This window comes from Peromyscus californicus, unplaced genomic scaffold, assembly GCF_007827085.1.
Source record: "Peromyscus californicus insignis strain IS unplaced genomic scaffold, ASM782708v3 Scaffold_1__1_contigs__length_55948999, whole genome shotgun sequence".
Classification (NCBI taxonomy): Eukaryota; Metazoa; Chordata; class Mammalia; order Rodentia; family Cricetidae; genus Peromyscus; species Peromyscus californicus.
In genome coordinates, this window is record NW_026294492.1 from 22,092,268 (window position 1) to 22,378,250 (window position 285,983).

Consider the following 285,983-nt stretch of genomic DNA (forward strand, 5'->3'; position numbering starts at 1 on the left):
CGAGTGCTGCATGAGTTTAGGTCAGAAAGGTGGCCAGCACAGTAATCCATGGTGGTGACTTGGGCCAGATGGTAGTTACGGAGCGGGAGAGATTTCATTGTTGTCGGGTTGTTTTGAAGTTAGACTTGGCGGTGTTTGCTGCAAGGTGTGCGGGGCATCAGGTAGCTGGTCCACCAGCGCTGCTCACACTGTTCTTTTGGCGGGACCATGACCATTGAAATTAGCATCCTAATTCATCCGCCTCACTAACACTGCTGGTTAGAAGGCATTTTCTAATAACTTGTGGTACTCCACAGGTGATGCTACCAAGTAGTTATCTTGAGAGAGTTGCATGGAGGTAGCAGTTTGGCCTTGACAGAGAGGTGACATTGCTCCCGAGCCATCGTGAGTTTCCCTGGAGAGTAATAGAAATGGAAGAAGCACAAGGCACACAGGGTGCTCCAGCGTTTCACGAAGAAGGAAAACAAACATGGGTCACCTCGAGGAACATGGGCAAAGAACTGACCGATCCTGGTGGCCTTCAGATTTGCATTCACGTCTTAGCTGCAGGTTCTCTGAGCTGTTAATGACAGGTCTGCTGAACCCACTCAAGCAGAAATGGTTTTCATGGTGCCTTTTAAGTGACCATCCGTCGGTCCCCTCTTTGAAGGCATCTCAGGCAATAACTCAGTTTTCTTTTAATCTAGTGTAGCGGTCTCGGCTTTGTGGTACCTCAGCACAAAACTTGACCCCAATTCATAGAGTAGTGGAATGAAGCCACAAGGGGCGTTAATGGAGTAACAAGCTGCGTGTTCACTATGAGAAAAAAAAAAAAAGCCCTCTCAGCAGATTGCAGGCTGAGTAGTAAGTAATACATCCTCCTTCTACATAGGAAAGTCACATACAAACCTAGTTATATCATTAGATGATTGATTTTGAACCAGTGTGACATTGCAGTAGAGAAATGGTCAGGGGTGATCTTCACAGCTGGTGCCAGGGACAGCTGTGATCTTTCCCCAGTGGCAGGCTGGGATGTCTTGGCTTCATTAAGGCCTGTACTAGTTTCTCTCCATCCACCCAGCTTTTCTCCTAACAGGACAGTGACTTAAGTGAGGTTTGGGTGTGTTGGGTCTCCTTAGGTATATTTAAAGCTGTTGGTTATGACTGGGTACCCCAGCAGTACATGTAGCGGCCCCAAGGAACAGACAGTAGATGCAGCTAGACTTTGATCTTGTTGTTCCCAGTCCGACAGAACCCTTTTTCCTGATGGTGGTATAATGTACATGACTTTCATGTAAACTTCTGTGTATTAGGCAGTCCAGACAGCTGGAGGCCTGTTTAATTGATGCCTTGTGACAGATTTGGGTATAAGAAAGGTGGATCAGCAGAATGCATTTCTGCTCATCATGAGAGGAGATGAAACCAAGGGACAGAGCCTGGAGTGCAAATTCACACCACAGTGTTTTTTGGTTTTTTTTTTTCTTTTTCTTTTGGTGAGATGGGAGAGTAACCACAGCACCATCTGCCTCAAGGATGCTCAAGGATGCTCAAGAACACAACAGGACAGTGAGTGGAGGGGATCTCAGGTCAAGGGTGGACCCGTTTAATCGATTGTTTTCAGATTGATTTATTGTTAGACATTTTTCCAGTATGGGCAGGAAAGGGTGAAGGGAAAGTTCTAGAGAAAGTTTCTGTCTAAGTCTGACACTTTGAAGAAATTTAACCGTGAATAGACAAAATCCCTCTTTTCTAAAGGTGAACTTTATTTTGAAAACCTACTGTTCTAACCAACAACAAATGCTGGAGAGGACCCTCATTCACTGTTGGTGGGATTGACTGCACACTGGTTCAGCCGCTTTGGACATCAGTGTAGAGAGTTCTCAAAAAGTTAAATCTCCATATGATCCAACTATGCCAACCTTGGCATATACCCAGAGGTCTTACTCCACAGTCCTACCCAGCCATGACCGACTTCAGTGACCAGAATGGCATGATAACCCTTTAAGGGACAGTAGTGGCAAGTGTTGTAGAATATTTTAAGGTGTATTACTTTGGTTCATGTTGCATTTGTTTAACTCTGTGAAGCTGTGTTCCTGTGCCTGTGTAGAACACCTGATGGTCTAATAAAGAACTAGACAATAGCAAGGCAGGAGAAAGGATAGGTGGGGCTGGCGGGCAGAGGGAATAAATAGGAGGAGAACTCTGGGAAGAGGGACTGGAGATCTAAGATCAAGGAGCCGGAGGAGGAGGAGGAGGAGGGTGACTCCAGGGGCCAACCACCCAGCTACACAGCAAGCCACGGAGCAAGAGTAAGATTTACCGAAGTTAAGAGAGCAGGAAAAGCCTGGAGGCAAAAGATAAATTGGATAGTTTAAGATAAGGAAAGCTGACTAGAAACTAAGCCAAGCTCATCATTAAGAATAAACCTCGGGCTGGGCGGTGGTGGCACACGCCTTTAATCCCAGCACTCGGGAGGCAGAGCCAGGCGGATCTCTGTGAGTTCGAGGCCAGCCTGGGCTACCAAGTGAGTTCCAGGAAAGGCGCAAAGCTACACAGAGAAACCCTGTCTCGAAAAACCAAAAAAAAAAAAAAAAAAAAAAAAAAAAAGAATAAACCTCGGTGTGTGTGAATTTATTTGGGAGCTGGGTGGTGGGCCCCCCAAAAAAGAGCCACAAAGTAAAAATCCCCAACAACAGGCAAGCACCCCTCGATGGTCACCAACAGTCTCTGATTAGTCTTCAAACCCACTCAAAAAGGGGGAACTCATGCCTGGTGCTGGAAACCCAGCTAACTATTCAGTGCTAGTCACAGTCATGGCCCTTGGAGGGGAACCTGCAGTCATTAAGTTACTAAACCAGCAGAATCCCTAACAACAACCTGTAAACATCCTCACAGACAGGTAAGTCTCTTTGCACTCGGGAGGCAGAGCCAGGCGGATTCTCTGTGAGTTCGAGGCCAGCCTGGGCTACAGATCAAGTTCCAGGACAGCTAGGACTGTTACACAGACAAATTTTGTTTTGGAAATAAACAAAAGTAAAATGAAAAAAAAAAACATTTTTCTGAGAGTATGACATTATTGGAGAGATTTTGGAAACTACATAAGACATAGAGAAGTTAGACAAAGCTGTAACAGCAGTAACCATTATATTCTGGTAGATCTTTAAATTGTTTCCTCTTTGTGTGAGCAGGTACACTTAGTGCACGTGTGCTCATCTGTACTTGCATCTCGTGGTGTGTGTGGAGGTCAAAGGGCAACTTGTGGGCAGATCCCATGGATCAAACTCAGTTGTCAGGCCTGGAGCCAAGTGCCTTTACCGGCTCAGCCATCTTGCCAGCCTAGTGTTAAAATCGACTTAAAGTCGGCAAGTGATGTAGAATGCATGCCTCTAAAGCAGTGTTTCTCAATCTGTGGGTCACAACCCCGGGTGGGAAGACCTTTTTCACAGGGGTCGCCTAAGACCATCTCATAACACAGATACTTACATTATGATTCATAACTAGCAAAATGACAGTTATGAAGTAGCAACGGAAATAATTTTGTGGTGGTGGGGGTCAGCACAACATGAGGAACTGTATTAAAGGGTCGCAGCCTTAGGAAGGTTGAGAACCACTGGTCTAGAACTCAGGTGAAGGCTGTGGGTTACTCCTGGGCCCCGCTGCCCACTGCCTCTGATCCTCTTCCAGAATCCCGGCTGGGAACAGCTGCATGCAGAGGTAGCAGTGGTTCTTTTGGAGTTTGGTCCCTTCATATTTTCTCTGTGGATCTGTGTGCAGACGGATGTGTTGGTGGGAAGCAACTGGTTTCTTTTTCTCCACACAGATCAGCGGTTCTCAACATGTGGGTCTCGACCCCTTTGGGGTGACATATCAGATATCCTGCATATCAGATATTTATATTGTGATTCATCACTAGTAAAAAAATTACAGTTATGAAGTAGCAACAAGATAAATTTTACAATGGGGGGGGGGTGTCACCACAACATGAAGAACTGTATTAAAGGATGGCAGCATTAGGAAGGTATGTAGCATTTTGCAATCTACCTTTTTTAGGCAGTAACAAAACTGCTTCACTGTCTTGAGCTGTGTGAAGATCGGTTGAGGGGTGAGGGACTCCAGTGCAGATTACTTTGTCTCGCCCTGCAGCTTCAGAATGTTGGGGCATTTCCTGATCAATGGCAACAGGTTGTTTTCAGTGTCCTGATAAAATAAGGAAGGTTCCAGGGGCCGCTCCTGTTCCTTGTTTCTGTGCGGGGCCAGCATCCTTCTAAGATGCTGAGTTGGATACTTGGCTTCCGGAAAGACGGTCTCTTTGGACTTGTGCTTTGAGGGTGCGCGGCCCATCAAGGCAGCAGGGAGCAAGTGTTCATTCGCTTTCTGTATCTTTCCCTCTTTTTTTAAGTCTGGGGCCCCATGGGATGGTGTTACCCACAGCCTGCTCAGGCAAACCTCTCAGGAAACACCCTCACAGGCATGCCCGCGTGTCTCCTGGGTGGTTCTAAATGCAGCAAATTTGACGATGAGGATAACTATGGCCAATGAGCAGTATGCTGCGTACAGGCTGTGGTACTTACTCCACAGGCTGTGAGGTTGCCTTTCAATTTGGCTTTAACAGACTTCAGGTGGAATTTCACGTGGAAAATGCTCCTTTGACCCAAGTTAAACATAAAGCCTATAAATCCCATGGGAATTTTGATGTGCTTTTTGACCAGCCAATAAGTTTATGAGAACTGATTTTTTGGAGTATTATAACATTAATATTTAGAAAGTGATTTTTTTTTAAGATTTATTATGTACACAGTGTTCTGCCTGCATGTATATCTGCAGACCGGAAGAGAGCACCAGATTTTATTATAGATGGTTGTGAGCCGCCATGTGGTTGCTGGGAATTGAACTCAGGACCTCTGGAAGAGCAGCCAGTGCTCTTAACCGCTGAGCCATCTCTCCAGGAGAGCCCCCCCTTTATTGTTTGTTTTGTTTTTGTTTGTTTGTTTGTTTTTTTGAGACAAGGTTTCTCTGTGTAGTTTTGGTGCCTGCCCTGGATCTCGCTCTGTAGCCCAGGCTGGCCTCGAACTCACAGAGATCCGCCTGGCTCTGCCTCCCGAGTGCTGGGATTAAAGGCGTGCGCCACCACTGCCTGGTCTTTTTTTTTTTTTTTTTTTTTTAAATCTTTGAATAATCGTGTCTCTCGGTTCCACCTCCACAGCCTGGGGTCATTACTATGGAAGAGATGACCAGAACCTGTGGTATTTGTCAGCCCTACCTCATGAACGAGTGACTTTATTTCAAACTTCTGTTTGTTGGATACATGAGGACTGGGGTCTGCCTCGGTGACAGCCTCCTTGGTGAGGACTCTTTTGGAGTACCTCTTCACCTCTTCTCGAATAGGTCTGTGCACAGGTGCTTCCAGTCCCCGGGGGAGGGATTAAGGTGCTTGTCATGTGGGCATGAGGATGGGTGAGGATGGGTAGGGGAGGCACGGCACAGCAGAACACTGGATTATGATACAAGGGACGGTGAAGGAAATGTCACCAGCTTTCACAATGAAGGGCTCCAGGAGCCACAGAAGAGCACTGATCTCAATCAGCAATCAGCAGCCAGTATGGCTCTAGCATTTTAGGAAGTAGGGATGTTAAAAATTCGGGGACAAAATGTTGCTTGATGGATGCGTTCTAGAACTCTGTAAACTACAACTCCTTAGAACTGAGGCCTGGGATTCAGGAGAGAGAGAGAGAGAGAGAGAGAGAGAGAGAGAGAGAGAGAACACTTTCAGGACTCAGCATCTTTCTTCCAGCGCGCATCTTGGCGGTGGATCTTGCAGGGTACTCCTGGTGCGCTGCTCAATTTCACCAACATTGTGGAAGTGAAAATGGTTTTAGGCCTGGAGTTGGGGAGTTCCGATGGACGTTTTCCCTGGCTTCTCTATGCGTATCCGGGTTATCCTGGTTCCTTTTGGGGGAGGTCCAAGTGTAAATCGTCAAAATCGAAGCGCACCACTAGGTGTCAGCCTTGCTTCGGGCAACTTTGCTATGGGAGCGTCAGCACCCGCAGGAAGTGGGGCTGCCTAGGAACGCTTCCCTGGTGAATGTGCCCGCTTTCTGGGTACCAGCCTTCCGGAACTGGCAAGAGAGAAACCCCGAGGTGCTTCCAGCTTTCTTTTCAAGAATGCACCCGCATTTGGAGGACACGGGTCTTCCGGTGGTGGCCGCACTCCTGCTCCTCTGAGATGGGCAGTGCCCCACCGAGGAAGCAGATAGTCCCTCATCCAGGACCTGGACGCACGCCCACTGGACTAACCTAAGCAAATACCGGGCTGGCAGAAGCAGCATGGGCAACTCTTCGTGTCTAACGCTCGAGCAGCGGAGACTTCACGTTTCCCCTCGTTTTCTTAGGAGGAACCAGCTGCGCTGTGCAGCAGCGGACACCATCCCCGCATGGACTTGGTTCCTAAGAGCTAGGATTTCACGCGTGCTCAGCCGTGGCGTGAGTGGTCGAGTTTGGTTTTTCACTTGGCTTCTTTTCCAAACTTTTGAAAAACTCAAGTATACAGAAAAAGTGAGAAGAGTTATCTAGGTGCACGTTTTAAATCCCAGCACCCAGGAGACAGAAGCAGGAAGATCTCTGAGTTCGGGGCCATCTTGGTCTACACAGCAAGCTCCAGGACAGCCAAGGTTATATAGAGAGACTGTTTCAAAATCAAGGCGGTGGTGGCACACACCTTTAATCCCAGCACTCGGGAGGCAGAGGCAGGCGGATCTCTGTGAGTTCGAGGCCTGTTTGGTTTACAAAGAGAGTTCCAGACCACTGAAACAAACGAACAACCTTAAAAAAGTTTTAAAATACCAGTGGAAATAAGATCGCCAATAATCCCCGCGCCCCCCCCCCCCATTTGCTTCAGTAAGCAAAGCCAAAGTTACAGCATATGTTCTTCCAGACTGTTCTCTGTGACCGTAGGTAAACAAATACAGAGAGGCCAGACTCCTGCCACAGAGGGCCCTACTGCAACGGGGCCGGCCGCACCCAGCTTTGCTGCTGTGGCACCCCATCGGTTTCACAGGACAGCTCCGCCCTTCAGAGGTATTTGTCAAAATGGGCCGAGAATTTTCTTGTATTCCAGAAAACTGTACTTGTTTTGTGTTTAAAAGTCTCCAGATCCGCGAATGTACAAGTTTATGAGAAAAGGGCATTTATTTTTAGGGACTCACCTTTTCAGGTTCACAAGGACCTCCCCCCCCTCCCCCCTTATCTTTTTGAGGCAAGGTGTCACGTAGCTCAAGCTGGTCTCAAACTCTGATGACCTCACTCCTGATCCTCCTGCCTCTGCCTCTCAGTGCTAGGACTGAGTACACTCGCTTTTTTTTTTTTTAAGACTTATTTTTTTTATTTATGTGTATGTGAGTATGCATCTCTGAATGTGTATGTGCCACGTGTATGCAGGTGACCATAGGGGCGGGAAGAGGGTGTTGGCTCCTCTGGGCTGGACTTACAGGCAACTGTGAGCTGCTCAATATGGGTGCTGGGACCAGAGCTCCAGTCCCCTGGAAGAGTAGGAAGGGCTCTTAACTGCTGAGCCATCTCTCTAGTTCCAGGTTGGTCTTATTTTTTAGTTTTTTTTTATTAATCATATTAATTAGTTAATTAATTAGCTTCAGACAAGGTCTCATTATGTAACCTTGGCTAGCCTGGAACTTGCTATGTAAACCAGGCTGGCTTCAAACACAGAGATCTACCTGCCTCTGCCTCCTGAGTGGTTTCTTCTTTTAAAAACGTTGTAGCTTGCACCTTTCCTGGAACTCACTTGGTAGCCCAGGCTGGCCTCGAACTCACAGAGATCCGCCTGGCTCTGCCTCCTGAGTGCTGGGATTAAAGGCGTGCGCCACCACCGCCCGGCTTTTTTTTTTTTTTTTTTTTTTTTTTTGCTTAAGTGTTTTTATTTAAGCAAAACTAGATGGCTTTTTTTTAAATGGATTGTCAGATTTCAAAAAAGTTTGGAGCTTTATTTATTAATGCAGAGCTTTAATTATTTTTAAAGTAACACAAATACTCCACTCTGCTAAAAAAGGAGAAGAAGGAGAAGGAGAAGGAAGGAAGGAAGGAAGGAAGGAAGGAAGAAAGAAAGAAAGAAAGAAAGAAAGAAAGAAAGAAAGAGAAAGAAAAGAAAAATTAAAGCTTGATGGCTCTTACCTCAAACTGTCCTCTGCTGGTCCCAGCATGGCTGGCCATGGGCTGACTGCTCATGCCTTTTCCTGTGAAGGGACTGAGCATTTTGAAAGCTCTGGGGTATGCTGGTCCAGCCCAAAAACCCCTCTGTGGCCTTTGGCAAGCTTCTTACCTTCTATGAATACCAATTTTTCCATCTACAGGATGAAGACTGGATGGAGCACCCCAGATGGAGTTTCTGGGGAGGATCGAGAACAGTTCACAGTGTGTCCAGGAACCAGCACTGCACAGGGTCAAGGCTAGACCAAGGCCACTGAGTCAGGTCAGTGCCAGGTCCACAACTGATTCTTCTTCCTGTCCCAGGGATATTTAATTCAATCTATTTAGAAAAAGACTTATCTTTATTATTTTTAAATTGTGTATCTGTATGTGGCAATATGCATGTGAGTACATGTGCCCAGTGAGGCCAGATGTGTTGGGTCCTCTGAAGCTGGAGTTGCAGGTGGATGTGAGCTGGTCAGTGTGGATGCCGGGAACCAAACTCAGATCCTCTGCAAGAACAATATGTGTTCTCAACTGCTGTGCCGTCTTTTCAGCCCCCACCTAGACCCTGTATATTTAAAAGGTTTGTTTACTTGATTTTGTGTGTAGGTTATTATTATCATTTTCTGAGACAGGGTTTCTCTGTGTAGTCCTGGCTGTCCTGGAACTCACTCTGTGGACCAGGCTGGCCTTGAACTCACAGAGATCTGACTGCCTCTGCATCCCCAGTGCTGGGAGTAAAGGCGTGCGCCACCACTGCCTGGCTATTATTAATATTATTAATTATTGTTTGTTTTTTTGAGACAGGGTCTCTGTTGCCCAGGCTGCTCTTTGCTCAAACTATTCTCCTGTCTCAGCCTTTCAGGTACTTGTCCTACAGATGTATGCAACCATGCCTACTCTTTTAATTCTAACAATATTTATTTCCCCCCCATCATCTGGGCTTCTCTCCCGCCGCACCCCATGCATACTTTTTTTCATAACAGATTCTAGACTTGGCTGCTCTGTTTGCTTGTAACACAACCCCTCAGGATGGATAAGTTATAAAGACACAAGGTTTATTTTGCATCCATGCCTGTTGTCCATTTGCCTGGGCTGCTGTGTCCACCTCTGCCTGCCCGTGGCTCTGAGAGAGTGTGCTTTTTATATTCAGCTGGTAACTGACAGGTTCCCCAAATTGATTTATATCCATGGTTACTGTCACCCTGGCGAACAGTGAGAAACAAGTCTTTTCTTCCCTTTCACATCCATCGGAGTCAGAGCCTAAAAAAACCATCAGGCTGCTGTCCCTCTGGCCAGCCCTGGCTTGTCCCCTCCCGGAAGATGTGTGCGTTCATCACCCCCACTCACCCTCTCTTTCCTGGGGAGCCAGTGTCGAGGGCTTGAGCCTCTGGGGACCAGCAGCTTGCAAAGGAACCTGAAGGCAGCATCTGGAGTAACCTGGGGACCTGGGAGTGCTTGTCAGTCATTTGGGGGAGGCCCTCCAATAGACTCGTGTTGGTGGCTGTTTGTAGTTTTAAAATTGGGTTGGTGGGGGTGGGGACATCTTCAGCCAACTTCCTTGTGATGAGAACTTCTTTTTCTTCTGGTGGTGGCTTGAGGGGGGAACAATGTGGATGTTTCTGCTGGAGAGAGGTGGGGGAGGGAGGGAGCTGGACAAATGTGGACATTTTCCTGGGGATCCGATGTTTCCTATGGCCTTAAGCAGTACAATATTTGTATCTGAACTGAATAATAAATTTGTTATTTGGCTGTGGACATCAAGCTCTGGTGCCTTGCCTTGAAAACTTTGAAATGTATGAGAGCTGAGATTCACAAGCGTTCTTTGAAACTCTGATCTTCAGAAACCTTTCATGCACAAACTCATCCCCATAATCGTATGGATTTGGAAGTTGTTTCATGCTCCAACCCTATTGGAGCTCAGCTGCCTCCCCCCCCCCCCCCCCAGTTCCTAGAGCACGCTGAAGGCCCTGAGCAGTGAGAGACAATCACAGTGGGACATTTACGCCTATGTGGTCTATGCTTCCTTCTCGGTAGAAACTTCAATGTTCGCATTCACATTTGTTCCGCAAAACTCAGCCGGGGAACTGCTGGGCTGGAGCACTGGCCCTGGGAAGGCCTGACCAAGGGCATGACTCAAGCCTAGCTGGAAGAGAACATACCTGGAGTTACCTGCAGTTCAGGGGACGGTGCCTCCCATTTCCTTCACATTCCAGAATCTCTGAGATGTAAAGGCTCGTGGTAGGGTTGGGATTGATGTGGGAAGAGCCGAGACCTATAGTGAATTTTCTAGAAGGTTATTTGGCTTCTTAAGCATCTCTAAGGGTGGGTGGGTGGGTGGGTGGTGGTGGTGGTGATGGTGGTGGTGGTGGTGGTGGAACTGGTGGTGGTGGGACTGGATCTTTCCTTTGAATGCTGAGTTAGCGTTATGTGTTAAGGAGTTGACTGTCTTCCACTCCAAGCTCCTGGAGCCTTTGGCCATTGTGGCTTGCTACGCTGTCAATGGCTGAATGGGGACTCTAACAGTCCTCTGTGTCTTCATTCTCTGTCTTCACCGTTGCTTACGAGCTGTGTTCTGGAGCCCCTCTGTGGGCCTGCCTAGTTTCTGATGGGAAACTCACTATTGTTCATACCATGGTCCTTTATAGACAATGACCTTTCCTCTCCGCTTGCTTTCAGGATTCTTTCTTTGATTTTAATTTCCTGAGCCCTGATTATGGCATGCCCATTGGATGGCTGTGGCTTGCTGACATCCTTCCCTAGCGCGCTGAGAAGTGGGTCTTCAGTAGGTGTGGCATTTCCCTTTGCGCCTGGCCCCAGACTCTGGTCCATGTGGGTCAAGTCTGACTCACTTGCTAGCCGCCTTACTCGGGGAGTGGCTCTCTTCCGTGTTGGGAAAGGTTCACTGCAGTCCACACCACAGATGCAGTCTGGGTTCGCGTGGGTCAGATTGGGTTATCAGCGCAGGGGGGAGGGCGTGCCAGGCTCCATGTCAATCACCACATTCTCCTCCCAGCACTTGAGGCTGCCACACGGATGGAGTCAGTTGCTCCCCTCAGAAAGCCGTCGGCTTCCACTCACGCCCACCTCCCTCACCCCGGGAATTGGAATTGGGCTTCCTCTAGCGGCGTGCTTAGAGGAGGCCCGCTGGCGCCCCCTGGCGGGACCAGCGCTCTCTGCAGATAGATCCGGTTCTCCATTCTCTGGCAAGCGGTTCTAGGAACCTGCTCGGGAAGCTGCTCCTTAGAAAGGATCCAGGGTGTCCCCCCCCCCGCCCCCCGCCGGGCCACGGGGAGGAAAACGTTGCGTTGCATGAAAGCCATTCCGCACCTAGGCTTCTTGGAGGCGAGGCAGCCTACTCCAGACTCCCCCGCTCTGTATTCCTGTGTCTGCCAAGCTGACTCCTGTCTGAGAACTTGGAGGGGCCGCCTAAAAAAAAATATCCTTAGTCTCTGGGCGAGCGGCTCTTTGAAAAGCTGTAGGCGACCTCTGCTCCTCCCCTGCGTGCCTTGGGAGGTGGGCTGTTGAGGGTGAGAAGCGGGCAAGGCAAGGGCCAGGAGCAGTTAGCTGCAGTCTGAGGGGCTCAGTGAGGAAGTACACACAGACTTCCTATTTCCCAAGTGTTGGCAGGGGAATGTGGCTGGGGAGGAGACCGCGGCTTTCTGCTACGTAAATATTTCTGGGGAGATTAACAGAGGGCCTACTTGGTTGTAAATCTAAACAAACCTCATGCTCGCCCCCCCCCTCCCTCCCCTAAACTATTTAATCCTGACATCAACTCCACTGAGCGAGCACTGTTTTAAACCCATTTTTATAGACGGGGAAACTGAGGCCGAGCAAGGATAAGTCCTGGTCAGAGGGCACAAGACAGCAACGGCAGAATCAGGGTCAGACCTGGGCTCTGCTTGCTGCCTGCCCTACTTGGCCTCTCTCTCTGCCTGTGGAGGCAGGCTAGTGAGCAGAGGCACCCGGGGGGGCCCAGAGGCCGTGTGCACAGGCTCACCTGCCTACGGTTCCTGCCTCAGTCCGCTGTACACTCCTGGATGCCGCCACCACCCAGTGGAGCGCAGCTGGCTCAAGCAGGCTTGTGTGCTACACCCCCTCCCCCCATCCCCCAGGGGCCTAGAAGACAGGTTGGCCGCTGGGGCATGCCCAGCACCTGGGGGAGCCCCCGGGGACGGAGGGGAAAAGTCTCAGCTCCGTCTCTCCCCCCACACAGGGACTTGGACTCCTTCAGAGAGCCGTTGCCATGCAGCGGTGTTTATTCAAGAGGAGCCTGGCGGAGAGCAGGAGTGTGCCCGTCTTGGCGGTGGCGGCCTTGAGCCTGCTTGGACGGGAGGCCGTGGCCCAGGGCTCCTAAGCTGGGCCAGGGCCAAGGCAGGCCAGGTGGGTGCTGCCCCGACCCTGCCTCCCTCGATGCAGGGACAGCATCGTCTCCAGAGAGATAAGGACCCTGGATTCCTCCACTGACAGGGGGTTGGCCTCTGGATGGAGAGGTGAGAGATAATGGTGTTCACGGAGCTGCCTGGACGGGAGGACTGAGCTTCTGAAGTCCTTGGAAGGGAGGGACGGACCCTGACCTGGAGCAAGCACAAAGCATGTCAGGAGGGGAAAGGGAAGCTGTCTGAGTGTGGGAGGTCCTTGTCCCTCTCTGGGTTCCTCTGAAGGAGGCCAGACTTACCGCTGTCTAAGCCGGGCTGCCCTGGGCTGTTCCCTTCTCCAGGGTCGCCACCTTAGGTAGTGGTGGGGGGTTCTCTTCTGGGCTGGATTCCCTGGGGGTGCTGAGAAGGACGGTGCCGGCAGTGGGTGGGGACAGCGCTGAGCTCGGGGACCAGGACACCAGGTTACAGTGAAGGTTTTGGAACCATTCTGCTTGAGTTTGAATTTGAACACCAGACACACGTGCTGGACGGACGGGGCTTTGGCTTGGCCTTTCAGAGCCTCGGTTTCTTTGTATGTTAAGCCTCTCCTGACCCTGCTTTTGAGAGTGGAGACAAGGCGGCACTTGGCTAGCCCATGGGCAGAACGGACCTTCTCATTTTGATGGCGTCGTAAGGGTGGAGATCAGCTCCTTTCTTGCTAGACTGATCTTGGTCTCTCAACACTATGGTTCTGCTTGTCACCCTTCAAGAACGAGGCCCACATGGATAGGGGATCTGGAAGGGTGATTTTGTTTATTTTTCTCTTGTCTTTTTTTGAGGCAGGGTCTCTTGTAGTCCAGGCTAGCCTCAAACTTGTTATGAAACTGAGGATGACCTTGAACTTCTGGTGTCCCTGTCTCTACTAGAGTGCTATGAACGCAGGTGTGTGCCACTCTGCCTGACTCTCGGAAGGTTGGTTCTTTCTCAGAAGCATGAGGGTTAACAGGGCTTCCGTCTGTCCCCGCATCAGTGAGGTAGTCATACCGGCACCTGGCCCCGGGTGGGGAAGGTGGCCCCAGGTGGGGATGTTTTGAGTTTGGCAAGTTCTATACTGTTTCCTTCGCTGGTTGAAGTTCAGTCTGGAGAGCGGCAGATTTGAAGCAGGGGGAATGTGGTGGAGGATACAGGACAGGGGGACATCAACCTGGGCTCCGAAGAGACCTGCCTCTGAAGGCAGCAATAACTTCCCATCATTCCCCAGGGCCACCATCATTGCAGACAGAAAAGTGTCCTGTTTATGGTCCACAAACAGGTTCTGGAACAGTAACAAAGTGAATGCTGATGGGGCCACTGCCCCCATCAAGACAGATATTGCAGACCCCAGAACCATGGGACCTTTCTGTGTCCTTCTCACAGCCACCTCCCTACTAGGGCTCATCCGCCTTCTAGGTCCTCCTTATTTTATTACAAGGCCGTACCACTTATGTGTGCATTCCCGAGGACCCAGTTCACGCTCGCCTTCCTTCCAGTGCTTTGTAAAAGGCGTCACAGCCAGTTGTCTTTGGGGGCCTGGCTCCCTCCTCTAACCTCGTTGCTGTGGTCATCCTTGGTACTGAATTCCACCATTTGTTTTCACTGCGGGGTCACGTGAATGGTGAACATTTGGATGGCTTCCAGATTCGGTGGCGAGCCGCCTCATAGCTGCTGTGAACATTCTCCCCCCTTTCCCCTGGATCATGTGGGTAGACACCCAGGACTGGCGTGGCTGGCACGCGGTGCACACATCTTGAGCTTTGTTAGAGAAAGCCGGCCGGAGTCCAGGTGAAGGCCCACGGGTAACTCGCTTGTGGCCAGCGTGGGTTCCCATCACCCTCCACCTGTGCCACATTTGGTACCGCTTCCCATCTTCACGCACGCCGGTCTTTGTAGGGCGGTGGCCACACCGTACTTCTAGTGTCTCCCTGGTCACCAGGGTGATGTGTACCTAGCTTTTCTTCCCCGTTTTCCTTGGCCTGGAGGTCCTGCTTCCCCGCACTCTCTGCTCTCTCAGCCCCACCCTGCGTGCAGGCTGTGGGCTGAGGTTTTCCTCTCCGCCTGCTCTTCCCTTCCTGGAGGGCCGCTCACCAGCCAGTGCTCGCTCTTCTCTGCTGTCGCAGGCCTGGGCTCCAGGGTAGTTGTTCTGGAAGCTGCGAGTCCCACTTGGTCTGGTTCGAACCCTTTGCTTCTTGTCGCCACTCACCTTCCCATCAGTCCGAGGTTGGAAAACAATGGCATTCCATGAAAGAGCCTCTCAGTGTCCCAGGTAAACCCCAGCCTTTGACAAGTGGGTCCCTGCTAGGACGGTTGACAGTCTCCTCTAGAATTTTCGTTTATGACTGTTATTACACGTGCATGTACGTGATATTGGTGTGTGAGTGCCCATGTGCCACGGCCCATGTGCAGAGGTCAGAGGTCAACTCTCCAGAGCCAACTGTCTCTCTTTCCACTGTAGATTCCGGGGACTGAACTCGGGTCATCAGGCTTGTGCTGCGAGAACTCTTACCCTCTGAGCCATAGTTGGCTCAATACTTTATTTCCCTGTGGTTGAACAGAGCTGTAGTCCGAAGTTCCCCAAGGGTCTTGCTGAACCTTTGCCAGGAGCCCTGAGGAGAGTCCTGGAATGTGACAGGCAGGCACTCAGATGACTTAGTGGAGGCACGTTGCTCTGACTTTGCTTGGACAGATGTTTCATCCCTTCTCATCCTCTCCTGAGCCTCTGAGAACCTGCCCGGGACGATGGACCACAGCTGGATGATTTGAGCCCCCAGAGCCTGGGTGGGGATACTTGGACACCCAAACCATGCAGGAGGCATGCCAGGCACTGCTGTGCCCTGGTGACCACTGCAGAGGACTTGGTGGGAGCTGGAGAAGGAAGTTCCCCCATACCCACTGAGGCCTTGCCCGCTGGTGACCACCGCATGTCTGGTCGGGTGGACGCCCAGGATGGGCATCAGCTCCCAATAGCCTTGTGTTTGCATTAATGACCGAATGCTGTGCCTCCTCTGAAGTTCACACTGAATCCCTGACACCTCCTCACCATAAATTAATGCTAGAGAAGGGCCATTGTGGGGGTCATTAAGTTCAAAAAAGGTCATGAGGGTCATGTCCCCATGAAAGGATGAGTACACCCCCCCCACACAAGAAGAGACCAGAGAGCTTGTTCCTTCTCTGCTATGTGGGAACACACCAAGGAGAACCCTCTGTAACCCAGCAAGACCTCAGCAGGCCCTGAATCATCTACCACCTTGACGTTGGCCTTTCCAGCCGGAAACCATGTGGAATTCTACCCATTGTTTAAGGCCGCACTCTGCAGGCTTGGCCGGAGCAGACCATACTCAGTGGCCCTCTACAAGGGAAGGGCATAGTTGACCCCCCCCCCCCCCCCCCCCCCCCCCCGCCCCCATCGCCTCCCAGCTCGGACCTTTGTAGCAGGTTCGGCAGGTCCAGGCAGCTGTGTTCAGCATCCTGTATGGGTTTGGATTCATCATCTCTCATTTATATTTACATCACCATGACCTGTAAAAAGGGGCCACATCCAGCAGATTGTGAATTTTGTAAATATAAAGAGAAATCAGGAGTCCTGTTGCCCCGAGGGCCACAGCTCACCTCTGCAAGTCCTTCTGTGAATTAGGAAAGGATGCCTCTGTTCCTAGTTCATCATCAAAGGCCATAATAAATGTACCACTGTAGCGCCTGCACTGAGTGGCATCCCCTTGCTTACAATGCTCTTGTGCAGTGCCCAGCCTGGACAGTCAGGCGTAGTGCCTACGTTTGTCCTGCACCTCTGCTGATTTTCATAAACATCTTAAATGCAGCTTTCCTCTACTCGTAGACTTAACTATATCTCTTCTGTTTGGTTTCAGCGATGGGCTAGTGAGTCTCATGCCCACTAGGCAGGCTCTCTACCACTGAGCCGCATCCCTAGCTCTGTCCCGCATCTTTTGGCCCGTGATTCTCACATCGGAATTCCCTAGGTGGGAGGCTGGGGAGGCTGTTCAAATTCTGTGGTCCTAGTCGCGTATGTGTTCAGCCTCTCTTCCCGCCTCATCCTAGACACTCTTCCCTCATTCTCCCGAACACACACACACACACACACACACACACACACACACACACACACACGCACACGCTGGAGGTCACATTCCACAGCTCTGTGGGGCATAAAAAAAAGTTAGGTGAGGTGCTGTTTATGGGTGTGGGGTGTGTGTGTGGGCTCTTGATGGCATGCTCAATCCTGTCTCCGGAGGTCATTGCAAGGTTAACGGTCTCTGTAAATGAGTCTCCGGGAGCTTTTCTCGGCAAAGTGGCACCGACCTGCTATTCCGAGTGCCCTGACCCAGCTTGCCAGCTGTCCCCTGCTCATCCCAGAAAACCCAGGAAATGTGGCTGTTGTGCTGTGGAGGGAGCATCTTCCCTCTGCCTCTGACCGCAGACACACCTCTCTGGAGCTTCCTGCCCCCAAAGCTTTCAATGGGCCCAGGGTTCCCCTTCGGGAACTGCCATTACTAAACAGTGCCCACTGTTGCCCGAGAGGGCTAGACACAGCATTCCATGATTGTCTTTTGTTTTTCAGCTCATGGGATTATACCTAGGGCTAGGCAAAATGCTTACCGTATGTGACTTTTTATTTTGAGACAGGGTCACACTAAGTTGCTCAGGCTGGCCTTGAACTTTCCTTCCTCCTGTCTCAGCTTGCCATCAGGCCATTAAAAAAGTGATATATTATTTATATACTATATAGTATGTATTTTAATATATTATGTACGATATGTGTGCTTATAATAATTTATATAATACATACATCATGTATATAATTTATACATATATGTACAATTTATTTACTTTTATTCTTGGACAATTTCATACATGTATACAATGTATAGTGAGTCTATTTATCCCCAACGATCCCCTTCTCCCAAACTCCCCAATATATCTCTCTTCTCTGCCTCATATCCCTTTTTTTTTTTTTGGTTTTTTGAGACAGGGCTGCTCTGTATAACAGCCCTGGCTGTCCTGGAACTTGTTTTGTAGACCAGACTAACCTCAGACTCAGAGCTCCTCCTGCCTCTGCCTCCCAAGTGCTGGGTTAAGGGCGTGCGTCACCACTGCTGGCTTTGTGTCTTTTTTAATGACCCACTGAGACCGCTTTGTGCTGGAATGTTGACTACTGTCGCTGACTTGATCATGTTCAGGTAGCCACAGCTGTAGTGAGTTAATGAACGCAACAGTTACAGAGATAGTGTTCCCCAGTGCTCCTCCCCACCTCCAGCTCCCCCAGAGGAATGTTCCCCAGTGCTCCTCCCCATCTCCAGCTCCTCCAGAAGAGTGTTCCCCAGTGCTCCTCCCCATCTCTAGCTCCCCCAGAAGAGTGTTCCCCAGTGCTCCTCCCCACCTCCATCTCCTCCAGAAGAGTGTTCCCCAGTGCTCCTCCCCACCTCCAGCTCCCCCAGAGGAATGTTCCCCAGTGCTCCTCCCCATCTCCAGCTCCTCCAGAAGAGTGTTCCTCAGTGCTCCTCCCCATCTCCAGCTCCTCCAGAAGAGTATTCCCCAGTGCTCCTCCCCATCTCTAGCTCCCCCAGAAGAGTGTTCCCCAGTGCTCCTCCCCACCTCCATCTCCTCCAGAAGAGTGTTCCCCAGTGCTCCTCCCCACCTCCAGCTCCTTCAGAAGAGTGTTCCCCAGTGCTCCTCCTCATCTCCAACCCCTCTAGAAGTGTTCCCCAGTGCTCCTCCCCATCTCCAGCTCCTCCAGAAGAGTGTTCCCCAGTGCTCCTCCCCATCTCCAGCTCCTCCAGAAGAGTGTTCCCCAGTGCTCCTCCCCATCTCCAGCTCCTCCAGAAGAGTGTTCCCCAGTGCTCCTCCCCATCTCTAGCTCCCCCAGAAGAGTGTTCCCCAGTGCTCCTCCCCACCTCCATCTCCTCCAGAAGAGTGTTCCCCAGTGCTCCTCCCCACCTCCAGCTCCTTCAGAAGAGTGTTCCCCAGTGCTCCTCCTCATCTCCAACCCCTCTAGAAGTGTTCCCCAGTGCTCCTCCCCATCTCCAGCTCCTCCAGAAGAGTGTTCCCCAGTGCTCCTCCCCATCTCCAGCTCCTCCAGAAGAGTGTTCCCCAGTGCTCCTCCCCACCTCCAGCTCCTCCAGAAGAGTGTTGCCCAGTGCTCCTCCCCATCTCCAACTCCTCCAGAAGAGTGTTCCCCAGTGCTCCTCCCCATCTCCAGCTCCTCCAGAAGAGTGTTCCCCAGTGCTCCTCCCCACCTCCAGCTCCTCCAGAAGAGTGTTGCCCAGTGCTCCTCCCCATCTCCAACTCCTCCAGAAGAGTGTTCCCCAGTGCTCCTCCCCATCTCCAGCTCCCCCAGAAGAGTGTTCCCCAGTGCTCCTCCCCACCTCCAGCTCCTCCAGAAGAGTGTTCCCCAGTGCTCCTCCCCACCTCCAGCTCTTACAGTCTTTCTTCTTTGATGTGCCTGAGCCTTGGAGAAGTTGAGATGGGTTGAGCATTCAACAACTGTTAGATTTTCTGAGTACGCTTCTGGTTTTTGAAGATTTATTATTCTTTAGGGATGTGTGTGTGTGTGTGTGTGTGTGTGTGTGTGTGTGTGTGTGTCTGTCTGTCTGTCTGTCTCTGTGTGCATATACGTGGGTGCCTGCAGAGGCCAATAGGCGGGTGTCAGTTACAGGCTGTTGTGAGCTGCCAGCTGTGGGTTCTGGGAACTGAACTCAGGTCCTGTGCCGGATCAGCGAGCACTCTTGGTAACTGAGCCAGCTCTCCAGCCCCTTGAGTACTCCTGATAACCCTGTGAAAGAGATGTTTTTAATTCCATTTTGCTGTGAAGCACAAGTTCACGGAGGTGTGCGCGTGTGCCTGAGGCCACAAGGTCAGCAGGTGGTGTGTCTGTTGGCCCCTGAGTGACAGTCTGAAATCCAGTACGTGTCAGCTTCCATGGAAACCACTGGCTTTGACTCTTCCGATGCAGAGCTGTGGTCTTGATTCCTTACCTAAGCTCCCCGAGCCTCCGTCGTCTTACCTATAAAGTGAGGGTCCTAGCATCGACTTTCTTGCTCTATTTCCAGGGTTAGTGGCACCCTGGGAAGCATGTCGTACAGGGCCTGATGCATAGCAGCCCAGGGCTGATGGACATGAAGTTTCCTCATTTAAGCTTTTCTTGGCAAGACTGTCCGTGATGACATGCTTCCACCTTGAATTCATTTATTCATCTACACTACTAACATTTATTGAGTTATTGCTGTGCACCAGGCTTTGTGTTGGCCCTTTTGTATTCCCTGGTGAGTGTACACATGTGAAAGTGTGTGTAGATGCATGTTTGTGTGTGGGTACATGTGGAGGCCAGAGACCAGCCCCAGGTTCCATTCAGTAGGTGCTGTCCACCTTGGTTTTTTGAGTCAGGGTCTTGCTGGCCTGCAGGTCACTGAGTGGGTGAGGCTGGATGGCCAGCAGCCCCAGGGATCCACAGGCCACTGTGCCTGCCCCCTCCTTTTTTTTTTTTTTTAATGAGTTCTGAGGGTTTGAACTAGGATTCTCATAACTGTACAGAAAGCATTTTACCAGCCAGGCCATCTCCCCAGGACTTTCTTTAGATGTTGCAGGCTGCTAGATGACCTGCCTCTTATGTTATCGAAACGGCAGGGGGCTTACAGGAGTATCAGTTCCATCTTATCTCATGATGGAGGGATGGTGTACCATCGGGGAGTCAGTGGCTGTAGAGACGGTGGAGGGGGAGTCCAGTTGTGTGTGGGGGGCCTTCCTCTGAAATGTCTTCTTGCTGGTCTGTAAGCCAGTCTCCGTGGGATCCAGGAGCCCTGAGTGGGTGGGCGGGCCTGGGATGCCCCCAGACAGGGTGTGGTGGGTCTGGCTGGGCATCAGTCTCCCTGGTGAGGGTGGAGGTGACTTGGGACCCGTGTTAGTCAGCGTTCCATCGCTGTGGCAAAACGCTTGAGGAGACCGACTTGAAGGACAGGTTGGTTTTTGGCTCACGGTTTCTGAGGACCGTGGTGGCTGGCTTTGTTGTTTCTGAGCCTGTGGTGCGGGGAGCATCATGGCAGGATGTACAGGGTGGGGCAAAGCTGCTTCTCTCAGGGCGGACGGGGAAGAGAAGACACCGTGAGAAAGGAGCTGAGGTCCCAACATCCCTTTCAAGGTCACGTCCTCAATGATCTACTGCCTGCGCCTGACTCCTTAAAGCGTCCCCTCCCCCCCAGAGGCCACCCTCCCCCTGTCTCCAGCTCCCCCACTCCCTGACCTTCTCATGCATCCTTCAAGGAATCGTCTCTTCACCTCTCATCAGCTTCTTTCTCTCCCACCCACTCACCACTCACCCCTGTCCCCAGACAGCACAGTTGACACTGGATGTCTCCCTCAATCGCTCGCCAGGTCATCTTCTGACAGGGTCTCTCACTGAATGAGACTCTTTTTATTCGTCTAGACAGCTGACCAGCAAGCCTCGGGCCTCCTTCTCTCTCTGCCTCCCCAGCTCTGGGCTGACAGGTGTGTGCTGCCATGCCCAGGGATTTTCATGTGGGTTTTGTTTGGTTTTGCCCTGCCCTGCTGCCTGAGGTGTTTGCTGTTCTCTTTGGGACAGTAGTTCCCTGGGAAACGAGGTGAGCAGGGCCCTGGCCCTGGCTCTGTGGTCTGTGAGAGGCACAGGGGCGGTTGCAGTTTGCCCTTGAGGCTGACGCGCTCCGGAGCCAATGCTGACTTGGTTTCCTTTCTACTTGAAACCCGAGTCCCTCCTGTCCTGAAGCTTCATTTCTGCAGTATGGATCACCACAGCTTTTTTGTTTGCTTGTTTGTTTTGAGACAGGGTTTCTCTGTGTAGTTTTGGAGCCTGTCCTGGATCTCACTTTGCAGACCAGGCCGGACTCGAACTCACAGAGATCCGCCTGGCTCTGCCTCCCGAGTGCTGGGATTAAAAGCATGCGCCACCGCCACCCAGCCACCACAGCTTTATGGAAAGGAGCAGACAATGTTTATTGGAGGGAAACTGAGGCTGAGAGTGAAGGAATCAGCCGCCTGGGGGGGCAGTGTGGAACATGGAGGGATGAGACTAAAATCCTGGTTATTAGAACCTGCTGGCTCATTGAGCTCTTCAGGTTGAGGCTGGATTATCCAACAGGCAAAGAGGGAGTAAGGTCTTCGTGGCCAGAACAGTGTCGTGTGCAAATGGGACCTCAGTGAATTCTACCTAGGGGACAGGGCCTGAATGGCCTCTGATCTAAATCCAGAGTTCTGTCTGTGTGCACTAGAGTTCCTCATTCTGACTTTTGTCTGAGGGACGGGGATCTTTGAATGCCCACCACATCCTGGGCCTGAGTGATCTTTCTGGGTTGGGGGTGGGTGCCACTCCTGGCTGTCACATGGGACACGTCTGCTTGTCCATTAGCCACTGTGGCTACCTCCTCTTGGGCAGGTGCCTGGGAGACCCTGCTCTGTGGATCTTTGGGGACGAAGGGGGTTGAAGATGAAGATTTGCCTGAACTTCAGCAGGGTTGCTTGATAGATGTACTATGGGAAGCGAGGTGATGGCCAACTGTTTCCTTCCTGTGAGTTCCCAGGGACATGGAGGAATGGGGCTGACTCAGCCTGTGGACATTCTGACTTCCAGGAGGTAGCCCGTGAGGACGATCCTGTTCACAAGGCATTACAGTAACAGGATTCTAAAAAAACACACACATTCTGTGCTCCTGGGCAACTCCAAATGGCCTGTTTAGAAAGGATCACTTTGAGTAAACTGAGGCACCTTGACAACCTAAGAGATGGGGAGAGAGGGGAGCTAAGCTCTTACTATAGAATGGACCTGAACTGTAGGCCAGTGGGCTTAGTCCTGTCTGAGTTATCACTCCAAAAATCACTTTGGACTTAAAGTGACAGACACAGCCTTGTAGCCTGCTTACTAGAATAATTCAGTGTGTGTGTGTGTGTGTGTGTGTGTGTGTGTGTGTGTGTGTGTGTGTTGAAGGGGCTGTGTGGTGGTGTCTCAGTCTGTAAATTTTTTGTTGTTGTTGTTTTGTTTTATGAGACAGGGTTTCTCTGTGTAGCTTTGGAGCCTGTCCTGAAACTCTCCCTGTAGACCAGGCTGGCCTCGAACTCACAGAGATCCGCCTGCCTCTGCCTCCCGAGTGCTGGGACTAAAGGCATGTGCTACCACCGCCCGGCCTTTGATCTGTAATTTTAATCGGACTATAGGTGATGGAGATCTTCTGCCATGGTTGCGAACACAAATGTAGATAAATATGGCTTATTTACCTTGACTGTCCACAGACAGTGCATCCTCTGATGAGAGTCAACCCTTCGGGCCTCTGAGGCTCCAGATTCCAGGTCCTGGGCTTTCATTTAGGCCTAGAGTGGTCCTGGGCCTTCCAGGGAAGCTGGTGGCCTGGGTAGTATGGTGAGCCTCTTTCTCGGCTCTCTGGCTGAAGGGTGGAGTGTTGTCTCTGTGGAATAGAATCTTCCTCATTGCCTCGGAAGAACCGCTATGTGGTTATATCTTTCTCATCCTGGTAGTCACTGAGGAAAATTCTGGGACACAGGACCCAACTGGCTTGAGGTGCGAGGCAGCGGGACAAGCTGGATCAGAGCTGGGTCTGGGCAGTTGACTGAGCCTCATTCAACCTGTTGGGCCAGACATTGCCAGGGATTCCCCTGGGGCTGGGGCAGGGCCTGTGGCAGGCTGTCTTCCAGGCAGACGGCAGGTTTCTTGGTTCCTGAGCTGGGGTTTGTTGCTCAACAAAAGGATGCTGGCACAGTGTTCTTGCCTGTCCCCAGACGGCATCTGGAGGGACACACTCTCAGGAATGACACTTGAGAGGCCCAACTCTGCGTCTAATCAGGTGAGGCCAAGGCCAGCCTCCGTCTGTCACCCTGTGTGAAGGAGGCATGCATAAACCTGTGTGGACTCGCAGAACCCGCAGTGAGACCCCTGTCAAAGAGAAAGTGAAGTCCAGTCAGGGGCAAGATGGCTGACCCCGAAGGCTTGAGAGAGGCGGGGAAGAGGCTCAGAGTGGCCAAGCTGAGGTAAACAAAATGGTCAAGGTGGCCGAGAGCGTTAGAGGTGTAGCTTGTTCAATGAGCAGAGAGCGAGCACCATGCTCTTCTTGCTGGCGCACACCTAACCCGAAAAACAGGAACAAAAACCTGGAGCACAAGTATTGAGGAGACCCTGCCAACGCCCCAAACGTGAGCTGAGGAGCAGCATCTGCCACAGGCTCCCAGGCAGCTGCTGGGGAAAGGGCTTTGGAAGGAAATAGAAAGTACTAGAAAAGAGTGACAGGATTACACATCCCCTGAGGCTTGAAGGTGCCATGTGCAAGTGACAAGGGGTGACAGGTTGATTGGGCTCCGTTGAGACTCCTCATAATGAACTCCTCTCCAGGGTCACATGGCCTTGGGACTCGGGAACTGGGGCCTTTCTGAGAGAGGACAAAGGACCCAAAAGACCGGGCGTTCCTGGGCCTGCCATTGATATTTTCATCTCAGCCAGGCTTTAGCTCTGGTGGATTGCCACAGAGGGTTTAAAAGTGTTTTGTTTCTTGTGTTTTGTACACAGGGCCCTGGATGTCACAGGCCAGCACCCTTTGGACCCCTGACTACACTCAGGGCCCAGGGACATCTGCCACCTTCAGACAGCCTGGTGGGCACCTTCCCCGCCCAGGGCATGGACACCCGGGATGATGTCCCTCCAGGTAGGGGAACTTGATGGGCTGGGAACATACATTCCTTGGATAGTTCAGGGGTCACGCTCTGCTGGGGAGATGCAGCTAGGTGGTGGCTGGCCACATGCTGATACCGGATGTCCTGACTTCCAGTTGCCTTGACTGTCTGCAAAGCTCCCTGGCCTGCAGGGGTTTGGAGTGCCCGGGGCCTCCAGCTGGCTTTGTGTCTGCCCTCAGACACAGTGGGTTGGTTCCTTGAAGGGTTGATTCCATCTTATGGTTGTGAGCCTGTGGGTAGCCGGGTCAGGAGACAGTGCAGGCATTCCGGTTTCTGGTGGAAACTGAGCAATGTCCCCCTGCCCCAGGTGAACTGGATGACTGTCAAGTGGACTTACTACCAACCTTGGATGGGCCCAGGCATAGGGGGTGTATGGTGACCTTGGGAAAGAAGGTAGCATGGGGAGATCTTCTCTACCTCTCTACCTACCCAACTCCATGATCTCAATCTCTCTCTCTCTCTCTCTCTCTCTCTCTCTCTCTCTCTCTCTCTCTCTCTCTCTCTCTCCTCTCTCTCTCAAAACCAAAACAAAGAATAAAAACAAACAGAAAAAATGAAGAAGACAAAAAAAATCCAAACAAAACAAGATGAAACAAATAACCCACAGCAATAAATAACAACTACAAACCACGGAGTTCGTTTTGTGTCGACCACCAACTGCTCCTGAGCATGGGAGCCTGTTGTAGATCGTGGTTGATGTGGTCAGTTTTACTCCATTGGAGAAAACGGATTTTCCCTTTCCTATCAGGCACCAGTTGCAATAGCTTGCCGCTTAGGGGTGTCCTAACTTGGTCAGGTGTCCTAACACTTAACTCCGTGTCCAGTTCCCCTTCCCGGCGCTGGGATTCTATCGGGTTTGAACCTGTACAGGTCTTGTGTGTGCTGACTCAGTCTCTCAGTTGAGTTCAGCTGTGTCTCAGCCCTGCTGGGTGTGGAAGGTGCTGTTTTCTTGGGGTCGTCCACCACCTTTGGCTCTTACAACCCTTCTACCTCCTCTTCCATGTGGATCCCTGAGCCTTGAAAGGAGGGATTTGATGAAGACATCTCATTTAGGGTTGAGTGTTCCAAAGCCACTGTCTGTACACTGTCCAGTCGTGGGTCTCTGTGTTAAATCCCATCTACTTCAAGAAGAAGTTTCTCGCCGGGCGGTGGTGGAGCACGCCTTTAATCCCAGCACTTGGGAGGCAGAGGCAGGCGGATCTTTGTGAGTTCAAGGCCAGCCTGGTCTACAGAGCGAGATCCAGGAAAGGCGCAAAGCTACACAGAGAAACCCTGTCTCGAAAAACCAAAAAAAAAAAGAAGTTTCTCTGATGAGAGATCTGATCTATGGGTGTGAAATGTAGCACCATTTCAACAGGAGTCATTTATTGCTGTTTCTTTAGCAGAATAGTAGTAGTAGGTTTGACGAAGGTTTCTTAAAGGGGCGGCCCCCTAGCCACCTCCCTCTTCTTTTCCTGACTGGGAAGCCTTCTCATCTCTGTCCCTTACAAAGGCTTACTGTGTCATTATTGCTCATTCTCCATCACCTGTCTGTCACTGACCTCCCAGTCTCCTTGAGGGGAGGACCGGGTCAGCCTTGCTACCCTCTGGGTCAATGTGTACAGGCCAGAATCCCTGCATGGTGCAGGCACTAGGAAATGAAGGGTGCCGTTTGCTAAACCTGGGAAGCCGTGGGGGGAGCACTGGAGATCAGTGCTCGAGGCCTTCTAAGGGCAAGGCAGGCAAGGGATGCTCTGAACCCGGGGCTTTGCCAAGGCCGGGGCTTCTCTGGTAAGGGAGTTATCTGTAATGGGTGCTGGGGGGGCGGGTCCAGGGCGAGCCCTGCGAGGTACTGTGACAGAAGCCAGGACGGTGGTCAGCGGGGATCAGTTTCACTGGCTGCTGGAGGAGAGGGACTCTGAAGGAGGCTGAAGAAAACATATCGAAAGGGCTCGACCCAAAGCCAGAGGGAGATAGAAAGCAGACGGAGAGGGAGAAAGCAGGCATGAGGGAGGAAGCAGGCAGGATTTGATGAGAGAGGGATGCTATCGAGGCCGGGGCTGCTAGGGTTTGTGGGATTTGTTTGAGGTCATTGCCTGGCTGGATCAGTGGACCAGGCTCTGGGGTCAGGACCAGGACCAGGATCTGCCCTTGGTTCTTCTAGCAGAGACCCCAAGGGGGAGAGTGATAGTGGGTGTGGGTACTCCTATTCTTCTTTTATACCCTAGTTTGGGCCCCAGAGGACTCTAAGGTACCGTTATCCTGTGATTCTGTTCCCAGCCAAAGTCCTGGCTCCTGTGGCTGTGTACTGTGGGAGTGTTCCTCGGACTAGTGCTGGGCTCCGCGTGCCCCCACCTGGAAGCATCGACGCGAGTCTTCTCCCTTACGGTGAAGGTGAGAACCTGGCCTGGTGACTTGGTCACACCAAAAGGCCCTGGTGGCCTCTCTGGGGTCTTTGGCATGGGATGGGAGATGATCCTCTAGAAACTACCCAGTCAAGGCCACTGACCACAGAGCTGGAACCCAGCCTGGAGGAGGATGCCGTGGTATCTGGATGCTTGGATAGTCTCAAACTATAGCAGGTGTTTTTGTATCGTGGCCCTTGTTTTAAGTGCTCCTAGAGACTAATTTTAGCACAGTGGGGGAAGCAGAGAACCAGAGTTCAAAATCATCCTCAGCCACACAATGAGTTGGAAGCTAACCTGGGTTACACAAGACGATCTAAAAGAAAAAAAAAATTAAAAGCTGGAAAGTATACACTTGTGACCATTTGAATCTGACAAAACATTTATATACCAACTTTTATATGTGTGGAGTGATGCCTAGGGTTTTTTTTTTTTGTTTTTCAAGACAGGGTTTCTTCGTGTAGTTTTGGTGCCTGTACTGGAACTCACAGAGATCTGCCTGGCTCCGCCTCCCGAGTGTTGGAATTAAAGGCGTGTGCCACCACCGCCCGGCGTGATGCCTAGTTTTAAAAATTATTATTATTTTTTTTTTGGTTTTTTTTTTTTTTAGAGACAGGGTTTCTCTGTATAGCTTTGCGCCTTTCCAGGCTGGCCTCGAACTCACAGAGATTCGCCTGCCTCTGCCTCCCGAGTGCTGGGATTAAAGGCGTGCGCCACCACCGCCCGGCCTAAAAATTATTTTAAGGAATAGAGGAGAAGAAAACCAAACTAAACAAAACCAAAAAGGGAACCATCCAAACAAAAAGCTTAAGCAAAAGGTAGAAACAGACAAAACAAGTCTCCTTAGAGGATCAGGGTCTTAGAGAGAGACCCCAGGTATGGGAAAGTGGTGTTCTCAGTATGTGTCGGGGACCAGCCCCCACTTTTACGACCAGGGTACTCTTGAGCAGGAAGAAGTGAAGAATATTTAGATTGAAAGAGATACCTAGCCGACGAGAGGAAAGACAGAAACACAGGATAGCCCCGTGAGGGCCTGGGTCAAAACCCACCAGCCCAGAACTTTAGTCAAAAAGGGCTTTTTTTTTTTGGTTTTTCGAGACAGGGTTTCTCTGTGTAGCTTTGCACCTTTCCTGGAATTCACTCTGTAGCCCAGGCTGGCCTTGATCTCACAGAGATCCGCCTGCCTCTGCCCCCCGAGTGCTGGGATTAAAGGCGTGCGCCACCAGCGCCCGGCAAGGGCTTTTTATAACAATGCCAAGGGGCAAGGCAAAAGACCTCCCCCTGCTGGATACAGCCAGGTGTAGACCCTTCCAAACACCTGGTACCCAGGCCCGTGGCCCAATCATCCTTTTAATGCAGTCCTGCTGGGTAAAGCCACTAAGAAACCTTGGTGGGCTCAAACAGTATGGATTAGCTCTTCTGGGAATCTGGGACCCCTCAAACTCCAGCAAGCCAGGGCCGGTCTCCCCAGGGGCCTGCATCTTGGGTTAAGAAGGCACCAAACATGAGAAGTAGGAGGTGGAATCACGAACATGGCAGCCCTGGTCTGATGCTTGCCTTGACTCCCTGTCACCTTCTGCTCCTGGACTTTCGGCTCCAGTCTAGCTGTAGACTGTCTAGGGCAGAGCTCAGTCCCTTTGCTCTGAGTGGAAGCCTCCATGGCTCTGGGGACTTGTGTCCTCTCAGGGTTGTGGCTGGTCGGGGAGTTTGGTGGTCCTTGGGTTGTACTCCAGCTCCAGCCCTACCTCTGCAGCCTGAAGGTCAGGTCTTAGGACTTATGTCCAGGGATTCCAAGTGAAACTGTGTGGCAGAGCTTCTGCAAGCTCCCTGTCCACTATTCCCCTTGCTCTCCCAGGTCCTAGGACTCCTCGGGGCCCCATGGTTCACCAACGCCTTCTACATCACAACTCACACAGTGAGCACATGGAACATTTCTCTCTGTAACTCAGGGCACATCGCATATTTCCCTTGAACCTATTCACAGCGTATCATATTCCTCTAATTGAAAGTCCCTTAATCACAAAGTCTGTGTTCCACTCATCTCTGTCCCTCCACCGTCTGGACAGTGCTCTGTACACGGACAGTGCCTGTTAAATGCTGGAGGAATGAGAAATTGCATGACTCAAAGTCTACATGTAGGGTGACTTGTTTTGAAGACCCAGCTTGTCCTCTGGATCCACGTTGGATATTGTTGCCAGTGTTCAAAGGTTGGATCCTGGAGCCCGGTGGACACGGTCCTGTAGTGGCATTTGCTCCGCCCATGACCTTGGGCTATACGACCCAAAGGAGGTGGTACTTCTTGGCATTGTACCTTTAGTCATGGGCGGAACAAATACGACTACATGTTCCCAGGGCAGACAGACTTTTTCCTAGGTATTTAGCATCCCTTACCCATTCTGCAACAAGGCTGCTGCCTATAGATCCCCTTTTATTCCCTGAAGACTTCATGACATGGGTCTCACTCAGGGTTAGGTGTCTCATGGCAGCACTGATCTACAAATGGTCCCCAGGAACGACAGAAACACAGAATGACTAGGATTCACTGGGCATATGACTGACTATTCCCTGGACACAATACTAACCAGCTTGCTGGTGTCTGGTGCCACCTTGGGTCTTGGCTGAGAGGCCATCGTGTCTCTGTCTCTCTCAGCCTCTCTGCAGCCAGGGTCAAGTGTCCCGCTAAGCAGTGAGAAGCCATCACAGCTCTTGAGTGGACACAAGGACCAGAGTCGCCTCCCATTGGATACTCCTTTGAAAGGCTGGCCGGCCAGGAATGGCTACCCCAGGAACCTCGGAGCTCTGCCCTTGGGGCCTCACCCTGTGGCAGCTATCCCCTCCCTGGAATCAGAGGCCAGCAGTGTGGCCCGAGACACCATCCAGATTAAGGACAAGCTCAAGAAGAGGCGGCTCTCGGAAGGCATGGCTGCGTCTTCTCAAGGTGAGCCATGACCCCGTCATCACCCGCCACCCTGAGGTCAAGGACTCCAGGCCACCCAGGCTATGAGGATTAGCAGGTGTTCAGCCTCTTGGGGGGGGGGTCCACTCGGGCTGGTGAGTGGGCTTCTACTGATGGGGTGGGGTTTTGTGGGATGCATAGGAGGTGGGGAGGAGAAGAAACCCTAACAGATGCTGGAAGAGGGGCAGCGTGTCTGTTAGTCTAGGTTAGGAGTGTCAGGGCAACTCTACCCCACATCGGTAGCTGGAGAAGAAGTGCAGAGGGGGAAGAAGTTGATTAGCCCCTTTGTGTCTGCCTGGCACCAGACTGGCATTTTGTGTCAGTACACAGAATGACTGGGATTCAGCAGGCCCCACGGCTGACATTCTATGGAGTCCATTCCTTGAGTCTTCGTGGATATATTATTACTTTCACAGCTCTGAACAGAAACACACAGAACAGAAACAATGGAAGGGAAGGAAGATTTATTTTGGTTCACAGCCTCAAGCCGTGGTGGGGAAGGCAGGTGGGGGCGGCTCCGTTCAGAGCAGTGGGTGTGCATCGTGTGTCTGAGGCCGCTCACAAACCAGGAAGCCGAGCCCAAGGCTGGACCCAGGGTCTGGACTGTGACCTTCAAAGGCCTCTCCCGAGTGACCTATTTCCTCCCTCCTCCAGCTGGGCCTCATCTCCGAAAGCCTCCACGGTTGCTGCAAATAGCACAGCCAGCTGGGGAGACAGTGTTCCAAACTGTCTGAGGAGGGACATTTTAGATCTGAAGTTAGGAACACGCAGCGTCACACAGCTTCCAGCCTGGGCCAGCTGTCCCCTCTCTTAGGCCAACACGGCTCTTGTCCTTCCATCCATTCCAACTTTGACCTTGGTTTTCATTTCTACCAAGTTCTATGGAAATGAAAACGGACCCTCAAAACCCGCTGCTTATCTGGTGTTTTGGTGGGGGTCAAGCATAGGGCTGGAGAGAGCCCCGCTCTCTCCCCTCGTCATCCCTCCTTCTCCCGAGACACAAGGCCTAGGTTAGCATGGCAGTCCCCCTCTGCTCCCTGTGATCCAGGTACTAACCAACTCATTTCCTGTCTTACCCTTGCTCAGATCCTGGGGGAGGCCCCAGAGGAGTTCCTCTGAGGAGTACCATCCCCCGTACCACCTCACAGAGGCTGCTGAGGGTGGCCAGGCCAATGCCTCCCATCCAGAGCATCCCCACCACCCCTGAGGCCAGCAGTGTCAAGGAGAAGGACCTGGACCCTCCTGGGGCCAGACAGCATCTCCAGGACTCGGGAACCAGTGCCCAGGAGGTAAAGAGACGCCACAGCTCTGGGGCTTTACTGCGGTTACCATATCTGCTTTTCTTTCCTTTATTAACACTTGGCCCATGCTCTGTGCATCTCTCTAAGTGTCTCAGGACAGCCCTCTAGATCAGGATGGCATTGAGAGGGACTCCAGGCCTTCATTCCAGACCTCAACAGCTGGCCTGAAAGTTTTGGGGAAGGGGCTGCCTGAAAGATACAGGGGCTACCAGACTGTCTGCCCTGGAGTTGGTGGCCCCCAGGATTGCCTTGGTATTCATGACTCTAGGATTTGCCTGGTTTTCTGGTCATCTCTTGTTTAATGCCAATAAAACCTCTTCCTGGCCCTGTTTTGTATATTTGTAAAAGCAGAGCTTTGGGTGTTTTAGAGGGTCCCTTCCAGCTCTGATGGTCAAAGATTCTTCTGAAATGAGAAGATTAAAAAAAAAAAAAAAATCCACAGCGGGGCAGTGGTGGCGCATGCCTTTAATCCCAGCACTTGGGAAGCAGAGACAGGTGGATCTCTGTGAGTTCGAGGCCAGCCTGGGCTACAGAGTGAGTTCCAGGAAAGGTTCCAAAGCTACACAGAGAAACCCTGTTTCAAAAACAAGACAAGGCCGGGCGGTGGTGTCGCACACCTTTAATCCCAGCACTCGGGAGGCAGAGCCAAGCGGATCTCTGTGAGTTCGAGGCCAGCCTGGGCTACCAAGTGAGTTCCAGGAAAGGTGCAAAGCTGCACAGAGAAACCCTGTCTCGAAAAAACAAAAAACAAACAAACAAACAAAAAAAACAAGACAAAACAAATCCACATGATAATAAAAACAACAGAGGAGCTTGTCAGCTCTTCCCACCTGGAGTGGCTGGGAAGGACTGACCTTTCCAGAGGGGCTGGGGTGAGGCTAGGAGACTGAAAAGGGAAGCGAAAGGCATTTCCCAGCATTCCTCCCCAGCAGGCTTCTGGCAGGAGACACTGTGTGAGGTTACTAGGAGCTGAACGTATGGTGAGTCATGCTTCCGAGGCCCAGGCTCCCTTCCCCTCCCAGGTACAGATTTCCAGGCAGTACCTGCACTGCAATGATGAGAAGATGCACAAGTCTCTAGGAGGCATCGTGATCCCGCCCATTCCGAAGGCCCAGCTGCCCACGGGGACCTCTTCCTGCAGGCCTGACTCCTTGCCCAGCCCCTTGGGTCCAGGCCAGGATGTGCTAACCGGACCAAGGGCCCCACAGACTCGGTAAGGGGCCAACTTCAAATCTCATGTCTGTTTGTAGTCATCTCTCCTGTAGCTTGTGCACCCCCTTCACCCCCAAATTCCCTTGGGCTCCCCATTGCTGAGTCACCATGGCAGACACAGCTTGGAGTTACCACGTGTGGAAAGGGTAAAATGCCCCACCCATGAACCCCAGACCTGGGGAGGCCATAGCGCTGATGTTGGAGCTTCTCTGGTCCATGAAGGCATACTTGACAAGAGAAGTGGGCATCCTGTTCTCTAGTTTCTTCATGTCTATGGTTGCCATAGTGATGAATGAAATACAAATTGTTTTAGGGCAGATCAAGTTTATGGTAGATCTCTATTATTATGTATTTTCTTAACTGATATACTAAAACCACCACCATTATCGTGCATATGAATGTATACTCATGTGTGGGCATGTTTGTGTATGCATATGTGTGAGCGTATGGGTTTTCCGTAAAACTTTTAGACTTAAAAAGAGGTCGTCACACCCAGAAACAGTTCAGGCAGAAGCTCTGAGTTATGAATCTTTTTGTAAAGAAAACAGGCAGGCAGAGCCTTCTAAATGGCTCTCAGCCTCCAGTGGCCAGCCCAGACATGTCAGAGTGAGTGAGCAAGAATTCATATGCACATGTCTGTGAGTGTATGTCTGTGATCATGTTTGTGTGTGTGTGTATGAGTATGTATACATACATGTGAGTGTATGTGTCTCTGAATGTATGTGAGTGTGAGGGTATGCTCACTAAGCATGATCCTGGCTCTCCTAGTATGGTGTATTAATCTCTTTTTCTGTTGCTATCATAAAATTCCACAGGGCCAAGGCAAGTTATAAAGGAGTTTATTTGGACTTACAGTTCCAGAGGAGTAAGAGTCCCTTATGGCGGGGAAGCGTTGGGCATGGTGGTACAAAATGCTGAGAGCTCACATCTTGAGCCTCAAGCAGGAATCAGAGTGAGAACACTGGGAATAGCACAAAGCTTTTGAAACCCCAGAGCCTGCCCCCAAGTGACATAGCTCTGTCAGCAAGGCCACATCTCCTAAACCTATCCAAACATCGCCACCCACTCTGGACCAAGTTTCTGAATGCCGAGACTATGGGGGACTTTTCTCACTTAAACTTCTACATAGAGTGGTCACATCCCTCCTTCCACATTTCTTTGGCCTGATGTCCCAAAGTCTCCCATTTCTCTCTGGCTTCCTTGATCTTCTGTTTCCTGAACTGCCTTCTCCTCTGTACATACCCACGTGCCCTTTGTGCACACCCACGTGCTCCAGCCTCTATGGGATGTGGGAACGTGTCCATGCACCTGCTCCTGGGTGGGAGCTCTCTTCCATTTTCACTCACACGTGTGGTTCACCTGCTCCTCCAGACTGGCCTTCCTTACGGTCGGACATTCCTCCTCGTGCCCAGATTCCTCTCCTCTCTGCAGCATTAATGGTAGAGTCCTCGCTCTGCCCAAGGCCTTTCCTCCCAGCTCGTGACTTGACTTTCTTTTATCTTTTTTTGTTTGTTTGTTTTTTGAGACAAGGTTTCTTTGTGTATTTTTGGTGCCTGTCCTGGAACTCACTATATAGACCAGGCTGGCTTTGAACTCACAGAGATCCACCTGGTTCTGCCTCCCGAGTGCTGGGATTAAAGGTGTGTGCCACCACTGCCCGGCACTTTCTCGTATCTTTTGGACTATGGCCAGCCCTCACACTTTTCTCCTTCCTCTCCTCTCTGGTTTTACACCCGTGACTTCCAGGCAGTCTTACAGTCTCTTACATGTTCCCTTTCATCTGTCACTTAAATTTACCCATCCTCAAAATTTCTGGTTTTTCTTCTGGAGTCTTTACCTGTGCCCATGACCTCCAGGACCCAGGGGGCTCTGGGTGACTTTGCTGTGGCCTGGCCTCTCCCTGGAGACCCACGCTCTCACTGGGAACCTCTGGTTTCTCATGGCAGATGCTGGTCAGGCTTAGAGGAAGTGCAGGGAAAAGGGAATGCATATTACAATGGCAACGTGAGGCAGCTTGTGCTTCCCCAAATTGCCCTTCCATGGAGGAGCTGCCCTTTGCCTGCACCCTCAGCAGTCTGGCTCTGGTCCCTCACAGACTGCCCCTCCCGATACCAACAGAATTCCCAGAAGCTCCCACCTGGTTCTTGTCCCGGGTCATTCCCTCCAGCTTTGCACTTAGAGCTGCTTAGTGACTTCACCCCAAAGGTCCTGATCTGCCTTCTCCAGCCCCCCCTCCCATTTTCAGTCCCCACGGAGCCCTTCTATGACCTTTTCCTCCCTTCACCCCTCCCCGGCAGCTCTGAGAGGAGTCGGCTTGGTTTGACCTCGCCCTCCTCCTGTGCTATATCTGGGGTCCGCCTCACGCCTCTGTGGGTGTGCCGACTCCCGAGCCGGAGCCTCACTTCCAACGTGGCCCTTTTCTGTCCTGCACAACAGCACTGTCCTCCACCCCTGCCTCACCTGGCTTTTGTGGCTGGCAAGGACAGGAAGTGGCCACCTCGGCTTTGTCCGCATGACATGGACTGCCTATCCACCCCCACCCACCTCCCTTCCACTGTTTCATTGATTGAACTAACAAATCTTGGCCAATTAAATTGATTTTTGTTTCTTTTTATGTTGGTTCATCTTATTTATTTTGTCTGGTTTAAACCTCATCCTGTTCTTTAACTTGGCACTTTATAGGACAAGGGCCGTATCTCAAAAAGCTGTGATGCTAAGCTCGGTGCCTGGCATGAATTAGTCACACAGAAAAAACACCTGTCTTCTGCTGTCCATCTGTAATTCTGTAAGGCTGCCTAGAAAACGGATGGGAAATTCACTCTACTGCCACTTCATTCATTCATTCATTCATTATTCATTCATCCACCTAATCATTTATTTACTTTAAAACTATTAAGTGCCTACTATCTACAAGGTGCTTTGGAAACCAGGGTGAATAAGTCTTTGGGGGATAAGAGAGACTTGTGTGCAAATCATTGAGTCCAAGTCCAGAGGTTGCCAGGCAGAAGGTTGCCTGCCATGTTGGGAGGCTCAATAGAAAAGCGTCTCAATCAAGCTGGGGTGATTTCTTGGTGGAATTTTGAAGGAGAGACAATGTAAGATGAAGGAGAAAGATACACACAGAGGAATGACAGGCATTTAGGAAGCTGCAAAGAGTCTGCTGAAGGTAGGTTCCGCCTGTCTGAGGGGCCTATGAGTGAGTGCCCTCCCGAGGGGTGTAACCCCTCTCTTGAAGCAAGTAGGTGTCATCAAAGGTCCTTAGGTGGGGGGATTAGACAAGCTCTGACTTCCGAAGGCCAGAGCTGGGGAGATGGCTTCTTGGCAGGTAAAACATTTGCAGTATAAACATGAGAACTGGATCTCTAGAACCCCGTGCAATCCGGTGGCCATCACGGCCCATCCTATGACCCCCGTATGTGATAGGTGGAGACGGGCTCCTCAGAGCAAGCTGGGTAGCCACCCCAGCCGAAGCAGTGAATTCTGGGTCCAGGGAGAGACCCTGCCTCAAAGCGTAAGGTGGAGGGTGGTGGAGGGAGACACCCCACATCTCCTCCAGAGCCTCCAGACACACGTGGGCACACACACTTGCACACGCACCATTCCATGCATGTACCCCCACAACGAAACACTGATAGAAACAGGCCTGTACAGCATGTACATACATCTTTAAAAAGTGTGGTGAGCAGTGAGGGGGAAGGAGAGGCAGCTTAGCAGCTAAAACACTTGCCATGAAGCACAGGCCAAGGCAGGGGCTGTGACAGGAGCTGAGGGAGAAGTCCTAGGTCCTCCATCTGGGTAGAGTCAGACATGGGTCTAAGGGTTTTTTTTTTTTTTTTTTTTTTTTTTTTTTTTTTTTTTTGGTTTTTCGAGACAGGGTTTCTCTGTGTAGTTTTGGTGCCTGTCCTGAATCTCGCTCTGTAGACCAGGCTGGCCTCGAACTCACAGAGATCCGCCTGGCTCTGCCTCCCGAGTGCTGGGATTAAAGGCGTGTACTACCACCGCCTGGTGACATGGTTCTAGTTTAAGACAGCAGTTTCCATGTGGATGCTGTTACCTAGGAAACATGGTTTCACAGCCAGGGAACCGCCTAGCACAGTGCCTGACTCCCAGCCTGGCCTGGTGGATAACCAACCAACCTAGTCTTTGTGTAAGGAGCTCCATCTCTGGCAGGGAAACCAGCCCCATCTCTCTGTCCATCTCACTGTCTCCCCACCTTGGAGCAACCCCAGGCTTCTCGCCCCGGTGTCTCTGGCTAACCGGATCTCATACAGTTCTTTTCTCTCTCTCTTCCTTTAAGATTGACTTGCGAGAATGGGCCTCTGGAGAAGACCCCCACATCTCTGGGTACGTATTCCCATGAGCACTCATCCTGTTTCTGCTTCTTGGCCACCCATGGACTGGGTTATGGAATTAGGCCAGGGGAGACCCGAGGGCCCCTCATTTCACAGATGGATGGGGAAGATGTCACCCCACGATAGAGCGGTGACAAGCCTGTGCCAGCAACTAGGAAGGCTGGAATAGTACTTATGGCATCCACTCTACTCAGCACCAGGATACACGTCAATTCATGTAGCTCATGACCGTCCAGACGAGGGAGATACGCTGTTCCTTTTTGATGAACCAGGTGAACCAGGCTGAGAAGTTTGATCCAGGCCACCTTGAGGCTCACAGTACTGCTCTCAGAGCCTGGGAGACGACCCGGTCAGAAGTGCATTGGGGTGGCATCATCGGGGCAGAGTGGGCCTGAGACACCAAGCAGAGGCCTCTTGCTCTGTGCTAAGCGTAGAGAGATATCCTCGCTGGACAGAGCGAGACATTAAACCACCTCCTGCAAACCTCATACAGTTGCTGTCAGCAGATTCAAAGGTCAGGGGAGCAGGGCCAACCTGAGGGTGGATGTGGGGGAGGGGAGGGCAGCTTTCCAGGAGGAGGGAGAAGGGAAAGGAGGAGGGAGGGAGAAGGGAGGGGGGAATGAACGCTGAAGGTCGTCCCTTTGGGGTTGATGATCTGCCGTGGAGAGGGCATGGGGTGAAGCAAAGCTTTGCTGTGGCGGAGAGTGATTAGGGGTTAGGAAAAGAGGCCACAGGCTAGGAGGGGCACTCTGAGCTCAGGCTGCTGTGCTGAGTGGCGGGAGGGTGAGCAACTTCCTGGCAGGTCCCTGACTAATCAGCTCAGCGAGGTGAGGCAGCCGGCAGAGTGCCAGGCTGTTTGTCCAGGACGCTCTGGGACAGGACACCGAGCTGGGCCTGAGAGGCAGGCCTAGCGGGGGACACCTCAATGGCAGATGCTTCTCCTGTGTCCCTGGCTCAGTTGTGTGGGATGTGCCTGAGGGGATGCACATGACACCCCGTATGTTTTTATGAGCTAGCCCTCAGATGGCTAGCATGGGTGTTTGGGCCAGGAGACCATGTCACCAGGTGCCTATTTACAGGGACAGCCTGTCAGACAAGGCTTTCTAGGTGTCCCTTTGGGGTGTAGGCGAGAAATTGGATATATACAAGATCTTAGAGCACAATTTGTTTCTGGCTGTCAGCTGGGGGTGACATTGCAAGTGGCATACAGTAAGGGCTGCCATGGTGTCTCACAGCTTGTGGCGCTCTCACAGACCTTGTCCTGAGCAGTGGGCCCCTGAACATCTGCGTCGTCTTAGCCCTTTTCCACCCTGCCACAAGCAGAGGGACCCTTCATGCGGACATGGGTGAGGCAGAGGAACTGTGACCAAAGAGCTGCGTAGAAACACAGACACAAAATGCCCTTTCCAGTCCTGAGCATCCCCAGATGGCAGCCCCAGTTCCAGTGAACCCCTGGTTAGCTGGCTCTCTCAAGGTGATGGATGACTAGATTTAGGGGCAGGAGAAAATTGAGGAACCCATCTCTATCCGTCTACTTAAAAAAAAACAAAAAAAAATGATGAGATTCTATGATATTTGGAAATGAAGGTTGCTGGGCCTCAGTTTTCCCATCCGTGAAGGGAGAATGTTGGTCTAGTTTTAAAAAATTCTCTGGCCCCTTCTAGTTCTGCTGGAGTGGTGTAAAATGATTGACAGGTGTGTTTTATTTGACTCTGTTTTCAGGCCCTCTCCCCTTCTTAGAATAAAACACTCAGTGCTTGCTTTCTGAATGAATGAATGAGTGAATGAATGAAGGGAGAATGGCATGGTCCTTGACATCCCTGGCAATGCTACTCTGGAGAATAAACTTAACTTCCCCACCAGGGAAATGTGGGCCAGAAGGACCGAGGACCGAGAGCTTGCATAGGCAAGTCCATCAGCCACAGGGTCAGGGACCCATTGACGGCCCATGGTGCCACTGTCCTCAGCTCTGTCCCTGCTCTTGACTTCTCAGAGCCAAAGCCTTTGGTCCCAGCTGTCAAAGCCAAGTCTGCCGAAGGCCCCCCAAAGTCCCTGGCTTCGTCACAGCCTGCCTCCAGCCATGCCAAAGAAGCCCACTCCCTGGTGACCGAAGAAGACCAGAAGGAGTCCAGCGCCAAGGTACTACCAGGCGAGAGACAGGAGGAAGAAGCTGAGGTCCAGCTGGCTGGATGCAAGCATGCTTTAAAATCTGCTGTGTGGGGCCAGCTGGTGGGGATGAGGCAGAGCCAAGGATGGCCAAAGCAGTTTCCCCAAGCCCTTAAGGCCAGAACCTGTGGACAGTTTGGGCAGGAGGGCTGTAAAGAGCAAGAGAAACGGAGAGGGAGCGGAGGATGAGGGTGGGGACTGGGAACAGGGAAGAATGCAGATGGAGGAAGAGGAGGAAGGACAGAAGAAGGTCGCATGTGGGCTGAAAGGGAGCGGGATGCTGGGAAGAGGACAGGAGGCTTAGATGAACCAGGCTGAGTAATTTGAACTGACCCCCAAGATAGCAGCCGAGAGGCAGCTGACTCAGAGGCTCTCGGGCCAAAGCTGTACTTGACAGGCTGACAAATACCTTGCACAGGGAAGGTGACCTTGAAGGGGAGGTGGCTTGGCTTCCCTGGTTGAGATGGATTTAGTCATTGTTGTGGGAGCCTCAGGTTTGTCCTTTGAAAACTATGCTATGGCAGATCGGCTCTGAAACAGACATGAAAGGCCTGCCCTGAGCGTGTGCTGTTGCAGAGATACCTTGCTGACAACATGAGGGCCGGGCCCCACTCCAGTGAGGGTGGCTGTGAAAATTCTACGTGTGACCTGACTTTATTCTCCAGCCCGCCTCAGCCACTCACTGCAGTCATTCCATAGGCCAGGACATTACAAGCGGTTTTGTCCCAGCCATAGTATCCCAACTCCAAGGTCCCATTTGCCCGCCATCTTCTGTTCTGGCTCCATCATTAGCCTTTGGCCGCTTCCTTGCATCAGTGACGTTCTCCCTGAGTCCAGATCACTCCCGGCAGCCCAGTGGCTCTCTGTTAGCCTTTTCATCTTCACCCCGCAACTCCTGTTTCTCCCGAGTACACTGCAGCCTGGCGGCCCCACTCCCCATCTCCCCACCGAGGTTCCAAAGGCCATGTCTCAATCCTCTTCTGCCTGGCACCCGCGTTTGACTCAGCTTGTGACATGTCCCTCTTCAGCTTTCCACCCAGAGACAGAGCTGAGAAAGGAGATGTTCCTGGCATGCATGATAGACAGCTCATCTCCCTCCTTAGTTCACTCCTCCGTCTTCCTGACCTGGAGACACCGAGGAGGACCCTGGGACTCAGTCCTCTGGTCTCCGGGCTGTTTAATTATCTCAGAATGTGTGCTCTAGTCCATGGCACCATGTGTCTAAGGTACAGCAGGCTAAAAGACTCCCCCCCCCCCTTACCTCCAGCATCGCCGCTTAAATATTTAATTAGGTATTTAAACCTGCCATTGCCTACTTTTGAATCCTCACCTCGCAGGGTCTCCACCCAGTGAATGGCAATTCCCAGCTGCTCAGGCCCCCAATCCCAGGTCCACTCTTGGCTTCCCCTCCTCCCTCTCCCTATATTCTGTATATCAGCAGAACTAACTCTACTTGCAACCAGCGTTTTGTGCTCCAGTGTTCCGAGGCTCTCCCCTTACCGTGGGCCTCCCCAATATTCCCCCTCTTACGTGGATGTCCCATTATTCCCTAACGGTTTTCCATGCTCTTGAGTCTTCCCGCGCAGTAGTCGGCCTGATCTTTGGGAAGCAGAAGTCATAATGTTCCATGGTGGTTGGTATCATTCTTGGGGGAGGCTGGATGAAGGGCACATGGGGGGGTTTTTCATCGCATTTGTATAACTTCTTCTCCCCCTCCACTTTTTTTTTCTTTTTTTTTTTGGTTTTTTGAGACAGGGTTTCTCTGTGTAGCTTTGCGCCTTTTCCTGGAACTCACTTGGTAGTCCAGGCTGGCCTCGAACTCACAGAGATCCGCCTGGCTCTGCCTCCCGAGTGCTGGGATTAAAGGCGTGCGCCACCACCGCCCGGCTTTTTTTTTTTTTTTTTGAGACAGGGTCTCACTATGTAGCCCTGGCTGTCCTGGAACTCGCTCTGTAGCCCAGGCTGGCCTCGAACTCAGAGAGCCACCTGCCTCTGCCTCCCGAGGGCTGGGATTAAAGGCGTGCACCACTATACCAGGCTCCATTTTTACAAACTTCTTAAGAATATCAAGCTATTTAGAGATAAAATGTTATGAAAATACAGCCTTTGGAGAAAGCGCTTTCCTCAAATGGAAGTTGGATCCTGTCCTGCCTGTGCTTGACTTTAAATGACCTCTTACGTCCTTCTGAGGAAAAACCTGAGCCCTTGCTGTGGGCCCTAAAACTCAGCCATCCCGCCACTCCCTGGCCTGCTTTAACTCAAGCTGCTCCCTCTCAGGCTAGGCACACCCCAACCTCAGGGACTTCGCGGGCATTCTGCTAAAACATTTCTCTCCTCCAAACTGCGTGGCCTGCTGCCTCTCTCCCTTTTTGTCTCCACTGAAACTTCACCCTGAAGGGAGTCGCCGATCTACGGGTTCAAAGCCGCCATCTCTGCTTCTGTGCTTTTCTTCTAGCGTATCCCCTCTGACATTAGGGACCCACTGACTGCTGTCTGTGCCCCACCCTTTCCACGAAGCTCCTGGGGGACCAGGACTTCCCTCTGGAACAGTGGCCGACGCATCTTCTGCGTCGTGACTGAATGAATGAAGGTGTAGAAAGACTGGTTGTGTCCCCCGGGGTTAACAGGCATCTCCTTGACCGTGTCCCAGGTCCAGTTCACCATTTCCAAGTCTGCCCAGGAAAAGATGCGCCTGAAACAGATGCGAGAGATGGAGCTGCTTCGGAGGGCAAAGGAGCCAGAGCGGGAGCCGGAGCTGGCTTCCCAGGGCCTGGGCGCATGGAGAACCTCAGCAAAGGAAGGTATGGTGGGAGTACTGGTGTACGGGGTGTGAGTGCTGGTGCACAGGGTGTGAGTGCTGGTGTACCGGGTGGGAGTGCCAGTGCACCAGGTAGGAGTACTAGTACACTGGGTGGGAGTACTGGTATACTGGGTGTGAGTGCTGATGCACTGGGTGTGAGTACTGATGTACTGGGTGGGAGTGCTGGTGTACTGGGTAGGAGTGCTGGTGCACTGGGTGTGAGTGCTGGTGTACTGTGTAGGAGTGCTGGTGTACTGGGTGTGAGTACTGGTGTACTGGGTGGGTATCTCCACTCAGGGGGCCCCCTGGACGACTCCTGGGCTCTCACCCTTCCAAAGAGGGGCTGCCCACAACTTCTCCCTTCCCCATCCTGAGACAGGACAAGGAGTCACATCCGCTCCCCGTCACCTGCTGATGCGCATGTATCCACGGAAACTTGATGCCGGTGAGGTGGAGGGCCTGCTTAGTTTAGGATTTTTTTTCCCTCACAGGCCTCCTTCCTTTGCGAGGCAGTGGAACCCTATCTGTGCCCACTGGGCTGAGCAGCCCGCGCAGAAATAACGTCGGAGTCCTCCTGAGGAAGCGGGCCAACCGAGCCTCCCTGCCCAGCATCCCTGTCAGCAAGCAAGAGCCTAGCTTTGCCCGCCATGCGTCAGGTGGGACTTGACCGCTACTCCGGCCATCTCTGGGTGCTCTGGAGTACGGTCAGGGGGACCTTGGCTACCTGTCTCTGTCATGTTGCCCATGCTCATCTAATTAAGAGAGACAGTATCTGAGGCCCATAATGATCCATGGGCCGGGCTCGGGGACCCACGGTGGCCCATCTAGTGAGTAGATGGCCAGGCAGTTCTGCCAGCCTCGGGTGACACGTCTTAGAGAAGTCATCAGTATATGAGGACCAAAGATGCTGGCAAGGAACGATTCCCAGGGGCCTCTGGGAAGATCTTGGAGGCCTGCCTGTGACTTCATGCTGTTGGGAATGGATGTTGCTGGCTAGGACCAAGGAATCTGTAGATCTTACAAGGACATCTCAGGGAAGGTGCCAAGGAACCGGGGGAAGCTCTGTCCTACTTTCAAAGGAGCCTTGCTTTTGTTTTTTTTTTTTTGAAGTAAAGGTTGAAATTAATCATTCTGATTCAGATCTTCTTTTTCTGGCACGTGGCAGATAATGATGGCCGGCTAAAGCAGAGCTTTGGTACTGTATATATTATATGTATATATAATATATATTTATATAATATATATTATATATAATATATTAATATATATCATATATAATATATATTTATATAATATATATTATATATAATATTATATAATATATATTATATATGTATATATATACATATATATTTAATTTTATGTGCATTGGTGTTTGCTTGCATATATTTGTATGAGGGTATCTGATCCCCTGGAACTATAGACAGTTGTAAGCTGTCATGTGGGTGCTGGGAACTGAACCTGGGTCCTCTGGAAGAGCAGCCAGTGTTCTTAACCACTGAGCCATCTCTCTAGCCTTATATGTTTGACTCACTTCCCTTTTCCATTATTTCTATCTTTTCAATTGTGTCAAATAGCAAGCCTCAAGTTGGGAGTCCTTTTTAGTATCTATCATTTTCCTGTCATCATGTCTGTGACGGGTCTTGCTATATGACCCTTGATCTTTGTACCCTGGCCTCTCAGGGCCTAGGGTCACAGGTGTGTATACCATGCTGGCCTTTGTCTTTGTTTTTGGTTTTTCTTGTAGCAAAGAGACCCATGCTTAGGTTCAGAGGCTTCAGAGGCTGAAATTTCATAGCTAGGTGTTTGGAGATTATTCCACTTCTATTATAAACATCATGGTCTATCACAAGCAATACTAGTTTACTTACAATGATTGTGACCTAAAATTCCCTTTAAAATAAATTTATTTAGGATCTAGGAAGAGGCTTGATTTGAAGGAAAGTGCAAAGAGATGAACATTATAGGTAATTAGGAGATACGATAGGCTTTAAGCTTAGTGGTGTAGCACTTGACTAGCAATGCCTGGCTTTGTCTCCCTGTCTCTCCCTGTCTATCTGTCTCTCTCTCTCTCTCCTGTGAGAGAGGGAGAGGATGAGCTGGGGTTGACAGATGACTGTCAACGGCCGTGACTGGTGAGGAGGCACCTGGGACCTGGGTTGTGTATGTGAGAGAATGAATCACAGACGTGACCCGTCCAACCCACCCCACTCACTTTGTGGACAGCAGAGTGGAGAGCCCCAGACTCAGGTCACCCACAGTGATGGTGGGTCATCAGCCTAAGCCTTTGGCTGCTGAGTCTTGACCCAGTATGATCTGCTACTGTCTCATTATTGAAGCTACGCATGCTGGTGAGCGGATGGGTTGACTTAGGAAAGGGCAACGTCTTTGGCCTCCCTGGAAGCCGAGTCTGAATCCTCATCCTTTCCCCTCCCCTGGATGGTCGTGAGAACGTCACTCAAGTAGCTTTATCAGTTACACCTGCGCCTAGTTGTTGGCCTGTTTGAAAACGATGGAATTGCAGGACTGGAAACTTGGTTGTCTTCACATGCTCAATGAACTTCATGAGATTCCGGCCTGTCTTAGGAGACTGGGTGCCTGGAGACCAGCTCGCCTGCATTTTTTCAATTCTGCGTGCGTGTGTGCATGCGTGCATGCGTGCAGGGAATAGAAATTCCTTGGCCACTTGTGGGAAGAAGTACTCATGAACATTGTAGAGAAGCTGGGAGGAGAGGGAGAGGCTAAGACAAAGTCAACACAAACCCCAGAGGCTAGAAGCTGGAGTGACCCCTGCAGGGCCTGGTGGGTCTGAATGTGTTTCTATGTTCAATATGTGCCTTAAACCTAGGTGGGAGTTAAGTGATGTTGGAGGATGCTGTGGAGGTGGGGTGGGTGGTAGGAGGCTGGCTACCACTCTAGGACTAGTGATGCTGCAGGACTGTGTCACCAGATATCCAGGAGGCTGAGGTGAAGGTTCAAGGCCAGGCTGGGTGATTTAGTGAGACCCTGTCTAGATACAAAAAGTAAAGAGGGAGCTGTTGATATAGTTCAGTGTTACAGTTCTTGCTTGGCATGTTGGAAAGTGATATGTTCAATCTCCATACACACACACACACACACACACACACACACACACACACACACATACACACACACATACACACATGCTCACACCTATACGCTCACACATATGCTCACATACGCTCACACATATGCTCACATACGCTCACACCTATACGCTCACACATATGCTCACACACACACTCTCTTTCACACATACACGTGCCCACATACATACACACACACACACACACACACACACACACACACACACACACACTCACAAATGCACCCAGATCTAGGATCTCCTGGGTGTACTATAGTGAAGGTCACCCTGGGGGAGGGGAACCAGGGAACCCTCGCAGCAGAACTAGCAGGGAAGGGAGACATGGTGGAGAGATCTCAGGGCTGGCTGCATGATGGAGGAACTGAGGGGCTGTGCTGTGTCTCTGCAGTTCCTTCCTGTTCTTCTAGGATTCTGTGATTCTAGCATCTGTTCACAAGAAAGAAGACATGTTCTGTTCTTTTGTCTCTGTGTTTCTCTTTGTGTGTCTGTCTGTCTCTGTCTCTCTTTCTCTCTCTCTCTCTCTCTCTCTCTCTCTCTCTCTCTCTCTCTCTCTGTGTGTGTGTGTGTGTGTGTCTGTCTGTCTGTCTGTCTGTCTTGACTGAACCAAGAGCCTCACAAATGCTAGGCCGGCATCCTATTCCCCAGCCATTCTTGCCCCTCTTCTCTGTCAGCCCTTGAAAGTGGGGCCACACCTTGACCCTGCAGGTGACAACCTCCTCCAGGCTTTTCCCTGCCCAGCCTTCCTTCAGCTGTCCGCTGGAGTGCTTCCATGCTCAGGCTCGCTCTCTCTCTCTCAAGAGGGGGGATGTTTGGAGCAGAGGCCTAGAGGCTCCTGGAGGAGAGTGGGCTTAGTACACTGTCATGTGAGCAGGGAGTCTTTCAACGACTCGTTGTGCCATATCCCAGCCACGGCAGGAAAGAGCTGGAGGTGAGTCAGGGGCTCAGCTGGCTTCCACATGCTGTCCAGCTGCCCGTGTGTTCCTAATGTGCTGAAGTTGGCTTTGGTATGAGCAATAGATGGGAAGTCAGGGCAAGCGAGGCATAGATGCCGGCTTCTCCATCCTCCTGGGTGAAACTTGCTGTCTCTCTCCCCCCCACCCCCATGCAGCTAACTCATTACCTGCCGTGCTCACCTTGGGCTCTCCTGAATGGGAGGAAGAGGAGGAGGAGGTGGACCTTCGAGCCTTCAGGGAGTTGAGGCCCTTCTCGAACCCAGAGCTGGGGCTGACAGATGCCCTCCAGTGTCTCAACAGCAATGATTGGTGAGGAGGCACCTCCACTGTATGGCCTGTGGCTTGGGCGGTGGGGAGTTATTTAGGAGGGATACAGAAGAGCTCCAGCCCCCCAACTTCCCTCTTCCTTTACCCCTAGGGTCTGCTACTATGGAAGAAGTGTGTGTGTGTGTGTGTGTGTGTGTGTGTGTGTGTGTGTGTGTGTGTGCGCGCAGATGTGCAGGTGTGTGCATGCACACATGCAGGTTTATATGTGTAGTCTCTAACTTCTTGTACATGCCCTGGGCCCTTCCGAATGACCCCATGTATTGTTCTATGACATGTTAGAGTCAGGCATGACCAGTCGAATTTGACTATAGAACCAGGAGACCGAGAAAGGTCACAGCTTTACTCTTCTACATCAAGTTCATTAGTTTTTGTGTTTTAAAACAGAGTCTCATGTATCCCAGACTGTCCTTGAACTTGCTGAGAATAACCTTGAACTTCTGATCCTTCTGCCTCTGCCTCCTGAGTGCGGGGATGACAGGCATGTGCTGCCATGTGCAGTCTATGTGGTGCTGGGCCTTGTGCATGCTCCGTAAGCATTCTACTAATAAAGATACATCCCCATCTAAATGGAGTTTAATGAGTGTCCTTCCACTATGCAAGTGAGACACAGGATCTTTGTCTCTAGTGAAGTGGTGGTCCAGAACTCTTGCAGAAACCTTCCAATCTTCAGGCCGCCCCTTAAGCAACTTGTCTTGGCCTTGTCTGTCTTGTGTGGAAGACCCAAACAGGTCCTGGGTGGCTGGAGTGAAGGGTCAGCCACGAGCCCATCAACCAGCTTGTAGTGACCTGCTGGGACCCTGGGCCTGGGTGTTGTCACCCTAGAAACCTTGCTTCTGAGGCCGTGAAATCACAACTTGCTGGTGGGGTTGTCTGCAGAGAAACAGGACTCCTCCCTCCTCCCCTCCTGTGACAGGCCTGGCCTTGCTTCTCAGGCACATGAAGGAGAAGGGCCTGGCGAGCATCCAGCGCCTGGCAGCTTGTCACTCGGAGGTCCTGGGTACCCGGCTGCATGATGTGTCCTTGGCAGTGACTGCGGAGGTGAGGCCTGCCCACAGCTTCTGTACTTTGCCACGTCCCCTAATCATACCCTTTCCCTGGCACAGCTGTTCAGGTGAGTTACACCCCAGCCATGAGAGACTCTGGCTCTCTGGAACATGGCCATCTCTGCTTATTCATCGGCCTCCAGCCACTGAGGTCGGAGGAGGTCCCCACCCATCGTCCCTCAGGTACCAGCCCTGAGACTCTCTTGGTCTGCAATCCTGTAATCTCTGGGCGCTGAAGCATTTGGGGTCACTCGTCCATTGTCTTCTGTACTTGTCTAAAGAGGGATGGGGTACCCTGGGGTGACCCTCAACCTCGGGGCTGTTGTAGCATTTCCCAAGGCTTGGGTCTCCAGCCGCGGTCCCGCCCTGAGAGCCGGTAACACAAGCTCGATCCCTGTAGAGGCCAGTCGACACCCTTGGGAACAGACTGCCCTAGAAGGGGCGGGACGGTTATGAATACGGAGGACATTGTGCTGACTCTTGGCTGGACTGCGCCAGGTGATGGGGGATCAGTCTCTTCCTCCGCAGAGGGAGTGTGCTGTGGAGGACCAAGGGAGCCCTTTCTGTACCTGTGCTGCATTCCTGCTCTTCTCGGTCCTGAGAGAGGGAGCCTAAGGGAGGAAAGATTTTAGCTCATCGTTTCGGGGGGATTTCAACCCATCGTGGCAGGGAAGCGGGGCAGGTGGGAATGTCTCTATGAATGGAGGTGGGCGTGTACAGAGCAACTTGTTCATATAAAGGCAGATACAGCTAACCGAGAGCCCGGAGGAGAAAGAGGCGGGGCCAGAACAGTTAAAGGCTTGCCCTAGTGACCTACTTTCACTGGTTAGGCTCCACCTCCTGGAAGTTCCCCATCTTCCTAAAATGGCACCGACAACTGGGGAATGAATGTTCACAGCATGGACCTGGAGGGAACATGTCGAATTTAAAGCAGATGTACACATTTCAGATCTTGTTGAGAATGGAATTCATAGTTGCGATGATAATGAAGTAAGATAGGATAACAACAAAACGAGGCTGCCCACAGCTGAAAGGTTTTTCTTCTCTACTGTGGCAAAGGATGACAGGGCCTCAGCCTGAGTGAGGAGGCAGCAGAGGGGCCCTCACAGTGTGTTCAGAGGCCTTGGGAAGGTACAATTGTCCTGGAGGCCCCTTCTCCTCTCTCTTTCTCCAAGGTCACCAATCTCCGCTCCAAGGTCTCCCGCCTGGCCATCGGCACCCTGGGAGACCTCTTCTGGTCTTTGAAGAAGAGCATGGACCAGGAGGCTGAGGAGATTGCCCGCTGCCTTCTGCAGAAGATGGGAAACGCCAGCGAGTTCATCCAGCGGGCAGCCAACCGGGCACTGGGTGCCATGGTGGAAAATGTGACCCCTGCCCGTGCACTGGTGGCCCTCACATCTGCGGGTGTCTAGTATGTGGGGTGTGTGTGTGTGTGTGTGTGTGTGTGTGTGTGTGTGTGTGTGTGTGTGTGTGTAGAGGCCCTGGCATATGGAATGAGCAGAGAAGGATGGGAGAGAGGGACAGGGAGGAAGGAAACAGAAACCCTGGCTGTAGAGGTTATCTTGGGATGCCAGGAATCAGTGCGCTAAGACATCCATGGAAGGCTTCACAGAAAACGCCTCGCACATTTAGCAGGAGGGAGCAAAACCCTGTGTCCTCTGGGCTCCTGCTACCCTGCCTAGGCTAGGCTGGGGACAGTGGGGTAAGTGTGGGTGGAAGGAGAAGGGTGATGTTGTTCTGCTTGGTGGTCATGGCAACGCTTGGGAGACAGGGCTGCAGAAGCAGCCTCGGCTGTTCCCTGGGGGTTCCTGCCCCTCTCAGGGGAGCAGTGTGTCTCTCTGCTGAAACATGGTCATGCAAGGAGAGCCAGGAACAAAACTGGCCTCTCTCAGGAGGGAGGGGCTACTGTTGGAGCCAGATTTACTTCCCCTTAAGTCAAAAACGAAATCCATAGCAAAACCAAAGGCATTTCCGAAGCCCTTCCTCCCACAGGGCAAAACACCCCCCTGCTCCATACGTAAGTCAGTCATCGCATGGAGGCAGGAGCTTCTCAGCCTACCCAGAGTCCTCCGCACCTGCCAGCACATCTGGCTATTGTACCAGTAACTGTTGCAGAGCATGGGCTGCTCCTGGGCCAAATGACCTGGACTCACGCCTTACATTGGCACATTCCCTCTCCCGGCCTTTGCTGCCTCAGCTGTTGGAGACAATAATGGTGTCTTTCCCCTGAAGTGGTTGTGAGGCGTCAATGCATAGCTTCATGACACAGCATCCAGAACAATGCCTGCTTTCCCCAACGTTACTGAACACTGGCTGTGGCTTAATGAACTTGGGAGAAATGGTGCCTTTGCTAGATTTTCCTCTTGGCCTCAGTTTCCCTGCCTGCCATATGATGACAACAGCAACTCATGGTTGGTGGGAGATGATGGATAAGATGAGCCTGGCATGGTGCCTGACATTGGGGTTGTGACAATTGATCACTGTCAATAAGGACCAGGGTAGACTGTCCTCAAGATGCCCAGAACGGGGCTTATATATGTTTGAGTCTCCTGGGGACCTTGCTGATATGATGCCAATGTAGAGACTTGTGGGTCACACTGAGTAGGGAGAGCTCTGATGTTCTCCTTTATGCTCACTACAGTGAGACACTGTATTTTTCTGTGTGGGGCATGTCAGTAGTGCCTGGTAGTTGGTAGACGCAGAAGCCACATTTGAAAGAGGCAACACTTTGATCAGCTTCTCTCACCAGAGGTCAGGTGTTACCTGTTCAATGACCAAGAGTGTACACCACTGTCACTAAGCACCATGCAAGTGCTTAGCATCATCAGGAGCCTGGGAGATGCAACCAAAATGGTGGCGTGATATCCAATTCTAGGGAGATAGCAGCCTCACTTGGGGCAGGGGGAGGGTGGATACAAGAGCACAACTATGCTTACCAAGGACCAAGCAGGTGCTGACTCAGAGCAAGCCTCTAATTCTACCTGAGGGACTAGGGAAGGAAGAAGAAACATTGATTGGGAAGGGTTTTCCTAGGTAGAAGAAAGATGGCAACCATCAGGTGTGGCGGAAGGAAGGCTTGGCCTCTTGAATGCCTTGAAAGTGGTGTGGCTGTCATGTGGCTTCACGCAGCTGTTCTTCCCACTCCCCTTGATGCTGTGGTCAACTTCAGCCCTGTCACTGGGAACTCAAAGACCACCCCTGTCCCCCAGTCACACAGGATAGGTTTTAAAGTCATGGCTGCCACGAGCATGGGTTTACAGTCTGCAATTACAGATATGCATATGTGTTAGTCTGAGGCTCCCCTCCCCCCACCCGTGACCAACCTCTTGGCTATGATTCTGTTTCCTCTTAGCCATCGGAACCCTTTAGTCCGGAAATGTACCGCCAAGCATCTCTCGGCTGTCCTGGAGCAGATTGGTGCGGAGAAGCTTCTCTCAGGTTCTAGAGACAACACAGACATGCTCGTGCACAACTTGGTGAGGCTGGCCCAGGACTCTAACCAAGACACCAGGTAGGGCAGGACTCGGGACTGGGTGTGGCCAAGGTAACAAGCCACTGGTCAGGTCCCAGCCCCACAGCTCAGTGTCCTTGGGGTTTAGCAGAAGGACAGTCAGATGGATGGAGGCTGGATCCTTTGCTTCTGATGGTGTTCTCACTTTCCTCCGGAATTACGGCCAGCCTGTCCAGGCAGTGGTCAGTGACCACTCTTTCTTACCTTCTATTTCCTCTATTCTTTGTGTCCATCTGCCCCAGCTCCAATCTCAGACTATTCAGTCATTTTTTTTTTTTGCAAGAGTGTTTACTGAGAGCTGTTTTTACTAAATATGGATATGAAAATGAATAGGAAAAGTTAAGCCTCTGTTGTGTGGAAGCTTGCCTCCTGGTTGAGAATGATACACAACGAACAATAAATATAATGAACATTTTAGATTATAGATAAGGGACACAGAAGTAAAAAGCCAGCAAAATGGAGTAGAGGATTCGGGGGAGAGACTTGAGGCCGAGGCCAGGGAGAACTCTGCAGGGATAAGTTGATGCAGTTAGTTCTCTGAGGATCTGAGCATGCAATCCAGGCAAAGGAAATAGTATAAAGAGCCCAGGATGGAAACAGCTTGAACAAGGAAAGCAATGGCTGGGTATGGTAGACAGGTCCAGATCGTGAAGGACCTTGGCGGCCAAGGTGAAAAGCTGGGGTTTTAGGCCATGTGATGGGAGAGTTCTAGCGAGTTTTAAAGTGTGTCGGGGGCTGACTGTTTCCCAGAGTCAGAGTTGGGGCCCAGTTGATTGCAATTGATCCCACCCTCTTACTTTCTGGGATGTTATCACTATGTCTGTGTGAACGTGACGGTGCCGGTCTAATGCCTTCATTTCAGAGAATGGGGAGCATGGATCAGGGGACTTGGGCCACCAGGCCCCGCTCTAGAGGCCCCATTTCCCCCCAAGTCAGTGGAGCTGAGGTGGTGTGTTGGTCCTATGAGCTGTCCACACCTCCGTGTTTCCTGGAGAGTTCAAGTACCTGCCCTTCTCCGTCACCACCACATTACAGGGTGTTGCATGTCACTTTGTTTGCTGAGTGGGAATCTTCTGGCATAAACCCAGCACAGCACCACCACCCACTCTCCAGGGGCCATGCTGGATCCTGAGGACCACCTTGATGCCTGAGGTGCTGCCTCACCTTGGTCTGGCCAATGGCTGGCAATATCCATTCCTTCCTCTGTTTCCTCCTTCCCTTTGAATGGATCTGAGGGGAGAAAGTGATACCTCACCATTGTTTCAGAGTGTCTTTCTTCCTGATGGCTTTGTTTTCCATGTGACAGCAGACAGATGGCTCTTCCGTAAATCCTGGCGGGAGATACTGGAGGCTGGGCCCAGGACATTAGGTCTGTTTTGCAGGCAGAGTCGTCAGGATATGGGCAGGCAGGGTTTCGGAGGTATATCGAAGGTGACCTTTGGGTTTTAAACCGAACATCTGGGTCAATGGTGGTGCCGTTCACTGAAATGAGGAACATTATAGTTCTTGGGGTTGTCTGTAGTTGTTGAGAGGGGTGGAAATCAAGACCTAATATCTCCCCAAATCTAATCCCTCAGTGGATGGCACTAACTACGTCTCTTTTTCCTTTATGGTACTCTGGTTTCTGGAGTCACTGGACTTCCTGCTTCTGCTTGCCTCTTAGGGCCAGTTCTCCATTCTGCCTAGCACCTGGAGATGGCCTTGGCATGATCATAGTCCTCTGTCTTAGTTTCACCTCCCATTGCTGTGATAAAATACTCAAAACAAACAACTCAAAGGAGAAAAGGGTTTTTTTTTGGGGGGGGGGCTCAAAATTCCAGGTGTGGGGCAGACAGATCAGTGGGAGCCCAAAGCAGCTAGTCACGTTACACACGCATGGGCAAGAACACAAAGCAGTGAATTAAGGCGTGCATACATGTGCTCAGCCAGCTCTGTGGTGATATTTTGTTTGTGCTCTAACAAATAAAGCTTGCCTGGAGATCAGCGTGCGGAGCTAGCCACTAGAGGCCAGGCGGTGGTGGCACACACCTTTAATCCCAGCACTGGGGATCTCATGCCTTTGATCCCAGTACTTGGGAGGCACATGCCTTTAATCCCAGCACTTGGGAGGAGGAAACAGGAAGTGATAAGGTGGGAGGAGACAGGAGCTCAGCCCTTTTCGGTCTGAGGATTCCTAGAGGTAAGAAGTCTCTCGAGTGGCTGGCTCCTTTACTTCTCTGACTTTTACCCTGATATCTGACTCCGGGTGTTTATTACTAAGACCAGTTAGAATTCGCGCTACATGGTGCTCTCCTTTTAGTCAGTCCAGGGCCTATAAAAATGGGCCACACTGCAGATGTGACTTCCATCTCAATGACTCAACGAAGACCAGCCCTCACAGGTGCACCCACAGGCCAGCCTCATCTAGACCATTCCTCGAGACTCCCTTTCCTGGTGACTCCAGTTATGTCAAGGTGCCAGTGAAAGCTGACCAGCACACCCTCCCTTCTCCTCTCCTGCTGTCAGCATCAGATTCTTCTAATCCCACCAGGGCGCCCATCCCTGAATGCCACACTCCCATCTTCAGTGTAAAGTGTCCTCAGAAGAACGTTTTGTGGGCTGGAGAGATGGCTCAGAGGTTAAGAGCACTGGCTGGCTACTCTCCCAAAGGTCCTGAGTTCAATTCCCCAACAACCACATGGTGGCTCACAGCCATCTGTAATGAGATCTGGCGCCCTCTTCTGGCCTGTAGGCAGACATGCAGGCAGAACACTGTATACATAAATAAATAAAAAAAAACTTTTTGCTTTTTCCTAAGCCTGCTTCTTGGGTTGTATCCCTCTGTTGTTCAAAGTCACCATTACTTACCAAGTCACCCAAGGCACAAAATAGGGATTCTCTTTTTTTTTTTTTTTTGGTTTTTCGAGACAGGGTTTCTCTGTGTAGCTTTGCGCCTTTCCTAGAACTTACTCTGTAGACCAGGCTGGCCTCGAACTCACAGAGATCCTCCTGGCTCTGCCTCCTGAGTGCTGGGATTAAAGGCGTGCGCCACCACCACTCTGCAGGATTCTCATTCTTTACTGAACTTCCCTGACACATTGTCCTCTCCATCACAGCGTCTTTGATACACACACACACACACACACACAAAACACACACACACACACACACACACACACACATGTTCTAGTTGGGGGCCTCTCCCACTTGCTGTTGCCCAGCCGGTGACTGTGCCCTGGGTTTTGTTTTCTATTTGTACATTTGCAAACTCCGTGGTACCCGTTGCTCCTCACATGATCTTTGGAATTAAAGTTTGTACTGTCGGAGTGATGCTAGGGACTTTTCCTTGCTTGTCGACTGAGGGGTTTATTTTAAGAGGTCCCTTCGGGTGCTGTTCAGAGGATGTTGAGTTAACTCCTGTTTCCCTTAGAAAGGTCATACTGTCTCTTGGCACCGAAACCAGAGGAAAAGCAGTGAAAAGTTACATAGAGCATCGGGACGGCAGTGGGGCATCAGTTAAGCAAGACTTCGTGTGGAAGGAATGACCCCACATTTTTTTTTGCAAAGCAGGAATGCCACCCAGAGGAAGGAAGAGACCACAATAATGTGACCTTGGTTCCTCTGGCAGCCGTCACACGGGACAGTGGCAGTGAATACAGTGGAAACCAGTAGCATTTTCCTGTCCCCGTTTTCCTTAGTGGAAAATAAAGTAGTGATGCATTTTATAAACCACAGAGTCTTAGGTTGTGTGGAATATGATCATTCTATTGCTTTCTTCTCCATCTCCAGAAAGCTTGGCAGTCCTGCGATTTCAGCCCCTATAGCTGGAGTTTTCTCCAGTCCTGCCTGGCCCACGGTCAGGACAATTCTTTCTCACCCACCAGTCCCGCAGCCCCTCAGACCTAACCGAGTAAACACACAGAGACTTATATTGCTTACAAACTGTATGGCCTTGGCAGGCTTCTTGTTATCTAGTTCTTCTATCTTAAATTAACCCATTTCTATTCATCTGTACTTTGCCACATGGCTCGTGGCTTACCAGTATCTTACATGTTGGTACTCATGGCGGCGGCTGGCAGAGGCTCTCTTCAGTCTTCCTGTTCTCGGAATTCTCTTCTCTGCTTGTCCCGCCTATACTTCCTGCCTGGCTACTGGCCAATCAGCATTTTATTTATACAGAGCTGTATCCACAGCAAGCCCCTTTACCAGCTCTTGAACCTGACTGTCCTTATCTTATTTTCGTTTTGTTGAGTATTTCAGGATTTCATCTCTTGCCTGCTCTGTGATGGTGGCCTCCTAACAGGTCTCCAAGCTCCTAATCTTGCCTCCTCGCTACTCATTTCTTGCCAGAGCTAAAAAATTTATTTTGTTTTTATTTGTGTGTGTGTGTGTGTGTGTGTGTGTGTGTGTGTGTGTGTGTGTGTGTGTGTGAAAGAGAGAGAGAGAGAGAGAGAGAGAGAGAGAGAGAGAGAGAGAGAGAGAGAGAGATGGGGTGACCATGGAGGTCAAAAAAGCATGTGAAATCCCCTGAAGCTGGAGTTATAGGCAATGAGACATCTTTATTGCCTGGAGATATGTTGACTAACATGACTATTTGGCCATTTCTTAGCTTCCTGTTGCCTGTAGGTCAAAGCCCAGGCCCTTCACATTGCCCTAAAACACTGGCTTCTTTCAGCCTCATATTCTCCAACCATATCTGGCTGTTGTATCAGACCATGTTATAGACTTTAGAATGTCCCCTTGCTTCCTAGTCCTATCCTAAGAGTGAACTCTTGATCCTTCGTTGAGTCTCAAACTCTTTGATTCTCTTACCCAGCCAGCACTATTCACCTGGAAGAGCTGGCTGCTCCCTCCTGTACCCTTCCCCAGATTTGTAAGTGTCCCAAATGAGGGGAAAAACTTACCAACACTTCTGATAGCCATGCAGCAGGATAGTAAATATTCTGCTGTTGGATATATAGCTATATGGCTATTGGGTCTTGGGTATATTGAGTAAATAGGTATAATGGATAGCTGTTAAAAAGATAACCATGGGGCTGGAGAGATAGCTTAGTGGCTGAGAACACTTCCCAGTGAGGAAGGATGTGGTTGGTACAATGGATAGCTGTTAAAAAGATAACCATGGGGCTAGAGATGGCTTAGTGCCTAAGAACACTTTCCCAGTGAGGAAGGGTATGGTTTCTACAATGGATAGCTGTTAAAAAGATACCCATGGGCCTGGAGAGATGGCTTAGTGCCTAAGAACACTTTCCCAGTGAGGAAGGGTATGGTTTCTACAATGGATAGCTGTTAAAAAGATACCCATGGGGCTGGAGAGATGGCTTAGTGGCTAAGAACACTTCCCAGTGAGGAAGGGTATGGCTGTCCATGGCCAGTGCTGCCAATATTGTCTTGCTTGTGGCTCTGGGGTAAGGTTGTGGACAGGTACCTCTGAGAGTTCTTCCAGAGAACCCAGATTCGATTCCCTGTACCTACATTGCACAGCTTATAACCAACATTCCAGGCGCTCTGACATCCTCTTTTGGACTCTGTGGGTACCTGCACACACATACACCTAGACACATACACATAAATTTTAGAAAATCTTGAAAAAAAAGGTGCATATGAAGAATATTACATAGCCTGGGAAGATGATTAATAAGAAAGAGAAAAGACTGTAAGTCAGTTGCTCATGTATTCTGCTATCTATTAAAATGTAAATGCATAGGAAAAAAAAAGACTAAGGAAATATATTAAAATTTAATAGTGATTTCCTCTTGGTAATGGCATTATGGATGATGTTTATTCTTTTATGAATCTAATTTTTAACTGGGTAGGGATTGCTTTCCTAATTAGAAGTATGCCAACCTCTCCTGTTATAATTGGGAAAGTTGTATAAAGCTGTGGAGTGGATTTATTGGGCCTCTCCATGGCTGTTTCTTCATTTATTTTTTCCCCCCCGTGGCAGGTTTTATGGCCGGAAGATGGTGAATATCTTGATGGCAAATGCAAAGTTTGATGCGTTTCTGAAACAGTCCCTCCCGTCTCATGACCTGCGGAAAGTCATGGCGGCCATCAGACAGCGGGTGAGCTATTGGAAGTCAAGTGGCCGACAGCCCTCATTGTAGGTGCGGGGAATGAGTTGGGGTTCCAGTGCCTATACTCAGGTCTACCCCTATGCATCTCAATCTCCCTGGGCCCCCATTCCTTTTTGACTTGAGTGAAGATCTCGGTCTCTGCCCAGCTACCTCCAGGACTCTAGACTGTGACTTTGGGGGTGCTCCCAGGTGGAAAGGTTATCCATCTTGTTATGCTTTATACTGGAACATCAAGCCACCCCCTTTGGCTTATGCTCTGCATCTGTTTCTCAAGGGACTAGAAGACCATCATGAACTTCCATCTGCCAAGGGCCGCAAGGTGTCCAAGAGTTTGGTGGTGTGTGAGAACGGATTGCCCAGTCAGGAGGGGTAGGTCTGTTCTTGTGTCTCTGGGACCCCATGACCAAAGCTGCCAATGGTGTCTTACTTGCCCATGGGGTTGATTGCAGACTGGGGCATGTCTGAAACCTAGTTGGGTTTGTGTCCGTAATGATGGATTGGGGAGTACATTCCCTGTCCCACACACATCTTAGGCAGACCCAATCCTGGCTTGGCAGCATCTGCCAGAGATGTTGAGTTGGGTAGTCTTGGCTGAGGGGATGTGCTTCTGCGTTGGCCGGGCTCTCCGTGTAACCTCAGCATCTCCCTTGTTCACTTAGATCAACATGTCCTTTAGCCACTAGACTGGTCAGCTTGGGACTCGTTCCCAGGCAGAGCTGGACACAGGCAGACAAGAAGACCTTGCTGGAGGGCTGGAGGGTGTGTACTGGGAACAGTTGAAAATGAAGCAGGAATCCTCTGCTTGAAATATGAACCCTTCTGCCATGCCCTGTGAGGACCCCAGCTGACCATAGTGGGTTACCAGGGAAAGCCCTGCCCAGCTCTTCAGTGATGTCCTGTACTCTGGTACTCTGCCTCCCGAGACTGGATCACTTCCCAGCCTTCTCCTCCTCATGCTTTCTTTCCCTGCTACATTCTGTCTTCACATCTCCTGAGCACCTAGAACTTGCTTGTTGATTCTACAAGATGCAGCTTGCCTCTTACCTTCTCCCAGACATTCTCTGACACTGTGGCCCCATATCCTCAGAGTAGACTGCTGTCCTTGTTCTTCATACCTCTGTCTCCCATATGTTCGTGAGATGCTTAGGGCAAAGACTGTGTATCTCATCTCTGTTCTCAGGACCCAAGCACAGCTCTTGGTTTTCAGTAGGCAAGAATGTGAGATGCAGAAACAAGTGATAGAATGGATGGTTATTTGGAACCTGTTGGGTGGGACCTGGGTATAGAGAAGGGGCTCAGCGACCCTGGCTTTGAACTAAGTGTGGGAGGCAGGAATCCTATGTGGAGCCTCTCACATGCTGGCTGAACTGTCTAGGCTCTGATGGACATGCGATCCAAATCCTATGTGGAGCCTCTCACATGCTGGCTGAACTGTCTAGGCTCTGATGGACATGCGATCCAAATCCTCTCTGTTCCTGGAGGACTGTGTGAGCCTAGCTAACAAGGAGCCAAGCAGAGATAGAAGTGTGATGGCCTCCAGAGTCTTGAATCTTCCCTTATTCTTAGGTTAAATATACTCTAGCTGGGCTGGTGGCCGGACTGTGCTTCTCTGTGGTAGAACACTTGTCTAGCATACATGAGACCCGGGGTTCCATCCTCAGCACCCCCTTCCCCCAACACTGGCACCAGTCATTTTTCCATGACACCCTCCACTTACCCTCCCTACCCCCAATTCTTTACATGTCCTTGGAAGGGAGAGGGTAAAACTCAGGAAGAGAGAGCCTTGCTTGTTGCCCTTTGAGGAAAAGAGAAGCCCAGAGTTCCCAAGTACAGTGTCCTCAAGCAGTATTTAGAGGAGAGGTGGGATTTGGATGAAGCTGTCGGAGACACCATTTTTGCCTTACCCAGCAGTGGGACGTGGCTCGGGATGAGAGCTGTGTTCATCCCCTGGGCTCTTCCCCAGGGGTCAGGCCCTGCTTCCGCCTAGGCTTGGCTCCAACGGCCCACGGCTGATGGGACTCCGTTCCTCCATGAGGGGTGGTGTGGAGATGGCAGAGCAGTTACGGGAGCTGACCAGGCTGCTGGAGGCCAAGGAGTTTCCGGCTCGGATGGAAGGTGTTGGGAAGCTTCTTGAATACTGCAAGGCCAAGCCAGAGCTCATCACTGCCAACCTCATCCAGGTGAGCACCCACCCCTGTCCTCTGTGATTTCTCCCTGTGGGTTCGATCTGGAGAGCTCTGAACTGGTTTGGAGGGGGATGTGCGGAGAGCCTGGCGCTAAGCGCTCACTTTTCAAATGGTCTTTGTAATGTCGAAGGACTAGTTGGATATGACTGTGGAGTTGAGCACATCTTTAGAATGCTCAGAGATTCCCTGCTTGGCTTCCATCCCTCTGCCAGAGAGGGTGCCATTGTCAAGATCATGGGTCACATCCAGTTAGTTATTTGCATAATACTTAGTATCAGAACCTGTGGTTGGACAGGGGCTGGGTCTTGAATGATGGACAGGCTGGGTAACAGGCTGAACACACTTGGAGTGATGCTGACAGGCAGGTGGGAACCCAGGCTGAGTCAGATTCCTCACTAGCTGTGATCTGAAGAGACTCATTAACCTCTGTGAGCCTTCGTTGTTAATGGGAAAGTGGAGAGTTATAACAGCAACATGGGTTGCTAAGGTCATCAGTGTGAAACGGTGAAGAGGGCTTACCCCCATGCTCTGGATGTTTGACATGTGAAGAATGCTCAGTACACATCTGTCCCTCCTTTTTGGCATATTCCCCTTCCGAGGAGATGAGCTCTTCTTCATTGGGAATGTGCTAGTACAGGTCGGGGGACCCCTCTCAGGGATGCAGGAAGAATCCCAGTCAACTCCTGCCAAGCCCGAGTGCCCACGAACTCTTTGATTTTTCCCTCAATAGGTCTTTGATACTTTTACCCCAAGGCTTCAGGATTCCAACAAGAAAGTGAACCAGTGGGCACTGGAATCCCTTGCTCAGATGCTTCCCATCCTGAAAGAGAGCATCCATCCCATACTGCTCTCCCTCATCATTGCAGTGGCTGACAACCTCAACTCTAAGAACTCTGGGATTTCCACTGCTGCCTCCACTGTGCTGGACGCCATGATGGACAGCCTGGGTGAGCATCCCACTGTGGTCCCTGTGGGGCTGTGGGAGGCACCGGCACCCAAGCCACCACACACATCTTCTTGTATGTAGGGTCAGCTGAGTTGCAGACAACTCTGGTTGGTTTGTCTGAGGCTGTGCAGAGCAGGTGTTGACATTGTAGGGCCCCCAAGTTCCTGGCTGGAGGCTTTTTCCATGTTCTGTCTATGTCTTAGTCACTGTTCTATTGCTGTGAAGAGACACCATGACCACAGCAACTCTTATAAAAGAAAGTAATCGAGGCTGGCTGTTCCAGAGGTTTAGTACATTATCACCTTGGTGGGAAGCATGGTGGTACACAGGCAGACATGGTGCTGAGGAGGTAGATGAGGCTTCTACATCTAGGTCCTCAGGAAGCAGGAAGATAGAGACACTGGGACAGGCTTGAACTTTTGAAACTCCAAAGCCTTTCCCCCACTCACACACTTACTCCAACAAGGCCACGCCTCCTAATCCCTCTCAAGTAGTACCACTCCCTAATGACCAAGCATTCAAATGTATGAGTCTATGGGGCCATTCTTTTTTTTTTTTTTTTTTTTTTTTTTTTTTTTTTTGGTTTTTTTCGAGACAGGGTTTCTCTGTGTAGCTTTGCGCCTTTCCTGGAACTTGCTTCTATGGGGCCATTCTTATTCAAACCACCACAGTCTACTAGGCACTGTATGGTCAGGAATGGAGGTGATGAGAGAGGATTTGGTCTAGCCTCCCTGTAGTCGGTCACATGAGGAAAATGACTTCTCAGGGCCACACAGGGCACCACAGTGGTGAGTGAGGAGTGCTTGGCAAGGTCTGTCTGTGCCAGGGGTTGGTGATGGACTGTAAGAGAGGAGCAGAGGACGGAGGAAGAAAGGAAGGTACAGTGGGCAGTCATCACGAGAGGCAAGAGCATGTTGAATCCTATGCACTTTGCAGCATCACAACTCAGTTCCCCAATGTCAGGTGGACTCCGGTGCATCTCCATTTCCTTTCCTGGCTAGAAGGTGATATTTAGTATATCCCTAGAGGGAAGGGCACGTTTGAAACTTTAAGGCGTACTGAGAAAGAAGTACCTTAGTAGGCTTCTGTCTGGGCTCGTGTGAAGGAACGTGGGTCTGAAGATTGCCTTTGCTGTATATCGGATGGAGACAAGGTGGCACCGGGCCTCCGCATTCACAGAGCATCTTGGGCGAGACATCCCTGGCACACTCTCCTCTCCTCCCTCCCCATGCCTTGGCCAGAGCCCAGTTCCTGGGCCCGGGACAGCAGGCTGTGTCCTTGGCTAGCACCGCCAGGAGGAGTTTCAGTTACAAATCAAAGGCTTGGTCAAGCCCTCCTCTCTCTCCTGAGTTCATAAATATTGTCCATTTCCACATTTCATCGCAGAGGAAATTTATGATTTGCTGAGTTTGTTGCTACGGAACAAACAATACAAATCGAGCCCTAAATTACAGCTTGTTCCCTGAGCTGCTCTGGGTGAGTGAGATTGCTGTTGCCAATAATCAAGGCTCTTGGTAAATCACTGCGGGCCCTGGATTTATTGGGAAAACCTACACAAAGCAGAATGGGCTTTAGGTATTGGAGGAGGATGATCACTCATGTCTGGGGAGTGGACTCTTTTAACTCTTCCTCCGCCAAGGGCTTTAGCCTGCCCTTTGCCACTGGGCCAACCTTCCCCAGCATGGAAGAACCTGGCACTCTGGACAACAGAATTTAGTGTCTCTCATAGTTCTAAGAGTCAGATACCCTCTATCTGAGGATCTGCTGTACTCACCTAGGATGAGTACCCTGGAAAGCGGTAGACCTGGGAGTGGCCTGTGTATTAGTCTGCTTTCTGCTACTACAACAAAGGCTGGGAAGTATATATATATATACACATATATATGTATATATATGTGTATATATATACATATATATATGTGTGTATATATATATATATATATATATAAAGAAATTTAAGTCATGGTTCTGGAAGTCCAAGAGCATGGCACCAGTTTCTGATCAGCTTTATTGAAGACCTCACAGTGAATGGCATCACAATGGTGGATGATGTCACAGTGATGGATCATGTCACAATGGTAGACGATGTCACAATGGTGGATGACATCACACTGGTGGATGACATCACACTGGTGGATGATGTCACACTGGTGGATGATGTCACAATGGTGGATGACGTCACACTGGTGGATGACGTCACAGTGGTGGATGGTGTCCCAATGGGGGGAGTTCCTGTGGGAGAGATTAGAAGGTCGGACAGGAAAATAGACACCAGGAAGGAAGGTGGCAGTTTTCAGTAAATAAATTGTTTTTGGTTTGAGTGCACAATTTCAGATCCTAGAACCCACTTCAAGTGGGACATGGAAGCCTGAATGCCCGTAATGTCCCTGCTCCTGTGGAGAAATGGGAGGCAGAGATAGGGAGAATCTTGGGAAGCTCGGTTACCCTGGTGAATGCAGCGGTTAAACACAGGTCTCAAACAAAGTGGAAGGCAAGGAGTGACATCTGAGGTTGCCTCTGATACGCACACACGCGCACACGCATGCATACACACACACACACACACACACACACACACACACACACACACACACACACGGGGGGGGGGGTTATTTATTTGTTTTTGTTTTTTAAAGAAAATACGTGGGAACCGATTCACTTCTCAAGGCCTATCTTAATCCCCTCCAAGGGCAGTGCTCTTCATGACCTCATTACTTTCTGCTAACCTCTGCTTCCTGAAAGCCTCATCACTTTGCAACATTTCCATGCTGGGGACCAGGCTCCTAACACAGAAACCCGTGGGGACCAGCACATTGCAAGCAGGGGTTTAGCTATGTGGTTCTCCCTGTTGGGACACAGTCCTCTTGGATACAGCTGAAAACGGTCCTTCTGGTCCACCAGGCAGAGACTCTGGTGCAGGGAGAATGAATGATGCTGGTGTGAGGGGGGCCGTCTTCTCTACTCCTTAGGTCGGCGCCGAGGTTTGAGATGGAATAGTGTTGGCCTCAAAGGTCCGAGGGAACCCAATAAATCCCTGGCGAAGTCTCCCGTGGAGCCTACATGGTGCAGCGTGCTATCTTGGCTCCGGGTGTGGTGTTGTTTGAGCAGGCGTGGGAATGAGTTCTCTGGGCCAGCTGGGTTTGCTGTGTCGCAGGCCTTCTCAGTCCCACTAGCAACACGGATTCTGAAGGTGTTTTTGACTATGAGCGGCAAGCTTACGGATTTAGGTTAGCGACATGGAGAATTTAATTGCCTCCAGTGAGTACCAAGGGAGAATCACGTTGTCCCCACGAAGACTTTTCATCTGCTTAGATTGAGCTGAACGTACGGCGGAGATGCGAGTCAATGTCCCACTGCCCAGAGCTTTGGGTGGTCACTGCAGAGCCTTGGGCAGTGGGGACAGAAAATGAATATAGTCTTCCCAAACTACCCAGCTAAGCCTGGTAATTCTAGTGGTCCTTTGGACCCCTCTGACAGAGGTGCTTTCTCCACAGCCTGCCTCTCCATGGCCCTCCCGGGAGGTTTTGGGCTCCAGGCTGGAGGTGGGCTGTAAAATGCTGGGCAGTTCTTAAATGGGGAAGGCCAGAGTGACCGCACAGCATGCTCCAGTCTGTTTCCTGCTAATTGCAGGGCGGGAGGATCAAGAAGAATGCCAAGTGAGACTGCTGTCCTCTGGCGACAAGTCCAGATGGCACAGCTAAATGGGGTGGGGGTGGGGGTGGGGGTGGGGGTGGGGGTGGGGGTGGGGGTGGGGGTGGGGCTGGCTTTCCTAGGACGATGCTGAAGATGCTGCTTGATTGTGAAATTCATTGGCAGCGTGGTCTCGTCAGCCCCAACCGTGTCTTCTTCCTTGGTTTCCCTGAGGGTTAGTGGCTTGGACGTGGCGTTGGCTGACATAGCAGATGTTAGTTTCCGTGGCTGTCCCCTGCGGCTGCGGTGGGCAGGAAGGAGCCCGGGCAGCTTGCAGCCTGGCCTCTGCCGTTCATCACCCACTGTCTGCTTTGGGATTTCTCAGAACCTGAGACCCAGTGCCGTTTTCCCTACTAGACACCGAGACCTGATTTCAGGGGAGTGTTTCTGAGGATTAAGGAAGTGCCGGAGCAGACTGGTTGGCCCCGTTGGGCTCTGTTGCCGTTGGGTTAGGTGGAGAAGATATTTACCTGATGAAAACTTCAGGCTGCAGACAGCTCTGCCTTCCCCAGATGACCTTGACGTTCCGGTGTCTCATAGCCAAGAGGAGCTCTCAATTTAGCTCTACCTCTGGCCAGTGCTGGAGAGGCCAGATAAGCTTGGGGTGGGGGTAGGCTTGGATCTAGTTTTGTTGTTTGCTCTCTGACTTTAAATGTCTGTAAATCATACGACTGGCGTCATATTGTCAACGGGCTTAGACTCTGCATCCAGATGCCTCTCCAATATGTCAAACCCTCAAAAAAGCCCATAGGTGTCCAAGTTCACCCAGTGAAAAGCCACAAGTGAATCCAGTTTTGATGTGGACTCTTTCCTTTAGTTCTATTCAGGACAGACAGACATTCATGGTCCATACCTGTAATATCAGCATTTTTGGAGGCAGAGACAGGAGGATTAACATGAGTTAGGGCCAATCTGAATTGTATGTGAGTCCCTGTCTAAAAAATTCAAAGAGAAAACAAACAGCAACCAGTTTTCAATGCTACTTTATAGCCTTACTAGTTACTTAACATGAAATCTCATTCTTTGCTATAAAAATCATGCTTGTTGGGCTGGGCAGTGGTGGCTCATGGGTTTAACCGTAACACTCGGGAGGCTGAGGAAGGAGGATCTGGTTCAAGGCCAGCCTTGTCTACAGAGTGAGTTTCAGAACAGCCAGGGCTACACAGAGCAACCCTGTCTCAAAAACACCAAAAAGAAAAAAAAAAAATCATGCTTTTAATTATTGGGAAATAGAAAAATCTGAAGCATTTGAAAGTACTATAATCCTCTTATGACAAGTACCAACTCATAAAAGTGTGTGTGTGTGTGTGTGTGTGTGTGTGTGTGTCTGTCTGTCTGTCTGTCTGTCTGTCTGTCTGTGTCTATGTGTAGTTTTTTGGGAGCTTTCTACCTCATTTTTTGAGATTGAATCTCTCACTGTGACCTAGAATAACTGCATAGTAAGCCCCCAGGGACTCACCTGTTTCCAACTCCTCAGTGCTGAGATTCTAAGAACACACTGTTATCCCAGGCGTGTGTGTGTGTGTGTGTGTGTGTGTGTGTGTGTGTGTGTGTGTGTGTGTGTGTTCTGGGCATAGAACTCAGGTCGACAAGCTTGTGTGCCGAGTCCATCTCCCTATAGAGGAATTTTAAAAGGAAAGTGTGAAAACCATGGCAATGTGCACAGTGGCTTGATGCCAACTGGGGACAGTCCTCTGCGCGGTCCAAACTGGGTGTGGTCATCCAACAAAAGAGGAGGAGGGGAACTGACCCACCTGCAGAGGTGTATGTACTCCAGGGCAGCCCGTGGCTCCAGTGTGCCATCATATGCAAACGCTCATGCTCTGATTTGGTTAAACAGGCTGCAAATTCAAATGTATAATATCACAATTACGTACAAGGATTTGCACAGGAAGGGGGAGGCAGAAGCAGGCAGATCTCTGAGAGCCACACAGTAAGAGTCAAAAAAAATAAAAAGAAAGGAAGAAAGCTAAAGTGAAGGATGCCCGATGTTAATAACAGTTCTTCTTTTCTTTTCTTTTCTTTTTTTTTTTAAATGACACATACAGTTCTGTGGCTTTCAAGTAGTCTGAGGGTAACGTGGCCTGGTGGCCTCAGGGCTTCACTAAGTGGGACAACTGTGATAATGCTGGAGGTCCCTCTGTCCCTTTGTAGAGAAGGGAGCCTCAGGAGGACAGACTGACCAGCCAGGCCTGTTTTCTTCTCATGCATGACATTTTACGTGCTTTTCACTGCATACCAAGTCTAGGCCTCTGGAAATGTGAGCCTAGCTAATGGAGTATTGATGTTAGCCTTTCAAATGTTAAATTCATCATCATCATCACCACCACCACCACCATCTTTTTTTTTTTTTAATAATGCTTGGAATTGAACTCAGAGCCCTCACGAATGCTAGGCAAGCATTCTATTGTTGAGTTACCTCAAGCCAGCTCAAGGTTCTGGCCTCTTGTTTGATTTTTACATTGTAAGAATTTTAGGGCAATAATAATACTCATTAGAACAGCAGATACATTATTAATTGTATAATATGGGTGTAACCATATTATACTCATCTAAATCAACTCATCTAACCAAATGACTAATCAATCATCAAATCAACTCATCTAAACCTCACGGCAACTCAGAAAGGAACTAGGATTTGCCCCCATTTTGTAGATGGGTAAGTTGAGGCATAGAGGGAGTGAGTGGCTCATATAGTGTTACATAGTAAAATATAAAAGAGACAGCGTTTAAGCTCAGGCAACTTGAACCCAGAATCTGTACCCCTTTATCTTGCTCCCTTGTCTCATTAAACCCGAGTGTGACCTACGAAGGCCAGTCTTACAGAGGTGACCAGAACAAGACAAGGCCAAGTGCCCGAGTAAAGTGCTCTGACATTCATAAACAAGCCTGGAAAAACTGTGCCCTGACTCTACAAACATTTACCAGGCAGATGTGCTCAGCCAGCATTTGCCAAGCACTTGTACTCAGCCAGCATTTGCCAAGCTCCTGTATGCTGTAAGCATTTATGGAGTACCCTGTGCCCCTGCTGGCTGCCACAGAAGCATTGACTGGTTGATTGGCTGGTGGTTCATTTCCAAGGGCTCCCCGGGAGCACTTCTTTCTGGCTCTGGAGCACTGTGCCAAGGGTCAGAAGCTGGACTGAGCCCTGTGAGGAGGGCTAAGGAGGGAGAAACCTTGCTTTTACTGTGCTACATTGGACCAAGCAGTTATTAAACCCAGGCCCCTGACTTTGAGTGCTTGGCTCTGAGGTCTCCCCCCAACCATCTTAAAGCTGAAATCCCTCTGCGGTCGTGGTGAGTGATAGGACCTTTGAGAGTGGCTTGGGTCAAGGGTTCTGCCCCTGAGGGCAGATGAACGCATTGCCGCAGGGATGGCTGGACATCACAGGGTGGGATCCTGATGTAAAGGGTGACTTGGCGTCTTTCTATCTTTCTCACACACAGGCATGCATCTCTGCCTTCCACCATAGACTAATGCAACACTCATGCCCCCACCAGAGGCCAGTACCTGTTCTAGGACTTGCCAGCCTCCCAACCCCGAGCCAAATAAAGTTTCATTGTTTGTAAATGGCTCATTCTAGTTTTTTAAAATCACGGAAGCAAAAAGTTGACTCAGACACCAGGACACACTTGCTGGGTGGCTGTACCTGCCCTGCCCGCCTGACAGGTGTGGGCAAGCCCCATAACCATCGCCCTGGAAAGGGCATTACACTCCTTGCCTTACTTTCCATTAAGTTATTCCATGATTGTTGTGGTTGCAAAATGCTGGGAGCTGGGCATGCTGGGAGCTGGGCATGCTGGGAGCTGGGCACGCCAGTGCTTCCAGGTTCGTGGCAGGAGCAGTGGGGAGGTAGCAGAGCATTGTGCTCCTGTGCCTTCCATGGACAGACCTAGGGGTGTTGATCAACCCTCGCTCAGGCTCTTATTACAGGAGTGCAGTTTCCCACCCTGGGTGAGATTCATGTTCAAATCACAGAAACCTCCTGGAGGAGAGGGAGACCCCTTTTTACTAGTTCTGGGCTCCATGTCCATCACATAAAGGGCACCAGGAAGTGCTCACTGTGGGACTAAGTGACAACCTGACATGGAGTATCCTAATGACCAGAGTGTGTGTTCAGGCCTTAATAAAAGCCTTGACTTCTGAATGCTATCCCCATCCCTTTAACGACCTTTGTGTGACCGGCGGTTAGTGCCTCCGTTCACCCCGAAGCTATAAATACATTCAAATATCCATGTAGCCATCCTCCTTCGTCTATTGTGAGCATCGCTGTTTGTGTGTCTGTCTTCTGTCTACCAGTCATCCATCTACCTTTTTTTTTTTTTTTAATCTCAAGCCTCAGTTTAGGGCAATTTGGAAAATAGACAATATGAATCAGACATAAGAGAATAAATGGCAGACTGTTTGGAGTCAATCTAACTGCTTTAGACTTCCTACTCTCCCCTAATATCCTGCTCATTTGCTTTTTCAAAAACTGGTCCTAGGCTGGGATGATAGGTCAGTGGGTCACATGTAAGTGTAAGGACCTGATCCAGTCCCCAGATCAAGCCAGATGCCCAAGTCTATCATCTCAGCCAGACTTACTATCACAAGTTCCGGAAACTTGTGAGCTCCCTAGCTTGATGTACTGCAGTGGAGAGTGAGAGACCCTGTCTCAAATAAGGTGGAAAGTGAGGGCCAGTACCTGAGGTTATTCCTCTTTTACAGACCTGGATTTCTCTATCCCACTGAGTACCTTTTTAGAAAGTGTGTGTGTGTGTGTGTGTGTGTGTGTGTGTGTGTGTGTGTGTGCGCTTGTGCCTGCGTGCATGTGCAGGTGTGGGCACATGTATACACACACACACACACACGCACACACACACACACACACACACACACACGCACACGCACACGCACACGCACGCACACGCACACGCACACACACACGCACACACACACACGCGTGCGTATTTGTGTGTGTGTGTGTGTGTGTGTGTACACTGATCTGGAAGAATTAATTCAGCTCCCCATAGAGCCCTTTCCTCATGAGGGCATGTGGACGCCTAGCACCGTGAGTGCCTGGTGTGTTGGCGTAGCTGGCAAGGTCTTGGCCGCTGACATCTCCATCTCTTTCAGACCACCTTTGCCTCCTTCAAGCCTTCGCCGGACGTGTGCGTTTCCTGAGTGGTCCTGCAGTGTTGGCTGTCACAGAACGCCTCTCAGGTGAGCACCCGTGACCCCACCCAGCCCAGACAGCCTGTCCATCACTGTTCTCTACTGGAATGTATAGTTTTTTTTAGGTTTCAAAGACCATTTATAAAATTTCATAGTCTGCTTTTTCCATGACACTCTCCACATTACCAGAAAACAATCTTTGTTTTTGGTAAAAGTGAGGTACGTAGCCAAATAGTTTCTAAGAATGTATTTCTTCCTCTTTTACAGACCTGGATTTCTCTATCCCACTGAGTACCTTTTTAGAAAGTGTGTGTGTGTGTGTGTGTGTGTGTGTGTGTGTGTGTGTGCGCTTGTGCCTGCGTGCATGTGCAGGTGTGGGCACATGTATATAGAGGCCAAAGGACTTCTTTGGCTTCCTTTCCTTAGGCAGTATACACTTAGGTTTTTTTTTTTTTTTTTTTAAGACAGGGTCTCTCATTGGCCAGGAACTTGTTAAGTAGGCTAGTGTGACTGGAGTTTACTCTTCAGTGATGGGTACAAAGCACAAGCCACCACACCTGTTCATCTGTCTGTCTGTCTATCTTAGGGTTTTCTATTGCTGTGAAGAGACACCATGACAATAGCAACTCTGATAAAGAAAACATTCAATTGGGGTGGTTCTCTTACAGAGGTTCTGTCCATTATCATCATGGCGGGGAACGTAACAACATGCAGGCAGACATGGTACTGGCGACATCTTGGCTTGCAGGCAATAGGGAGTTATCTGACATGCTTGGTGGTATCCTGAGCATAGGAAACCCCAAAGTCCGCCCCCATAGTGACACACTTCCTCCAACAAGGCCGCACCCACTCCAGCAAAGCCACACCTCCTAATAGTGCCACTCCCTATGAGATTATGGGGGCCAATTACACTCAAGCTATCTCTCTCTCTCTGCCCAATGTGTTAGTTACTTTTCTGTTAGTGTGGTAAAACACCACGACCAAAAGCAATGCATGGAAGACAGAGTTTATTTTGGCTTATAGTTCCAGAGGGATACGAGTCCATCACGGCAGGGAAGGCGTGGTGGGAGGCAGCCGGAGCAGGAAGCTGGGAGATCATATATTCAGATGCAGACATGAGGCAGAGAGAGTAAACTGGAGGCGAGGTGAGGCCAGGAACTCTCGAAGCCTGTCTCTCAGTGATGTGCTTCCTCTAGGAAGGCCACACTGTATCTAAACAGCATCACCAACTGGGGACCACTGAGTGTTCAGTGTCTGAGCCTAGGAGAGGCATTTCTCACAGAAACCACCATATGTGGGTTCTGGGGATAGAATTCGGGGTGTAAGGCAAGTGCTTGGCTGACTGAGCTGTCACCAGACGTAGACTCCTTTGGTTTGTTTGTTTGTTTTGGAAGCAGGCTCTCCCTATGTAGCCCAGGCTGGCCTCATATGTAAAGTTCTCCTGCTTCAGTCTCCTTACTGTTGGGATTACAGATGTGTTTCCCTACATCTGGCTTCCAGTGATGAGTCAGGAAGGAATGGCTTTTTCAGGTAGGCACTGCCTAGCCCCTGATTCAGTAGCTCACAATTGTCACGAAAATTAAATAAAATAAAATGCTGCTTCTTTGGCCAGACAAAGGCTGTCAGGTGCCATCCTCTTCCTCCACCTGGGTGATGTCCATACCATCTTAGCACCTCGCATCACCTCCTCTGTCCCTTTTTCCCCCATGCTCTTGAGAGTGCACCCCATGGTGAGTTACCAGGGTGCTGCCTCCCCTAATGTCCCCGAGTCTTGGATGCTCAGGAGGTGCTTGGTTGTCACAGGCAGCATCGTTAAGGACTTGGGTGCTACCTCTGAATTCTGACTTCCCTGTCCCGTCCCTTGCCCCGGACCTTGTCTCTGTGTCCTGGTTTAGTCTTCCCTATGCCCCCGGAGTGACTCTTTACCTCCCATTCAGGTGCCAGGCCTCCTCGAAAGGTGTGGCCTGAGGGCTGGGAGCATCCGTGGTGGCTTCGGTGTGGGGTTTGGATGCCTTGGGGGTGAGGATGGGGGGCGTGGAAGTAAGATCACCCAGGAGACCAGACACAACCCTTTCCTGTTGCCCACAATCGGTGTTTTGCAGACTACGGCTACAGCTCAGTGGTAGAGCGCTTGACCGTAATGTACAAGGCCCCAGATTCCGTCCCTTGCAGTGGAGAAAGAAGTGCTGGGAACAGAGCTTAGTGTTAGAGTGCCTGCCTAGCATGCATGAAACCCCGGGTTTGATTGGCATCACTGTGTAAACTGGACACGGTGACACAAGCCTGAAATCCCTGTGCTTGGAATGCAGAAGCAGGAGGATCAAACATTCAAGGGCATCCTTGCTTACGTAGGGACTTTGAGACCAGACTGGGGTATAGAAGACCCTGCCAAAAAACAAAAACAAACAAACAAACAAAAAACAAGACAAAAAACAAAACAAACACACAAGCACCTGCAGGTGACTTAGGGGGTCGAGGTGGGTGAGGAGTCTCACCATAGATTATCCACTTACTGTTAATATTCCCCATTTCTTTTCAAGAGACCTCCGAAGCAAGTTTCTCCCAAGCTCTTCTGCTAACTAGGTGTTTGCTAGAAACGCCTCCAACACAGGCATGGACCAGAACAAGACAGTTCACTAGGAGTCAATCTCTTGTAATTACTTCAGCTGTCTTTTAGGCTCAAGTTTAATGGGGTTGCTTCTTCACCATGGTTCCCGGGGGGCTTCTGTCCCTCTGCTAACTTGAGAGACTGACCTGGCCAGTTGAGTGACTACCATGTCCCTGGGCCTGGGGACCATGGCTCTGGGGCGGCTGAGATGTGGGCAGGGGAGGGAGTGTGGCCTGGGCAGCTGAGGTGGGCAGACTGCTGTTCTTGGTCTTTGGAGGTCAAGAGAGTGAGTAGCTCATTGCGCAGAGGGTCAGAGTCCAGGAGGGTCTGTAGACAAGCCATGGCAGGAGAGAAGAAGGATCTGATAGGGCAAGGGCTGGTGACCCCATTGGTGGAGGCCGATGTCTTGTTTCTGAACTGGGTTCGAGTTAGGGTTAGGAGTTAAGGTCGGGGTTGGGGATGGTTCTTGGGATTTCTCTCCTTTTCCTTTTTATTGGTTTGCCCCATTTTTTTTTTATTGTTTTAAGATACACGTAACTTGAACTTTACCACTCCATTAAAGGAGGTTCTTTGGGTATTGACTGCATTCATAATGTTGTTCAACTACCACTACCACCCACCTCTTTTCCTCTTGTGAAACTGAAAACTCTCACCCTATCAAACAATAACTCCCTGAGCCCCTCAGCTCCTACAACCACCGTTCTGCTTCCTGTCTCTGTGAGACTGACTTCCGAGGCACTTCATGTAAGTGGACTCCTACACAGTTTATCTTCGGGAGACTGGCTTATTTCACTTAGCATCATGTCTTCAAGGTTCACCTATGTTGTAGCAGGCATTAGAATTATTGTGTGTGTGTGTGTGCGCGCGCGCACGCGTGCATGGGTGGGTGTGCATATGTGTACATGTAGAGGCCAGAGGTTGACTTAGGGTATCCTCCTCAGTTGCTCTCTACCTTATTATTATTTTTTAAAGTATTTACTTATTCTGTGGTGTGTGTGTGTGTGTGTGTGTGTGTGTGTGTGTGTGTGTGTGTGTGTGTTCGTTCCTGAGTGTATGCCTGTGTATCAGATGTGAGCAGGAGCCCTGGGAGATCAGTAGAGGCATTGGGTCCCCTGGAACTGGAGTTACAGGTGGTTGCAAGTTGCCATGTGGGTGCTGGGATCTGAACCTGGGTCCTCTGTAAGAGTAGTAAGTGCTCTACACCACTGAGCTGGCTTTCCGGTCTCCTCCTCCTTATTTTTTGAGACAGAGTCTCTCAGTGAACCTGGATCTCATCAATTTGGCTAGACTAGCTGACCAGACAGCCAAGAGATTCTCTTGTCTTTATTTCCCCGTTGCTGGGATTATGAGCTATGCCTGGCTTAAAAAAATGTTGTGATCTGGCTTTTTTTAAAAAATGTGAATTCGGAAGGAGTGAACTCAGGCCTGTATGCTTTCAGCAAACACTTTACTATCATTTTCTTAGCCCCCGAATTTTCTTTTGAAGGAAGAAAGATAGGCTACTGTCTGCACATCCCAGACTGTGTTCACCCTCCACCCGATGATGGACACTGGGACACTCCTAGCTTTGGGCCCCTGTGACAGTAATACCACCACAAACACAGAATGCACATGTATGGTTTTCATGGCCTCACTTTGGTTGTGTGGGTGAGAGATCCCGCAGAGACTCAGGAAACATTTTGGCTGCTGAATATATATAGATGCTTCTCTCCTACCTCCCCTGCCTCCCTTCCTCGAGGTTACTGGGCTGCTCTTCTGCCTTCTTGGTGACTGCTCCCCAACACAGCCTTCTCAAAGCCCAGAGAATACAGCATTCAGCCTGTTCCAGCCAGTTCCCTCTCTTCATGGAGCCTCTCCAAGGCTCTTGGTACTGGAGCCTCTCTCAGAGATGCGTACATGGCTGCAGGGTGCAGACCTGCCTTCCCAGTCATCACGTTGACACCTGAGAGAACTGTGACCATTGGTGTTCCCAGGGGGCCCCCCTCCCCCACTCCAAGATGGGATGCAAGAACCTTGGGGTAGTCATAGCCAAAATTTACACTCCATGGAAATGCTGTGGAGAGTATCAGTCTGACCTGAGGAGGATATTCAGGTCATCTGGTTCCCCTGAGGGGGATATTCAGGTCATCTGGTTCCCCTGAGGGGGATATTCAGGTCATCTGGTTCCCCTGAGGGGGACATCCAGGTCATCTGGTTCTCCACTGACTCAGAAATCAAAGGAACACCCTTGGGTTTGGGCGATGTTAAGCTGCTGAGAGAAGGGCAAATTGGGCATTTTAAAGCTCTAGACTAGCCTCTGGGACATGGGACTCCCCAAGGTGTGGAGGACAGTGTGATGCAAGCTTTTGGAGCCAAGGCAAAGTGGCCTCTGTCTTCAGCAAGGTCTTAATGGAGGAGACGTCTTTGGCCTGAATCTTGCTTTCCTCCTCTGAACAATGGGTTCACATCCACCCTTTTAGCAGTAAATGGAGTCTTAAAGTTCTAAGTCTTGGGTTGGAGTGATTTTTCAGATATGGCTAGGCCCACATAGTCTTCCAGAACCTTCTAGTTTCTTGGTCCCATAAATCAAATAATCACTGTTCTTAGACTTATTACCTTCACCAGCACTTGACTAGGATGCCAGGCAGAGTGGGCTGTGCACACACACACACACACACACACACACACACACACACACACACACACCAGTAAGATATATATTAACACTAATGTACTTAGGATAATAAGAGTCACAATAGTCACAGCCTCAGGCCAGGGCAACCTCTCCACGCAGGCCTGGGGAGGCTTTGATATTGGCTGCAGCCTTGGTACCTACTTTGCTGATAGAGAGCTTGCTGCAGGTTCATGTGGGTGATGAGTATTCTTGGATTTAGAAGGTTGGGTCCTGAGACAACCAGGTTCAGGGGATTCTTCACCAGGATGGAAGGTCTATCTGGAGCCCGATGGCTTCCACACACAGTCATCCTCACAGAGTGTTGCTTGATCGTGACGTTAGATGTCCAGATGCTGGGGAGGCCCTGTGGGTCTTGTTCCTTGCTAGCTGTTTTATAGGCTAGACTGCTTCTTTGGAGACACTGAACTTTTCTCCCTGTGACTGGAGTTGCTAGAGTTGGAGTCTGGACCCTGACAGCCCTAACAAGCTGGTTTCAGCTACCCATCCTCAACAGGCCAACTAAAGAACAAGTAATAGGCGAAAGCAGAGAACGGAGATTTATTCAAGGTAGCCACAGTGGGAGGGGCGACAAAGAGCTCCCGCAGCCTCCCTCAGTCCGTCTGAGGGGTCCTGACTGAGGTTTCGGTTGAAATAGAAGCTTACATAGTCACATGGTCCCAGGCCAAATGTAGCCATGTCCATCCTTACCATCTCCAGTCTTTACTTTTTTATTTTTTTATTTTTTATTTTTTTGGTTTTTCAAGATAAGGTTTCTCTGTGTAGCTTTGCACCATTCCTGGAGCTCACTTTGTAGCCCAGGCTGGCCTCGAACTCACAGAGATCCCCCTGGCTGTGCCTCCCTAGTGCTGGGATTAAAGGCATGCGCCACCACCGCCTGGCCTGTCTCCAGTCTCCCTGCAAGGTGATCTGACAAGGACCAGGGAGACAAGTCCATTTCCTTTTCTCAGAGAGAAATTTTTCTTCCTCGGGGAAATTCCAGTTTCCTAGGGACTGTTGTCTCCATAGCTGGATATTCAAAGAGAGGGGTACAGGTCTGTCTCTAGAATAACTTCATTCCTACCAGGTCCCATTGCTAGTGTAGCATTTCTCTGTGTTGGTATGACTTTCACAGGTGGAAATATGGATTTATGCAATGCTAATATTGGCTACTGTCTGTCACATGCTTACTTGACATTTGTGTATGATGGGGTCTCTAACAGTATCGAGAATCTGGCTTAGGCTTGCGATTCTTACTCTACAAGTGTAAAAGAACTCAGAGAGGTGGTGTCTTTCTCAAGTTCACACACCTGGAAGATGGTAGAGGTGGGATTGCAATCCACCTCATCTCCCTCACTGGGGCAGAGGGAACACATTACGATCGTCACGGACCTGCCTCATTTGCATTGGCCTTGTGGTCCTTTCTTTCATAAAAAAATAAAATTAGATTTTATGACTGTTATGAATACAAACCAATATTTCTCTTCTGATGTTAAAATAAATTGAAACATTTTAATGGGCCCCTGAACGTCATGAGGCTTGCGCACAGGGCCTAGGTGGGAAATACGCCTGGCTGGGGTACCTGCCCTCCGGAGCACAGAACTGGTGATAGAGTGTGCAACTCAAATGACCCTCCCTCTTTTCTTTGTGACAGTGTTGGTGGCCTCAGTGTACCCCCGAAAGCCTCAGGCTGTGGAGCGGCATGTCCTTCCAGTCCTCTGGTACTTCCTGAACAAAATGACTGGCAATGGTGTGCTGCCTGGGCGTGGTGGGAACGTCCGCACTGTGGTGTGCAGGCTGGCCGGAAGCCTCCAGGAACAAATGGGGTCCCGCCTGCAGGACTTCGCTGCCAATCAGCCCCAGCATGTCCTCAAGACACTCCAGGGACTTTTAGACTCTGAATCTCTGGGGGGCAATGACAAGGTCACCAGTGGAGAAATAATGCTCCCCGGCAGCAAGATGACTGGGACCAGCTGCCCCCAGTCGCCGGATTAAAGATGGGTCTGAAATGGGAAATTATTATTTTTTACCTTATTTTATTTTTTATGATGCAGTCACCTCACGGCCTACTCTCCCCATTAGAGTCCCCGATGTATATAGTCTATTTTGAAGTAGAAATAAAAGAATTGCTTATTTTTCTAAGGTTTTTTTTTAACCTTACACTTTTTTAACCACAGTCAGAGAATTTTCCATCAGACCAGTTTACGAAACACAACCACAGACCTAGTTTTAGATAGGATAGTGACAAGTATCTGGGCAAGAAAGGGACGCATAGGCCCCCATATTGCAGGAATACAGCCCAGCCCCCACATCTGTGAGCAGCTGGAAACCTCCTGCATCTCAGACCGCCCCCCCCCCCCCCGCCACGTTATTTCCTCAGATATGGTCTGTTTATCATCGACTTGATTAGAAGTCATTGCAGCACACATCGTCTTCCAGCCCTTCACGCTTCAGCCCTGCAAAATCTTGACTTTAGTCTCCGTGTATCCCGTGGGACGATCTACAGGGATCTGCCCAGCTTGTCACAGAGCAGGAAGAATTTAACAATGTACCACTAGATGCCTTAGCCAGAAGCTGGCCATCTGGCTTGTTCTGACGAGGACTAGAAGGCGTTTCGTGTTTAAATCAGCATGGATGGGACCGTGTGGTGGGGTCTGCCTGCTGTACATGACTCAAGTGTCACGTGGACTACGTGGAATGTCACAGGCTGCATAGATGGGCCGAGTCACGGGAATGTTGGGCTCAGTGGGGCCAGGTGGTGAGAAAGCAGGGGATAGTATTGGTCCCTAAGGAAAAGCCAGGGAGAGGGGTCCTGACCATGGAGGGGGTGGGGGGGCGGCAGCCAGGACATCTCTGTGGTAGCCTTGGTTTGCCGTGACCAGCAACAGATCGACAATGGTATGAGTAGGATTTAAGAGCTCAGGACACTGCCTTGAACACAGCCAGGCAGCTGTGATGTAGTGAAGACTGAAGGGGTGACATTTCGCCATTGGCCAAGGACTCAGACGTTACTCCACATAGGGGCAGTTCCAGATGGTGAAGTCCTGAGGCTCGGCAGGTTTTCTGGCCGGGCTGGCCCACCTAGTGGAATCCCCCTGCATCATCCATCATCTGACCTCCAGGTCTGATATGAGTTCTGTGCTGTCCTGAGCCTCTCCAGGGGAGCCTGGCCTTAAGCCAGGGCAGCTCTGGCCAGGTGGATGTTGGCCAGCCCCTCCCCAGGCTGAGTGGGTGATTGCAAGTCAGGCTGGGGCTTGGCTTCTAATAGCCGGCTTAAGTGTGACTTAGGGTCATTCCAGAGCCAGCGTGAGCTGCTGCTCACCCGATGGTGACCCCAGCAGGGCTTTCTGGAAGCCAGCTCCGTCTGGGCCAGGAGAAATGCTGGCAAAGGAAGTTGCACTCCAAGAGGCTGGTTTGTAAATCTTTCTAAGGCTTTATGCGATTTAATTAACCACATTTGCTTATCGTCTGAGCAAGCTTTTTTGGGGGGAGACCTGTATTTTCTGCTTGTCAGGATCCAAGGAGAGACGGGACTATTTCAAGGGTCTTGGGAATTGTGAGAGTCCAGGAACTTAGAGGCTGGCAGAGGTGTTTGAAGGCAGAAATGAAGCTTGACAGAGCTGGGAGGACGGCTCAGTGGTTAGAGTGCTCAGTGGTTAGAGCTCTCAGTGGTTAGAGCGCTTGCTGTGCAAGCATGCGAGCTGGCATTCAGAAGCCCAGGAGCTAGGTCAGTACTGGGGGGAGGTGCTAACACCTGTATCATTCCAGCCTCAGAAGGCGAAGGCAGGAGCCCAGAGCAAGCTGGCCAGCAGACTAGTCAAACTGGCAAGCTCTGGGTTTGATTGAAAAACCTTGCCTGATTGAACAAGATGGAGAGCCTTTCACATATACCCACACACACTTTCATCACACACACACACACACACACACACACACACACACACACACCACACATACTTTCACACCACACACACTTTCACACCACACACACTTTCATACTACACACCACACACACACACACACACACACACACACACACACACACACACACACACACACACCGCACACACCACACACACCGCACACACCACACACACTTTCACACCACACACACACACATACACACCACATACACACACATACACACCATATACACACACATACACACCATATACACACACCACACACACTTTCACACCACACACACACCACACACACTTTCACACACTCACACTTTCACACCACACATACACACACATACACACCATATACACACACCACATACACATATACACCACACACACATACACACACACATACACACACACACACACACAGGGAGGGAGGGAGAGAGAGAGGGAGAGAGGGAGAGAGAAAAGAAAACAAAAAGGATGAAGCTCGATGTTATTTCCTGTCTTATGTACCCACCTCAAACCCAAGCTTCTCGACCCTCAGGTTCTCATGGGTGGATGTGTTGGAAGTAACCATCAACTCTAGAAAAGGAAAGAACAGATCTTTGCTCTGTTCTGTGTGCCTTCATGGTCTCGGGGTTTAATCTATTGTTGGGTAGTCAAGGCCTCTGCAGCCCACACCCAGGGGCACATTGTTATGGAGAAAGGGCTGGGCGGTTCTGGCACACTTTGGGAACCCCAAATGAAGTATGGTGGATTGTAGTTTCCGGTCAGCCTGGGCTACAAGTTATTGCTTGCAAACCAAATAGAAATAGCATGATAACAACCTGGGCCTTAGCCTGTTGGGAAGTCCTCCAAGAGCCTCATATGAAGGTCATTCATGGGCAGTGAGTATTGTCCTGATAGACCCTAGAGATGGTGGCTTGGGGCTGGGCTCGTCCCATTCTTTGATTTATTGTGTGAGCCAGAAGCTCTGCTTTGAGGATTTGCTGTCTTACTGTATCAACTTGACACAAGCTAGAGTCATCTGAGAGGAAGGAACCTCATTTAAGGAAATGCCTCCATAAGATTGGACTACGGGCAAGCCTGTAAGGTATTTTCTTAATTGGGGATTGGTGGGGGAGGGCTCAGCCCATTGTGGGTGGTGCCATCCCTGCCTGGGCTGGCAGTCCTGGGTTCTATAAGAAAGCAGGCTGAGCAAGCCTTGTGGAGCAAGCCAGTACACGACACTCCTCTATGGCCTCTGCGTCAGCTCCTGCCTCCAGGTTCCTGCCCTGCTTGAGTTCCTGTCCTGACTTCCTTCAGTGATGGACTGTTATCTAGAAGAGTAAGTTGAAATAAGCCCTTTCCTCCCTAGCCTGCTTTTGGTTATGGTGTTTCTTCACAGCGACAATAACCCTAAGACACGGGATGCTTCTCGGGGGGTGGGCACGTAGCTTCTGGTTGTGGCAAGTCCTCTTCACACTCTCCACCCCCAGCATGGGAATAACACACTAGAGAGATGTCTGTAGACTATAACGACCAGGAATTCTGTTGGAGCCTGCCAACTAGGGTAGCTGAGTAGGGCATGAGGCTGAGGAAAAAACAGAGGCAGAAGAATAGACGGAGACAGAAAATCAGTGCCGGGAGGGCTTCTGGTCAATACCAAGCAAGCCCCGAGTTTATTTCACCGCCGGCTTATACGCAAACTCAAAGGCTAAGGCTGAACAAAGCACAGCACAGGCGGTCTGGTCTGTCCTTGAATCAAACAGGCAGCTTCATTCTCTCCAACACGTGCCACCTGCAGCCCGCCTCGAACTGAGCATTACCGAGATAATTAGCTCTTTCCCACAAGCTAATCAGGACTTCCTCACAGCCCCTGTACTTTCCCTAGGAACCTTACCAGAGCTTCCTCACAGCTTCTGAAGAGACTAGAGCAAGCAAGCTTTGAACTCTTTTGGGTCAGAATGGACGCCAGCTTCAAGCTGAGTCACCTTGGGCTCCTACAGAATTCCATCTCGCTTCTCCCATTTCAGAGTATTTGACAGAAACAATTGAAGGAAGGATTCCTTTGGATCACGTTTTGAGGGTGTGATCCACTGTGATGAGGAAGGCATGGGGGCGGGAGAATGAGGCAGTTGGTCACGTTATAGCCTGTTACGGAAGCAGAGTAATGCCAGTGCTCAGCCTCCTTTCTCCTTTTTCATTCTGATTGGAGTATCAGCCCACGGGATGGTACCGTGGTGGTTTGAATGACAATGGCTCTCATAGGCTCATATACTTGAATACTTGGTTCCCAGTTGGTGGAACTGTTTGGGAAGGATTGGGAGGTGTGGCCTTGTTGGAGGAGGTGTGTCACTGGAGTGGGCTTCCAAGTTTCAAGTCATGCTGTTTCTGGTGTCTCTCCCTCTGCCTTGTGGTTGTGTCTCAAGATGTAAGCTTCTCAGCTATTGCTCCAGCACCATGCCTGCCCTTCTGCCTGCCTGCTGCCCTGCTCCCTGCCATGATAGCTTGGACTCTAACCCTCAGAAACTATAAGTCCCCAACAAACTCTTCTGTGAGTTGCTTTGGTCAGGGTGTCTTATCACAACAGTAGAAAAGTAACTAAGATGGGGACCATCCACACCCAGGGTGGGTCTTTCCTCTTCAGTTAAACCTCTCTGGCAACACTCTCAGAGGCATGCTCAGAGGTGTGTCTCCCAGGTGATTTCAGATCCAGTCAAGATGACAGTGAAGAGTGATCTTCACAACTTCCTTTTACATCAAGTGGGATGTTTGAGATTTTAGAGAACATTGCCCCCAAACCTGTTTTTTTTTTTTTTTGTCCTGTTTCCTCTTCCTTTATTCATCTGCTACCTTCTAGGTAAAGAGTGGGTCCACTGTTCTCCTTGGTGGAGGAGAGAAAGTGGAGCCTGGAAAGGGAGATGGGAGGAAGACACAGCTGCACAATCCACCTTGTGTTTCAGACTCGTCTGGCAACAAAGGGTGTAGCAGCTGCCCCTCCCTCAGGGTTTTGACTCAGTTGGTCTGGGGTGGGGGTCAGGCTCCTTCCCTCCTCCCCTCCCTCCCTCTATTCCTTCATTTGTTCCTCCTTTCCTCCCCTCCCTTTCTCCTTCCTTCCCCTCCTCTTTCTCCTCTTCTCCGCCTTCCTGTCTCTGAGGGCTTAGTGCAAACAAAATGTTTTGTCCTCTCTATTAGAAAGTAGGGCCCTGCTCACTTTCGGGGGGCCTGTCATTTCTGCCCCTTGGTCCTTGCTTGACAGGCTCTTGCAGTCACCCCTGGCTTTTCTCACTCTCACCCCTTCCACCGGAGGATGGAGAAGGAGACCCCGACCCCCTCCCTCCCTAGTGCATTGCTCCTATCTCTTGGGGGTGGGTGGGACTCACAGCTGGAAACAGAGCACCCCCAGCTGAAAGTGTTTTTCTTTCATTTTAATTCAGTGACATCTGGAGGATGGAGGGGAGGAGCCAGGGAGGCTGGCCCTCTTTCTGCTCTTCTTGTGGAGAGAGATCAGGGAGGCAGGAGAACAAGGCAGTCTGCTAATCAAGTGCCTGCCACGTTTTGGGTCTGTCACTCTGCTTGACGTCCTTAAAGGAAGAGGTCACTTCTCTCTTTCCCTGGAGGAAGCTGGGACCCAGGGGTGTAGGGGGAGTGTCCACAGCCAGTGTAGAATTCTCAGGGAGTCGGGTCAAGTGCAGACTCTGATTGGTAGGCTTGGCCAGGGCTTGAGTTTTGGCATTTCCAACAAGAAATGGGTACTGCGGGTCTGGCAGGGGGCCTGCTTTGGGGGCCGGGCCCTAACATGTAGCTGGAGCTTGGATGTGTGTCCAGGTCTGTTGTTTTCTACTGACCTTGACCCATAAGGTCCTCTACACCTTTAAGACAGTTCTTCCCCTGGGTCAGTCACAAACCATTGAAATCTCATGAGTTCCTGAAACTACTCTGATCTCAGAGATTTTTTTCTGCCAAAACCTCAGGTCAGAGAGAGCCTTAGGTATATGAGGCAGGGTCTCTCTCTGACCCAGGGCTCACTGGTCATAAGGCTAGGTTGGCCAGGGAGCTCTTGAGACCCAGTCTTCTCAACTTGTCTAGTGCTGGGATTGCAGGTACGAATTACTGTGCCCAGCTTCGTCATGTGGGTACTGGAGATTGAACTCAGGTCTTCACATTGCACAAGCAAGCACTTTACCAACAGAGGCATCCTCCCAGCCCAGTACCAGCCCACATAAACCTAGGATTCAAGACCTCTGCCGTCGCCTTAATACTCTGAGGGTTAAGTTTCCAAGCAAGAGCCCACATCCAAGCGGTCGAAATTTTCTAAAGTAGAATTTCCCAAACATGGTTGATGAAAACCGCTCTGGGGAGTGGGGAGGAAAGAGGAGGGAAGGGTGGCCGCTTGGTTAGTCTCACTGTAGATCCGGCTCTGGGGGAAATGTCTAGGAATCAGCAGAGGATCCAGCAGCCAGGCTGGCGAGTCCCAAGAGGAGGCAGGTTGGAGGAGTTGCTGCTGGTAGCACCAGGGCACAGGACACTCGCTGTTCCCTCGGTGGGTGTTTCTGAGTCAGGGCCGTGTGGGGGATGTGTTGGGTCATTATTCCTGGGGCTTATTCAGGGGGCGGTCTGGTGTCCGGTTCCCTGTCAAGTTGCTGTTCCGTTGAAGAAGGCTGTGACATTTGAAGGGTTTGTTTTGTTTTAATCATGGCTTTATAATTACCTCTCTGAGGGTTGACAGCTGTTATTAGCGTCACCTTGGGCTCTCCTTGAGAAGTTTTACATGCAGAGAGTGATCCCACACCTCCTCCTCCGGAGGAGCTGGTGTCAGAAGCTGTTAACTAAACAATAGTTTTAAAGAGGCACCGGGCTTTGTAAGCACAGCCAATCCTGTCCTGTTCAAAGGAGGGGGATGGCTAGGTAAATAATTTTCATAAAGGGCCAACTTCTTTGTTTTCTGTTGAATCTGCTGTCTTTTACCATTTTGGGGCACTGAAGTAAAGCCAGTGCTGTTCCCAGAAGAGAATGTGCAGCAGTAGCTGCTGGGACACACACACACACACACACACACACACACACACACACACACACGACACATGGGACAGTCATATTGTCACCTGGTAGCCGCTTCGTGGGTTCATGGCAGTGAGGAGCAAAGAGTTTTTGGAAAAAGACTCCTCTTCCCTTACTGCTAGGAGCAGTTCGATCTGTGTGTTTGGGGAGAGAAGAGGAGGTCTAGTTGGGTCCACAAAGGATTATTGTTTAAAATTCTATCCAAGCCAGTTTAAGAGGCATGGATGAAAGTACGGCGGGGCTGTGGTTGGATATGAAAATTAGTTCCCTGTTTGTAAATGGAGTCGCTCCCCACGAGAAGGCTGCACCATCCCTTAGAGCTGCCTCCCCCGACCCTGGAACAATCTAGAAGCTGTTTGTTGCAGGTGTCTTGGGAAGGAAGCTGTTTTGGAACTGGGTGGATGTGTGTGTCTTCTGCCCCTAGCTGGAGACACATCTTTGGAGCAGCAACCCATTGGCCAACTCTCAGCCTCATTTTTTCCTCATTGGTCAGCTCTCAGCCTCACTTTTTCCTCATTGGCCAGTTCTCAGTCTCACTTTTTCCTCATTGGCCAGCTCTCAGCCTCACTTTTTACTCATTTTTGTAAGAGGTGCTGAAGAAATACTTCGTCATAATCGGGTGGGACCTAAGTTTCACGGAACAATATAGGTAACTGTGTTTTGGAAAGGGAGAGCATTGCATGCAGAGACAGGTGTAATTCTTCTCAGGTCCTCCGCCCTCCCAGCCTCTGTGTCAGGGCTGCCGTTCAGGGGCCAAAGTAATTGCTGACCATCTATCTGACTGACAGATCACCCCAAGACTCTGCCTGAGATAAATGAGCTGCAGGAACTTAATTTCCCCCCTGTTTGGTATATTTTTTTTTCACATGGACTTGTGTCTCTAAGCAAAATGTTTTAATCTTTTATTATTTTCACACTGAAAGATGTGGAGACTTTCAAAGTACCTAGTCAATTCTTACTGAGTTTGACAACTGATTACTTCCCCACCCCAGGCTTCCTCCCCAGCTTCCTTCCTCCCCTCCCTCTCTCCCTCCCTCTTTCTTTAGACACAGTTTTGTTATATAACATAGGGCGTCTTGAACCTGCTCAAGTGGCCTTCCTCTTCACATCTTCCTCTTCCCGTCTTCCTCTTTCTACCTCTCCCCAGCTGGGACTGACGTGTGCGGGTCCCAGGCCCCGTTTTCCAAGAGTCATTCTTCACTTTCTTTAAGGGTTAGTGTTAGTGTGCAGCTCTGGAAAGAGGGAGACATGATGCGGAGTTCTTAGTCAGAATTGTGAAATAAAGACAGGCAGATGTGAGCACTCAAGACACACACACACATGCACACACGAGAGAGAGAGACAGAGACAGAGACAGAGAGAGACAGAGACAGAGAGAGACAGACAGAGAGAGACAGAGACAGAGAGAGACAGAGACAGAGAGAGACAGAGACAGAGAGAGACAGAGACAGAGAGAGACAGAGACAGAGAGAGACAGAGACAGAGAGACAGAGACAGAGAGGGACAGAGAGAGACAGAGAGAGACAGAGAGAGAGAGAATCAATGGTATTCTGAGTTCCCTAAGATGGCTCAAAAAGGTGGTTTAGACAGGTGTGCACCCCACCCCACACCCAATTCCAGTCACCTGGAGCACAATTTTGGTTTTCCAAGATTGAGCCACGTCTACACCACACCCTCCCCCCTTCTTTAATTCTCTGTTCCTGGTTCTTTTTACCGAAGTTGGCTATGAACTAAGCCCTGCCAGTACCTTTACAACCAAGGTCAGACCCTGGCTCAAGCACCAGACTGCCAGGGTGTCTGGGATGCCAGGTTCAGAACCCTGGTGGTTAGATCCGTGGGAAGTCAGCCCAGTGTGGGTCGAGGGGGAGAGGGGGACCACATGATCCTTGAAGTGGCTTTCTGCAGTCCACGCATATAATCAAGCCAGTAGAATCCGAGTTCCCCCATAAAATTGAATTAGAGAGCCGAGTGAACTAACTGTTTGTACCTCCTCGTGTGCAATGCATCTTTAATTACATTTCATAAAAACGTCTGGATGGATTGATGGAACTTTCTTTAAACTTTAGGTAGGCACGGGAAGTAAACGATAGTGCCATATACCATGTTCTGTTAACACAGGCTCAGAACTCATTTGCTTTATGGTGGTTCGACAAAATCTTTGATGTGGGGCTACTTAAAAATATATTACCTTTGAAAAGATTTCCTTTGGAAGACAGAGTGGGTGCTTGGCAGCCCGTAAGCGGTCGACCAGATGATCAATTGACAAACATGTCAACATGCATAATTCACTGTACCCAGCTCCCCTGGTACATGCAAAACACTGGTTTGTTTTAGAAAAAGAATACATTTCTCAAAACTCCTTCCATTCACACCGTAGGATTTATGAATTGAGCCTTGTCGAGCATAAGCTCTTTGGTCTGTCTGTCTGCCATGCATTTCTATCAGTTTGGAATATTTGAGGATCTGGACTGGGCATGTGACATAAGGAAGGAAAATAGGTATAGCTTATAGTAAACAACAGCGCAGCCCGTGGAGATAGGTTATATTTCATTGTGGAGATTGTATTTATACTCTGCTCTGCTAGAAAACTAGATTTGCACCATTTTTTTCCACTCCGTGAATGTTTTGATAGAAATAAAAGATTGTGTTTTTCCCCTGGGGCAGATCTGTTTGCTGTGTTACTAAATGTGTTGGGTAAAAGTTGGGCTGAAACCTTCCTTCTTATAGCTCTGAGGTCCCCATGGGCATAGAGGGTAGATGCTGTAAGTGCACCCACAGAAGAGAGTTGGCTCAAATAGGAATATGGATGTGATGTACTCCGTGGATCTGTGGAGACACCCCCTTGTCTGGTATGAAGAATGATGGGTAAAACAATGTTCCATGCTGCTTTCTAACTCTACCATGGAAAAGTATGCTCGTGAGTGCTTGCCTGATGGGTTGGACCCATTGGTTTGGTTACTAAACAATTAAACAAAAACTATCGTCTTCTCTATTGAGCAAAAGAAGTGGATTTGACCCAGCATGGGCAAGGCTTTTTGACAGAGTGGGTGAGCCTAGGTAAAAGGATCTGAGAACCTGTGGAATTGAACTTGCCCTTCATGGCTACCAGGAATTTACTTACTCCCTATGGCAGAATCGTAGAGATGGGTTTGGGGGAGGGCCTGGTCTCCAGAAGGGATACAACTGATTTGATGCTATAAGCTTGGCAGCTTGAAGTGGGTTTGATTTCTTTTGTACAGAGTTTAACTCACGGGTAACTTAAGCTAGGTGAGGTTTGTGTGATGACCAAGTCTTGGAACCCATGGGCTCTGGTGTCAGCTCAACACTGCCTGACCTTTGAACTTCATTGCCTCTCCTGCTCCTTAGTGTCAGCAACTCTCTCCTGACATGCTCTGGTAGAAGGTGACTTAGGATTCCCATAGCCTGTGGGTCACTGGGCCACATCAGCACGCTGCCATTGATTCCCAGGTCTAGTGACAACTGGGGCCTCACAGGTATGACATGTAGGGACATATGGCAACTCATCAAGGCTCTCAGTGCATGACAAAGTCCTCTCGAGGGTAAGAAGGTGCCATCTATGGCTGATGGCAGGAACAAAAGTGGCTGTCCCCATCTCTGGTACCTGCAGCAAGGCATGGTGTGTGTGAGGGGCAGACCGTAGTCTTTGGAAGCCCCCTAGCATGCACTTTCATGGGGCCTGGCAGAAGTTCATACCTGGCTCTTCCAGGAAGCTGTCTAGGGTGCTGACCCTCTATGATACAGCATGTCGCCCAGTTTCAGGCTGGTCGCTTCCAGCTCTCACCACTACACTGGGGGCACTCAGCGATGAATGAACTCAACCGAGCCTGAGCTTTTACAGTTGGGCTCCTACATGAGGGAGGCCTAGGTTGGTAATCTGCCTTTCCCTAGGATTATCAGGTTCATCTTTGCATCTGGGTTCCAGATACTACAACTTTTAAAAATCCTCTTGTGCTATACCCACCTGGATCCCGAGGTTCACGTGCTCATGGATAAGCACTAGAGGAACCAGAATTGTTAAACGCTCGGGCTTTTTTTTTTCTTTAGTTGAAGAAATCCACCTGGAAGGCTGGAGTCAATGATGTTTGTTGACCTGGTGATCTTTTGCTAGTCTATGGAGCCAGACCTCACCTGCACCGTTTCTCAGCCCATAGAATCCATCCTTATGCTTATTGCAAACGCTTCCTCCCTAGACCCAGACTCCTAAGCAACGTTTCTCAGTCCATAGAACCCATTCTAGTAGAAGCGTTGACCAGGGCCTTTGCTAAAGAGATGTACTTTGCAAAGGAGTTTTGATGTGGCCACGCCCAAAGCTTGGTTGTGATGATCCTCACGAGGAAAAGTTTTTTTCAAAGTTTTACTGTAAAACAAATAAATCACTTGGCATCAGACTTCCAAAGTTTGACCAAGCCCTGGCTAACGAAATGGAGCTGAACTGAATATCCTTCTTACCTCACCCGGATCCTTCCCCTGCCAACCATGATGCTTGCAGGGACCCCCATGTCCCTACCCAGAGTCATTCACAATGTGGCTGTGCAGTCCCAGCAGCTGGAGCCCTGCCTTGTTTCATTAGCTCCCCAGGGATCATCCTTTAAACCAGTGGTTCTCAACCTTCCTAATACTGCCTCCCTTTAATACCTCCTGATGTGGTGACCCCCCCCCACACCATAAAATTATTTCACTGCTTCTTCATACGTGTAATTTTGTTACTGTTAATAATCATAATGTAAATATCTGATATGCAGGACATCTGATATATGACCTCCAAAGGGATTGGACCCATAGGTCGAGAAACACTGCTTTAAACCCTAGAACCCTGGTCCCTAAAGCTGCTTGCACGTGGGTGAGCTCTCAGAGGCCACTGACATGGTTTGCTTCTGCTTGATCAGAGATGCTGTACTTGCCCAGCCCTGCCTGCTGCTTCCCCAAGCTAGCTGCCCAACCATTTAGTGGTACCCAAATTGAAGGCAGCGTGTTCTAGGCTCATCTCAGAACTACACCTGTTGCTCAGGTCTGGCCCTGAGGTCAACACAGCCGCATTAACGAACATGAGCTAAGAGCTCTGTGTAACATGGCTGAGCATGGAGCCTCCTGTTCATTTATTTTCATGGTGTTCCGGCTGAGCATGGAGCCTCCTGCTCATTTATTTTCATGGTGTTCCGGGTGTGTCTCTGAAGCCCTGCCTCTCTCATTTTAATAATGTGACTGGTCAGGTGAGATTCACATTATAGGAGTCACAAGCCTGACCCTGGGGAGAGGGGAGCAGGAGGTCGCTGGAGGCTCCAGGACCCAGGATAACATGTGCTTGTTCCCACGATCCATTTTAACAACAAATAAAAGGATTTGAGGTCTGTAATTTTCTCCAACTTAAAGCACCAGCTTTGCAGCAGATCTGGTTAAGTTCAGCCTGCTTAGCTGTACCCGTGGGTGAGAACTCTTGTCTTTTGACAACCCACTGAGCAGGCACTGAATCACCCAATTACTGCAAATTCTTTTCTAAATAGAAAAGTGCTCCCCATCCCCGGGTGGAAAAATTCCAGGATCTGCAGCGAGTATCTAGCTCACTGGCAGAAGTAGAGGTTTTGGCATGACTGCCCTTCTTTGCTTTACTTCCACCTCCAACAGAACTTCTCTGCAGATGACCTAGGCAGAAACTTGGCAAGACGCTTGTGGGGAGGCAGGCATGTGAGAATGCGCCATACCCTCCCGATCTTGGAGCTCCAGCCCCCACCCGGTGCAGAGAACAGGCCTCTTGTTTTGGAGGCTTGGTTGTGTTCACTCGGACCAAGAAGCATGTGGGTGGTTAGCCCAGCCAGAGAATTTGATACACACTGAGGCCAAGGGTGGTAAGTGGGAGCTTTGAAGTTCATAGCATCGGCATGAACAGGGGGAGCTGGGGTGGGTTGGAGGGGCTGGATGCTCTCCAATCTACCTCATTGTCTCATGTCAGGAGCCATTCACTTCTGAACAAAGCTTTTCATGGAGATGTCAACGCTGTGTGTGTTGAGACTACCCACAGGTGTCGGTTTCCCTTCTAACATATGGGACATAACATCCTGACAAAAGGGATTCGCTTTAGGGAGGGCGAGTTTATTTTGGCTTAAAGGTTGAGGGATGCAGTCCGTCGTGGTCATGGCAGGAATCGGAGGTCGCTGGTCACACTGCATCCACAGTCAGGAAGCAGGAAGAAATGAATGCTGGTAGGTAGTTTTCTTCCTCTTTCTGCAGTTCAGGATCCTCTGACCTCACCCTCCACCCCCATGGAATGGTGCCAATCATGGTAGAGTGGGTCTTCCTACCTCAATGAGCTCGACCAAAGGCTAGTCTCTTCGGTGGTTCTGGATTCCGTCACGTGGACAACATGAACCATCATACCATTTAACCTTAACAAATAAAAACAATGCTCTTCCTACTGTTTGTACAATGTCTTATGCTGTAGGCAGGTACAGAGATAGAATAATCAAAGGCAATGAAATATTCTTCATTAAGAATGCAGAGTCTAAGGCCACCCACATCGAACCTGTTTGTACTCTGTTCTTACATCTGTCTGAACTCCAGCAAGATCCGTGTGTATCGGGGCGGGGCGGGGGGCGCTCCCCCACACCTTTGGTTTTCTTGTCCAGAGGGCACTACTTGACTCATTGCTGTGGTTAAAATGATGTGGTGACCATCACTGGTTATCTTGTAAAACACACACCCCTCTAAGCATGAGTGTATTTTCCTTCTTCTCATTAAGGCCAGCTCTTGAAAAGATAAAGGGTATCATTGTGGGCTCTAAAGTTTCCATTACCATTCAAACCCAAGGCAAAGCAACATCTTTGCTGTGACAGGAACCCAGCTGTTGCTTAAGATTTTGCAGACCTTTAAGCAGGCCGTCTTCACTCCAGTTCGAGTTGGTTTACCCACCATCCACGGAGCAGGGTGAACACCTCAGGGCTACTTCATGTGTTCTAAGGGGACTGGCATCCGTGTGACCCCATGGGCCATATGTCAGGCCACTTCCTTCTGCTGGTGCTGTGACTCTGGCTGGGATCTGTCCTGGCTGCGGCTGACGCGGGCTTCTGGCTGCAGCCCGTGGCCCAGCACGCAGAGCTCCAGAGGAGATGCCCACTTGGTGCCACTGCCCTGGAATTCTGGGGCACGGGAGTTGTTCCAGGATGGGGGCTCTTGCTTGGAGCTCTCCTCACTGCTGCTGCTGCTGCTGCTGCTAGCCAAGAGAAAGCACCGTGACAGGTCAGACACTCCTCTACTGTTCCTTCTGGTTCCTTCCTTGGTCCCCACTCTCCTCTGCCTCTCCCTCCCCCTCCCCCTTCCTCTGTTATTCCATTTCATACTTGCCAGGCTAGATGGTCATTTCCATGTGCCTGGTCTGGTTAGATGGAGTGGGAACCAGCTCCCAGCACATTCCCAGCAGGTTGCATCATGCTCTTTCCTCTATGCCTAGAATCCTGCCACTCTCTCAACAGGCCTGGGAGAATTGGGCCTTTAGTTTAGTTTAGTTTTTCTAAAGCACTTCTTGTTTCATGAAGAACTAGGCTTAGTTGAATTAAAAACAACAGCAAGGGGAAAAAAAAAATCAACCCAACCTTGTACAGCTGCCGTTCTTTTCCTGAATGAAATCAAACAGGAACCGCTTGGCCCCGTCTCAGTGTGTGATTAGAGTCTCCCAGCGGCTGAGCGCCGTGACTAAGGGCTGTGAAAGGGGAAGGGACCCTCGCAGAATGTCACCTCCAACTGTCTATGCTCTGGGAGGATGGGATGTGGCTATGATAAAGCACGGGCCAAGCCTGGGTAGACGGGACTAACTCTGAAAGCCACACAGGGCCGGCTGCGGGCAGGCTGGCTGCGGGCAGGCTGGCCGCGGGCAGGCTGGCCTCAGGATTGCTAGGGAGGCTGAGTCTGGCTGCCTGGTTGAAATCTTGGCTCTCGCTCTCGCCATCTGTGTGCCTTGCTGCATGTGAATCAATCCCGCTGAGTCTGAATTTTTTTTCCCTTGTCAACTGGAAATCAAAACAGTGTCTAGCTCACCAGGACTCACAGGTACCGGTGCTGGGTGAAATGGAAAATCGTGTGCACAACTCCCATATACGTGCTCAGTGGATAATGGGAAGCTGTCTCTATGGTGCTGCTTTACAAGAAGTTGCACCCAGGAGGGACTCTAGGGACCACCTATTGTACAGTAGTTGGGTACCTGAGGCTCAGGGAGCTGCACCTTGGCTAGAGCCCCCAGTCACTTCAAAAGCAAGCCAAGAGCCCTGCCTCCCACCGGCACAGCCCAGAAGGCCCTTCCTTCTTCCCGTGACAACATGCTCTTGCCTTTGAGAACGTAGTGTGCTTATTCTGCACATGGGATGCCAAGCCGGTAGACAAGCCTGTGTTTGGATAGGAACAAGGTCAAGGTGGGAGGCAGACAGGATGGACAGGGTGGCACACATTCATATATTTCAGGATCAAGGAGCCCACTGTGTGCCTTAGAGCCAGTGGCGGCCTCAGGCTGTTCCAGGGTTCTCTCCAGGTGCTCAGTGGTCTATAGCTCACAGCTGCCTCCTCTCTTCCTCCGTTTCCCCGAGACCTTGGGGGACTAGGAAGCATATACAGGTTGTATCTTACCCATGCCCTAGTCTTGGGTGCTTTCTGCCTTCCAGGGGCTGGCAGGGAGGGAAGGAGACGTGCCGCTCCGTGAAGGCTGACATGGTGGCATGAAAAAAATCTAAATTTGATCTCTCTCAGCCCCACCCAAGTTCCATTATCTGCAAAACGCTGAGGCTGGGAGCCTGCTAATTTGACAGGCTGTCACTCTGTGGTTGCGGTTCTCGCTCTTCCTGGAACTTTTAGGGAAGACAGGCTGCCTACCTGCTGCCCTGCTGGCCACTGGGCAGCCTGAGCCAAGCACCCCACGGGACTTGCACAGTGCTCCTCCTGCCTTTACCAGTTCAGATCAGGCAGTGATGAAAAGCATTTGTATGGAGGGGGAGAAAGTCTAGACCAGCGGTTCTCAACCTGTGGGCCATGACCCCTTTGGCAACCCTCTGTCTCCAAGAATATTTACATTACGGTTCATAACAGTAGCAAAATTACAGTTATGAAGTAGCAACAAAAATAATTTTGCTTGAAGGGCACCACAACACGAGGAACTGTATTGACGGGTCGCAGCATCAGGAAGGGTGAGAAGCACTGGTCTAGGCCCTTCTGGAGTGTTTATAGGACTCCAATGTCTTGAGACTAGAGATGCATTCTCACCTGGGGATTGAGTATATACACAAAGACTGAAAGCTCAGTGGTTGAATTTCCTGGGGATGCCTCCAAGGACTGTTCCTGATCCCCAGGTGCCCCAGAACAGGAGGATATAGACGTCATTCTTTTTCTACAAAACAGCTTGTGCCTAGCATTGAGTGACAGAAATGGTGTCCAAGACAGCTCTAGGGCACTTAGTCTGCATGCTGCAAGACACAGTGGGGATGACATAGTATATCTCTGCCTGCCTCTGCTTTGGAAGCACTCTCTGGCTCTCTGGCATTTGTTGTGCGGTCTTGGGGAAGCCATGCCTAAGCCCCTGGTATGGTTCTTTCGTAGGCAGGATGGCAGAAAATTATACTTGCGTTCTGTACAGAGGCAAAGACTCAATGTTCTTCCTGCTGATGGGCTTCTGCTTCCAGGTGCTAAATGCACACGTTGGTGTAGGGGGGTAGGTGGGAGACAGGCATTTCCCCTTCATGTGTTCAGATTTTGGAATGGCATAAGGGTTCGGTCACACCAAAAGGGAGTGGGGGAATGGGGGCAATTGGTAAGTGACTTCCACTTGACCTTGGGCAGGCTCTGCTTTCAAGTCACAAGTGTGCCTCCTTGCCATACACAAATCACACACACACACACACACACACACACACACACACACACACACTCACTCACAAGTATGCCTCCTTGCCATACACAAATCATACACACTCACAAGTATGCCTCCTTGCCATACACAAATCATACACACACACACACACACACACACACACTCACAAGAATGCCTCTTTGCCATACACAAATCATACACACACACACACACACACACACACACACACACACACACAGTATTGAGATTCAGAACATGAAACAGCCTTTTAGGCTGCCCTATTTGGAGGAGAAGCCTGGGCATTATTTTCTTGAGCAATTTTACGCTCCTGCTGTTTTTAAAATGTTAGTGTTTTTAATTAATGCCCCTTTATTGTCCCTGCTCTCTCAAGCTCTTCTCCTGGAAGGGCACAGTTTTAGAAATCTAATAACAGAGTAAGTAGTGTTTAGCGAGGTTCTTAGATGAAAGCCAGTGTGCTATAGGAAGTGCATTTTAGATTTAAGAAAAGATCAGTGTTATGTTAAGATTCTTGCAAAAATAATCAATATTTCATTTCTTTCAAGTGGCTGGGGAAGGTTATAGAACTATTACAATGCACAACTTTCCTGAGATACTATCTTTATTTAAAATTGACTGCTGAATACTTTGTAAAAAAAAAAAATTACCACTTATGCCTGGACACATTGTGAAGCCTATGATGCATATCACCCAGGCAGAAATGAACTGCGGGTTGAGACAACTGTGAGTAATACAGACAGAGCAGGCCCTGGAGCGCTTGTCTGATCTGATATCAAGTGCCCTGACAGACCTCGGGTTGACATGTCCCCCAGCCCATATCCACCCCTGTGTATTCTGTAAAACAACCAATCAAAAATAGGAGTCCTTTCAGTGCCCATGGGGTGGTTCTGCTGGCGCTCGCTCCCTGCAGCTGTGTGCTCAAGCTGCCTGCACATCGGGCCAATAGCATGTATCAACTTTTCTCTGCTGAGGCACACTCAGTCTTCCCCGGGGTCAGGAAGGGCAGCTCATCCTCTGGCTGCTGGTGCTCATGAACACTCTTACTCTGCAGACGTCTGAAGCTGGTGGAGACGTGGAGCCAAGCCCTTGGGGCTCTGGGAAGTCCACTATTTCTCTTCCTGTTTTCAGGACCAACTGTTTTTAAGATGTGGTCTATGGACCCCTGGGCATCTCAGAGACGTTCCTGCGGGGAGGGGGAGTTCAAGGTTCAACCTAATCTTATCATCATTCGAAGGCGTTACTGGTCCACGCTCTTAGGAATGTGGGGAGAGTTTTGAATCCATGGACGTGTAGGATGGCCTATAGAAGCAAATCTGAGAATTCAGCCAGATTGCTAGAATAAGCTAGTTGATGCCAACATGTCTGCAAAATGCAAGATGGCAATACTCTCATCAAATCTCTCCCTCCTGCAATCCCAGAACTCAGGAGGCCGAGGCAGGAGGATTGTGCTTAATGCCAGCCCTGTCTGGAAACAACAAAAAGAAAATACACTTCTTGTTTCGTTTTTGCAGAAATATACCATTTATATGAGTCTACAATGGGCTTATTCTTTAAAAATATTTAAGTATTTCTCAGTTTAAACTTAGGATAAAAATAGTAGGTGTAATCATACATGTAAAAACGTAAAAACTACTGGGTTCTCAATAATTTGTGTGTGTGTGTGTGTGTGTGTGTGTGTGTGTGTGTGTGTGTGTGTGTGTTTCGAGACAGGGTTTCTCTGTGTAGTTTTGGTGCCTGTTTCAGAGTTTAAAAGGTCCTGGGACCTGACAGTTAGAGAACCTTCCAGGGGAAAAGAGAACGGACTCTGGGTGCTGGGTTCAGGCAGGCAGTGAGCCAGCCCCGGGGGCAGGGTGAAAACCCAGTCGTTCATGGTCAAGGGGAGACCTGGCCATGCTCCAAATCTCAGCTGTTTTTCCCCACTGCCTCTCGCTTTGGAACAAAGTTTGAAAACTACTACCCTAGACAGTCCGAAGAGCCCACCCGCTCTGCTTGGGTAGTGGCGAGACATCTCTTACCTGCTTTGGCAGGGATGGGATTCCCAAGAGCAGCCGGGCAGCTGATGTGGGTCACCGTGCGGGCGCGGGCGGTCTGAAGCTGTCCTTCTGACAAGAGGCAGAGGGTTGAGGGCTCTCTGAGCTGGTCTCCTCTGCGAATCTGCCCTCAGTTGTGTCCCTGAGCTGCCCCTACAGCCTTCTGTTGGGGTCCTCAAAGGGCCTCCTGGTTCTGGTAGCGTCCGTGGAGGGGATATTGAGAATGACGATTTAGCTTCGAACAGAGAGGAGGGGGCTGGGCAGAATATGGAACACGTGTTCCCAGGTCCTTTAGCCGTAGTGGCTTCACCGTCCTCAGAGTGACTTGTCTCCTTGGACCCCTGAGAGGGAGACACTGAGGGGGATGAAGAGGAGGCAGAGGAAGGGGTGTTGGTTTCTGTTCGTTGGACAGGAGGGCTCGCCTGGGCTGGGTAGGGCTGCGGGTACTGGCAAGGTGGGGAAGTTGGCTTCTTTGTGGCTGGTGGGCTCAGTGTCCTGGGGCTCAGAGGTGGGCTGGGGGAGCTGAGAACAGCAGGGAGGCCCGGCTGGGACAGTCCATGAGAAGGGGGCGCGCTCTGCAGCTTCCTGTCTCCTTGGGAGTCCCGCTGTGCTCTGGTAGGAGAGGCTTTTCTGAATCCTGGAGGGCTTCTCTCTAGGCCCTTCCTGGATGCTTCTGCAGAGTGTGGACCTCGGGAAGGTCTGGCCAGGCTGGATTCCAAGGTCCTGCTTTGCCCAGATGTGGGCTTAGTGTGGTGCCAGGGCATTGCCTTGTGGTGATGCTCCGAAAAGCTTGCCGCATTCTCTGCTTGTGCATGAATCTGAACCCCCCCACCCTCTGCCTCTGGGCTTGGGCTCACTGTTGGCTGGCAGTTCAGGTGGTCCAAGGTCAGCTTTCTGGAATTGCCCACATTCCTGGTGATCCCTGGCCCAGTGCCGTGCAGCGTCAGGGAGCTGCCAGTGCCCTTGCTCGGGAGCAAGTCCATGGGGCTCATGGAAGCTTTTAGCTTCGGGGATGCCCATGTTTTTCTCGGAGGGCTAGCTTCTTGCAGCCCTGGTACCAGGGTCTCTTCTATGGAGCTCCCTGCTGGCTGGCTGCTCTCTGGGTCTTCCAGAGCAGTGAATGATTTGTCCATCAGGATTTCCAGAGGCGGCGGAGGGAGATTCTCTAGGTCTGGCTCTGCTTCACAGATGAAGTCTTCGCTCTTGGATGCTTCTGCCGGAGGAAGAGAGGGAAAGGGTGGGGAAGGCCTCCAGCCCATGCCTACCTTGAGAGGGTCTCTGCCTACTGCTGGAGAAATTTGGGGCTTAGGATACAGAGGGGCTAGCCCCCTGTATATAGGAAATCTGGGAGGCATGGCAGGGACCCCCCACCTCCTGAGACAGGGCCTTGGCCCCAAATTCCTAGAGTCCCTTGGCGCCCTCAGACTCTCACTGGGACTGAAGGTCTCAATAAGCTTCTTCACCGATGTTCTGGTGGGACAGTCCCTGATGTCCCATTCAGTGTCCCTGGGAACCCTACTGTTCTTCTCACCACAAAAGATGGCATTTGGCAGCTTCTCAGCCTTCTCCTGGCAGGGCTGGTCACGGCCAGGGAAGCGACTACCTCTTTGCAAGATGCTCTTGTCTTGATTGGGCAGAATGCTGAAATTTTTGGTGAGGGAGGCCTTGAACTTGCCCATGGCACTGCTGGGACTCACCTTGCAGTTGGAAGGGGGCCACAGCACTGATGCCCTGGATGGCAGAAGTCGTTCCCTGTTCTGCCCCTGACGTGTGGCACCCAGGGCGTAAAATACCTCCAGCCTCCGACTGAGGTCAGTCTGGACCCTCCTCAGCTCCTGGAGGGTGGGGTCTTCCACGTGGCTCTTAAGACATCCCTCCGATTGTGACCTCCTTTGTCTCTCGGGGGTCCGTCTGCTGCCAGTGGCTGTGTTAGGTCTTGGAGGGACCATTGTTCTCCCCTCCTCCTCTTCAGCCCAGTCCTGGGGTCTGGAAGGCACAGGGACAAACTTGATCCTTTCACTGATGGCCTCTTTCATCTTCAGAATCATTTCCTGGGCCTGGGGGCCCCTAAGCTTCCTGGAGTATGGCTGGAACAGGCTTTCCCGCATGGCAGGTGAGGACCGTGGTCTGGAAGGTGATGCTTTCTGTTGCTCAGAGTGCAGATCCGTGGGGCTAACATCATCATCTTCCTCCGGGCTGCTGTCCTCGTCTTCGCTCAGGGATGAAGCATCCACCAATCCAGAGCTCTGAGAAAAACATGTTGGCATAGGGGTCTCAACCCCCAGGGAATCCCGCAGAATGCTTTTGGCAGCCTCTGGAGGCCTGGAGGTGACTGCTTCCGGGCCTGTGCTGGAGGCACCAGAACTCCTGGCTTTATCCTGTGCTGCAGGCTGAACCTTGGCTATCCCAGGCCTCGACAGTGGACAGTCTTGGTGTCTGTCTGAACCTGTCCAATACGGACCTTTCTGCCAGGCATGCCCTGGCAGCCTGGCTTCCACTTGGGGTGCAGTCCCTGGCTTCCATTCTCCAGACTCGGCTGCAAAATCCCAGCTAGTTTGCTTGCCCAGCTTCTCCGTGGACTGCACAGACTCATTGTCAGCCCCGATGCCACTGTCCTCAGAGCACAAGGGTGGACCCAGCAGCCCAGGGTCACCATGGCCAGTGGTCAGGCTCTCTAGTTGTCCCAGGGCTCTTAGGAGGCATTCATCTAGACCTCTCTTGGTGCTCAGCTTACCCTCCAGGTGGCTAGCAGTGGAGTTGAGGTAGCTGCTGGAACCCTCCAGCAAGCTCCCAGTGAGGGCCGCCACTGTGCCGTGGACCACCTGCAGTTTGGTGACCATATACTGTAGCAGCTGTTGCAGGAGGTCTGGCTGTTCCCAGGGCTCGCCTTTCCCCGATGGCCAGGCCAGATCCCCTCTAACTTCCTGGAGGAGCCCTTCTCCATCTTTGGAGATTTCTGCTAGAAGCTGGTTGGCCTCCTCGGAGCACAGCAGCAGGAAGCTAAGCATGGGCTGCAACAGCTCCCGGGTGTGGCTGGCCTGCTGGACGAGACGCAGAATTGCTTCGTATCTGGAAAGGCTGGTGTGCAGATAGGCGTAAGCGTGCTGGTGGGCCTTTACCAGGGGCTCAGGGAAGTCCACTTTGCCTTTTGACTCGGGGGAAGTTTGGTAGCAGTGGCCCTGGTTGTCTGACTGATGGCACACTGGCTTTTTGTCCCATTTTGAGGTCCCCTGGGGAATGTTTTCCTCATTCTTTTGCTCAGCAAAATCTGCTTCTTGTATCCCGTGGGAGCCTTCTGTCCTGGATGACATGCCCATAGCTGCATGGCTTTGTGCTTCGTTCAGCTGAAATCTTTGCCTTTCTGGAATCAGTCCTTTCCTATCTTTCACGAGCTGACAAAGACCTTCAGTCATGGTTTGGGGCTTCTTGGAACTTGCTGGCTCTTCTGCTGACCTCTGTCCCAGGTGCAGCTCCCCACCAGGGTCGCAGAAGGTGGAGCTTTGAACCAGCAAAGGGATGGGACATTTTTGGCTGCCCCGCTGACATCCTGGCAGAAGTGCTTTGGGCTTCTTCAAAAACTGAATGCCACTCTTGGCAACGCTGTTGACGATAACGCTGTGGGATGGTGTGCACCCCATGGTTTCAGCCTGTCACCATCCTCTACCTTTGCAGTCTTTGGAGAATCCTTGGCCCTGGGAACAGAAGGCTCTCTGGCTAGTCCATCCAGGCAACTCCAATCCAAACTGGGAGTCCATAGTACACACTCCTAGACTAGGAGCCCGCGTCACAAGGAAGAGAAAGACCTGCCTGTTGTTCTAAGTTTTGAAGCCCCTGCTGTTGGTGAACAGTGGGACAGTTCTGAAGGGCCCCAGTCTGACGGATTATGGGCCTGTGTTTTGCTCACGTCCTGACAGATGTGGATGGTGAGTGGATCTTTAAGCTTATTAGGTTAATCATGCCCCAGCCAGTCAGCACCGAGAGTGTTCTAATATAGAACTTCTCAGCATTTACTATCTTGGGAAGCAGATTATTTTCGCACGTGCTCACGTTTTAATTCTGTTCAGATGCCTGCCATAGGAAACCCAGAGAAATGAGCCGTAATTGCAAAAGGCTTGGCAAGACGTTGTGGGAGGGAAGCGAAGGCTTGCTGATTATAAACCCTGGAGAAGAAGTGACCTTCACAGCTTAATAAGGGCAAACCAGTTGAGGGTTCTGGTCTGCTTTCAGCAGGAAGACCCAAATGCTGGGCACAGTGTCGCATGCCTGAAATTCTGCCATTCAGGAGGCTGGGGCAGGAGGATTGCTAAACTGGTTGCACAGAGAATTCCAAGCTAGCCTGGGCTGCAGAGTGAAACGCTGTCTTAAAAAAAAAATGAAAGCAGAGCAAGACAGAACAAAAACACCAGGATAGACCAGAAAAGCAACAATAGAAAATGGAGTCAGAAGCTGGGCGGTGGCGGGGCATGCCTTTAATCCCAGCACTGGAGGCAGGCAGATCTCTGAGTTTGAGGCCAACCTGGTCTCCAGAGTGAGTTACAGGACAGCCAAGGCTGTTACACAGAGAAACCATGTCTTGAAAAAAGCTCCCACCCCACCCCACCCCTCAAAAAAAAAGGAAAGAAAGAAAGGAGGAAAATGGAGTCAGATGGGAGGAAGCGTGTTCTTCTTGACCTGGAGGAGGACGTGGGGGAAACTCACTGTCATACAAGCTCAAGCCTTGTCATTAGAACCTGAAGTGACTCAGGGTCATGCTCTTCTGGGGAGAGGCTTTCTATTGAACCATCTTAAAGGAAAACAAGCAAATCCTAGGCAGTGGAGTTATTTGCTCCTAAGAACATAATTCTAACACATAATGAGATGTAGTCCTGGCTGGCCTGGATCTTGCTATGTAGATCAGGCTGGCCGTGAACTCACAGAGATCCCCTGCCTCTGTCTCCTGAGTGCTGGGATTAAAAGTGTGCACCACTACATCCAGCTCTAATTCCTTTTAAACGTTGTTGTTGCAGAAGTTTAGAGCAGACACGTCCAATCTGCCGTCTAACATGAAATTGGAAACTTATACCAACGTTGTTGTTATTACTATTATTTGTAGTTTGATTGCACGTTCTCAAGTGTGAACTTTGTAGAAGACACCATCATGTTGTAATGTCAAAATGTTCTAGAGAGTAAGAGCTTGGCAAAGGGAGATGTGGGTTGACTTGGGGGAAATTATTATTATTAATGTTTTATTTTTGGAGACAGGGCTCGCTGTGTAGTTCAGGTTGGTTTTGGGCTCACCATAGTTCCGCCTCAGCCTTCTAGGTAGATGGTAATTACAGGTGTACAACCATGCATGCTGAGTTGGGGGAACTTCAGAAAACTATTTAACTCTGCTGAGGAAGAGAATTAAAAAAAAATAAAATAAAGATAGGGTCGTGCTATGTAGCTAAGGGTAGCTTGAAACACATAGCCCTCCTGCCCTGGCCTCCTGAGCGCTGGGATTACAGGTGTGTACCACCATGCCTGGCAGAGGCCATCTTTAAACTGGAGACAACGGTACTTGATTCACTGGACTCTTTGGGGGATTGAGTCAATCAATGGTCTGGCAACCACTCAACTCAATTTATTACTCCCCCTAAGACCATGCTTGACCACTTATCATAGTAAAAATCACCTGAAAACTCATAATTTACCAAGGCCTAATCTTTTCTGAAAATTTCTGGAAATATCTGCCAATGGTGTGTTCTGAGTCCTCTGAATCCATCTTCTTTTTTTTATTTTTTATTTTTTTTTTGCTATCCCCATCTGCATGGAAAGGTCCTATGCTTGGGGCCTGGCTGATTCTATGCTTGGGGCCTGGCTGATTCTCTGAGGCTTCACATTGATATTTCTCTACTCTTAAACATCATGGTTCCATCTTTCTGCAGAGGGCTAATATTTAACCATTTCTCATTTTTGGACAACTAGCTTATTGTCAGTTTTTAATTTTTATGTGCATTGGTATTTTGCCTGCATGTAGGTCTGTGTGAAGATACCAGATCATCTGGAACTGGAGTTACAGACAGTTGTGAGCTTCAATGTGGGTGCTGGGAGTTGAACCCAGGTCCTTTGGAAGAGCAGCCAGTGCTCCCAACCGCTGAGCCATCTCTCCAGTCCCAGTTTTTAATTTTTATAATAGAAAAAAAAACCTCACACTGGGCATCCCCTGAGGGTGCTGAGATTGGAGCTGACATTACCACTGTCACTTTGACTTACTGAGGTCTGTGCAGTCTGGACACCTTGGAAGCAGAAAGGACAGAGAAACCACCTCCCTTGCTTTGAACAAGCGAGAGCCTGGGTACTGGGGCTCTGTGCAGAGTCCTGTGCCAGTCACAGCCGGTGCCCCAGAGTGCATCATTAATAAAGTTCCCTGATCTGTTTATTTGAAGCAGAGCTCCAGGGAAGCCAAGCTGAGTCAGCGCCTGGGGGTGAGCTATGTTAGGCAGTGAGATGTTTTATTTGTCACCTTCCTGGGCTGGTGGGTAAACACGGACTGTGAGTGAAGACTTTCTTTACATGTGGAGTCCCACATTGAAGAGGAGAGAAAGCTCCTCCAAAGGATGCTTCATGCAAATCTGCTCCTTTGGGGATTTGAGTGTCCCACGTGAGTTATCTGTGTACAAACCTTCGATCCCAATGACCGAGAACATTTCTAAACCAGTGATTGAAATCACAGTATTTGCCTGGAGTTAACTATCAACACTACCCCTTCCAGGCTGGGTTTCTTGCGTCATACAAACAGTTCAGGAAGCTGTTTATATGTTGCCATTAATTCTGTATTAAGATCAACTTCTTTTTTTTCTTTCTTTTTGAAGGGGTTTTGTTTCACATGCTTAAAACAAAACAAAACAAAATACCACACCTCCCAGGAGTGAGAATGGGAAATACTGCTACTTTGGATAAAACTCACATTTAAACATGTACCCTTCGACTCATCAAGTCTCAGAAAAAAAATTCAGGAGTATTGAATGTGTATGTCTACAGAGAAACTGGTAGGAGACTATTCATAGTCACCATGTCCATAATGTTCTGAAATTGGAGACCGTATTATCGTCTGTCAACAGGGAAAGCTGTTTGATATTTGTACAAAATGGGATACCACTCAGCAATAAAAGGAGAAAACAAACAAAATATATGCAACATGGATAAATTTAAAAATGATTGTGCCCACACGCTGGGCATGGTAGCTCACACTTGTAGTCTTGGATACCTGTTGGGGAATATTATTGTAAAGTGTGTTGCGCTTTTTCCTACTGCTTTTGTTAACAATTCAAAGATGTGTTTGATTAAATGAAATTAACCTGCGAGCAAAAGGCTGCGTCAACAAGTAGCTGACAGGAAGTGGTGAGGAGCCACGTGTAGTGAGGGTTTTTTTAAGTGGGGGTTGAGAGATGGAGGCTGGGTTTTTTGGAAGATGCCAGCAAAGGAAGAAGTTGGGTGGCAGCCCCCCCTCCAAAAAAAGAGCAAAAACAATCAATGACAGATACCTAGGAGGCTGAGGCAGAAAACCTTGAATGTAAGTCTCACCTGCCTCAAAAGGAAAAAAAATTTCCAATTGCAGTGGCACACACCTTTGATCCTAGCACTTGGGAGGCAGAGGCAGGTAGATCTCTGTGAGTTCAAGGCCAGCCTGGTCCACAGAGCGAGTTCTAGGTCAGCCAAGGCTGCAAATGAGACCCTGTCTCTAAGACCAAAACAAAAACCAACCTTCCCCCTCAAAAAACCCCCTTAGCCAGGCATGGTTGTACAGGTCTATAATACCAGGACTTGGGTGGCTGAGTCAGAATTGCTGAGTCCATGGCTAGTTGGGCTACAGAGTAAGTTCAAGGCCAGCCTGGGCTGCATACTGACATCTTGTCTCAAAACAGAGCAAAACAAAACAAAAATTATGAGTGAAATACACCAGGCATGGACGAATACATATGGAAAGATTCCATTTATATGGTCAAGAGCTTCCATTGTGGGTGAGACCACCCTGGACTGGTGGTCCTGAGTGCTATAAGAAAGCAGACTGAGCAAGCCATGATGAAGCCAGTAAGCAGCACCCCTCCATGGCCTCTGCATCAGCGCCTGCCTCCAGGTTCCTGCCCTGCTTGAGTTCCTGTCCTGACTTCCTTCAGTGGTAAACAATGATGTAGAAGCATAAGCCAAATAAACCCCTTCCTCCCCAAGTTGCTTTTGGTTGTGGTATTTCATTATAGCGATAGAAACCCTAAGAGAGATAGTTTCAATGTGGAATGAATTTTGACATGAAACTGAATGTAATTTAAGCATAATCTAGAGTTTTATATAGACAGGCTGGTTGAATTTAATTTTTGGGTTAGCTCCTTTCCCTCAATGAAGTTACCACTGCAGACTGCTGGTGTTGTCATGTACATCAGATACATAATTTAAGCGGTATTCCCACATAAGAAGGTTTTGATGACTATCTTAACAGTTCTCCTAAGTGAATTTACCCAATTCTCAGGTAATTTAAATAAAGAGTAAACTGCACATAATACTGATTACCAACTTGAAATACTACACTATTGACACAAGGCTGGGACTGGAAGGTGGTTCAGTGGTTAGGAGTGTTTGCTGCTCTTGCAGAGGACCAGAGTTCGATTCCCAGCAGCCATGTTGGGTAGCTCACAACTGCCTGTAACTCCAGTCCCAGGTGATCTGACTCCCTCTTTTGGCCTCCACTTTCACCCACCCACTCCCAAATAAAAATGGGAAAGTCTTTAAAGGCAGATTTTTATTTTCTTTGTTCTTGTCTGTCTGATGCAGGCTAATGTGGAGAACTTTAGTGATGATGGATAAAATCATAACGCTCACCTTTCCAAACTCTCCAAAGAGATATGTGAAATGATCTAGGATCAGATATTGCTCTATCAGTTCTTACAAAAGCCCCATCTAATGTGCTTTGTGTTGCGAGATGAAGAAATATGGTCGTCCGCATTGTTTTTCTTAATAAAAATACCATTTAATTAAAAATGTAATTTGAGGCCAGAGGCTTCACACGGGCCATGAATAGAAGACTACATCATTCAACACAAGTCAACAAATGTAGGGAATTTCTGAGCGATTCAATATTGGTATGGACTGGAGAACTTAGCAAAACTTAGTTGGATATATTTTAATAAAAGCATTTGAAAACTGTAGGCAATATTTTCAAATGAAAACTTGGATGTGACTATACATAGCAGCACTATTCAAAATGAGGACGAAAACCAAGCACAACGTTTATAAACAGATGAATGGATAAGCAAGATTTGGTATGTACATAGAGTGAAATATTGCTCAGCCATAAAAGAGAATGAAATATTTTACATTTTATACCTTGAGTCAACCTTGAAGGCCTTGTATTAAGTGGAAAAAGCTATACATGAGAGTTTTTGTACTGTGTGGTTCCATTCATAGGAAACATGCAGAACTGGAAAATCCATAGAGACAGGAAGCTGACAGGGGTTGTCAACTACTTGGGAGCATAGGAGACAGGGAGTGACTACTTGTTGGGCACAAGATTTCCTTTTGTGGCAATGAAATATTCTGGAACTAGATAGTGGGAGCTGTAAAGCACTATTAATGTACAAAATGTCGATGAAATATAAAAAAGCTTAAAAGCGATAAAAGCTTAAAAGGAAAATCAAAGGGCTGGAGAGATGGCTCAGTGGTTAAGAGCACTGGCTGCTCTTCCAGAGGCCCTGAGTTCAATTCCCAGTACCCACATGGCAGCTCACAACCATCTGTAACTCTAGCTCCAAGGGATCCAATACCCTCATACAGGCAAACCAATTTACATGAAATAAAAATGAATAAATCATTTTTTAAAAAAGGAAAAATGAAACTCTTTCATCTCTGTCTGTCTAGCCATTCTATTTCTGACTCAATATGCACAGAATTTTCTCTACATATATTTCACAACCTAGTTTTTCTTCCACTATGTCATTGGCTTATTTTTTATTGTTTGATATACTTGATTTTTTTTTTCAGTACTGAGGGCCATACCTAGGTCCTCACAGACATTAGGGAAGCATTCTACCACCACACCACATCCCTGGTATTCTTTTTTTTTCTTTTTGAGGCAGGGTCTTGCTGTCTAAGTCAGGCTTGTATCGAATTTCTGCCTCAGTCACCAGGTAGCTGGGATTATAGGTGCGCCATACACTGGCTACAGCATTTTTAACTGCTAAAATATTCCATTGAACTGAAGGCTAATTTCTTCTTTCAGACTAGTATTGAACACTCAGGTTAGATCTACGGTGAATAATGCTGACACATCCTTGTGTATAAATCTTTACCCACATCTGAAACTGTTTTCTTAGAAAAAAAAAATTAGGCCACGAACATGCTAAATACCAAATAAGCATTTGAAGAGACTCACAGACTTAATTTCTTTTTTAGGGCAGTTTTGGATTTATAGAACACATGAGCAGAATTCCTGTGCATCCCTCACTTTCCTACACTGTTTCTCTTACTATAAATGTTTTATTTTACGATGGTACTTTTGTTACAATTAATGAATCAATAACAATACATAATTGTTAAATCAAACGCATTCTTTATTCAGACTTAGCGCTTACCATGATCTTTTGTTCTGAGTTCCCATCTCAGGACACATTACATTTGGTAGCCATGTTTCTTTAGATGCCTGTTGGAGGTAAAGTTTCTCAGAGTTCCCCTGGTTTTGGTGACCTTGACAATTTTGAGGAGTGCCAGCCAGACATATTGTAAGCTATGTTGGCATTTGTCTGATAGGTTCTCCCATGACTAGATGGGGTCATCATGGGTGTTTGGAGAGGATGCCTGCCCCGGCCAGTGGGGTGTCAACGGGGGCGACCCACCTGTGGGAGAGAATGAGAGGGATGGGAGACACGAGAGAAGACAGCAAGACAGTGTGTTCTGATCAAGCTGCAAATTTTATTCTCCTCAGCAGGGCTTATATAGCATGGGAGGGGGAGGGGAGGAGGGAAGGGGTGCATGACGTGCCGTACGTGCAGGTGAAGGGGGACGTGCAGGTGAAGGGCTACGTGCAAGTCGTGCAAGTCGTGAGGCTGCTAGGTGGTAAGGTCATTGGTCAGGGCCCATTGTTCTGTTGCTATGCTACCTGACCTGCCTGACCTGTTCTTTATCTTCGGGGGGGGGGGGGGGGGGGGGGGGGGGGCATCCGGTTTAGGGTAGGGGCTTGTTCTCTGGCTTAGCTAGTACTTTTCCATGGTCCATGTTTGGTCTCTGACAGATGCCTACAGAGGTAGTGTGACAGTTTCCTTCCATCATGCAGTCTGTCAACATGATTTGTGACTCTTGAGGATGAGCCTGTTCACCTGGATGCGGTGGCGCAGCTTTTTTTTTTTTTGTTGTTGTTGTTGTTGTTTTTTTTGGTTTTCTGAGACAGGGTTTCTCCGTGTCGTTTTGGTGCCTGTCCTGGAGCTCGCTCTGTAGACCAGGCTAGCCTCGAACTCACAGAGATCTACCTGCTCTGCCTCCCGAGGGCTGGGATTAAAGGCGGCAGTGGTGCAGTTTATAGAGGGTGCTTTTGTAGAATTATTTCTCCCTCCTCCCATCTGCACTGTCTGGGAATAAGTCACTATGGACAGTCACACATAAGGAGTGGGGAGTTATGCTTCCCGAGGGTGTGAGCACTTTTAGAGAGGTTGCTGTAGCTTGTGACCCGACTTTCCAGAAAGACAACACCAGGTTGTGATTCCTTATACCAGTGTGAAAACATCCACATTATTGCAAGCTTGCTAGCTTTGGTTGTTAGTGTTCACAAAAAGTCTCTGCTGATTCAGGAGAGGAATTGCTTCTCATTCTAGTTTCTATTTAAGAATGTGTTTTGTGGCTGGGCAGTGGTGGTGCATACCTTTAATTCCCAGCACTAGGGAGGCAGAGGCCAGCCTGGTCTACAGAGCGAGGTCCAAGACAGCCACCAAAGCCACAAAGAGAAACCCTGTCTTGAAACACACACACACACACACACATACACACACACACACACACACACACACACACACACACACACACACACACAATGTGTTTTGTTCATCACTTACTTATTTTCTCTCAGAAATCGCCTGTACATTTCCTTCATTCATTAAAAGAATGATAGGTTCATTTTTGTTAATCTTCACGATATTGTGCTGGGCAGATGCCTCAGCAGCTGCCAAGCCTGATGACTCGAGTTCAATCCCCAGGACCAGCATGGTAGGAGAGAGCTGACTCCTCTGACCCCACACACAGTGCTGTGGCTACACACACACACACACACACACACACACACACACACACACACACACACACACACACGAACAAACTAAGTATAATAAAGTTTAAAGAATATTACTTATATTCCTAGTCACTTGTATTATTAGTTTTTAAATTTTGTCTTGCCTTTAAATTTTATTATAGAGTACAGTTAGCATTTTATATCATTGACACTGTCTTTTCTCTTCCTTGTTATTTTTACAGCACATGTATATATGCATATATGTATGTATGTATGTATATGTATACACAGGTCTGTGTGCATGGGTAGCTCTGTGTAGGTACGTGTGTACTCACGTCTGCAAAGACCAGAAGTCCATGGTACTTGTCTTCCCCAATCACTCTCCACCTCATATTTTTGAGACAAGATTTCTCACTGAACATAGAGCTCACTGATTTGGCGAGACTAGCTTGCCATTGAGCCCTGGGGATCCTCCTGTTCTGCCTTCCCAGTCTGGGCCTACAGGTATGTGCTGCCATGCCCAGCTTTTATGTAGGCACTGGGGATCAAACTCAGATCTTCTTGTTTGTATAGCAAACACTTTTCCGGCTGAGCCACTTGCCCAGACTAAATTCCTACTTTGTAAACTATTCAGATCTATTTATATTGAAGCAATCACTCTTTTGAAAAGTTGGACCATGACCCAGGAGACCCTGGTTTGATGGATTTGAGCCTTGTTGCAGAAATAGGAAACAATGGATGTATTTCAAGATGGATAACTGTAAGTTGTGAACCCTTAGGGGCTTAGGGGACTCTTTAATGCTTTAAGGGATCTCAAAATGGAAGTGAACTGGATGACGTATGATAAGTTCTTGGGCTAAAAAAGAAAATAGAGTGATGAACTAGTAGTCAACTTGACCATGTGTGTGAGCACTGGAGATAAGGATAGAGGGTGGGGAGGCAAGAGCTGTGCTTGTAAGGCCGAGAGACTGGCTTTTCATCACATTAGTTTGTGGTATGTTATAGAGCACCATAGTTGGGTGTGGTGGTTCGAATAAAAATGGCCCCCAGAGGCTCGAGGGAGTGGCACTATTAGGAGGTGTGGCCTTGTTGGAGGAAGTGGCTTTGAGGTTTCAGAAGCTCACGGAAGGCCATTGTCACTCTCTTCCTGCTGCCTGACGATTGGCTCCTTCTCCAGCACCATGTCTGCCTGTGTGCTGCCACGCTTTCCACTGTGATGACAATGGGCTAAATCTCTGAACTGTAAGCCAGCCCCAATTAAATGTTTTCCTTTATAAGAGCTGCCATGGTCATGGCATCTCTTCACAGCAGTAGAAACCCTAACTAAGACATCAGGGTCTCACCATCCCCACTTTCAAGTTGTGCTACAGAGCTATAGTAATACAACCAGCATGATATTGGCACGAAAACAGATTTGTTGATCAATGGAATCAAATTGAAGACCAAGACATATACCTATGGGCACTTGATAAAGGAATCAGATGGAATAAAGACAGAATCTTGGACAAATGGTGTTGGTCAAACTGGATGTTGGCATGTAGAAGAATGCAAATAGATCCATTCTTATCACCCTGAACAAAACTCAACTCCAAATGGATCAAAGATCTCAACATAAAACTAGGTACACTGAACCTGATAGGAGAAAGTGAGGAGTAGCCCTGAACTCATTGGCATAGGAGAAGACTTTCTTAACAGGACACCAATGGCACATGCACTAAGATCAACAATTAATAAATGGGACTGCAGGAAACTGAGAAGTTTCTGTAAGGCAAAGGACACTGTCATTCAGACAAAGTAGCAGCCTACAGAATAGGAAAAGATTTTTTTACCAACTGCACATCTGATAGAGGGCTAATATCCAAAGTGTATAAAGAACCAAAACAAAAACAAAAACAAAAACAAAAACAAAAAACAAAAAAAACCCAACAAAACTAGATATCAGGAAAACAAATAATCTATTTTAAAAAATGGGGTACAGATCTAAACAGGGAATTCTCAACAGCGGAAACTCAACTGGCTGGGAAACACTTAAAGAATGTTCAACATCCTTAGCCGTCAGGGAAATGCAAATCAAAACTACTTTGAGATTTTGCCTTAAACCTATCAGAATGGCCAAGATCAATAAAGCAAGTGACAGGCCATGCTGACAAGGATGTGGAGTAAGGGAAACATTCATTCATTGCTGGTGGGAGTGCTGACTTGTACAGCCACTGTGGAAATCAGTGTTCCTCAGGAAGATGGGAATCAATCCACCTCAAGATCCAGCTATACCACTCCTGGGCATATACCCAAAGGATGCTATATCCTACCCCAGAGACACTTGCTCAACCATGTTCATCGATGCTCTAGTCACAATAACCAGAAATCGGAAACAAGCTACATGTCCCTCAGCAGAAGAATGGATGAAGAAAATGTGGTACATTTACACAGTGGAGTTTACACAGTTTTTATCATTAAAAGAAAAATCATGAAATTCACAGGTAAATGGATGGGACTAGAAAAAAATCATCCTGAATGAGATATCCCAGACCCAGAAAGACAATACAAGGTACATATTTACTTATACGTGGGTATTAGCTGTTAATGATTAATAAGCTACAATCCGAGAATCCCAGAGGTTAGACTAGAGAGGACAGATCTCCTTAGGAAAGGGAAATAGAATAGATAGTTGTGGATGGATGGGGGTGGTGGTGCTGGAATGGGGGGGTTAAGTGGGGATAGGGAGGGAGGAGAGGGACGATGGAGGGAATATGGGGAGAGACAGCTAAAATTAAGGGCCATTTGTGGGGTAGAATGGAAACCTAATACACGCAGAAGCTTCCTAAAACTATGCATATATGTAGGCTATCTAAATGAAATCGCCAAACAATGGGGAGTCAGAGCCCCAAAAGGCAATCTCTTGTCACCAAATGAAGCTTTTAATAATGGGACTGGGTTATATCTAATTGAGTTGTTGGCCAAAGGCGTCCCATGGGAATCCCCAAACAACCCAGGCTGTTGCCAAGACTATAGTTTTCTGTCCACAAATGGATGTCAAGGTTTCATGGCTGAAGACAACACCTGCCTATCTCATTGAACATGGAGCTGTCAAGTTAGTGCCCGCATAGAGTTTTCACCCCTACATTCTAGCGTTTTATGGAACAGGGAGGTACTCTGTGTGCTACCAAAAGAAGAACATAGACACCAACCCAACCACAAATCCTTTGCTCTACAATGGTGTCCTGCCTGCAAGATATGCTATGGCAATGGTGGTACAAAGCTTGTGGGAGTAACCACCCCATATCCGGTTAGACTTAAGGCCTACTCCATGAGATGGAACCCATATACTGCTTGAGTGACCAACAACCGGAGCCCAGGGACTCAGGGTACAACCAAATGCTACTGTTCTGAAAAAAAAAGTAGCAATAAAATGATTCCTAAAGACGCTCTGCTACTCATGGATCACTGCCTTGCTCAGCCATCATCCGAGAAGCTTCCTCCTGCAGCAGATGGGAACAAATACAGAGACCCACAGCCAGACATTATGCAGAGAGTGAGAGAGAGAGATCTTGGAACACTCAGCCCTAAATGGGATGTCTCCATCAGTCCTCCCCTCAGAGCTCAGGGAACTGTGCAAAAGAGGAGGCAAAGTGTAGAAGCCAGAGGGGATGGAGGACACCAAGAAAACAAGGCCTTCTAGATCAACAGGGTCACCACACATATGAACGCACAGGGATTGAGGCAGCATGCACAGGGCCTGCACTGGCCTCCACCAGCCCGCACCAGGTCCTTTGCGTGTATGTTATGGCTTCGAATTTAGTGTTTTTATGGGATTCCTGAGTGTGTAAACAAGTGGATCTTTGTTTTCTTGTGCCTTCTCTTGGGCTCTTTTCTTTCTCTCTCTCTCTTTTTTTGTCCAGTTCCAGTGTGTTAGTTTTTGTTATATCTTAAATATTTTATTTTAATATTAAAACCCCCTGAATTTTGCAGAAAAAAAATCAAATTCGGTATAAACATTGAACTTAGTGATATGACTTTTTAGTGTGATTTTAAAAAACAACAAACAATCAAACAACAACAGGGCCTCACCTCGAAGCCCTGGTTGACCTGGAACTGGCTATGTTCCAAACTGACCTGGAACTCATAGGGATCCACCTGCCTCTGCCTCTTGGGTGCTGGAATTAAAGGTGTGCATTACAATGGCTGGCCTTTTTGATGTTCTTTAACACACTTTTTGGGTTTTTTTTGTTTTGTTTTCTGGTGTGTGTGTGTGTGTGTGTGTGTGTGTGTGTGTGTGTGTGTTTGTGTGTGTCTGTGTGTGTGTGAGAGAGAGAGAGAGAGACAGAGACAGAGAGAGACAGAGAGATAGAGATAGAGACAGAGAGAGAGAGACAGAGAGAGAGAGAGAGAGACAGGGTTTCCCATGTAGCCCTACGTTGCCTGGAATCCCTATGTAGACTATGTAGGTTGGCTTGGAATCTATGATGACCCCTACATCTCCAGTTCTGACCTCACATGTGTAAACTGTTATGCCCAGCCATTTATTTTGGTTTTCGAGACAGAGTCTCAGTACACAGCTAGGCCTGACCTTGACATTTCAGACTAGGATTCCAAGTGTATGAAACATCACCTGGCTAAACAACATTTTTTTCGGGTGGGGGGGAGGGGCAGTCCTTAAGAGCACCGAAATTGTTTAGAAGTTTAGATTATAATTTTATAGATTATTTTGTCATGTAGATTTGCTTATTTCCTCACAAATGGATTCAGATGAAACAATTATGTTAAGGATTTTATTTGAGTAATGCTGTCTTTCTAAAATAATACAACAAAGCAAGCCAAACACTGTAGTCTGAGTAGTTTAAACAATCAGAATTTACTTCCAAAGTTCTGGAAGTCCAAGGTTCAGGTTCAAGCTTGATTTCTTCCAGGCCTCTACCCCCTTTTTTGGCTCATAAATGACTGTCCTGTCTAACATCTCTTGGTCTCTCTTCTGTGTGTGTCCATGCATGCCAGGTTGCAGAATGGGGAATGAGTTACTCCACCTAAGGACACCAGTCACACCGGACTGGAAGCCACCCTAATGCCTCACTTAAGTACCCCTTTGAAGGTTCTGTCCATAGCACGGTCATCTTCTCATGCGCCTTCTTCTGTGTTCACACTCTCCAGACTTCCTCAGAGCACCCGGGGCACCTTTATGCACAGCCGTGACAGCCACTGTTTCAGGGGACCTGCTTCTGGAACCCTCAACGTCTAAACCAGAAGGCTGCACTCTGGAGTAAGGCAAGGAGGTCTGAAAGGTGACAGTATTAGACAGAAAATCAGAGTCTGGGGAAGTGTTTGGAGGGAAGCCACAGGGTCCTCTCTGAGCAGGGCTTCTTCGTGTCCCATGTCTGATCTCAAAGCCTCACCTGAGAGTGCAGAGTTTGAAGCTTGGGTAGAACTGTCTCTTGTTGTGTTGACAATGGCAGCATAGGAATCGTGTCTGTCTATAAAAAAATGAGAAGCCCCCCTCCTCCGACCTCTGCTGCCTCTGTCTTCCACAGGTCCAAGTGGCATGGAGGGCAGTATGATGTTCTAAAGCAGCGGTCCTCAACCTGTGGGTTACGACTCCTTTGGGGGTTGCAGATCAGATATCTACCTTACTATTCATAACAGTAACAGAATTACAGTTACGAAGTAGCAATGAAATAATTTCATGGTTGGGGGTCACCACAACATGAGGAACACATATTCCTAAAGGGTCACAGCATTAGGACAGCTGAGAACCACTGTTCTCAAGACTTCCATACAAAATAATTTTTTCTTCAGAGCAAGAAAGAGCACACACCAATGAGTCAGTCTAGGATGAGGTGTGGGAACCAGGTGAGAACATAAGGGCACTCTGAGGACAGAGAAGTCATGTTACACAAGTCTCCTAGGTCCAGGTATCTAATTTTTCTAAAAAATTATTTATTTTCAAAAAGTATGCTTACAGTTGACTCTTTATATCATCTCTTAAAACTTTACTTTTGATCCTTCACAAATACGGCAGATTTAGTACCAGATACAGTTTTTTTTATCAAGTCCTTAAGTATAATGTAAACCCTAAGCACATGTATTAACTTTAAAAACTCCGAATCACTACTGCATCTTTTTATTATCCGTGTATATTATATATAGTGCTGGGTCTCATGAGGACAATGTATTTCAAGTACATTATAGCCCAGGCTGACCTGTAACTCGCAGTGATCATTCTGTCTCTTCGTCCTAAGAGAAACACCTGACACCTGTGATATCCAGATGCAGACGGTACAAATTAACACGAAGAAGGAGACCCATTATACAAGCCCCCAGGAGCTTAGATTGAATTCCAGAGAAGAAGAAAAAAAAAAGAAAAGAGAATTTCCAACCTAATTGTGAGTGAATTATGAACTTGAATCGACTAAAGACATGGCTGTGTTTGAAGAAGTTTATCTGAAAGTAGCTAGATTAAATTTTCTCTGCTTTGAGGCAGAACAGAGACTCAGGGAAGAAATTACACTCAATTATAGGAAAATAGGGAAAATTACATTTTTGCACACTCAAGTCAGCGCTGTGAAATTTGTGTTGGCTTCGATAATTACAGGCAGCCAGGTGTCAGTAAAACCTCAAGTACAGACCCAAGGATCATTACGGGCAGTTTTCCCAAGATATTACCTGTTTCATGCTGTAACTGAGAAGGTCAATGTGCTTGTCTCATCACTAGCCATCATGACCAAGTGAATTCGAATTTCTGTTCAAAATCTTTAGAAAGCAGAATCAGGCCAGGCGGTGGTGGCGCACGCCTTTAATCCCAGCACTCGGGAGGCAGAGAGGCAGGCGGATCTCTGTGAGTTCGAGACCAGCCTGGGCTACCAAGTGAGCCCCAGGAAAGGCGCAAAGCTACAGAGAAACCCTGCCTCGAAAAACCAAAAAAAAAAAAAAAAAAAAAAAAAAAAAAAAAAAAAAAAAAAAGAAAGCAGAATCAGGCTTTGGAGGTCGAGAAAGCTTATTCTTTCCAAGTTTTCAGAGGCCTGGTCCAGATTATAGCTTCTGACTAACATGAAAAAAATTGGAAGTTGGAGGTGGCATTGGAATCCCGTTAGCACCTGTGGACGACCCCACAACCTCTTACCACCACCACCACCACCACCACCACCACCACCACCACCACCAGCAGCACCACCACCACTACCACCACCACCACCACCACCACCACCACCACCACCACCACCACCACCATCACCACCACCACCATCACCAGCAGCAGCAGCAGCAGCAGCACCACCACCACCACCACCACCACCACCACCACCACCACCGAGACCAGATGTGCCTTAGAAGGACTCCTGCTTTTCCCAGGCAAGATCCACAGAGGGTGAGGGAGGAGTGTGAACTTGGATATTAATCCTCTCATCTTCCGGTTCTGGTCTCCGTGGTTTAGTTGCAGACCCCTTTGGAAGATCATAGCTCCTGTCAGGCAGCCTTCTCCACACGTTGATGTTTCTCCTCTGGACTCTTTATGTTTCAGTCTAGGATAGAAATGCATTATTAGCCAGGCGGTGGTGGTGCCTGCCTTTAAGCCCAGCACTCGGAAGGCAGAGGCAGGTGGATCTTTGAGTTAGAGGCTGACCTGGTCTAGAGATAGTTCCAGGATAGCTAGAGCTGTTACAGAGAGCAAACTTGTCTCGAAAAACAAAATAAAACAAACAAAATTTAAAAAAAAAACTGAGAAAGAAATTCACTATTAAACTTCTCTTTCCCATGGGAAGTCTCCTAAAGCTTTGTTCATAAGCCTGAAAATTATGCCTTTTGTAAACTCTGATTGCTGTCATCTACTGTGGTGTCTTGGCTGATGCTCTGGGGACAGTTAAGGGACATCCCGTGCTGTCTGCATGGATTAGGCGGTGGTATACAATATTGGTGGAGAGCAGGGAATGGTTTTCTTATACAGACAAACTTGAAGCCCCATGTGAGAAGAAGGATTGTCAATTTTTTTTTTTACTTGATGAGCTTGCTCTAGTAAAAGTTCTGAATGTGGGTCAAAGTCTTTCAACTCTCAGATTCTTCATTATAAACAGTAAATCCTATAGATGTGAAAAACGACAATCAATACAAAGTTCTGGATGCGAACGCGCTGGTGGGTCTGTTCAGAGCAAACAATAATGACTCCCGAGCTGAGTGCTTTTATTAAGTTGACAATAGCTGAGAATTCACCTTTGGAGAGAAAGAGAGAAGGTTGGGGCAGCTTGCCATGTTGAGCCTCTGATCTATTATAGCCAGTGGTATTACTTCAATAGAAATTGTGGCTCTTCCAGCTCCTAGGCAATAGTTTCCCATTTGCAGAAAATTCCAGAAGCTTGAAGGCCTCTATGACCTTGATATATAAGACAGAGGGACATTGCCTTAATTTTTCAATGTTCTGCTTTTTCATTAGCTGAGCACTTTAGTCTAAAAATAACATATTATCCTGATAACTGGAAGAGCTTTCTTTTTTTTTTTTTTTTTTTTTTTTTGAGGGGGCATGCTTGGTGGGTAGCATCTTCCTGGATACCACACAGCAACAGTTGGGTCAAAAGGCTTATGGTTCAGTGTGCCGAGCGTGGACTGTGGGGTTGTATGTCAGGTTTACTTCTCCGGTACCGATACTGGGAAAGCCACTACAGATGATTCTCATCTGAAAGGTAGACTTTATCTTTCCGCAGACTTGCCACAACTTGAGAACTCTGGGCCGGGCACAGGCGGGAGTGATGTCATTCTGAGCATGAAGTTGATGTGCTGGAGAGAAACTCCACAAAGACTCAGCGCTCAGCGCTGTCCCCGTCCCGTCCCCGTGTCCCCCCTCCCCCCCCCCCCCCCCCCCCCCCCCCGTTCCCGAGAGCACACCAGGAGAGGGCAGCTTCAAAGCATCGGGGTACCCTTTGTCTCTTATTCATCAAAGGAACTCCTCCAGCCTCATCTTGGGTGATGTGACAATTTAGGCAAAGATGGTTGTTTTGTCCTCCCAAGGTGGGTCCTGGTAACAACGACACATAGCCAAAGGTACTCAGTTACTTCAACCAGACTCCTGCAGCCCCAGTTTTTACCACGAGGAATCCCATGATGTCAGTGAAGCTTTGTCCCATGAACATACCTGAAGAAATTGGATCCAGCTTTAGAAAAGCTCATGTGGAGGGAGGCCTGAGTGGAAATTCAGGGTGACTGATTTCTGCAGTCACTGTAAGAGTCTCTAAAAACCGTTCTGGACTTCTTCCCTGCTGTGAAGTCAAGGGCTTGTAGGAGTAACTAAGTTTCTTCTCCTGTCTTAATCCTGTCTTGACAAAGCAGTAAGTTAAGGGTTTTAATTAAAAGTGCCTGGCCCTTTAAATCTTGTATCCATAGCACCCTAGCCATGTCATTGTTATGCATTTGTTGCCTGTAGGGACGTTGGCTAGCTGGGACACTCAAAGGGGACTCCATCAGAGGGAGGCAAGCTAAAGCCTGCTGTTACCACCTTGGCTTTCTGTAACTGGAACCTGCCTAGGGCCTGAGGGAGCCCATTATGAAAACACTCATATCCATATGCTCCCAACTAACACGCTAAGCAATTTGGACTCTATTAAGGAAGGTCCATGAGGGACCGATATATTTTTTTTTTTTCTGGGTGACATTGAGAAGCCGGTCACATGATTTGGGTAAGTAAAGTATAAATGAATCTGTCTACTCAGAGCTCTGGTGAAACTCATTTCTGTGAAGGCATAGGTGGATGACCTGAATAGAGCACACAGAACAAACCTCAGACAAATGAACACAGGCTTTAGTAATTGGATGTAGACACCGCCCGGCCATGTAGACAGATGTCAAAGAAATACATTTTTTTAACATCTATCTATCTATCTATATATATATTTAGTACATGATCAGGAAGTCAGGGCAGTGCTCCAAACCTGAGTAGAGTATTGAAATTCCTCCACAGTCTATTCTTTCTGTTGATAATTGTTGAATTATTGATAACATTATTATTTATTTATTTATTTTTGGTTTTTCGAGACAGGGTTTCTCTGTGGAGCTTTGCGCCTTTCCTGGAACTCACTTGGTAGTCCAGGCTGGCCTCGAACTCATAGAGATCTGCCTGCCTCTGCCTCCCGAGTGCTGGGATTAAAGGCGTGCGCCACCACCGCCCGGCTTAAAATGTGTAGCCCAGGCTGGCCTCGAACTCGTGATCCTCCTGCCTCCGCCTCCTTCAGCAAACCCTACCGGCGTGCGCCACCACAACCGGCGATAACATTATTAAAGAAGGTCCATAGTTTACAACATCAGGTTATAAATAATATGGTTTTCGACAAATGTATAACATCTTCACCATTACAGTGTCAGAATAGTGTTCTTGTCCCCCAAATCCCTTGCGTGCACCATTCCATCCATCCTTCCTACTCTTCTCTAATCCTGGTAACCACTGAGCACTTATTTATTTATTTGTATTTTGGTTTTTTTTGAAACAAGAGTTTCTCTGTTTAACAGCCCTGGTGTCTTGAAACTCACTCTGTAGACCAGGCTGGTCTCGAACTCACAGAGATCCGCCTGCCTCTGCCTCTTGAGTGCTGGGATTAAAAGTATGTGCCACCATGCCAAGCCCACAGAGCATTTAATTTTACCATGGTTTCATCTTTTCTAGGATGCCAGCCTTTGCTACTGCCCACACCAACTGGAATGCCACTTAGCTGAGGATATGCAATACATAGTCAGGCTGACTTTTCTCTTTGAACAATATTCACTTAAGCTCCCCCTTTGTCTTTTTGTGGCTCAATAGTCCATTACTTATTGTTGCTAAATATTGTGTTTTCCCCACAGTTTATCCATTCATCTACTAAAGACAGAAGATACCTTAGCTGCTCTAATATTTGGATTTAGTTTTGTGTGTGTGTGTGTGTGTGTGTGTGAGAGAGAGAGAGAGAGAGAGAGAGAGAGAGAGAGAGAGAGAGAGAGAGAGAGAGAGAGAGTGTCTAGCTGCTGGTTCACAGGGTCAGACTATAAGGAATTACCAGGCTGTGTTCTAAAGTGTCAGGACCATTTTGCAACCTCCTTAAGTAATGAACGGGAGCTCTCCATGCTCCATACTCATCAGCCTTTGTTAGTGTTGGGAATTTTAGCTCTTCTAATAGATGTATAGTGGTATCTCATTCCTTTTTTGATTTCGAGTTCCCAATGACTTACGTTGTTGTTCATATACTGATGGTCCACACATGTTTCTTCTTTGGTGAGGTGTCTGTTCTGATCTTTTGCTCATTTAAAGAATCTGAATTTTCTTATTATTGCGTTTAGAGAGTTCTTTTGGATAACATCAGATAAGTACTTTGTCAAGTTTTTGGCTTTACAAAGTTTTTGGCTTGTGTTTTCATTGTCTTAACATGGCCCTTAAATATTATTTTATTCTTTGTGTGTGTGTGTGCGCGCGAGCGCACATGTGCATGCTCGCATATAGATGCTGGTGAAGGCCAGGAGAGGGTATTGGGTCCCCTGGAGCTCGAGTTACAGGGGTTGTGAGTGTCTGACACCTGCTACTCCAGTAGGCTGCTCTTAACCAGTGAGTCATGTTTGTCGCTCTCCTCAATACGGTCTCTTGAGGTTTTTTTTCAGAGTTACATATTTCATTTTACGGGTATGAGTGTTTTGCCTGCATGTATGTCTCTGTGTACCACATACATGCCTGGTACCTGTAGAGGTCAGAAGAGGGTGTCAGATCCCTTGGCACTGGAGGTATAGATGGCTGTGAGTCGCCAGGTAGATGCTGGGAACCAAACCCTAGCCCACAGCAAGAGCAAGTGCTTTTAACCACTGGGCCATCTCTCCAAGCCCCTGAAGATGGACTTTTTTTTGTTTTTGTTTTTTTTGTTTTTTGTTTTTTTTTTTTGAGACAGGGTTTCTCTGTGTAGCTTTGCGTCTTTCCTGGGACTCACTTGGTAGTCCAGGCTGGCCTCGAACTCACAGAGATCCGCCTGGCTCTGCCTCCCGAGTGCTGGGATTAAAGGCGTGCGCCACCACCGCCCGGCAAGATGGACTTTTATAGATCAGAAATTATTAATTCCAGTGAAGTCCAGCCCAATTCTGGCTTTCATGGGTTGTGCCTTTGATACTGCATCTAAGAAGTTATCATTGAATCCAGGAGGACCTAGATCTTTTTCCTGTGCCGTCCTCTGGAAGTCGTATGGTTCTGAATTCTAACTTATTTCTGTGCTCTATTGTTAGCTAATTTTTGTGAAAGGTGTGAGGTAAAACTATCATTTGCTCCCCATTGAGTTGCCTTTTTTCCTTTGTCCACCATTCAGGGACTATGTTGGAGTGAGTGTGCTTCTGAGATATTTCTTGACTTGTCAATTCTTCCAGTTCCATACTATCTTAATTGCTATAGTTGATCTTAATTCCTGTAATAAAATTTTAAGTTGGGCTGTGTCAATTCTCCCAGTTTATTTTCTCCTAAATTATGTGTTGGCTTTTCTGGGTCTTTTGTACTTTATTTTGGGACCCCTTGGGGTTTCTGGGCTGAGGATTCAGTGCATCAGTGTGCTTTAGTGGTGGCCCATTTGCCTCTGCAGCTGAGACCTGAGCTTGCCTGGTGACCTTATAGCAGAGCCGCATAGATTGCACAATATCGCTGGATATGGCCTGCAGAGATGCTCCTCCATCCCTGCTATTGAACTGGTGAAAATATAACTTCTTAGTAGGCATGTGGCATGTCACTAATAAGCTGAACTTGAGAGGTTCTCTGCCGGAAAGTCTAGATTAGGGCATGGGTGAAGCTGGAAAAACGTAAGTGTGGGCACCACATGGAGCAGGGTACCTAGGGTGGGCAGCAAGCCCCTGAGCATGTTGATGGATGGAATATCACTCTGGCAAGTGGCACAGCTGTTCTTCTCTACTAGGACTGTGCTTTTATCCAGTGGACGCATATCTCAAAGATTATATACTAGTATATCATTATATAATGGCCAGAGGTGAAGATGGTAATGTGGGTATTCTTGTTATACTGCCAAGTGGTTACTGAGAAGACGAGAAAGGCGTGACAACAGAGCTCCATCCCTTGAGGACATCGGGGCAGCTTGTCTCAACTTCATTTTGAATGCAGGTCATCACGGAGGATAGTTTAAATACGAAGACTAAAGCTGTCTCAGAGGGAAACCATTTGTAAAATCCACTTACCATTCTTAAAAATCTGAGCTATCCAAGTCCTGGAATCCCGAGGCAACTTTATTTTTAGTTGCTAAATTTTACTTCAAAATGTTTGGGTTCTTCCGTGTGCTTGCAACGGGGGTTGTTTTGGTTCTGTATCCTGTGTAACAGGTCCTGGGGCATAGGAAAGGGACAGAGCTGACAGAGTCTCCGCTCTTTCCCTCATTGGAAACTCGTGGTGGTTTTTCCTTGACCCCATGGGGCAGTGTCTCTGACTGTTAATGTGACATCTGAGGTCATTCGAAGCCCTAATTTACCTTTCTAGTTCATTTCGTTGTTTCTTCCTGTTAGCTCTACTCCAGCTAGACTGTTCTGGCTTGAATGTTGGTTAGGTGAGTCATTGGAAGGTTGTTGACAAGAGCAACCTCAGTGTAGCTCCAGGAGGGTCTGATATTCTCTCAGCTTCTAATCCCAATGTTAGTAAAGCCATTGATGGGCTATCATGACCCGGGGTGGAACTGCATTGGTTTGGAAACAGCTAATAAAAAGACACTTCAGTGGTGCACAAAGCCCTTGCACTATCAAGCGTGTGTGTATGCACATGGAAGGAAGGCATGCACTGTGGTTTCTTGAGGCCTTGGTTGGAATAATCTATCTTGATTGGGATTGAAGAGACTGAATATTTCCTGAGTTTGTTCTATGCCAGAGACTGTTTCGGGTGTTTGTGATATAGCAGCGACAGAGGTCCAGTAAAATTCTTGCCCTCTTGGAGCTCGTTTGAAACAAAACAAAAACAAAACATTTTTAGTATAGAAGAGTTCATACTACAAAAGAAGAGAGGGTGGCCCACTCATCATTCAACATTAATTATTACTATTTTATAATTGTTGATCATCTGTCTTCCCTTCCAGGCATTTATTGCTAATGGGACACCTTAAATCTATCTCAGGCAGGAGACATTTATCCTATACCCCAAAGTGTTGAATAGATAAATATTTTTAATAAAACTACAACTGCAATGTTATTATTATAGATAACAGAATTAATAAAAATTTCTTGATATAACATAATATCCACTTTGGATTAAATTTTCTCTAGTGATCTTATGAATATTCTTTCCTTCCTTCCTTCCTTCCTTCCTTCCTTCCTTCCTTCCTTCCTTCCTCTCTCTCTCTTTTTAAACAGGGCTTCTCACATTGTAGTGCAGGTTGATGTGGAACTCATCATGTAGCCCAGGCTGAAACTCATGGAAAGTCTCCTGCCTCAGCCTCCCTGGTGCTAGGATTATATACACGAGGCATGGTGCCTGGCTCGAGTTTTTCTAATATGTATTTGTTTGACTCTAGATCCAGACAAGGTCTGTACACTAGGCTATGGATAGGGCTCTGAACTCTTCTGCTCTGTGGCACTTCCTCTGAGCTCTTTTGTTGGCTGTAGGAATGAGTTCTTGATTCTGTAGAAGTTCCCATGTATGAATTTGACTGATTGCATCTTTATGATTTTTTAATGGTATTTCTTCATGCTTCGCCTCTTCTGTAAAATGATAGCTATACAAAGAGGTCTAGTTAATGTCAGCTTCAACGGTGGAAAGGAGACCACTGAACTAAAATCCTCATGGAAAGTAGCTTCATGCTATTTACGTGTGCCAGAGATGTTTCTAGAGGCACCTTGGTGGCTAGAAATTTAAATAGCTGAGGTAAAAAATGTAGTTTTTTGTATGTATGTTTGTGGAGGTCAGAGGTCAATGTTGGGTGTCTTCTTCAATCACTCTCCACCTTCTTTTGAGACTGTGTCCATCAATGAACCTGGAACTCACTGATTTTAATAAGGATGGCTGGCCTTATTTAATAAGGATGGAACCCCAGGGATCTCCCTGTCTCTGCCTCCCCAGTGCTGGGGTTATAGGCCCATGGTGTCACAGCCAGCTTCTTATGTGGGGCTGGGGATCTGAGCTCAGGCCCTCATGCCTATGTGGAAGGCACTTCTCTAACTAAGTCATCTCTCCAACTCCTAAAAAAAAAAGTTCTTGCGCCACAGTGGCAGTTCTGATTCTAAGGCTAAGAAACATGCCCGTTGTCCCCTTCTTTCTGTTGGCATATAAATGGCCTTTGAAAGTGGTGGTTCTGTCTGCTCTTTGGCAGTGATGCCAGTCATGTCCCTGTGAGCAGCAAGTTGGGTGTGGTAGTTTGAATGTAACTGGCCCCCATAATCTCATAGGGAGTGGCGCTATTAGGAGGTGTGGCTTTGTTGAAGTGGGTGTGGCCTTGTTGGAGGAAGTGTGTCACTGTAGGGGCGGGGTTTGAGGTTTCCTATGTTCGGGATATCACTGAGTGTGTCAGTCGACTTCCTGTTGCCTGCAAGATGTAGCACTCTCAGCTCTTAGCACCACATCTGCCATGCTCCCTGCCATGATGCTAATGGACTGAACCTCTGAAACTGTAAGCAAGTCACCCCAATGAAATATTGTCTTTGTAAGAGTTGCCAGGGTCACGGTGTCTCTTCACAGCAATGGAAGCCCTAACTGAGACATTGGGTTTGAAAACAATTCATCTGTTCTTATTGGTAGCTAAGGCTAACAAAGGATAGAATAAACTTACAGGATGGTGTGAGTGTAAATGAGGCCCCAAATCAAGCGTATTTGAGGGTGGCCTTCAGGATTTATTTTGTAAAAGGTATCCAAATATTTAAGATGTGCAACCAGCCATGAGGAGCTGTGTGGGCCACCTGAGGCCTTTTCAGTTTAGAATCTACTTGAGCAGGGAGTCCACAGATGCAACCTTGAGAGAGGAGTTGGCTCAGAAAAAGGCAAGCCTGGTAGAAACAGTAGGAAGCTCCTGGGGTCTCAGTGGCTGTTGGTTGAAAAAAGATTTCCATGACATTGATGAATTTCTTCAATAAATGATACAAATGTTTTAAAGAATGAGATTGGGTTTTTCATTTGGGGAATCCAGACAGGATGGCCCCAGTGAGCAAAGGGAAGAATGATAAGTTGTTATTATCTATGTAGGCAAGGTCATGGGGAAGGGTTCCATTTTGTACATGTTCTATTGGGCATATCACAGAGTAGATGTTGAGGAAGCAGTTGGATATATATCTGAAGAACAGAGATGGAAATACGTGTTTGCGATCAGGAAAAGAGACGGTACTTAGAGGCATGGTTTGGATAAGATCACCTGGTGAGAGACTGCTTCCTGGAAACCTCATGGAGATGATGCTTTAGGGGACATAGGAGGGCGCTTGCTGAGCCACAAAGCATCCTGACTTTTCACTAAGTGCTGCAAGGCTAGGCTACAGAATGTATCTCTCACATTACATCCCCATCAATAGAGTAGGAGGTTTCCCATTTTCCCACATCTCTGCCAGCGTTTGGGATTATCTTCGTGACTTTCTGCCTCTGATGGGAAAAGCCTGTTATACACCACTTCTATCCCGTGAGAACAGCCATGCTCAAGCCCCGGATATTTGCTTTAGGTTTTACTCTTTTACTATCAATTATATTTTTATGCACTTATCCAACACACACACACACACACACACACACACACACACACACACACACACACATCCCACTGAAAAACATACAACAGTCAAAACTATTAGAAAAACAATTAGCTTTGTATAATCTTTCATGATTCACATGTCCTTTACCTGTGTTTGACCCTTCCTCATGATCTGTTATTACCCTTGCTTGTTCTTTCTATGTATACAATGCCCTCAAGTTCAGTTGCTGACACACATACATGCATACATTATAGTCTAGAATCCACATGTAAGAAAGCACATGCAGGTTTTTTTTTTACTGGGACTGGGTAACCTTGCTTAATATTGTACATTCTAAGTCCATCCATTTTCCTGGAAATTTTGTGATTGTTTTTATTTCTTGCTCCTTTTTTTCTCTGCTTGCTCATCGTTCTGGGGTTTCCTTTCTGGATAGTCTATATGTCTTAGTTAGGATTACTATTGCTTTGATGAGCCATGACCAAAAGCAGCTTGGAGAGGAAGGCTTATTTCATTCACATTTCCACAGAACAGTTGGCCATCAAAAGCAGTCAGGGGGGCAGGGACAGGAATGGATGCAGAGGCTATGGAAGGGAGCTGCTTACTGGCTTGCTCCTCATGGCTTGCTCAGCCTGCTTTCTTATAGAACCCAGGACCACCAGCCCAGGGATGGCACCACCCACAACGGGCTGGGCCCTGGGCCCTCCCCCATTGATCACTAATTAAGAAAATGTCTAATAGGCTTGCCTGCTGTTCGAATTTTAGATAGTCTTTTAATAAAAACTTGGAGCCAGATATTGGGGTGAAAGCTGAAAGATCAGAGAAGCAGAGCAAGCCACAGCCAACCTCACCTCAGCAACTCCTCAGCTGATCCTGTTTCCTCAGACCGAAAGCCTCTGAGTTCTCACCCAAAAGGATCTCAGCTGAACTCCTTTAGTTCCTGTTTCCTCACGCCTTTTATACCTTTCTCCACCCTATGGTCACTTCCTGGAATTAAAGGCATGTGTGCTTCCCAGTACTGGGATTAAGGGTGTGTGCCACCACATTCTGGCCTCTATGCCTAATCTAGTGGCTGGCTCTGTCCTCTGCTCCTCAAGGCAAGCTTTATTAGGGTACACAATATATCACCACACTTGCCTACAGCCGATCTTATGGAGGCATTTTCTCAGCTGAGGCTCCCTCCTCTCTGATGACTCTAGCTTGTGTCAAGTTGACATAAAACCAGCAGCACACACTGCTAATTGTCAACCTGACAACATGTAGAAGTGCTTGGATAGGCCTCTGCACATGCCTCCAGAGGATTATCTTGATGGTGGGAGGACCCATCTAACTGTGGGCAGAGCCTCTCTCTAGGCAGTGGATCCTAAAATAGAGAAAGTGAGCCGAGCTCCAGCATTCACCTCTCTCTGCTTCCTGACTGGGGATGTCATGTGTTCAGCTGCTTCAAGCCCCTGATGCCTTGGCTGTCCTCTGATGATGGACAGTATCTTTGAAATGTGAGCTAGAAGAACCCCTTTTCCCCTTGAGTTGTGTTTGCCAAAGTATATTTTATCACAGCAACAGGGAAAGAAACCAAGAGATCCCCGGCCCCATGAACCACCCACCTACTGTTATCCTTTCTTCTGTTTTATATTGGTTTTTTTTTGGGCTGATTTTTGATCATGTGTTTTAGATACTAATTCCTAGTTATGTTTATACATCTCACATATCTCCTCCCAATTTGTTATGGCTTTAAAATTTTTCTCTTTGAAAAATAGTATGTTTAAATGTGTATCTTCATTTGGGAATGTGCATGCGTGTAGTGCCCACAAAGGCCAGAAGAGGGCACTGGATCAGCTAGAGCTGGAGTTACAGGCGATTGTAAACTTTGATTACCTGGGTGCAGGGACAAAACCCAGGTCCTCTGCAAGAGCAGTGCACGCTCTTAACTGCTGCTGAGCTGTCCTCTCTCTACTTCCTTTTTATTGGTAGTGTTCAACTACGGCCACTTGGTAGAAGAATTTTGTAAGGATTTAACTATGGTTCCTTGTTAGTTCTAGTTTCCATAAGAACAGGTGCTTTCCTATGGCATTTCCTCTGCCATATTTGGCATTGAACCCGGCCCCCCCAGCACATCAGGCACCCTCGCTACTCCTGAGATCCATCCCCAGTGCTTTAGTTGTGTATTAGGAAATACATTCTTTGGTTTGTTTGTTTTTCGGGACAGGGTTTTTCTGTGTAGCTTTGCTGCATGTCCTGGATCTCGCTCTGTAGACCAGGCTGGCCTTGAACTCACAGAGATCTGCCTGGCTCTGCCTCCCGAGTGCTGGGATTAAAGGCGTGCGCCAGCACTGCCTGGCTTTTTTTAAAAAAAAATTTATTTTTATGTACATTGGTGTTTTGCCTACATGTATGTCTGTGTGAGGGTGTCAGGTCCTCTGGAACTGGAGTTACAGATAGTACTGAGCTGCCATGTGGGTGCTGGGAATCGAACCTAGGTCCTCTGGAAGAGCAGCCAGTGCTCTTAACCCCTGAGCCACCTCTCCAGCCCCTGAAATACATTCTTACTGTACATTCAGACTATCTCTCACATTTTTTTTCTCTTTCATTTATTTCTACTCAGAGTTGCTCTTTGTATATGACACATGATTTTTTTTTGTTTCCAATATTAGCTAAGCCTGTTTCCCCAACACCGTCCTATAAATAATTCATATTTTTTTTCATTGGTTCGTGGCAACACCCTTATGTATATCAAGGTGTTGGTTAGCCAGAAGTCTACATTCTAGGTTACTTCTCTGTTTATTCCTAGAGCAGCATCGGTTATTTTTATAATGATATCATAAAGACAAAGTATCTGGTAGAGCAAGACTCCTTCCTTTTTCCTTGCTTTTAGAAATCTGCTCTATTTAAGGTTACGTTCGTCCTCACATAGTTTATGTTTATTGAGCACCTCGAAGTTTTAGTTATAACAGAACATTGAATCTAGTGATCCACTTGACATTTTTACAGTGCAAAACCACCCTATCCATGGCGTAGTTCTTCATCGGGTCCATCTTCTTTTATGTCCTCCAATAGCGTTTTCCGGTCTTCTCCATAAAGTTCTGAAAAGTTGTAAAGTTAATCCCCGGATGTTGCATGGTCAGGGCTCACCACAAGCATGAGAGGTGTCTCTCTGTCTACTTCCTCCCTGTGTGCTGCTGACAGAGACTATCAGATTTTATAAATTGATCTTGCATTTGGCAGCCTTGCTGAACTAATGGCTTCAAACAATTTGCTGATGTCTTCTGGGTGTTACATGTGGAGAGCCACGTCGCCTGTGCACACAGTGGAGAGGAAGGGAGACTTCAGGAGTTCGGCTAAGTGTTGTAACCATTCCAGCTGGTGGAGCTCCCATCGGCCTGGCTCCATCAGAAGACTGTCTCCGATGAATCTCTCTTCCTTCTCTATGAAGGATAGCCTGCCCGATGCACAGCGTGAGGAAGAGCAGCAACTTGCCTTCTTCCGCTCACTTCCTCTACTTCCTTCCCTGTGGTGTGGGGTCCAGCAGCTGGTGACAGAGCTTCCCGACCTCTGAATTTCTGAGTGACCCCTGCTCATCTCCTCAGCCATCTCTGGGCCCTTATGCCTACAAGGACATTCTAGGTAGGTGACACCAGACGGTGGCTTGAGAGACTTTCAGATCAGACTCGGTGTGAACCTTCCGTCCCACTTCACTGGGTAAGACGAAGACAAGATCTTACAGGTAGAGTTCGGTAGCATGGACAGTTGGCCACGCCTTTTCTTCTCTCTGTGGTGCTGACCACTGATAGATGCCACCCCCTCCTGGCACTTTGGTTTGTTCAGAAACCTTATGCTATTAGATGTAATGGAATCTCAGCACGTGTAATGGATCGTACTCGAAGTGTCCAGCCATTCCAATGGCTAATTCAAGCTCCAAATTCTGGCCCCTTATCAGTGTCCCATTTCACTGGCAAGACCTAGCTGCGAAATTTGTGCAATACGGGTGTGTATGTGTTCCAGGGGACAGGACGCCATTAAGGGCTTGTGTTCCTGATGGCGGGGTAGGGAGCAGTTTCAATTTTTGGAATAAAGGCAACTGAGTGAGTGGAAGACTCTCCCTGGTGACTTGGTGTCCTGGGAATTTGCCTGTGTACCATGTATGTTGGGTGTAGCTGAAAGAGACACTCGTCTGTCAGGTTCTAACAGAGACCTTTATTGTCGCTTAGAACCACTCAGCTAACCACACCCCATCGCCTACTAATAGTGGCCATCTTGGTGGATAATTGTGAAAAAAAAGCAGTAAAAGTAAACCGTGTAGCCTGGAAATGTCACTAGTCACTCCTGTTATAACACAGCTCCATGGGTTTCCCCGTCTCAACAGCAACAGGACTCATTTAAAGGCACTTAGAGCCAACTACAGGCAAATTGCTTTCTCTCTTAGCCAGCTGAGCAGGTGGGTGGGTTAGGCAAGAATTGGGTGTGATAAAAACAGGGAAAAGGAGTCGGAGTCCTCCTCCGAGGGAGGGGGAAGCATCTGTGTTACATTACCATCCCTCAGAGTGCACGAAGGCACAGAGTCTACAGGGGAAGAGAAGCTGGCGGCCGCCCAGGGGCGTGGGATGGTGGTGGAATTTAATACTGCATAAGCACCCCGAGTTTTAGTTGGCGCTGTGCCCCGCCCAGCTCTCCATTGTGGTGTGATTGCCTCCAACGACTATTTGGATATCTTGGGCTGTGTCAGTAGAAGCTCGAGAGGTAGAAGGAGGTGGCAGGCTCTCCCCTCTCGGCACTCATCGGGTCACAGTCTCATTCCCGAGCATCACCTTTAAGAGGGCTCAAGACAAGCCAGGATGCACCCTAAAGAGTCCTTCAACACGCTGGTGAGTGGGGTTGCAACCGTGCCAGAGGTGAGCAGCCTGAGAGACAGAGAGTGCTCATCATTATACCTTGAGCTGGAGTCCTACCTTTCTTTGAGCTCCCAGGGCAGAAACAGCCCTGGATTTTAGCTCTCCAAAAGGCTAGTCACTTAAGAGGTAGTGAGTCCCTTCTTCCAGTTGGTGGGACAGTGTTGTAAAGGGCTCAAGCAAGCAGAGGGTATTTTGTGTTTGTTTTTCTAGTCCCCAGAGCCGATAGTTCTCGCTGAAAAAGGTGCTCTGGTGTGCGGTGCGCACTTACCTCTGATCTTGCAGGGACTCTGATGGACATCCATTCACATAGTCTCTCGACATGTTATGGCTTGATAGGGAGGACACACATCAACAGTATCATAGGTTGTGAGGCCTCACAGAGCAACGGCAGTGGTGTGACACTCTTAACTCAAGGTTACAAACTTCACGGTCACATTAGGTCTCCCTAATAAAAAGGCCAACACCATCTTCCTGTAGCCCAGGAACGAAATAGAATGTCAGCGCCCACATCGGTTAGGGGCCGGTTCCATTCTTTTTTGGTTATGGGAAGACGGATGAGATGGGAATAGAAGGCAGGCGAGGAGGAGAGCAGAAAGCAAGGAACTTAAGTGCCCACTGTGACTATTCTTCCTTTTGGCTGACACACGTCCTTTATAATTTCTGAACGGGGGTATTGAGAAGGGTTTTCACAGCAGGATCTGGAAACAGGTAATTAATTGACTGATGGGTCTACCTTAGGCCATGCATGGCCACACTATCTTAAAAAGGCTAAGATGCGGTCTCTGGCTACAGGATGCAGCAAGCAGGGGTGGGGGTGGGGTGAGGGGGTGGTGTCTTCCAGCCCAGGATGATAGGGCGCCAGGGAGGCCAAACTGGACCAACAAACTAAAAGTTTGCCGGAGGAGGGTATGCCTATTGCAGTAGCCCCAAATCACCGCCTGGGCCAGCCAAGGTTTCTTTAGAGCCTGGTTCTGCTGCGCTGGACAGATCCCCCCACGTGTCCAGGGCACGCCAGGGACTCCCGGGGAAAGCCCTCCAGACCTCACTGAGCCTGGAGACAGCAGGTGCTGCCGCTGCAGACCCTCCGCCTGTTGAGGGGCGCAGGGGCGCAAAGCGGGAGGCGAGGCGAGCGAACGCAGGCGCGTGCGCGGGGCCGAGGGCCGAGGCCTGCGCGCAGCCCGGGCGGCTGCACTGCGCGCGCGCCGACCCGCGCGTGGGGCCCGGTTCCGGCGCGCGCGGGCGTGGAAGGCGGCGGGTTGCAGCGGCCCGGCTGGAGGCTCCGCGGCGGCCACGGGACCCCCTGCGGGAGGGCGGGAGCGCGATCCTGCGCCTCGCCTCGGTGCCCCCCCGCGTCCCGCAGCTGGCGTTCCGCCGGGGACCCGGAGCAGGCAGGTGGCGGGATTCTAGGGGGGCGGTAGGGCCCCCGGGAGGCCCGGAGGCCGGGCTGCAACCGGGGCGATCAGAGGCCTCCCAGGACGCGGCCCTGGCGGCCGGGGAGAGGTGGGTGCTGGCGTCGGTTGCTCCCCGGCTGAGATGGGTGCCCTGCTGGGGCTCGTGCTCCGTGGACGTCCCCCCACCCCCGGAGGATCTCCCACGCGCGGGACTGCTGACCCTGGTGGGTTTCTCCACGCGGGGCCTCTTGAGGTTCTCCCTCGCCGCCCCATTCTGACTTAGAGCATGAAGAAATCCTTGGCCCACGCGTGTTCAAAACTAAACTGCCTCTGCCTCGCGTTGCTGCTCTGAGATAGATTCCTTCGTTCTGGTTTGCCTTGGGAAGTTGCAGGAGGGTGGGAGCTGAGACCTGTCCCGTGCGGAACCGCAGCATGAATGAAATGGACCGGTTCGGTTCGTAGCTATAGATGAGAGGTGGGTTCGCTTCATCCCGACGCTGGGTAGGCCTATGGGATTGGAAGTCTGTTCTGGGACTGTGTTATCACAGGTATCAGAATGCTATTTTGGTAGGATTGTAACTTGGTGCGTGTTCCGGGCTACAGTGTTGGATATGTTGTAGCACTAGCATAGCGTAAAAGAGTGCCTTTGAAATTCTTCTGAAGTGTGCTCCTGAGTGGAGACATCCGTCATATTTTAGTTGTAGTTGACTCTTGCTTTGACATTAGTCAGCTCCTGCACCGTTTAAATTGACTGCGTGGCAGAAAAGCAGGTGGCCAAGAGTCTGGAGGGAAAGCGGAGACTTGGAGGTGGCAGGATTCCAGCTTTCTACATTTTGACGATGCAAACCACCCTGGTTTCATTTGAACGTAGATATGATGCGGTTTTTTGGTAATGATTCCATTTGTTAGGGACTTCTTGGGCTCAAAGATTGACTTCATGACACACAACTGAAGTGTTTACATCTCTTCTGTAGATTTAGCACACGGTACACTGTTCGCTGGATTTATTTCCAGGATCCCATTTCCCAGATACAACCCCAATAGCAAGGCCTTAAAAAAAAAAAAAAAAAAAAAACGAAAGACGATGATTATCATGTTGCCGTTTTGCTTATAACAATCCCAGGTTTGAAATACATACTTGTGAGCCTGAGTTGCCGGAATCAACTTCACTCTGTCTCTCTGTTAAAACCCTTTCAGGGTCTGGTTGCTTTTAGTCTTCCTGTTCTCTTAATTATTTATAATTATACTGCTGCGGGCTTGCTTGGCATATCAGCCTTCATTTCTCATTTCAGGCATCTGTAAATTGTGTGTTTTCTGAGGAGTGACCTGAACTGTTCGCCTTCAGTGCTGGTTAGGAGAATGTCCATAGGTGAAATGCCCTTCTGGTTATGGTGGCATTAGCCACGTGCAAATGGACCCTTTGAACATTCAGATAGAGCCCAAACGGTATATTACACAATCCCGTGTATAAAAAACAGGCATGCAAATCAAACATTTATTGACAATAAATAATATATTTTAGAATAGCTCTTTGGTATACATATGATTTTACCGTTTATTAAAGATGGAAACAAGTTTGCGTGATAAAGAGATGGTTGTTTATTTTTACATTTAATTTGGATGAACATTTAATACTACAGGATGTAGAACATCTTCAGCATTTTGTAGAATTGATCTCTAGTGCTGACAATGCTGTTTTGTATGAATATAAATACTAACATCATAAGTATACATAATAAATATATGTATGTTTAAGATGCTTCAGAAGTTGTTGGAAATTCTGCCCTAATCCCAAACCAGAATTAATTTATGATTTAAAAAAAAGATTCATTTTTATTTTACATGCATGAGTATTTTGCTTGCCTGTATGTATGTGCCTGTGCCTGTGGAGGCCAGAAGAGGTTGTTGGATCCCCTGAGACTGGAGTTTCACGAACTGGAGCTGTCATGTGGATGGTGGGAACCCAACCCGGGTACCAGAGTAGCCAGGGCTTGTAACTGCTGAGTGATTTCTTTAGCGCCAATAATTTTTGATTAAAAAGAAAATATATATATTGAGACAGGGTCTCACTGTGTAGCTCTGGAATGGAACTCACTATGTAGATCAGGCTAGCTTTGAACTCACTAAGATCTGCTTGTCTCTGTCTCCCAAGTACTGGGGCTAAGGCATGTATGTGCTGCCATGCCCGGCTAGTGATTTTTTTTTTTAAATTTAGAACACAAACAGCAATTAGCAAAATCAACATTCTAACAAAATCTAATTCTAAAATATGCTGATTTGATGCTTACATGCTGGAGAGCAACAATGGGGACTTATTAAAAGCCTTTGTTTTCTGTAATTAAACTGTTATGTTTCTGTAAGAGCAGAACTCTGTGTAAAAACACTGCAACCTGTGAAGACACCTGGTCTTGCATCTGGGTGGGGCTGTTTCAGGTGGTGTCACATGGCATTGCATGGCATGTCCGTGTGTGCAGTGCTAAATGCACACACACTGTGTGAGCAGAACCAAGGCCGAAGTGAGGTCACATGATCACGCTGTAAGCACTGTCCGAAAACACATTATGTATTTGATTTTTGTATTAGTTTTAGGTGAGTGTACATTTAGAAACCTGAACTATTTCAGATCGGTTTGTGTGTGTGTGTGTGTGTGTGTGTGTGTGTGTGTGTGTGTGTGTGTGTGTGACCGACCCCAAACTTAGTTGTCTGAACCAATTCCCCCACCTGAAGTTCACAGACATTGGTCTGAGCTAAATCAATGGAAATTTTAATTTAATTTGAAAAGCCACGTGTGGGTTGTAGCTACCTAGTTGGACATTCCAGCCTTTAATTATTAGGGCCCAGAAATCCTATGCTAACAGTCTTCTGTGTCTGCGTAGTACCCAGTTCTCCTCCGTCATAGCACTTATTGTACAGTAATTGTGCTTTCTTGTAGCAGCCTAGCCCTGGGCTGGAATCCACAGGACGGCAAGGACATAACTCGGTTCCTTATCTTTGGGATGGACAGCTTAGGACTTAATGGGAAACAATATTTATCAAACATGTGACTGAACTTCTTGAGGGCGGGTGTCTGATGTTCTCTCTAGAGCTGCTTTTCCAGTGTTTTGTCTGTAGCAAATAAAAGACTCACTGGAGCCTTGCTTTGGTGTCTTTATCTGCTTAGGTTTGTTTCTGAATCTCATGAAAACAAAGGCTCACATGCTTGCAATAGACGTGTGGTGAGTGAACGGATGTTTAATAGACAGGAAATAAAAGGATCATTGGAGTTGTGCTTGTAAAGAGTAAATATGTAGTCTTGTTTTGGGATTTCATGAAAATAAACACCCATGACTGACAGTGATATGAAACTGAATGAAATGGCTGTGAATCATCGTGGACACAGCTTGGCTCTCCTTGCTAGTCAAGAAGTTCCAGGATGCTGCTTTTCAGCCATTTCTCAAGCACTTGACGGAAAGGCCCGGGTGTAGCTCAGTGGTAGAGTGTTTGCCTGGCATGTGTGAGGCCAGAGGTTCAATCCCTGGCATCATAGAAATAAACAATTCTGAAAGAACTTATTGGCCTTGGTCAACTCTTTTTAGAGGCCCGACCTCTCTGAAGACGTTGGTTGACGTTTCTCATTCCTGGTATGCAAAGGCGGCATCAGGCTCCTTGGAAAAATCGTGAGCGGTTGGAGCCGAGTCACAATATGCTTTTACTCAGAAGGGGTGTGAGTTAGTGGAGTAAGGTGGAATTCTTACGTGCCTGAAAGTTTGGAGAACTGTAAGAAGTGTTTGTACCCAGTTAATCAGGGATGATTTCTTCAAACCAGCCCTTTCCGGGAGATTTTGGAAAAAACAGCTACCCGACTCAGATCAGTACATCTGCACGCTTGATCAAGGTTCCAGGTGCTGTAGCCCTTTAGATCTGGAAATGGCTTCTAGGGAAGAATTTGAGAACAGGTGAAACTTGTGTACTGTGTAGTTTGGGGTGAAATGAAAGATAGAGGGATTTTTCTTTCTTTTTTCCCCCCAAGAACGTAAAGAAATGGGACTGGGAAAAATGCCATTAAGATGCGAAAATATAAAGAATGTTCCTCATGTGGGTTAGGTAATACTGTGGCTTCTCTGGCCTTGAAGTATCATCATGTAAAACCATGAAGTGGATTCCATGTCTTGGATGAATTATCTTTGCACCTTGGATCTGGAATTTTAATGTTTATTACATGTGTACAAGATGGTAGTCTTGTTCTTGTGGTAGCTGTGTAAAATGTAGTTCTATTTTTTTTTGTATGTGCGTGCACACATGTATGCATATTTACATGTGAGCATGCTTCTGGCCAGACGTTGATGGCACTTATCTTCTGCCACAGTTTTCTACTTTATTTACAAAGGCAAGGTCCCTGGCTGAAACCTGAGATTCTGATTTGTCTGGTCCATGAAAGCAGCCTGCCCCCAGGGAATCTCCGTCTCCACCTCCCGAGTGTTGTTATCACAGGTTGGGCCACTTTGCCCACTCCACTTTAATGTGGGTCCTGAGGATCGGAACTCCAGTCCTTATACTTGCACAGCAGACACCTTACCCACTGAGCTCTCTCCAGACTCAGCTGTAATCTTTAAGGGTCTTGACAATCTGCAAGAAATGACAGGTGCTCTCGGGGGTCACAGTAAGCAGTTTTTTCCTCACTGCGCTGACAAATTAAGCATGTAGAAAACATGTCTGAGTCCCCGAAGTGTGATTACAGTCAGATTACTCTTTCTAAAACACGACTTTAAGCATGCCAGTCTCTTTGGTATGCCAGTTCCCCAGTGCTTATGGAATTGAGTTTTTTTTTTTTTTTTTAAATCAGTTAAGAACTAGTGTAGCTACCTCCCCCCCTTGAAACAAAAACAAAAACAAACAAACAGAAAAAACCACCCCAAACTCAAAATGGAGTTAGCTTCGCATCTGCCTGCTTTCCCAGGTGCGTATCCTACAGCATGGAGTCCTTTTCAGTTTCTTCCCAGGCTCAGCTCAGCTCAGGATAGGCTCTGATTCTTTGAAATTCCCCGGGGAAAGGTTCCTGGTCCTCACTGGTGCGACCACGTCCTCTTCTGTGTCTCCACCACCTGTGCTCATCAGTGATCCCTCATTTTAAAGATGGATTATAAGCTGTCTCCCATGCGTGGCCCGTCCGTCACCCTGAAACATCTCCAACAGGGCCTTGTCTGTGGTAACCGTGACGGATGCTTACTGGAGTTCTGTTTTTGTTTTTTGGTTCCAAAGGAAGTTTCCTACCTACTGTGGGGGAATGTTTACCCAGACTTGTTACCAAGCAAACAGGGGCCTGCAAGTAGAAGCTCGTAGATGGGAGAAGTATAATGAGAAGGAAGGGGCTGTGTTAGTGGGTCTCCTTACTGTTTGGAATGACTAATGAAGATCACCACAGCTGTTTAACACTGATCCCTGGGTCCTGGGTTGTTCCCGTGTATGCGGCAAGGTAAATGTCAAAAGAGTCCATGTATTGGGTGGCAAGTAATTTCTGTACCAGTCCCCCTACCCCCACAAAAAATTCGAGATTCCTTTAATGTAGTGAGAACGAGGCTATTTGTTTAATGTGGAACGTTCCTGTGCACATAAGGGTATACTCCTTAAGTCAAAAGAAAGCCCACTTGTTCCTACCGGCTTTTGCTCACCGAGAGAAAAGGTCTGAATTAAGTGGGAAAGAAAGCAGCTAGTTCCAAGGGATTGTTTCCTTGGAGCCGAGTGGGCTGTAATGTAAGGGGCTGTCTTAGGGTTTCTGTAGCAGTGACGAAGCATCGCGATCAAAAACAACTTGGGGAGGAAAAGGTTATTTCATCTTACAGTTTGTGAGTCCATCATCAGGGAAGTCAGGGCAGGAACCTGGAGGCAGCGGAGGCCGTGGAGGAGGGCTGCTTACCGGCTCGCTCAGCCTGCTTTCTTACGGTACCCAGGACCACCAGCCCAGGGATGGCACTGCCCACAGTGAGCTGGGCCCTCCCCCATCATTCATCAATCAAGAAAATGTATCCCAGGCTTGCCCACAGGCCAGTCTGGTGCGGGCATTTGAGAGTCCTTCCCAGGTGACTCTGGTCTCGTCAAACTGACATAAAACCAGCCAGCGTATGTGTGTTGCCGAAATGTTAAAAGCACACACGGAGTCATATATGTGGTATATCTCCTACTAGATTAAGCTGCTAGTTAACTTTTTTTTTCTTACTTGTGTTCTTTGTATTGAGTATACTCTAAAGTCATTTGGTTTTACTTATATCTAAAAATAGACATGAGGATTCATATTATTTCAGAACGGAATCGAAAGACACTAAGTTTTTAGTTCTATTGCTGAACTTTGCTTCACATTTCTCTGCTTTCTAGGGTATTTCTGAGCTGTAGGCTGGGAATAGACCCAGGTCTAACTTAGAACAGATTTCTTCTATAGCCTGATGTTTTCCGGGAGAAGGCGATTATGAGGTGATACGGTTTAAAGTCACAGCCCTCTTCCTGTCAAGTAAGCAGACACCCTCCCCCCCCCCCCCCCCCCCCCCCCCCCCCCCCCCGCATTGCTAAGTGGGACAGTCTCAGCCATCTCTTCCACTTGAGATAAGTGAAATAATTAATTTTCAGTGATGTTTTCTGGGATATCAGAAAATAATGGCAACATGCTGATCTAAGTCTTGCCGTGCGATGAGCGTGGGGCACGGGCTCCGATGGCAGATGATGGTACATTATGAGAGCTAAGGTCGGTTTACTGAGGGTACTGTGCCCTTGTTTAAGGCTGCCCCTTGGGTTAGCTCAGCCTTGGGAACACATTTTTATCTCTTTAGTGGCAAGTTCATGTTTTTAAAAGTCTATTGTGGTTTCTCTCTCCTGAGCTTTGTCTGGCATCAGTGCATGGGCAGCTGAAGGTGCAAGGTGGTGGGAAGCGACACATAGTTCTTTTTTTTTTTTTTTTTTTTTTTGGTTTTTCGAGACAGGGTTTCTCTGTGTAGCTTTGCGCCTTTCCTGGAACTCGCTTTGGAGACCAGGCTCGCTTCGAACTCACAGAGATCCGCCTGGCTCTGCCCCCCGAGTGCTGGGATTAAAGGCGTGCGCCACCACCGCCCGGCTGACACATAGTTCTTAAACAGCTGTTTGCTCAGACGCTGAACATGTCAGGATCTTTGTGACTGAAGGCAGTCATCCCAAGTTGCACACTAGTGAGGTGGAAATGCGTTCTGAGTTCTCCTTTCCCGTTATAGGTGGCTTTCTAGAAGATGACCATTGAGGACCTCCCGGATTTTCCATTGGAAGGAAGTTCGCTGATCGGAAGATACCCGTTTTTGTTCACAGGCTCTGACACACCGGTCATCTTCTCCATTTCTGCAGCACCAATGCCTTCGGACTGTGGTAGGTCACGGGCCGGTCTGTTGTCTGTGAACTGGGAACTGGATTCCCGTCTCAGGCCCTGTCTGTGCTCATACGATCTTGAAACCATTTACAGTGATTTTTATAGGATTTTCAAACTTTTCCTTTTTCAAAAACACAATGGCTTATCACAGTTTCTGCCTCTTAAGCTCAATGATTTATTTCCGCTGTCAGCGTTTTTATTATGGAAAAGTGTTGATTTTAAGCACTTTTATGGATTTGGAGGATTTTATTTTTAGAATGTAATGGTGCTTAAGCATGTACCATTCTGCTATCGATGTATTAATTTTAGTTAAACATACTGACTTGCAAAAAGCACCATGTGCTTAGGCAGGGCTAGTCCGAGATCGTCATGGAGGCTGGAATGAAATTGGCTTTTATTGAAGTTGATCCATGTAAGCCTCCTCTGTAACATGTAAACTTGGAATGGGCCTAGTTTTTGTCCTTTTGGATTTAATCCCTCCAAGAATATATTTTATAAGATTGTTAATAGATGAATAAAATACTTTTAGGAGGTAAACAGAATTGTTACATTTCCACTGTAGTTAAGAAATTTCAGGTCAAATCGGTCACCATTTCAGCTTGTCTTTGGAGGGATACTTCAGCTCTGGAGTCTCAGTGTGTCAGTGGATTAAAGTTACTACATTAGGAACTTGCCTTAAAAGCCCCTCGTATCTATTCTAGTGCCTCCTCGTTTCCAGGTGTGTGCTTTCTGTATCCACATTGTGGTAACAGTCACCCAAGGAATCACCTGAAACATACCTGGGTCATAGGATTATCTCTGTGTAGCATTGACGAATGTCGGCTGCATGCATTTCAGTTCTGACACAATCAGTTATGTGGGGGAACCTTGAGCAACAGGACACCACACCGGGCCTGCTTACGACACTCACCTTGTCTTGAATCAGTTACCTTATTTCCTTCACTAGACCAGCAGGCCTTGGCATGGAATAGCCACTGGACGTTAGCTGCTTAACGTTTGCTGAATACATACACTGGAAGATGATTACGAGTGTATTGGTCCCTTTTCCTACCTGAAAGTAAACATTGCTTCTAGTAGGATGATGGACACTCGGCATCTGTGTGGGCGTTCCCATAAGGAAATTTCATTTGTGAGACCCCCGACGTAGCTCGTCAGTCTCTTGTAGATCCTCAGTTGTGGGTCTATTAGTTACTTTTTTTTATTGCTGTGATAGAAAACCGTGACTAAGGCAATTTACAGAAGGAAGGCTTTATTTTGGGCTTACGGTTCCAGAGGACGAAGAGTTCGTCACCACCATGGTGGGGGAGCGAGCAGGGCAGCAAGCACCAGGTTTGGAGGCGGGAACAGCTGAGAGCTCATATCTTGACCCGCAAACAGGAAGCAGGTGGGAGTGTTTTGAAACCTCAAAGCCCATCCGCAGTGACATATTTCCCCCCAGTAAGGCCCCTTCTAATCCTTCCCAAACAGCCACCGACTAGGGAACAAATATTCAAATGCCTGAGACTTACGGGAGACAGCGCATTCCAAACGCCACACATCTGGAGGTAATTTGAACACGATTCTTAGTCTGCATTTTGATCACATGTTTCTAGTCTCATCAGTTTCTGGTGGTCAGGATTTCTAGGCTCTTCATCCCAGGTGTCTGTCGCCTTAAAACGTGGTGTAAAGAATTCTGGGCTTGGTGGTGGCATGCCTTTAATCCCAGCACTCGGGAGGCAGAGGCAGGTGGATCTGTGAGTTCAAGGCCAGCCAGGTCTACAGAGTGAGCTCCAAGGACAGCCAGAACTATAGAGAAACCCTGTCCTGTCTCAAAAAAAAGGAGGAATCTTATCCAGCTGCTAGTGAAATATTTAATAAGAATAACCCATTGCTATTATTATTTAAATGAGATGTCTACTTCCTTGCCATTTGAGTGTTTTTTTTATTAAAAAAATACTTACATATGTGTGTGTTTTGTCTGTGTGTATGTCTATGCACCATGTTCATTCCTAGTGCCCTTGGAAGCATTGGATCCCCTGGGACTGGAGTTACAGTTGTGAGCTGCCGTGTGGGTGCTGGGAATTGAACCCGGGTCCTCTGGAAGAGCAGCCAGTGCTCTTTCTCATTGAGTCTTCTCTTCAGCCCCGTTTGATTGTCTTTAATTACCGAAGCCTTGTTGCAGGTTTTCCCTACCCTCAGGGCCGATGTTCTTCGCTCAAAACTTCTTGCTTATTTCTCTTACATTTCCTCTCCAGATCTTTGCTGCTGTCTGTCTCTCAGGCTGTTATGTGGCTGGCGTCTTGGAGCTCATTAGAAAGGTAGTCTGGAGCTCGGCAGAGAGTTACTCGGTTAGAATCTACATTGTAACAAGATCCCGAGGGCTTGTCTCCGTCAGTGTTGGAGCCGCTCTGACACAGAACAAGAACATGAGTGTCTCTGTCCCTCTCCAGTAAATCCTAGCGAAGGTTTGATTAGAACTGAAATTACTTAAAAGCTCTGTAGAGAACGGACAGCTTTCAATCGTTTCTCTTACAATCCACGAGTGTGGTGTTTCTTTTTGGCTCAAGTGTTGGCACTTTTAAATTTCTCTAAAGACTTGTATGTTTATTGGCTTGCCTGTTATTTTTGTGGGTTTTAGGTATGGGGTATTTTTCTCATATTTCTCCTTTTTATATAGGAATAATTTTTCTGGAGAAAATAATCCATTTGACTTACATGCATTTGTATCAGTATATAACCACAGTTGGGGTGGTGAACTTTTGACATAGTTATTTGTGGTGGTTTGAAAGAAAATGACCCCCAAAGGGAGTGGCACTGTTAGGAGGTGTGGCTTTGTTGGAGTAGGTGTGGCCTTGTTGGAGGAAGTGTGTCACTGGAGGCGGGCTTTGAAGTCTCATACATGCTGAAGCCACACCTAGTGTCTCAGTTCACTTCCTGTTGCTTGCAAGTCAAGCTGTAGGATACTTGGCTCTGTCTCCAGCACCATGTCTGCCTGCTGTCTGCCTGCACGCCGCCATGTCACACCACGATGATAATGAACTAAACCTCTGAAAATGTAAGCCACCCCAATGAAATGTTTTTCCTTTGTAAGAGTTGCTATGGTCGTGGTGCCTCTTCACACCAATAGAAACCCCAAACCAAGACATTATTGTTTGATTTGGCTAAAAAAATTTCAAAGAGATGCAGTTCAGATATTCTCTGTTTTCCCTCTGACACTATTCCTCTTGTTCCCAGAGGTAACTACTGTCATATAGGTAACAAAATATAATAAAGGATCTGATGATTCATACTAAATAAAAGTGTAAATAATGAGATCCTGTATTATATTTTGTACCTATGGGAAGACTTGAAAGAACAGGTAGTATCATTTTGTATATTGACAGTTTTATGTAAATGTCTGTCTAATTCTATAACTTAATTGATTCACTAATACACAATTTGAGATCTGTTCTTAACAATATATGCATTATCTCTTAGTGCATTTATTTGGTTGTTAATATATTCCATCAATTCCTCTAAAGAGACATTTCATCATTTCCCCCTAGTACCATCAGTGCTAGAAAAGGCATTCACTTTTGGAAAATATTTAAAATTAAAATGTAATTCTACCATTTTACCTTTCCCATCCTCTCCAGTCCCTCCCAGCTCCCCCATCCCTCTCAAATCCATGGCTTCTTTTTCTTGAAATGTTATTGTTTTATTGTTTTACACACACACACACACACACACACACACACACACACACACACACACACACACACCCCTCTCACACACCACAAGCAAATATAGAAATACAGCTTGCTGAGTCCTGCTTGTATGCCTGTGATTTCAGGGCTGACCACTTGGTATCGAATAACTAACTAGGGAGCTCATCCCTGGGGAAGTCTAATTCTCTCAGCAAAGAATGAGAATTCCTGTAGGGCATGAAGAAGAGGCTCTTCAGTTGTGTACTCATACATTTAGAAACATCTCCATTAGAAATGTCCTGTGCCTGTGAAAGTGAGTAGTGGATGAGTGAGTGAATTGAAGCAGAAAAACAAATCCATTAACTGCTATTAGCAAGAAACACACCCGAGTTTATGATTGAGATACTGTGCAGGGCGTTTCTCCAGGTTGTTCACTGGCTTGTTCTTCCAGATTCTTCTCTGTTGACTTAGTGTGACAGCTCTGAGGCATTCTCCCAGGCCTCCCTTCTTCCCCTTTCTCGGGCATCTCGGACCACACAGCGGCACCTCAGCAGGCTCTTCTGATGGCTCCTGTTCATGCGGTTCCTGTTTGATTCCCATGGAGACTGTTTGCCAAGTCAGTGGCCATTTAAAGGCTTTAAGACTCAGGCATGAGAAAGTGTGAGTGTCCCTGCCAGGAGGGAATTAAGCAGCGTCCAGGAGTGCCGTGAAGTCAGGGTATCCGCTTATCCAACTTGAACCAGCTGAAAAGGTCAAGTGGGCTATAGTTAGATCCAGGCTTCACCTGTTCAGGCCAGTTTGCCTTTTTCTAGATATTGTGCAGCAGGGCTTCAGTTTTCCTGAGTGATTGAGCTAGGTGCACAGCATGATGCCTGGTAAGTCGTCCAAGGCCATGTGGTGCCTCATGCAATGCTGGCCGTAGAGTCTGTAGGCTCTTGTAATAGGTGAGGCTCCTTCCCGTGAGGGTCAAGTGCACCATTTGTGCTTGTCTTTTCAGGAAGCCAGGTTCCTAGGTTCAGTGTTTGGGCATGTTGTCTTTGGAAGCAGGTCACAGGACGGTTCCGGGACCTGGTGGAAAGTCACCCTGACATCTTGTATTAGTGCTTTTTCACACCAGGACCCACCATGATCACTTAGTACATGGTGAACATGAGAACATTTCCTTTCAGGAGATATCAAGACACTTAAGCCTCTACCCCAGTGGTTCTCATTCTTCCTAATGCCTAGACCCTTTAATACAGTTCCTTATGTTGTGCTGATTCCCAACCATAGTTATTTTCATTATTAACTCATAACCGTTAGTTTGATGTTATGAATCTTAATATAAATATCTGTGTTTTCCGATGGTCTTAGGTGACCGCCATAGAAGGGTCCTTTGTCTCCCAAGGGCACTGTGACCCACAGGTTGAGAACCACCGCTCTGCCCAGTTTGTGACATTAGCCATCAGGTGTTTAAGGGACAGTTGAAAGTGTTTGGAAGAAATGTTGTGAACTACTTCTAGTCAGTTGGGTTTCAGGACTCGGGCTTGAGTCTCCAGATGTTGAGATGAGGACAGCACCCACAATGGATGGGCTGCCCTGGCTTCCAGTTTGAATGTTTGGTGAGCCCTCCGATGTTCTAGCAAACGTCTGAGTAAGCTACACAGCAGCAGGCGTGTAGGTATTCCTGTGTGGCTGGTGGCTGTCTCCCTGAGGTTCACACGGTGATTTCGGCTTCAGCTTGGAGAAATCAGGGGAAAGGCACCTTGAGAAAATTGGAAATGTCAGTTTGGAAAGTGCTGGCCAGGTACTGGAGGAGAACTAGAGAAACTTAGGATGCAGCCAGGCTTACAGAGAGCTGAAAACTTCGAAGACCATGGACAGGGTGAGGGTCTGGCAATGGGTGCAACATGGTTCTCTACAGAAGTGTAACTTTTTCCTACTGCCATCCACGTTTCTTACCAGAGACAAGCACAGTAAAACTGACATGCTTGTAAAATAAGTTTGGTCTGTTTAGACTTGGCTTGAGTATTCACAGAAGTGCATCAGAAAAGTCCAGCTCTGTGCTTGCTCTCAAATAGCACGTTCCAGCCAGAGCTCTGATGGTACCCACCAGGCTTCATTGGCGCTGGAGAGATTGCCAGGTTTCTTCAGGCTGTCTGGTAATAATGGAGCCTCAGAGCAGACTTTTAAAATTCATCCCCGGCCGAGACCTCAAGACAAAGCCTCGCACACCGTGACCTGCTAGGAGGAAAACAGGCTCTCCCGAGCTTAGTGTTGTGAAAATGAAGGGTGCGCAGCGAGAGCTTGTGGGTTTGGAATTCAGACAGAAGGGGATGAATTCAGAGAGAAAAATGCTGCCTCCCTTTGTAAAGGCTTGTTTTTCTAAACTGCTGTGAAGTTGCAGGCCTTAAGTGAAAAAGGGGCACTTGAAATCTGGACAACAAAGCATTAAAGTACCAGAAATACTTCAAACAAGGTCATAAGCATAGTTAGCTTGCCAGTCCTTGGAGTCTTGCTCTGTCCAGCCCAGGCCTGCGGCTTCCCGGTCGCTTAGCTTTCCACAGGGCTCTGGAGGGTCTCACCCAGACCCTCTGATCTCTAAGTTGCCAGAAACCCGTTGTTTACAGGCTTTCCCATAAATCCTCTGGTAGTTTTTTTTTTTTAATAGTAGATGCTTATAACACTTTCAGAAAGACATTGGAGTAAAATAAAAAAAAAAATCTGTAGATCATTCAGGAGTTAAGATCATGCTTAAAGGTTTAATGGGAGCTCATTATAATGTGATTGATATAGAAAAGTGGTTATTTCTGTGACATTTCAGATAATTTGAATTGTAACTGATAAGTTATACCAGGGCCTACCAGATTTCTAAGCATTTCATACAGTTTCTCGACAACTCACTGATATTTATCATCTGTCAGTCATCTGTCTATAACACAGAAGTATCACATCTTGCTGCTGTCAGCATTTTTTTTTGTTTTGTTTTGTTTTGTTTTGTTTTTCGAGACAGGGTTTCTCTGTGTAGCTTTGTGCCTTTCCTGGATCTCACTCTGTAGACTAGGCTGGCCTCGAACTCACAGAGATCCGCCTGGCTCTGCCTCCCGAGTGCTGGAATTAAAGGCGTGTGCCACCACCGCCCGGCATGCTGTCAGCATTTTAAGCTGCTCAGTATAAGACAACAAGTCAGCCTCCAATTAATTTCACTTTTACTTGATAGTTCTTCCCAAGCAAGTAAGTTTCAATTAATTAGTAATATATTAATTATACCCCCACCCCATTATACAAGGGGAGGGAACAAAATCATTTTCATTAGAAAATTTTGGGTCCCTCTGAAAAGCCCCAAAGTTAATGTGAAGTCAGAATGACTTTAGAATTTGAGTTTTGTTTAAATTTGTTTTTTTTTTTTTTAAAAAAAAAGCCAAGAGATTAAATAGGGTCACAGTTCAGTTTTCTGTTCAACCAAAGGGACAGAAATTTCAAACACAAATAAAAAAAAAAAAGCCACAGATGAGTAAAACCCCTCAGTTGTTTTAATTAAAAAGCTGAAGCATTCAAAGACGGCACAAGGCACAGAAAATTACCTTGACAGAGGCAGAATCTTCATTTCCTAGGAGGATTCTTCCAAAATTAAAAATCCTTCACACTCCACCACCAAGAGCAGACCAGAACCAGAAGAAAATGTCGTTAGCTGTGGAACCAATGGCAACAGATCAACTCAGGTTTTCACCACTGTGCTCACATCAGAGCCCTTTCCCTTTCCAGCCCCCTGGAACCTTTTGATTCTGTCCTCTTCCATAGTAAAACTTCTGTCTTCCTACGTAATACCTTTGCAGAGCTGTCGTGCTTGTGGTTTCTAGGGTGTTGCATGCACCATTTCACAGTTTCTAGACACACATTTCCTTAACATACACTTTCTCAGGGTAGCACGAGACATAGTTACTAAACCCAGGTAACGCTTTACTCCTCTGGCTTAAGGTGGATGCATTTGGGTTTAGCGATTGATTTTTATTTTATCATGTAGATTTATATCAATTTAATAGACTTAAAGTTATATTAGATGACTCTCAAAAATGTTATGAGAATTTACATGGCTAACCATTTTACTTTTCTGATTAGGAATTGTTTTTAATGTAGAGATAGCATAAGCTAACTAGTAACTCTATAACAAGGTTTTTTGAGTAGGAAGCCAGGTAGAAATCAGATTAAATGCTACATACTTTTCTTGCTGACAATTCTGAAGCCATATTATTTTTGAAAAAGTAAAGGAATAGGATTTTCATTTATTCAAATCATGTCCCAAGAAGCATTTGGGTTAGTTCTTAATTTTCTAGATGTTTTAGGAATATTTCTTATTTACATCTATTTAACAACACAGATTCACAAAAACAGACCTGAACAGAAATATTTTAGCAGTGTGCCAGGTAGAATAGCCATCAAAGGCTTTCTGGTTGTCTTAGTTAGGGTTACTATTGCTGTGATGAGACACCATGACCAAAACAACTTGGCAAGGAAAGGGTTTATTTGGCTTATGCTTCCATATCACTGTTCATCACTGAAGTAAGTCAGGACAGGAACTCACACAGGGCAGTAACCTGGAGGCAGGATCTGATGCAGAGGCCATGGAGGAGTGCTGCTCACTGGCTTGCTCCCCATGGCTTGCTCAGCTTGCTTTCTTATAGAACCCGGGACCACCTGCCCAGGGATGGCACCACCCACAGTGGACTGGGCCCTCCCCCGTCAATCACTAATTAAGAAGATGTCCTACAGGCCTGCCTATAGCCAAATCTTATGGAGGCATTTTCTCAGTTGAGGTTCCCATCTCTCAGATGCCTCTAACCCGTGTCAAATGAACATAAAACTGGTTAATAAAGGAAGCTGGATGGGCATCATGCATCCTTGGAAGACATCAAAGCTCCCCACTCAGCCACAGCTTTTTACCTATGACTCTATTAACATGCTGCAACAGTCCTTTTAGAGATGCTGTCCTCTGCATCCTTTAGGCTCTGGAAACTCGTCATACAAATCAAAGACCGCATGCCTCGGTCTCTGAGAGGCTCAGGAGCCTTTCTTCTCTAGGGCAGTCTGAAGGATGGCAGATCACTCCGGTTAAAGGCTTCCCAAAGTTGTCACTGTAATGCCAAGTTTCACCCATTTCTCCAAAAAGGCACCGGTTACTAGTCAATAGTTGGTTTTGGACCAAGTGGAACCCATCCTTGCTTTAGTTTTTAAAAGAACCTTTTGATTATTATTTTTTTCTTTTTGAGACAGGCCAGCCTCAAGCTTACTATGTTTATTGTGGTAGCCAAGGCTGGCCTTGAACTCCTGATCTCTTGCCTCTACCTCTCAAGGGCTGGGGTCCCAAGCATGCTTCTCAGGTGTGCACTACCTACCTTCAGCTTCTCTAAGGGGTCCTACACGGTCTCATTTTTTTAATAACTTCCCTGAAACACAGGGAGTCATGTGCTTTCTTCTTTCCCTGTTTAAATATGAACATTCCAATGGGATGATCAACTAGGAGGCTGTAGGAAAGGACTGCACAGGACCAGAAAGATGATATTCTCTTCATGGACGGCTGCTGGACTTTCATAGATGCCCTCAGCCTGTGCCTCCCTTTCAATTTGGTTATCCCGCCCCAAATATTTGAAAGCACAGAGAAGACAAACTTAGAGACCCCAGGAGTCCCAGGACTGTGTCTGCTGTCACAATCTGACTCCACGAGTTAGTTCATCAGAGCAGTGGAACTGAGGAAGGAAGACAGACCGTGGAGACAGACCTGGCTTCCCACCCCACGTTGCCACTTCTTAGTTATGTGACTTTGAGCCGATGTCATTTGTATATGTCATTTTCCCTTAGCAAAACCAGAATCACAATTTGTGGGGATTTATGTGGTGTTTGTTAAGCTGTTGGTGTTCAGCAAATGTTGGTTCTGGACTGTGTCCCAGTTTTAGGTCTTTGCTGCCTTTTATAGCTTCTTTTTTGGATTAAGAGAGTAGAATCTGATTTTCTTCTGAATGGTCATGTTTCCTTCACAAGCCAGTCTCTTTTACCCTTAGGATGTTCCCCGATTTTCACCAACCCTTAAAAGGCATGGTAAGAAATCCTGAGATGACTCCTTCAGGTTTTTCTTGTGGTTTTTATTAGTGCAGATTCCAAAATAATCCAGCCACTTTGTGCCCTTGTTCTACATTGCTGCATCACTGGCCACGAGGTCTTCATCTGTTGGAATAGCATCTTAGTCAGTGTCCTTCTGCCATGAAGAGGCACCATGACCACAGCAGCTCTTAGGAAGGAAAACCTTTAATTGGGCTTGTGTACAGTTTCAGAAGTTTAGTCCGCTGTCATCATGGCGGGACACGGCAGTGTACAGGCAGACATGGTGCTGGAGAAGGAGCTGAGAGTTCTGCATTCAGATCCGTGTGCAGCAGGAAGGGAGACTCTGGGCTTGGAACGGGCTTTTGGAAACCTCGAAGCCCACCCCTAATAACACCTTCCCTCTGACAAGGCCACACCTCCTAGCCTTTTGAAATAGTGTCACTCCCTGGTGACCAAGTATTCAAATCTGTGAGCCTATGGGGGTCATTTTCATTCAAACCACACCACACATGGCTTATGCCTCATACTTATCCGGTGGGTCACAAGTGGTGTTTGTTTATTAAAGAGCCTTAGGGAAATGCAGAAGAGTAAAGAGAACACGCGGACCTCTTCCTTGGTGTGTTTACTTTCACCTGTGTTGTACTCTTTGACGTGAATCCACTGTCTGCCATTTGTGTTTTGAGAGGAAAATACTGATGACGTTTGATGATGTCTCTGTGCCTTAGAAACCACATTTGCACAACTCAGGCTCTGAGACCTGTGTTCACACACGTGGTTTCATATGCACGACTCAGGCTCTGAGACCTGTGTTCACACACGTGGTTTCATATGCATGACTCAGGCTCTGAGACCTGTGCTCACACACGTGGTTTCATATGCATGGTACCTGGGAGCCTCACTGTCAGGACGCTTTAAGCGAGCCTCAGTCTTGGTTTTGAGACTTGCTTACTGTTACCTGGCTTTTTGCCAGCTTCTAAAAATGTATCAGCTGAACGTTTGCTGCATCACTTACCTTCAAAATGCTGGAAACCATTAATACATTCAGTTTGCACCGTTTTGTGTTTCAGAGTTTTCTTTCTTTGATCCCAACGACGCGTCGTGTCAGGAAATTCTCTTTGATCCCAAAACGTCAGTCTCCGAATTATTTGCTATTTTAAGACAGTGGGTTCCTCAGGTCCAGCAAAACATTGACATTATTGGAAATGAGGTAAGTGTGTCTGGCCTGTTCAGCTTTGTGTTATTGCACCCGTTAATGATTAGACTATTTCTCCTTCTGAGAGGAGAGACCCCTGCGGGGAGAAGCCCATCGTGGTCTGCAGTCCGTCTGCATTTGCAGGTCTTCACGGAGCAGTGGACATACTGTGCATGCTTCCCACCCTCTCCTCTTGAACCTGCACGCTGTCATCGCAGACTTCTGGTGGGAGCAGGGAGAGGCATTTTGGGTACCCCCTTCTTTGTACAAAGTAGTTCTGTGAACTTTTGTACATTTCATGAAGGCTTCAAATACTATCACATTCCTTCTACACTTTGGGATGGTCTGGTAGTGATCTAGGCTTACATATAATTTTAAAATGTTTGGCTTTTTGAGGGAGGGTTTGACACACATGTTGTAATGCTGTAGGAAGAAGGCATACATTTTTTTTTTCAAGTATCATTGTAAACTTTGGGAAAAAAAACTTTGATCATTCTTGGAAGAACGTATTTGGAGGAACCTCATGTTAGAGTCATCTTGAGGAATGGCCTCCTGCCCACAGACAGGTTCACATTTCATTAGTGCTGAGTGCAGTGTTGAATGCAGTGTGATCAGATGGGCTGAGCTGGGCTGAAGGCATGGATACCTCGGGTGTCACACTGCAGTCGTGGGCTTTCTCAGATTGTTCTTTTAAACTTTAATTTCTTTTTTTTTGGTAATTAAAACATAATTACATCATTTTCCTTTTCCTCCCTCTAATCCCTCCCATGTTCCCTTATTGTTTCCTCTCAAATTCGTGACCTCTTTTTATTTGTTTATATATATGTTAAATATAATATAAAATATAATATAATATAATATAATATAATATAATATAATATAATATAATATAATATAATATAATATAATATAATATAATATAATATAATATAATATAAATACAACCTGCTTAGTTTGTATAATGTTACTTGTGTGTATGATTTCAGAGCTGATCACTGGTGTTGGATAACCAGTTGGGGAGCTCTTCTCTGGGGAAAACTGTTTCTCCTGATCTTAGCGTTTCTGAGTTGCCTGTAGTTCTTGGTCGGGTTGGGGCCCCATGAGATAGTCCCCTTCCGTGTTAGCGTGTCTGTTGGGGTTGTCCTTCTTCAGGTTTTGTTCAGGGAGCCATGTTGGTGATGGGTGTAGTTTCTCGGATGTTTCTAGAAGACACAGTTCACAGCCGACTCGTTGTTCCTCTGGCTCTGACAGTTTTTCTGACTCCTCTTACACTGTGATCTCTGAGCGTGGGTCTGGGACGTGAGTTGTAGAGGTATCAGCCGGGACGAGGTACCACGCGCTTTTCCTCTGCATCTTGATCAGTGTGGTTTTCTGTAACAATCTCTGTCTGTTGCAAAGAGACATTGCTTTGATGAGAGGGTGAGACATACTTATCTGTGGACATACAGATAACGATTTAGAATGTAGTTAAGAATTATTCTGGTTTAGTTAAGTGGTGATGGTAGGTTCTCCTCCAGGATCTGTGACTTCACTATTCCTGGGTAGCTAGCTAGGTTTCCAGTATCAGGCACGATTTTCCTCTTGTAACTATTGGTTACAGCCAAGGTATCCCTGCCGCCATTGTACCCTTAGAGATATCATGCCATGGGGGCCATTGTAGTTCATACATACCATTCCTGGGTAGGAGTCTTGGTTACTTCCTTCCCTTAGAAGCTTGCATGGTACCTTCTAGGGCTGTGGAAGTTAGTCCTCAGGCAGGAGGCTGCTAGGTCAGATCCAGCCCAGGTCCTCTGGGTCTTATGTCTTAAAGCCCAGTTTCTTCAGCGATCGGGACTTAACCTTCCACTTCTAGGGGGCCACCAAGAGCAGCAGAAATAGCCTATGATGTTTTCAGAGGCTCTTGGGCACCTGACCAACAACTCAAAAGGGGAGTTTTCATGACTGGTTGTTGGGGGTTTTGTTACTTTGGCTTTTGGGGTAGGTAGAGGGACGTTGTCAGCCCAGATGGGAAAATTTCATTTGAACTATAGATGTATATGTTTTTTTTTAAACATGGATTATATGTAAATTTAGGTAAATAGATACATGATTCCTTATGACTCTTTCAGACATCTTACTGTTATTTCATTTCCTTCCTCAGATTCTCAAGAGAGGCTGCAACGTGAATGATAGAGATGGACTGACGGACATGACTCTGTTACATTACACTTGCAAGTCTGGGGCTCATGGCATCGGTGAGTATGTGGCTTGCCCCTCTCTGCTCTCCATCTGTGACTGCGTAATATCTGTTGCCAGCCAGTGACCCGGATGGGGCGTCCAGTTAACCATCGGCTGAGTAGGTGCGGATTCAGTTTGGTCCACTCAAAACTTTGTTCCTTTCCCCCGTGGAAGTCTTGATACCTGTGATTATGTCTCAACATTTTCTGTAGCAGGCTTCATGCCTCACTGCCCAGTAGTTGAGATACCACCCAAGAATCTACCAGAGGGCTTTCACCAAGACTGGGCTAAGGTCAGTTTTCTGGCATAGCAGTCCTTCAAGACTGTAGAGTATAGGCTTATCTCTGAGTTCTATTCCTACTTATGAAATACATGTGCAACATATGTCCACAATTGCTGTTCTTCCCTGCTTTACCGGGGATTAACCTGCCTCTCCTACTAGACTCTGTATTGTGGTTGTCTCTCCTTGTTTCAGTAATCTGGTAACAGCACTTAAATTGTTGGTGCTGAAGGGCCTTTTCTTCTTCTTTTTTTTTTTTTTTTTTTCCGAGACAGGGTTTCTCTGTGTAGCTTTGCGCCTTTCCTGGAACTCGCGCTGTAGACCAGGCTGGCCTCGAACTCACAGAGATCCGCCTGGCTCTGCCTCCCGAGTGCTGGGATTAAAGGCGTGCGCCACCACCGCCCGGCTCTTTTCTTCTTGTAATCCACAATGTGCTGATATTTCTATAAAATCAAAATGAATTTATAATCTAAAAAGGAGATCAAGAAAAACAGTAGCCCAAATATTTTTGCACTCGTCTGACATTTTTCTTAGTGCCTTCATTCTATTCCATAGGATGGAGGTCTTAGTTATTTAAATGATTTCTTACCACACTTGTAGGCTGTCAGAATTTCACTCATAATCAGTAATGGCAGGTGAACATCTTCATTGTGGTTATTCACACTCCTGAATGGGAGTGTTAGCTTGGGATTAACTCCTGAAGGTGAAATTTTTGCAGTATAAATGTAGGTCCAGTGTGCTGTTTGCTTTGGTTTTTAAAGAAAGACATTAGAGAAATAGACTGGGTATTAAACTATGTACTGAAGAAAAATAATTTGGGGTCCTTTTCTTTTCATCAGGTGATGTTGAGACAGCTGTAAAATTTGCAGCTCAACTTATTGATCTGGGAGCAGACGCGAGTTTGCGGAGTCGCTGGACAAACATGAACGCCTTGCATTACGCTGCATACTTTGATGTCCCAGAGCTTATAAGAGTGATTTTGAAGACATCAAAACCAAAAGGTGAGTGCTGGCACATCTCCGTTACCAGCAGGTGTTCCGTAATGGCATCCAAGTGCTGGCACATCTCCATTACCAGTGGGTATTCCGTAATGGCGTCCAAGCCACTGTTGAGGAGGGCTTTCTTTTCACACCCTTTGTTTTTCTTCTGAAAAAGTTTAGAATTTCTTTGTTGGAGGTTACTATCCTTTCACAAAAGGATAGCTTGCTCCAAAGAGCTACCAATTAAAAAACAAGTGTTTTCTGGGTCTTCCTGTCTCTGCAGATTCTCCAGTGTAGTAGTTTTCATGGGTAACCCTTGTGGTGTGTGTTATCATTCTTTTGTGTTGTTGGGAAGCCAGGGGTAGAGCAGCAGAGTATTTGGGCTGGCATTGGAATAATTCAGGGGAGGATTCTTTTAGATGTCACTCCTTCCAGGAATTCTTTGATAAATTTTAGGGTGCCTCCACATCTCGATGGTGATATCCTAAAGTTGATATTCTCTCTGGTTTTCCTCTTTTGAGAAGAATAAGAGCAGGAGAGAGAATTCTCCTAGCTTAGAGCGCCCAGCGCCTCCCTTTACAAAGGACATTTTTGAGATTCAGGAGACAAACCTCTCAGAAGGTTGGTTTCTAATTTCTGCTTTGCACAATCATCTAGTCTCTTTTTAAAATTCTCCCTTTCCAACTTGTGGGTGATATTGGGAAGAGAGTTTCTGTCCATGGTCCTGTGTTCAGTAATGCAGGAAGTCTGGGTGAGCAGGTCTGGGTTGTCGCAGGTACGTAGTCAAGCCAGCACGGTCCCCTGCAGATTAATGTACAGTTGTGGAGCCAGAGACTATTACACCCTTGCAGGAAACATTCAAAATAGGATCTTCCGTTCCAGGAGATTTCCTGCTCAGGTATAATGCAACGTGATTTACTGTTAATTAGAATACTCTTAGAATTTCAGGGTTCCTTTTCTTACTGTGGAGTCCATATTCATCTGTCGAGTAGTGTCATGAATCAGTATGTAAGCACTCCTGTCTTCAGGCACTTGTTATTGATTTGAGGATTATGCACAGTTCAGCCATCTTTTTCTGTGAAAGGCTAACTAGCAAATAACTATTTTAGCTTTTCAGACTATCTGGTGTCTGTCACAGCGACTCATTTCTGCAGTTGGAGCTTGGGTACAGGCTCAGAGAACATGTCTCTGAATAAGTGTGCCTGCACTCTTGCGAAAGTTTGAGAAACAGGCAGTAGGGTGTATTGGGGTTCATTTGCTGACCCCCGACCTGAAGCTGACTCCCTTACTGTGTACCACAAGGTGCATTACCTTACAAGGAAATGCCTGAGTTTAGTGAGCAGCCCATGGAAGGCTGGCCATGTCACAGAGGTGAATTACCACCGTTCACTGCCTCTACTGCAAGGTAGTTTAGGATAGCTGGAACCCTCGTGATCTATATAGCACCCCATTTCACAAGGAATCACGCTGAAGTAGGAAGATAGTCATTTGGTTATTGTAGGCAAGTTATAATTATAATTACGGAGATTTGTCCCACTGTGAAATACTGTGAATAAAAGGGTAAAACCCCCTCCCCCAACCCCCCCATCTCCTTGGAAATTGTGATAGCTGAATTTAAAGTTTTAGTTAATACTTTTGTGATGTTTAATTGTAGATGTGGACGCCACTTGCAGCGACTTTAATTTTGGGACGGCCCTGCACATTGCAGCGTATAACTTGTGTGCAGGATCTGTGAAGACCCTACTGGAGCATGGAGCCAATCCCGCATTTAGGGTAAGAGGTTGAAGCCAGGGAATGAGAACACCTCACGGTATCTCCAGTGAAGAGTTGAATTTGGACGTTGGTTTTTATCTCCCCACATCTTGTTTTCTAACTGGCCTACTGGACATCTCAGAATGTTTTTAATTGATTGCTGCCTCTCCCGCTATCATGTGAACCCCTCATTGTTCGGAATTAAAATAGTTCTGGACGTTCTGTCTGGAAGCTCTTCCTTGAGAGAACGAAGTGAGGTGACTTTTTTTTTTTTGAAATGGTAGATTTTAAATTATATGAACACCATGCAATGAACTGGATTTATAGCTGGCTATTTTATCTTGTCACAGATACAGTGTAGATACTGTCTTTCCTTCATAGGGAGAGCGGGGCAAGTCTCGATTGCAGCTTAGGACGCGATCAGTAGTACAGAGACTGTTGTCTCTATTTCTGAATAGAGTCACTGCGTGACCAGGCAGGTGGCCGAGGTCACAGAGCCAGTGTGGCAGCTGTGGGATAGCGGGATGTAGTCATGTGACCCTTAATGACAGGGACAGGCTCCGGGAAACATCGTGGGGGAGATTCTCTACCTCTGTGCAAACTGGATTGCGGGAACTTATATAAACTAAGGTGGCTGTGAAGTGGGGTCCTTGTGTATGTGGCCCTGGTTGACTAAATGTCTGTAAGGAGTGCGCATGGATGTAGCTGGGTCTTGGATTGGGCAGCTGGGCATCCTGCTGTTTCCCTGTGCTCATGTGCAGCAGAGTTATTTCTCCTCCCTGGTGCTTGCCCTTCTCAGTGTACAGAATGGTTTTCCCCTGCCAGACCACCTTCCCTCATGTGCATCTCTGTGTAAATGCATCTTGTCGGTGAGGGTTCCCTCACCATCTTTATGTCACCAGCCCCCCTACAGTCACCTCTGTGCCTGTGTTCTCTGTGCCTGGGTGTCTTTATACCACTCAGCTCCTAGTTAGCACACCACATAATCTGTTGATGCTCTGTCTGACCTACAAGTGTGTGTGCTCTTTGAGGGTAGGCAGAGTGTTTTGTTTCCTGTACTGTGGTGTCTTTAGCACCTAGGTAGAATGGTTCCTAGTACAGTGGAAGAGTCCGTTGAGTGGTTTTGAGTAAATAAATGACAGTGTCTGACCTAAAAGTCCTCCATTAAGAATCGTCGATGGCTGTCGAATGCTCTGAGCATGTCAGAGCTGAAGATGTTCTCCTGTCTCTGTGGTAGAATGACAAAGGACAGATCCCTGCGGATGTTGTCCCGGACCCAGTGGACATGCCTCTGGAGATGGCTGATGCTGCAGCCACCGCTAAGGAAATCAAGCAGATGCTCTTGGGTGCGACGCCTCTGGCCTGTACCATCCCTAAGGCTGTGGTTCCAAACTGTGATCATGTCACCAGCAAGGCCATGCTGACCTCTCTCGGCCTGAAGTTGGGGGACCGGGTTGTCATCGCAGGACAGAAGGTACAGTAAGTCACTGTGGTCCCTGAAGTTGTTCTTATGGTCCTCATTCCTGGTCTGTGTCTAGGGCTTGTGTGCCACACGATCACAGTTTTGTGTTTTTGGGAGAAACTTCAACACTGTGAACAGAAACATACTTGATTGAAAATGTACAGGTTTTGTGTTTTTGAGGCAGAGGTTCTCTGTGTAACTGCCCTGGCTGTCCTGGAACTCCCTTTGTAGACCAGGATGTCCTCAAACTCACAGAGATCCCCCTGCCTCTGCCTCCCGAGAGCTGGGATTAAGGCATGCGCCACCACCGCCCAGTGAAAATGTGAAATTTAAATGTAAGTTTCCGTATACTTATAGAGGGCAGTTTAAGAATATGAGCTATTTGAACTTGATAGCGAAGGTCTTTTTACTTGCACAGGGAAGAGCGGCATAGAGAACCGTTGACTGAGTTTAGAGGCAAGCGCTGAGAAGTGACCTTGCTCTGTCTACTGTGGACTGTCCCTGCCAGTGGCTCTTCTCCTGCCAACTGAGCAAAGGAAACCTTCAGTACTGTTCTGTGTTTGACTTGGAAATCTCACAAATGGGGAACATTCAGATGCTACAAAACCTGTAGACGGGAGGTCAACCAGTGCCTCTGTACATAAAGGCTTGGTAGATAGACGGAGCTGCGGTTTCTGTGTGACCTTCTCTGTGACCGTTTCTCTCTTTTCTTTGATAACTTCTTCTGGGAGTTTTTTTTTTTTTTTTCCCTTTCAGTGCTGGGACTTAAGCTCTGGCCTCGTGAAGCGTGGGAAGTGCTGGCTCACTGAGCCACACTCCACTCATTAGCAGTGTTTATTCTTAGTTTAAAGTACTAGGATGCTCCCGTGGGGAGTGGCACAGGGAACGTGTGCCTGGACATTACCCTTTCTAACTGCTTACCTCTCAGTATTCAGATGGACGAGGAGGGCTTCTCAGAGAACCCTGAAACGGAAGCTTGATGTAGTGGGGAAAACTGGATTGCCAAGGACAAGCACAGATGTAAAGAGTGACGTTCACGGTTGACAAAGCAATAGGACATAGGTTAGCTTTTCACAGGTTGAAATTAAAATGTCAGGAAATTGAATAGATAAATACATACTGAATATATAGCTTTTAAAAAATTATGGCTAAACATCCAGTCTTTGTGTTATTCATTTAACTGTGACTTAGAAGGGCTTTGGATTTTTTAATCAGTTTCTGTGGTTTTAACCATTTAGGTATTATATATGATTTGCTAGATTTAAACACATTTTTTTCAAGTTTTTTTTTTTTTGTGTGTGTGTGTGTGTGTGTGTGTGTGCACTATTGCTGAAATTTCCTTTTCTGGTGTTCATTTCTAGAATATGGAAATAGTTGATTTTTGAATATTGACCACATGCCCTTGCTTTTTTACTTTGTGGATTCTCTGTAAAGCAGTCATCTCGTCTCCTCATCCTTCTTCTCTTTCTCCTTCTCTAAGTGAGGTCTCCTTACGTGGGTAGCCATGGTTTTAGTGTGGATGTCGTTTGTCACTGAAGAGGTCCTCAGTTGACAAGCTGTCTTTTCTTTAAGTCGTCATCACGGAAGGATGTTGCAGTTGGTTGGAGGCATCTTCTCTGTCTTCTCCCCCTTTAGCACATGGACAGGTAGATTGGTCGGGGAGTTCCCTCAGGGACCTGCTTTGCATCCCTTGGAGACCTCCCTTATCGCCACGTAGTATGTACTTGTTACTGTGTTGACGGGCTCTACTTTGTTGAAGATGCCTGTGTTTGTGCTCTAGAGGGGTATTGGTCTGTAGTTGCTTGTGTCTTTGGCCATTTTTAATGTCAAGGTAATATCAGTTTCCTAAAATATCTTGGGAACCAGCCTCGTCACTTAAATTTTGAAAGAGCCCGTACAGAATTTGTATTTCGCCCATACATTTTGGATAGAATTTACCATTGAGGCCATCTGTTCCTGGGAGCTTTTTTCTTTTTCTTTCTTCTTCCTTTTCTTCCTTTTCTTTCTTTCTTTCTTTCTTTCTTTCTTTCTTTCTTTCTTTCTTTCTTTCTTTCTTTCTTTCTTTCTTTCTTCCTTCCTTCCTTCCTTCCTTCCTTCCTTCCTTCCTTCCTTCCTTCCTTTCTTTCATTTTTTTTTTTTTTGAGTTTGTGTCTTTCAAGGAATTGTAGTGTTTTACAGCACCTGTGACATGGGTGGGCAAAGCTGTTTGTAGTATCGTCCCATCTTTTAAAATATTGACAACAATGCCCCTCTTTTGTTGGTGATGTTGGCAATTTGTGTCTTTTATCTTCTTTTTAAAAAATTGGTTTCTGTTTAGACTTAATAATTTTTATCCTTCAAAGAATGTGTTGTTGGTTTCATTGATTTTCAATATTATTTTTATGTTCTCAGTTTATTTGAATACTTATTACTTACTCCCTTTCTCTGGCTTTGGGTCTTAATACTAGTTTGCTGAGGTGGGAATTTAGATATCGGTTTTAGGCTGTTTCCAAGGTACGCATTCCTTTCTAAGCACGGCTTTTGCTGCTTCCCATGTAGTTTGATATATTCATTTTCATTCAAAGTATTTTTAAGTTTTCCTTGTGATTTTCTTCTCCTTCACCATAGATTATTTATAGTTACTTGGTGCAATTCCATATATTTGGAGATTATCATGTATCTCCGTGCTAATGATTTCTAGTTTAACTCTGTTATGGTTCAAGAACATATTTTGTGTGATTTCTGTTCTTTTTAAAATGTAGCTAGGCGGTGGTGGCACACACCTTTAATCTCAGCTCTCAGGAGGCAGAGGCAGGCAGATCTCTGTGAGTTCAAGGCCAGCCTGGTCTACAAAACGAGTTCCAGGACAGCCAAGGGCTGTTGTACATAGAAACGGTCTCCAAACAAACAAAAATAAACAAAAAAATTAAATCTATTTTTATTGCATGTGTTTGGGTGTTTTGCCTGCATGAATATATGTGCACCACTTGTGTGCTTGGTACCCATGGAGGCCAGAAGAGTGCATCAGATTGCCTGGAACTGAAGTAACAGACAGTTGTGAGCTGCCATGTGGGTTTTGGGAGTTGAGCAGTCCTCTGGAAGGGCAGTCAGTGCTCTTAACTGCGGAGCCATCTCTCCAGCTCTGTTCTTTTACATTTGTTTGCTTCTGTTTTGGGTGGGGGGCTCTATAGATACCAGTTCAGTTGAGTTGGTTTATAGCTGGCTTCATTTTTGTATATATATCCTTGCTGAATTCTGACCTGCTCAGTCTGTTGGTAACTGAGAGAGGTGAGCTGAATCCCATTGCAGCATGAACTTTTCTTTCCTGTTCTGTTGGGAAAGAACATCACCTAGGAAGGACCCCTTGTCTTCCTGGTGAAGTCCTTTGCCATTTAAAAAAATCTTTGGCCAAGTTCCTTATTCAGACATCCACTTTGAAAGATGTAGAAAGTAATATTGCCAAGAACAGGGCATTTAGAATTACTAATAACACTGAAAACCCATTTTGATGTATATTTTCTCTAGGTTGGGACATTAAGGTTTTGTGGAACAACGGAGTTTGCAAGTGGGCAGTGGGCTGGCATTGAGCTGGATGAACCGGAAGGAAAAAACAACGGAGGTGTTGGGAGAGTCCAGTACTTCAAGTGTGCTCCCAAATACGGTAAGATTGAACCCAGGGCCCCACAAAGATGGACCACATTCTACCACTGATCAGTCCCTCTTCACCCTTTCTTGAAGTTTTCAAATGCAAACCTTTCCTGGTTACTCGTGTACTCTGTAAGACGGTGTGGGTGTGGATTGAGGGTATTTTCAGTGCAGGAGCTGGTCTGTCATGTTTCCACTGATGGGAATGATTTACAGGAGGGAAGTGGTGTTGCTGGAGACAAAGGGAAGGCTGGAGGAGGAAGGTCCTTGAGAAGTTGAAAGGGTTGTGCCAGGGTTAGCCTGGCATCAGTCCAGGCATGGCTCACCCTCCCTAAGGAGAGAGATGCTGGGAAGATGTTTCTGTTTTCTCAGCAAATGAGAAGTGAGGTCATTTGCTGATGTAAGGAGAGGGATCTGGGGGTGGGTGGAATTGGGAGAGAGCGGGATGGAGATGGGCAGGGAGGGGAGACAGACTGCAGCCAGGTCAGGGCAGTGCAGCAAGCAGCCACATGGTGCCGAGGACCAACGGTAGACGTGCGGACATAAATGTGGAGTCGTAAGCAGGCTGCAAGGGCAAGTCCTCTTCTCGTCAAGGCTTGTCAAACTGTTTGGGTACTGATGAAGAGTCTGGTTCACCAGGGTTGTTTCTTCAAGAATGTTCTACCAGAAGAAGTCTGCAAGAAAGCTGGGGACAAAGGAAGCAGACTGATTAAAGGGATGGATGTGAGAATCCAAGGTGGAAATCCAGGGAGGAAAAGGAGGATGTGACTGGGAGGAGAGCCCAGGAGAACATACTGGGATCTCTGGTTCCTGATCCCAGGGACTTGATCCCGGGTTGAAGGACCGAGCGAGGCTTTTGTGTTGTAGACACCCAGTTAACAGGAGTCACAGGTACCTGGTAGAGAGACTGGTAAATAGAGAATATGATGGGATTGGCTTGTTCTTTCAGGGAGAGAATATCTGCCTACCTGCCCTGGAATTCATTGGAACTGATCGTGTGTGTGTGTGTGTGTGTGTGTGTGTGTGTGTGTGTGTGTGTGTGTGTGTAGTGTGCACTCACGTGTGTCTGCACCAGTGTGCATGTGGAGGCCAAAGGTGGTGTTTCACTGGGTCTTGGGACTCAGCTATACCGGCTGGCTAGCCCCTGAGCCCCTGTTTTCTGCCCCATGATGCTGGGATTACAGTCACATGCCAACATGTTGTATGGATGCTGCGGATTACACTCACATCCGAATGCTTACAAGGCAGTTTACCCGTTGAGCTGTCTTTCACCTTCTCTGGGGCAGTTTTGAGGGGAAGACAGTTGAGTAGAGGGGAGTTGTCTCAGTGAGTGATGCTGAGGTGGGCAAGGCCTGCCGCTCAGTCCTTGCTGTGAGCAATTAGCCAGCAGGAGGCATCTCACCAGACTGGTTCTGTAGATCTGCCTGTGGTAGTGTCAGGCCACAGAGAGGGACTTTGCTATCAGGAGACAATGGACCATGGAGAATTTGAGAAGCTGGAAAAGCAGTGAGACCAACATTGACTCTGTTCCTGAGCTGGGGCAGTCCTTTCTCTTCCTGACAAACGTTTGTTTAAATTCATCCCTACCCCCCCCATCTTTCCTCCTCCTCCTCACATGGGCCCGTCTTCTGCTTTTCTCTCTCTCCTTTACACACTCTGACAGTGGGGTCAGTCTGTCTCTCTCACTCTGCTGTTGGTGTTTTTCCTCTTCTCTGACATTACCTCCACGGTTGCCCAGCACACTGATGAGCGCGCTGGGGTGTGGAGTCTGATGCTGACATGTGATCAGGTCTCTTCCTCAGGGCTGGGGCCGTGTGAGCCTCGATCTGTTCTTGTTCCCATCTGGCGTCTATGAAACAGGGATACAGAACCCAGGGACTTTGTGTGAGGACAGGGTATATTGAGAGACATATAAACTACCTGGGTAAGGGATGGGTCAGCACAGAACTGTCAGCGGTTAGCTGACTCTTACCAAGTTACCCGAATTACTGTTTTTTTTTTTTTCTGCCACATACTTGTCTTTGTCTATTTATACTTTTTGCTTACAAAAATGCTCAGTGTGTGAGACATAAAAATCATAAAACAGGAGAAAGAAGAAAATAAAAGTCACTTGCATATTTTTCACACTTTTTAAATGATTTTTTTCTTTGAAAATTTTACATATTTAAGCAGTTCTCTGTTCACTGTTCCTCTCTTTGGGCTTTTTGTAGTGCTTCTTACATACATTTGTTCTGTTTAAAATTTTACCCCCACAAAGCTTGGATTTTATATATGTGTGTGTATATATATATGTTATATGATATATATATGTTATATGTTCTACATTTTTACTGGATATCCTATTATAATTTGTATAAGTCTTTAAATGTTGATCAAAAATGTGATTTTTTTGCCGGGCGGTGGTGGCACACGCCTTTAATCCTAGCACTCGGGAGGCAGAGCCAGGCGGATCTCTGTGAGTTCGAGGCCAGCCTGGACTACCAAGTGAGTTCCAGGAAAGGCGCAAAGCTACACAGAGAAACCCTGTCTCGAAAAACAAAAAAAAAAAAAAAAAAAAAATGTGATTTTTTTAATGGCTCCTTTTCTTTTAAGTTTTCTAATTTGATGGATAAAAACTTGCTTTTGATTCCTATTTCTCAGATCACAGTAGGACAGAAAATTTTTCGTTTTAGTTTTGTGTATATATTCGTGTGTGTGTGTGTGTGTGTGTGTGTGTGTGTGTGTGTGTGTGTGTAGGACAGAGTATTGTTCTACTTGAGTATTGTTCCTCAGGAACCATCTTGTGTTTTGAAGCAGGGTCTCTCGCTGGCCTGGAGCTCACTGATTTGTCCTGACCAGCAATCCCCGGAGATCTGCCTGTCTGCTGGGGTTGCAGCCATAAGCTTTCAGACATGTTAAGTGGGAGCTGAGAGTCAAACTCAGGTTATGTTTGCACAGCATTCAGTTTATCAACTAAGCTACCTTCTCAGCCCCATGTGAGAACATCGTAAATGCTTTGTTATGCCTTGTATATGGGAGAGGGAGGAGAGAGAGAGGAGAGAGAGAGAGGAGAGAGGGAGAGGAGAGAGGTGGGGGGAGAGGAGAGGAGAGAGACAGAAAATTATTTTGGCTCCTGAATATTCATAGTTGCCCATTTAAACTGAAATATTAGTGTTCAAAAACCTGCTAAAAGTTTAAAAAATGTATTTGTCCAATTTGGTATTTGGGTTTGAACTTCTCTCACAGTATCTTGTGATATTTAATATAGGGCTAAAATATTTTTTCCTTTATGATGATTATTTTATTTTCATACTTTAATATATGTAATATATAATTGTTCTTGGTAGATACATAACTCAAGAATTAGTTACAAATTCTATTTTTTATTCCTTTGGAAATGTTTATGTTTTTCTGTAAATAATTATGAAACCCATTAGGAGCTTGCTGGAACAGGGTCAAGGCTTTAGTTTGAATTTTCCTCTGATGCCTACTTTTGACAGCTGCCAAGCTCAGTAAGGACAGGATCAAAGGCGTTTAGTCACACGCAGGGTAGGTGTCAGTCAGAGTGCAGCAGGTTGTGGGGAGCGCAGAGATTGTCAGCCGAGTCTCTTGGGCTCCCTGACTCTCCTGGTTCCAAGGACAGGCAAGCTTGATAAAGCAGAGCTGGGTGCTTTGGGAGTCTGCTTCTGGACTCTAAATACTCGGAGGCAGGTTGGCATGTGGGGGCCACGTGGTGGATTGTTTGAAACTTAAGGTCACCCTCCTGCTCAGTAATCTTGGTGTACTGAGTTCGGTCGGTCGTTCCTAAGGTACCTGAGGTAGAGAGCAGGGGGGTTCTGGATCCCCCAGCAGATCAGGGTTGTGGATCCCCCAGCAGATCAGAAAACATCCAATTCGTTTCTTCTCTGTAGGTTCTGTCTTCTCTTTCCCATTCCTGCCTCTGGTTCTTGTGTTTTTATACTCTGAGTTCATGTTAGTGCGGTGATTCATCTCAGGATTACTGTTTGTTAGCTCTAGCATGGACTAGTTTGTTAAATTGTAGCCACTTAATAATTGGTTTAATACTTGTGGATACTATTATTTTTATGCTTTCCATAGTTGCCAAAGTAAACGCGCATGTAACTTGATAGATTGTCAGGCTTATTCAAAAGAAACAAGCCTTGCCTCCCCCTGACCCTGGCTCTTTAGAGGCAAGAGCCTTTGTCGCGTCTGATGTCAGCGCTGATGTTTGTAAAGAATCTGTACACGTGCTTCCGTCTTGGTTTTTCCAGTCTTAGACATCTCTCTACTTCGTCCCGTGAAGGGAAAGATTGGGCGCTCTGACTTTGTTCAGTCAGTTTCTTTCTTAGCTTACTGACTAGTTTTGGTGGAGCAGATTCTTCGGTAACTTTCTGAAAGAAGACTCCTAGGGGTGACATGAGAGCCCTCCATTCTGACAGCATGCATATTCCTACCCGATTTCATGTAGTAGTTTGGGATGAGGACTGGGAGATTGTCGCGCGTGCCCCCTTAGTATTTTGAAGACAGTATTAGCTAATGTCGAACTTAGTGACCCCTTCGTGGGCCTCACAGGTGTAAGCAGATGGACCGACGCGGCTCTGTGCCAGGACAGCTACATAACCGAGCGGTGGCCGGGATGCGGCTCTCACCCTCTGTCGCTTGCCAGCCACTCTTGAGCTTCTTGGATTGCTACTTAGGGGTTTCAGGTTCAGCCTTCTCTCCCCTTCTCAGAAGCTTCTATTTTCTCCTTCAAGAAATACATTTCTCTTAGAATTTATACAGTTTTTAATTCATTGCTGACGTTTTTAACGGGGCTGAACACATTAAACAAGCCGTGTTTATGTGAGAATTCATTGCTCTCCTTTTAAAAGAGAATGGTCTGTGTGCTGCTTTTTGGTCAACTTTAGAGTTGTGTGTCAGCCTCGGGGAAGCCAATGAGTATGCTGGGTGACCAGGCAGCAAGGGAGATGGCCAGCTGTGCCAGTTGCGGACAGTGTAGCCAGCCGCAGCTTCAGATGTGGTTTACCCAAATGACTCGATTAATAATAATAATAATAATAATAATAATAATAATAATAATAATAATAATAATAAATGAAGACGAGGAATCATGTGCAATACAATTCTTTTTTGTTTTTTGTTTTTCAAGACAAGGTTTCTCTGTGTAGCTTTGGTGCCTTTCTGGGAACCCACTCTGTAGCCCAGGCCGGCCTCGAACTCACAGAGATCCGCCTGCCTCTGCCTCCTGAGTGCTGGGATTAAAGGCGTGCGCCACCACCGCCCGGCAGAATACTTCCTTCTTTAGTCCTCGGCAGATTTAATTGTGATTATCGTTGTCATCATCATCATCATAGTCAAACTTTGTTTTCTCTCTCTCTCTCTCTCTCTCTCTCTCTCTCTCTCTCTGTGTGTGTGTGTGTGTGTGTGTGTGTGTGTGTGTGTGTGTGTGTGTGTATACAATTGTCAATGAAAAGAACTTAGAATAGAAAGTCAAGGACAGCCTCAGGTCAGTGACAGGAAAGCTAGTTACAAATAAGTTTAAAAAAACCGGAAAATCCAGAGAAGGTCATCCAGACTTCAAAGGAGAAAAGAATTTCACAGGTTTCTAGGAAAGTAATGTAGCTGGCACTTGTCGGCTATGAGCAGAGTGCTCACATTCTGTAAGGGTGCGAGTGTTCCAGTCCTGCTTTAACAGATTTCATCCTATACGATGCACGATTGTTAGGTTGTAAACACTCGGGGTGTAATGCACACATTATGACTTTATTTTCTTCTTAAGTGTGTGAGGGAGATAGTCTTGGGATTTATAGTGTGTATTCACTCTCTTCAATGTCTGTGTGTACTTACTCAAACTGGATGTTTTATTGCCTTCATAAACTCCCTCAGTGGGATTTTATACTCCCAGCTGCTGTAGGTAGGCAGTCCCCTGCCTCTGTTCACCTTCCTTCCTCAGCACACACTGTGTTGTTTCTGATTGGCAGGAATTGAGGGCTCGGCCTTGGGGGAAGATTATTTTATACAGTCAAAAGGATTTATTGTGTCTGTACTGTGTGTAAGGGACTGTAATTAGTTACAGTGGGAGAATTCAGACAAAAGTAACATTTGAGTTTGTCTTTAAAAGGTGTGCAGTACAGAAGGAAGATGAGACAGGGTCGTGAAGAGCTGTAACACCCAACATGACATAACAATCCTAAGCAGACATGAAGGGGCCTGGCTTGCACTATGTAGTAACTTATTCTCAGTCACTGAGAGAAGGTGGTAACTTTGACACATTGCTTTTTCCCCTGAATTTCACTCCACAGCAGATTATGTATCTCTTAATGTGGTTCCTAAATTATTGTCTATTTAGTCTTGGCAACTAGATTGTACAGTCTCTGAGGGCAAGCGCCATGTGGGGTAGGTACTAACAGAGCCTGTGTTAGTAACCGTTAACATTTGCCCTGTATTTGAAATGCTTTCAGTTGCTCCCACACTAATGACAATTCTGTCTTTGCCCTCAGGTATTTTTGCGCCCCTTTCAAAGATAACTAAAGTAAAAGAAGGGAGGAAAAACGCCACGCACACTCCTTCCACAAGAACGGCGCCTCACATCCGGTCCCAGAAGGTTGATGTAGCTCACATCACATCCAAAGTGAATTCTGGTAGGTCACACCGGGAAGGTCATGCCCACCTAAACCACATTTCAAGCTGTATTTGTGGGATTCACGGTATTTAGGCCGCTTCACTCTCTTTGGTGGTTCACCGCAAAAGCCGCACCTCACAAAAGCAAGGCCTTTGTGTGTTTGGCCTCAGTTGGGAATCCTGACTTAAGTCCGGGCAGTGGTGGTTCAGCCTCGTCTTTTCCTTCCTTCTGTGTGCTTCCGATGCCCGTGACCAGCCACGGGCCTGGAGTTCACTCCTCCAGTGAGTCTGGAGCTTCCTGCTCCTCGCCTCTTCTCTGATGTCCCTCCGGTGCCCTCTTTGGGCTCCTGGGGTTGGCTGTGCTTTGCCATGCCTGTGCCCTGCTGCAGACACTTGCTCACTCTCCCTCTGTGCCTCTCCTCTTGTGTGGGCGAGGCTGTGGAGGTCCCAGCTGCTCCTCACTCCATACAGACCCTGCCCCTCCCCAGGAACCCGACTCATTGAATCTCCTTGTTCTCCAGCTTGGTGTGTGTGTGCTTTTAACCTGTTCAGCCCAGTTGTTATCGTGTCCACTGGTGGCTTTATTTGTGCAAATCTTTTGTGCTCTCAGTCAAATTCTAAACTTGACGTAGACCAGGAGGATAATTTCTGATTTTGTATTCACAGAAGCACATAACACAGAACAGGTATTCAGTACAAATCTATTAACCCATTGGTAGTTGGAACAGAAAGACTTTCCATCATCTAAATGATGTATCCAGATGTTCAGTTTGTCTTATTCTTCTGTTTCTTTCCTCGAGTGCCTATGGTTGTACTTCATAATTACTGTGACGTTAAAAAAGAATCCTGATATCCAGTGGAGAGGAAAGCCTCCCATCTTATTCTTGAAGATTGTCTCCCTTCTTGGGGGCCCTTTTTTTTTTTTTTTTTTTTTGGTTTTTCGAGACAGGGTTTCTCTGTGTAGCTTTGCGCCTCTCCTGGAACTCACTTGGTAGCCCAGGCTGGCCTCGAACTCACAGAGATCCGCCTGGCTCTGCCTCCCAAGTGCTGGGATTAAAGGCGTGCGCCACCACCGCCCGGCTCTTGGGGGCCCTTTAAGTCACACTTCCTTACATATTTTAGAGTAAGTTCTTAGGTTTCTTTTAAAAACAAAACTACTGAAATTTAAGCTGCAATCACTTAATCTTTTACCAATTTGAAAAGACTGACATTGTTACAGCCATCTTTAATTAGGTGATTGGAATAGTTTTCTGTTTAGGTGGATAATTTCAAACATCTTAATATAGTTGTAAAGTTTTTTGTCTGTAGATATTCTTGCTACTTCATACCTGGGGCTACATAATGAGAGCTTCCTCTCAAAAAACCCAAACCAAAATGCTTTAAAGAGTATATCACAGTCATGCTGTGATATACACACATACACATATGTGCATACATGCATACACACACACCACACACACATACACACAACATACATACACACCACATACATACTCTGAACATACACACCACACACACACACGTACACACATCACACACACACCACACACACATGTACATGCATACACACCACACACATACATATGTACACACACACCACATACACACACACCACACACACATACATACATGCATACACACACACATACATGCATACACACCACACACACACACACACACACACACACACACACACACACACACACACACACACACTGGTGTCAAGTAAACTTGGGGTGATTGGAGTAACATCTGTGGCTGAGAGCAATGCATGTGTCCTGGTTAGGATATTGTTCTATAGTTTTGTGAGATGCTGTTTTGGGGGAAGCTGGGCATATACACAAAATAGATCATTTCTAAAACTTCATGTTCAGTTATCTTGATGACGGTTCAAACGAAAGGGCCAAATGGAATTTTAGGGCTGAAAAATAAGATAATTGAACACTGCACTCCGGGGTTGTTTCTCACTCTGCAGCTGCTGTGGTGTCTCCTGCCCTCCTTGGGCCGCTGGAGCACCTTCCTCTGGCCTCTGCTCCCAGCCTTCCCTCCTCTTCCTTCTAGCTGTGGCTGCTAAAGAGATGCCACACAGATGGACTTCTGTCCAGACCAGTCCTCCGTTTCAGGTCCAGGAAAAGACTCATTCTCTGTAGGACCCTTCTGCCTATCCTCTCTACAGGAGAGTGGCAGCCCCCCTTCCCTGCAGTCCACTCCCACTCCCCCTTTTCCCTCTCCCTTTGCAGAACTAGGGATAAACGCAGGGATCTCCCCGTGCTGGGCAAGTGCCGTCCAATTGAACTGCACTCAAAGCCAGGCGTTGCCCCTCTGAGAGGCTGTTACCTGCTTGTTCAGATTACCACATCTGAGTCCCCAGGGGACTCCTTTCCAGCCAAGCTACCCACGTGCTGTGTCCCTTCTTCGAGATTTTTCTCTCTGACAGACTTTCTAGAATCCCCACTCGATTTCCTCCTACCAGACCTCAGCTGTCGGGGAAGAAATTCAGCCCACTCACTCATCTTGGTGAACCACTGGTTTCTCTTTGCAGAGTTCCCACCCCCTTCTCCCTCAGTAGTGGCCTCACACAGTCACTAGTTCAGAGGTCTTTGGCTGTACAAAATCAAAAGGTCCTCTTCAGGGAGAAGACTTAAGTCTTGTTTCCATTTGCAGCAGACTTCTTTGTAGCAGAGTTCTTCACTCAAAATAATTTTTGATTTTTGAGTTGACTGGGAATGAAGGTGGGAAGATTCATTTGCTCTCTTTAGATAAATTGATGCAGTTGACATGAAAGTCCTATCCAACAGCCATTATCCATGAAGAGCTTTTTTTTCGTTCCAGATGGGGTTGTTGTGGGAATTGGGTGTGATAAGAAACATATAAGTTGTTTCCAAGTCCTCCTCAGCCATATCTCAGCAGTGACAGGTTTGCCACATCCTCTGGGGTGACAGAGAAGTTCTGAGCAAGCCTCTTAACTATCAGATATGATGCTTCAGCTATTCTAGAGGTCTTTAGCAGGGCAAAGCTGGGCAAAGTTCTTAGCTGTACTGCAGATACATCCTTTTCTTTCTTCTTAGTTTTGTAGTGCTGGAGTCTGGACCTGTGCGTGCTCGGCAGGTGCTGTGCACTGAGCAGTGTGTCCAGCTCCTTTTCACTACCTTAAACCCCGGGGTGCTGGTTCCTTCTGTCTGTGAGAGTGTATTTATCCTGTTTTTAGAAGCGGATGAGTGGTTGTGCATGCCTGCAGTCCCAGTACACGGGAAGCAGAGGTGGGCAGATCTCTTGAGTTCTGTGAGACCTACCCGGTCTCCAGAGTGAGTTCCCAGACAGCCAGAGCTACATAGAGAAACCCTCTCTGAAAGCAAAACAAACCACAAAAGGAGTGGAAAAGATTTAGATACCGAGAGATGAGGACACTTTAAAGAAAATGCATTTTCTTGTTTAATGTTCAGCAAAATTGTCTTTTTTTTTTCTGAAATCATTTTGGTGTTTATTCACCAGGGTTGATGCCGTCAAAAAAAGAGCCTGCTTCTGAATCCACACCCTCACTGCCTCCCAGTGAAGACGTCAAGACTGTAGCAGAGAATGATGGTAATGTAGCCCACCGCTTCCTGTTCTAAAGCTGCGGTTCCTGGTGGGACTTTGCGATAACGTGGTGAAAACAGCTTACAAGTGACTTGTGTTAAAGCTGGGAAGGAAAAAATCACCATAGTAAAAAACTACCCTTGGGGGAAAAAGACTCCTTTAGAAATACAGACTCCTGTATGTTTCTCACCATACACAAAGACCTACCAGCTTAGCAGGAGGCTTTCAGCATCTGGAGGGAAGGCCCTCTGCAGTCTCGCTTAAGGTTGATACAGATGTTCCAAGGTTAAACATTTTGTCACCTTAAGACGTGTTGGTAGTGTGTGTGTGTGTGTGTGTGTGTGTGTGTGTGTGTGTGTGTGTGTGTTACAGTTTCTCCTAAGGAGATGGAGAGTGTTTGGGGGTTAGATTAGTTAACATTAATTGATAGGGTAATACCCCCTGCACACAATAGTTTACTGTGAATCCTTAAGATTTTCTGCTTGTGTAAACAGGGGATCTGTTTTGTGTGTCAACAACCGTGCATTTAGATGAAATCAGGCATTTAATTTGACACTAGATAATCCACAATTGAGGAAACTAAATGAAGCGTTTCAGAAGAATTTGCCCAGAAAACATCTTATTAGTCCTTTTCTTTACTTTTCTGTTTGTTTTTGCCTTTTTTTTTTTTTTTTAAAAAAAAAACACCCTTTAATTCTTCAATTCGTTCCTGTTCCCCTGTCAGTTCCCCAGCCTGGGTCCATCAGCAGCTCCTCCTCCACATCCTCGCTGGACCACAAGCAGGGCCACCCGAAGAAGCTGGCCACAGGCAACAGTAGCAGGAAGACCCTCAGCAAAAGCCCCTCTCTCCCGTCCAGAGCCAGTGCTGGTATCTATGGCTTTTTCAACCAGGCTTTCTTGGTGTTTTTTATCTTGGTTTGTTTGTAAGTGGATTTGCTCTTTTTAATGTGTAGAAGGAGCCCTTTACCCTTCACCCTTTACCTTTCTCCCTCCACCCTTCCCCCCCCCCTCTTCCCCCTCCACCCATTTCCCTCCCCCTTCCCCCCTCCCCCACTCCCCCCTTCACCCCAGGCAGAGTGAGCTGTGCTTTTTGGGTGACACCATGTAGGAGCCCTTTACCACTTTACCCTTGGCTTCAGTCACACTGAGTCCCTCCCTGGCTGTGCTCCTGCTCTGCTCCCTGCTCTGTCCCCTCAGCCTCCAGTCAGGACTCCTGGCTCTGCAGTGGGTTGGAGAAGCTGCTGTTTGCTGTCCTCTAGTCTGTGGGTACTTTCTGCATCTCAGCTGGCTCACATGCCTTCTGATCCATCCATCGGCTCCGTGTTTAGAAAAGTGTCTCCCCTCTGCTTTGGCTGAGGTGTTTTGAATCTGTTCAGGAGAGGCTCAGGGGTCCCTCCAGGATGGTGGTGATGGGGGGCCACACATAATCTCCCCTGACCGCTGTTCCTCAGGACATGTGGGGATGAGGAAAGCCGTCTGCCAGGCTTGCAGTGGAAGTCCACTTAGATGGTGTCAACCCCCGTTCACGTTCACCTTGCCCCATAGGAGGGTGCAGCTGGTTTCTGGTGTAGATTGTTCTAAATATTCTCATAATGACTACCACTTAATACCTGCACAGAATCAGTATTTTATTACATAAAACGTTCAAGAGGGTGGGTTTATTTTGGTTTTTCTTTTTTTTTCCTTTCTGTTTATAAATATATTTTGGGGAGGCTGAGGTCTGGTTCAATTTTCAGGTGCTTGCCTAGCACAGGGAGGTTGTGGGTTCAGTCCTCACCCCATAAAAACAAAACCCCAAACCACCTATCTGTGGTGGGGGAGTCCCCAAACCCTCAGCAAGGACCCTAATACAGTAAACCTAGAAGCTGGAATCTGAAAAGTGGGGAGCCTCGAAGTTGGGCTTGGGACTGCTTCTGTGACAATTGTCCTCTTTCCTCCGCTCTGGCCACTTTCTCTTGAGTTCTGAGGCATGGCATGCTCTTACTTCATTTGCGTTTTAAACACTCCCGTATTTGGAATTTGGACTTTTGACCTTTACTTGATTTTAGAATTTATATATGAGTGTATATAACAAGTAGTTCCAGTGTGCCTGTATACTTTACTATGTTTCCTTTCTATACATTTGAGGGTTATGTTGACCTAAATAATAGTGAGGATGAAGGTAATGATCGGAATGAAAAGAATCACCTTTCATAGTGGAGGGGCCGAGAATGGGTGTGTGTGTGTGGCTGTGGGGGTCCGATGGGGGTGTCTGTGTTTGGAGCCCCAGAGACATTTCCATAAACTTTTCTGGAGTGCGTTTACTTTTTCTGCAGATTTCTTGCGTTGGAGGGGAGGGTGAACTGCAGAGCTCAGACTAGGGACAGTAAGTGGGATCAGAAAGAAAGGACCGGGGGAGCGGAGAGGTGGGAGGAGAGAGGGCTTCCCTCTGGACCTTGGCTCACTGTCTACCATTGCTGAACTGCAGGAGCAGTGGGCAGGTCTGAGGTGTCTAGGCCCTGGGTCTGGGGGTCAGTCTGGCTGTGAACACCTGTCTTGGTTAACTCCTAAGGTCCAGCTTTATTCCTCACTCACCTTTTGTGAGACGCACCATGTAAACTGCTTGCTGTAGAGTTTGGTGGCGAGGTCTGGGCTTCGCAGGGCCCACGGGGCCACAGCTCCTTCCTCACAGGCTCATGTTGGCGCCTGTGTTTTCAGTCTCCCTGTTCCCACGGTTGAGCCCTCCCAGGCCTTCGCCTGGCGTTCCCCAGGCCTTCTCAGAGGGCAGTGTTCAGTCTCTACTCGCTGCTAATAGGGCAGGGCCCAGGAGTCCACCGTCTGGATTTGAACAGCTTTGAGATGGTATTTCTCAGAGACCAGATACCAGAGAGTGGGCATTTTAGGGGTACTTTTGAATTAAGATGAAGGAAAGCAAGTCGGGATAATCAGGACCAGTCGTAAGTTGGCTGTTCCTTACCCACAACATTTGGGAACAGAGTGTTTTGAATGTGTGCTGATTGGGATTTTGGAAAATTTGCACAGTCTACTGTGTGACCAACCATCTCTAACCAGAAGCCCAGAAATCTTAAATCCTTCAAACTCCGAAGTTCTGAGTGGTGGCTCTCTAACCTGAATGTGAATTTGAGGACTTTGGGACACTGTACATTTTGGATTGTCCCCGTTTGGGCTGCTCAGCCTGCCACAGTTCAGCTGAGACTACACTCCTGTGTACCACTTACACTGAGTCTGAGTAAATACAGCAACTCTCTGCTTCATCCGACCGTGTGGCCCACTGGTCACACCTGTCCTACCCCTTGGTCTCATGTGGTCTTCCTGTGTTGTCTGTGTCCTGCTCTCATGCCGTAGCATGGAAGGTGTGTCACGTGACAGGAGGTTGAGCCTGCACTGCTCTGGTTCTGCACGTCCAGTGTTCTGTGGGAGCAGAGAGTGTCCCCAGCTGTGTTAGTGGAGTTGATGGAGGGTTATGCATTTCCCACGGCAGTGGTTTTCTCAGGGGACCCTTACTCACTTTGAGTGCCTTGCCCTCCCTAGTGAGGATCATATAGCTGTGATGAATATGTAATGAAATACCCAACTAGCCAGACTAGTTAGAATACATGGAGTGATTTTTTTTTTTAACTAGTGTGCTTTTTGAGTTTTTTCTCTCTTTGTTTTCTTTCCTCTTTCCCTGTCTGCCCAAATCTCCAACCCACCCACTTCAACAGGTTCGAATTCTTCAGCACCATCTGCAGCAAATAATGCCCGCCAAGAAGGAGAACTCCGTCTTGGAGAGAGGGTGCTGGTGGTCGGCCAGAGAGTGGGGACCATTAAGTTCTTTGGGACAACAAACTTTGCTCCAGGTAACACGCCCGAACGGTCTTGGCTTAACCTGAGTTTTGGACAAAAGGTTTAATTAAAACTTGAGCGGCAGACGTGATTTCATCGCCTGGAAGTGAGAACTTGCCAGTTCTTGTGGATGGCAGCACAGACAGAGAGCGTGTGGGAAACGATACAGATTCAACTGTCTGCATTCGGACTGACTGGTGTCCATACAATTCTCTGGCCAGTCGTGTTTCAACATTTGTCTAACATGAAAATGAGTTTTGACTTGCCTAGTGTATTCTCACTGACTGCAGAGTATGCTGAATGAATGACTAGACAGCGTTTCAGGGCCGGTCCCCTCCCCAACGCCCCCTCCAGGATAATCCTGGAGTTGAGCAGCTGGATGGACTGTCTAGCTTTTATCAGAATGGCTTGAAGAGGAAAAGCACAGAAAATATCAAAATTGTTGTGTACCCTGGGTCCTAAAACTGCGTGTCTGTGAACTTAAACGTTGAGCCTAATCTAGCTAATACTGTGTTTCCTAGAGTAAAGAGTTGTGCTGGAGAGATGGCTCAGTGGTTAAGAGCACTTACCGCTCTTGTAGAGGACCTGGGTTCGGTTCCCAGCACCCCCATCAGGTGGCTCAGAACCACCTGTGAGTGACATTTCAGGGGATCTGATGCCCCCTGGACTCCGTGGGCACCTGCGCACATGGTGCACATAAACTCACACAGTTTCTCACACACACACATACCCACACACACACACACACACACACACACGGGGTAAAGATGATCTTCCTTCGTATTTCCAAAGATGATAATTTTAACCAGAAGCCAGTTGCATGGAACCTTGTCCTTGTGTTTTAAGTAGCAATATACCATATTAACACATGGTGGCATTGTAGCATTTTAGGAAAAAGTTACCTGCAATACTGATTGAAAAAGAAAAGTTTATAGTGTAGCATTCTGTCAAGGCTCACGAAGGAGCTGAGACCGTACTCTCTTTGCAGACTAGCAAATTAGCCTGCCACAGTGTCATAGATGCTGCCCAAATCATAGTAATCCTGGACTGGAGGCAGGACTATAGTACTCACAATAACAGCAGGAGGCAGACTGTCAGCACCCCCCCTGCCCTGAACCTTGAGCCCCAGTTCCCACCTCTCTGAAGGGGCAGAGAGGGCCAGGCCACACCTGCACCCCCAGAAGCCCATGTTCTAGAAGATGAGCCTGAAGCTTTAGAGGTTCAGGGTCCTTTGTGACGAGCTGGCTGTTCAGCATGGCTGCTGCTGCTCTTGAAGGAGACCCCACCTGTTCACCAGGAATGTCCACTGCTGTGTGTGTGAGAAAGAAGCATGAGAACCATGGCAGATCGTCTGCCACCACGTCCTTTGGGATTAGTGCCACTCTGAGTTTGAGTCAGTGCGTTACTTGAGCTATCTTAGAGGCCAGGCCTCCCTTACGTCTTACACTAGATAGCGTACACTTCATATAGCTCTCTGCCAAGGCTATTTTCACATCCACTGTGCCAGAATGTATCTATTTCCGCTATATGTCACACATTTTCAAGAGTTATATAGCAGAAATGCAGCCAATGAGAATGGGACTTTTAATTAAAGAAAAACAATTACATGGACTGGCGTGTCAAAGGCAGGAGGAAGGGAGACTGGAAAATCATAACTATGGCACGCAGAAATAATTCTCACCAGGCTAACCCGGGTTAGGTGAGTCAGAAAGCTGATAGTCTGTTTTCAGAGAATTAGTATGGTTAGAGAAGAGGCTTGTGGACACTGCTTATAGGGCATAGTGGGGCCACGCAAATATGAAAGACACTCAAGTCTGCTTGCGTCTTTTCAGCCCCAATCTTCGTATAGAATGGGCCCAGGTATAACATTAAAAAACAAACAAAAACAACAACAAAAAAGCGAAGTGAGAGCGTATTCTGAGTTGGCCTTTTAAGGTTCCTGTAATTGAAACTGACTCTGAGCTAGTAACCCGAAAGAAGGAGTATTTTATACTTCCTAATTTGTAGGTAGTAAGTTGGTTGGTATTCACTCACTTATTCTTTATTTGCTGCTGGTTACGAAAGACCAAACACGGTCACCCCTGCGCTGCCTTCTCAGACCATGGGTGTGTAAACTGTGAGGCGTGTGCTGATCTCGGGCACCCTCAGGAGTTCCGGCTGTACGACTGTGCCCATTAACTCATGCTCCTGGAAGTGCGGCCATGCTGCTTCAGCTCTAGTCTCTCCAGAGACTTGCCTTCCTCAGAGCGAGGCCTGTACATACGATCTCTTAGGCAGGTTTTCCTATGATCAAACCTAAGACTTTTCATTTAGCTGGAAGATGGAGCGACATCACGATGCTGCCCTGTGTTTTCCGTGTTATCTCTGCCCTTGGTTAATTATTTAATGGCTGTTTGTGGTGTTCTACTCTTGGGAGGGCGAACCGAAGAGTTCGGTCCGCGCTAGGATTTATGCGTCTCAATATCATTCTGTGCTGCTCTCACTGAAGCGCGTTACATTAGAGTCAAGGACGGCTTCTTTTGCATTATAGTCTTAAGATATATCTTGGTGGGGCTCCCCTTGCGTAATGGCTAATTCTCTGCGAATCTGAGTTTGTGCGTTTTATCTTTCTCCCTTAATGTACTGCTGTGCAATTACGCCGCTAAAACGTTTCTCCCACTTTTCAAATTTTCGAGTTTTATTTTATAATTTCATCATTCGAAAGCTTAATGATCATGATGATCTTCCATCATCTCGGTCATTTGTGAAAACACTAAGCCATCCAGACTTGGAGTTCGGATTACCGCATCACGGTTGTGAATGAAGTGCTGATGCTCTCGGGTGCTGTGTTCATGTCCTAGGGTATTGGTACGGCATAGAGCTGGAGAAGCCCCATGGGAAGAATGACGGTTCGGTTGGAGGTGTGCAGTATTTCAGCTGTTCTCCGAGATACGGAATATTTGCGCCCCCCTCCAGGGTGCAGAGGTGAGGAGAAACCGGGGGACGTGTACCTGTTTACACAGACTGCAGTTCCTCGTGGCCCGCAGGGGCCCGGATTTCATCTGGACGATCAGCACATGGCGTTCCTTCAATGGGTTAACTGGCCACCTTCTTCAGAGGGGAGGCTCATGGGAAGCTAAATTTGCCTTGCTGAGGATTTGCAATTTTAAAAGCCTCCTTTCTCCCTCATTTGCAAACCCTGTGAGTGTGTGTAGGCTATTAGGAGTGGCATGCGCTGCTAAGAACAGTGCGAGGAGCAGGCTTAATCTGTCATGCAAACAAAAGTGAAAATGCTCTCTGATTACTTCAGTCACATCCTAACTGCATTAAATTTCCTGCCAGCAGGCACCCATTCATCCTCCTACAAACCTAATGGAACCAAAATGGCTTTTCCCTCTGATTTCCTTAGTTTTCAAAAATAGATAGGCAGTAGCTCTCCAGGGGAAGCGAAGTCTCAGGGATTTATATGTACCAAACCTCCAGAGTGTTCTCGGTAAGACAGTGTACTCGTGTGCCACCTCACTCTGGTTTTGAAAAGCAGGCTGATCCCAAAACACAGGCCCTGATGAAATTCCGGTGAAACGCGGAGCTGGGAGAAGCTGGCTCTGTCTGGTTTTCAGAGGCTGGGGAAAGGGATTGTAATCTCTGAGCAAGACACAACATACGCAGTATAACCAGACTCACGAGGACCGCATCGGCGGACTGGAGTCTCTGCTGGTCCTTTCAGCTGCATGCTGATGGTTTCTGGGCAAACTCGGGTTTTTAAAAATCGTGTTTCTTCCTCAGTATCTTTTTGTTGCTGAATAACTACATATGCTTTTGATGTGAATTTTCTTCATTGCCAGTGTACTTGATACATTTTTCTTTACATCAGTAAAGCCTTCAGCATACAGTACTTTGTAGCTCTTAAGGTGTCTTCCCTTAAATGTTGTTTCACTCGATCCTCATAAATACCTGGCCAGGTGAGTTGGAAAATAGCCCTAAGTATCAGCTTTTATTGAGCATTTAGTGGTAGGCTCTATACTGAGCACCCAAGTGGCATATGTCCTTGTCCTCTGCAGACCGGGGGAGCCCTGAACTGCTATACTTGTTCCCATCCCACAGGAGCAGGGGTGACGTCACATCGCTGGGTAATGGAAGAGCTGCGCTTAGCCGGGCTTTGTTATTCCGCTGTTTGCCCTAAGCCCTGACAGCCTTAGGGCACTGGGCACCCTCCTCTGTGCTGTCCCTGAATCAGTGACTTAAAGCCACCCTGGGGCTTGCCCTGTGGTTGTCCTGTTTCACAGAGGAAGACTGTCAGTCCCAGAGAGCTAATGCTAACTGTGCTCTGCAGTGGGGATTTGAACTCGCAGATGTCTGGAGTCAGAAATGAGCTCTTCCTCATAACCCTGTAACGGTTACCGGGCTTCTGTGACTCTCCTCTGGATCCGTGTCTGGCAGACGATTGACAGGTTACTTTGCACGAGTTTGATTTGTCTCTCAGTCATGAGGACTGGGGTTTGTCCCACATTCAGTTACCCAGAGTACAGAATTTGGTGTATTTCAGGCATAGTAGGTACTGGTGGATCCGAGTCCTAGGCCCGTCCTTTCCATGCCTCCACAGCCTTTTCTCCGCCTTCGTTTATAAAGCCACACCTTTCCTTGGGGTTTCATTGCTGTGTTCACAGAGCACATGCTGGCTTCACTGTTACTCTTGCTTTCTCTTTGGTCTTCTCCAAGGTAGTGCATTTGAAAGCAACCCCCACTTCTTAAAAGAAACGGGTTTCTGTTTAAATGAAGCGCTGTCTCCATCCAGCTGTCTTCCTGTCGTCTTCTGATTGTCTCATTCATCATCATCAAATACTATTAAGTGTCTTTTAGCACTTTGTGCTGCGCTAGGCATTCTATGAGCAAACAAAACAGACATGGTCTCTGATTTTAAGGCATTTCTAATGCCAGCCAGTGTAGAGCTCTTTAAAGGCCCCACTGGGCTTCAAGATGGGAATATTTTAAACTAGGGACTGCTGGAGACTGTCTGGGTGACTAGTCACATGCTGACCTCTAGTGCTTCCCCTCAGAATCAAAGTTGGCTGTTTATTTCTCCCCTCCGCATTTTTAAAATGGGCGCTTGTCCCAGGATCCACCCACACGACTTCCTCTGTTTGAATGGCTTTCCCGCTCTACCTGCCATTCCCCAATTTTCATTTAGTAAATTGTCTTGGTCAATAACATCAGCGAATGTTCTTTAAAGGCAGTCTAAAGAAACTCACCCACTTGATCAAATATGACCGTCCCCCGCCTGCCTCACGGGTCCTCCTGAACATGGCGTTCGTGTTTTTCCTGTCGAGGCTGTTTTCACTTAGTTCTAGTGAACTGATCACTTCCAGAAGAAGTGTCCCCTCAGCTGTTCATCACCACTTCACTCCAACATCCCTGTGTCCATCAGCCCCTCCTCCATCATGATGTGATGTGTGTCCTGTAAAAATGATGCATATGAACTGCAGGATGTAACTGAATACATTAGAGGGGCTGCAGGAGTCTTTGATGGAAATAAAGTGTGTTGGGGGAAGTGATTGACAGATGGAGGCCTTGCAGATTTAGAAAGAAAATGAGGCTTTCAGGATCTGGCTTTTTAAAAATAATGACTCAAATATCAATCAATCAATCAATCAATCAATCAATCAATCAATCAATAAAAAGGAGGAGCAACTCGCCAGGAGGTAGCCCTCACAGAGGTGGGCAGAGTCGAGCGTAGAGGGCCTTGGATTATATTGCTGTCCAGGTTTATCAGAAATTCACCGGGGCTGGAGAGATGGCTCAGATGTTAAGGGCACTGGCTGTTCTTGCAGAGGTCCTGAGTTCAATTCCCAGCAACCACGTGGTGGCTCACAACCATCTGTAATGAGATCTTGCATATACAGGCAGAACACTGTGTACATAATAAATAAAACTTAAAAAAAAAAAAGAAAGAAATTCAGCCACTCTCTTTTTCCCAATATCAGAAGTGGTGATTTTTTTTTATGATTTTAAACTTGGTATAACATAAGCTTATCTCCATATTTTTTAGTTTTCCCCCAGAAGATAGAATTCCAGAGGAAAGTGAGATGTTGCCGTGAATCCAATTCCTAGTACTGGAAAACAGCAACAATGACTACAGATAATAGCAGGGCCATGGGTACAGCACAGTGGCAGGGTACTTGCCTATCATGTGCCAAAGGCCCGGGTTCAGTTCCCAGATCCATAAAAGCTACCAAGCAAATAAATGTCGGAAGTCAGGTCCCTGGTTCAAATGAACTGAATTGTCCATGCTACCTGTCTGCATATCGCCTGTCTCCCATGCTGGGGTAAAGCTCTGTCCTGGCTCATGTGGCTGCCCAGTAAATGCTCGTTGATTGGATGAGATAACAAATACCAGTTGATGTGAAAGCATCATTTGAGAGTCCACCGTAACCAAAAGACCAGCTACATCTAACAAGGCGTGCTCTGTTTGTTTTATTCACAGACTATCAGATTCCCTGGATACACTTTCAGAAATATCTTCAAATAAACAGAATCACTCTTATCCTGGTAAGATGATGGTTTTTAAATCCAGTTTAAAGTATGTCTTCACTTTCACTCAGTGGAATGTGTTTCTGTTGTTCAGTATCTGTATCAATATCTTTCTATCAGAGAGCATCTGAAATGCCTCTGTATAGTACATGTAAGCCCGGAGCGTATCTGTTTCCTGCCTCCCAGCTGTGTTGTGGAAACCCCGCATTCCCATCTCCGTCTCCCCTGCCTCCCCTTTTGTGTGTCGCAGCCTAAGGTTACGAGCCTTGAATTTTGTATTCATAATTCCTTTGATTTTCTTGATCTTTTCTGCCGTATGCAGCTGTATCAGTAAACAATATTTTGTTTCCATTATCTGCTATTTTATTCTTTAGCATTTCAGTGAAGTAAGTGACCGAGTCTATGGCTGCCGGTCATTTTTGCTGCATCCTGTTTTTTCTTATTACAAGCTGTGCTGCTGGACACACGTGTAGATGTTGCCCCGGGGTTGGGAAGCATGACTGCCGTCCCCGCCAGGTGTTTGAACTGCATAGGCCCCGCAGCCACTGATGAGGCCCTGCTCCGCCTCACCTTGGCAACTGCTGTCGTGTTTGGCGTGGAAATAGTTGCTACTCGGCTGGATTTACACAGTATTTCGTTGTGACTTTAATTTGCATTTTCCAGATTTTAATTAGTTGACGTGAAAGCGGTTGGTCCTTTCAGTTTTCAGTGTGTGGGACACACACACATTTCCTTTCTTCTGCTTAAGCCTCTGGTTCATTCTCTCGGGTGATTTGCTTCTTATCTTGCTAATTTGAAGGTTTCTTTGTGTATTTTGGGAATGACTCTTTCGTTGGTTTGTGTGTTATGAATATGTACCGCTGATGACACGTCTTCACTTTTCTGACAATTTTTTGGTGAGAAGACTTCTTTAATTTTTATGTAGTCAAAGAATAAAACATTTCATGGCTTGAGTTTTTTATATTAAGACTTTTTTTCCATGAGACAGAAACCATAATGCTCTTTCCTGAACATTTTTTTAAAGGTTTTGTGTTTCACATTTTCCAGTTTACCTAGAATTGATTTTGTGTGTGATAAGGATTGAGTTTGATTTTCTTTTCAGTCTGTGGATAGCTGTTTATGAAAGAGTTATTCTTAGAATGATGATCCTTGGATATTTGTTGCGGTCAACCCCATGCCCATGAGTTATCACTGTTCTAGTGTTGTTTTGATGTGAAATTCCTGATGCTGTGTCGTGGGTGCTGTGTGTGTTTGCTGGGCTCCTTTGACTTGTATGGATGTGTTCCTCTGGCATTTTCCCATCTTTACAGTGGTCTTCTGTGTGTGTGTGTGTGTGTGTGTGTGTGTGTGTGTGTGTGTGTGTATACCAGAGGTCAACTTTGGGTGTGTTCCTTAGCAATCATTGCTCTTTCACACTGTTCTGATTAATTCTTCACGTCAAATGGTGCCAGTTCTCTGACTGTATTCTCCATTGAGATAGCGTTGGTTATTCTGGGTTCTTTGCCTTTTCATATAAACTTTATGATCATTTGGTTGAAATCCACATATTAGCGTGCTGGGATTTTGGATGAAGTTGGGAAGATCTTACCTTACTAACTGATCTGTCTGTGAACGTGGACTCCCTCTCTCTTACATCTGTAACCTCCCCCTTGTTTTCTGTGGACTTGATTACCTGCATTCACTCATCGTCTGAGAATATTAAATGGAAAATCCGAGAAATAAACAACTCAGAGGTTTTAAGTTTCACATTATTCTGAGTGGCATGATAAAATGTCACACTGTCCTGCCCAGGACACGAGTTGTCCTTTCGTTCAGCGTATCGATACACCTGCGCGTTACCTTCCTGTTGGTCAGCTAATGGTCCTCCGGTTACGGATTGACTGTCCAGGTCGTGTTTCCATTCGACTAAGGCCAGTTTGACTTAGTAATGGATGCTGCAAGCAGTGTTACTGGCCATTTGAACATTACAGAGAGAAACTGCCAGTGTGTCCTTGTAAGTGAGAAGAGGGAGGTTTACCGCAAGAATTTGCTTATGGGGAAAGCCACACTGGGTCTAGTACTGTACATCTGAGGCATCCATAGGAAGTCCTAGGAACATGCTCCATGTGGATGAGAAGACTGCTGTGGTGTGCCTTCTCTGGCCTCGTCAGGATTTTGTAGCTTTCCTCAGACAGGTTTTGTTATTTATTATTTTTATTTATTGTTGAATGTTTTTGGTATATTTAATGTAATAACTTTTCTTCCTGTTTTCCCTTTCCTGTTCTCTTTTCTCTCTTTCCTGACCTTACTCTCCTCTCCCTACAGAGTATCACCATGTAGCCTAGGCTAGCCTCAATCTACAATTCTCTTTGAGTACTGCAGTTGTGGGGACGCACCATTAGGCTCTCATTGCTAAGAATCCGATTGTCTTTATCTTTTACTCTAAGAGAGTTCCACTTATTTTAATTTACTGCAGTTACTGATATATTAGCAATGTTCTCTCTGCTGTTTTATTTACTTCCTATTCCGTTTAAAACAGTTATTTGTATGTTTGTGTCTTTGAGGGTGGATGAGCATGTACATGTGTAGGTCTGTGTGCCGTGGAAGTCAGAAGAAGATGTTGGCTTCCTCGGAGCTGCAGTTCCAAGTGTTTGCCGTATGCATGGCTTGCTCTGCAGGTGCTGGGATCTGAACCCTGGTCCACATGATTAGACAGCAAGCCCCAGCAAGCACCCTTAACCCCTGAGCTATCCCTATGGCCCCTAATCCATTTTGGTTTTTGTATATTGTAAATGGTGGGTTTTTAAATGAGTCATAAATGGTGGTTCTTTTCTGTTTTGTTTGATGCAGGGTCTTTATGTAGCCCTGGCTGACTTAGAATTCCTGCGTAGGCCAGGCTGACCTTGAACTCACAGGGATCCCCCTGCCTCTGCCTCCTAGCACTGGGGTTAAAGGTGTGTGCCACCATGTCCGGTGTGCTTCCTTCTTCTTTTCATTCTGTATTGTATTCTTTCCCTTCCTCTGTTCTGCATTCTGTTTACTTTTCTACTGTGTACAAGCAACACTGTGAATGTGCTTCTTAGTAATTATCGTAGATCATTTCATGTGTACACTCCACCCAGCTTAAAGCAACCATTCTTACCCCCTTTCTACACAGTATGAATCCTCAGAAGCGGAGCTGGCTTGTTTTTATTTTCTCACCCCTATAAATTAGGCATCATCACAGCAATCTTTCTGTACTAGTTTATCTCACGTCCATATTTACTCTTCAATCTTCACACCTTCCTCTTAGGATAGCTTTGTTCTGGCCTGTGTACACTCAGTTTCTGTCTCTTCCAGTGACATTTTTATGGGTGTCGAGTTTTAGAATTTTCTCCCTGCACGTGGATGCTCTGGCTTCCATCGCTGATGAGAAGCTGGGCATCTGATGAGTCTGTGTTGTGGTAGGTGATTTATCTTGCCTTCTTGCTTGTGCTGGACTCTTTGAAGGGTCTCTTTCATTGCTGTTGGGCAGTTTTGTTAGGATGTGTGCAGGTGGAAATTTCGTTTTGTTCACCTGTTTGGCATTCTGGGTCTTCCTAGATCTCAAGGTTAGCCTCTAACCAGGCCTCTCAAGTTCCTCTCCATGATACTTCCCATGCTGCTTTTGTGTCTGTTACAACCTGGCCTTCTGACCACATTCTGGGAACCATCAGTGCTATCCGTTTCCCGTTTCTCTCTTCAACTGCGTCTGTTCTACTGCGTAATCCAACCAGAACATCAATAATAATCAAACTGTCTGCTTTTATTTTTCACGTACCTTGCTACTCTTACTTTTCCCTCTATTCCCAAGTTTTTCTTTCATGCCCTTTAAACCTTAAGTATGATGGATTACTTTATGTTAACTTATTCAGGATCTGGAGCTTTGCTGAGTCTGATTCTGCAACCTGGGTCTGTTGGGCCTGGCCTGTGGTGCCTGCTTTCCCTGTGTGACTCTGTAATCTGTGATTGTGAAATGTTTGTCGAATCAGAATTTTATAGACGGCCGCCCTTGGCTGCCTTCAGATGCGTCGACTTCTACTGTTTGCCTGGAAACGCTGCCACCCTAGATCTGCTTTTACTTACCTTCTCTGCAGTGGTTTCCTTTTTCCTTTTTCTTTCTTTTTTTAATGACATAGCATGAATTTGTTCATGGCCATCAAATCTGAGAGCAGTAGTTCTAACCTTGCACTGTTAAGAAAGCCATTATTTCATTTGGTTTCTTACCCCAAGTTACACTGAGCATGAAGTCCTTTCCCAGGAGTCTTTGGTGGGATCTCCCATGCACCAGGCCCTTGCTCCTTCCTTTGCCATGTCCTGTGCAGCCAGTCAGGAGTCCAGTGCCATGGGTTGAGTGGCAACCCTATATGGTACAGGATTGTACACTGGGCACCTGGCAGCCTCTCCTGGCTTCTTTCTTTCCTAGGTTTGGCCTCTCTGAAATTGTACTTTGGGGGCCTGGATGTGCTGCCAACATCCACACACAGCCACAGACACACACACACACACACACACACACACACACACACACACACACACGGGGAAGAGAGACAGACAGACAGAGACAGACATAGAGAATATGATTTTGAGTTAGTTCAACAGTACATTATATAAAATTATAGTTGTTTTAAATTGGGAGTTATTTTAATCAAGAGATTTCTTCAGCACTTCTAGTTTGCCTGAATTGGAAATCCATTTTTAACTCTACCTTTTGTGAAGTCTTTTAATCTTTGAACTCTTTTGTATGGAGAGAGCACTGAGGAGCTCTGAAAGTTTATTATCCAGTGTTCTGTTACTGGAATATTTTTAATGATAATTTTTGAAAAACATCCTTTCCATATGATTATCAGGATTGTAATACTTCATCATATACCGAATCCGTGTTATCCGTGTGTGACTTGGTGTTATTTAGTTTTCAAGAAATCTTACAGGAGAAAGCCCCGAAAGTCATGTTGTGTTCATCACTAATCTCCGTGTGAGCAGAGCTTGGTGAAAAAGGCAAAGATGAGAAATTGCCCAGAAATCTAAACTAGTTATGTTCTGAGTAGTCACCTGTTTTATTTTCGTTGTGTGATACTGTTCCTGTGGAGATGTGAACGAATGTTTACTCACCCCATGTAGGAACCGAACAGCAGACCAAAGTAAGGATATCACCCAAGTCCCACTGAGTGACCCAGTGAGTTGTATTGAGGCTCCTTATAGGAGTATGGGTGAGAGGTGATTTACAGGAGCAGAAGTCACTCAAAGACAGCAAAAAGTGTCACCAAGAGCCCGATGCAACACAGGTGGATGCAACACAGGTGGCGGACAGCTTATGGAGCTAGAAACCCTGAGGACAGTGTACAGCCCGAAGGCAGCTCCGTAGGCTGGAGGGCATTTCTTCAGGTAGCTCAGGTGGTCTGACTATCTTTTAGGAAGATTGACTTTCAGGCAGGGGGTCTGGGCTCTTGTCTCTTTTGCCAGTGTATGCTCAGGGAGGGAGGGATCTGTTGTATCTGGTCGGTTTTACGGACTTCCTGAGGCTTTGAATTGTTTACTTCCTGCGCTTAAGGCACTTCCCTGCAAGATGGAAGGTTTTTATCTTAGAGTAACTGCTACCTAGTTGTTTTCTCAAGAAAAAAAAAATGAAGCAAAACAAAAACAATCAACCTTGGTGTCCTAGAACACCTATAGAAGTGATTAAAAACAACTCTTTGTAAAGACTGAAAACAAGCGCTGTGTTTCCTCTTCTGACTATCACTCTCACCTTTAGGTTTTAGGAGAAGTTTCAGCACAACCTCTGCTTCTTCCCAAAAAGAGATTAACAGGAGAAATGCTTTTGCCAAGTGAGTATTGAGAAGACTTAGAAAACTGCCTTTCAAGATGAGCATGCCGGGATTCCGTGAAGGAAGGAAAAAATGGAGTTTTGTATCTTACGCCCTGCTCAATAGAATGTTAGCACGTAAGAGAGAAAGTGTGATTGGTGTGTTGAGTTCTCCCACCCTCCTTTAAAAGCTCAATTAAAAATGTCACAAGTGGCTAAAAGCAGTGCGCCGCGTGTGTTTTCTATTTAAGAGGTTAGGATGGCCACTAATCGAAGCTGGGGGTATTTACATGGTGTTTTCTCTGAGTAAGGCGGGCTCGTTTTGAAGTCCTGTTTACTGAATTAATCAGATCTGGTTTAATATGCTCAGCCATGCATGAAAGAAAAGCAAGGCCCATCTGCCTAAGGCAGTGGCTTAGAATTATTTTTTAAAAATGCTCTTGCTTCCCCTGGTAGCGTCTGCTGCTTAAATCCATCACCGACTTGGGGTTTGAAACTGGCCTCCCCATCAAATGGCTGAGAGATTAAGGACGGTAACTTCCTGCTCCCGTTTATTGTAGATAGCCAAGCGTTCTTAGGCAGCATGGGGCTTAGTACTGGCAAGAGACACCCTGGACGGAAAGGATTCTGAAGCCGGGGCAGCAGAGCCAGTGTGGAGGTTGTTGAGCAGGAGGGTGACCCAGAGCGTGCAGGGAAGAGAGAAATCGCTGATCCCTGTCGGGGCACAGCAGCAGGTCACAGGCACAGTGTAGAGAAATGGAGCAGGTATAGTACTTACCTGCTGCCTGTGGAAATAACAGGAAGTTGAACTTTACGGAAATGTAAACAGATCGACACTAGTACCTGTTTAGAGAAATAACGTTTTAAAAATAGAATATTTTTATTAATCCCTTGAGAATGTCACATGCACACAGTGTCTTTCATTGATCATATTTCATTGATCCTATTCACCCTTTTCTCCTTCCAGATTCATCTCATACTCCTTCCCAACTTTATGTCTTTCTTTTAAGTCCACTGGGTCCAATTTATACTCCTGTAAACTCCTAAGTGTGGGGCCATTCTCTGGAATGTGATGGACCTGCCAGGGGCCACACTCTTAAAGAAGACTCACTCTCCCTCCCTCAAGAAGCCATTAACTGCCAGTAGTTCCTCAGCTGGGGGTGCCCAGTGATTCCCCCCCCCCCCCACCCTGTGCCCTAGCAGAGTTTGATGGCTTGGTCTTGTGCAGGCCTAATGCAGACACCCACAGCTGCTGTGAGTCATGAGTGCGGCCGTCCTGTCCTGTCCAGTAGATACTGTTCCACTCTAGTCCTCTGGAACCACTGGTTCTTACATTTTTTTTTCTGGCCCCTTTTCCACAATGGTCCCTGAACCTTAGAGGAAGGGGGTGTGGTGTAGATGCTGCATCTGTGGCTGAGCATCCCACAGACACTTATTCTCTGTACCTTGACCAGTTGTATCTGCGCCAAATGCATCTACCACACAGAGACACGTTTTTGATGTAGTCTGAGAGCTGCACTAATCTACGAATATAGGAATGTGAACTTAGAGGGCATTTTGATACCCTGTCCATGTAGCAAAATCATAGTATTTGGTCCTGTGGCCTGGGGTTTCCCAAACATGGATTCTTGGCCAGATTTACAGTACTAGGCATGTTTTTCCTCCCGTGGAATGGCCCCTTAATCCAATCAGAGAGCAGTTGGTTACTCCCAGAGCTTTGCCACACTGGTCCTTACTGGGACCCACAGGGTACACAGATAGCTAAGACTGTTGGTGACTTTTCTCCCCAGCAGCCTCCACAGCACCTGCCTGTATAGGGAGAAAGTTTCCACTCAGAACCGACTTCATTTCTCCATGACTCATGACTAAGTTGTGTGGCGTCTTCAGCAGTCGGGTCTTACCATCCGTTTCCGGTGGGTAACTAAGAGCAGTGGCAGTAGCTGGTGTTGTTTGGGGGGTTCCGAGGACACCCCTGGCTGGCAGCTTGAGGGGAGGTAGCTCATACCTGGCACTGGGCCCGTTATTGGTCTACCTATGCTTCTTGTAGGAGCATCATCCCATGTATAGGACAACTTCAAATAAACTCCTTTCTTTTTTAGGATTGATTATTATTGTGTACGTGTGTCTGCACATATGTGTGTGTGTGCGCACATGTGTACACACACCAGTGGAGGCTGTATGTCAGATCCCTGGGGAGCTGGAGTTGTAGGCGGTTGTGAGCTGCCAGATATGGGTGTTAGGATCCAAACTCCAGTCCTCATGATAGAACAGTGAGCACCAAGCACGCTCTCCAGCCTCACTTCCATGACACTTAGAAAATGGTAGGTCTCAGTATAGCTTTCCCAAGCATCCTCACAATTAATTAACCCTTGTCACACCTCCTCCCGTGACCTCTGCCCCCATCCTCACCGCACTTAAACATCCCATTTACCCCTCTTGTCACCTGTGTTCTATTATCCCCCCTCAAAATTCTCCCCCACACCCACCAACGTCCTCTTTATAGTTTTCTGACATCACAGGCACTCCAAGTTAAACAAATTTAAAGATCCAATGCTAGGATCTACATATAAGTGAGAGCAGGTGATACTGTCTTTATGGGTCTGGGTTACCTCAGGGTAATATTTTTCAATTCCATCAATGTACCTGCAAATCTCATAATTTCAATTTTCTTTACAGATGAATACAATTCCATTGTGTGTAGGTACCACATTCATATCCATTCATGAGTTGATTGAACTCTTGGCTGTTCATAACCTCCCCATTGTGAATATAGCAACAATAAACATGGATGAGCGTGTGTCTTTGTAGTAGGAAATAAGAGTCCTTTGCATATATACCAGGGAGTTACAGCTGGGTCATATGGTAGATCTAGTTTTCTGAGGAACTGCCACACTGATTTCCATAGTGGCTGTACCAGTTTGTACTCTCACCAATGATCCCTTTCCCCCCAGATCTTATTCATTAAGAAAGATAAAATTGGGGCTGGAGAGGTGGCTCGGTGGTTAAGAGTACTGGTTGTTCTCTACAGGACTGGGGCTCGATTAATACTGCCTGTGACTGCGTTCCCAAGGGATCTGATGCCTTCTGGCCTGTGCAGGCACTGTGCACATGGGATGCATAAACAGACATTTAGGCAAGATATCCATACATGTAAAATAAAGTAAATATTAGAAATAAAAATATTAAAAAGAATGCTGAAACTCAAAGAAGTTGCTTTAGGCATTTGTTTTATTTTATGAGTGTTTGACCTGCATGCATGTCTCCATAGTTTGCACACTTGTTGCTTGTAGAGGTAGAAGAGGGCATTGGGTCTCCTAGAACTGGAGTTACAGACCCTTGTGAGCCACCATGTGGGTGCTAGGAGTTGAACTTGGGTCCTCTGGAAGAGCAGCCAGTGCTCTTAGCTGCTGACACATCTCTCCAGCCCCTCAAAGTAGTCTTAACTTGCATTTCCCTGGTGGCAAAGGATGGACGGTGAATACTTTAAAAAATACTTCTTAGTCGTTTGTATTTCTTCTGAGAAATCTTTGTTCATTTCCACTGCCCACTTTTTAATTGGGCTGTTTGTCTTTTTGGTGTTTAGTTTTCTGAGTTCTTTGTATATTCTAACATTGGTCAGTCCTCTGTCAGGCGTATAATTAATTGGCCAAGTTATATATATATATATCTCCACCTTCCTACCTCATCACCTGTCTACCTACCTACATACCTAAGATGCCCACCTACCTACCTACCTACCTATCTATAAACCCATCATCTAGCTACCCACTCACTCATCTGTCTATCTAACAATCATCCATTCATCTACATCCATCCATCCATCCATCCATCCATCCATCCATCCATCCATCCATCCATCATATCTATCTATCTATCTATCTATCTATCTATCTATCTATCTATCTATCTATCTATCTATCTATCATCCATCCATCATCTATTTATTATCTATCTATCGTCCATCCATCCATCCATCCACCTACCCACCTATCTTATCTATCTAATCTATCTATCATCTACCCACCCCCACCTACTCACCCATCCCCCATCCACGCATGCATGTATGCATGCATCTACCTACCCACCCTCCCATCCACCCTCCCATTCACCCATCCATCCATCCATCCATCCATCCATCCATCCATCCATCCACCCTCCCATCCACCCTCCCATCCACCCTCCCATCCACCCTCCCATCTACCCTCTCATCCATCCATCCATCCATCCATCCATCCATCCATCCATCCATCCATCCATCAATCCATCCATCCATCCATCATCCATCTTTGCCTTTCTGAAGGCTGCCTCTTCACTGGGTTAACCATTTACTTCGTGAAGTCCCACTTGTTGATTGTTGGTTCCGTTTCCTAGGCGATTTGGGTCCTGTCCAGGAAGCCCTTACTGCAGCCTATGTCCTGGAGTATCCTCCGTACTCTTTTTGTCTAGCAGTCTCTGTGTTTCAGGGTTAACATTAAGGTCTTTGATCCATTTGGAATTGATCTGTGTGCAGGGGATGAGCGGAGGATCAAGTTTCAATCTTTGTGTGAACATTCAGTTTTCTCAGCTCTGTTGGTTGAAGATACTGTCGTTTTGCCAGTGTGTATTTTGGCATCTTTGTAAACAAGTGGCTGTAGGCATGGGGGCTCTGTTATATCTTGGTTCCTGGTTCTGCTGCACCTGTTCAGTGTGTCTGGCTTTGTGCCGGGGATATGTGTTTTTACTATGGCTCTCTGGGGTAATTTGCAGTCAGGAATGGTGATACCTCCAGCAGAGTTTTTATTGTTTATGGTTATTTTGGATATCTGGGGTGTTTTATATTTCCATATGAACTTTAAGATTGTTGTTTTTTCAATTTCTGTGCAGAATTGCATTGGAATTTCGATGTGGATTGCATCGATTGTGAATCTGTAGATTAGTTTTGGTGGGATAGCTGTTTTCACAATATTAATGCTACCAATCCATGAGCACGAGAGGTCTCTCCATCTTCAATCTGTATTTCTTTAGAGTTTTAAAAATTCCATTGTAGGTGTCTGTGACTTTCTTGGTTAGGTTTATTCAGGTGGTTTGGTTTGCTGACTATTGTGAGTGTGATTGTTTCCATGGATTCTTTCTCAGGCTGTCTTTGGTGTATAGGAAGGAGATTGGTCTTGGTATGCTAATTTTGTGACCCGCCACTTTGCTTCCCATGTTGGTCAACTCTAGGGGTTTCCTGGTGGAGTCTCTGGGGTCTTCCATGCACAGAGTCATGGCATCTGCAGATAGGGATACTTGATCATTTCAGTTAAAAGTCCAATAACCATTTGTGATTTAAAAAAAAAAAAACCTCTGGAGAGACTAGGCATGGAAGGAACACATCTCAAATAATACAGACTGTATATGGCAAACCAATAGCCACCATCCTGTTAAATGGAGAAAAATGTGAGATATTCTTCCCACTAACATGGGGAGACAAGGGTGCCCACTTACCCCACTCCTGCTCAACGTAGTGTTTCAAGTGCTAGCTCGAAATATTCTTTTGTTGAAAACATAGAGAACACATGACCCCAGTGTTTTCTGATTACTGTTCTTGGGAGTGTAAGACTTGGGCAGTGGCTGTGAGTGGGAAGTGTGGCAGGACTCGGCGGTGAGCCTGCTGGCTGGTTCTGCAGAACTTGCTGTTGTGCTGGTGGTCCACCTGGAGGGATCTGTGTTGAAAAGTGAGTTGATGATGGACTGGTCAGTGCGGTGCTATGTAGTGTTAATTATTTATATGGAAATAAATGATGCCTTCAGCGTGAATGTGGAAAACAGAGATGGTGAAATTCCTGGCTTGTGTGAGGATGAGATTGTGTTTACACGAGGTTCGTGGCGAGTGTTCACAAACTACAGCGTATTGCCGTTATTTTTCTGAGAAATTGCACCAGCTTTGCCAGGTTATTGTGGGATATTTGTTCACACTGACACTCCGAGACTGTTAGCAAAGTTTAACCTTGAATCAGGGGGTGGAGTTAGCAACTACTTGACCAGAATTAGCCATAGAGTTTTTGGAGGACCCAGCATACATATAGAGAGACACAGGAAGTAGTATGGAGGGGTTTAGAAAGATTTGAGGGCCTTTTGGATCAGGGAAGGAGAGAGAGAGGAGGCCACTGGTCCCTTCTCTGCCACTTCTGTAATCAGTTGGGTGTTTACCCCGATATTTGACACCCAAGTTTTTATTAATAATAGAAAAATTTAGATTAAACTCCTCATCAGGTTGCAAAAGCATCCATTTGGTGTGAGTTTGGAGAATGAATGAATGAATGAATAGATGCTTTTGTGTAGGAATAGAATTCTATTGTTTCTTTTGTGCATTCAGTAAAAATTTGCTTCTGTGTTATTGCATTATGCATTTGATGTGATAAATAATCTTTGTTTTTATTTCATTTTATCCACTTCCTCCCTTTCTTTGGCCCCTATTTCATTTTTGAAGTAGTTCTTCATATTGCCTAGGCTGGCCTTGAACTCCTGATCCTCCTGCCCCAGCCTCCTGACTGCTTGTCTTACAGACATAAGCCACCATGCCTGGCTCCTTGTTTGCTGTTTTAAGTCAGGGTTTCACCATACAGCCCTGGCTAGCTTAGTTCTCACCGTGTAGCTGAGATTGTCCTTGAACTCATGATCATTTTGCCTCAGCCTCCTGAGTGTTGGAATTACACGTGTGTGCTATCATGCCGGATTCTAATAAAAGTATTTACAGGTTACAATTCCTTCACTTTTTGGAAGGTGTGTCTTAGGGAAGTTTCTGAGTTATGGCATCCTAGCTATAAATTTTAAATCCTCTTCCTTTCTTACTGGGTTACTCATAGAAACAAATGAGATCCTATGTGTGGTAGCATATTTAAAACTGTAGAAAGCGGGGGCTGGAGAGATGGCTCAGTGGTTAAGAGCCCTCTTAACCCTGTTTCACAGTCATGAGGGCCAGAGTTCAGATCTTGCACCCATTACAGTACAAGTCAGGTATACCAAGAAACTCTAACCCCAGCTCTAAGGTGAGTAGAGACAGGAGGATGGCTGGGACTTGCTGGCTTCCAACAGTATGAGCTCCAAATTCAGGGGTGATAATGGCTTCAAAAGACTAAGTAGACAGTATGGAGGATACCTGATACCTTCTTCAGCAGATACACGGGCTAGCACACACATATGGTACACTCAGATACACAATGAATTCATCATTTAAAAGTGTAGAAATAAAACAAAATGTAGGGCTGGAGAGATGGCTCAGAGGTTAAGAATACCATCTATACTCTTCCAGAGGTCCTGAGTTCAATTCCCAGCAACCACATGGTGGCTCACAACCATCTGTAATGAGATCTGGTGCCCTCTTCTGACCTGCAGCCATACATGGAGGCAGAATGTTGTGTACATAATAAATAAATCAATCTTAAAAAAAAAAAATGTAAAGGAAGTAGGAACCACTCCTCTTTATGGTAAGATGTTAGCCAGTTTGGGCAGCAAGGCTTTGCCTTGAGTCTGCAGTAGGCACAGGAAGGGAGGGTACCAGGACCCTGAGGCAGAAGACTCCAGGTAACCATGACAGGTCCTAAATAATCATTCTGGATGGTGCCCACTGAGAGGGCAGCAAGGTCCAGGTAAAGTTTCTGTTGTGAATATCAGGGTCAGCTGCCTCCTGTGGACACAGAGAGGTGGGGGGTGTGGGCAGTGGAGGGAGCCCTGGAGGGGGGAGCAGTATGGGTAGGGGATGAGCTGGAGGGCTCCTTGGGTAGAGGAGGGACCCTGGGAGGGCAGTATGGGCTTCGGCCCGTTTTGTGCCAGCCAGTTAGGTGGCAGGTGCTAAGGATACCTCTAGAGCATCTTAGATGTGTTGTAGGACAGGAATGCTCTTCAGCATAGCCTAGACCCTCTTGTGCTAGCAGAAGGGAGAGATAACTGGAGTCCATGGGAGAGACTCTATATCTTTATCTAAAATTGATTTTCCCAAGTTACAGGTTTAAGATTTGTTTTCATCTAAAGAAATATTTTAAAGTGAACAAAAAGAAAATTTAATTTACCACATTCAGAGTGCCAGTTTCCTGTTCTTTAAAATATATTTGTTTACTGAAATTTCTCTCTCTCTCTCCCTCTCTCCCTCTGTGTGTGTGTGAGTGAGAATATTTTTATAAATTGCAGTATTAAAAGAGCCAAAAGAGAAAAACATTTAGAAATTGGAAGTATATTCCTAATACTGCTGTTTCCAATTTTAAAAATTACAATTTCAAAAATAAAAATAAGGGAAAGGAAAAAATCCAAATGTCCTTTAACTGTATGAGTGGAAATTGCCTTTTACATTTAATTAGAGAGCAATGGTGATATTAAAATAAAAGATATCCTTGTGACGGTGGAAAAATAAAAAGATTTCCACCGATAATTTAGATTCTGCTGAGGAATAGAAAAGTAAAACGAAATAAAAACATCTGATGCTGTGTTGCTCACACATAAAAAGGAAGTCATTACCAAACTTTCCTCTTTTGTAAATGGAGGTGGATGGAGGTGGCGGTGGGCGTTCCTGCCGCGGATGTGGAAATGGCCTTTGAGTGTCTCCAGGGTCTAAGGCCTGTTCTTCCTTTCCCTCCTGGATAGGTCCAAGACCACCCTGCGCCGCAGCTGGAGCAGTACGGCCGCGGCGGGTGGCCTGGAGGGGACCGCGAAGCTGCACGAGGGATCTCAGGTCCTGCTCACGAGCTCTAACGAAATGGCCACCGTTAGGTACGTGGGCCCCACGGACTTTGCCTCAGGCATCTGGCTTGGACTGGAGCTCCGAAGTGCCAAGGGGAAAAATGACGGCGCCGTGGGGGACAAGCGCTATTTTACCTGTAAGCCAAACTATGGAGTGCTGGTTAGGCCAAGCAGAGTGACCTACCGAGGGATTAATGGGTCGAAGCTCGTGGATGAGAGTTGCTAAGTGTCTTAAGGCATGAAGTGAGCTCCTCCGAATATGTATATGTGCTAGGTGTAAAATAGGCTCTATGACAAAGGGTTTACTTTATTTAGATATTATATATAAAAGCTGAAAATACAATAATCTTCATTAAAAAAAAAAAAAAACTCCAAAGGAACACACATTTGAACTTTGAGGGTCATGGTTCTTTTGCAAATTTCAGAATAAGCACTTTGAAAAACTAGGTCCCAAGAAAATTCTGGAACTTTAAAAAAAAAAAAAAAAGTGCTATTAAGCGATGTGTGACGGTGACTTCGCCACTCGGCTTCATTTTTGCACATGGTGTCACCGTCTTCACAGAGGTGAAAGTTTTCACCAGCTTCGTGATGCTCACGTGATCTGTTTCCTGCCCAAGTGTTCTGGAATGTTCCTTTCTGTCTGGGGTTTGTTACTCAAAAGTACCAAGAGAGCAGTTGCTACATAACCGGTGTATCTTTTATGTTTGCTAAACGCACTTGCCCTTTCCGGAAAAGGCTCCTGTGAGCCGTTAGAACGTGGGCGGAGAGTGGGCTTTGCCAGTGTCTGGCTCCACCTTGCACCCACTGCCAACCACGGAGATGGAATTCCTTTCACCAGCACTAACTAGTTGGTTAACAGAGCTGAGAGTGAACGTGGGTCTCCTGACTCCGCGCATGTCTCTGCACACAGCGCTCTCAGGTTTCCCCTCTGCTACTGGACGGCCCCATCTGCACGCACCACAAGAGGCTCGCAGTTGAGTTTATGACCTCAAGGCAGAATTTTTTGCACACTTGTTTAACATTGTATGTTCCTGACACACGCACAGCACTTTTGAAACACGATGCACTTTTCTTCTCTTTATTTTATTTTATTTTTTTTTTTGAGACTTTGCCATCATTTCCTCCTGGGATATGAAAAACATCAAAGAAGTATTTCACAGAAGAAAGTAAATTAAAATGCGTTAGGCGGGGTGTGTTGTCCGTTTGGATGTTCATGGTGTCTGGGCTTGGGGTGGGGTGGGGTTAGCTGTGGCTGCTGAGCTGTGCCTGTTCCACGGCTGCAGAGCTGCTGCTCTGATGCACTCATTGTCTTGGGCACATGTTAAACTAAGCTTCACGATAGAGATGCAATAATGTCCCATTCGTCTTGTGGATATGTATTGAAGTTTCTGTCCTGTTCTGTATAAACCTTCATCCTCTATTGTAAATACTTAGACTTGAAACTACCACACAAATATTGGAACAGTTTGCTTTATGAAATTAAAAGTATCCTTCAGGATGGAACTTGCTTTGTGCTTAGAAATATACTCTGCTGAACTATTTTGCAATATGCTATCTTAAAAATCTAACTCCGGTCACTTGGTTGCCTTTTTTTTTTTTTTTTTTTAAGTGTGGTATTTCAAATAGAGTTATTTTCCTGAAATATATTTGCAAACTCAAGCTGCTTTATAATCGAGGAATATTTTTATTGATTGAAGAAAATGACTGCTGCAGTTCAGAAGTGAACTTATTTTATTATATAGATGATTTCTTAAAAATCTATTTATACCGTAATAAAAAATCCACAACAAGAGCGAGCCTGGGAATCTGTAGTTCTTCCTGTTCTATACTAAACGCTGTTAGAGAAGCAGTGTCCACACTGAACTTATTTTTGAGGTCAAAAGCCAGTTGTTCTCTTCATATTTAGATGGGGATTATTAAATCCACATAATGTATGTGCTTATGTATGCTACATGCGCAAGTTAGGTGGTTTTTTGTGTGTGTGTGTTTTGCTTATTAAATATCATGCAGATTCACTTCTTGAACACTAATAAAAAGGGAAGATGCTGGACTGGTGTTGTGTCATTTACCCTATCTGCCACTCTCCTTGGTGTCCTGGGGTCCGTGTGCTCTGAGCTCCACCCCCGTCATAACGGCTAAGGTTTGCCCTATCCTTATAATAAAGAGTCTTAAAAGTCTTTAATACAGCACTTTATTTCTTGAGATTTCCATGCATGTGTGCAATGTATTTTGATCATATCTCTCCGCTCCCCACTTGCAGCTCCTCTCAGATGCCCCCCATGTCCCTCTCACCACGTCATGCCCTCTATTCATGTATTTATTGATCTGTGTATTTATTTTGAACAACTCACTAATTCTAATCAGCACTGCCCATAGGTGCATGGGTATGGGGCCATTTACTAGAACATGGACAACCTCCCCAGAGCCACCCTCTTGAAAACTGACTCTTCCTCCCCGGTAGGGGTCAACTGCCAATAGTTCCTCAGCGGGGGTGGGAGGGGTGGGGGGCGTGGCCTGATCCCCTCCCTCGCGTGTGCCGGCTGGATCTTGTACAGGCAGCCGCAGCTGATGTGAGTTCCTGAGTGCACTGGTACTGCCACGTCCAGAAGTTTCACGCTTTTTACTCACCAAGAAAAAAAATGGTATTTTAGCCACCCACCCCTCTTTAGATTCTCGAGGAGTTACTAAGAACGTGATTCTCCAGCTTGGTAAAGTCGCGTTCCTTCCCTTCATGGGGCCTGCGGCTCCTTGGTGTACCCAGAGCAGGATGGAACAGTTTGCGTTTTGGTTAAAAAGCTCTATCCTCTTCTCCCTCCCTCCCTCCCTAGAGTGTTGTGTTGTATTTCAGGGTAATTTGGGGAGGGGTGATTTTAACTGTTCAAAATTTTCTTTCTTTCTTTTATTTTTTCCCCCCCAAAATTTTCAAATTCAAGGGATTCTTTTACAGGTGAAACTGGATTGAGACAGTTGGATCTTGGTGAGAATTCTCCACCCTCCTCCCCAGAGTGCCTCATGCCTGTCACGCCCACCCCCCCACTTCTCATACCCCCCCACCTGTCACACACACCCCACTTCTCATACCCCCCACCTGTCACGCCCCCCCCCCCACTTCTCATACCCCGCCTGTCATGCCCCCCACTTCTTATACCCCCCACCTGTCATGCACCCCCCCACTTCTCATACCCCCCACCTGTCACGCCCCCCCACTTCTCATACCCCCCACCTGTCACGCCCCCCCCACTTCTCATACCCCCTCACCCCTGACTTCTCATACCCCCCACCTGTCAAGCCCCCTGACTTCTCATCACCCCCACCTGTCACGCCCCCCCCACTTCTCATACCCCCACCTGTCACGCCCCCCCACTTCTCATACCCCCCACCTGTCACACACCCCCGACTTCTCATACCCCCTACCTGTTACGCCCCCCCCACTTCTCATACCCCCCACCTGTCACACACCCCCGACTTCTCATACCCCCCACCTGTCACGCCCCCCCCTTCTCATATCCCCCCACCTGTCATGCTCCCCCACTTCTCATACCCCCCACACCTGTCACCCTCCTCCCCACTTCTCATACCCCCCCCACCTGTCACGCCCCCCCCCCCCCCACTTCTCACCCCCCCCACCTGTCACGCTCCCCACAAGTCTCACACCCCATGTTGCTTCACTTTTCTCCGAAAGACATGAAAGACCTTCTGCTTGTTTCTCATTTCCTGCACTGGATGGAGGGCTGGATTTTGATTGCTCTGTTCACCACTCTGTCCTCACCCCTAGACCAATCCTTGGCACCTGCCTGCTGCTCAGCAATGCCCAGTGAGCAAACAGAGGCTCCGGAAGGCATTGATGGCTTAAATACCTAGAGGAGACACTGAGCGATTAGGTCCTGGGACAGGTTCGTTTTACCAGGTACACGCGGGAAGAGGACAAGAAAGGTCCGTTTGCACCATCCCAGCTCTGCTCCATGTCTCAGTTACTTTGCTGCTGCTGTGATGAAACACCATGACCAAGGCGGCTTCCAGAGTGAAGAGTGTATTTGGGCGTGTGGCTTCAGAACAAGAGTCAGTCACCATCGTGGTGGGGAGGCATGCAGGCAGGAACAGGAAGCCAGAAGCTCCATCTTCAGCAGCAAGCTTGAAGCAGAGAGAGCAAACTGGCAGCTAGGTGAGACCTTAAGCTCTCAAAGCCCACCTCCTCCACACTTCTAACCAGGTGGGAGTTCCTAAACCTCCCCAAACAATGCCACTCTGGGGGCCAAGTGATCAAACACATGAGCGTGTGTGTGTGTGTGTGTGTGCGCACACGCGCGCACGCACATTCAAACCATTCACACCCTAGAAGAGTGAGAAGGAAGGGATGGAAAGATGCTGAGGGGTAGGCAGAGAGAAGGAAGGGATGAAGACAGACAGGGCCACTGAGACACCACCTGTCTGTGGTGTGACCATAGTTCAGATCATGGTACTATGTGGTTCTCATGGAGAGAGAGAACTGTACCCCATGAAAGTGTGCACAACATTGGTCTCTAGTGCTGAAGAGTTTCATTTTAGAGCTTGAGGCTGTTTAGAATTCATGCTAATAGTACTTAAATTTCATTGATCAATACTAGAAACATACCATATTAGAATCATTTTAATTGAGGAACATTATTGAGTAATTTTAACTATTGGCTGGATATTTGTTACCTAAATGATTGACACAGAGACATATAATATCTATGTCTATATATGTATATCTATCTATATATATCACAACATTGCAAGCCAGTAGGAAAAAAATATATATATCTATATCTCTCTATATATATCACAACATTGCAAGCCAGTAGGAAAATTTAAAAATAATTATGCCCTTTGATTCACTATATTTACTTGTAATACAAGCACACTTGTTACTAAAAAGTCATATTGTCACCTACGTTTTTAATTAAGGTCCTTTGATCTACCAGTCCTCATTTACAGTGTAAGAAGCTTGACTGTACAAAAGACATTCGTAGTAGACTATTTTAAGGTGTGCTACTTTTGTTTATCTTGCATTTGTTTAACTCTGTGAAGCTGTGTTCCTGTGATTGTGTAAAACACCTGTGGGTCTAATAAAGAGCTGGCCAATAGCAAGGCAGGAGAAAGGATAGGCGGGGCTGGCGGGCAGAGGGTATATATAGAAGGAGAAAACTGGGAGGAGGGATGGAGAAGGAGCCGGAGAAGGAGGAGGACTCCAGGGACCAGCCACCCAGCCACATGGCCAGCCACGGAGTAAGACACAAAGGTATTTAGGAATGGAAAGGGAAAAACCCAGAGGCAAAAGATAGACGGGTTAATTTAGGTTACAAAAAGCTGGCTAGAAACTAAGCCAAGCTAAGGCCAGGCGTTCATAATTAAGAATACGCCTCCATGTGTGATTTATTTGGGAGCTGGGTGGCGCCCCCCCCCAAAAAAAAGAGCAAAAACCTCTAACGACAGACATTTCTAAGGAGGCTCATGATGGGGTCGACCAAGCTATGCTTATAGGATGTGTTAAGATTCCATTACAGCCTTGTGAATGCTCTGTAGCAGAGGGAGAAGAGTGTGTATAGGGAGATTAAAGTACATGGGCCTGTGTTTCTGCCATTAATGTGGTTTCATTATGTTGGATGGAAATGAAACTCTGTTTTATAGCTCTCTCTCAGGGAGAAGTATCAAGGGTGGGGGGTTTCCCCCTTTCTTCTTCTTCTTCACTGTCTTCATGAGTAGAATTTTCATAATGATAAATCAGTGGTGAGTCCCATCACCTGCTTTACCATTACTTTTCCAAGAGGAAAGTGTGTAGTCGTGGTGTGCTGAGGAGGGTCCGGGAGTGTGTAAGATGTTTTGAGTTTTTGAGGCTATTAACTTAAATATAATCTGTTCTTAGCGATCTCCAGTATTGAAGAAATGCTCATACATCTGGCTTAAGTTCAGCTGTAGAGTCCTGGGGGATCCCATAGATAATGTCTCACATAGATAATTGCATGCATGTGTAGCCTGATGGGTAATCTCATGTATCAGTGTCTCAGATAATTGCACGCATGTGTAGCCTGATGGATCAAACTCAGGATGAGTTTGATCTTGAAGATTGGGTGAGTTGTTGATTGTTTGAACCAGATCAGTGAGATCAAATAGAGACTCTCTGAAGTCTGCCTGCCCGGTGCTGAATTTGAACTTTAGGCATTTCTAAAGTTTTGGGAGTCTGAATGTCTGATGCGACGTGTCCCCACCGTCAGTCTGAAGGAAGTCGAGCCCTGTCTATTTAGCCCCACAGGACTCTCTGCAGCTTCGTCCAGAGCACTTGCCTCACTGAAGAGTGAGTGAGCTGATAATTATTTTTCACATAACACGTCAAATCAGACTGACGTGAAACTGAATCATGTTAACATTATACGCACAGCTTCAAGCTATTCCTCTCCTGCCCCTGTCACTGCCAAAGTCCATCTTAAAACCCAGTCAACAGTGTCAATGACGTCGGCTGTTTCTGACAGTCCTTGGGAAGGATAAGAGCCGCTGTCCTCTTCTGTGGGGAAAACGCCCCACCCAGGGGATTTTAGAGTGAGTTTTGATAGTCTTGGCAAGTCTCAGATTGAGAGTGGGCGGAGCAGCCTTGCTCGGTGTGTGTGGTGGAGTGTCCAGAGCGTCAGGGCACTGTCAATGATGGGCGTTGGCTTCATCCCGATGTGCTGGTCAAAGTGGGTCTCTCATGATTCTCATAATGCCAGCAGGCTATCTATATTAGTAAAAATGCTGGAGTCGTTCCCCCCCCCCCTCTTCTCTCTGTCTCGAAGGGAATGGAGTTTAGGGAATTAAGAACTTGCCTGAGAGTCTCGTGATCTCACTCCATGCACCTTGTTGTGACAAGGGAAAATCCTTTGTTATGTTCAGCCTCATTTCTTTTATCACCGTCGCCAGCTGCTTATCGGCATGTACATGAGGAAAAAGAATTTCTGTGTTTAAAATGACTTCTTTGGGGGGGTCTTGGAAATACTATGTAAATAATACTTTGAAAATAAAGAGAAAGAGATTTTGATTTTTTTTAAAAACCAAGTATCAGGTATGCAAGCTGTAGGAAAATTACCTATAGTTTTCCTCTTTCTACCTTGGTGCGATGTTGAGTTGGCTGTTCTTTGGAGTTTTCCTTCCCCGATATGCCATAAAGGAACATCATTGAAAACAGGCCGTTGGCTCTCAGTCTGAAAGGAGGGACTCTCCAGTCCTAGGGTAATTAGGAAGACTCCTCAACGAATTCCCTATCATCGTGGCCCTCGAACAACACTTGGTGAGGAATGCCAGAATTCAGACACCTCCCTGTGGAAACATCTGGCCCACCCTGGGCTTTGCCGCCTCTCTGAGGATGGGCACTAAGAAAAGCAAATTGGCCACTGCCAGTACACCAGGGATCTCGCCACCATTCCAGCTTCGAGAGATAAGTTTCAGGATTTCTCTTTGGGAAATCAGGCTGTGGTTGCAGCAAATATCAGAGGTGTGAGTGAAGTCCTGCTGAAGGCATGGTGGTCATCAGATGTGGCTAATAGTCCTTTCCACTATGCAGCTTGCCAGGAAGCCATCCGGACCCACTTCATTTTTGCTAATGGTTTTATGATTTTGACTAGGAAGGGGAAATGTGAATGGAGGCTGACCCTCTTGGTCTGCTTCTCTGTGAAGGTTCATATAATTAATTTGTCTCACTAGGATTGAGCCCTGAATTCGTTATCTTTGGCACTAAATGAGTTATTAGGGTAAAGGATACACAGCTATGCTCTGCAGATTATGGGCTGGCCGTTAGGGTTTACCTGACCAAGCCCATCGTAGATCTCAATTCAGAGTTGAACGGATCCCTTGAGACTGAACCCTTCATTTTTTTCCCCACGGGGCTCTCCCCCTTTTCTTCTTTGAGATGGTGTCTCTGTGTGTGTAGTTCAGGCCAGCCTTGAACTCATGGTCTTCCTGTCTCAGGCTCCTAAGTGCTGGGATTACAGGTTTGTGTCACTATGTCTGGACTCCTTAATTTTTACAAGAAACTCCCTGTCCCTTGCCTGAGTCACCCAGGTGGGGGATTGCTGTCTAGCACAGTCCCTAAACTCTTGTTCAGATTGCTCAGGGTTTGTAAAGCCATGGATGAGTGCTAACCCGTCCCACACAACACAGTCAGCTGAAACTGTATCGACTTGATGTTTTTGCTCTTTTGGGGGCCCACCACCCAGCTCCCAAATCACACCGTAAGGCTTATTTTTGATTATGAATGCCTGGCCTTAGTGTAGCTTGTTTGTCACCAGCTTTTTTTTTTTTAAACTTCAAATTAACGTGTCTATCTTTTGCCTCTGGGCTTTTCCCTTTCTCTATTTTTTGCATACCTTTATCTCTTACTGTGGCTGGCCCCTAGCATCCTCCTCTCCTTGTTCTGCTTCCTTTTTCTTTTCCTCCCTGATTTCTCCTTGTATATATTCTGCCTGCCAGCCCCGCCTGTCCTCTCCTGCCTCGCTGTTGGCTGTTCAGCTCTTTATTAGACCATCGGGTGTTTTAGACAGGCACAGTAACACAGCTTCACAGAGTTAAATGCAACAGAAACAAAAGTAACACACCTTAAAATAATCTTCTACAACAACTTGATGTTCCTCCCAGTTGGCAAATGGCTTCCCTTCAATGTGAATAGTCTACACCCGACAGTGTGGTTGCTCAGCGTGAAGGTGAGTTGAATAAGAACTCGCCTTTTAACTGACCCCAGCTGACAGAGGAACACTGCGTGATAGGTAACTGTGGGTGAATGTTTTCAGGGAGGCCTTAGGCCTCTGTAGATGGATGGCGTGACGGGGGAGCGTGCAGGAGTGTCCAACAAGAAGTGGACTTGGGAAGGAACTGGAAACAGGCGTTGGTTGTCATTCTCTGAGCACAGCGTGGCAAAACCATCGTTGCAAGTGAGGGCACTGACTTTGATGTGTGTCGTGGTGCAGAGAGAGCAGGGTGCCTCTAGTCTTCTGTCCTACTTCACGGGACTTTCATTCTTCCCCCTTCATTTTACATCGGCATTCTGCTCCCGTCTGACAGAATTCCGAGTGTTTCCGGCTTAGCTAGAGTTTATATTCAAGGATGCACTAGAAATTAAATATACCTGCTTCAGGGTACCGAGTGAAAATAGAATCTTAATAACGCCTTCCTGTCGTCGTCTCTCAGGCATCCTCTTTTATTTCAGGGCATCATGTCAAGGGATTCAGGAACACTGGCATGTGTCTGTGTGTGCACAACATGGGGGACCATCTGCTGCTGTGAAGTATCTAAGTCAAATTGTGGTTCTCTAGGGACTCATTAAAAAAAAAAAGTTAGTTAAAGACAGATTGACAACACTTCACACAGCTTTGGAAATCTTGTCGTGGAAAGCCAGGACGTGGAGCAGCCTAGATTTACATACATGTTGTTTTAGAGCTGTGTAGCTCAGGGGGGATTTTTAATCCTGCTGTATTACTGAAGAAAACCTCTCAAAATAGCCCAGCCATTAGAATTGCTTACAGGTGCGCCCTGTGGATTTGGATGGAAAAGCCTCACATTTTAAAATAATAAAATGGTTCTGCAATTATGTGATACTTTACTGTCTTAGGGTTCACGAAATATTATATGGAAATGACTGTTTTAAAAGATTGCCTTAAATTGATGAAATGGCTTCTTCTCTGTGGTGCTTATTACCACATTGGGGACTTTAGAGTCTCTACAGCTTAAAAAAAGGTCTACAATGTTCTTTTGAGCCAAAAAGGAGCCGGTCAAGATGGTATTGTTGTGGCTGTCAATAGATGAGTGGTAGATAAAGGGAAACCATGCCCCAGTGGGAAAGCCAGGAGTGCTGAGTGTGGGTAGCACAACCAACCCCACCACATCTGGGGGACAAGATGGGCTGCTTGTGATTTCACAGCTCATGATTTCCCCCAGGGGTAGCAGGGTAGGAGCAGTATTTTCTTGCTGTGCATGGAGGTGCCACCAAGTTGATTTAACTGCAGATGGCCTGGACTCAGACATCACTTAGTGCAAGAGAGTCTAGTCCTGTCTGTGAAGCGGAATGTACTGCTAGAGAAAGGTTGTTTCAACTCTTCTGATTTGCTCTAATCTAGAGGTGTCCCATATTAACAAACTGGTCATTCCTCACAAATTGCCTGTTCTACAGCGGAACAGCCATGACCTTTTAGGTTCCTTCTTTTTTTTTTTTTTTGGTTTTTCGAGACAGGGTTTCTCTGTGTAGCTTTGCGCCTTTCCTGGGACTCACTTGGTAGCCCAGGCTGGCCTCGAACTCACAGAGATCCGCCTGGCTCTGCCTCCCAAGTGCTGGGATTAAAGGCATGCGCCACCACCGCCCGGCTTAGGTTCCTTCTTTATAGAATGGAGTGCAAATAATTATACTAGCTTATGGTTTACTTAGCATGGCTCCTGCAAACCTTAATTGGGCTTCACAGTTCACATCCTAAGTGGAATTTGCTATCATGGTTAATAAACGCATTGAGGTCCACTATCTGTATAATTTGCCATAGCCATATGGCTGGCACAATATTTAGTGGACAGTAATCCAGATTCATGGCACCTAGGGGGTTACACCAACTTGAATGAAACATCTTGATGTCATCGTAGCTCGGTGTGGAGTTGTTTATTGACTTATCCATGTACACAGGCTTGAAGATTTTGACCATTATTTACATGAACATTGATACCAATAAAGACGATTAGAGAAGAGCAAGAAACCCATATCAGTGAGAGTAAGGCACAACCTGAATCTGTAGTTTTTAAGAGTGGAAAGGGGCAAGATTTCCCGCCCCACCCCGTTAATAATAAAGTTAGGTCTTTAGCCACGGGCACACTGCCTGCTTGGTTGGTTAGTGACATTACAGATCGAAAATGAAGCTGTTTGCTAAGTTACTGACCGGCATCAGCCTTCAGGACAGTGTTTCCCAGTGAGATTCTGGAACCCCTTTGGGTGGTTTGTGCGCTGGAACAAGGCTTTTTGACTGTATGACTATTTTTGCATCAAAACTTGAGCCAAGGCTGGCACAAACCGAAACTTTGCTGATAACGTTTATTTTTCAGAACTGTTATCCACACAGTTGCACACCTGTCTTCCAGCTTCAGGGACATCTGATGGGAAATATTTGGGGGCAGTTATGGGAAGTAGTCCCTGGAGTTACCAGTGAATCCTTAGCTGTTCAGAACCAATTCAAGGGCCAGGTAACTGAAACTGGTTAAGGAAACTGAAAAGTTGTCTGGCATTGGTGTAGAACACAATGGCTCTCCTACACTCAGAAGTGACAACTTTTGAAGTAGATGAAATGGAGAAGGTAGGAAGAAAGACACAACACACACACACACACACACACACACACACACACACACACACACACACACACACACACACAGTCCTTATGCTTGGGAATGCTTTATACTCATCAAGTAACAACTGTTTTCCCCCCAAGAGATGCTTCATCACAGCTCCCATCAGGGACAAACTGGACATGAGACTACAGAACCGGAGGGAAGGGAAATGAAAACATACAGATAAACTCGGTATTGCATAAGCATGTGTATAAAATTTAATGGGTTCCCGATTCCATTTCATAGAAATAAATGTCCTCTGTGAAAACCAGGTTCAGAACGCCCACTCAAACACAGCGTCAACCTCTGCTGTCCAAGCAACCCTGAATGCCTGTCCTCACTGCCACCTCGAGGAAAAAGGCTTTGCTGCAATCTGCATTTGAGAGCTATATAAATTATGCTATGAATATGTGACATTTGTGTTCCTAGCATACCGGGATCTCATGGCTAAGGGAGAGAAAACTCGGGGGGACTGGGAAAGGATGGGCCAGGGTCTAGGCCACTGGAAGGCCCTTTCCTCCAATGGCCCAATGAGTCACCAAGGGGAGGAACTCTGGTATGGACCTCAGATGTATTGACATACATGTCCACGAATGGGGTATCTTTCTATGCTTCTATATATCACGGCTACTTAATTTTTTTTTAAGTGGTCAGATCTGAATTAATGGAAAGTTCGAAAATAAGTAATTTCAATCTTGAGTTTTAAATCCAGTAGGAAACCTCACACTCAGTATTTTTACTTTTAGTAGGAAGATTTTCTTAAGGCATGAGGTATGTTAACAGGGCGTTTGAATCGCTGGATCTCTACTGGTGTTTCCTTAGACGCAAAACACTTGAGATGTATGCATTTCGCTTAGATGAATATATACACTTTTTTTTTTCACTACACTACGAACTATTCACGACATTTTTTTTTTTTTACAATAGGCAATGAGTTAGAACAATTAAAAGCCTCTAAGCACCACCCACAGTGATGTCAGCTTATGATTTTTCTCTTCCAAGTGAATAACGTCTCTCCCCATGCTGAGTCATTGCAATTAATTCCTTCATTTCTGTTCCCTCGCCCCTCGAATGGTCCATGCCCACAAGGCAAGGGAACATCTACGACTCCCCCTATGAGACACGGAAGCAGCTACTTCTGACGACACGGAAGTAGAGAGCACACACAATCGGAAAGAAGCCTTAGGGGACTGTACAGCGGACCATGCACGGAAACCTGACGCAACCAATCTGGGCCTTGTTACTGATCGCTTTTTTTTTTTTTTTTAAATGGCATTTTCTTTTGAAAGGATAGATGAACCCATGCTCAAAAAAAAAAAAAAAAAACCTTTCTAACGCATCTCGAAAATACAAGTTTTCCTTATTTATGATTATCTTTCAATGTGGCACTTCAAAAACAAGTTGGCACAAAATGAAAGTGACGTTTGGTCTCTGGTTTGTGGTGGAGCCGTTTCTGTCCATCTTCCCTCCTCCGGGAGGGAGGGCTTCGGCTCCGTCAGAGGGAGAAGCTAGTGTGGCGCGGGGCTCAGGGACCCCCCGGCTGGGGGACCTTGTTCTTGCTCTTCAGCACGGTGTCCCCGGGGGCGGCCGCGGTGGCTTCCAAGGGGAGACCCTGCTGCTGATAGCCGTAGTTGACGTTCCCGCAGGGGAAGTGGCGCAGCCTGAACAGCGGCACCTCCTTCATGGTGGCGCTCAGCGCCGACGGCTCGAGCAGCAGCGCAGCCCCGGGTCTGCGGGGCCCCGCGCCCGGCCCGGTCCAGCCCCCCTCGGCCGCTCCGGCCCGCGCCTGCGGCTCGGCGCCCGGCGGCGGCGGCGGCGGGGGATGGGTCTTTTTGGCCGGCTTCTCCGTGAACCACGAGCCGTAGGTGGGGTTCCACAGGCTGGTCGGCTTGTTTCTGGAGCCCGCGCCCTTGTGCAGCTCCGGGGGAGGGTTGGGCTGGGAGAACGCCATGTTCACGTGGCCCCGATCGGCCGCCCCCCGGGGTACCCGGCCGGTACCCGCACCCGCTCCCGCTCCGGCGCCTGCACCCGGGGGCTTCTTCACCAAGGGGCCTGGCGCCGCCAGGGCTGCGGGCTGGGGGGCGGCGGGCGCCTCCTCGTGCTTCACCGGCTGCGGGGACACCAGCAGAGGAGGCATCCCGTCGGGGTCTTTGGGCCTCATGGGTACTTTCTCCTCCTCCTCCACCACCGGGCCATACTCTATGGGCAGAGCTGTGTTGATGACATCCGGATCCTGTGGGGGGGCGGGGGGGAGAGAGGGCAGATGAGAACGGAATCACAGCGATGTTGGATCTGGAAGAGATCTCAGAGTAACATGTATTTACAGATGAGCCATTTTTGCCAACTTGACACAAACTAGAGTCACTTGGGAAAAGAGGGATCTTGAACTGAGTTACTGCCTCCATCAGATCGGCCTGTGGGCACGTCTGTGGGCCATTTTCTTAATGATTGATGTGGGAGGGCCCAGTCCACTGTGGGCACTGTCACCCCTGGCAGGAGGTCCAGGGTGGTGTAAAACAAAACACGCTCCGGGCAAGCCAATAAGCAGCCTTCCTCCTTAGTCTCTACTTGAGTTCCTGCCTCCAGGTTCCTGCCATGATCTCCTGCCCTGGCTTCCCATGAGGATGGGCTGTCAAGTGTTAAGATGAAGTAAATCTCTCCTTCCCAAGTTGCATTTGCTCGTGGTATTTACCGCAGCAACAGTAAAGTAGTGCATTAACAGGTAGGCATAAGTAATGAGCGGGCATCACTGTTCTTGGAAGCCTTAGAAGAAACCATTGTGGTAGGAGAGGGTACCAGGTACTTATGGGGTGCTGCTAAGCAACCGCATGGGGCAGTGGAATGGGAGCAGTGCAGAACAGAAGCCCCTGGGGCGATTTTATTTTATTTATTTATTTTTTATAGATTCTAAAAACTTCATTAGATTTTAATGTGTGTGTGTATATGCATTTGGACATGCATGTGCCTCGGTGTGTGTATGGAAGTTGATGACAACCCTATGGAGTGGGTTCTCTGTCCTCCACTATGCGGGTCCTGGGGATCAAACTTAACATCGTTTGGTTCCAGCAAGCAAGAACCTTAACTTGCTGAGGTCCCTGCATTTTTTTTGTTTTGTTTTTAACATTGTTTAAACAATATTATGGTCTATGTCCAATAATATTCTTGCAACTTAAAAGATGAAAGGTAGTGTGACTTCTGTTTTGCTGCAGGGGACGTGGCAGAGGAGAGGGACACCACGCTTGGCTTACAAAGGGTGTCATTGCTCTCTTCCCAAGCACCTGCAGTTCCCCTCGTATTTGGGCGATGGTTCAAAGTCACCCGATGGTGACTTTGTGTCATACGTTGTCATTACATGTGCAGCCATCCCAATGAAGAGACTCATTTGCCCGTTCCGATGTGGACGGGGCTTTTGTGGAGTCGAGCAAATACTCAATCGTGGCGAGGAGAAACCATTCACAAGAACAGCTTGGTGCTAGATCATCGTCACGGTCATAGACTGTAATGGGAAAGTGGACGCAGTTGCCAAGGGTTTAAGGGAAATTGGTGGGCGAACACTTTGGGGAAATTTAGTTCAGCAATAGTATATGCAAATACAGGGAAAACATCCATTAAGTTTTACAGAAGAACACACCAGTCCAGTATCTATCAGCAAAGGGTTTAAGAAAACAACAATTATCTTTTAATAAGTCATTTCATTTCTTCCCTGTGTTTTTACTTTCACAGTAAGTCATTAAAAATATGCAGCTGGGCCGGGCGGTGGTGGCACACGCCTTTAATCCCAGCACTCGGGAGGCAGAGCCAGGCGGATCTCTGTGAGTTCGAGGCCAGCCTGGGCTACCAAGTGAGTCCCAGGAAAGGCGCAAAGCTACACAGAGAAACCCTGTCTCGAAAAACCAAAAACAACAACAACAAAAAAAATATGCAGCTGTAGAATCATCTGCGTTTGCAAAGAAGGTGTGTGAATGTGTATATGTGTTTGAGTGCATTCTCTTCCTGTTACAACATAGTAAGTTGAATGTCATTGAGCAAGGTTCCCTGAAACAACCCCCAGAGAACATGGTCACTGACGCCCACCTCAGTGAAGGGTTGAGATAGGGTGGCTAGACAGACAGATGCTGAAGTCGGGAGAAAGCGTCAGTCCCTGGTCCAGTTGAGGGAATTTGGAGAGACAGTGGCTCATTGTTTGACTTTTCTAAAAACGTCTCAGTGGCAAGGCCATTGGTAGGCATTTCCCATGGGCTCCAGCAGATGAGCCCATGCACATATGTGTGCGGACTGGTTTTTATGTCTGTTTGACACAGGTTAGTCATCTGAGAGGAGGGAACATCAGTTGAGAAAATGCCTCCATAAGATCTGGCCATAGGCAAGCCTGTAGAGCATCTTCTTAATTAGTGACTGATGGGGGAGGGCCCAGTCTATTGTGGGTGGTGCCACCCCTGGGCAGCTGGTCCTGGGTTCTAGAAGAAGGCTGAGCAAGCCATGAGGAGCAAGCCAGTGAACAGCACCCCTCCATAGCCTCTGCCTCTGCTCCCTGCCTTCATATTTCTGCCTTAACTTCCTTCAGTGATGGACTGCGATATGGAAGTGTAAGGCCAATAAACCCTTTCCTCCCAGCTTGCTTTTGATGGTATTTCATCACAGCAGTAGTAACCCTAAGTAATACATATGGGTAGCACTTGCTGGACTTCAGGTTTACCTAACGGACACACAACAAACACGAGCAACCACTAAAAAAGAAGGCCTGAGGTTGGGAAGGGGCCATGTTAGGGAGACACCAAGGAGATGGAGGGGGTAAAGTGCGTAGAGTGGGGGTGGGGTGGGGGGAGGGAGAACATAAATAGAAAAACTGGGGAACAAAAGGGACTGGCCAAAGGGGGAGGGTGTTGTGTAGGGAGACTATGCCAACTTAATTTTGTATCCTGATAGGATCAGAGCCAGGAGGGAGGGGACGATCGGACACAGTAAAGAGAAAAGTGGACACTGACATAAAGTCCTGAGGGGTAGCTGGTGACATCCTGATAGGGAGATGGACTGGGGAAATAGGGTCGCCCCTGAGAATGGTGGCAGATACTGGCAAGTCTGTGCCAGAGACGGAGGAAAGGGATTCTCCCACCGCCACCTCTATCCCCACCTGGTGGTGAGTGGGAGGTACTGCTGAAGATGAACAGACAATTCAGTCAAGACAGGAGCAAGTAGGAGAGGGATCTACAGAGACCCCAGGTTGCTAGGAATCCTTGTGACTTGGGCAGCCTCTCCAAGCCTAGCCCCCTCCTCTGTAAGATGGGATAAAATGAACCCTCCATGAGAACAAAATGAAAAGACACAGGAAAGCGCCGTGTGTAGTATAATCCCAATGGCTGGCTGGAACATTTCTCCTGATTGCTTTAGCAATTCTATAGTTGCTATCTATTTAATGTTGGTATTTGTCTAGCCAGGTTGTAAGTCTTGAGAGCTTTCATTCTCCTTTGAAGCCCCAGTTTCATCTACAAAACGTTAGCTGTGTAGCTTTCCGTGACACTACAACAAGATGGCTACCTAAACAAGACCTGAGCATCAACAGACACACTAACACGGAAGGGGGAAATCTCACAGACCCCACGCTTAGACAAAGAACGAAGGGCAACTGATGATGGCTGAGAGGGAGGATTAGTCTTCTCCAGGGTGGAATTCTCTAATTGGTTATCCAATATCAAGGGGGGGGGGTTGGCCATGAAATCAAATAGTCATTCATATATATATATATATATATATATATATATTCATATATATATATATTCATATATATATCCTTGTGTGTGAACACAAAATGGATTCAGTAAGTTGTATTTATATGCATATATATGTACCAATAATAATCAAAGAAAAATGTCATGATTTGAGAGGCAGTAAAGAGGCTGTGTGTGTGTGTGTGTGTGTGTGTGTGTGTGTGTGTGTGTGTGTGTAGAGATTGGAGTAAGGAAAAGGAAATGATGTAATTATATTTTAATTGTTAAAAGATGACAACAAAAGCCCATTAGCTATCCAGCAGGATTAGCTAATGCTTGGGAAGTGAACAGATTGTCTGGCGCTGGTGAAGTAAGTGGACATTTCCAGGGTTTACTGTAGGACATGGGCGGGCAACGTGAGATGCCAGTCATAGCATTTCAGAGATCAGGAATATCGGGCCTCACGATCACCAATCTTATAAGACTATAAATATCACAAAATATCAAATGGTATGTAACGTTCCCACGGAGATTAAAGGCTGGGCAGGGGAGAAAACATTTTACCTGCGTGCAGTACTCAATCCTCTCCAAAATGATGGCGAAGTTGGGTCTGTCTTCAGGCTGATGCTGCCAGCACTGAGTCATAATCCGATACCTGAAAGAACAGCACATTCATGGATCAGGAGAAGCACCGGGGAAGGCGGCGCTGTCTTCCCCAGCTCCTTTCCCAATCAAGCCAAAGCGTTAGGATGGGAAGCCATCTAAGTCCACGTGGTTGACCTATTCTGCCCCCTGCTGGTGCGACAGGGAATCCCGCCCAAACGTAAGTCCCATGAAAAACACCTTAGCTGTTTACATCAAATCCCACTTTGGGTAGGGTATTTTATTCCCATCTTGTTTTTGGAAAGGAGGTGAGGGTGAGTCTGGGACACACATTTTGAGAGGCGATTCTGAAGTGTGTAAGGGCTAGTGAGTCCATAGCTTCCAGCCCGGCAATTGGACTCCTTTCTGGGATGACATTATTGTGTTTGAAAGGTTGAAAGACAAACCCATCTTATTGAAGTCTCTGGCACACCTTGTTTGGGGACATCTTAAAAGAAGGCTGCCACTTCCCCTTTAATATTAAAGGGGCATATGTGGATCCAAATACTTAAAAACAAGACCGTGCTCAGTTTCTAGTAGGAAGTTCCCAAAGGTCGTACACAGGCCCGGGGCAGTTCTTAGGTGGGTCCATCCGTCCTCCACTGGTGACAAACTCCAGAACTTCCTGGTTGCTCTTGCTGGGGTATGGCATATACCCGAGAGAAAATATTTCCCACAGCAACACTCCAAAAGACCTGGGCATGGAACAGAAGACACAGATATGGATGTATGCACACACACACAGACACCTAAGTTTTTAGTGTGTTTTCCATTATACCACCTTCTGTAACAAAGGGCTCTGTGTGTGTGCACGCGCGCACGTGTGTGTACACACATTTGTGCATACACACCGAGTCCAAAGGACAACAACCTGAAGCATCGTTTCTCAGGAACCATCTACCATGGTTTTTGTTTTAAATAATGATTTACTCTCTCTGTCTCTCTCTGTCTCTGTGTGTGTGTGTGTGTGTGAGAGTGTGAGTGTGAGTGTTCCTGTACACATATGCATGACCATATGTGTATGAAGGTATTCACAGAGGCAAGAAGGGGGCATCAGATTCCCTGGAGCTGGAGTTACAGGTGGTTGTGAGCCATTCAGTGTGGGAGCTGGGAACTGAACCTAGGTCCTCTGGAAGAGCAACAAGCACTCTTAACCATGGAGTCTTCTCTCCTGCCCCTAACTTGTTTTTTTTTTTTCATTAATTTTTTTTTATATTTTTAGATACAATCTCTCAGTGGCCTGGGGTTCACCAAAAAGGCTAGGCTGGCTAGCCAGTGAACCCCAGGGTCTGTCTGTTCCTATCCCCCAATCTCTAGCATTATAAGCTGCTCTATCCTTCAACTTTTTTTCCCTCTTCTCCTGAGTTCTGGCGATGAACCAGGTCCTTTTCCTGCAACCTATAAGCACTTCACTGGCTGAGTTATCACTTCAGTCCAGAGGATTTTCTAGATCCAGAGAAATGAATATCCAAGCACCCATATGATTCTCCATTAAAAGATAACCCGTTAGCATACTTTTCATTCCAGCCAAGCTCTGTGCCTAGATTTCTTTTTACATAATTGTAGCTAGAGAACCTTGGTAATTTTCCTCATTTCATTACCGTACACCCATGCTAAACATTTTATAAATAGAACTGGAAATGCCTGTGAAGTATTCTATTGAAATGTAGCATGGTTTGCCTTATCATTGTTTTCAGTTTTCAAAATATTTTAAACATTGTGTGAACAACTTTTTGCACTTTGATTTTAGTTCATTTTATTTTACTTTTTTTGTGTGTGAGAGAGTCTCATTTGGTATTGCAGCTTGGCTTTGAATTGGCTATGTAATCCAGCTGACTTCAAACTCAAAATCTCCCTGTCTCTTGAGGACTGGGGGGACCACAGGGTGGGCCGCCACACCTGGATTTTGTCCATTTTCAAAGATTTCCTTAGGCTAAATCATCTGAAACTAATAGACTAGTAAAACCAATGTTATTCTAGTATAATAACTAGATTTAAAGAACACAAACTCTGAACCCTTTTTGGTACCTATTGTTGATTTTGGGGCACCCGGTTCTGTCTGTCCATTAGTGTTCCTCTCCCCAACTCTCAGTATGTATACTAATATTAATGTTTGCTCATTTCAAAGCAAAATATGACAGGATAACTTTTATTTATTTATTTATTTATTTGTTTGTTTGTTTGTTTGTTTATGGTTTTTCAAGACAGAGTTTCTCTGTGTAGCTTTGCGCCTTTCCTGGAACTCACAGAGATCCGCCTGCCTCTGCCTCCCGAGTGCTGGGATTAAAGGCGTGCGCCACCACCGCCCGGCAACTTTTTATTTTTTTTAACCTTTATTTTTTTATTTTATGTGTATGAGAGTATCTTGCCTACACGTATGTCTGTGCACCACATGCCTCTAGTGCCCACAGCGGCCAGCAGAGGGCGTTAGATTCCCCGGAGCTGGAGTTATAGACAGTTGTGAGTTGCCATGTGGGTTCTGGAAACTGAACCCAGGTCCTCTGGAAGAACAGCTAGTGCTTTTAACCACTGAGCTTCTCCCCAGCCCCAGAATATCCCCCATCCCCCTCCCCATGCACAAACAAAACAAAACAAAAAAAGGAAAAAAAATAACACAAAAACCTCAGGGCAGAAGTGTTCCCAACCTAATATTTTAGATTCATTTTTAAATTAACTAATTAGTTAATTAAGTTAGTGTTGTGGGAGGGCCTGGCACAGTGCACATGGGGAAATCAAACAACTTTCAGGAACCTGTTCTTTTCTTCCATGTGTGTGCTGGGGACTGAACTCGGTAGTGGCAGTGAGTGCCTTTACCTGCTGAGCAGTCTCTCCAGGTAGGGTGGAATATGGTGACTCTTGACTTCACATGGCGGAGTGGTTTACTAAAATTTGCTAATCTACTCCTGATTTTTCTTCAACATACTGTCTGTTTCCATCTTTTGCATGATTGTATCTGTCAGGGCATATTCTTTGAGTACTTCAATTTGGCCTTTGTCTTGTAGACATTCTTTATATGAACTAATGATGTTGGCCCTTCAGCACAGTAGAGCCGGCCCTGGTGGTGTGGGTGCTGGTGAGCTGGCCCTGAGGGTGTGTGGGCAGGAGAACAGCTGCTCTGGGTGAACTAGCTGGGGCAGTGCTGGAGAGCTCGCCTGGTGGTGAGGATGAGCTGATGGGCTGGCCAACCCGGCTACCACCCAGGCCCAGAACCAGGGCTGTTACGTTGGCCCACCTCAACATCCATCCATCCACCCCATCTATGAACTGCTGCTGCAGTGAGGGGTCAGTCCTGAGGATCCAAAGCTGAGGATCTCCATGACACAGGGCAACAACAGGATGTCCAGGAGGAGTCCCAGTGAGGGCCCAATATTGACAGTGCAGCAGAAGCCAGAGACCTCAAACCAAACCAATGACTCATTGCAATGAACACTCACAAGTAAAGATGTATGGACTAAAGGGTATACTGTGTGACTCACTGTGACACACTACAGCTTCCATGATATTTTTTTTTCATTTAAATTCTTAAAAAAAATATTTTTGGGGTGATAGAGAGATGAATGGGATCAGAGTATATGATGTGAAATCCACAAAGAATAGCAAGTTAAAAAAAAAAGATGTTCACCTTTATCAAAAATAAAAATCCTTATTTTTTGGTGGAGTTGGAGGTAGGGCTGGGGACTGAATCCGGGGTCTTGCATGTGCTAGGCAAACATTCTACCACTGAGTTGAGTCTCCCTGCTTTCTTTTTTAAAATTTAATTTTGGGTAGTGGATCATGTTGGCCCTAAACTCACTCTGTGGTCAGGCGGGCTTTGATATTGCAATCCTCCTGCCTCAGCTCCTTAAAGAGTTATAATGACAAGAATGTACCACCAGGCCTAGCCAAAATCCTTCTATTAGTTGCTTTATGATCTAACTTTATCGTGTATCAAAGGCTTGCATTTCCAAGTAGTTAAATATATTAACTTTTTGTAATTCTATTTATTTTACAATTGTGCCATCTTCTCTTCACCAAAGATTAAGTACATGTGTACTATTTTCTAGGTGTTTCTCTCTCTCCTTGAATTCCTTTAGAATTTATGTACAGTGGGAGGGAAGGGTCAAAATTGGTTTGTTTCTCTGAACGACTCTTCCAACACTTTATACAACGAGTCCCTCTTCCCTGTTGGCTTTCGATTAAAGACAGGGCCATTTTTAATAGGCATGCCCACCTATTACTTTCATCTGTTCGCTTTCTGCACTGACAATATTCTGTTTCGCTTTTTCTGTCTGTGTTTTGACATCAAATGAGACATTTCCCCCTTTTTAAAAAAGGTATTTGACTTCCTGTTGTTTGTTTTAAAGGACTTTTGAGATGCAGTTTATTAGGTTCCAGAAATAATATTTTCTACTCTGATGACATTTTTATTTCCAACTCTTAGTTTAATGATCAGATTTTGGAGAAAGGAAATCTGTCTTTGTTCTAGTATCTCCATGCAGCTTCCTGCTGTCAGTAAACATTGCCCTACAGTGGTAGGGAAAATGCACATCTGTGGAGTAGGAATGCTTTCTTTTACTGTTACTGTGTTGGTGAAATTAGCTGCCTGCAAATGGCCAGGAACATGAATTAACCCCTCTCATGCGGTCTTTCTGACTTCTAAGGGGAAAGAAGATCCCCATCAATACAACAAACAATAAAATCCAGTAGGGAAGATGTCTGAAGAGCCACAGCGATACATTCTTTGCTTGTCTACAGACAGGTACATATAGCTAGGTACATATAGATAGGTTCATAGAGATATGTACATATAGATAAGTACATATAGTTAGATACTAGTTAGTGATCGAAGTATCCTTTGTTGTTATTTTAAAAGACAAAACAAGGCCTGGCTGTAGCTCAGGCTGGCCTAAAACTATTTAGCCCAGGTTGGCCTCAAACCTCCAATCTCCCTGCCTAAGGCTCCTCAGTGCCGGGGTTACAGGCATGTGCCACCACATCATTTGAGAGAATCGAGGTGTTATTTTGCCTTCCTGATAAGAGTGTTTCCTTTTCTTCTTGAATAAACAGATATAGACATGTTCCCTCTCCATCTCTTCTTTCTTTGCGGCCCCCCCTCCCCCGCCCCAAGTTTAGAGTGAATTTCCCTTGGGTTTTTTTTTTCATATTCTTTAACATGTAAAGATATATGCAACTAAGACTGTATTACAAAGTTAGGGGTTTTTTTTTGCATTGTAAAATTGTTTTTAAATATTCCCACATTCCCTTTTGTGGCTTGATTTTTTTTCCCCCCCTCACTGGATCTCGTACCGTGGATGAACATTTTTCTGTGTTGATGCTGTAGGCTTAGTGTATCCTTTTAATACTGCTCGGCAGTTTCTGTCCCTTTGTCTTTCCGTCCCCTGATTGAGGGGAAGTTAGGTGGTGGTTTTGTGTCATTGGGGACCTTTGCCCATGTCCATCTGTGTCACCTCTTCTCGTGGGTGACACACACCAGGAGCAGACCTGATGGGTCATAGGTCGTTCATGTCTCCAGAACAATGACTAACTTGCTGATGTTATTCTGCCTCTGAGTAGGTTAGGTGGCTGTCACTGTCTCTTTGGTGCCCCTGTGAGTCCTCTGGAGGGCTTGTTAAAGCAGATGGCTAGGCTTCCACCTCTGCAGTTCCTGCTGCATGAAGCTTGAGGTGGGTGGGTGGAGCTGATTTGAAGGTGCTAATGATGAGTTCCAGGTTACCTCTGGCCTATGGACCCCACTTTGAGACTCAGTGGGTTAGGTCAAGGCGAATCTCATGGGCTTAGAAATAACTAAGCTGCTTGCTTAAAATAGCCAGCATGGGTCAGGAAGGGGAGTCTTGCATCTTAGGACATTATCTCAGTACGGGGCTTTCAGAACTGGAGGACATTTCCATTGTCTTGTGTTTTCTGTGCTAGGAACAATTTCCATGCCACTTTGATTCCCTGACATTTTAACCCCTGGCCAGTTTCTCTATTTATTTTTCTGCTTGGAAGCATGCAGAGTCATTATAGGCTCTGGCCTGGAACTTCACAACGATATGCTCGCGTGGTTCTTGAGCTGTGTGACTTGACACTTAGTGGATACCTTTACCCGGGAGATGTGCGTCCTATTCTGGACAGTGTTCCTTTGTTGCTTTGACATGTTTATTTTCTATATCTCCCATGTCCTCCTTCCCGGGACTCTTATTTTGCTAGCTTATCAGATCGATTGGCTTAATCCTCTCATTTTCCTGCTCTTTTCTTTCCTTCGTCTCCCATCTCTTTAGAATTGTTTCTCTTCCCCGAAGTTTTACTTAATTCTGTATGCCGTTCCATCCACGACTTTTACATTTCAGTTATCAGATGAAAAAATAATAAACTTCATTTTTTTAAAAAACAGAATGGTTCACATTGCGAAGGGATTGTATTAGCAATATTGTGTTTCCATGCACTCTATACACGGTTCTTGCTATCTTTAGCAACACATTAACATGGTACATTAATTACAATGAATGGATCAGCATTAAGGCATTATTAACTAAAACCCATGGTTTGTTCAGATTTCCTCAGTTTTCACGGCATTTCCCTATTCTCTTCCCAGATCCCATTAGGACATCATGTTACATTGAGCTGTCACACTCCCTTGGCTTCTTTGGATGTCCTTGTTCTGGCTGGGCAGGTTTGAACAGTCCAGGTCAGGGATTCAGTGGGATCTCTCTCAGCTTTACCCGCTTTCCTCATGATTACACTGGGACTAAGGAGTTTGGGGAGGACCACATTCACACCCCTTCGTCTCAGGAGTACGTGCTATCAAGGTGACACGATGCTGATGCTGGCCTTGAGCATCTGGCTGAAGCTGTCTTTGTCCAGCTTTCTCAACTGTCTCTCTCTGCCCCTTCCTTTCCACTCCTGTGTCCTTGGAAGGATGCTGTTATGTACACCCACATGGGCTTCTGAGGGCCTCCTTGAGGGTACTGATCACGTTTTTATTCCTGAGAATGTCCCCTTCCAAAGGACTGTTTTATTTTCCATTTCCATGTGTGTGAATGGTGTGTGTGTGTGTGTGTGTGTGTATGGTGTACATACAATGGGTGCAAGTCTATGTGGAGGCCTGAGGTTGATGTTGGAGTTCATCCTCCATCTCTCTTGGGGACTGTATTCACTGAGGCAGGGCTCCCTGTAAAACTCAGAGCTCTCCAATATGGCTGGCTGCTGTGGAATACTCTTTTTTTGTACACTGTGAATATGTGTCACTCTGACTGGTTTAACAGAAAGCTGAAGAATGGCCAGTAGCTAGGCAGGATTTCCAGGCACAGAGGGCGCCTGGAAGAAAAGGGCAGAGTCACCAGCCAGACAGAGAGGAAGCAGGAAAGCAGGCTGGACCATACATAGATGAGGTAAATGAATCTCGGGGCAGCACATAGATTAATAGAAACGAGTTAATTTAAGTTATAAGAGCTAGCTAAAAACAAGCCTGAGCTGTCGGCTGAGCTTTCATGATTAATAAGAATCCTTCGGGTGGTTATTTGGGAGCTGGCTGGCGGGACAGAGGAAGACTCGCTACAGCTGGTCTCACAAGCCAGTTTGCTGGGATCCCTGGTCTCTGCCTTCTGAGGCTGGAATTACAGGTGGGCATTCTTACATTGACATAGGTTTCGGGGACTCTGAATTCTAGTCCTCACTCTGGGCGAGTAAGCCAAGCCATTGTCCCAACACCCAAAAGCACTGTCCTTTACTTAGGGTTGCCGTATTTTATTTCTCTGAGGACAGTGTACTTTTAAAAGGATTTCCTAGTGTTTTTACATTTCCTTCCTCCCTGTCCGGTCTCTTGTGCTTTTTTTTCTTCATTAGAACCGTCTCTCAAATGTTTGTTGTTGGCTGGCTGATGGTGTTGTAAGGTTAGACGACCAAAAGCTGAGGAGAAAGCGCTAAGAAAGTGAGCCAGCCTGCCGACATGACAAGGTGTGGCCTTTGTGGGTTTTGTTTTTCCTGTGGTAGCTGGAGGGGGGAAAAAAAAATGTCATTCACTGGGTGGCGTAACAAAACAGTAATTTGTTCTTGGATGGATCTGAAGCCCACACATGTGAAATGAGTATTGCTGGGCTTATGTCACAACGTTAGTGTGACGTTCCCCCCCGAGCCTCCAGGGCAGTGGTTCTCAACTTGTGGGTCACGACTCCTTTGGGGGTTGCATATCAGTTATTTACATTTCGATTCATAACAGTAGCAAAATGACAGTTATGAAGTAGCAACTAAATAATTTTAGGGTTGGGGGTCAGCACAATATGAGGAACTGTACTTAAGGGTCACAGCATTAGGAAGGTTGAGGGCCACTGCTCTAGGGCAAAGTAGTTACTCAGTTTGCTTCTTTCAGTCCCTGATGGAGTCCTTTCATGTGCGGCTACTTCACTAAAGGCTCTGGGGTCATATAGTTCACTCCTCTGAATATGAAGAATTTCCCCATTCCCCAACTCTGATAGGAACACTGGTCATGTCAGTTCCTTCCACCCAGGAGATTATCCAGAAAAAAAAAAATCTACTTTGTCTCAAGATCCTTCACTTAATCATACCCCTTCAGGAAATTTGAAGTGAGGGGTTGAGGATTTGCATATTTACATTGCGAATGAGTGCCAGGGGATCTGTTGTTGCTGACCTGTAGACCCCACTTTGAGACCCTCTGGGTTAGGTTCAGGCAAATCTCACTGGCCTAGAAATATCCAAGGCTCTTGCTCATAGTATCCTACCTAGGTCAGAAGGGGGCTCTGTCATTGTGGTAGTTTGAATGAAAATGGATGCCCTCCCCCTATAGACTTATAGGGAATGGCACTATTAGGAGGTGTGGCCTTGTTGGAGTAGGTATGGCTTTGTTGGGAGGAAGTGTGTCACAAGGGGGGTGGGCTTTGAGGTCTCAGAAGCTCAAGCCAGGTCTAGTGGCTCACTCTCCCTATTGCCTGTGGATCCAAATGTAGAACTCTCAGCTACCTCTCCAGCGCCATGATGATAATGGACTAGACCTCTGAACTGTAAGCCAGCCCCAGTTAAAGGTTTTCCTTTATAAGAGTTACTATGGTCATGGTGTCTCTTAAGACATTATCATGGAATCAGCTAACAATTGTGGGCTTCTGGGATCAGAACATTATGGTCTGGTGACCATTTTTCAGCCTAATGCCTCATGGACAACCTCACTTGTGAGCCTTATACCTCATGGCTCACTTTGCCGAGGAATTAATTCCCTCATCGCCCGGCCTGGTGCAGGGAGGACACACCCTCAACAACGCAGACTTTGAAGGCTGCTCTTGCATATGATTGAGTACCTCACTCTTGCCGATGTCTATACCACCAAGACCAGGGGGACTTTGGTTGGATCTCTTTGCTGGGAGACCACCAGGCTTGATGGCAGGGGAGGGACAGTCCCCAAGATTCAGGGGGTGGAGGGCTGAGCCAGAGGGTTCAATTAGTTCTTACAGACCTTTAACCAGTTTTCCTATTTGTTGTACCCCGACTTTCAATTCCTGGGCCTTTTGGGACTCTTAGGAGACTGAGCAGCCTGGGTTCTGGATCTGAACTCTGTGGGCTTGGATGTCAACATTTTTCTTTTCTTTGAAGTGAAGGATGACTTGTCCATGAACTTGCCCAGGTCTAACTTTGTTTTAGGTGGTTCCCGTCCTCCCCCACCCCCATCCCATTCTGTTTTCTTCTTATTGTGGGGTTTAATGTAATTCAAACGACTTTTACTGGTGTGTGTGTGTGTGTGTGTGTATGCTCATGCTTTGTGAGGGGGCTTGAGTTTAATTTGTCATTTAAAATGATAAGGGAGTCTCCATGTGTGGCCTCCTAGCCAGGGAAGTCAGCATTACTTGGGAGCTTGGTAGAAACGCAAGTTCATCTGGATCCCACTCCTGAATGATCAGCTCTCAGGGTGGGGTCTTGTGATGGGCGTTTTAAGGAACTGTTCTGATAAACACCAACACTTAAGAGTCTCCACCGAGGCTTCTTCCTCCCCTTCTCCCCGGCAGAAGAGCTCCCGGGGTGTGGTCCAGTTGGTCCAAGATCATCACTAAGTCACAGTGAACTTGCAGGAGGGCAGAGGGAAGACTCACCATGTATCTGTTTTAGAAGTAAATATTCCTTCCATGAAGGCCTCTGGGGGCATCCACTTCACTGGCAGCATGGCACACCCGCCCTTTCTGTAGTAGCTGGCCCTGTGGGGGAAGAAGAGGAGACCAAGCTTGGATCGGAATGGGTTAGTGAACAGAAACTCTGCCTGGAAGCTTGGGAAAGGGGCAGCAATACTGCTTGCCTGTGAAAAAACACCAAAATTAAAGACAGGTCCTGGGTGGCTGGGGAGGAGAGCGGGGGAGCACAGATCATTTAGTTAAGAATCTTGGTGTCACTTAATGGCCCACTGGAGGCACAGAGGAAAAGATCTATGCAGTGACTAAGATCCCTGCTAGAGGCTGTTTAGATTTCCCTGTTGGGTTTTGTTTATTATAACTCACAATGAATAACATTACTCCAACCTTATAAGTACAGCGTGTTTCTGATGACCTACAGTAATTCCAGAATGGGAGGGCTGAGAACAGGGCTCGTGTCTTGTTCATTTTGGATCCTCCGTGGTACTTATACAGTGGCATTTCATTCACTGTTGGCACTCAACAAATAATCTAGACAGCTGGCTGGAGGCTGCTTCCCACAGCACATCCAGACAGAAGGACACAGGGCTGGGCATGAGCTGGCTTAACATATAGATGAATTAATTTATTAGTTTTCATCAGCAATGCCATTGATGCAACTGGCTAATAAGAACTAATAAATTAACTCATTTACCCATTAAGCCAATTCCACACCTAGCCTGATGTTCTGTGCCTGTGTGTTATGGGAGACAGCTTTTCTCCAGCTGTCTACACTAATTAATGACTTCAATAAGCACGTTCTGAGTATTAGGATGTATCAAGTGCTCCACCATGTACTGAGGACATAAATAAATCATAGTCTCTCTTTCTCCCAAGGATATAGTTCGGTGGAAGAAACCCACACTTGAAATCGCAGCACTAACACCATGTATAATAGTAGTAATGGAAGTCAGAGATACAGATGAAAGATTGACTTTTCTGTATATAAAATAAGGGTACATACAGGGGCAGCATCACAGAGAGGTATATCATGGAGCTGGCCAAGGAGTTCTCTCCAAAGACCGTTCTTAGTCCAGAACACCTACAGATGCAGGGGACTCGAGAGGATGGCTGAAGTCTGGAGAAAAGGAATTGCTTTGGTTTGGATCTCAAGTGTCCCTAGACGCCATCTGCTAGAGCCTTGGTCACCAGCCTGCTGCACTTCTGGCATGTAGTAGAAACTGTTAAATGGTGGGGCTTATCAGAAGGGAGTTACGCCATGGGGGGCATGCTCTTGATGATGTGTGGACCACAGTCCACTCATCCCTTTTTCTGTCTTTGCTTTGTGTCCACCATGAAGTGAACTTGGCGTCATGTGCTCCTGTGCCCCGTGTCCTGTAATACCACAGGCTGGAAGCAACAGTGTCAAACATACGGCCATGGACTGAGGGCTCTGTAATTGTGGCCCAACATCAACACTTTCATCCCCATAGATTCATTTAGCTCATGTGCTTGCCACAGAGATGAGAATCTGACTTCTAAGGAGTTGTCAGAGAGGAAGACCCAATAAGGGACGTGGAGCTGGATGTCACGCTACACTGCTGTATTTGAAACCAGAGGCACTCCCCAATGTCCTGAGAAAGTACAGGGAGGTGTACAGAACCTTGGGGAGAAGGCTGTGGTGGTTAACGCTGATTCTCAGCTTCACAGACTCTGGGATCACCTGGATGATGAGCCTCTCTAGGCATGCCTGTGAGGGATTATCTTGAGTAGGTGAAGTGAGCTGGGAAGACCCACCCCAGAGGAGGGTGGCACCATTCCCTGGACTTGGGTTCTAGACTAGGGGGAAAAAAAAAAGGAAAGCAAGTTGAGCATGTATTCATCTCTCTCTGCTTCCTGATTGTGGGCATGATGTGGCCAGCCGCTCCAGGCTTCTTCTGCATTCATTTCTCCACTGTGATAGACTGTACCCTTGAACTGAAAGCCAAGTAAACCCTTTCTTCCCGAAGTTGCTTTTGTTGGGGTGTTTTATCACAGAGATGAGAAAAATAACTAAATGGGGGGTAAAAAGCAAAGTGGGAAAATGTGGAAATCATGCAATGATAGCATCAGTCGATGGTTCCAAAGAGTTCTTCCCTGATTCTGTGCTCCATACACCATGGCCTCAGGGTCCCAGCGCAGGATCAATGCCCCTGGCCCTCTGGAGATGCTTATTCGTTCTCACTGAAGTCCTCTCTAGTTTCCAGATGTTCTTACTCATTCCTCAGATAATGAAAGCTCCGTATAACCAGGTTCCCACTTTTGAGCATTAGGGAAGGGACTGATTAGTGACCATGTGAAGGAACAGCTTGCTCATCCCATCTAGCAAGTCAGAGTTGCAAATAATTAGAAAAATAAGAAACTACAGGTTGAGAAATAAAGAGAGAAGGTGTAACAAAAACACTATATTTGATCATTTAAAACCCTTTCTTTATTACTATTATTATAGTGTTGAAGACCAAGACTGGACCTTGTATACACATGGCAAATATTTTTCCACTATGCTGTATCATCATTCCTTGATTGGTAATTTTTATGTAGTCTTGAGAATGTGATAGGGAAAAAAAATCAATGAAGCTGAACAAGGGGCCCTTGTGTTTTGAACTCTATTTCTGTGTCTCTAAGTGCTGGCAAGACCCCATACCTTGTCCATCCTGGGGAGCTTGTGTCTCTGGTGATGAATGCCACTGCAATCGTTTAGGATTTTTGAGAGTTGAGGGGTCGAGTAAGATATAAAACCCATCTCAAAGCTTTTTACACATCGAGTTATTCTGTGTTAGAACACGGCAGGGTAAGACAGTTGGAGCCAGAGACATAAGCCAAGATGAAACGTGGTATCAAGTACCACCGAGAATTAGACTGCACACTAATTCAAGGTTCCTGTATCGTGGAAGGCACTCACTGAGAGCCCACGTGGGAAGTTGACAAGGTACTGGATGATGTAAGGTGCAGGCCTTCATAGGCATTTATTGGAGGAGACTGGATGGTGGAGGAAGGCTTTGGTGGCGCAAGGCAATTCTCTCACCTGTAGATGTCTCGGGCCATCCCAAAGTCTCCAATCTTTGCTATTCTTCCAGCTCCCGGACAGGTTAGAAGACAGTTTCTAGCAGCAATATCCCTTGGAAGAAAAATAGATTTCTTAATTTTATACATAAAACGTTCTAGCCCTTTCACCCCCAGTGAAGTTCCAACAGTTCTCCTCTTCACCCTGTATTCATGCTGTTATATTATACTTCACTGTGGAGGAAATCGCCATGCTGATTCCAGACCAGGATTAGGGGAGCTGGTTGAAACCTCCGTGGTTTCGATGAGAAATGTTCCTCATAGGTTCATGTATTTGAACACTTCCTGGTTCCTGGCTGGTGGTGGTTTTGGTCATGGTGTTTTATCTCAGCCACAGAAAAGCAACTCTTATTGAGGGGTCTCTAAGAGGCCCAAACATGGCAAGCACGGGGCCAACAGGTTTGGCTCTTTCCCTTCCCCTTCCCTTGCTAAACCATTAGGTTACATTCCTAAGGCTAGCTCCCAAGGTCCAGTCCCTCATTTGGCCGATGACTCATTCCTGAGACTGGACTCCAAGGTCCAACTATCAAAATACCAGAGTCTAGAAATTAAAATTCATGGTTTGGCTACACTGGCTAACCTGTCCAATCAGGACTTACCAACTCTTTCTAACACAGACTTTCCCCCCTTTCTCCTTAAAGTCCCACAGAAACACCTACTTTCTGCCTTTGCCTAATCCAGAAGCAGCCACCCCACCCCCCGACTTGCCCCTCCAGGGTATAAATCTCCTTTATGCTGAAAATTTAGTCTCTGGGTGTGTTCTGTGCTGACTCCAGGGACGCTTTACAAATATAACAGTGCTTAGTGAGATATGAGTAATGAAGTCAACTATAATATAAAGCAAAACTTGCTGGTCTTTTACTGTGTGCTAGGCATTGTTAAAGACTAATTCTCATTACAGAACACAGGGTATTATAATGATCCTCCTTTTATGAAACATCTAAGCTAAAGGCAGACAACACAGGGGTATAAGAAATGCTATCTGGCTTTGGGATACTGTTCTACATAGAGCATGGGTTAGTGTTTGCCAATAGTTTGAAGAAATTTTCCAGAACAGTATGACTTCAAATAGGTTGCCATATCTCCAAACATTTCTAGTTTTGTTGTTGTTGTTGTTGTATTTTAATAGCCAGTGTGGTTCTGACACCTGTGATTCGATCCTTTGCTAAGCTGTGCGGCTGAAGAGTCACTTCTTCTAAGAAGTTGGCACTCTGCTCCTGGGCTCCAGGTGGCTCATTTTCCTGCAGCACACCTGTGAGGCACTGGGGCTGGACTTCCCAGACTTGTCCCCCTTGGCCCCAGACTGCTTCTGCATTGACATACATGTGGGAACCAGACCCCAGCCAGAAGTCTGGAATGCAGTGCTAATCATGTTAAAGCCCTATGCAGAAAAAAACAAAACCAAACCCCAACAAGTACCTTAAGGGGCACAGATGGTGTTTTTATGCTTTCAGATGGCTTTGTGGAGGTTCTTAGTCTTGGTTGAGGATGAAGTTGGAGGATAAACACCTGGCTGAGATGGCTTTTAAAAGTGAGGATGGGCTGGGGATTTCTCAGTGGTTACAGAACTTGCCATGTGTAACAGGAGGATTGGATTTAGGTCTCCAGAACCCATAGAAAGCCAGGGATGATGTGGTAGCATGCCTGCATTTCTAGCCTTGGAAGGTGGATACAGGGAATCTTCAGAGCAGGTTGGCTAGGAAGACTAGCCATATCGACAGGCTCTGGGTTTGACTGAGAGACCCTGCCTCAGTGAATAAAGTAGAAAAGTGATAGAGAATAATTCCTGACATCAATCTTTGGGCCTTCATATGTATGAACATACATATGCACATGCACGTATGCATGTGTGTCCATATTTATGGAAAACATCCATGTGTACATACCAATATCACACACACACACACACACACACACACACACACACACACACACACTGAAAAAGAAAGTAGCAAGCTTGGGAAGGTGGTATATGTCTACATTCTTAGCACTTGAAAGGCTGAGACCGGAGGACCTGAATTTCAGGCTATTCTGGGCTATCTAGCAAGTTCTAGGCTAGCCTGGGCTACCAAGGGGGACCCTATCTTAAAAAGTAAAATAAGAGGTAGCTGGAGCTGGGCGGTGGTGGCACACGCCTTTAATCCCAGCACTTGGGAGGCAGAGCCAGGCAGATCTCTGTGAGTTCAAGGCCAGCCTGGTCTACAAAGTGAGTCCCAGGAAAGGCAACAAAGCTATACAGAGAAACCCTGTCTTGAAAAACAAACAAACAAACAAAAATTAAAAAATTTAAAGAGGGAGCTGGAGAGATAGCTCAGCAGTTGAGAACACTTGGTGCTCTTGCAGAGGACCTGGGTTCAATATCCAGTACCCATACGGTGGCGTATAACCATTTGTAACTCCAGAGCTAGTGGGTCTGATGCCTTCTTCTGACTTCTGCAGATACCCCCACACACTGTGCACATACATATATACATGTGGGCAAAACACTCCTACTCATAAAAAAACTAAAAGAAATAAAAGTTTAAATATTTTAAAAGTATGACTTGGGGATCATGGCTTAAGATTCAAAAAAATGGTCTGGAGTGAGAATTGGATGCTTGTTAACATCACTAACCCATTTCATTAAGTTGAAGTTGAATTTTTGAAGAGCAGTGGTTCACAAAATATCCAAAGAGAACCTTAAAAGCATAAAGTGTATGTCAGGAAAACAATTAGCCATTAATTCTGAAGAGAAATATGAAGTGGATTGGGAGAAATGCTTCTGTCTCCCAAAAGGTCTTGACACGGAAGTATATGAGACCATTGCTTAAAAAGTGACTTTGAATTTAATGATAAGGAAATAAATGTAATAGTATCAAACACACAAGGCGTTGGTAGAATGGCACATACAGCTTGGAATTTCAGCAAACCATGTCCCAAAGCATCAGCTTTTAGTGAAGAAAGATTGTGGGGAAGTGTGGCTCTATTTGAGGGAGTCAGCTCGGAGTGGCAGCCTGGGAATCCTAAAGGTGGGTTCAAGGGGGGTGGGGGTGGGTGGGGGTGGGGCGAGGGAGAGGTAACTGTCAAGTGTCCCATGAACCTCCTAGCCAGTGAGAAGCTGTAAGGCACTTCCCTGATACAAACTACCACGGGAGCCCAGGAGGAAAACTCTGATGAAGGTGAGCAATTTCTAGATGTTCCCTTTCGCTTCAAACGGGTCATTCAACACAATCTTCACTTGACCTTTGACAATTCAATTTCTTGAAGGAGACAAAATGAGAGGCTGGGGAGGTGACCCAGCTGGTAAAGAACTTGCCGTGGAAGCATGAGGGACTGAGTTTGGACCGCCCAACACTCACACAATCAGCCAGAGGCTTGTATTTGTGACCTAGCATTGGGGAGGCAGACACAGGCAGATCCCTGGAGCGACTCGGCTGGCCAGCCTAGCTGAAGTGATGAGCTCTGGGTTAAGGAATATAAGATGAAAAGTGGCTGAGGAAGACACTTGGTACCAACCTCTGGCATGTGCACACACTTGCACCTGCAATCCTATGTACATACACCTACACAAACATGTATGTGCTCCATTCCCCACTTACTCATACACACACATACACACACACACACACACACACACACACACACACACACACACACACACACACACACACACACACCAAAAGAGCAGCAAATGATTACTCAGAGACCTAATTCTGATCTTCACGAACCATTTCCAGATCTGGAGGTGGTAGGCATCTTGGAAGAATGTGATCATGTTCTCTCTTACAGAACGTGAAATATCTTAACAAAGTGGATTTCAGATTGTCAGTAAAGGAAATGATTCCCTCAGCTAGATACTCTGTCGGTTGTGGTGCTGGTTGTGGGTGGAATGCCAGCGCTGAAGCCATCTCCATGAGCAGCAAAGACAGACACCTGAAGTCACCCAGGCGATACACAGACTGCTAGTAGATGAATCCAGACTTAAAGATCATGGGCGAAAAGATGGGTGAGTGGCTTTAGTGGAGGCTGATTTCCAAAGGAGCACAGACTTGCCTCCACTGAGAGACGGAAGAGCCCAGAGTTGGGGGTTTATGGAAAGTTTGGGGCGCAATTAAAAGGGCAGCAGACTGTGTGGCTTTAGATGAAGACACAGAGGAGTGGTCTGGGTTGCCGTCAATTTCTATCAGTCAGATAGGCCTGCAAGTTGGAAAAGGTTAAAAACAAGAGGAAAGACCGAGAACCAAAGCAGTGAGTGGGCAGTGAGGAGACAGGGTGGTTTACAAGAGGCCACTGTCTGGTCTTCACAGTGACTTGGAAAACCTGGGCGAGTCTACTTCCTGACTTCCTGGCTTCCTCACTCTAGCAGGGAGAAAGCCTGGCTACTATGCGCTTCCACACTTCTCTCTTAAATGCATACAGGACTCTTGTTTTCTGCTCTGTGCCTATGCGCACTAATGGGGATGAGCATGGTTTGAAGACATGGGTTAATAAATAACTGTGAGTTCACTAGGCTACCATTTACTGAGTTAGAAGCAAACCATTATGAGCTTTGCAGGTCGGGTGGTGGTGGTGCACGCCTTTAATCTCAGCACTTGGGAGGTAGAGGCAGGCGGATCTTTGTGAGTTCGAGGCCAGCTTGGTCTACAGAGCAAGATCCAGGAAAGGTGCAAAGCTACACAGAGAAACCCTGACTCGGGCAAAAAACAAACAAAAAAGAACCTAGTGTAATATATTTGACTTTTTGGATTTCCGATCCAGCTATCATCAATGGCCATGAGGGAGGAAACTTGTGACCCACGATGTTTATGAGCATTGAGTGTGAGTACTCATGCCTCAGTCCACACAGCATTTAAATACAAGGTTCACAGACGGCGGAGGAAATGACGCAGCAGTAAAAAGAAACTATTATTAGGCTTCACTTTAGAGTATTTTGGAAAAAAAATAATTTATCCAGCCACTACTCGGTATCCAATAATATGCCAGGGATACCAGGATGAGTTGAAGAAACATTCCTTTGAAGAGCCCAGTTTCTAGGTAGGGGAAGCTCAAGGTGATGTAAGACTTGAACGTATAGGCAGGAGGACCATGGGAGGGTGGGAGTCATCCCCCAGCCTCCACCTAGCCCCTGTGGGGAAGTGTAGAGACACTCACTTCAAACAGGGACAGGAGATGCCTGGGAAGACAGTACCCCTCAAAGACAAAGGTGACACACACAACCAGATCTGGAAGAGAGACCTAGTCTTCACTAAAAAACGTCGGGGAGATCTGCTCTCAGGACGAACAGGGTCTCATTTGGGCTGTGAGGACATGAAGGTTACTGGCTCACCGGTGGATGAAATGGTTTTCCTCCAGGTACTGACAGCCACAGGCGATGTCCCGAGCCACATGTAGAAGATCCAACATGGCCAGGGAGGTGGGCTGGTTCTGTGGGAAGACAAGAGGATTGCTGATGAGGCTTTGGTGGAGGAGAGAAAGATGGTATATTGGCTTCTGTCTGCGAGGAGGCTGAGTCCACTCAGGCAGTTCTAGCAGGGGTCTCACCCCTTTCAAAATCAGTTGCTTTGCCCCAACGGTGGCCAAGGAATCCATCTTTTTGGATAGGCATGGCTTTGTTTATTTAAAAGCACCCCAAGTGATTTAATGTACAGCTGGGGTTAGGGTTGTCCAGGCCACAGGAATCCAGGACAGACGTTCTTACTCTTTTATGTATTTTACACATTCGTCTACTCCAAACTTCATGTGCATGCTACAACCTGATAAACAGGCCTGAGAGAAAACCAATGGAGCATAGTGTTTTTGAAATCTTCTATTGCAATGTCTCTAAATGGTCTATATATTATTTATTATATTTTTCCACTTGCGTGTGTGTTGTAAGTGCGTGAGTGTGCATATGTGCAAGCGTGTGTGTGTGTGTGTGTGTGTGTGTGTGTGTGTGCGCGTGCGCGCGCGCGCTGTGTGCACATGGTTATGCATGTCTGTGCATTACAGGCCCCAGGCTGATGTCAGGAACCACTCACTTTCATCTTAGTCACTAAGGTAGGGTTCCTCAGTCACACCCAGAGTATCTCAACATGGCTAGTCTTGCTAGCCACTTGCTCTAGAGATGCCCTGTCTTGACCCTCTGAGGCTGGAACTGCAGACAGGTTATCATGCCCAAAAGACCTCTACGTGAGATAACGTGGGGATGCAAACTCCAGTCCTTGTGTGGCAAGCACTTTAACCACAAATGTTTTAACCACTGACCCATCTCTCCAGCCCTTAAAATGTTTTTAGACATGGGGCTGGAGAGATTGCCCAGTGGTTAGAGCACTGCTCTTGTAGAGGACCTGAGTTCAATTCTCGGCACCTACATGGCAGCGAAACCAGGAGTCCCAAGTCCCAAGTTCTAGCCCTGGCTTTCTATTTTCCATGGCCCTGGCATGCCGGTAACCTTTCAGGGCCAGTTTTCCCATCTGTAAAATGGCATGAGATCTGCACTATTGACTTCATAGGGTAGTGTTGTTATGTGTGAAAGCTCAGAGGACAATGATGCTGATGTGAATTTAGTTCATGAGAGGGGTTAATCTTTCCCCACTGTCTCCCAGCATCCTGCTATTCTTTTTCAAGGGGGGACCATGGGACCTTTTAGGTGTCCATATGTGTAGGATCCCAAAATGAGGCTATTTTACTTTTCTTATTTCTCTTTGAAATAGGGGCTCATTTATCCCAGGCTAGCTTCAAACTCATTATGTAGCTGAGGATGGTCATGACCTCCTGATTGTCCTTTTATTTCCCAACTATGTTCCACTACCCTTGGTTTATGCAACATGGGGATTGAACCCAGGGCATTGCGGGGGCTACTGAACCTAGCTGGAGATGGAGATTGGAGCCGACATCCCAGGGGTCCTGCTGCCTCTTCTAGTCCCCGTGAACAGTGTGGTCAGTTCTTGACGTTCTGTCACTAGTGTGTCAGGCTTACTCTGCTTTTCTCTGGCAGGGCTGGTGGCCACTGCTCTTTTTGAGCTAGTCTTTGTGGAGATTCCTTGAGAAACGGTTCTTACCCTGGGTCCTTACCCAGGCCTGCTCTGCTCCAGTTCCTAGTGACTGTGGGCCTCCCGAAGGCCCTTCAGGGAAAGGTACTAAACTCTTGGTGGCTGGAGAGGCAGTGTTTTGTCCTTTCAAGTAATTTCTAGGATGCTCCACTCCGAGCCTCAGGTTCCACCTGCACAGATGTTAAGGTCAAAGGAGGTGGGCTGCTCTGGGTCACGTGGTGCCTGACGGCGGTGCAGGGGCTGGAGGCTGGGTTTCACGGGTCCACCTTAGAGTTCGTCACAAGTTCTGTCCCTCATCCAAGACACCACAGGCACATACGCTACCCTCATAAATATTCCAGCACGTTATTATTATTATTACTATTAATTTATTATTTTACAGAAAACTACCAAGTCAGGATGCTGTGTATTATTATTACATCTGCTTGAGAGAAGAGATCAGTGGGTTCGGAATCAGGGGACGGAAAGCGAGTTAGTGACAGGGTTGGTATGCAAGCCCCCTCTGATCCAGAGTCATCAGGCGTGGAAAGCAGTCAGGCTATTGAATCAACTGTGTAAGTCTTGCACAGGTTCCTTAAACCTAGTGCTCTTTTTCTGTCCATCCAGTCCTGCCCATGCCCTTCATCCCGGAACCATAGTGCTGACGCCTACGATCCCATCAAGCATGCATCTTCCTAGACAACCCACTCCTGCTCCCCTCCTCACCCTTGATCTTTTACAGCCAGCACTGAAGGGAAGGCTAGTTCTCACTCACTCACTCACCGGGCGAGGGCGTGTCTCCCTGAGGAAGGACTTGAGGTCTCCACCGGCCATGAGCTCCAGCAGGATGAAGCGGGGCAGGGCTTGCAGACTCACCCCGATGCAGCGAACAATGTTCTGGTGGTTGAATTTGCTGCGGGGCAGAGGGCATAACCAAATTTAACAGAGCTGGGTCTGGGACCATTAGGAGAAGCAGGACACCCGAGCCATAGTTTCAGCAGACACGCTGTGAAGCTGCATTCTGTATGTCCCGGGCGGGCGGCAGGGGTCCCTGGCTGAGCCTGAGGTAAGCCTTCCTGGGGAGTTGTGCAGATGGGGCAGGCCTGGTGGGAGGTGGATTAGCAGGAAAGAATTCTATTGGAGTTGGGGGATCTTGAAGTGACAAAGTGTATGTATGCGTGAATGCACGCACGTGTGTGTGTGTGTGTGTGTGTGTGTGTGTGTGTGTACACGTGTGTACGTACATGTATATGTATATGTATTTGTGTTTGTGTGTGTGGGCATTGCTGAATGAATTCATACTTGAGTTCTATAAGAAAGGTCTCAGGTAGAAGTTGAAGGGCTGGTTGGTGTCTGAAAGGGACAGTATGTGACCTGCCGGGTGACAGATAGTCTGTGAAAGAGAAGAAAAGAAATAGCCCTACTGATCTCTGCAGTCTCCTGTGGATGCCACATAGGCAGGGACTGATTGGGACATGAGGTCCTGAGATTTCGGTCATCTTGTCATTTTAGGATATGTAGAACACATATACATGTATGTACACACGTGTACACACACACACACACCCCACACACAGTGAGTTGAGAGACTGGCGATTATAGGCTGAAATATAACCATTTGTTATTACCTAGTAGGAATATTCCATAATTAAGTTCTCCTATGTAATTTTACACTTTTTAAGGTTTTATTTAATACTCTCCCATTACATATAAAGCCAGAAAGTAAATACTGTTTTTAAAGCAAAGTGCTATCCTGGCTGTGTAGCTTCCTGGTGTTCCAGAGCCCACGGACGTATCACTCACACAGCTTTGGCTGTATTCTCTTGCTACTTCAGCCTGGACCACCCTGGGCCACGTGTCTAGGTCAGGATGTCTGGAGGCAGCAGAGTGCCACAGGTGGCTGTGAGCCTCCGTCAGGTCTTAAGGGCGACTGTCTGCCTCCTCCCTCGGGAGACCTGATGTCAAGAGTAGCTGCCCTGAGTTTCGATCTAGGCCTGGCCCGCCGGGTTCTGGGGGAAGCCAGGTCTGACACTGTAGATGTGAGGTATGGTGGTCTGCTATCTTTCATCATGTCATGGATTCCCTTCCTTTATACCAAACCTATGTGCTGGGATGGGCGAAGGACCTCAGTTATGGAAGAGTCACTTTAGGGGGAAGGGGTGGGAGGTATCATCTAATGTTAGAAAGGAGCATGCTTTCTTAAGTGAGGAACAAGAATCAATGTTTGACACTGGGTTGCTGGTTGTAGGCAGAGTGCTATCAATGATTATCTCAGAAATTATCTGAGTGGCTTAATCACTGGGGTTGTTCCACTCTGGGGATCTTTCTGCTTGTTGGGTGGTGGTGATGGGGCATGCTGGGACCAACATACCCCTTTTCCCGGGGAGACACCTATCAATTAAAAAGATCTTCATATGCCTTGAGGGGTGGGGAGAGAGGCTGGGATCTCCGAGACTTTACCTGATGATCAGAGCTTCCATGAGGAAATCCAGCTCATCTTGTTCTGAGCACACTTCCGGCAGTGTCTGGAAGGGAGGGCGGGAGGGAGAAGGTGGCCATGAGCTGTGGGTTGTAGCCTACCGGGACCTCAGGCTAAGGCTGGGCGAAAGGTGGAGCCACCCCTCACCTTTACAGCCACTTGTAGAGGGCTTGGGTCATTGGGCATTCCAGATACCTGGCCTTCATACACCTCCCCAAATGCGCCATGGCCTAGGCCCCTGTACCGAGAAGACAAGATAAGTCATAGTTAAGTGAGCCACGGGCAGCTGGGGTCCTTTAGGTAAGTGTCCCATTCAGTGCACACAGACAAGAGGCAAGGCGGACACACTCAGGAGTTACACCTTCGGCTTGGCTTTGCCCTGTCACCCTGGGCCTCCATTTATTTATTTACTTGTTTTTTCTTTTAATTGAAAATGGATAGTTGTTCATACAATGTATTCTGATGATGGTCCTGCCCCCCCAGCTCTTCCCAGGTCCTTGTCACCTCCCCACCCCACCCAATACACATCTTTTCTTTCTCACTGTCATTAAAAAAACAAACAAACAGGCATCTTAAAAAAAAAAAAAGAAAGAAAAAGAAAAGAAAACCAATGAACTAGAATTAGGACAAAACAAACAAACAGAAAAAAAGAGCCAAAGAAAAAGCATCAGAAACGCACATAGACTCAGAGAAATTCCCTAAAAACACAAAATCAGAAACCATAATATATAAGCAAAAGACCTATAAGGGTTTTTTTTTTTTTTAAAAGCATTGCAAACAAACAAGCCAAAAACAACCTCCCAAAATACCACTGAGTTCATTTTGTGTTGGACATCTACTGCTGGGCAGGGGGCCTGCCCTGAAGTGTGGTTTGACAGCCACTGAGACTCTGTTAGAGAAAGAAAACTCATTTTTTTCCTTCTGTGAGCGAGGCCTCCATTACTCTATCTGAACTCTGGTGAGAACAGGTCTACTAAGATTTGGAGGTGGTTCACAGGCTAAAAAGCAGTCCTGACTGTGAGGTGTTAAGAATGTGGCAGATTAGTGTTGTGATGGGAAGTGATTTAGACAGACAGGGTCATTAGGGTGGAGCCTCCCTTGGTCAGATCTTGGTGGCTTCATAAACCCAGCTCTGTCTTTGCCGGCATGAAGATCATCACCAGATATAGTTACAGATCTCGGATCCTAACTCTGAGCCTGAACAAGCCTCTTTTCTAATGCACCTAACCTGTGGTACTGTGTCATGGCAAACGGAAAACAGATCAAATACAGTTCTAACCAGGGATTCATGAAGATGGTCAAATGTTTATTCATTCAATGAGTATTTAGTGAGTCTCTGGTATCTGCCAGGGATAAAAGCAAGAGATGACTCTTGTCTGGAAGAGGGCGATGCTCCTGGGGATAGGGACAGATGATTGACAGATTCCTGTTGTGGAGCATTGTAGTGAATGGTAGAGGGAATGACAGGTGTTTTGGACACTCAGAGAGTGGGGGTGGGTGGGCAGGAATCCTCGGGAGAGGGGACATGATGGGTTTTGAGAACTTTTGTTCTTCTCCCCAATTTATCCTTCTCATTGCATAAACTGCACGGACACACAGGGTGTGGAAATAAGCAAACATCCCCATGAGCCTTGTCTTCCTGAGAGGCTGGGGGTATAAGCCAAGGATGGCTGTTCATGCTCCTTGTGGCTAGAGTCGTCTCTGGTACAGAGAGACAAGTCCAGCCCTGGGACAGTGGCAGGATGCTCACCGGATAAGGGTGATGTTTTTCCGTGGCACTTCCTTCAGGTCGCTGATGGATGAGGTCTTGCCAGCAAAGCAGTAGTTGGGGTTGTAGTCGGTCATGATGGTCGAGGTCCGTAGCTTGCTCAGCTTATACTCAGGGCTCTGCAGCTCCATTTGCATAGCTTGCAACTCCTGGTGCTTCCGGCGGTACACTGTCGACAGAAGGGGGGTGTCTGTTGTGAGGGGGCCTTGCTGTGGATGATTGATGGATACATGAAACACTGATTGGCCAGTAACCAGGCAGGAAGTATAGGCGGGACTAGCAGAGAGGAGAATTGAGAGAACAGGAAGGCGGAGAGGAGGAGATGCCAGCCTGCCATCCAGGGAGCATCATGTAAAGGCAGCAGGTAAAGCCACGGAACACATGGCGACATATAGATGAACAGAAATGGGCTGAGTGTAAGAGTAAGAGCTAGACAATGGTAGGCCTGAGCTAATGGCCGAGCAGTTTAAATAATATAAGCATCTGTATGTTTATTTTATAAGCGGGCTACGGGACTGCTGGGGCTTGGCGGGCCCGGAGAGAAAAACTCTAGCTACAGGGCCTGGACCAGGTGACCTTCAGGTCGAGCCCAGCAGAGGCCACCTCCTCCAGACCTTAAACTTTACACTTCCCTATCACCGTTAGCAATGCTAACAAAGCAATGATGCACATCAGAGTATTCCTCCATCGTGGAAAGCAAGCATGAAGCTTAAAACCACCTAACTGGAAGAGAAACGGGGGCGGTGTTTTGTTTCTGTTGAAGCAATGTGGGGGAGACGGGGTCTATTTTATTTAGCTCACAGTTCCAGGGTACAGTCCATCTTTGTGGGGAGGTCAAGGTAGCAGGAACCTGAAGTGGTTTGGTCATATCCACAGTCAAGGTCAGAGAAGGAATGCGTGTATGCCTGCACTCATCTTGAGCTCGCTCTCTTTAAATACAGGTCCAGTAACCCAAACCTGGAGGGAACAGCGCTGCCCACCTTTAGGCTGGGTCATCTCACGTCCATTAACCCAATTAGGAAAACCCCTCACAGACATGTCTGCGGGTCAACCTGCTATTGAGATGGTCTTCTCAGGTAATTCTGGACTGTGTCAAGTTGAAAATTAAAACTAACCCTCACGGGTGGACGTGCCGGGATTTTATTAGGGAGATGACTGTTGTCCACTAGACAGGAAGGAAGGATACAGGGAAGGTTAGGGGCAGGCTGGAGGCCACACAGTGGAAGGATGCTTTAGCGAGGTTCTTGGGGGGGCATTTTGGGACCCAAGCTGGCCATCAGAATTATCTCAGGTCTCCTCTGAATGAGTCTGCCTGCATGCTTCTGGGACAATTCCCTCTGCCTGGCTTCATGTCCCTGCCCATGTGTCAGGGCATCTGATAGCCAGGTGGTCTCTCTTGAGCCTCTGTGACCTGAGATCAGCTTACCTTGGTTGGTTGGAAAAGGCTCAGAAACCAACTTTCATTCTCTGGTTGAGTGGGAGGACCTGGCTGGCTAGTACAGCTTGAGCTGTTTACACAGGGGAGGGGCCCCAGCCACGACCAAGGCTCCCTCAAGCACAGAAGAGCCCCCAGTGAAGGTGGGGGTGCAGGAAGGGCTTTCTCTATCATGTTGGCCACTGAAGGGTGCCCGTCATGTGAGTAGCCAGGAGGCCACGCAGGGTCAAAGGTCAGCATCGGAGGCTCCTCCCTGAAACTGCAGGTTCTCTGGTGGGTAGAGGGTTGATGTTTCTGTTCTCACTTGGCCTAGTAGTTCACCCAGCAGGGACCCAGCAGGGCAGGGTGATGCCTTGGTGGCCACTGTACATCCTGAGACCCTGACCCTATTCTTTGCAGGTCCTGGTTTAGAAGCCCCTGCCTGGGCTCTGGCTCACTCACCAATCATGATGCCGGAGAATGCCAGGACAAGGGCGGCCACCAGGGCAGAGGTCACGACGGAGAGGATCAGTGAGAGCGGCAGGTGGGGTTCCGGGGTGGCCGACACTGGAAGACAGGTCCCGATGGGGCACTGACCACCATGCTGATTCTCCTCTGAGCAGCTCCCAAGTCAGAAATACCCTCCCCAGCTGGAAAAGCCACCTGCTGTTTCCCGTCTCTGGAGATCTTGTCACACCTCCCTTTTCAGGGGACCATGGGCCCTAAGCAGGCTCATCCTGGTGTCACAGGCTCCCAGAAGTAGCTTTGGGGTAGAGGGAAAATTCAACAGGGATGAATATCAATCTTGGGCGTTGGTCCCAAACATCAGCTGCACAAGGATGGGATGGGGACAGGAGGAGGAACAGAAGTGGGCATGGAAGAGACTTGGGGACCTTAGGGGACTCCACACTCAGTAGGACCCAGCGGTAGAGTCCCTTGGTGACACCCTCAGAGCTGGAACTACTTCTTATGGTCCCGGAGCAGGGGAAGGTCCTGTGAGCCCCATCCTAGACAGGCTATATTCTGGTTCACAAAACTACCCCTTCTCTCCCCTCCCCTCCCCTCCCAACTTCTTCCCTCTCCCCTCCCTGCTCCTATCTCTACCCCTTCCCTCCCCTCCTCTCCCCTCCCTGCTCCTATCTCTACCCCTTCCCTCCCCTCCTCTCTCTCCCCGCTCCTATCTCTACCCCTTCCCTCCCTCCTCCCCCTTCCTTCTTCCTCTCCCCCCTCTTCCCTATCCTTTCCCTTTTCCTCTCCAGTCTTTGTTTCTTTCTTATTTTTCTCTTTCCTTTTCTTTCCTTCCTCCACCCACCATCTCCCTTTGGATTGGAACTCAGGGTCTAGTGCATACCTAGGCAAGCACCCTACCACCGCGCTACACCCCCAGACCTTTGTGCAGTTTTGAGACAGGATTTGATTAAGTTACTCAGGTTAGCCTTGAACTCCCTCTGTAGCCCAGACAGGCCTTGAACTTTCCATTCTTCTATCTCCGCTGGGATGATAGCCCTGTGCTCCCAGGCCTGGCTTGGACACTACGTGTCTCAAGGGAGACTTGGAGCATGTGTAGAAGAGGGACTCTAGCATGGGAAGCAGGCTTAGGGCTCTGTGTGATCACAACAAATAGCTATTGCATCTGGAGAAGAGTCAAAGACAGAGCATCCTTAGTGAATGTGTGTGCTAAAGGCTGTGTCCAATCATGAACCATCTACAGGAAGCTCAAAGGCACACAGCCTGGCTCTGAAACTCCATGACACAGGGTGTCTTAGGAGAGCTATGGTCCCTGCTGCTGGGTACTTGAGAGGAGATGCGATGTCTGACCCCTTGGTGAAGATGCCCGAGGTTTTGTTCCCTGGCTGAGGGAAGGGCATAGGCGATTCTGAGACCCCCTTCTGGTGTGATGACCCACCTTTTGTACAAGGTCTCTTTGCTCAGTTGCCAGAACATGAGCAAGAGAGGGACGGGACATTATGAAAAGAGCTGGGCTTGTTCCGTCGGCTCAAGCTTCAGCCCTGTTCCCCTTTTCCATCGCTGCCCCTTACCAATGCAGGAGACACCATCGTCAGCCAGCACCGTCCCATGTTCACAGAAGCAGATGACTTTGTGGTTCTCGGGGTCCATGTGGCACTCGTCTACCTCACAGTGACTGCAGTTTAGATAATGCTTGATATTCACTTCCCCATGGCCCTCCATCACTGGTGACAAGAGGGGGGGGGGTCAGTCTCAGGATGAACATGAAGGTCGATCGCCCTGTACCCTTAGGTCCCGACTTTGAACTTTATTTCTGGTTGCTTGCAGTGGCTTCCTATGATCCCTGTCCCAGGTCCCTCTGTCGCTTCAAACACATCTCTGTTTGGGGAAGCATCTTTGGGCCCCTAGTGAGCAGAGCTGAGAGTGAGGATGTGTGTTTGGGTGTAAGTGAGAGAGCTGTAGTCAGGATCCTGATGCTGGTACAGATGTTCTAGCTGCCCTTGTATCATTTGCTAGGACCTGCCTGCCTGGTGGTCCATTGATGGGAATGTCTTTCTGTATGCTGTGAAAATATGTTGCTCTGATTGGTTGATAAATAAAATGCTGATTGGCCAGCAGCTAGGCAGGAAGTATAGGTGGGATAAGCAGACAAGGAGAATTCTGGGAGGTGGAAGGCTGAGTCAGGAGACGCTGCCAGCTGCCGCCATGAGAAGCAAGATGTAAAGATACCGGTAAGCCACGTGGCAAAGTATAGATTTATAGAAATGGGTTAATTTAAGATGTAAGATCTAGCTAGCGAGAAGCCTGAGCCAATAGGCCATACAGTTCATAATTAATATAAGCCTCTGTGTGTTCACTTGGGTCTAAGTGGTTGTGGGGTCTGTGAGACTGGGTAGGACCAGAGAAAACTTCAGCTACAGACCATCGCGCACCCCAACTTCCACAAAATATGATGAGATGAGCTATAGGAAGACTTGTGTCATAAAGTGGCCCATAGCCACGCCTTGGTGTCCTGACCCCATGTCAATAAAGTCCAGGTTTGGGCTTGGGTGGAAGAAGGGGCTTAAGTCTGTATTATCACCTGGTAGAGGGGGTACCTTTTAAGGCCGGGGTGTACAGGATACCCAATGGACTGATGAAGGAAACCCCATCTTCCCCATCCATTTCGGGGTCATTGTTTGATGCTGCGTTGCCCCCTGTGGTAAACCAGAGAAGCGTTGAACCCCAAAAGGTGGGTGCCCAAGACTCAACACACATGCACATCAACAGGCATGCAGTTTTGGCCAAGGCTATGGGTCACTGGGGGGTGGGCGGCTATGGGATAGGGAGATGGAGAGGGAAAGGAGGTTCCAGGCACAGAGGATGTACTTTGGTTTAGCTCTGCAGGTGCTGGGTGTATGGGTCAATTTCCCCTCCAGGTTGGGGCCAGACCATCCAGGGGAATCTCTACCACACTGCTGAGACCCCAGTACTAAATAGCTTAAGTGAGCAAGAGTCTAGAAGGTTCTAGTCTCTTTAGGCTAAGGGTGCATCCTGGTGGCTTGGAGGAGTTACTCTCTGGACACTTGGGGATCACGATGGGGCCTGGGGGAGATGAATCACTGTGCCTTCAGACTCCTGTCCCTCCTTTTATCTGGGGCTGGGTGATCTTGGGGCTCCCCTCCCCCCGCCCCGTGGTCCTCCCATCCACCCAAAGCTTGAAAAGGAAGCTTGTGTGGTTAGCACAAGCATTTTCCACACAGCGACAAAGCGAAACACAGATAACGAACATCACAATGCTGGCATGCAGTGTGTCCTAATCTGGGGGAGGGTGGGGGTATCATCTGCCAGTCTCTTAGATGCAAACTCTTCCCAAGAAAGGGGGGGGGGGGGCGGTCAACAGCAGTAGGCTGTTTGCTGCAGGACTGGTTGAGGTGGCTTCTGGGAGTAGTTCCCACCCGCCAGGGACAGTGCTGCTCTCTAGCAGCTAAAGGGGCAGGGCAGAAAACGGAAAGCCAGGAGCCCAAGAAACGGCAGATCAGTCTCTTCTACGCTGGCTTGGCCAGGCCCCCAAAAGGAGCTGTAGGGGCTAGAAGAGTCTGGTCTTCAGGGCTGCCTGGTCCTTGTGGTGGCTTATGCCACCATCTGGAAAGAAAAACACTTTTTACGTTCAGCTTTGAAGGGGCGCGGGATCGGGGAGGATCACATAGGATCTTGATGCTGTTTGCTACACAAGCCTGGAGGCGGGATGCTGGCTCGGAAGCCAACACCCCGCCTCTGGCGGGCCCAAGCCAGGCAGAGGGGAGGGGAGGAGCATGCAGTCACATCACAGTCCACACTGGGGCGGGGGCGGGGGCGGGGGCAGGGGCGGGGAGGTGATGGGGAGGGAGGAGCCTAGGACTAAGAGGGGGAAGTGTGACACCTAGAACACGAATCATCTTTACCTATATATCCTCCGCCTCCTCCACCTGAGGAGCACCCCCCTCCACCCCCTCCGAAACCCCCTCTTGTCTCCCACCCCCACTTCTTCATGGCCTGGGGGCAGGAATGTCCTCCAGCGGCACCCTCCAGCAAAGACTTTCCGGCCCAGAGCAAGGAAGTGTTATCATTCCAGCCGCCTCCACCACCTGCGGGAAGAAAGGAGACGCTTCTCTTGAGGAGCTGGAGAAGTTGGAAAGAGGATGTGGTGGGCCCTGGCCGGGGATGTGGGTGGGGCGGGGAGGGCACGCCTATTTATCTTGTTCCAGGGCCCTGTTCATGGTGGAAGCGAGGAGTAGCATGCCATTGGCACTCGGGACACCTCTTAGGCCACACCATGTGCCTATACAGTTGTTGAGCCCGGTGCCCTGCTTCCTGACAGGCCCCTCTAGGTCAGCAGTAGGCAGTGTACTCCAATAGGTATTTGGGGAGCACTAGGGACAGGCAGAATGATGGCGGAACTTCCTACTGTATGGCTGCCACCACCTGAAGGTGGGCTTTCACTAACTGTTTCTATCTGAAGGAGACCTGCGGCCCGGCCCATTGTCTCTGTGGCCAACGGCTGGGCACCTGCGGGGTTGGGGCCCTGGGCCTTCATAGGGTTAATCAGCAAGCCTCAAGCCAGCAAGATAGCTTCAGAGGCAGCAGGGGGATGCCTGCCCCCTTTTCCTTGATATCCGCATCAATGGGAACAGCTCCCATCACTCAGTGCCTTCAGGGTCCCTGGGAGATTTCTGGGAGAGGGTGGGGCTTTACCTGCGGCTCCGGAATTGCCATTCAGCCCTAGAACTGAGGAGTTATTCTCCAGTCTCTCTGGGTGGAACGTGTCTGTCTTGGCCCCATAGGCCCTGCCGCCACCACCGGCTGCAATGATCAGGGGCACTGGCACTCCGTCTTTCATCTGCCCAGGGGAAGACATTCAGAGATGGAGAGACTGAGCTAGGCATCCGTTAGGGAGACCCTATGCCCCAGTTTAAATGTTTCAATTTCACAACTTGCAGGGCGGTGGGGTGACTTCTCCACCTGTGGGGGTTTGAGGGCCCCAAATTGATGTTCTAGTAACCCCCCTCTGAGTTTCTGTATCAGTTGGGGTTCAGTCCGTGATGCAAGCCTAACTAGGGTACCCACCTCTTAGGTCACAAATGAGCTGGAATGGACCCCTTCCCTGAAGCTCCTTGGAGGTCTTGTTGCTGGTGATTAGAGGCAGGTCTTGCTTTATCTTTCTGTACTCTGTCACCTCTTGGACCTCCCACAAGTTCAAGAATAAGCCCTTAGCATCACCGTCTCCAAGGGGAGCACCCAGCAAGAAACTCTGCTTCCCGTCTGTAGCCTGGCTTTCACAATGTCCGAAAAGCCAGCCTGGCCCGGGTGGACAAGGAGCCCTGAAGGCAAAGGCTGAGTGTGGTGTTCCGGGATACCCTTTCTTGGGTAGACAAACCCGAACTCCCTCTGGGCCATGGTTTCTCGTTGTTTACTTGACATAGAACACCCCAGGGGTTTCTATCTAGATTTGTTCTGGGGCTAAAACACCATGGCGGGCAGAAGCCAGTGCTTTATCTTTCGGGGAAGACCTCACCTTAAACACGTAGGTGGCTCCACCCCCACCTCCTCCTCCTCCTGCCCACTCATGTACGCTTCTGTTCACTCGAATCTCTTCTTCTATCACGCTGTTCTCGCCGACACAGACTTTCTGGATTAGTTGGTTCGCCTGTACAAACGAAACAAACCACCTCATTGGGTTTGTGCCCAGGTCAGGGACCTTGTATCTTGTATGCTTAAGGTAGGCTCTGATCACGTGTCAAATAGCCTGTGATTGAATTGGGGAGATGAAAATAAATACTCGCAATGATCACTTTGAGCAGTGTTTGGAAAGGGCCCCAAGGCCAGCTTGGAGACAGATGTTATGAGAAGTGAGGGGATGGATTTCAGTTAGAGGACTCTCTGCAGGAGGTGGCTCCTAGTTGGGCTCTGGAGTATAGGGAGGAGGGTTTCAGCACAGAGAAGGACAATTCGGGTCATTCCAAGAGCAGAGAGTAGCATGACCCCACAGGGAAGGAGGTAAGTGGGTGTGTGGAGAAAGGCTTTAGGCTCCCTTGCCTAGAAAAGTCTAGCTCAGTCCAGAGGGACCGGTTAGGATCCAGTGACTGCTGACGAAGACCAGACCCCGGGTTGTGAGATAGGCTGGAGGGCATATAAATTTGGGTGACTATAGGCGTTAGATGAGCAGTCAGGTCACGACAAAGGGGCCTTGATGGTGATCAGAGTTGGATTTGGGAGTGGAGAGTCAATGAGCACGCTTTCTCTCTCTCTTCAGTTCTGGAGCACTATGCAGAGAATTCAAAACAAATACAGAACAAGTAAACAAAACCCAACAGCGGAGTTTTCATTTTCGGCTCATCTCTGTAAGTCATTTCTCCATCTTAGACATCTCATTCTGGTCGCCTAACATCCCATTTCTTCTTTCTAGAAATCTCCAGCACGTAGCCCCAGGTAGAGAGTAGAGTCCCCTGGCTGCCACGGAGAAGAGGGAGTGGACCTTGGAATCTGACAGCTACACCCATCACCACTCTGGGTGACTCAGTGGTCTTCAGGTATGGGATGGGGACAGTGACATCACACACCCTATGGTGATGTGCCGGCGAGCCGCTACCCCTGGGTGCCACACTTGTTAAGGATGGGTAGGTGGTTGAGTTAGGATTCCATTAGATTTACTTCTGGGCCCCACAGGCTCCTGATGGGATGTGGGAGTTGCTGGGACTGTGCCAGGATGTCTGTAACACTTAAAAAAAAACAAACAAACCCTGGAATCCTGAGAGGCAGAGCCTACTGTCTGAAGAATAGTCATACCTGGCTTGGCCACAGCAGCTCAGATGAATTCTCTAAACACCAGCCTGACCTCAGAGGAAAATGACTTTTCTTTCACTTAATGGAATAAAAGCCAATAAAACATCAAATTTTCATCAAACGCCTCTGCATAACCAGGCGGTGGACACGGCAATCCATCTTGAGCCATTCCTTATGCTAAAGTATTCAGGAGTGCCGGCAGTGAGTACTTGAGAAATTTCCAGATAAACAGATGAGATGCAATTTGTTTTATAGCATTTTGGATTTAATGATGGAAATAATTTGACATTTCTTAGAGTGGATTTAGTGTGCATGGAAAGTTCTGGACTGCTGGGGTAGAGCTAAGCATTTCTCCCATGTCTATGCAGCGATGCCCAGGGCTGTAGGGAGACTGCTGGGACAGGAGTGGGTGGCAAGGGGCATGTCCTGAGTCCAGAGGGAGGGGGAAAGGCTGGGGGGCTGCTGGTTGAGCAGTACTTTAACGAGGCTCTCAGGGTCCTGGACTTGCCTCCATCTATAAAAGAAAGGGCTGTCTATCGTGAACCAGCAGAGCCGAAAAGACCCACTTCCAGACCTGTCTGCCCCTCTTTCTCTCCTCTGGCAGTCAGCAGTGTGACCTCCACATCCTGGGGATGCCTCTTTCTGAGAGAACTGATTCTGGAGACTTTGGATACAGTGTCGGGACATGAGGAGTGGAGCCTGAGGAAGGCCTGTCTTCCATGTCCCTGCTCCAGGTAGTCCTTCTGCCCAGGGCAGAAGACATCTAAGACATATCCATTCTCAGCCAGCATCTCTCTGACTTAGCAGCAGCCTCGGGGGGCGGGGGGGGGGGGGGGGGGGAGACAGTGCACGTCACCTGATTCCTAGGACTCCCCCTGCCCCAAGTCCCTCCTACCTCCCTGGCTCCTTGTTAGTCTCTCTTCTTTTTCCTTCTAATCTCTAAATGCTGGGGACCCAGGGCTCATCCTTGGTTCCTCTTTGCTATCTGTATCACACCATAGGCAATCTTAGTCCGTCTGAGCTTTATGCTGGTTTTTATCTTCCTCCCTGGACCACTCATCGAAATCCCAGTGGTCTATCAGTGTTACCCACCTGCCATCTCCCGTTGTCTACTAGATTACCATAGCCAGTGTGCTTGACCTTGAACTCCTGACCTTGCCACAAAATCTGCTCTGTTTTTTTTTTTTTGTTGTTGTTGTTGGTGGTGGTTTTTTTTTTTTTTTTTGTTATTGCGTTGTTGTTGTTTTGGCAATCTCACTTGTAATTGAGGCTATCCTGGAACTCACTACGGCAGCTGTTCAGTCCTTGGAGTCCCTCTTGACCTTTCTTTCTCTCCTAAGGACCCACGGGGAGAGTGTAGAGGAACCAGGAGGACCCATGGCTTTCTTCCCATGCCCAAGTGTGCCTGGCATGCCTGGCCCGACCAGCAGAGGGCGCTGCCCCCTGCTCCACGGCTGAGGTGGCCTCCTCCTGCCCTCTTGGGAACTGCTTGCTCCCTATGCATCCACAAAGTTTGAGAACAAGTACGTTGATTAATAAGAATGATAAAGTGCAGCAACCTAGAGGAACAAGTAGATTACAATTGAATTAAAAAAATAAAAAGGACATAGTCCTGTGAAAAGACATAACTGATTACAATCCAATCAAGTGAACGTCCCTTGCAGAAGTCAATGCAATCTTTCTGCTTAGATGAAAGAATTACATTAGCACTCAATAAATTCCTGTGAAAATTACAGCAGCCTACAATTTAATGACTTAATATATTATAACAGCCTGCACAATCCTGATTATAGTTCCTAAATAAAAGTTGGAGTTGGAGGCATTTCTCAGACACGAGGTTGTACCCACCAGGCTCTGTCCTCTGGTGTTGTGTTAACGCCTGGAGGAGTGGGGGGTACCAGGAGACTAAGCTGCTGTCGCTTGCTGCCCCCTGAACTCACAGCCCATCCCTTGGCTCTTGGGAGCTGAGTTTCTTTATGGCACTGAACTGCTTTCTTGGTAGCCCCTGCTCCTCCCAGGCTGCTGCTGGGACAACTTTTGGAGGTGGTGTTGTGCCGGGCACTGGGATCCAGCAAAGCTGTGCTTCAGGGGAGGCTTTGGCCTGACTCAAGCAGGACAATCTGCCCTCCTGGGACACCTCAGTTCCTGCTAGCCTAGCCAGCACCGCCAGGGTCTTGCCACCCCGCTAACACCCCCAAGGCAAGAGCCAGATAACTGGGGGTGTCTGAGGCTCCCATAGCTGCTATCTAGTTAGCCTCACTGTCCTGTTCTGTGGGTCACTTTTGACGGCTCTGGGCAATCTCAGCTCCTGCTGTTGGGCTTTGACAGCTAGACACCCCAGTGGGGTCAGAAACACAATGCCAGGCTGTCTTTGTGACCACAGAGGCTCGCCCAGCGATGGGCTAGCTAAGTGGAAATGGGAAGAAGATCCTGGAAACAAGACAAGTGTAGGATGTAGACAGACGAAATGCTCTAGAGTTCTGGGCCACTTTGTGAGTGACATTGGGCAAGTCCCTTCACCTCTGTGGTTCTCCCCCTTCTTCCTCATTTATAAAATGGGAGTGTAAAGTTTAATCCTGAAACGTCCCCCACAGGCTTATAAATTCTGAATATTTGTTTCCCAGTTGATGTTGTTTTGGGAGGGTGTGGAGTGTTTCAGGGGTGGGAAGCAGGTCATTAGGGATGGTCCTTGAAGGGTTTACTTGTCCCTGGCTCTTGCCTCTCTTTCTCTTTCCAGACTTGCTGCTATGAGGTCCTCCCTGCCTTCTCCATGATGATGGACTGAGACCCTTTGAAACCATGAGTCAAAAAGGAGTGTTCTCTTCCCTTCCTGTTTCTGGCCCGTAGTTTGTCAGAACATAAAATTAACTGATGAGAAATGGGCTACCAGCATTCTGGCTCAGTCTAGTCTATGCTTTCAATTTTTTTAGTTTTAATCACATAAATAATATATGAAGGCATTCTTTCTTTTGCTTTTTTTTTTTTGAGTTAGGGGTTCCTGTGTCCCTATACCGCAGGCCGACTTCGAACACCATTCGCAGCCAAATATGACCTTGGATTTCTGTTTCTTCTTCTTCTTCTTCTTCTTCTTCTTCCATCTCCCAGATGCTGGGATTACAGGTGTACTCCACCATGCTCAGGAGAACAACAAACCTCGTGCAAGCTAGGCAAACACTCCACCAACGGAGCTACATCCCAGACCTGAGAACATTCTTTCTGTGATGATTTCAGACATCGTTTGCCAGGTACCCCCAATCCAGTCTCCTCCCAAGAAGTGTAGCTAATGAAGCTGTATTTCTTTAGAACACTGTTTTGGCACTTTTATGTACATCTACATGTGGTCATATGTCTGATTTTTGAGTGAATGTAAAGCCTTTTCATTTTTTTTCCCACTATGCATGAAAACATGATTAAATACAACAGTGCGTCAGCCAGAGCCCTCAGAGGAGGCTCCTTCTCCTACTTCTGTGGAGAAAATCCACAGAACTTAGGTAGGATTCAGACCTTTGGCTTCAAGTCAATCATGAAACCTAAGCTTCAACTGTGGCTCCCATGGGGTTATAAAACTCCAATAGGCCTCAAGCACCAAATGGCCCTAGAAGAGTAGGGGAATTCATGGATGGAGCTGGTGCAAGTCTTTGAATCCCCAGAAGGATCATTGGGGGTTACTGTCCTCCAAGAAGCCACCCTCACCTCCCCTGGGGCTGAAACACGCCCCTGCTCTGAGCACTTACCCTGGGACAGGCATCCTCCCCTTGCTGGCCGACAAGGATGTACAGCATGTCATCCTTCTCCAGGTTGAAGATGCCCAGGACAGACACGCCATGGGACCGCATCATGGTGTTCTTCCCACCTTTCCCACCAGCCGCTCCATAGCCTGAGATGCTGCAACAGATCAGAACGTGATGACCCTCACTGTGTTCGGAGACTGATCCCCCTGCCCCCTGTCAAACTGCGGGTTTTCAGGGGCCCACGCACCTCCCCATCCTGTCCACACCCCCATGAGTTCAACCAGGAGGGAGATCGCTCCCCACTGCTGGGAGAAGAAAGCAGTCAGTTAGGGGTGGGGGAAACTGGAGTTACTCAGTCACAGAGCTAGGCAGGTGAGGGATTAGCCAGATGTTCTAGGGAGGGAGCTGGGTTTGGGAAAGGGTTGAACGCTTCAATCCCACTCAAGATGGGATTTCTTAGCCCTGAATCAAAAGACTCATGTGACCCTAGACAAACAACCTCCCTGTTCCTTATATATGACTAGAAAAAATAAAAGACCCTATCTCTTATCCCACAAGTGTTATGGATGATGAAGGAATTCAGCCTTGAAATCCTCGGGCCTGGTACACAATAGGCACTGAGCCAGTGTTTGTTGCTAATGGATGTGAATGGTGGTAGTAGCTAGCAGTCACTGGCTTGGTACAAAGTTTGGAAGTCTCTCCTCAGGGGCCCAGAAACAAGGAGCATCATCCGAGGAGAGCATGCTTATGAGCTAGACTGCTTATCCCATCCCAGCCGTAACTCCTGGAACTATCTGTGCAGACCACAAACAACTGATCACCATGAAAATGAAAACCGATCGCGGGGATGTGGGATTAGATCCGCCGCCTCTGAGATGGCTGAGATGAAGTCAGTCGAGGATGGGGGAAAAACTCAATTCATGAACTGTGGCAGAGGGACGGCATGTCTTGAAGACAGCTAGCCTACCATCTGACAAACACTAACAAACGCCTCCCTGGAGAATGGATACCAGGGGCTCAGGGAGGGTTCTCATGTCCCTGTGTGTTGAGGTGGAAGGTCCTGTAAGAAAAAGACAGCAAGAGATGGAAGACGGCGTTGTCCACATATACAATGGCTTCTGTAAACAGCCCGTGTTCTGAACACGTGGAAAGCTCCCCCCCACCCCCCCCCACCCCCGCCCTCAAGTCTCTGCCAGGGTACAGTCCAGGTCCTTTCTGCAGGGACAATCCTGGAGATGGGCTGTTTTCTAATGCAACAGACAAGAACCTGGGTTCTCCGTGGAATGCAAATGGATTCTGGCATGCATGGTCCAGTTGGCTACTCAGGCACCTGCTTGAGTTTATTAAATGCTTGTGGAGTGGCATGAGGCTTCATGCACAAGAAGATGACCTGAGATGGGTTCCAGGCTCTGCAAGAGCTTATGAAGAAACTGGGAAATGCACACAGTTATACAAAGGGAGACCTCACCATAAGGGTGGCTCTCTTGTGGAGGCAGCTGTGGGGCTCCAAGACCAAAGTTTGGGTGCCCCATTGGAGGCCCAGCCTCTTCCCCAGTAGAAGGACAGCCTCATAGTCTTCAAACCAACATGGTTGTTCAAAGCAAAGAGACAATGTAATGGAGATGCATGGGTGCTGTCAATTCCCACAAAGAGTATGCACCATCAGATTCCCAGAGCCAGGAGCGCCAGAGGACTGATGGGTGCCAGAGGTGGAGGTACCGGGGTGATCTGGAGCTCTGAAGTTGGCTTTGTGGTGGGGGTGACAGATGGGGGGGGCTCTCAGGCAAGACAGAAGGTATGAGTCAGGGCTTGTGTGGCCAGAAGTGACGAGGAAGGGAGCCTCTCTGCTGTCCAATGGCAGCAGGTGGCTAGTGTGGGGAAGGGGAGGTTGTAGGTCTGGAGAAGGGAGGGAGCATGCTCCAGGGTGCCTGCTGAAAGGCATGCTGGCTTATGGTAGATGTGATTCATCTCATTTGAAAGACGGGGCTCAGAGAGATGAACCCACCTGAGGCCGCATAGCTGGCCAGTGGTAGAAAGAGGACCATTTCCTCTCCTACAAGGCCACTTCCTCTCCCATGTGTCCTGCTGGGAGGCATATGAATATTAACCAGGAGGGGCCCAAGAAGACCCTTGTACATGTTAGTTCCTTCTGACTGTCAGCCAAAAACATTCTTGATACATTATAAACAGATGAGGGAGAGCCAAGAAGATGGCGTAGCAGATAAGAGAGCTTGTTGTACAAGCCTGAGGACATGAACCCCAGCCCTGTGCAGGGTGGAGGTAGATAGGAGATCACTGGGGGTTTCTGGCTGCCCCCATAGTTCTAGGCTCAGTAAGGAACCCCGTCTCAGAAAAAGTACACTCAGTGTTTTCCTTTGATCTCTACACATGAGTGTATACAAGCGTACATGGGAACGCACACACAACCCCAACCTGAATTGGGGAGATGGGGGGGAGGGCAAGAAATGGATAAGAGGAGTAGGCTGGGGATGTAGTCAGGCTTGTCTAGCACACATGCGCCCTGGGGGTTGATCCCCAGCATTGCCTAAAGTCAGACATAGCGGCACCTATCTGTAATTCCAGCTCTTGGAAGGTAGAGGCAGGAGGATGGGAAGTTCAAGGTCATTCTCAGGCGAGCCCAGGCTACATGAGGTCCTGTCTCAAAAAAGAGAGAAAGAGAGACAAAGGCATGAGGACACCCCCAAAAGGGGAGCTCATTGGTGGAAGGCGAGAGGGAGCAGAATTATTTAGCAAGAGAAGCGTGAACAGAAGATTGGGGAGTGGGTAGTGTGGCTTCCAGAGAAGGGCAGTCTCGGGATGGGAATGTTCCCAAGGCCCCAGGTCTGTCCCTGCTTGCCCAATAGCTGTGTGAGCATGGGCAGATTGTCTTCCCTCTCTGTGCCCCAGTTTCTTGGCAGTATAAAAGGGAGGTAATATTGGCCTTGAAAGTTGGTTTCTGGGGCTTGGTCAGGTTGCACGAAGAGGTCTCATTTCCACCCCAGGATGGGGTTGGCTTGGAAAACTTGAGCTGAAGTCTTTGTCCCGCTCCATCCATCCTGCTTACTGCGGAGAGGTAGGTTGCTGCACCCTGCTCATTCCTGCCTGCATCATTTGCATAGTCATTTGCATCAATCTGCATGCATTAGGAATCATTCTGAACCCTTTCACATGTTTAAATTTAGCCAAATTATTACATTTCGGAAGTTGTTTGTTCCTGACTCCTTTCCCCCCACCTCCGAGGCCTGCCTTCATATTTCTCCTGCGCTTCCAGCAATCCAAACTCCACCAGCTCCCTCCAGCTCTCAGCTCAGCTCTTGGCAGTGAGGTGGGCTGGCAAGAGCCCTGAGCTAGGAGCCACACACTGGCTCTAGTCCTGGAAGTCCTGGCTGTGTGACCTGAGCGAACCCCTGCTAACCTGTAGGAGCCTCACCTTCCGCTACTGAGGGGAAAAAAATGAAGGCAAGGACCCCTGCCTCATAGATGTCTGGGACAAAGAGTGGGTTTAAAAAAAGCTATGAATCCCGAGGCATAGGCCAAGACTGGGTCTCCAAAGTCAGTAGCAAAACTTGACCACCAGGTGTCTGACAGGCACTTACTCCTGGTGGTGGCCTCAGCCACACATTTCCACCATGGGTTAGGGACTCAGTGTGTAGGGGATTGTTGAGGTCTTGGGGGCGGGGGTGGTCCCTTCCTCCTCCCCCGAGGCCTGAAACCTCAGAGTTTACACAAGTCTGGTCCTGCCTCAGAGTGACATAGGACAGCATAAGAAAAACCAGGGCTTGCCTTTACACAAACCTGGAGCCAAATCTGAGCTTTGCTGCTCAGGTCAGGGAACACCTAGACATCGCAGTTCCTCCTTCTAGGTGCTGACCCTGCCCTGGTCAAGTCCATGGCTGAGATGCCTTCCTTTTGGCTTTCTTCTCCTGGCTGTATCAGTCTGACTCAATAGCTGTGTGACCCTGGGTAGATTATGGTCCCTCTCTGGGCTCCTTGGTAATATAAAAGGGAGATAATAATATTGGCCTGGAAAGACCATGGTGAGAATTAAATGATAATGTCTATATGGGACCTAACTGACTGCCAGAGGACAGTCAGTGAGTGACATGTGTAGAGGCTGTTAGAGCAGGGACCTGACAGTCTGTGCTTTTCTGGGGGGGGGGGTAGCTTCTGGGGGCCAGAAGGGAATGGAGAAATGAGAATGGGGAACTGGGTAGATCAGGGCACAGGAGGGGACCCTGGGTCCAATCCTGTTCAGTTTCACCCTTGGACCCTCCTCTGTGTTAAGCCCATAAAGCATGTATTGGCTCAGCGCTGCTGTGGCCTGGACTCTGTGAATCACACCATGCCAAACCACGCCAGAATAATCACCACAGCCCCAGCCTCTGACACGCTCTCCCCAAACCCGGTAAACAATTTACTTTTGATGGTTGACAAATGACGAGAAATTAATATACCTGCCACTCAAGTGGGGAAAATGACTCGCAGTGATTCCAATTTGCTGGAAATTGCAAGCTAGTACTCTGAACGAGTTGATGCTGTAATTTCTTTGTTTTTTTTTCCCTCATCGAAATCCGTGTCCCCTGGTCAGGTGGGATGCTTACTGGGTTTGTGTTTTGTATTATCGACTGTGAGCTATTGTTACCTATTATTGAGTTGTGAATCTTTTTTAAATAAAGAATTAGTAGCAGATCAAAGTGGCTGCCTGCTGGATTCAGAAACGACAGCACAGCTGGGTGGCAGCATGTTGGCAGTGGTGGTATCTACCTAGGAGGGGAGCTGGGGAAAAGGAGGAGAGGACTCCCCCCCCCACACACACACCACTAAGAAACACACAAGCATCTCCTCATCCACAGCCCTCTCCAGATGTGCAGCAGACCCACACTCCACTCTGGGCTCTACCTCTAGCTTTGGGTGGGATCTTAGGCGAGTCCCTCCCCCACTGGCTCCCTCCCCTGTGAAATGGGGATGGTCAGATGCAGCCTACAGGATTACTGGAAGAACATGAGGCCATGGCCATCAGGAACTTTCCGGTGATGTTATGTGCATGGGCCAATGGAAACATTAGGGGTCCCCCACTCCCCCAGGGGCAGTGCTGAAGGGGCCAATGGCACCTTGGAGTGTGGCACCTTGGTGGGGTGCTGTCCATTTCTTCCTTCCACACCTGGCCTGCACAACTCTACGCACCAACAAAATGGCTCTCTGTAAAGCCCCGTAGGTTGCAGATGGATTTGTCCTTTGCGAGGCGGAAGACAACTTTCAAGGTCACATTGGCTGGTGGGTGGTGGAAGTTGGACCCAAACTCCATGCTTTTTTTGCAGCTCATTGATCTTTGCCTAATCCCCCACCTCTGACTCTCCCTGCTCCGTGCGATGACTATCTGCACAATTACTCTGGCAATTCATCATGCCTGTGACATCTCTCCGACTGTTGTCTAGAACTTGATTGGCATCGTAGACTGTTATTGAATTCCTGCTCGGTAGCTGCTCTTCCCAGAGATGGTGAGGCTCTGGAGTCTCAGCCTTCGCTATGAGTCCCGAAACACTCACTGGGTGCTAGACACATAGTAGGTGCCTTATAACTCACGGTGGGCACACAGCTCAGTGTTTGATACACAGTAGGGACTCTAAAGCTCACTGCTGGGCTCACAGTATGGCCCCACCAGCTTAGTTCTGGGTATGTAGGAGTGGGCCCCCAGCTCAGTGAGGCCCTCAGAAAGGTCTCCTGGCTGTCTTGGACTTGGTTGAATGGAATGATGCTATCTAGCTGTGCACGCTGGTCCCTGGAGCCAGGTGAGGAAATAGGTGTCATTGACAGAGACCCCCAGAAACAGCTGTGGCCAGGTCAGTCAGCTCCACCTGGGATCTGAGGCCTCCTGAGGAGCGTGTGAACCGGGAGGGAACTGATACGGGGAGCCATGGTCTGTGCACTTGACAAATGTTTTTAGACGTGATCTTTGATCACAGTGAGGGGGCTGGGGGGGGGGGGAAGGATGCTGAGCCCCCAGAGAGGGAGGAGGGATGGAAAGAAGGGGGCTGGAGTCGGGAGAGGGATTCAGCAGAGAGTCAGAGAGAGTGAGCTGAGCTGTGCCTGGCTTCTGTTGAGGGCTGACTCAGTGTACTTGATTCTTTAACCCCTCCCCATCTGGCTCACACTGCTCACTTGCCCCCCACCCCCCACCTTTCCTCCCCTCCCCTTACACCTCCTCCTCTCCCCCATACCTTCTACCTTCCCCCACACCTCCTCCCCCCCTCACCTCTTCCCCCACTCCCCCCACAACCTTCTCCCCCTCCCCCCACACTTTCTCCCCTCCCTCCATACCTTCTCCCCTCCCCCCACACCTCCTCCTCCCTTACCTCTTCCCCCCTTCCCCTCCCTCCACACCTTCTCCCCTTCCCCCCACACCTCGTCCTCCCACACCTTCTCCCCGTCCCCCATACTTTCTCCCCTCCCTCTACACCTTCTACCCTCCCCCCCACACCACCTCCCCCCTCACCTCTTCCCCCTTCCCCTCCCCCCCACACCTTCTCCCCCTCCCCCCACACCTTCTCCCCTTCCCCCCCATACCTCCTCCCTCCACCTCTTCCCCCTCCCCCTCCTCCCTCACCATCCCAGGTCTCAGAACTGTGCTCTGTCTGGCTCCATTTAAGACTCTTGTCCTCCGCCTAGCACAAATTCATGCTCCTTTTGCCCCCCCCCTCCCAGTGGTCTTCCACTTTCAACCACTGCAGCCCCCCACTGGGGACGCTTAAGGCATTGTTGCGGGATCGAATCCACAAAGCTCCAACTAGGCAGAGCCTTCCCACTGTCCCCAGCCCTCAGCAGCTCCCTTTCTCTCCCTAGGAGAGAAGCTGCCGCTCACCACCCTTGATTCCTAAACCCCTCCCCATCATTGCTCACATCCCTCTCAGCCCACCTCCAAGCCCTTCTTGGCCTGGTCCTTCACTGTCAGGCCCCTGTCTCCTGCCCTGGTCTGCACCCCTTTGATGCTTTCCTGGATGAAAGTCACCACTTTCTACCTGCCTCTCACGTCCACCCTCTGCTGTCACTGGGGGTACAAAGGCACCTGGCAGGAGCGACTCCAGCCCTGGGGCCTCCAGCTATTTTTGCCTTGTTCCAGTGTGAGGAAGAAAGGGGGACTGTGTTACAGGAGCCTGGCCCTGTCGTTTCCCAGCTTCCCTTTCTTTCCCTCTTGATGGCTGTCTTCCATAATGCAGATAGGCCCGGGATAAAATTCAATTCAGAGTCAGGGAAAGCCAGGTGTTGGCAGTGGAAGCCCCTAAGTCCAGCTTCTTGGGAAGCTCTCAGACTGAAGAGGTTGGCAAGTTCAAGGCCAACCCAGGGAGGACTTGAGTCTTTTGTGGGGAGCTGATCTATCACTATACATACCTGTAGGTGTCGGTAGCCGGCACTTTCCAAATCTGGATGCCTCTCAAGGGCCCTTCGCTCCCCACCACCACGCTCAAGTTGGAGTTCTGGTAGGCGTTGTTGCATTGGGCCTGTGTGGGGCCGTGGGGTCCGCTGGCCCCACATGTGGTGAACAGCCAGTGAACTGTGATAAAAAAAGGAGAGGCAGTCAGTTACTTACCTTGGATCTCCCTCTTCCACAGGCCTCCCTGGGCTGTCTCCAAGGTGTCTCTGCTCCATGGCTTGGGGCATAAACTCAGAGAAGGCACAGAGATTGTGGGAAGAAAATAGATCAGCCATTCAAACTAGATAGTTCTGTAACGAGGCTGCTATGGGCCAGAACCTGGGTCATGGACCAGGGAAGAGATGAAGATGGAGAAGACTTAGATCAAGAGGGATGCAACCCACCATGCAGGACAGGAAGATACACCTACCACCACAGCACCATTCTCTTACTGAGATGGAGTGACGTGCCCATTCAGTACCAACAGGCAATGGCTGAGTACTCTCCTGTTCTCTGACTGTGTCCAGCATGGTGCTGAGCAAACCCCAGATACTTAAGCTTTGACACTGTGGCTGTTATCTAACCTGTTCCCAAAGGTTTGCATGCACATAAAAGAACCCTGTGGCCTTGAGTGGCTAGAAAGGGCAAAATGGACATAGTATCAGCCCCGTGACCCCACACGTGGCTCACGGACCCCAGGTAGGAATAGGAAGCCTCGAGCCCTCTGGACATGGCTTCATGTAAGAGATGCTTTCTTGGCAACAGGCCCTCGATGGGGCAAACCAAAGGCTGTGTATGCCAGCTAAGCTGGGTTTGGAAATACAGTGAGTAGCTTTTAAGGTCTTTCTACAACAGACAGCGTCAAAAGTGGAGAAAAGCTGAACTTTTCAATCGTTCAGTGCATTTGTATGTGCGCAACGTGAGCATCTGTGAGTGTATACGCAGACGACCAAGAAAAACCCTGAGTGTCACCCTCAGGAGCATCGTCCACCTCCTCTTACACAGGGTCTCTCATTAGTCTGGAGATTACCAGTTAAGCTAGACTGGCCGGCCACCAGGCCCTAAGATGGTGTCATTTACAAGGGGGTGCCTCGATTCTTTATGCAGGTCCTGGAGATTGAATTTGGGCCCCTATGCTTACATGGCAAGCAGTGAACTGACTAAGCTATCACAAACTTGTCAACCTTTCTTCCTTTCCCCAGGCCCCCCTCTACTCCCTTCTGCTGTCTGCCCTTGTCCAGTGTCCTTTGGTAGCTTTCTAGGGACATCACAGGAACACGACTCAAACCCTACCTGCCACCTCATCTTCTACTACTGGGACATTTCCTTTCAAACCTTCCCTCTTTTAGCCAGGCTGGACCTTGGGGATCTGTCAGATCTCTTGGCCTCAAATCTAACACTTTTTACAACTCATAAAAAGCTTTAAGAACTGTATTTTTTGATAAATAAGCTTCTACTTAAAAATAAATCTCATTTTCAAATGGCCCAAATTATTTCTCCTTTTAGAGAGAGATTGAGTCAAATTCAGTGCACAGAAAATGATGGAAAATTAATTTGAGTGTATGTAGCACCATCACTAAAACATCCAAAAGAAAATTTCTTGAATGCTTTGAACTAATTTGATGATGAAAATATAAGAGGCCTGTTTGACAGTCAGAGGGAGGTCACCTTGGCAGGGCTGAGAAACTGAAGCCTCAGCCAGTCTTGATTTACTTTTGCGATAGAACCCAGGCCTCGAGGTCTGAAGTTCCAGTGGGATTCTGATGCAAGCACACAATCTAAATGGCAAGGTCGACTTCCACGTGGTTTCTGAAGGTCACTTCAAGGTTTGGGAAGTAAGGAGCATATTGGCTGATGGCCAGCTTTCTGATCAAATCTATTACTTCAAAGGACTAACTCTTTATGGAAGGTTCTGGTTTTTTGTTTGTTTGCTTGTCCGTTTGAGACAGGGTCTCATTGTATAGCTCAGGCTGGCTCAAATTCAGAGCAATTATCCTGCCTCGGTGCTAAGAGAATGAGCTTGTCCTGCTTACAAAAGGTATTTTGGCAGACTTTGTTTGGCCAGTTGTCCCTTTACCTGTTCCAAAGCCAAAATGACATATGTGGAGAAGTGAAGTGGAAAGACCACGGGCTTTGATTGACATCTTCAAGAATACCTGGTTTGGGGGGGGGGGGGGGCGCTGATCCTTCATCAGTGATGGATCATGAGAACTTGACCTAGTTCCGTCATCTGTGAAAGGTGTTGGTTGGCATGATAAAAGTAGCAGGGAGTAGGAAAGGTCATTGTAGGGTCCCAAACTCTACAAATATGAGCTGTATCGATAGATCCTGCCTGTGTCTTAGGCTGTTCTCATCACTGACAACAGGAAACGTATCCAGGGGAGTTTCTATGATTATAAACCCCATGCCCATAGCACCTGGGGAATTAAACTCAGTGTGCTGAACATGAGGCTAGGGCAGAGGATAAAACACAAAACTAAGAAATGAAGCTGAAAGCTCCACCTTTCCGTTGTGTCTAGCTGGAAGTCCATTCTGCAGACAGCCCATGTCTACAGCAAACAGCTTGGACGTGGAGAAGCCTTCTCAACCTGGCCGCAGATGAATGGTACTTCCTTTAGTTAGTTCAGTTCCGGACATAACATCTGCACCTTGCTTGAGCACCTAACCTTGAGTAGGACCCTCTTTAACTTCAGCCTGTGTTAACTACAGGATTCGGAGGTTCTGAGCTATTCCAAGGAAAGCTGGTCATCTACTTCTTGGCCAGCTACCATGTCTGATGAGGAAGGGAGAGGGCTTTGGATTCAGATGGGCCAAAGTTTCTCATTCTGAATTTTGCCCCTGGCTAGCTAGCTGTGAGACCTGGATTAGATGAAAGCATCCTCTTTGGGGCCCATGACCATATGAGATCATGTAACAGAACTTGTGGGTCATGAGAAATTTGGCAACAGTAGGTTTATAAAGGTACAATGACCAAAACTTCGCTTAAACTCAAACACATATTGAATCTGAGATATTTCTGGCAGTGCTCACCAATGTTGTATCCTGTGACTTTACCATTATCTTGTTTACACACACACACACACTCACACACACATTGTGTGTGTACCATCACATCACACAATTCCAATAAATGTGTCCTAGAAATATCAAAGCTCATACTTGAGACTATTGTATGTTGTGAGTTACAGCATCTTTAGTACACACACAAAATTTCCTCTTATCAAACAGAATAGTATCATCATCATAAACAGACCTTTAATAGTTTTCCTGCCAACATTCTTCAGCATGTAGGTATGAAACTGATATATCTTAGGATTGTGTTGTGTTAGACAAACAAGCATCTCTCATTATTATGCAAATTTGCTTCCCTCTTTTATAATTGCTAAAACTATATGCATATCAAAGAACTGTTTTGAAACAAATTCCTTTGTGACTTATTATCAATAAACACTTGATATTTTATACCCATTTTTATATCTGTGTTCCCAAGGTCATGTCACAATTTCTCAGGCTAAAGAGGGTTGGTTGCAAATAAACAAGGTTTAAGAGGACCTGGGTTAGACTGCATGACCTGTCTGAGCCTTGCTTCTTCTCATCTGAACAAATGGAGACTCTACTTACTGCTTAGACTTCTGATGAAAATTAAAAGACGAACCCAAGCCAGATGCTTAGCACAGCATGTAACACCAGAGAGATCTAGTGGATTCAGTTTAAAATCGTGTGGTACATTCATGTTCAGTTCCTCACTGTGGGGATCAGTCACAGAGATTTATGCCCCCATTCCACGAAGGAGAGACTCCAGGGCCATTTCTCAACAGAGGCGCTTGAATTTTCCCAAACCCAATGGACATATATTAGTCTCATGTGGTTTCCATACAAAAAAATTTTGTTTTTAGCTTCAACAATTTCTGATGGAATGGTCCAGAGAGGAAACCCTTTCTAAAGTGGATTCCATGGGAATAGAGGATTTGCCATCCCAGGTCAGACTCATAATTCATCCAGCCAGAATTTTGCTGTTCCAGCAGCCTTTGGAGCACGATGGTGGTCCCTGTTCTTGAAGATAGCTCTGACCCCGGTAAATCTGCCTAACTTGCTTGGTATCAATTTATGTTTCCCGCCACCACGGCCACCTCTCGGGGATATGGATTTTCTGAGTTTATTGCCTCGGGAACAAGGCCTATCTTGCTTCTCTGCTGGCTTTGTCTTGTTCAAGCTTCACGCCATTGATTCTCTTTATTCTTTCTGGACATCTTATAGACATGCCCAGATGTCTTATTGAGATGGGGCACCCAGTCGCTCCCAAACCACCTGATGACCAAGGCTTTGGGGATTTAGATTCAGGAGATCTTATTTGGGGTCAGGAGGGAATCCTCATATAAAAACTCTTCTAGTGACCTCTGATACTCAACTAGATTTGTATACTAGTCCCATCTGTCTCATTGTCCTGAACGAAGAGAAAACATTAGTGACCTTTGTGATCTTGTCAGCATTGAAGAAGGGATCAAAGTTGAGAATTACTCTTTGTCTGTCTAAGGCCCCTCCCCTGGTGATCAACTCTCTGCCTTGGAGACTTCCAGGCTTTTAAGAGTGTTCATACATGAGTCTCTGCTCCCTTGTGTCTTTCTAAAGAGAATAATTTGCTTGTTGAGGTGGGTCCCCTAGAATGGAACTATGTGTATCTGTGACTTTGTGTAAGGGGACAATTGTTATTCTTTATTTCAAATGCCCCTGAGAAAGTGCTTGCTTGGAACAGGCTCTAATTATTTCCAGATCCTTGCCCAAGGTGTGGACGATTGCTCTAACCCTGCTGATAGTGAATGCTGTGAGCCTAGGTAAGTCCCCCCAGAGTCTTCTGGAACAAGGGATGGTAGAAGCAGGGTGGGCAAGACTTCTAGTCCAAGATAGGCTAGAACCATAAAAGAGCAGGCAGATAGTAAACCAGTTCAGCAGTGTACCTAGAGCAGAAGGCGCCGGCCATAGCATGGCCTTGAAATCAAAGGAGACTGTTCTAAGATCTGAGAGGCAAGAGAATTAGCTGCAGTGGCTCCGGGGAGCAGAAATCAAGGCGAGCTTTGAACCTTAGGTAGAAGCTATTTATCTCCTTTGGAGTCTATGTGCATGTGAGATCTGAACCTTAGCTACCTGAGAGGCAGGCCCATCCACAAAGGAACAAAAGCCTTTCAGTATATACTGTACATGTAACACAGTGCACACTCTCTCAGTGGTCCAGGTACTGTGCTTTCATACACAAATTCAATGCCTTTGAACTTGTGGAAACTTTGTGTGCTGAAGGTCAAGCTAAGAATCAAGAAATTTGCCCTGCCAGACACTGGTGGCACACACCTTTAATCCCAGCACCCAGGAGACAGAGGTAGGCGGATCTCTGTGAGTTCGAGGCCAGCCTGGTCTTATAGAATGAGTTCCAGGAGAGCCAGGGCTACAAAGAGAAACCCTGTCTTGAAAAGCATAAAACAAAACAAAACGAATCAGGAAATGCAAGTTCAGAGAAGCTAAATGTGGTAAACCAAGTAAGTGGATAATTGGTCAAGACGGGAATTCAGTGCGGTTCTCCTATGCCAACTTTAAGAATTAAAAAGGAGCCGGGTGGGGTGGGGGGTGGGGCTATAATTCAGCCAGTAAAGTATTTGCCACATGAGCAGAAAGGCATGAGTTTGCTACTCAGTACCCATATAAAAAGCCAGACTATCCTAGCACTGGTGGGAGTTGGGATAGGAGACAGGTAGATATTTGGGATTCATTGGCCAGACATCTTAGCCATAGCAATGAGCTCCAGGTTCACTGGGCATGGTGACATGTTCTTATAATTCCAGTGCTGGGGAAGCAGAGAGAGGAGATGTCTTGGGTTCTCACAGGCCAGGCAGCTGAGCCTAAAATGCTGAGCCCCATGATCTAGTAGGAGACTTTGCCTCAAAAAAATATGGTAGATGACCCTGTGGAAATACCACCTGAGGTTGACTTCTGGCCTCACACCTGTACACACACATACAAGAGCATGTGCATGTGCATGCACACATGCCCACTCACACATGTGTATTAAAAAAATACTAGGACCACATCAAAGTTGCTTAGGCTCAGGTGAGAATCTAGTCAGGGTCCTGCTGATTGGACTCTTAGTCCTATAAAGCCCACAGCGACCACGACAGTAACTTAGCCTAGCCGAGAGTGTAGGCTTTAGTGAGTCATGGGAACCAGGCAAGGAAAGCAGGTGGCCAAGATGAGGGGTCTAGCCCCAGGGGTACCCCAGGGACTTAGATGGTGTCAAAAAGGAAATCCAGTCACTGGGCTGTTAAGTTAAGGGGGAGGCCAGCACCACATGCTGTCACCAGTCACAGCTACAGTGGAGGGAGCAATGATGAAGGTCACAGCGAGATCACGAGGGAGGCAGGCTAAGGCTGAGATGCCAATCTGAGGCTCCCCATCGTTCCTCTGCTGAGATTCTATATTTGTCCCCAAAGCTCTGTGAAGCCTTAAGGGGATGAAATGGCCCTGGGGAAGAGATCTGATGAGGTCAAGGGAGTTAGGAAGCTCACCTCTTCCTTCCCTTAAAATAATAATGAAAGAATCCCTATTTTATTAAAAGTCTTTTATGGGAGAAAAGAGCCCATATTTATCTTGCTGTTCCACACACCACACACTGGAAAGCATAGTTGAATACTCATTCACATTTAAATTGTACGAAGAACCCACAGACATGAAGACACTGATTGGTTATAGACAGCTGAGTAAAGAAAAATCCATTAAGCACTGGGTTTCGTTTTAAGTATATTGCAGAGCCCTTCAAGAAGAAACAAATCAATTAGTAATATGCAGCACAATGTTTAAAAAATAGGCCAGACAGTGATTGCGCTGGTTTTATGGCTGTTGCTAAGGCATCTCATCTGCTCAATTCAGTGCAAAGAAATAAAGTGTGATACAAAGGAAAATAAGTTCTTAGCTATCTCTATTAATCACAGCAATGAGGATCTGCCTCAGGTTCAAGGCCTGTGTGTGTCGTACCAAAGAACAGCACTCAGCAGCTCACGTGGACCATTTGTACCGTTTTGATTGGGCTCAGTTGGAATTGAATTTGAGCCATAACCATTGACTGAGCTCAACTTCACAGAAGCTGTGCATAGTGGTCTATTTTCATGGCACCCTGCCTCCCATTAAATAAATACCAGGCCCAAATCTGATTAGTCATCCATCTATAAATGTATATGGCACCCTTCCTTATTGGAAGCAGGCAGAATGACCTTTCCTTTGATATTCATGAAGACCGCTTGTTCCCTAACTAAGACAAAATGAGAACAATGTATATTTTTTTAATCATGGCTGGGTTAAAACAACTCTATAATCAGTCTGATAGTGTGATCAGGGCAACTGCCAGAGGGCAACCATGGAACTAGACCCCAGGTATTTTACTGTATATTATTACGACAGATAGCTTTTGTTTGTTTGTTTGTTTTTAAATCCTGACCTATTCCTCTGTTCAGCTACAAGTGCTAAAAGGAAGATTCCAGCCTGTTAAGGAGCCACTTGGGAATTAAATCATTCTCTCTGTTTAGTGGTGCAACGGGAGATCTTTCAACAATGATTAAAAAAAATTAAGCCTTTTAATTTTAAAATAAATCATGGAGGAAAACACACAAATCAAGTGTATATTATATACTCGATGAGTTATTATAAAGCAAATACTGCTACCCAGATCAAGAAATAAAACTTGGCCAGTGATTTTGTGACCTCTCTAATCTTGACTTCCTTGCTCTTAAAAGGGATCATATCCTGGATTACACTGTAATCAGTTCTTTGAATTTCTCAATAGTTTTACCCCCAAGTGTGCATTATCCCTAAAGAGCATTCTCTAGCCTCATCCATTAATTTTGCTTTTGTGGCCCTAAAGACTGAACCCAGAGCTCTGCATATGCTAGATAAGCACTCATCTGTTGCTAGCTCCCTATCCCAATTCCCTTTTTATTTTGGGGCAAGGCTTTACTAAATGGCCCAGGTTGGCTTTGAATCTGGGATTACTCTGACTCAGTTTCCCAAATTGCTGAGATTATAGGCCTGTCTGTCTATGTACCTATTTATGTATCTATGTATCTATCTATAAAATAAATATACATATATTATATAATTTTTGGTTCTTTAAATGGACAGGATTCTCCTCTACTTTTCCTGTTGCTTGATCTTATCTTTGGAGGAACAGGGACCATTTGATTTGTGGCTTTTTGCAGAGTCTAGATTTTGTGGACTGCATCCCCACAGTCCAGGTTGGCACAGAGCTCTGTCCTGGAAGCTTGCCAGCACATCTGTTTGCTTGTTTTGGGGCGGTGCTTTTCTGTAAGGTACCAAATGCCTGATTATTGCTCGGTCCCTTTTAATAGTGGTTCTTTCTTGAAGCTCACTGTATCGAAGTATTTACTGGAAACTACAAACCAATGGTGTTTTAATTATATTTTTTTCTCATTGACTATTTGGAATGTATCTGTGACAAGGTGCTGTCCTTCATGAGCAACGTGGTCACTCAGGGAGGGGAGAGGAGTAATAAAGACAGAATTATCATTCACTTCTGTCTCCTTGTTTCTGACTTTCAAGATATGGAATTGGTTTCATATTATCTGGAGTTGCTCAATTAAATATTCTCATATCATTATGAATCTATAAATTTAAATGTATTTCTTGAGTTTTAATTAATCATAATCAATATCCTTTAGAAGCCCAAATTGCCATATCTTTGGTCAATGGAAGTGACTGGAGTTTTCTTTTTATATGACTCTACAAGACGCTTCAGGCTTCCTTGTGTTAGATGTAAACATGGAAAACTCATTAAGACACAGGCATACACAAGGACTTTCTCCGAAGGACTCCAATGTCTCAGGAAATAATGGCATGGACTGACAAAAGAGGACTGTATAAAATGAAAACATGTCTGCTCAGCAAAGAGCCTGTACCATGAGAGAAACATATTTGCTACCTATATACTTGACAGAGGATGACTACCCAAAGTATAGAAAGAACTAAAAAGCCTGGCCCCCCAAAACAAAAACAAAAAACCCACAACAACCCAAATGACCATCAATATAAGAGAAAATGAAAGGAACAAATATTTCTTAAAGGATTAAATGTAAATGGCCAAGAAATATGAAAAATATTGACCATCCTTAGCCATCAGGGGAATACAGATTACGACTCCACTGACAATCTGCCTCGCTCCAGTCAGAATGGCTATCAAAGACAAAGCGGATGATACTGAGAATGTGAGGACAAAGGAAGCCTCATACACTCCTGGTGAGATTGTAGATTGGTTCAGCCACTGTGGAAATCAGTCTGGAGGCTCCCAGAAGAACTAGACATAGATTTACTGTAAGATTCAGCCTTACCATTCCTGGGGACATACTCAAAGGACTATACGTCAACACACCAGGCATACCCACTAACCACACAGATCTGGGGGGTTATAATATGACGTCATGCTTTGTCTCCATTCACTCCTCTTTTGAGGGTCTTGAAAGATCATTAATTGATCAACATTTTGTTGTAAATGTTGTCCAAATGTTTATGGGTTTCTGTTTTTGTGGAAGGATTTAGAGAGGTTGGAAACAAAGCAAAACACCCAACAAATTATGCTGTCAACAACCATCACTGCCTCTCTCCCAGAACCTCTGAAAAAATCAAATACAACAGCACAGCCCATTTGCTAGGGTCAGCCCTTTAGTGCCCCTTTCTGGTGAGACCCCTTGCATCCATCTCTGCCCTCTGGCAGCTGCTCTTCTGATTTGCTTCCGGGATATCTCCAAGGACCACCGTCTTGAACCTGCGGCTCTATCACACTTTGCTTTTGCTGGACGCTCCCCACTAAATACAATTTAACCTTAGCTTGGCAGTGCCACCTAGGTCTAACGCGTTGTTCGGGGGCCATCTGAACTTTCACTAAATGGTCCTGGGCACAAGTATTTTTTTATGAATTTGTTTTTCTTCTCTCTCAGAACTTCAGCACGCTCTGCTGTGTTTTGTTTTTATCTTGTATCCAATATCAAGGGTGTGAGAAGGGACCTCCACCTTCCTTGGTTTAGACTGTTGGGCCCCTGACTTTTATCTCTGAGTTTTGGAATGTCCTTACATTGCCTATTTAGTGGCTGGTGGGAAGGACTGGAAGTGTAACTCTAGATAAGAGGGTGTCACCATGGATAGGAACAAGCTCGCTTCAGAGTGCCTTTAGGTCTTGGATGTCAGCATATTTAATTACGGGAGATTTTTTTTTTTCTACCTTGAAATCTCCTGACTAGTGGGACTACCGATACCTGCCTGCCCACCCTCCAGAGGGGTCATAATCCCACCAGCCTGGAAAGGTTGTAGTAAGCTGAGTCAGGGGCACACAACCAGCAAAACACTGGAGTACTGAGTAGTGAAGGTGCGGCTTCACCACCACACTCTCTCTCCAGTGATTCCTAATGACCCAACCCTGATGGCGGCACACCAATCGAGTCTTGTCCTACAAGAACTTGGCAGGGCAGAAGCCTGTGGTTCTTCTGGCCTGTGTGGGGGCAGAGTCAGTCTTTGAGCTACCATCCCTCTCCACTTAAGCCTTGTCACCAGATCCATTATGTGTAACCTGCAGATGGCTGAGTCCACAGTACCCATGTCCATATCACATACTTTATTAGCCCAGCTCTGGTCTGAAGCCAATTTGGGAATAACTGAATTAGCCCCCGAACCTCCCTTAACTTAATTTTTACAGCTCTGCTTTCAGGGTAGTGAGTTGTTTTGTCGTTGTTGGTTTTTTTTCCCCCAGTGACCTTTTTCTTCTCCAGTGTGTGACTGAGTTTCCCTCGGGGAGCAGGGGGTAGCTGGGAACACAAAGCAGCAGCCATCACGGGCGCCATTAAGTGCTCACAGATTGCTGGGTGTCAGAGCTGTTTAGGGTAATTCAGTCCTGAAAGCTGCTTTTATCTCAACAGCTCCGACTTGCGGCCCTGCTGGTGGGGAGGTCCCTCTCTAAGGAGAGTGGCTGGGCTCCCAGCAGCAGGGGATTCAGGCCCCTGGTCTCTGTCTCAGGATACTTAGGAGGCATCTCACCTGTCTTTGGGGGAACTTCCTATGGAGCAAGGAGGCCGCAAAAACCCAATGAGGTCTTATGTGAGAGGACACAGCTAACCAGGGCTGGCGTCACCACAAATGTCACACCTAGACCTTTCATCAGCAAAGAACAGGGGAGCCATGGCCAGAGAGCTTTATGTGAATGAACAGTGTTGTGCCCAGAGCCCCCAAAGACCAAATCTGATGCAAAAGCAAAGAGTCTTTGTATTGTTATGAGTTAACTCAGGGCTCTTGGTCCCTCTGACACAGTAGCAGAGCAGGAAGGTAGCAATGGGGCAGGGTTTTTAAAGCAAGGGGAGATGGCTTGGGGTCTACAGACTACATAGGAACAGACTCAGGATTGGCTTATGTGAGTGGCAATCATGTTAGTAACTTTCAATTGGCTAGGGTTAGTTAGGGGTTACAGTTATCATTTTTGGTCAGGCCCTGGACAAGGCATTGTCCTTGAGCTGCCATGGAGGCTGGCTGGCCTAGCACATACTAAATGTGGGGGCTGGCTCAGTGGCCCAGGCTCTGTCCTTGACTCATGCACATAGCTCTAAGTTGGTGAGGGGTCCCAGACAGTAAACAACTGGCTGAATCTTGAGCAGTCAGAGTACGTGCAGAAAGGGAGCTACTGTGAGGACTACGACTTTTGTTCATGGCCCTCCCAGAAACTGCTTGCTCAAGTCTTCAGGAAACTAAAATTGAGGCCTGATCTCTGAGAGAAGACTGAGCGGCCTGTTATGGCGTCTGCCTAGTCCTTTCAAACAAGAATGTGGGGGTGGGGGGAGATGAAGAAGTGGGAGGGAGTCAGGGGCAGCTGCCCACAAGTATATGAACACATAGCATAGGTGCACGTACAAGCATATATATGTGTTGCATGTACAAACAAATAATCCTCATTGAAACAAGGTAGAAAGACAGCATTGAAAATTCATCCAGAAACTGTTCTGGAAGGGCAGTCCCGCTCTCCCTCACTCAGCCTCAGGCTTACTCTATCCCCCCAGGCTTCCTGGTTAACTTTTCACATGATTCCGTTTCCCCTGAGATGAAAGCAGCAACCTTTTTTCCTTCCTTTTCTATTGACCTAAAAAAACGGAAGCTTACTGGAGGATGGGGATGCTCTTCTGCCGGGTCTGGGTCTCAGAGGATGAGGCATCCCAAAGCCAAGGGTAGAGGGGGAAACAGTAGGAGAAGATCAGGACCAAATGTTCAGCCCAAAGAGAGATGCTAGAGGGAAGCTAGAGGCCGATAGAGAAGACATGTTTTTTCTCTTACTCCTGAGCTGCAGTGGCCATTTTAGGATCATGAGGAAAAGGCCAAGAGGGACATAGAGATGTGAGTCTTGAGATCACCAGGTACTGAACTAACCACAGTCGTCACTTCCAGGGCCACTGAAAAAACACCAACAGTTATCTCTGATATTTTTATTGTATTTTCTATTTCTTTCTTTGTTTTGGCTTTTCAGACAGGGTCCGTCTGTGCAGCCCTATCCTGGAACTTGCTTTGAGTGCTGGGATTAAAGGCGTGCACCACCACCTCCCCGTTTTTATTTTAATTTTTTAATGGGTCCTGGTTTAACCTGAACAGAGCATCGTAGATCAAGGCCTCCCACTCACTTGCAATGAAAGCACCAACTGACCTGAGGGTCTCGCTACTAAGCTTCAAACAGTGGCATCAATGAAATGAGACAGGGTTCCGAAGTCTTCCTTAGATACTGGCCCACGGCTGCCTTGATGGAGAGATGGCCATCAGAGACACCCCACTGTCCTAGATCGCTCAGAGAGGCCCCTCCTTTAGTGCACCTTCTGCTGTGTCTTGGCACATGTCATGGTCAAGGCCTTTAGACCACAGGAGTACTGTGACGGGGTCACAGAGAACCTTGATTTGTTTGGGTATGTATGAGTGTAGGTACACTTGGCATCAGTATATACTGAGGTGGAGGTGGGGTCCTAAGAAGACCGACCCTCTTTCAGTCATGAGAAATAAAGTAGTTTCTAACAAGCATATGAGTACACTATCAGAACTTGGCCAGGTAACCTGCCTCTATTGTTCTGAGCTAAAGCAGAAGCTGGGAGCTAAAAGTCTCTCTCTAGCCCACACCTAGCTGTAAATTAGTCCACAGAAGTATTTTCCTGATACACTTGAAGTCCCCTGAAGCTTTCTTACTCAGTATTTCGTTGTCACAAACACGTGTGCACCTAGCGCAGTCCCCTGCCACCCTTGCGTCTGTCCCCTTCCTTTTCTCCTTATCGTGCCAGGGTAGGAAAAGATGAATTCTGTTCGCTAGTGTAGTCTTGCTAGAGTTGGTTAAGTCTGTTCTGTTCACTGCCTTATGTCCAGAGCCTAAAATAGTGCTAGGCACACAGATAGAGGTGCATGGATCTTGGTTAGATGGAAACCAAAACCTAAACCAAACACCACGGAGAGAAGAAACCAGGTCACATGCCTGCTCCCAAGCCTGCTTGAGCATCTAAAAGGGAGAGGTCATGAACACTGAGGGGTCCTAGACTTTGCCTCTTAAGCTTCTGTGTAAGCATAGAACAATAGAAGTAGGTGAACTGGACATTTTTTGATAGTGTATCGATACGCTTGCTAGAAGCTACCTCATTCATTGGCCATGACTGAAGGGGGTAGGTCTCCCTCGGACCACCCAGGATACACTCATACCAAGGGTCTATACACTCATACGCACCCAAACATATACACGACTAAAACGCCATCTTTGAGAAAACCCCACAGTACTACTCCTTAAGTGGTCGGTGGGGACACTCTACTCACCCGATGGTTGATGGAACGGATCAGTTGATACGCTGAGTGGACTAGTCAGAAAGGTCAAAGCCACAAGGTTGGTTGAGGAGAAGGGAATAGTCCTCTTTCCTAGGTAGCTGTACTGAATAACTTGGAGGCTTTGCTATCAATCCTCAGGCAGGTTGGTAGCCAACCCAGAGCTCTGCCTTAGTGTCTTCATTAAATTAACATTAATCCTGGAGTGCGATCATTAAAACTGCCGGTCACTTACTAAAACAATAATAATCTGATGAACAGATTTTCTCTCACCTTCTTGTGAACTCACAGTCAATATTCACTCTTAAAAACAAATCAGGCCTTTCTGGACCAGTCACCTGGGATTTATTTGGAAAAAAAATTCATGGAGAAGGTTCAGGAGTTTCCATGATGTCTAAGATCTGGATGAGGTTTGGAAGACGACAGACCCTTCGTCAGTCAATATGGATGAGAAGGTTCATATGGGGCAGTCCTTCAGGACCCCTCACAAGGCATCTACCCCTCCCCTCCCCCCACACAAGTAGATGTAATGCTTTTACTTGCAAACAGGCAATTGGTTGGGTGGGGGAACTGACTTAGTGGACTCGAAATGCACAATACTGTCCTCTCCACTTAAAAAAAATTTGGTTAGATTTTTAACAGCAAGAAACTAGAATTTTTTTTGGAATTTAGTTAAAAAAAAATAAAATAGAAAAATACATGCACATAATACACACACACACACACACACACACACACACACACACACACACACACTACACAGCTCATGGGAGTGAATTTACCCGGTATTTCTGACTATATATTTTGATAACAGAATCAACAGTAACACAACATTTCATATGAATATTTGGTTTTATATCCTTGGTCGCCTGTTAGATATGATCTCATTTTCTTACTACAACGGTCAGTTCTGAGAAAGAACCTTGGTGTCTCGGCCTCTTTGCCCGTCCACTATCTCGGTGTTAGGTGGCACTCAGTAGGTGCTTTGTGAATAGATAAATGCCCATAGGATGCTATTAGACACTTTTGGGACTGAGCCCGGGAGGGTTTCCTGGTGTGGCTTCTCTGATGCATGAAAGCCACTGTAGGTGGACCTGAGCTGGTCTCCATCTGAGGCTCACACCCGTGTAACCCTTGGCCTTGAGTCTGAGACCTGTGAGCTGCTTCTACCAATAGAATATGCCCAGGTGATGGGAGTCTGTTTTCAAGATTCCAACTTCTGTCTTGCTAGCAGACTCTTTCTCTCTCTCTGTCCATCCTTCCCTGCCCACACCATACCTGGAAGGAAGCAGGCTGCCAAGGCGAGCCGAAACTGATGGTGACCTCTAGCCAGTTAGGAACTGGGGTTCTCAATCCCACATGGTGGTCTCTAGCCAGTTAGGAACTGGGGTTCTCAATCCCCACATCCTCCAGGAACCGTCAACAGTGTGGTGGGCTTGGATATGACTCCTTCTCCAGTCTAGCCTTCAGATGAGGTCAGCGCTGGGGGTAGCTGACCTGAGCTGAACCTGGCTTCCTACTCATAGGTCATTGATAAATAAACGTGCGCTGTTTCAGGTTCACAGACTTAAGGCAGCTTGCTTCAAAGTACTGGGTCCTCCCCACAAAGTCCCTGCCCACAACAAGGCTTCAGCTTCTGCCTGTCCCCCTTGGGGAACCCCTGAGTGGGCGGAGTTCTGCCTTCTCCTCTCTTTTCCCTGTGCCTAAGGCAGTTCTACCTGATGTCCCTTTCCCTTTTGGCAGGGGAGGGGCAAGCAGAGAAGCCGTCTTGGTGCTTCTCCTAGAGACTCAGTCTACCTCCTGGCTCAGATGAATTACAAAATATAATACTTCTCTGTAAAGGTCACTGAAGTTTTAGCGTAACAAGAGCGGTAAACAAAGGCTATGGAGACACAGGGCTGGGCTCCAGGCTGAGGCAGTGAGTTTGTCTGGGAGAAAACGATGATTAAAGTGGACTTCCTAAACAAGTGCTTGCTGCATGCACTGACGGAGGGCCTGTGTGTTCTGCGGGCCGTGAGCTAAATGACCTTAATCAAGGCATGCTGAGCCCAAAGCTCCTGGATCATTTATTGTCTCCCACTTATGGAGCCTGTCACTGAAACAAATGGGGGAAAAACAACGTGTTTTCTCAAGGCCAGCTGGGAGAGAGGCCTGGGGTGGCTCCTGCTGGCTGCTTGGGGTGGCAGCGGTGGCCCAGGTACACCTTAGGTGTTTGCTAGTATCTCCTAATTCCGCTACCCCAGAGCATCGGACTAGGGTCTCACTGGGGCCTGTCAGGGTGGTGTGGGGAGTTCTAAAGTGACAGTATGGGTGTTTTATTTGCTTCCTCCTCCTCTTCCTTCTCTTCCTTTTAAACCTAAGGCCTCCTGTAGTCCAAGCTGGCCTCAAACTCACTCTCTAACCAAGGACGACCTTGAATTACCTCCTCAGCGTCTTCTGCCTTCTAAGTGCGGAGATCACAGGTAAGTGCCACTCTACCTGAGTTGAGGACCTGCTTTCTAGGAATTGGGTTTCTTTAAAAAGAAAAAGATGATTGGTTCAGGATTTGTAAAGCACCAACTGGGTGGGGGGAAGTCAATGCTGTACAGTGGTGGTGAGGAACTTGTCCTAATTCTCCATGGGAACAGTGGCCTGCTATGGGGCCTGTGTGGACCAGCTCTGGGGTGTACAGTTTGCAAGAGCAGGGTTTGCTGTGTTCCCAGCAACAGGCCTTGGCACAGCGTAGGTGCCCAGTGCAGGCTTTGAAAACACAGACTCTTCCAGGATTGGGTTTCAGGGGAAGCTGTGTTGTCTTGGACACTGAATGCGGAACTGAATCCCCCTGAATGGAAAAAGCAAACAGCCGAGGGACCCAGCCCTCTGCCTTGATGCTAGCCAGGAATCGGGTCATTGCTGATATTGCTCTGACAGGCATGGATACACTGTAGAGAAGGCTTGGAAGCAAGCAACCTGGATGCTGAACCCTGACTCTGTAGAGACGGTAGGGTGAGTTATTTGCCTTCTGAGCCCCCACCCCCTCATTTTTTTTCTCAATCCTAGAATAGGAAAAGTTAGAAAGCTTCACCAGCATACTATGTTAGACATCCTTCAGAACGCTTGGCATGCATTAACTTATGTGGTCCTTACAGAAGACCTATGATATAATAATATAGAAACTATTTTTCAAGTATGTCTAGTGTACGTGTGTTTGTGCATTTGTGTTTGCACGTGTGTGGGTACCTGTGTGTCTAGGTGGGTGCATCTGCCCATTGGTCCACATGTGTGTGGAGACCTCAGGTTGACACAGGATGTCTTCTTCAATCTCTCCTTACTTTATATACTGAAGAAGGGTGAACTTGGAGCTTACAATGTTGGCAATATGACTGGCCAGCTTGCTCTTGGACCCCATCTCTATCTCCTACCTGCTGGCATTACAGGTAGGCTGCCACACCTCCCAGTTTTAATGTGGATTCTGGGGGCCTGAACCTGTGCAGCAAGCTCTTTAGCTGCAGAGTCATCTTCCTAGTCCTATAAAACACTGTTTTTGATACGAAGAAACTGAAAGAGACAGACAGGAGAAGGAAGTTGTCCAAAGTGATCAGCATTGCTAGGATTTAGATCCAAGTGTTCTGTGCTTAAAAACTGTTATTTGGGGTCTGGGGAACTGGTTCAGTTGGTAAAGCACTTGTCTAGGAAGCATAAGGATGTAAATTCAGACCTTTAGAAACAATGCTCACCCAAGCCAGATGGGGTGGCACATGCCTCTAATACCAGTGATGCAGAGATAGGAGGTGGAGACAGGTGGATGTCTGTAAGTTCATGGGCCAGCTAGCTTGGCCCATATGGTGAAGTTCCAGGCCAATGAGAAACCTTCTCTCAAAAAATGGTGGAAGGTGTCTTAGGACTGACACCTGAGGGTGTCTTCTGACCTCCTCATATGTTCATTGGGTAGTCGTGAACCCACGCTTACATGAACCAAGTGCTTGTACTCATACACACACACACACACACACACACACACACACACACACACAACTATAGTATATTTCTTCCTCAACTAATATTCATCTTCAGAGGTCTTCAAGCATAACATGAGAGAGACATTGCATGACCTTAGTATGCCCTGGTCTGTGTACAATGGAAGCGTGTGGGAATGGTGGTCTGTAATGGTGGGCACTTGCTGCACAAAATGAGGGTCACAGTTCAGATCCCCAGAATACCCCAAGAAGTTCTTTCTGGTAAGCAGGATGCCTCCACCCCAATCTCCAGTCCCACGCGATTACCGTCAGCCGGTCCCCTTCCTTGGCTACCAAGCAGACTCTGGTCATTAGAGTTGGCCACCACCTGGGGGGGGGGTGTTGACCGACTTCCCAGCATGCAAAGCCACTTCCGCTAAAAGAAACTTGTTGATTTCAGTGATGAGAATGATGAATCACACATTATTTCCACATCACCTCTCTTCCTGGAGCACAGCCACCACGCTTGCTCTTGGGGAAAGGAGCCATACCCAAATGAAGAGTGACATGTTAATTCAGAGGGTGCTAAGCCTGTGCAGTGACTGGGAGCCCCTGAGCCTTATTAAAGCAGGTACTTCATGCATAACCACTGCTATAATTGTTCTAAAGAGGGGATAACTTAAAACCAGAAAAAGTCCATACAGCAGAGGGTTCACCAGCAGGGAAGTAGGCCAGGGGAATGGCCAGTCTTTGAGTGAGTTGCAAGGGCTCTATGTATGACACCATGTTTTCTACTTAAAGAGTTCCTCCCCCAACTAAGTGGGAGTGCACCGGTGGAGGCTGGGGTGCACGGGAGGTATGCCAATGAGCTTCAATGATCAGCTTTCTTGTGTGTGTGTGTGTGTGTGTGTGTGTGTGTGTGTGTGTGTGTGTGTGTACTGTTTGCCTAGTGTGTTGTCTTATATTAGTGAAGAGGCAGGTATAGTCTGTTTGAGCAAACAAACACACACAGCAAACTAACACAACAAACCAGGGGTTTTCTCAATAGTAAGATCCGTCTAGAAGACCTTTGTAGCTGAAGTTTTCTCCAGCCCTGCCCAGCCCCACAGTCCCTGTAGCCACTTAAAAAATAATCACTCAGAAGCTTATATTAATTATAACTGTTTGGCTATTAGGTCAGGCCCACCACTAACTAGCTCTCACATTTAAACTAACCCATAATTCTTATTTATGTTTACCCACGTGGCTTGGCACCTTTTCTCAGTTCTGCCTTCACATCTTGCTTCCTCTGTGTCTGGCTGGTGACTCAGGAGCCTTCCTCTTCCCAGAATTCCCTCTCTGCTTATCCCGCCTATACTATACTTCCTGCCTGGCTACTGGCTAATCAGTGTTTTATTTATCAACCAAATCAGAGCAACACATTCACAGCATACAGAGCGATACCCACAGCAGACCTTTCCAACAATGGGGCCCTCCTAAGGTTACTTTATCACAGCCTTGTTCTTCTAGGTGTTATATAGTTTAGAAAATGTTACTTTTTATGTGAGTCTTAAGAAACAGATCTTTAAGCCATTTACAGATGTGTAACTTAGGGCTAGTCACTTAATCTCTGTGGACCTGAGTCTGTAAGGGGTTAATATAGCAGCAAGTGAGATAACCAGCCATGCAGCTTAGCCCAGCTCCTGGCTCTTGGCACCATCTAAAGAACAATGGTTATTACTGCTGCATGATGCTAGGCCTTTGCAGATGAAAGATGCCCTATGACTCTGCCCCACCTCACCACCTTCTCCAGCTTGGGGTTCTTCATCTGCAGCTCTGGGTTTCTTCTATAACCTTTGTTGCTAATGAGACGTTCCTGAAGGGCTTGTAAGAAATGCAGATTTTTGTTTTTGTTTTTTTGAGACAGGGTTTCTCTGTGTAATAGGTCTGGTTGTCCTGGAATTTGTTCTGTAGACCAGGCTGGCCTCAAACTCACAGAGATCCTCCTGCTTATGCCTCCTGAGTGCTGGGATTAAAGGCGTGCGCCACCACCCACCTGGTGAAATGTGGATGGTTAACTTCCCATTTCGGATATCCCACGGGCGTGCAGGAGCCCAGGAATCGGTATGTCCAATGGGCAGCACATAGGGGCAGCCCTTCCTAGACAGGGGACCCTGGTAAAGATGAGGTGAGACGCTCCTAGAGTAGGGAAGTCCCTGAGAATGTCCATGGTCAGGTCTTTATGGGGAAGCTGCTACTGACAGTTTAGGCAAGACTCTAATAAGGGTCTCCTGCCCTTGTCTCGTGACATTCTCACATCCTGGAACTCCCTGCCTCCCAAGCTAGAGCCCCGTGAAGAGCTGTGGCTAAAGGTGAGAACTTGGCTTCCTCCCCATCCCTAGCCTGCCATGGAGTTGTCTACAATACCAACAAGGGGACAGAATGTGTTACATCTCCATTAAATCGTCTTTATTTAGAAACGGGGCTAAGCAGAAGGCAAAAGACGCTTCACTAATGGGTGTGCCCCTATAGTGAACCTGGCTGAGCCTACAGGGTCTCAGGACAGAAGGCTCCGAGGCACACAAAGACCCCCAGCCAATGTGAAGATGGGTTCTGAAAGAGGGGCTGGGCCCTGGGAAGACTTCCTTTCAACAAATGTCGTCATCCCCAGAAGGGCGTGCTTGGCGCATAATGGCTCTAGTTACAAATTCTATTAACTCTGATAGTTGTTCTGAGTGAATGGATAATGCATTTAGCAGAAATAGATGCAATCAATTTATATGAAACCCACAGAACTTTCTCATTGGAACTGGCATCTGTTCTTAAATCATGGGGGCACGTGTGGAAATGGACAGTCTGTCACCATGACTTCTGGGCACATTAGCTGAGCCATGGGTTAATTGGAGAGAAGGGCCAAGGAAAGCTACGGCTCCCTTACTCCAGATTGCCTCAGCCCCTGGTGTGTGTGTGTGTGTGTGTGTGTGTGTATAGTGTGCAGATGAATGTGCATGTGTTCATATGTGTTTGTGTGTGTGTGTAGTGTGCAGATGAATGTGCACATGTTCATGTGTGTTTGTGTTTGTGTGTGTGTGTGTAGTGTGCAGAAGAATGTGCACCCGTATGCACCTGTGTGCATGTCTGTGTGTGAATACATGTGTGTGCATGAGTGTGGAAGCCAGAGGTCAACCTGTTTCTCAGGTGCCTTTCATCTCTTGAAACAGGGTCTCTGGTTTGTCTGGTGCTCACTGATTTGATTGGCTGGCTGGCTAACTGGCCCCAATACCTCCCCAGTGCTGGGGTTACAGGTGTGCCCAGCTTCATATAATATGGGTTCTGGGACTCTGATCCTCATGCTTTCGTGGTAAGCACTTTGCGGAGTCAGCTCCTCCATCCCTCAGACCTGTTCCTGCCTGTGTTCACACCAGCCTCTCCCTTAAGAGCCATCCTGGACAGTTTGCTGGCATGCAGAGGCAAGGCCCTGCGAGACTGAACCACCCTAGGATCATGGCTAGTGTGAATTGGCCACGACATAGTGTGGGGGTTCTGACTCCTAGGCTTGAGTTCTTTTCAGGGCTATATAAATGTATATTTTATTTCTATATACAATGTGTAAATATATAGAATGTTTAATATACAATGCATAAATTTATTAAGTATATTTTATATGTAAAGATATAATTACATATATATATATATATCATCATCATCATCATCATCATCATGATGTGTGTGTGTGTGTGTGTGTGTGTGTGTGTGTGTGTGTGTGTGTGTGTGTGTGTATGCCCAGGTGTGTGTGCAGGTCAAAGGTTAACTTTCAGGCATTAGTTCTCTTCTTCCATCCTGGGTTCCGGGGACTAAACCAAGGTCACCAGGCTTGCACAGGACGTGCTTTTACCAGCTGAGTGCTCTCACAGGCCTAGGGTGCTACACTTTTTTTCCCTCCCTCTTTGTTCAAGATGCATACTTGGAAATGGTAAGCAAACCCAGGGCTAGATTTGGAAGAGGCAAGGTTGTGATTTTTTTTTTTTTTTTTTTTTTTTTTTTGCCAAGATTCCAAAATTGTGGCATTGGGTTTCCCCTGGTCCCACCTATGCCGCATCTGAGCCTGTAATAGTGGGGTGCAGGGCCCTAGAGCTTTTGAATCCTCAACAGAACTTTGTAGAAAGGGAGAGTGGCAGGCCCTGATTGAACCTGCTCAGAGGCAGCATCATCGGTGACCACCAGGGACCAAGACAGAGACTGAGGTGGAGACAGAGACAGGGAGGTGGAGAGAGTTCGGGCTGGAGGGAGCGGGAGCTAGAAGAGCCTGACTCTGTAGCCCTAATTGCATTAGCCCGACCGTTTGGTGAGCGTAATTGTATGTGCAAAACTGACAAACGTAATTTCCCGGGACTTAATCCTCGCCCCATTTTCTCCTCCAGCTTCTTCATCTGATTAACTGAAGTGACTCAGAGGCTCTTCCGAGAAGACCCTGTGCACCACCTGGTCAGGCTTCTCCTCTGCTCCTGGGCTGGAGGCTCCCCCGGCCACCCAATCCCCCCGCTGGAGTGAGCCTGAGAGGCTTGAGAGGGTGGGACACAAGGAGTTGGGGGGGGGGGGGCACTGGGCGTAATCGCTTTCTCGAGGCCTGGCTTCACTTGGCTTTTGTGCTTCCAGTCGCTTCTGTACCGTCCGCCTGGAGGAGAGCTGAAATGCCACCTACCACCACCCCTGTTCCAACTCAGTGCGAGCTGACAGCGCTGAACTTTGGAGAGAAAATCTTATTATCTTGTCGCCTTGATTCTTTGTCAGAGGGCCGGGAGCTGACTGTTTACAGCTCACGCAGGGGCTGCTATCTGGGACGGTTCCTTCCCACACAGCACTTCTCTCTGATTGGGCAATCTTGCTACCAGCCGTGGCAGAGTTGATGAAAAGACTATATAGACTTGGGGTTCACATCCTGGTCCCCCTTCCAAGCAGCCATGGACTCGCAGTCTTTTATTCCAACACGCTTCTCCCTTCAGTAGGAATAAAAGGAACTACCCTGGGGTCAGAATGAGATCAAGCTGGCTTGTGAGAAAGCCTAGCTCATGGCAGGCATTGTCTGATTTCCACTCCCTCCCTTCTCTTGCTTCCGGTCCCCGTTTCCGCTCCGTTCTCTCCCCTCTTCTGCCTTTCTTCTCTCAGGTCAACGCTCTGAGCTTGGATCTAGCCAGACATTGCAGACATGCCTTGCTGGCCCACCAGCTGCTCTCCCGCCCTGCATCAGAAGCTTCAGAGCAGCCAGGGCTGTGTAGCTTCCCTCCCTGCTACGGTACACACAGTGATGGGGACAGGGACGTACCGAGACTGTGTGTATGCTGGGTGATGACCACTGAGTCGATGGACCCTGTCTTTGCCTTTCCAGGGACCCCCTCCCCTCCCTCCTGCTCTGGTTAAGTCATGGTCTACCTGCCTTCTTCTCTTCCAGACTACGAGAATCCGAACACAGAATGGGTTGCAGAAGAAATGTGTAAGGTCAGCAGTTGGGTCTGGATGAAAGCTAGGTAAGTCCCTGGCTTAGGTAGGAGTCTCTCTTTGACCATAACGCCAAGTCCAGTGACTCAGGAGACATGCCTTCTTTCCAGAAATCTTGCCCCCCAAACAGACCCCCTTTGTACCCCCAATACACATCTAGAGGGATCTGCACTGAGATGGGACTAGGGGACCCGAATCATGGTGGAGACAAACACGTCCTTTGTCCTTCATCCTTCGATAGAACATGTGAGGGGAGGGTTGTGAGAGCTGAACCCCTTTTCCCTCACCTTAAACAGTTCCTGATGTGACACTGGGCTCTTGGGAAACTAATGGCTCCAGATTCAGTGTCCTAGAGCATTCCCGGGGAACATTAAGGCTACTCTTAGACATCTTTGGTTCAATACCCTCCTTTTCCCTCTGACCTGGAACTGGTTGCCTATCTTGTTCTGAGGTAATGGTACTCACTAGGGCAGCCTGGTATTTTAGCCAGAGTCTCCACTAGCCCTCTGGGAGCTGTTTGCTTCTAATTCTGTTTGGAGATGATGGGGGAGTCATGGCCCTTTCCCAGCTCCCACGTGATTTCATTTGTCTGAGTGGCCAATGGGCCCTTTATTGATTATCCCTTTTGGGACAGTGGGAGTTACGTGGTAATGAACCCTGACTCAGGCAGGGTGGACCACTGCTCCCTAACGATGGTGAGGCCAGGGCGGGGGTTGCCACCATGTTCACTCAGCACAGGGAATGAAAAGGGAATTGTGGTCCCCTTCCTGAATGGAGGACAGATTTGTAAGTTGCACAAGCTTATCACACAGTAGTACACAGAGGTGAGTCCCCTGGGGGTGGGTGACAGAAAGGGACCTTAAACAGGTAAGTGGGAAGGGTTCTTATTCAGGCTAGGTATTTTCTGTGAATCATGGTGGCTGGAAGGATATAGAGATCTCTAGGTTAGGCTCCCAGGTAGACTGTGCAAGGGTTGGAAAGATTTTGGGGAGCTTTAAGGGTGAAAGGAGACACACACCTCCTTCCTCAGCTTGGTAGCTGGCCAGATCAGGCAGGACCAGTAAGGGATGAGAGCCACTTTCAAACAGCTTTTGGCTTTTTTTTTTTTTTTTCAAAAACGAAGCAAAACTAAAATTTAGCTAATGAGCAGAGAGCTAACCAATTTGGTGTCAAAGCGACAAGCCTCTAATTATTTTGTACTCTGCACGGAACCAGGATTCTATCTTGTAAGTAGAAATTACAGATTTATCATCTATACGCTGTTCTTCTAATCAAGATGTATGCGACAGGATACGGTGGACTGTGTGCAGTACCTGCTTCTCATGTGAGACATGGCAGTACCCTTGTTCCAAAGCCCTCAGGGGCTCTTGGACACATTTGAGGGGGAGAGAGCTTAGAAACCAAGACCCAATGTGTGTGTGTGTGTGTGTGTGTGTGTGTGTGTGTGTGTGTGTGTGTGCAGAGGCCAGAGGCTGATTCCACATGTCTTCTTTGACAACCCAACCTTCTTTGTTGATACAAGGCCTCTTACTTAATCTAGAGCTCACCCTTCAGCAAGACGGGCCGCCTCCTAAGCTCCAGAGACCCTGTTTCCTGTCTCTGTCTCCCCAGTGCTAGGACTGTGGGTGTGAGCCACTATGATTGGCTCTTTACATGGGCACTGGGGATCTGAACCTGGTGCTGGAGCTTGTATGTCAAGCACTTTACAGACTGAACCATCTCCCTACACCCCTAAAGGTGAAGCCCAAGGTGGCCTCAAATCCATCATCTTCCTGCCTTTACCTCTATAGCATTTGCCCGCTGGTGTGTGTCCTAACAGCTGGCTATAGCTTGACACGCCCCCCCCCCCCCCCCGCCATTGTGTGTTGGGGTTCCCAGGGGAAAAGTTGCCCTTTTGTATATTTCCAACAGTTATGTCTCATCACCTTTGCTCAGTCTCTTCTTCGGGGGGCCCATAACAAAGGTGGTGATGCCTCTCCTGGAGATCAACCATTTTCTTTTAACCCCAGTGCCCGACCCATCTACAACACAGGCCATTCTTCTGCCTTTGGCAGCAAGACATAATGCTATTCAAATGTGGCAGCTGTGCCAGAGTAACCCTTACCTGTAGGATCGAAGATGGGAGTCGGTCCTGATATGTTTGCCCAGGATTTGGGCTCCTTGTTTGGATTTTTCTCAAACAGATTTCTGGATTTGGGTGCTGCATTCGAGGACATTTTATCCTCACCACTGACTGGAATAGAGAAGACCCAGTGAGCTGAATCAGGCAGAGTCAGTTTTAGGGAGGGAGAAGAGGTTGTACGGAGGAAGGTGGGAGAGGCAAGATGGCTAAGATTGGGGGTCTAGGGAATGAGACTATGGGTAGTCCCATGGGTCACTGGGTTAAGGGAACAAAGGACCAGGGTAAACTCACTAGTGAGGTAGCAGTCGAGGCTGATGGAAATGTTGTCAAATGCCACCGTTGCCCTGGATCCTGGACCCCACCACGTGACTATCTGCAACCAGAACCTGTATGATGTTAAGAAGAATCTGTGTTAGGAACCACTTGGGTAGGCCAAGTTCCAGGATTCAGTGTCAGCACATGTGTGCTGACCTATTGCATGGGAATTTAGTTTGATCCACCTGACCTCATCCTAAAGCATTGGTGAGAAGGCAGGGCTCAACCTTTCCTGACTTCCACTTCTTCATCACAGAGCATATCCCTTTCCAAGGGGGTGCTCTGTAGGCTGGAGAGTTTTCTCTCCGAGTTCCGCCAAGTCCCGGCAGTCCGACAGCCCACTTATAAAATAAACACACAGACGCTTATATTATTTAAACTGTTTGGCCTAATGGCTCAAACTTCTAGCTATCTAGTTCTTACAACTTAAATTAATCCATTTCTATAAATCTGTACCTTGCCACGTGGCTCGTGGCTTACCGGCATCTTTACATGCTGCTTGTCATGGCGGCGGCTGGCAGTGTCTCCCTCTGCCTTTCTGTTTTCTCAATTCTCCTCTGTTAGTCCTGCCTATACTTCCTGCCTGGCCACTGGCCAATCAGTGTTTTATTTATTGACCAATCAGAGCAACACACTTGACATACAGACCATCCCACAGCAGTGCTCCATCACGACTATGGCAGATACGCAGCCTTTAAAGCCAGTTTCGAGTTCTGAGCTTGGGAGACCTTTGCTTTCTGGGCACACATGGTGGGTAGAAATGGCTTGGCATTCTGCTCACGCTCACTCATGGGTAGAGTGAAGCTGCTATTTAAACATTAAAGTGCTTTTGTATGACACCAACTGATGGCGAACCCCTCAGTGTCTTTGTTGCTTCAGGCATCTGGGCTCCTTCCCTGGTTTGACCCCATTAACCAGCAATCAAAGGGTTAATGTCTTGCACAGCAGAGGTACTGAGCATCCTGGGTCTTGTCCAGTGTTGGTTACTGTTTTCTGACTGGTGGTTAAATATTAGATGATTGACTGTTTCCCCTGGGAGTGCGTGTACTCAAACCACAGTGGGTCATGAAGTCTGGACAGTAACTCACTGAGGTTGTGTCTCTTTCCAGCCATTTCATGACTTCGAGGGCCAGGTCCTCTGACTACAGTCAGGGAAAGCATGAGACTGAGATAAATGGAAAGATGCCATGGACTCATTTGTTTCCCGGTTTGTTTTCTTGGGAGATCTCCTTCCTGGAAGGCTATCATCGGTCAACCACCCCCTTCTGCGATAAAGGGACTGCGTCCTGAGGACCCTAAACACTCATTCCCCAGGTTTCAGAAGGTCGATCCAGAATGACCTGATGAATAGAGTGCATCCTTTGTGTGGATGTCGAAACGGTAAGCGAGGGGAGACATGGCTGTCAATCATTGAATGGATACAGCACATGTGGTTATACAGCCGCACATCAGGATGCTAATCGACAATAAAAAAAGAATGGACCAGGAGACATGCTGTAAAATAGATGCCTCTCAAAAGCATTATGCAAAGTTAAAGAAGGCAGACAGTAAGTTAAAGACCTCGTATTGAGTGATTCTCTGTATAGGAATCATCTAGAATAGGCAAATCTGTAGAGACAGAGAGCAGATTAGTGGTTGCCTGGGGCTAGCAGTGGAACAATATTGACTGCTAACTAGCATGAAACCTCATTTTGGGGTGATGGAAATGTTCTAAAACTGGGTTGTAGAAGTCTTTGTAGAATTCTAGAAACTTGCTGAGAGTCATTGACTTGCACACTTAAAAATGGGTAAATGTTATGGCATGTAAATTATAGCTTGCCAAAGCTGTTGGGGAATAAGGAGGGAAATGGGAGAGAGAGAGAGAGAGAGAGAGAGAGAGAGAGAGAGAGAGAGAGAGAGAGAGAGAGAGAGAGAGGAATGAGAGACAGACAGACAGGAGAAAGATCTATCTATCTATCTATCTATCTATCTATCTATCTATCTATCTATCTATCTATCTTTCTTTCTTTCTTTCTTTCTTATATAGAGAGAGTGTGCAGGCTGATAATGTGGGCCAGGGCAGGTAGTGGACAAGGAAAAATACTCTTTGAGGAGGTGGAAGAGGCACACAGGAAGAAATGAGAGGGGGAAAGGCCTTTTATTTCCCTGGACCTCAGCTCAGGAAGGGAGTGAAGCTTCCCTGCATGTTCAACCTGGGCCACATGCAGTCATGACCCAACATAAAATCAGAAGCTTACTTACAACCGTATGAGGCTCTTTTCATCTAATTATGCAATTATTATTATTTTTCTTAACTTGACTGAGCTTTTCTTTAGTGTGAACTTTGTAGATGACAGTGCCCTGTTTCGATGTGACAAAGCTGGGCATGCCTGGGTCATGAGTTGCAGCCGGGTGGTAGCTCCCATCATGACTGAGCATGTAACCCTGATCAACACTTAGAAGGGATAGATGATGGCTTAGTTCTTTCTGGCCACAGGACAGTTACTGTCCTTGCAATCAGATGTGAACTTTTATCTAAACAGTGCGTTTGTGACCAATTATTCTCAACTGCTCCACTCCCCACATCTGCCTGTTCCTCCATCTATCTTGTGGAATCTGGTCACATACAGCCCTTTCAGTCTAAAGGTCACAATTAGAGGGCCCAAATGCTTTGATTCTAAAGAAGAAATGCCTGTTCTAGGCCATTCTCAACTACACAGTGAGTTTGAGGCTGGCCTAGGCTATCTGAGTCCCTGTCAAACAAAACAAAACATCCCAAGCCAGACAAAAATTAACAACAACAAAACAATAATAATTTGATTATTATGAAGCTACTCAAAAGTGTGACTAGAGTCATGTTCTTTGGTTGGGAATGTGAGATATCCTGCACTGTAGTGGGCATCGATCCCATAACAACCCACACTCTCATTCTCCTCTCTGGGTCATCCTCTCTGGGTTATCCATCACCCATAGGCTGAGGGGTCAGGGTACATCAATGCTAAGCTGCACCATCAGCACACCTCCTTAACGAACTTCAGGTGCAAGGGAATAAATACTTGTGTGCCTCTAGAGCAGGGGGAGGGACAAGTTCTACTATTCTTTCCATGGACCCTGGTGGAAACCTCTGGTCTCCTTGCTTGCTCTGCTTTTCCTGCTTTCATTTGCTAGGACTGGGGGATTAGAGCTACAAAGTTCCCTACCAGCCACCAGGCCTCTTAGCACGGATGGGATGATGCGAGCCGGGACTGGAATGGTTTCTAAATCCAAGCGTCTCCAAAGCATCCTGTAAGATGATGGCAGTCGAAGTTGCTGTTTCAAAACATTTAGCTGACAGTGGGAAGTGCCCAGATTTTACGTCAGGGGCACCCAGGGCAGGGAAGACTCAATCAGATGGCACCATGAACACAAGTGATGCTGCTTCTGTCTACTCTAGAGCCAGAGACTCAGGTAAGGGACAGGTGGGACAAGTAGAGATGAAGGTCAGAGCTGAACAGGTGTGGCGGGACAGAGGTGAAGGCAATGTGGGAATGGGTCTAGGGCAGCAGGGGATGAGGCATAGAATGAACAACAGGGATAATTCTAGCAGATCATCTTCTGTGAAGGAACTGTTAGAGCAGCTGTGATTTAGGTTTCTCTGCCTTGGATGCTGTCTGGTTGAGTGTCTTCAGCAGAACCATAGAAGAAGAGGCTCTGATAGCCTCTCCCGGTTGGAGATGGGCAAGAGTTCCTTGGGGCTCTGAGTCTTTCCAGTTCAATTACTCTTTTACCATCAGTTTCCCAAAGATACAGACACCAGGTCATTCCTCAGAGTTAGCTGTGGCCTTGGGCCTTAGGTTCTAGCACATACTCCCATGTACAGGTAGAATATTCTAGGACATATGGGAAGCAAGGTCCACAGCATATTACTGCTAAGACTATAACAGACTAATAAACACACAGGTTACCTCCCTCCCCCTGCCCCAACATTTTCACTCTTGATAGGGAGGGAAGTGTCCTCTCCACAGCTAGAAGAGCCTTCTCCCTCCCAAGTGGGGCATCTGGTTAAGGAAAAGGAAGAGGAAGCTTTTGGGGGCTCCTTGTGCTATCTGGGAGCCTGGCAGGTGGGCCTCCCCTTTCTCTGGCTGTGTAGAACTTGCTTCCAGCCAGTAACCATCGATCTGCTTGGTTCCGTTTCTCCAAAGTAGATTTGTGAATGCTGGAATTGATGCTGGTTTTCCTATTTTCTTTCTTTCTTTTTCTTTTTTTTTTTCTTGTCTAAACCAGCCTCGGCGAGAGATCTTGGCTCAAGCCTGCTTTTGCATAAGAATGCACCCATCTTCCCATCTTGTGCAAGCTTTACAGACAGCCTGTTGAAAATTAGCCCAGGGGGATTCTGAGAGGTGATACTTTGGGCCACTGGCCAGGTTTCCAGGAGGCAGCTCTGGAAGTGGGTGCTTCCTGAACTCACCCGGCAGATCTTTGCAGAGGATATGTGATGCTGCTCACGCACAGCCCAGAAAATGCACCGTCTCATTCAGGCAACAGACTGTTAATGGGCAGTGAATATGAGGCCTTATTTGCCATCCTCCCAGCCTCAGGGATTGACAAACCTAATTAAGTTCACTTAATGATTCTAAGTAGCTGACAAAAAGGTGTGTGTCTGAATGTGGACTGGGGGGATAACAAGGCTTTGGTGAGAGAGGCAAAGAACTCCGGATGGGCCTAAGAGGCATGTGATGGATGGGCACCATAGCTCAGATTCCTTCTCTGGCCATTTAGTAGGATCTGAAAAAAAGAGGGGGTCCATTTTCACAGCTGGGGATTGTCTGGGATCTGGTCGCTTAGGCCAGGACTGGCAGATGCTGCTGAGAGAAAAACCGCTTTCTCCCTTTTCTTATTGCTCAGTTGATTTGCTCAGTAAAAGTCTTCTGAAATGGACTGTCGCAAGGCTGGGGTTGCGGTATGCATGTCTATTAGAATAATGTCTGCGATGAAAAAGCCCTGCCACATCCATCCTATTATCTGCATAATTGACTTCAGTTACCGGCTGCAGAGGAGGGGCTGGG

General features: G+C 47.6%; 4 protein-coding genes and 1 long non-coding RNA gene across 16 annotated transcripts in view; 3 read left to right on the forward strand and 2 right to left on the reverse strand.

The window, feature by feature from the left end:
* The first annotated feature begins 5,892 nt into the window (after positions 1–5,892).
* Togaram2 (TOG array regulator of axonemal microtubules 2) lies at positions 5,893–75,857 on the forward strand. Of its 5 annotated transcripts, none has more exons than XM_052746208.1 (21): positions 6,342–7,053; positions 8,340–8,458; positions 24,130–24,265; positions 26,553–26,666; positions 29,328–29,615; positions 30,720–30,922; positions 31,957–32,147; positions 36,444–36,490; positions 38,492–38,637; positions 41,315–41,465; positions 41,956–42,120; positions 45,700–45,853; positions 46,804–46,909; positions 48,090–48,325; positions 50,267–50,425; positions 56,352–56,469; positions 56,756–56,850; positions 58,445–58,661; positions 59,398–59,614; positions 68,419–68,505; positions 75,370–75,857. In XM_052746208.1, the coding sequence occupies exons 2-21, from the start codon at positions 8,366–8,368 to the stop codon at positions 75,708–75,710; spliced, it is 3,264 nt and encodes a 1,087-aa protein (XP_052602168.1). In that variant the 5' UTR covers positions 6,342–7,053; positions 8,340–8,365; the 3' UTR covers positions 75,711–75,857. The 5 variants fall into 5 exon arrangements, with proteins under 5 accessions (XP_052602167.1, XP_052602166.1, XP_052602168.1 ...); XM_052746209.1 differs by having other exon boundaries at positions 6,346–6,459; XM_052746207.1 differs by lacking the exon at positions 8,340–8,458 and having other exon boundaries at positions 5,893–6,459; positions 58,469–58,661.
* Positions 75,858–88,218: 12,361 nt separating this feature from the next.
* Clip4 (CAP-Gly domain containing linker protein family member 4) lies at positions 88,219–195,361 on the forward strand. 5 transcript variants are annotated; one of them, XM_052746214.1, is made up of 16 exons: positions 88,219–88,533; positions 136,914–137,061; positions 147,870–148,009; positions 150,135–150,228; positions 151,331–151,492; positions 153,126–153,244; positions 154,461–154,697; positions 158,190–158,325; positions 164,789–164,929; positions 168,402–168,491; positions 169,210–169,353; positions 172,190–172,324; positions 175,151–175,274; positions 178,771–178,835; positions 184,567–184,639; positions 193,216–195,361. In XM_052746214.1, exons 2-16 carry the CDS (start codon positions 136,929–136,931, stop codon positions 193,535–193,537), a joined length of 2,115 nt encoding a protein of 704 aa, XP_052602174.1. In that variant the 5' UTR covers positions 88,219–88,533; positions 136,914–136,928; the 3' UTR covers positions 193,538–195,361. The 5 variants fall into 5 exon arrangements, with proteins under 5 accessions (XP_052602174.1, XP_052602177.1, XP_052602173.1 ...); XM_052746217.1 differs by lacking the exon at positions 88,219–88,533 and adding an exon at positions 128,264–128,284; XM_052746213.1 differs by lacking the exon at positions 88,219–88,533 and adding an exon at positions 129,536–129,699.
* Pcare (photoreceptor cilium actin regulator) lies at positions 88,543–98,528 on the reverse strand. 2 transcript variants are annotated; one of them, XM_052746212.1, is made up of 2 exons: positions 94,565–98,528; positions 88,543–89,885 (listed from the first exon to the last, which is right to left on the reverse strand). In XM_052746212.1, exons 1-2 carry the CDS (start codon positions 98,215–98,217, stop codon positions 89,678–89,680), a joined length of 3,861 nt encoding a protein of 1,286 aa, XP_052602172.1. In that variant the 5' UTR covers positions 98,218–98,528; the 3' UTR covers positions 88,543–89,677. The 2 variants fall into 2 exon arrangements, with proteins under 2 accessions (XP_052602172.1, XP_052602171.1); XM_052746211.1 differs by having other exon boundaries at positions 88,543–89,888.
* An 8,559-nt stretch (positions 195,362–203,920) lies between the features above and the next one.
* Alk (ALK receptor tyrosine kinase) overlaps positions 203,921–285,983 on the reverse strand; it is a 716,558-nt gene continuing 634,495 nt past the window's right edge. For 2 of the 3 annotated variants that reach the window (XM_052746220.1, XM_052746218.1), the window contains 20 exons: positions 280,936–281,030; positions 280,627–280,755; positions 255,225–255,387; positions 247,842–247,992; positions 242,840–242,971; positions 242,020–242,164; positions 241,230–241,412; positions 239,904–240,002; positions 238,878–239,030; positions 237,301–237,405; positions 235,407–235,593; positions 233,804–233,894; positions 233,638–233,702; positions 231,961–232,090; positions 229,494–229,591; positions 224,151–224,243; positions 221,075–221,176; positions 211,562–211,696; positions 210,924–211,014; positions 203,921–206,887 (listed from right to left, as the gene is read on the reverse strand). In XM_052746220.1, coding sequence (XP_052602180.1) covers positions 206,180–206,887; positions 210,924–211,014; positions 211,562–211,696; positions 221,075–221,176; positions 224,151–224,243; positions 229,494–229,591; positions 231,961–232,090; positions 233,638–233,702; positions 233,804–233,894; positions 235,407–235,593; positions 237,301–237,405; positions 238,878–239,030; positions 239,904–240,002; positions 241,230–241,412; positions 242,020–242,164; positions 242,840–242,971; positions 247,842–247,992; positions 255,225–255,387; positions 280,627–280,755; positions 280,936–281,030 — 3,055 coding nt within the window. In that variant the 3' untranslated portion in view covers positions 203,921–206,179. Of the gene's footprint in view, positions 206,888–210,923; positions 211,015–211,561; positions 211,697–221,074; positions 221,177–224,150; positions 224,244–229,493; positions 229,592–231,960; positions 232,091–233,637; positions 233,703–233,803; positions 233,895–235,406; positions 235,594–237,300; positions 237,406–238,877; positions 239,031–239,903; positions 240,003–241,229; positions 241,413–242,019; positions 242,165–242,839; positions 242,972–247,841; positions 247,993–255,224; positions 255,388–280,626; positions 280,756–280,935; positions 281,031–285,983 lie in introns of those variants that run through there. The other variant, XM_052746219.1, reaches the window with a different exon arrangement.
* Positions 243,024–246,999, forward strand: LOC128115494 (uncharacterized). The gene is made up of 3 exons (XR_008220183.1): positions 243,024–243,854; positions 244,712–244,841; positions 245,448–246,999. It is a non-coding gene; the product is annotated as an uncharacterized LOC128115494 (long non-coding RNA).

Excerpts from the sequence above, each read along its gene's own strand:
- Pcare (XM_052746211.1), bottom strand. The coding sequence starts at position 98,217 with ATGGGGTGCACACCATCCCACAGCGTTATCGTCAACAGCGTTGCCAAG. Across the intron at positions 89,889-94,564 it reads TCCCATCCCTGCCAAAGCAG|CAGCAGCAGCAGCAGTGAGG; the intron begins GTAAGAGATGTC and ends GGCTAGCAGCAG.
- Clip4 (XM_052746214.1), top strand. The coding sequence starts at position 136,929 with ATGACCATTGAGGACCTCCCGGATTTTCCATTGGAAGGAAGTTCGCTG. Across the intron at positions 158,326-164,788 it reads CAAGTGTGCTCCCAAATACG|GTATTTTTGCGCCCCTTTCA; the intron begins GTAAGATTGAAC and ends CTTTGCCCTCAG. Across the intron at positions 184,640-193,215 it reads AGGAGAAATGCTTTTGCCAA|GTCCAAGACCACCCTGCGCC; the intron begins GTGAGTATTGAG and ends CCTCCTGGATAG.
- Togaram2 (XM_052746206.1), top strand. The coding sequence starts at position 6,304 with ATGGGCAACTCTTCGTGTCTAACGCTCGAGCAGCGGAGACTTCACGTT. Across the intron at positions 26,667-29,327 it reads TCTTCTCCCTTACGGTGAAG|CCTCTCTGCAGCCAGGGTCA; the intron begins GTGAGAACCTGG and ends TGTCTCTCTCAG. Across the intron at positions 30,923-31,956 it reads CGGGAACCAGTGCCCAGGAG|GTACAGATTTCCAGGCAGTA; the intron begins GTAAAGAGACGC and ends TTCCCCTCCCAG.